Here is a 243,793-nt window from a genome sequence, read left to right on the forward strand (position 1 = left end):
GATCTATTATGAATGTCAGTTTCAACTTCACTTCTGATTCAAGCTGAGTTTGAGGATTACACTGTGCATGCTTGCTGTTACTTATGCACAATTTTATGACAATGTAAAATAACACAGCCTAGATAAGCCTAGGCCTAGATAGATTTCAACCTAGATAATACTGAATACAATAATATTGGTTTGTTAATGCTGTCACTACACCTGCAGACCAAAACATACAAAACATCTAAATAGAAGTCTGCATCTACAGCACGTTTTAACAATCAATCATAACAGGTCAGCGAGTCAACAGAGACTGAACACAAGAACACACATTTGCTGAAAGGCTACAATTAAGAAAGTCATTAATGTGTCTCGTGTAATCTAAATATGTGAATCACATATTCACATGACAAGAAATTTTTATTATAACTTTTGCCTCCTTACACAGAGAGCTCAGCACACACTTTTCTCTGTTTTGCCGATATCAGTTACAACTCCACAGCGGAGACTTCCAACAGAGGAGTCTCATATCCCTTGGCTAATCCATTAATTATGAGCCAGTCCGATGACTCCTTTATTTTCCACATGCTTCAGAATTCAGATCCATTCATTATTTAGAAATGTCACTTAAAAAAAAAAATGTTGAGCTGGGGTAGAAAAAGTATTCATTATTTAAAGCTTAAGCTGGTTGTAATGAAATAATTTCTTACAGTAGCTACATTGTCACTTTCTGCAGTAGGGACAATCCCTTCCTCTCTTCTGTAGCCCCAACTCATGCGTGACTTTTATTCAGTCTAGGTGCAACAAAAACAGAAAAAACTTTCAGTATAGACCAACACTCATAGACACACAGAGAGCGAATTATACTTCCTTTACTCTCTGTTACTGCTTCAGCACTGGGGAAATGAATCAAATTTGATTCAAAATGTAAAGGTACACACATTAGGTTCATTGGCTACTCTACACTGCCCCTAGGTGTGAGTGTGAGAAAGTGTGGTTGTCTGTCTTTGTGTGTTGGCCCTGCGATTGACTGGCGACCAGTTCAGGGTGTACCCCGACTCTCGCCCATATCCATAGCCTAGGCCTAGCCTAGCCTAGTGATAGGCTCCAGCTCCCCCGCGACCCCCACGGATAAGCGGTATAGAAAATGGATGGATGGATGGATGGATGTAAAGGTACACAAATTTCAAAGTAGCTTCATTCATCATGAGGAGCACTAACACAAAAGTCTTCTCAAGGAGTCTGATGTTGTGTCTAAAATCACTTCTTGTTTTGCCAAATCATTACTCCCTATTTCAGAAATACTCTACAGTTTACTCATCATACTGAGCAGCAAATTGAAATATCAGACACCCAAGAGTCATCATTAATATGCGTCGTCACATCTCGTGTGAGTCCAACCTTATGAAAGTGCAGCACTAAATTACATTTCCAAACAAGGCATGGATAAGCAATTTCAACAAAGCAACAACTGATAAAACACTTTGAGCTCAGTTAAGCTTCAAGCCTCAGCTGGCCTGTTTTATGAATAATAACATTTGAGAGGCCGTTTGCTTCCTTGCACATATCTGCTCCAGTCTAGTTTCATGCTCATCTTCTACATGCATATTTTTGTTCTGTTGTGCAGATTACAGGTAGTAAAGACTGAACAGAGTTTTACATGATTAATTTGCCAATAAGTTCTCCAGCTTTGAATGTTGTGTAACTGATTGGATGCTTATTTGAAAACAAATCAGTTACAAACATCTGAATTATAATCCCTCTCTTACCAAATCTAGCAGGTGTTATACATGAATGAAAAATGTATATAAGGTAAACGGCGTGTCATGTAATTTTTTCTTATATGATCTATTTAAAATTTGGTCTGATGCCACCACTGTTCAGTAGTTTTGTAATGTCCATGTTGATGATTTTGACTGTGGTGTGAGCGAATGTATGCACAGATTCACGAAATGTCTATTTAAATACCCCTCTGAAAACACTGTGTGTGATGGAGTATTCAGTGTAGCGTCTTGAAGGGTACTGCAATGTTAAGTGATATTAGATGCCAGCTGACTGTTGATGCATTAGATTCAGGTTGATTTGACTGCCATAATGGTGCTGATCATCCAGCTGCAGGGAGCTGCCCTTGACAGGAAAACAATATGGATGTTTGGAGGGATGACACACTTGCCTTTGACTGAGCAATATACTGATCCACATACAGAAAGGAAACCATGTCTTGTATCACCAATGCAAACACATTTGCGACTGACAGGCTGTTCTTTGCTGTTGTAACAAATGTTAATCTTCTGCAATGCTAAATGAGAGCTGTATTTTGTGCATAATTTACCTCAACAGCATGCATAATCTCACAGCACGTGCTTTCTTATAAGATTTGAATGTGAGAGTTGCTCAGGAGCAACAATCACCACGTGTAATTACTGCAGCGGGGGTGTTTTACTGTTTGTTAATGCTCAGTATGCCTTGAAACTACAATATCAACATCACCTAATAGGAGCGCTAAGTATCATCACATTTTAACAATTCAGCGTCAGTGGCAGATAAAGTAGACCGGGTTCAGGAGGGGTTTGGGACATTTGTTTGGAAACAGAGACCAAAGTGAAGACCGTTAATTCCAAAAGCTGTCAAAATGAGATCATATACTTGAGGCTAATAACTTATCTCACCTAACGGATCAGATATTAGGAGCCATATGTTTTCAAGTGTGAGGTGAATGGAGCATCTTTCAGGTTGTTCAAGACTGTCTCAGCAGGGGGAAGTTATTGTAAGTGGCTGCTGCAGAAGTGCTGGGTATTATTGGATGGGTTGTTACCAAAAGCACTCACAAGTTTTATATGAGCTGAAGAGAAAATTCATATCATTCGAAAGATTTCTGTCAGCTGAAGAGGTCATTTTACAGAGCATATTCATCTGCATTAACTTTGTTCCGTTCAGTACACCAAATTGACATCAAAGAACAAGCAGCGGCAAAGGCCGAATATTAACACAGAGGACAGGAGACAACTCTCCAGTGTGTGTATTCATCAGTCAAAAACGGAAACCAGAAGATTGAGGACTTTGAATATACAAACTGTTATGATAAAACAGCATTTGTCTGCCATTTTCACGTGCTCACCATAGAGACGGCTTCAGTTTGTCTTTAGCTGCGTCATTCCAGATGGCCATGTCGTTGTGAAAATATTTTGAAGATTTGGAAGATATTGGAAGAATTGATGAAAAATGAGAAGAACCTTCTGTTTGTGCCCTTTTGATTTAAGTTGTTTGCTTGCTGCTCTCACTTCTGTTTCTCTTCGCTAACTTCTCTGACTGATTTGCATAGCTGAACAGCCAATCAGATTTATTTCTGAAGTCGCTGACAAGTGCCGACGAGTGTCATAGTGTCAACAGTGCAGGACACACTACAAAAACTAGGACCACAGCTGGCTGATAGAAACTTCAGCAAAAGCCGTCTTTATGAATAACAAGGTCACAGGGATTAAAAATCTGTAAGAAAACACTCAGTGATTAAATTCTCAGTCCTTGAAAATATCTGAATTACTGCATTTATTTCAAACAGTATTTCTCCCATTTTTGAAGGGTAGGAACAGTCATTAAATGTAAGCTACTGACAATTTTATACCAGCTTGTAACTAATGGTATTTGGTATAATGATTCATTATTATTCAAAGAATTATTTATTTAATTATATTGTTTCCATGCGGGCGGCACGGTGGTGCATTGGTTAGCATTGTCGTCTCATAGCAAGAGGGTTCCAGGTTCGAATCCCGGTCTGGGCCCTTCTGTGTGGGGTTTGTATGTTCTCCCTGTGCCTGTGTGGGTTTTCTCCGGGTTCCTCCCACAATACCAAAAACATGTACATTAGGTTAATTGGCTACTCTACATTGCCCCTAGGTGTGAGTGTGAGAGTGTGTGGTTGTCTGTCTTTGTGTGTTGGCCCTGCGATTGACTGGCGACCAGTCCAGGGTGAACCCCGCCTCTCGCCCGTAGTCAGCTGGGATAGGCTCCAGCTCCCCCGCGACCCTGATGCATAAGCGGTATAGAAAATGGATGGATGGATGTTTCCATGCTTGACAACTGACAATTTAAAATCAAATCACATCATCATGTAACTGAATGTTTTTCCTGATGTAACACCAAAATATATAGCCCGACATTCCTTTTTTAGGTCTTTAATTTTTCCTTGATCCTGCCTAATTTCTTCAGAGTATGTTCAAGCACATTCATTGCACTTTGTTGAGGTTGTTGAAAAATGCAAAAGTTATCATGTTAACCAACAAGTCTACAGCCATGCTAGTGGCTCTGCTGTACTTGGCATGATGCTAATATCAGCATGTTAAAAGGTTCCCAATGACAATGCTGATAATTAACAGGTATAATGTTGACTATGTTCACCACCATAGTGTTAGCATGCTAACGTTCGCTAATTTGCACTTAAAGTACAGCTGAGATTGTTCTCTTGCTCTTGACCGAATCCACATTAAATCCTTCTGATATGAAAAGCAACAGGCAGTCTTAAGCATACATACATTTATTGGAAATTCCCTATACAAGAGTGCACACATACACTCAACCGTCTAAGTAGCACTGTGCAGTCTGACAGCAGGTCAGTTGAAGCACAAATTCACTGAACTGAACTTGGAATATAGCTCATTCAAACGTCTTCTCTGCATAATGTAGATGATCTTATGCATATAAAGAATGTAGCTATGTTCTATAAACATATGATGAGCTGAATCCCACTGAAGCGGCACATTCCCATCACAGCAACAAACAATCACACTTACAGGCTCCGTTGTTTTCTTCACAAACAAATTTCACACAGCTGCAGTCCTTTATTGTACATAAAGTATATAAACAACAAAACACAGCTCAGATAGTTCTCAAGGCCAGACATGCTTATTCATAGAAAAGTCTTTTCTCACAAATGGAACTGGCATGCCATGAACATAGATTCTTAAGTCTTACACTCTTTTTATCTTCAGACATCTATTCAGTATAATTGATAATTTATTTATTATGTAACATTTTTCTATACTTTTATCCCATCAGTCCTTGGGAGGATGAAATGATCAAAAAAAAATTCACACAGTATCCAGCACCGGTTGCCCTTGTGCATCTGATTAAGACGAATGTAATCTTTTTTTTTTTTTTGTCTGTAGAAAATTATTCAATTTTCATTTCAAAAGAATACATCCACCACTTGAAAAAGTGACATCTACTGCTACAAAAATATCTATAGCACCAAATTAAAAGAAATCATGGAATAATTTGAAGAAAAGTGGGGAGCTTAAGGGCTTTGTTCAGAAAGCGAAAACACTCTGACAGACATGACTTCTGACAACATTTTTTCCAATACACACTGTAACAAAGTAAATGACGAAGAATAGTAACATCAGGCTGCCAAGTCAGACAAATGTAGGTCTATAGAATGAAAAGAATGAATTTGTATCACAATCATTTCATCTCCAAATGTGCCTCAAGGTGTAAAAATCCCAGTCAACGAGAAGGCAACACGTTCCTCATCCTCCTCGTGCCAGCAAGTCCCATCACAGAGTTTGATGTGCAGAGTCGAGCACCTTTGTCCCCTCTGGTGAAAGGTTCGTTCCTTGTAAAAGTTTCATTTTGTATTGCATCAGTGTGGGATATTCCTTGTCAAAACTTGCATGGACACACAGCCAGTTTCAAGAAGCTGCCCATGGGTTGCATTAGTAATGGAGGCTTCATTGTGGCCGAACTGAGGAAAAAGTGTTTATAAGAGTTTTGGACATATAGAAGCTTTTCTTGACTATTTCTGTGTAAGATGCCAGACTGTGTCCATAATCAAGCAAACAGCAGCTGAAGATGTGGCTGTTTCAATCATTGCTCTTACACAAACACATATTCTTTTGTCAGTGAAAATTGACAAATGCACAAATAGGCTTGACCAACCTAACAACATAATAAAACAAAACAACCTTCTACATCTGGCTTGTGGCTCGTTTCGTAACATGCTGTTTTCATGTGTTTTTCACCCTTCATTTTTCAGTGTAAATATATCTTTGCCTTCATGTATCTGGGTCGGTAAACTGAGATTGCATCTTCCCATTAATGTCACAGCAATGACAAAAAAATCACACCAAAGCAACAAAATCATCCATAATTTCTAACAAATCTTGTAAGAGGCTACAAATCACTTGGTTGATGATGGGAACCCAGTAGTCTAGCTATGTTTCAACCTCCTTAATAAAGTCTAACAAGGTGCATACAATCCAAGAAGAAAAAAGCTACAAATCTTTGGTGTATTCGTTGTTCGAACGTGCTGTCCCTAAATCAAGGCTTGAAATATTAATAAATAACGGAACTTCAGTGGATGAATAATACATCAAAATTTCTGTGCAGACCTGTCGTTTCCTGAATGCTAGATTGTCTATTTGTGGGGCTGAAAGCCATTTGCAATGCTTGGGCAGTCCGTGGGGCACCTCATATAGTCCTAATGTGCTCATAAGCAGCAGTGGCTGACCTCCCTTAATGAGGATTAATGCAGAATCAGATTAGAGTTTATGCCTGTCCAGACAGACTTCCGCCATGTCATTCCCATCTGCCTGTTATTGATTGCACCCAGGGAGCTACAATTTGGGTTCAGGTCTCTGTGTAACCTCTGGGAACATGTGTTAAATGCAGGGCTTGTGAAGAGTAGTTGGATGGCGACAAGGAAATGAAGACAAATAGGGAAAGGGTGATGTATGCAGGATTGCCCACAAGAATGAGGAGAAATGAAAAAAACACTTTGGGGAAGGTTGGGGAATCTTGAGTATTGTCCTTGGCATGGATCAGTGCTTTTCTCCATGAGGGCATTGGCTCTATATGTTTCACTGTGTTGCTATCGGCAACCAAAAATTAGTCCTTGAATTTTAAACCAACACACTGGTGCCCACTTAAACTGCAGGATACATCTAAAAGTCTGAAACACACAGAATGTCACTGGATTTTTGGCACTACTTGCTATCAAATCCAATATCCAAGTGTGAAATATAACATACAGTTTTCTAATAGTTCAACTGGTTTGATTTCATGGTTTAATTGCTGTGACATTTCATGGGATTTTTCGAGGTCTCCCCAACTTGCTGTCCCAATCCTTTAACAGCCAAACATCTCCAGCATTAAACATCCTGCCAACCGCATTTCTAATTAAGCAATAAATCCCAGCAAAAACTGGCAATAGTTTCATCTTCCTTCGCACCCATTAGTAAGACTTGTTTTCTCAGTTTTTATGAACATGTTTTTGTCTCTTCTCTCTCAGCGGTGATGTCCCATATTCATAGGTTCCTCTCATACATAACACCTAAAAATAGTCACAGCTGCTGCGCAAGAACCAGATATAAAAAATAAACACAAAAGAATGTAGGTGTCACCGAGACTGGGATCTAACAGTATGGAGATGTGTGAGGTGTATTACTGTCCACTGGAATGTATATAAGTACTAGTCAGTTACTGGGAATGGGGAGGTGGACTCGGTGGTTTGGTAAGGGTGCTGGGGGGAGTCTCGGTGGTGGCCACTAGTCATACTGGCCCTTCAGTCAGTCCCTCCAGGGGAAGGGTGGTGGCATTGTCAGTGGGCTGAGGGTCGTCCTGGGGATGAGAGGGTGTATGGGCTGCAGCAGCCAGACTGGCATAAGGCAGGTGGCAGTCCGTGTGCAGGAAAGGAGGGTAGTGCTGGCGATAGCAGATGTACGCAAACAGCAACCCGATCACTCCTCCAACAAAGGCGTCTGCAAAATAGCAAAAGACGTATATTTTATTTTTATTTATGCATCTTCATTAATTTTAGCCTATGAGAAGGAAGAAAAATAACCTCCATTTTTAGAATAAGTACAATCAATTAGACATTCCTAATGAGCAAGTGTTCCAGTAAGAATTCATCACGTGGGGCTGGTTGAGAGGGTGATGAAAGTAAACTGAAAGGCAAAACGATGAATCTGTTCTACTGAGCACTCGACTTGCTAGCCTCTGGACAGGCTGTCTCTGTCACTTTGTTATCTATGCTGAACAGTTTCATATTATAGCCAGTCCCCTTAAAGCTATAATACATCATATAATATCACACTGCCATTGTAAATATTAAGCCTATATTGCTGGGTATAGATCAAAATGACAGGGCCAGCTGGTGGTTGGAGCAGCTGAATTAGAGGTTTCCATAATATCAGAATTATATTTCTTCATAGGTCTCACCAAGCTGCTTTTATTTTCTACTTCTGGGCGAAATGAAATATATTACAACATTGATTTCCACCAATCACAAACTATACGATGCATGGGCTTGCTCTGTGAATGTTTCATCGACTCCTGTCAACTGAATTTAATAGACTGTGACTTGATGCAATATATTAGTTTGGTGGCCTCATTGAGACAGTGATTGGAAGCCCAACCATTACCCCTCGAGGACAGAGTACACCTCCAAAGTGCAGAGGGATGGTGAGAATATCAGTATCCATCAAGCATGGCTCAACAGCCAGGCTATTGGAGGCTCCCAGCTTGTGTTTACACTGAGGGCAGATTGGGGCCCCTCAAGTTTAATGGGCTGCACCATTGCTGCTTACTCACAGCCTGGTGGGGAAAGGCAGGAGAAAAAGTATGTGTAGAGCTAAAAAATACTAAGGGGAGACAGAAAGTGGCCAGGCTGCCTGTTATTTTATAACCACTCTGACTAACTACTGTTGAATTTTTGAGGTAAATAAACCTTGGTTGTTAAAAGACTTGCCTGTTCTGTAGTCACCCTGCTCTCCAGGAACATATGGCTCTCTAAAACTAATTAACACCATATGACAGAGCTGTCATCATATTACCACGTATTCTCTCCCACACCCCACCCACATATGCATTTTACTTCGCTCCATCCTCCCCGAGTCTCTCTCCCGTTCTTTCAGAGAAGATGAAAAATTTAAGACTGTAATTGTAATTTTCTCTGCAGGCTTTAAGTTACATACTACCTCACTGACATATGAGGCATTGTGCTATAGCTGACAGGAAAAATAGCCTTATAATGCACAGTTTGCAATCTGTTGGGCAAACAGAAAACTGCCCAGCCTGATTTTTTTTGTACAGCTGTTTGAAATGAACCCCCAGTTTACCTTGTAAATTATCTGTATAATAATTAGAAAAGTGCCTTGAGCCAGGTGTGACTGAAATAGACCTCTCCATAGCAATCTTTCACAGACACAAGATTTAACACTATGTAATTTCAGAAGACACAGCATTTAGCTAATGATAATTTTGACTGATGCAGCAAATCCATATTCATGTGTCCTGTGTCTGCAGCTGTCAGGCAAACCTTGCCAGTGGTGTTTGTAGTCGCAGGTGCGGGACAATGCAATCATCATAGCACTGTAGAGAGGCAGGACCATGGCACAGAGACGCCAGCTACGTCCTCGACCCTGATCCGTAAAACACTGCAGCTTTCCTGCCAGGTAGAAGGAGGTGAAGCCAAGACCGGAGAATGCAACTAGCAGGCAGAGAAGTGGGCAGACACAGAGAGGGAGAGAAAAGAAGGCAGACATGACTGAACATTATATGGAGCATTCAGATTATAAACTCTCATCGTTTCTGTGGCTGTGGAATCAAGCTGTGACCCAAGGGACTGTCTTGTAAAAGCCAATTACACTACTGGATGGACAAGTGTGCAAAAAGTGATAAACTGCAGTGCTAAGTAATAAAATCAAGAAGGAATTGGATGACTCAAGTGTGATAACAAAGCATTTTAAAAAGAAAAACACAGTGAAGAAAGCAGATGGGAGAGCTGGAGCTTGTCCACTGCCACCCACTTGTAGGTAAGCTCACTGAGGGATATAACAGTCTGTTAGGCAAATACCTCCGTACTAAATCACTGTGTGTGACAGGTGCCTGGGAGCAGGCAAAGGCAAACAGACCACCATATCTACACAGCTGCACTAAGCACAACCCACACACTGATGGAGACTCCTTTAGGGACGTGCATACTCTTGCATGTGGCATCACTGTGGATCCCTAAGCCAATACATAGAGCAAAATTAGATTCTTAATGACTGGCTTCTATGCAGACACTGCCTAATTTAGATGAGAGAGACTATGCCAGTCTCAAATTACACTACTTATCAAGATTAGTATGGAGCCTATACATCTACACATAGCTGATGTAAAAATATTAACATTGTTGAGCACCTCCCCTCTGCACAGGCCCACCAATGGCCTAAGAGCCCGAGGTGGCAGCGAAAGCTAAAGCCCTGTGCTCGAAACAAATGTGGCTTAGCTGCTGGCCATGCTGTGCTGAAGGGGGTCTGTGTCTTAGCTGATGGTGGGTAGAGAAAGAGAAACAGTGGCAGTCTAATTGTATGAATTAAAGGTTTGTGATGGAGCCGTAAAAGGTGGCACTGAGACAGGGTCATTAGTTTACTGCTGTAGCAGGCCAAACAGCACCCATCAGCTGCCCATTTGTCACTCAACCCACAAACTGGCCAAGAATACTAAAGACAGCAGGACACGTGTGTAGCCTGTAGAGAGAGAAAGAGGAAGGATGATGGGAAGAAAGAGCAGAGGCAGAAAGTCCAGCGCTCTCAGTAGCTGTCCTGCTGTCAGGGAGAAGGAGTTGGCTCCATTAAGAACTCAGTGTTTTCCATTAGGCAATTTATACCAATACATTGGCTGGCTGGTGCATGCTGATATTGAGTTCTTATTAAAAATGGCTAAGGAAATAACTTAAAATGATGGATAAAAAGTAGTTCATTTCTGCTTCAAAATTGACCCAGATAGTGAATGCTTTAGCAGGACTGAATCTAATATGGGATTTTGGATGGATTCCACAGTGGAAAGGCCAGGTTCAGAAACGAGACGGCTCACTGAAGAGTCACCTCCTGTATCTGTGTCATCCATGTTCTGCCACTGACCCCCCCCCCACCCGATCAACAATCAAAAAAATCAACATGTGCACAGAAGATGATCAATTCTTCCACCGCATAGTTAGCAAAGTAAATATTGGACTAATTTTTCACAAACTAAATTGCAGGAATTATGCTCCTGTGAGAATACATATAAACATTTCCACTTATCTACACAAATAATGATATTTTAGGTAACCACAGGTTGTAGACACAGAAGGGAACAAGGCACACAAACACTGGAGCTTCTGCACTTTGACTGGTGGTCTCCAAACGAGACACTAGAACTGAACTAGGAACACTGTCTTTAGATGGTCAAAAATCCCAAAAAGAAAACAAGCGTCAAAGCGAACAGACACAGGACAGATTAAGCCATAATGCGCTGACTGTACGAGCCTCGTGGGTGTCCTGTACAACCTCACCTACGAGAGACCATATGTTGGTTTAGCCTGCAAGATTAAATTTGACCACTGGGTCCCTTTTAATAGTGTTTGCTTTAAAGTGGATAAGTAGTTGAGAGCCTTGGGGAAACTAAATTCAGCCAAAGCTACATTAATCAAGTCATTAAATTCAGCCAATTAAATCCATCCATATGGAGGGCAGGGAAAATATGAAATATTCTAAATAATTAATTGATACCCTGTGCTATATATCTGTAGTATCCTGCCCATAGTCATCATCACCCACCCACAAAGTGTACCAGATGGATTTAACAGAAAATATTAATCTCTGTTCATCAGTCCAGACTTTCTGTTTGGAGATCATGAACAAACCATCTGAGATCCACAGCAGCCCACATCCCGATCCACCGCACATCCATCTCACTTCTGGACGACCTCTCCACATCACACAGCAGCTCACACCATTCATTTTAATAGTCTTAACCAAAGCTAAGATGATTACATTACTCATTTGGACAGACAGAACTAAATTATCCATGAACCAGTGACTCAGGCTGCTGACTGAACATTTTAACTTGGCAGAACTCAAAGCAGCTCTACATCACAAAATCACATGTTTCAAAAACTCCTGATCTCATGCCTTACAGTCTCTTCTGAGCTGATTAACTGCAATTTTGTAATACATAATACATATTAATACTTTGCTTATTCTAGTTTTCTTTATTTCTGCTCTTGTTCTCTGTTGTTAATGAAATTCATCTCCCAAATTACATTTCTTTGTGAGGAGCTTGAGATCCACCAGGGACCAAGCTAATCATTATTACTTGTTATCATTATTCATTCAGAGTGATGAGAGCTGGAACTTATCCAAGAGTGCTTTGAAATGAAGGCAGGGAAACACCGTGGACAGGTCACCAAACTTTCAGAAGGTTTATTCACCCACAGTCACAGTTTCAAGATAGGCAATGTAAAATGTACAGTACAGTCTGCCTGTCAAATATGAAGTCTTTCAAATATGAGTAAATGTACCTGCTGCTCTTCTAATGTTCCATTTAAACCTACAACTCAGATACTGGTAGTAATCTAGACAAAAATATGAAGTAACAGTATGTGAAAGCTGTATACAGACTTAAGTCAGTAAAACTGTGTTTGAATTAGTCAAGTATTATACAAATAAAGCAAGTGCCACTCACACAAGCACATTTCAACATGGAAAACTGGCATAATTAACCAAGCCAATATATTTGCAGCAGTAGAGTACTGCTAAGACCACTAGGTGTACCTAATAACCGCTGGAGGATGCTCCCTAAGAGGCAGCAAGAGTTCCCGAAAGGCCAGAGGACAAAGAGGAGGCCAACAAAGGGAAAAGTAATCTTAGTAATGAATCCACTTCATGTATTCAAAAGCCTTGAAGAGCAATTCCCTTCAGACAAAACAAAGATGCCTAATGAGAATGATTGTGGTGAGATTGTTTTTCATCTTTAAACAAGCCCAAGGTTTGATCAGGGGTAACAAGTAAAGAGAAACTAAGTCTCAAGGCACTTTTCAGAAGCATATGGGAGTGATTTCTCTAATAGCAGTGACAAAGATTTGGAAATTTATTTGGAAATAAAGAAAGAAAGATTATCAATTTTCAGTACAGTACCATGATAGCATAATAGATTTAAATGGGCATAACATAAAACAACAAAATTCTTAAAATTATTAGGATATCATTAAGTATGATGAGGGTTGCAGAGGTCAGCAATGAGGGAGGATGGCTGTGCAACAACTGTGCAGATGAAGTATGAAAGAACAGGTGATAAGAGGAGAAGTACCGCAGACTGTATGTTAAAAAGAAGCCACAGTAAATATGGATATGGTTTTTGACAAGTGAATCCATGGAGGATAGACTTTCGCATTTGAAGTCAATAACTGTTCTTTCAAACTACACGGTTTGGCTGTGGATTAAAAAGCGGAGTCATGCTCTGGTCAAAGCCTATACAAATTCTAATGATTTTGGTAAGCTCAGCCTCTCTGCCGCTCTCTCGCTCATTGACCTCCCTGACCCCATACAGACACAAACTGTCTAACCAATCACTCACAGTAGTGGCTTGGCTTGACATTTTCCTTCTCTCTCATTTCTCTTTTGACCTTTGACCCATGCGGGGACCAACATGACACCCCTTTGCCTCACATCAGAGGCAGTGCATATTAACTAACCACTCAGATACTGAATCAGTTCACCATTAACACACACAAGCCCAACAGCAACTCATTATTACTTCTGTGTAACTGCTGCTGCACACCCACTCAAGCTATTCCTCAGCCTCTTCGGACACCCCAGACAGACTGACATGTGACTGGGTGAGTTATGGTAAAAACATGGCAGCACACTTTGCACAGCTGAAATTCTCTCCAACTGAAGTAATATGGGGTGGCACAGTGGTGCAGTGGTTTGCATGTTCTCCTTGTGCTTGCGTGGGTTTTCTCTGGGTACTGCGGTTTCCTCCCACATTTCCAAAAACATGGACATTAGGTTAACTGGCTACTCTGCCTCTAGGTGTGAGAGTGTGTGGTTGTCTGTCTTTGTGCGTCAGCCCTGCGATTCACTGGCAACCAGTTCAGGGTGTACCCCGCCTCTCGCTAGTAGTCAGCTGGGATAGGCTCCAGCCCCCCCCCAACCCTGATGGATAAATGGATGGATGGATGACATAGCATGATGGACATTCCGAGCTTAATTTAATATAGATAGGTGTGTGTGTAAGTGAAGTAATGACTTAATAGGTACCAGGGGAAATGATTAGATGAATATGAATAATAAGGATAATAAGGGAATAATTTAATGCTTTTGGGCCTTATCGCTTTATTGCTGTAGATATTGGTGCAGTGGATTCAGGGTAGTCATCATATGTCTGTTTACTTTTCTTTTCTGGGACCTGCCTCCTCCAATTTCTGTTACCCTGTTACTTTAAGGTGAAGAAAACAAACCACAGAGAAGCCAAGAAGCTTCAAAAACTTTGAAATGCAATAATAGTTTGTGTCCTTTAAAAAATAGCTATCATCAAACACTGAAGCCTTGAGTATATTTATATTCTTGTCCTGGCTGATTTGGATGGATTAATTTGGGTTTTATTTTTTAGCATGCAGATTACATGGAATTATTTTGTTTGAGGTAAGACTCTCTAAATGCAATGGTTTTTGTTATCTACAGTCTGTGCCTCAGTCTTCATACCAGCCAGAGCTGAAGGTTGCATTACGTCCAGATGCCACTTTGAATATGGCTATGTTCACTCTTAACCATCTGCCTGGCTCTATTCCCTGCCCATTGCAACATTCGTCTGTCTAAAATCTCTGTAACTTATGCGTGGTCCAACAAACGGTGTCCTGGTGCAAAGGGACAGAGACAGGAAATTGGATTTCTTCTGCTCTATAGATGTGCTGGCATATGGGTGCTCTCTGTGTCCCTGTAGCATGGTTCTCTCAATCACTTTCTCACTCCCAGCGTAACAACATAAGGCTATTAGAGCTGTTGAGCAGATGAATGTAATCCATACACAGTGCTGTGGTGAATTTTAGAGCAATGTCCCTCTCTGCTTTTCCTAATGGGACACAGCCAGCACTTCAAAGCCTTTTTTTCTTAAAGCAGGTGTCTGAGAGGGTGTAACTATGCAAATTTAATATTATGCTACGACATCAATTTGAAATCAAACTGGGCCGTGAAATTGCATCTGTGTTTAACATCAAAAAATCTTATCCAATATGGCATTTTGTCATGTTAATAACACAAAGAACAATTACATCCCATGTTTGATGTAAAATAATTTATGGCAGTCACACTCACAGCAGTATGGCAGTTGAACACAGTGACAAACGAATTCACAAGCATCTTGTTTCCTGTGCACAAATAAGCCACCTCTAAAAACTATTTCTTCCTGAACTCACATATAACATTTTCAGCTTAAATAGAATATGAAGTGAAAAAAATTATAAGAGTTCAAAATATTCAAAGCACCAAGGACTTTTCTTTCTATTGGCTTCTTTGGACATTCCTGCTGTATTTTTTGCATTTAACTCTTGTGAATGTGCATCTACAGTGGAAATGTAACAACATTTTGAACAAAAGTTAACAATATAAATAGTAAAGCACATCACAGTCCGGTTCACAAATAAAAAGATTTTGCACTTTGCAAAACTTCAAAGTTACATTCAGTTACAAGTATATTTTATGCTCTGTTGCAGCAAGGTAATTAAGTATTTTCAAAGATGCATCCTCTTCCATGCAGTCTTTACTTGCCTGATGCACCATATAATAAATGAGGGTTTAGCCAACATCTGTAGGCGACGCTCCTTGCATGCATACTACTGAACATTCATTTCCTGGACAACACAAAAATGTGTGAATTATTTAACACACTGCTCAAATGAAAACAGCTTGGAAAGCAATATGGTTGTAAAGATGCCCAGTATACCACCCTGGTCTGCGCAGTGGAAAACAGCAGGAAGTCAGCTGAAACTGTAGGCGTGCATTCAACATTCATTCATACACCAGGTGAAGAAGATTCAATACCCTTGACTAAATCAACCCAACTCATATGCATCTCAGCATGCAGCTGGGATGTGTAAATTGAATGATAATTCATCACTACATGTTCAAATTACCTTTAAAAAGAGGCAGCAACAAAATCATCACTATGAAATGTAGAGTTGCAGTACCTAGTATAACTATATAGCATACATGGTCATTTTCTACCCGGTGAAAGATCCCGCTGACTAAAGAGCCACAGCCGTGTCCAGTTTGATATGAGTCTGTGTGTGAGTTGTGATATCTTTTGGCATTGTGTTGCTGGCAGTGATCTGCTCGGACTGATAACTGGCACTCACAAGATGAATGACTGCTGGGGAAGCTCTTGCGTCCCTCGGAGACTAGATCAGGCTCCCCGGTGCACAGCATCTTCGCATTCACTTGTCCATCTGGGAAACAACGCTGGAAATAATCGGGCCTGGGTCTGAAAATCAAACACAACCCAGAAGACGGTTTCTGTGTTGTCAGTAGAGAGAATGTCTTTTACTTGTCAGATGATTCATTGGCTATAAATCTATTAAGTCGAAGCTGAAAAATGAGATGCTCTGTGCTGACAGATAAACATTTAGCATCACTGACAGAGCCTGTAAGATGCTTTGGTTTGTTTACCTGCCAACAATCAGCTTGATAGTATTTGTGAAGACTCCATTCAGGGCGAGAGCTAGGGACACAGCTAGAATGGGAAGATTGACACACATAGTCAAATAAGCATCTTAAAAGAGTTTTTTGTTGTTGATACAGATAAGGTTAATGCAGCAATTTCAGTAGAAGTAACATTCACAGAAACAGCAGTGTGGTACTAAAAGAATAAGAATGTTTAACTGTCAGTGCAGTGCAGGTTCTGGCAGGTGGCCCACTCTGCTGATATAACGTACAAATAAAACAGCCAATTAGGTTCATGGGAATTTCCCTTTCAGCTGGACAGATGGTTGTCAGAGTTTATGCATGAAGCCTCTAAGTAGCAACAGCAGCAAGCAGGTTTTAAACACAATGTAAGCTTCAGAGAGAGAGAGAGAGAGAGAGAGAGAGAGAGATACATATAGTAAGGCACTGGAAGTCCAGCCAAATGAAATAAAGCTCTGATTTTCCATTACTGGTACTGAGGTGCACACATTCTACTCCTTCCCAGAGATACATCCACTTAGCATCCAAGGCTAAGACTGTGAGGCTGTACATGGGCACAGTGATGCCTAAATGTTAACAGAATGCTAATATGCTTACAATAAAAATTCTGATGGTTAGTGGGTCTTTGTTTGTTTACAATCAGTTCTTATGTGTTAGCACATTATCATTTGCTCATTTACACTACACAGTGTATAGTGTATAGTATACACAAAGTAAAGCTGAGGCTGATGAGAATGGGAACTGAATTTTGCAGTTATTGGGCATTAACCACTACTGAAGAATTTGAATTTTTACCTGCATGGCTCAGAGGAAAAGGCAGTGGATCACTAAAGACATCAGCATTTACCCTCAGGGCACCATGAATGTTGGTACAAAATTTGATGGCAATTCAAGTGATAGTTGTTAAGGTATTTTATTCTGGATGGTGGTGGATAGACAAACTGACAGATATACTGATAAGGCCATTTTAGCAACAAAAAAAAAAAAAAAAAAATCATAAAAGCTGTGTTGGAAAGTATCTACGAGGAAAAAAAAGTATCCCCACCACACATGATTGCACCTACTTTTAGCCTATCTGACTGTGAAGCAATTAGCACTTTAGCTCAGCTTTGGTAATGGGAAACAGGAGAAGTGCTGTTAGTTGACAGGTAGGAATTGCACTGTAACTATACATTCATTTGATTAGCTAGGCAGTAAACCCCTGGGTCTCATCATTAGCCGGAGTCCCAGTAGCCTGCAGGTCAATTGAATTCACCCCGTGTCGCCAGAGCTCAAATGTATTATCCTCTGGAGCTGCGGAGAGGAACACAGTGTAAGTGTTATTTAACAGCTTGTTAATTTGGCCAAACTCTGTGCAGATCAGATGAAAGCCCAAAAATGAGAGATGTTCTGTGTGACCACATGACAAATGGAACATTAAACTGTGGCGTGTACAATTTGTCAGATCCCTGTATCTGGAACAATTACTGTATAAAACTATTACTCCATCTGAATTAACGCATGTACAGTTTGGCCTTAGGAAGTTTGCTGATAAAAGTATACCGGGGAAATGATTAGTCATTAAAGTATAAATTAATTTTTGTGTTTGCCCATGGCTGACAGCAGGACTGACATAGTTCTGACAGTGCATTTATTTGCATTTCATCTGTTTGTGAGACTCCTCGCATCAAATGAGCCAGTTTCTGCCATTTAGTTGGAGTAGCACAGCTGTTCACACTAACTCATAAAAGAGACGTCCTCTGGCCTTGTTGGGCTGCTATATATTAATGTGGTATACTGTATTCTCGTGTCTCATATCTTCAGCTGAAGTTTAGCTGTTCTTAAAGAGTATGAGATGAACTTATATGATTTGCCTTTCTTGAAACTTGCCACAAGAATGTCTGATGATACTGCATTCCTCCTCCTAACGGTGTGTCCATCCTGCATGAGTCTCTTTGGTTGTGCCCGGTCTGTGCTGCATTAGCATCATCCCTCTGGTCACCAAAGCTGAAACTTTTTCCAGAGTTTGCACTACTGATTGCACAATAGCACATAATGAGATAACTATCGTGTTGCAGCCATTATCATCAAGTCCCCCTTATTCAGCAGCAGGATGGCACAGCAGTATAGTGCTGAACATACTGGGAGGGTTAATATCATTAAGCTACACACACACACACATACACACACACACACATTGTCTCACTAACTGAAAGATTACTCCATCTACACAAAGCAAACAATTCCTCTGATCTCAAATTAAGTTGATGAATAACATTCTTCATGCTTTTTCACCAAAATTTAAAATAATCACTGCAGAATCATCTCTGTCTCATTCTCACAGTGCTGTCTCTTGGAAAATAAAATCAAATTTTCAAAATAGTTTCAATTGACTGATGGATAATGACACCATTAAGCTGCATGGGTTTGGGAATGACAGAGTTCTTAGGCAACTGCACAAAAGAAACATCTCTTTGTATGCCAAAATAAAGAGGCAAGGTGACAGCAGCATGGACTGTGTCAAACATTAAATGCACACTATTAGCAAAACTAAGTCCCATTCATATTCCAGTGGTGAAAATCTAACTTAACACCCTTAATTTATGCCAGCTCAATTATATCTGGTTGAAATTTTGATTCATGTATTCAGAACTAGAGGACCCTCAGGTGCAACTTTGATCTCAATAAATTAGGAATATAGTCACAGCTCCTTTTTCTGTAATTTTAGCTAGGGATGAAAAATAAATAGGGCTGTAGTTGGCTTAAAAGAAGCTACTTGTAGACTGCACATCAAGCTGAAAAGCACTTTTATGATCTTTCTTTGTCATTAGGTCTAGAAGTAGCATTGGTTCAAAGCCATGTTAAAAATCCTGATCATGTAGAACTTGTCAGAATAATGGGCCCCTTTTTATTCCTTGTTCTTCTGAATGATGTTGTTTTGCTATACGGTTGTAACCCTTGCAGAACTGCTGCACTGCAGGCAGTAATGGGCCTGTTAAGTTCTACACAGCAATGTAATCTCTACACTGATGCACTGAGTCATCCTCTCTCCACTCGATTCATCTCCGTGTGTCTTTAATTGGATTTGTGTTAAACATTCTTAATGCTCTCTGATGTGCCACAAGCCTCTGCAGGCCCTGCAACCCTGGGGGAACCAGCAAATGGGGAAAAAAAAGATCAGTATGTGAGAAATGACCAGATGTTTTAGAATTAAATAAATAGCATGAAATTTTAAGTGGGTATAACTACTTCAGGCATCTGTGATTAAGATCAACTCGTGTGGCACCACGCTAACTATAACACTACGTCACAAAGCCGAAAATCCGCAACACTGGGCATAATAAAGTGCTTCTAGGTTAGCCCATGCTTCTGGCTGGAACAAGGGTTATTAAAGAAAGACTCCAACAATCCAACAAATGCATTATATGCAGCCACTGTAGTGTGTATGCTGCCATTTTAAGACATAGGCTAGATTTGGACTAACAGCAACAAATTTCAACTAACTGGCTCCACTTACCTAAACATGCCTCTTTGATTTCTGTCTTATCCGTCCTCTGAATGATCTTCACCACAAATATCACCGCCAGAGGGGTAAGGAAAGAAATTGCCTGTGAGGAAAGAAAGACAAAAAAATGTTATAGTTACAGAGGAATTCCAAGGGGTCCATTTTGCAGGTTAAACGTAAACTGACTTTTGCCTCAGGGAACGACGTGAACGTATCCATTATTCAGAGTTAATTTTAACAAGGCAAACTGGGGGCCCAAACAAGCTTCTTTATTGTTCAGTGAGGTTTTTTGCCGGCACAGAGAAGAATTTTGCACCCTACTTGATAAGAGATTTGGGCCTCCTCAGCACCTAGGTAATTATTCATGGCTCAGACTGTATTCATTACTTTCTGGCCAAATTCAATATATATTTCTGTGCAACAAATGTAGTAAAAACAAAGGCAGATTTTCAGTTCTATTATCATAATGCCCATACTGAATTCCCCTTGAGTGCTGTTCATCAATTCAGCTGTGAGTTCATCTGTGTAACTCTGCCAATTACAACTACTACTTTTGTACCTCAGTATCCCCCTTTGAAGTAGCTTTATTCAAACTTGTAGTCACACTTGGATTCACACTTATAAGTGCAGTTACTGCCTGACTTAGAAATGAAATTGACCACATTTCACTCATGTGATGCTGACATGAACACAGATGCAGCTATAGTGTAAAGGTCACTTTACAACTTACAGGCAGACTACTGCTCATTCTGTAGCTATGAGCAACAGCAGTACGGAAACTGGCTTATACATTTGCTGTATAACAGCAATGTGTCATGAAGAGAATCACATTATATGTTTTGATTGTGTGTGTCACACAACGTGGTTACACCTGTGGATGGAAACATACCTGACCGTGTCTTGCTTCAGCAAGGCATTTATTGTATATTGCACAATGTGTAGAATGAATAGCTTGTACAACACTGACTAAATACTGTAGGTGGACAGTGTTCACAGGAAGCAAACAAAAAGGAAAGAGGCAGATTTAAATACTGTTTTCCAGGCAAAAAGCGGATTAAAGCAACAAAATTGCGGCAACTCAATAGCTAGTGGCAGTCAACGCGTTTGCCAAAAATGCAACCTGTGTATCCTGTCACAGTATCACCCATCACTTTAATACTAAGTGTTGTGAGCGCACACAGTTAAATTGAGACTTGAGACTTTCACATCTGCACAGAAGTTTGCAGGGTGAGACAATCCTCAATAGTACCAGTGCCAAACGTGGTTTGACTCTGACAGTTGAGTTGACAGCTTGACATTTTCTATTACAATTCCTGACGGTACGCAAGTTAGAGTAACTTTTCATGACCTAAAATTATACACTGGCAATCCTGCAATGTAATATACTTGTCAAGTTGTGGAGAGACATATGTAGATGGGGAAGGCTGTGCTTATGAGGATTTTAGTTGCCGGGGAAAAATATTAAAGTGACAATTTAAATGATCTTGTCTTGTTATATTTTGTGGCATATTAAAGACATTTATAAAGGAGTGTCCACGTGTTTTCCATTAATAAAGAGCAAATTACAATCTTTTTCACATTTCTAGAAGGTCTTGCATGTTCACTTGACACAACCCAATGAAGTCGACACACTGCATGTCAGTGGTGGAAAATAACTAAGTATATTTATTCTTATTTTACTTATTGAATAAATACTTTTACTTTCCATTTCCCAATAATGCAATACACAATATTCTGAAAAATGCTGTTCTGCAAAATGAGTCCTTTTTGAACATTGAGAATATTTAGATGTAATTTTGGACTTTTACTTGGGAAAAAGGAAAAATTTACATGCATGACTTTTACTTACACCAGAGTATTTCTACACTGTTGTACTGGTACTTTTACTGAAGTACAACATCTGAGCACTTCTTCCAACTCTGCAGTATGTGCATCTGTTTCACAGTAAAATCTTTCTTGCAGTTATGTGTTACAGTAAACACTTTCATTCAAAGGTCACGTGTCTCTTGGAATGTGAATCAATATGACGTCTCTTTCACATGGGTGAAAAAGCTAAGCAGACACCTTTACTGTTGTAAATCTCATTAAACCATTGATCTGCAGGTTTCACCGGGTGTCTGCCCAGAGGGTGGACTATGCTCACATCTGTAGCTCTCAGGTAAACTTCTCCAGTCAGTAATGGATAGTTCAGTACAAATAATTCTCAATCAACTTTAAGTTACCTAAATATTTGTTTCATTCTGTACATTCATTCTGGAAATGCTTGTTATTTGTTTTACTGGTTAATTGCATGACCATAGTAAAAGCAAAGAAACTCTGAAAGATGAGCTTTGATTTTCAAGCACTGATTTATGGGCCCGTAAACACGTTCTAGACAGACAGAAATGTGACCTTTAGCTGTATAGATCAGGAGGTTTGTACTCTAAGATCAACAATAAACAACAAGCGCCAAGAACATTCCTGTCCCTCCCATAGTGAGAAAATCCAACTGAGCGACTCTTGAGGCTGCATGCAGCCTAATACGGGAAATATCTTAATGAAGGTCGCATTGATTCATAATGTAGCTTTATGTAAATCCCCTCCATGTACTATTTTTAATAGCCAGATAAATTCTCCACACCTTCAGGGCTGCTGTCAGCTCAGTGACATTGAAGAAGCCTGACTGCTGGGCGGCAGTACTGGAAGCATTTTTTCCTAAGAGGCATGTGGGTGGGGGGGCTTTCTCTTCCACTCATTATTTAGTGGCCTGCCATAAGCAAAGACCCATTGACTTTGAAGTTAATATAAACTGTCAATATTACTTATAAAGTATGCTGAAAAAGGAAATAGTGCAGAGATGCTGTAGATAAGCTTAAGAGGTTATCTTTTGTTTATTGCTGAACACTGAGTATCACAGACTAATGGTGGAGTAAGTTTAATTGTGTGTGTGTGTGTGTGTGTTCTGCCTGATTAGTGGAGGGTTTCTATGACTTATGCACTTTAAGTGCTTATAATGAAAACCCAAATGATTTGTTGATGAGTAATTTAAAGCTCTTTTATTTATTTATAAGCAAAACCACTTCTGTTAATGTGTTAACCCCTTTATGTTAACTTGCACAAAGTCTTCTAAACATCATTAAGTGGAGCCAAGCTAGTCCTCAATATACAGTATCTGCTGTCCATATCCCTATCTATTTAGCCATGGTGAGGGTATATTACATACTCCAGTTTACAGGACAACAAAGTTTACAGTTGCCATTATTGCTAGCTTGAAATGATTGAAAAATAGCACTCTCCACCTGCTCTGCAGCTGTTTCTGCACATTATGAGATTACTGATGTGTATGGAGGTGCACAGGACAGGGTGGAGCACCAGTCAGTCAAATGCTGTCGGTTCACACGGTGAGCCAAGCAAGCAATAAGCAGGCCAGTCTCTGCCTATTAGGTTGGTGTGATAATATGATTAAATAGTGATTGCCTAGCCTGCAGATCCAGCTGTACAGAATTAAACATATCAGCTTGTCAGAGAAATAATTCACTGAAACTGGACTAGCCGATTAACTGTTAACTGTTAAGTTAAGCTAAACACCTCCTGGCTCTTGCATCACACCACAGACTGTTCAGAAACAAAAAAGCTCACTGAAAAATCATGTCCTTTATCTACATCATGTGGGAGAAGATCAGTTTTGTTCAAGACCTGTCTCTGCCTAAATCATGCATTCTGGAGATCTGGAGTGAGAATATTAAGGAAATAGATAAAATTATGGCCTAAAAATATGTTTTTGACTGCATCTAGTGTTGCTTGGACATGGACAAGTAACAGCACTCAGTAAGCCCTCAGTGTTCCCAGGTGGAAAGGTGGGGATTAGAGCATAGGCGAGCACTAATTTACAAGATAGGAGGTGCATCCAATTTCGCACCATTGGCACACTTTGCAGTGAGTCATCTTTAGTTACTGAGAATCTTTGGTCATGTTTTTACACAGACATGAGAGTCATATGAATTTGTCCATCCATCCATTTTCTATACCACTTATCCATCAGGGTCGCGGGGAAGCTGGAGCCTATCCCAGCTGACTACGGGCGAGAGGCGGGGTACACCCTGGACTGGTAGTCAGTAGCCAGTCAATCGCAGGGTCCATATGAATTTGTTTTATATCAAACTCATGATAGGAAAGCAACTATTTCTCAGAATATTGCTTTACAAATAAAAATACATTAAATTATTATTAATTAAATTATTAATTATTCTAAATTATCATATTTTATATATTATATTAGTAATGTCTTCCAAACATTTGTCGCTATAGTATGATGTATGTTGGTGGCAGCTGGAAATGTTGGAAGTGTAGCTTTCTAAGGTACAACAGCTTGTTTCTTTGGCATGACTGCTTATCATCATCACTCTTCTTAAATGGGACCATCTAGTCACCATCTGCATCTAGAAACAACGTATGACTCACAACTACATTACATTGTTCTCTGTAATGACCACTATGACGTATTCTAAGCGTATTGGAGCCAACAACTGTAACAGAGAACCACACTGAGAACAAAATCAGCACAGAGGCTCCAACGTGTGCTGTATAAATGTGTTTGGCAAGAGATTCTTTGGGATATTTTATCAGTGTTTATAGCATGAGCCAGAGGAAAAAAATATTTTCAGTCCTTCCTTTATTAGTTAGAAATTCATTTTGACCCTGAACCACCCACCTCTACCCAAGAGGAGATGATTTACAATGGAAGCGCTAATCACCACAGTTGAGTTAAAGCCCTTCTTATATCTATCAACAGGATTCAGGCTGCACCTCAACAGTGGAAAAAAGAGGCTTTGCAGTATTGATCGTCTTAAATGAAGGATTTCTGCACCACAAAGATAAGCAGGAATTCAGCTGGAGATGTGGTTCATACAGACTGCAATGACCAAGTATTTAGTGTCAATCCAGTCTGTAATAACAGGAACGAATAATTACACAACAGGTACTTACGAACATGACCCTCTTGGGAATGTGGTCTGACTCAACTAGAGGGTTCTTGTAGAGCCAGAGCTCTTCTGGTTGAATCACTCTCTCAAAGGGCTCCAGAAATTCTGTAAATCTGTGGCAAAGAACAAATGTACACTCATCAGTTACTCATTTCAAGGCATTTAGCAGATGCTTTTACACAGAGCAGCATGAACCATAAGATTATGATTTGATGTGACTTTTTAGTGTGTAAACAGTCTTAAAGAGGACCAGTTGGTTCTTTCACAAGGATTCACATAACAGAGGCCGTATGAGCAGAGCGACTTCACCAAACATCACCTACGCTGAAGAGCTAAGCTGTTTCCTGCTGCTTCACAGTCTTACTGAGTGGGATCAAATTAGCATGCGACTGCTTCCTCCAGCCCTCCCTGGCCACCCAGTGATCCGTCAGACACGACCTTGTTCTCTGTCGTCTGAGCAAAGTCTTTTTGTCCCTGCGCTCTAAAACAATTCAATATGTTGCTCTTTTTCACAGTTGGGATACTGATACCAGATACTGTACTACCTAGGGCCACGGACAGCTCCAAATATTTAAATCACTAAACACAGCAGAAATAGATTTCTGAATAGTGTTGCTGAGACACTGTATGAAAAAAACAAACAAACAACAACAACAACAACAAAAACAGAAGCTCAAGAGACTGTTGCATGAAGTTTGTGGAAGGATTATCGGGTCCAGCAGTTCATCTTCCAGAAGAACTGCTTCAGTCCAGTAGTGATTCAGTAACACTCTCCCAAACAACTACATGCCCTTCAGCAAGGCATTTATCACACATCTGCTTCACTAGAGCTGCTCACTGTGTGAGGATGTCCTGGATCCTGTGCAGCTCCTCGGTGGGAATTGAACTGTGAACATGTTTGCTAAAAGGCACATGCACCTCTACAAACATTTCCTTGATAAAAATTGGTCCAAGTAGAACAAACTTTCTTATTTTCCCTCTGTCCAACCTACAGGGAAATCAATTATAGGTTTTTAATCTTTCCAAAAGGCACACAGTGTATTACACTTTGTGGAAAAGTCTATTTGTTGGTCCACTGACAACTATGTGTCATGTTGCTTTCACAAGAGAGCAGCCTAATCAGAATTTGCTCATTTTACACCATGCTGAGCACGAGTTCATGATTAACTTCAGCCGCATTACATTTACGGTATGTGTTGCAAAATAAATTACACTCTGCTAATGACACACAATATGCTTCATGAATTACTCCATTTTCTCACCTTGTCCCCACTTTAGATCTGTTGTTAACTAAGAGAATTTTGTCCCCAGGGACTGAAAGAAGAGAGATAAAGATACATAGACAGATAGAGTCAGTTATGGCCGACCCCCACCTCTGTTATGAACACACACACGCGTCCCAGGTCATAAAATACTGCTGTGGTCTACATGTAAGTCAGTAAGTCTTATCTTGCATCCAACCCCTATTGTCTTAATGAGTTTGAGCCACTTTCTCCTCCAAAGTAACTATAGATTTCATCTTCATAATATTCATGCGGTCACATTAGAATTCACATAGTATGCAAAGAGTTGCTGTAGTGAGAAAAGAAACATAATAATCATTTTCAGGTAATGGGGCATTGTATCATGTTTTAGTGTTAAGAATTATCAAGAGATTAACCCCAATTTCTGTCACTACTTATGGATAGTTTTTTTCCCTGTAACAGTCATTCAGTGTATGCACACTGTCTGATTAATTACCTGTCCATACAGTATTCTCAATTGGCAGGGGCAGAGTCCACAATTCCTGTGCTAGGTTCAGATATGACTTTTCAGCTTCCATTCATACAAACAAATCAATGTCCCAAAATTATTTTTGTAAGTGTTCGTCACAGTATGTGTAATTTATCTATAAGCAGCATAGGAAATAAACTTGAGAGAGCAGATGCGGATGGTAGTGAATACCTCAAATTTCATATGTCACTGTATTTTCAACACTGCCTTGTTTGAAGGGAATGTTCAGTTTCATAAGCTCCAAAATAAAATGACTTTTGGTCATGTAATGATATTACTCCTTCTTATGGCAAATTTGTATCTAATCTTCTTCAACAAATCAATACCACCCTCAGAGGATTTCCCTTGTCGCAAGATTCAGATTGAGTTTTTGCCTCATCTTCTCTTTTCCAATGATAAACTTTATTAAAAGAAAGACTGCAATATGGTTTGGGCACACTTTAAGGGCTCCAGGCTCCTAAATCTCAAACAGTTATTAATCAAGACTTTGTCCTTGATTCCATGAATAGAAGAGCCTTTGTGGAAATTAATTTCTTCTTTTATTGTAATTTATAGGCTGAGATGAAAGCAGCAGGAAGTCCATCGTTTCCAGGCTAGTGACAGAGGATGCATCTGTCTACAGGCACATAAGTACAGCTAATGTCAGAGCTTGGAGAGGTAATGACATACGCAGCATGTAGCCCAATTTATCCTGCTGGGAAATAATTGTAATCACACTAATTCAAAGAGAGAGACAAAGAGAGTGGGAGGTGATGGTAGGCTACATTATAGAAACTCAGAACTAGTACATTCATCCAGGCAAAATGTCTTGTTAACAGTCAAAAGAGTTATATTTTACATGTCATTTATGATTTATGTGTCCGTTTTTTTTTCCTGGTACATTTCCAAGTTCAAAGACCTGTGGAAATACTGTTGTCATGTAAATGAACATGAGAGCAGGAGCTACAGGTACAAGATGAGAAAAAAAGAAATTGTTTTATAGACCAAACATGTAGAAGGTCTATCTAAAAAGCACACAAAGTAGTCTTAAAGAAATCTAAACTGTTTTCTACAGGCAGACTTTCATAAGTCCTCCAATGAGACCCGAGGCCCTCTGACACGATCTCTGGCCTGAATAAATGAGCTGTCTAAGCCCCCGTAAACACCAGACACAGAGAAGGCCCTGAACTCAGCACCTCCTGCTGGCTGCCTGGGGATTACCTCAGTCTGTTTTATCTGCCTCTGTTTGCTCTGTGTAGAGACAATATTCAGCAAAGGCATAATGGCTCATATAGAGGCCAAACTGCAGTATCACAGGTTAACTGAGAACCTGGGGAGACTTAAATTGATAACCATTGTTGTAATCAAATTTTTGAAATCTAGAGATTTATAGTGGAGGGAAAGTTCATTTTTCAGTGCAAAAAGATTAACTGTAAATTCATGCTCAGTAAGCCACATACATCCATATCATTTCCAGAAGGAAGGGCAGAGCATCGTACCCTATGGTCTTGGCTTTAAATCTTACATCTCACCTTTACCCCTCCTTGAACCGCCACCTTAACATGGTGGATGTGTTTGAGCACCTGAATGATCCTAAGGGCTATGTTGTTGGGGGCTTAATGCCCCTGGTAGGGTTTCCCAAGGCAAACAGGTTCTAGGTGAGAGGTCTGACTAAGAGCAGTTCAAGAGCCTCTAATGAAGGACACGAAAACAAGGACGTGTATGTCGCCCAGACTGGCGTTACCGGGGCCTCAACCTGGAGCCAGGCCTGGGGTTGGGGCTCGCAGACGAGCGTCTGGTGGCTAAGTCTCTGCCCACGGGACCCAACCGGGTACAGCCCGAATAAGTGACGTGGGCCCGCTCTCCCGTAGGCCCACCACCCGTGAGAGGGTTCAGAAGAGGCCAGTGCAATGTGGTTTGGGCAACAGCTGTGGATGGGGATCCCGGCGACCTAAACCCTGAACAAAAACTGGCCATGGGGACATGAAATGTCACCTCACCAGAGGGGAAAGAGCCTGAACTACTGCAGGAAGTTGAGCGGTACCAGCTGGAGATAGTTGGGTTCACTTCTACGCACAGCCTTGGGTCTGGAACCCAACTCCTGGAGAGAAGCTGGACTCTCTTCTACTCCAGAGTCACCCATGGTGTGAGGCGGCGAGCTGGTGTGGGCTTGCTTATAGCCCCCCAGCTCAGCTGCCATGTGTTGGAGTTGAGAGAGTCATTTCCCTGCGCTTTTGGGTCATTGATAGGTCTCTCTCTGTTGCTTCAGCCTATGGGCCGAACAGCAGTGCAGAGTACCAGGCTTTCTTGGAGTCCGTTGGAAGGGTGCTGGAAGGTGCTCCGACCGGGGACTTCATAGTTCTACTGGGGGACTTCAATACCCACGTGGGCGACGGCAGTGACACTTGGAGGAGCGTGACTGGGAGGAACGGCTTCCCTGATCTGAACCCAAGTGGTGTACTGTTGTTGAACTTCTGTGCTAGTCATAGCTTGTCCATAACGAACACCATGTTCATGCATAAGGGTGTCCATCAGTGCACGTGGCACCAGGACACCCTATGATGGAGGTCAATGATTGACTTCGTGGTCATGTCATCTGACCTTCACCCATATGTTTTGGGCACTTGGGTGAAGAGAGGGGCTGAGCTGTCAACTGATCATTGATCACTGATTATTTTTATGGACAGGATTTCTAGGCACAACCAGGGGCTGGAGGGTGTCTGGTTTGGAAACCACAGGATTTCAACTCTGCTTTTTGCGGATGAGGTTGTTCTGTTGGCTTCTTCGAGCCAGGACCTTCAGTATGCATTGGGGAGGTTTGCAGCTGAGTGCAAAGCGGCTGGGATGAGAATAGCACCTCCAAATGGGTGGCCATGGTTCTCGACAGGAAAAAGGTGGTCTGCCCCCCCAGGTTTGAGGAGAGTTTCTGCCTCAAGTAGAGGAGTTTAAGTATCTCAGGGTCCCCTGGACGTCCCCTGGATGCCTTCCTGGAGAGGTGCTCCGGGCATGCCCCACCTGGGCCCCGAGGAAGACCCAGGATACGCTGGAGGGACTATGTCACTCAGCTGACCTGGGAACGCCTTGGGGTCCACCCGGAAGAGCTGGAGGAAGTGTCTGGGGAGATGGAAGTCTGGGCATCCCTGCTCAAGCTGCCGCCCCCGTGACCCGATTCTGGATAAAGAAGAAGATGGATGGATGGATGGATCTCACCTTTTACTAACTCAGGATTTTTTTTTTTTTTTTGTTGCTGTTGTTTGCTTCTTCTCTGTTCCTCTTCATTAAAGCTCTGCAATTGGACCAATTTGTCAGAATTCCTATCCATCTCTGTAAGATGCATACTGTAAATCTGACAAGCCACAGCCACTGAAAAGCAAGTAAAACTGAATTATTTCTCAAGATTTCCTTTCTCTTCCTTTTCTTGCTGAGATGCCTTTGAGATCTGTACAGCACAAAACAACATCAAAAACAATAGGAACTGTTAATCTGAAAGCTCTTGATTAACAATGCACTATCTGCAGCAAGACCTTGGGAATACATATCTTCTGTTGGGCTACCTTCACATAATGTATAAAAAAGCAACAAATTCCTTAATTACTTCTCATATGCTGAGAAGCAATGAGGCACACAGAGGAGTGGAATTGCTTATTTGTATTAAATTCAGGAAAGCTACCAGTTTGACAAACCTTACAGCTCAAAAAGGTTTGAAAGTAATCTGTTGGCTGAATGTCTTTGTGTCTGCATGTTGCTGTCTGTCCATGTGTTTTTGTCCATCAAAAACAGAGGCTTAATATTGATTAAATTAAATCAGCTAGCAGGGATCGCCTGAGAGGTGGCCAGGCGACAAAAGCCATTATTAAACTACAGTCACACGGCATTTATCTACAGGTGCAGGGGGCTACAGAGCAGCTCTGAAACTGCAAAGCTCACACAATAGACATAGTGTGTGACCTTCACCTCTCAAGAGAAATGGAAAATATCAAGCAGCCTTTCCATGTCAACAGCACAGAGGCACAAAGCCCTACACAGAGGTCTGTTCACATGTCTTTGAGTTCACTCCGAGCAGCCCTTCCACTAAGTAATGAGGATTCAACCCTTTTTTCCTAACTTTGTTGCACTTTGCACCAGTACAGTTCAGTCATGTATGACTGTATATCTAATGCAACCCAGAGACACATTAATAAGACACACTGCATTGTGTCCAATCACACTGAGCTAGAAACAAGCTTTGTGTGTATGTTTGTGTGAGTGTGTGTGTGCATGTAGTGAAAGGACTTGGGGGTGGGGGGAGACACTGGAGCTGACCATCTGCCAGATCTGGGCCTAAATCTGAAATGACTTTTCCCACCAAATCAGAGGTGGCCGATCATCACTGCTAGTCTTATGGCACCCGCATGTTCCCCCTTACTTATTACTGCAATCATTTAATCATATAGCAGGGACCTAATGAAAAGCGACTTATGCAATTTATAAGCTATTAGGTTGTGTAGAGCCCTGAGGGAAATTCTCATCCTTCTCTGTTGAGTGCATCTTCTGGTTCATTTACTACTGATAAATTCCAATACCTCTTCTTAGACACCGTCAAATCCAACTGGAGAACTGGCCTGTTCAATAAAGCTAAATGGTAAGTAGTGAATTTTCAGAGCTTTGGCATCGGTATAGTTTATATGTATGGGAGAAATGACAGCAAAGCAGAGAGATACAAGGAGAAATAATGACAGGTAGGAGAGAGAGAGAGAGAGAGAGAGAGAGAGAGAGAGAGAGAGAGACTGAGAATTGGATAAGACTATTTGCTGGCTCTGATTACTGGCTGAGTTTTGTCCCAGTGGTGACTGGCACACAGACAGGCATTTCTCGAGTGGACAAATCACCAACATGCTGCTTGGATGACCACTTAGCACCTCTAAGCTCCGTGAATCGGTCTGAACAGAGGTCTCGGGTTGTAGAATAGAGCATTGTAAGAATATCAGCAAAATTCACATTTTTTATCTAAGCCTTTCAGCAGTTGATGTGCTTCATAAAGGTCTTTGGTTTGATTTCTGTAATCTATTTTTGAATCGGTGAGAAGCGGATGACCTCACTTCATACACTGTTCCTGTATTAATGTTTCAATATGTAGAACCAGTATGCCCATTAGAAGAGGATATTGTAAGTTGGCATTTATGTCATGTTAAAATGATAAGCTAAGCTAACTAGCTGCTGGCTGAAGCTTCATATTTAGCATGCAGACATGAGACTGGTATTGATTTTCTTAACTATACTGTAGTTTGAATAAACATGTCCCTGAAATTCAATCAACCAAGCTGACCATTACAAGCATCAAAAAGGCAGTACTAATTGCCGGATTACTGCACTGGGTTCTATTACAAAGTGTTAACCTAGTATAGTTGGTTAGAAATGCATATTTAAAGTCTATTAGGCCTATACTAAATGGACATTTTCAGCTGACATCAGTCTTTCTAGACCTGTGTATCTATGAAATGTGTTGTTACAATGTTTTAACCAACAGAGAGAATTTTGTAATGAGAGCTGGATGAGCAGTCACAGCAGGTGAACCTCACTTTATCACAAATCCACAATTTACACAGCGAACACAGCTGGAAGAAAAAAGTGGAGCACAGCACAGGTTTTGCTTGAGTTTCCATTTCTCACTTCACACATACACAGACACACACACAAAACTCCCAGCTATTCCAGCAAAATCAGATCTTACTCCTCTGGCACGGCTGGATTAAAATAAAGACAACTGGGTATCTGTGATTTAATAAAGCACCGCTGCTACAATTCGATTAGGGTTGGGTCACTGTGGAGAATGAGGGGAGCTGACTGACAGACTGTGGATACATTCTTGATTTAATTATGTCGCCTTATTTCTTTCATTATTGGACTGGTAGACCAGAGCACAGCTGCTGCCTTGAGAACTAATGCGTGCTTATATGTGGTGCTGATTGTAGAGGGCTGGGAGACAACTGCACTTTTTAACAACGGAGGTTTCAAACAGGCTAGTAACGATCTGGCTAGTAGATTCCCATTGGATTCCAGTAATCTAAAATCATGACCTTTGAGGCTACTTTTTTTTCTGGAAATGGACTGGACTGCAAATGAATGTGTGGGAGCACAGAAGGTATTATGCCCGGAGGTGAGGCTGTGTCGCTGGTTATGGCAATGGGTTTTAAGGCTGAAGATTGGAGACAGAACTGAGGCCTGGACATGGGCTTTGAGAGAGTATTGTGCTTCTGAGGAGAAGCATATACTTTTACAGTTTTCACACATCATAGTCACAGCATTTACAAAGTTTTCAAAGACAGAAACAGATGGATAAATTATATTATTAGCCATCAAATGAAATCATACACCTGCTCTAGGGAAAACTACATGCTCATAATATGAATTTCCCATGCAGCAAGCTGCAATATAATATTTGATTAACATAATTACTGGGTTGTGTTTATAAAAGACATTATGTATTTTCCTAGTGCCTTCTTATACCATAGTCTGATATGCAAGTCAGAATTCTGAGAATGCAATAAATGTCATATCCCATCGCTCTTTTTCCGTTTGTGTTAGTGGCCACAGTCGAGGCCTTGCCCAAACGTGTTAGAAACGCACATCGCTGGTCCTGTCACAGGAAAGGGAGAGAGAAAGGAAGCAGGATAGATGCTGAGTGACACTCAGCTAGCTCTGGCTTGCCTAGAAAGAAATGCCTTCTCAAGCTGGCTAAAGGGAAGAGAAAAAAGAGAACACCATCCTTTGCCTGTGGGGGATACAGCTGAAAACACAGGGTCAATCCTTTCATTTTAATTACCCATTCACACTGGCTAATTCAAGAAGATTTATTAGAGAAGCCACAGTATAACGTGAAACGAGGGCCAGCTTGGTCAGACTATAGGTGTCTGTTAACGATGAAAGCCCCGGAGACACTTTGAGAAAGGTCACAGGCCTGTATCTGAGACAGGCATTAGGAGATGCGGCGGTCTGAAGCTGGCAGGACATGGCCAAAGGGACACAGAGGGATTGGGAAATCAACTGGGGGCATGGAGAGATAAGTTTTCAACCCACAGTGGGAAAGAAAGGAGCCAGGCTGTTACACACAAATGATTTGCCAGCAGCCTTTGCAAATGCTCCACAGGTCCAAGGCTTATATTCAATGAGCTTGCTGAGTGAATACATTGAATTGACTGGCCCACTGGAGTCAGCTCATCTGATTTGTTGAGCTCTTCTCTGTCTCTTGCACTGCAGAGATGCTCCTCCCTACCCTCAGATGCTCCCCTACACTACTCTATATAATACTGCAGTGCACAAGGCAATTATTCTGTAAAATGTTGCCCACCTAGTTCACCTGTGCTACAATATGTTGGACAAAACCAGAACCCTGAAACTGAATTCTTTAATTCAGTTATTCAATTTACACCTGTGCTTCTGTGACACGATTGTAAGATGGCTGCTTTTTAAGCCTAAGGGTTTTCTCTTCTGTTACTACACATCATAATATGTGATCTGTGTATAGAAGCTTTAGAGTCATTTAAAGGCACCTTTGGCAGAACCGGACTTAATGAAGAAAGTAATGTAATGAGTGAGTTTTTCAAGTAACTTGTCTCATCACCTTTCAGTTCCGGCTCCATATTTCACACAGACATGATAGTGGCATCAGTTTTGTCATCTCTTATCAATTCTCTGAAAAGAGGCAAATAAAATGTCTTTCTAAAATGTCTAGCTGTTTAGTTTCTGTGATTTTCAAGGCAGGTAAGAAAAGTGATTTCCTTATTTACTCTGCTGTCAGACTCACCGTTGCCCACATGTAATAATTAAGTTACTCTCACCCCAGTGCTTCCTAATTTTACTTTAGTTAAGCCACGGTTGCTGCAGGATGAGCACGCATGAGAATTAAGTTTTTATCAGTTAACTCATAAATATTTTAATCTACAGTATAAAGCTTCAATTTCACTATATTCCTCTGCTTTGAAACAAATGATTGTTCAAAAAGAATAAATAAATAAAAACAGGCCTGCTCAGACACAGATACTTAATTCTGCATGCAGAATAACTGACATCTAAGGTCACCTCAGAAGTTAAAGAATCTGTTTTAAGCAAGGACGTAGTGTTTCCTGTCTCAGCAGACGGTATGTAAAGACACTTGGGTGGGTGTGTATGTGTAATTCAAGTTAAAAACGAGGGTAACCATGCTTGGAGAGAAAAAGACGGAGGCCGAGGATGGAGGTGGAAAGAATTAGACGGATACACTCTGATCATTCACACTGGGCGTGCATTTGGACACAGATAAGGGACTGGGACACAAGGCTGACATTTATCAGTGTTGTCATGCTCGCTGTTCATCCTGGCAAATGTCAAAGTAGACAGCAACAGGAGAGAGATTCCAGCCTTGTCCTCTTTGTTCATTTAAAGGAAGGGTGAACATGCACACCCCTCAACAACACCCACGCAGTGTTACAGCTGGTCATTAGCGGCATCAGATGCCTCGATGCAGTATGCCCACAGACATATACACACTTTATCATTATGCTGGGAGACACACACACTTACACGTTGAACATCCAAAAACACACATTTCAAAGATTACACAGATTCAAAGCACAAATACTCCTGCTTTCTCTTATGAACACGAACAAATACACAAACACACTCAGCGATGCCGTACTTTCATGGATCTATAATCACTTACAAAACATCTGCTGATCTGTATGCTGTATATACTGCATGTTCTCTCATTTTGCAGGCTCCACACTATTTAAGTTTCATAGCTTTTGAAATCATTTGGATTTCTTTTTTTCCAGAAAATTGCCCTGTGTAGACAAAGCTACTCAGCAAACTCAAAAGAGCTGGCATAAGGGCGTTCTAACAACAAATGGAAGGTAGTTATTGCAGTTTAGGCCACTGATTATCCTGTTTATCAAGCAGTGTCAGACTCTGAAAAAAACCCAGTGCTTTACATTAGTATACAGTCGCTTATACAGCATAGCTTAAAGGCCATGTAGACACCTATAGGTTTTCAGAAACTGTGTGACTGTACATCCAGTCAGGTTCAAGGTTGTTGAAGCCCCTAGAAATAGGCTGCATGAGGTCAATAAACTCTGCACTAATAAGAAAAAACAGCAAAGCTGACAGGAGCGACTGTGATGTCATTTAAGGCCACACAGCCAGGAGCTCGAAAATGAACTTTGAATTGTTCCACAAGCCTGGTCATCATCATTATCTCATCAGTGATAATAAACTGGTTGCACAGTAGACATTTTGACATATCACAGCAGTAAACTCACAGGTGCCGTATTTTACCCAGAGGAGGTCCTGCCATTGTGCGTGCTGGTTCACTAGGACACTAAATGGAACTGAGCCGCCATTACTATTATTACGTCCACTTGTGTTTTCAGCGCTGTTACAAGTCAAAATGTCTGCTGTGCACACTTAACTGAAAATGTTCAGAACAACTGGCCAACTTGACTATACGAGTGACTATACGACTACAATTCCATCAAACAATCTTCAAATCTCAATTTTTTTTCTTTGGTCATTTAGTGCAGTGTCTAAGGTTCTATATGTGCTTCTTCCTTCTACCAAACTTGTTAAGCTGATATACGCCTACATTTAATGTTAGTCACACAGAGGAATTTATTCACTGATTTACAACATTAATTTTGGTTTCGGTAACACAGTGGTAGTTTAACTTAAAGTTATAAGTGTTGTCAGAGAAATGTCTCTACTTCTCCCTTTGAACACAGTTGCTGCATGTGATTCACCTTGCTGTGGAAAAAGGTGAGCTATCACTCTGCAGTGCATTGTCTAAAAGAAACCATGGAGGAGTCATCAAGGAAGGAGTCGGTCTGACAGCAAAACCCATGGGCCTGAGAGGGACACACACACACACACACACACACACACACACAATGAAAGCTTCTACAGAAGGAGAGGGGCTTGCTTGTTATATATTTTGAGATTTGGGCATTTGCGCCAGGAGACTGGTGAATGTGTGTGTGTGTTGGAGGAAGGCTTTCATCTCTTCAGCTCCTCATCTGTCTTTGTACAGATAAGAGTATGAAGCTGCAAATGACAGTAATGGAGCAGATCTAAGAAAATACCTGAGAAAGGGGCAATGAAGAGAAGAGGCCACAGAGACAGAAGGTGAGAGAGAAAGAGAATGTATAAGAATAGATATATCACGATGGGAGGAAGTGTGAAGCAGTGCCGGGATCCTTCTCCCTGCTCCAACACAAATTGTCACTTCCACACTCCATCCACACCTCTGAGGTCTGCTGTACTACTCCTACTCTGCACCAGCCATGGTTAAAGTATCTCCTCATCTAATCAGCTACCATAATATCCATCCATTTTTTATACTGCTTTATCTGTCAAGGTCGTGGGGGTGCTGGAGCCTATCCCAGCTGACTACGACAGGTAGAGTACACCCTGGACTGGTCGCCAGTCAATCGCAGGACGGACACACAAATACAGACAACCACACACGAACAAACTCACACCTAGGGGCAATGTAGAGTAGCCAGTTAACCTAATCATTTTTGGGATTGTGGGAGGAAGCCGGAGTACCCAGAGAAAACCCACCCACCCACTCCACACAGAAGGATTCGAACCCAGAGCCCTCTTGCTGTGAGGCGACAGTGCTAACTACTACTACACTAATGAGAATCATTACACAGTACATTTCTAGCCAAATGGAATGACTACAACACATACCATACATGCAGTATAATATTGTACAGTATCTTACTGTCAATTAAGTAAATAAAGCTGAAAATACTATTTAGGAAATGTCCACAAGCAAAAGCACAATCCTTAGTGTAACTGTAGCCTTGCTAGCTGAATTTTTGATGAAACACTTCCTGTAAACACGGTGGCGTTTGATTAATTTTCTTAATTTCACTATTTAATGAGAGGTATAGGGGTGGGCTGGGATTGAAGTCAGATGCGGGATGATCCAACTGCAGCTCTCCAAAATATGAATAAATTATTAATACAACATTTTTAAATACATGTCACTAATGATTACAGCATTAAGTAAAGAGAAATGGTTATGATTTCTCCCGTAACTCTTGCTGATATAAGTACAGACTGGATGTATCAGAAGAGAAAACAGTTAAATCGTCTTCAGACATGAGGTAATGAATTCATGGCAATATTATGCAAAAATGCCTCCTTTGATTAATTTTATGCTGACCTGAATCTGTCTACTGAGTAAAAGTGTTGTTTTCTGTGCTTCTGTATACTCAGTTGCCAGATTATTAGGTAGGACAAGCTAAAATTAACAATAGAACTATTATGAAATTATAACCATGACTGTATCCATTGAAAGCTCCTGAAAATCTAGTAGTAAGTCTTGAGTCAATAGTATTTTGTTAGGTCCCAGTTCTGACAACTCCCATTTCTTTTCACTTATTTTACCTAATGTTTAAAATTCAATGCTCTGATACAGAGTTCTGGCAGCCAGAAAGAAAGAGCGAGCGACCACTGACTAAATTAACAAGTTAGACAAGCTGACGAAGGGCAGCAAGCTCACAGTGGAACTTCTTCAGGAGAACTTTCCTGTGAGGCTCTCCGGACAGGCTGAAATTTCCACCCATTGCATGGAGCCAAGGCAAGAGATCAAGCCCATACTATCATAGACAACAATAAGATTTCAAGGCCTGTGCCATAAGGAGAAGGGATAAACAGACCATGGACCATGCCCACGTGATAACTCAGCAAGGTGACATGGCACACAGTCTCTCAGATGCTCTGGACTGAACAACTGAACAAACTGAACTGGTTCTGATTAGCATGTTGAATGACAAAGTATCACTGCAGATCTGGTTGACTAATGGCAGTGTTGCTAGCCAGGGAAGCAAAACGACTGCTACTTCCTCATCACCAATCATAAACATGTTGTGTACTGGACAGTAATGTAAAAGGCATACCTCAGCTGTGAGGGAAGTGCAGCACCTGGACAGTCTATATCGCACACATACTACTTATCTTGCAATGCATCTTCAAAAAAAGGCAGTACTCGTCAGCATGTTTTGATTTAATGTCTAATTGATTACATTTCTGAGATGAAGTACCAAAACAAAACTTTGGAAGACTCTAAAACTTATATTGTTGGCAAGTAATTTCCTATACTAAATCTGCCCACCGCTTTCATCTTAAATGCTGAGATTTCAGATGAAATATTAAAAATTGATCTGCAGCATTCAATAACACCATCCCCAGACCTCCACAATAAGAGAGCTTCTCTCCAGATAATGATCTCTTTCCACTGATGAATTGGCTAAGCTACTGCCGCAGATATTAATTGTATGAGCAGGGTGAGAAGGCCTTTTGCTTCATCAGATTTGTCTTGCAGCTGCAAGACTTTTAATAGAACTTAACACAGCCTCAGGCAAAATTTTTACTGAGCAGGAAATTCTAAATTTCAATCTTTTGACACAAGCCTCTATACCTCCAAAGGTGACCCTTCTTTAGGTTGTGATTTTCTGAATAAACTATAAATTCCACTAACAGAAACAGCTGCAGGGCCAGTGTTGATGAGGCTCTCTCACATCAAGACTTTTTGCATGCAATACAAAAGCTCTTAGACCCTTGGTCCTGATGGGTTTACCAGAATTTTTTAAAGCTTTCTCTAAATGTATCTTCCCTGTATTACTCGATGCCTTGCACAAAACCTTTGTTACCAAAATTATTCCGCCTACCTTTTATCAGGCAGCCATATCAGTTTTTTTTTTTAAAAAAAGGTAAAGACCCTAAAGAGACAGGTTCCTACCAATCCATTAGTTCTTTAAATGCGGATATCAAATTCAAGATGCTTGTCAGTCAGCTAGAAAAAATTGTCCCATAAATCACATGGTTGGATCAGACTGGGTTTGTTAAAAAACATGTTTTTATTTTCCAACCTTTGTAGCTGTTCTTGAAGGGTTTGGCCTTGGTGAAAATTTCATAGCTTGGATCAATATCCATACTGCCTTTTTGCACTGTCTGTTGTCCTTGTATTGTATTGTATGCACTGTATTTATTGTCTATACTGTGAATGCACTGTTGTCCTTTGCATCTGTACTGTCTTGTCTGTCCTCTGTGTTTACACCTCATGTTTAAATGGGTGTATTTTGCTTTATATTTTTTCTGTGTTTATACTCACTATGTATATTCCTTTTATGTAGCATGTAGCATTCTGGAGGAACATTTTTTTGTTGCTTTGTGTACTACACATACATGGTTGTAATGATAAAAACTCCTTGATCCTTGTATTGCTCTCCTCTTGCTTATGGCTTGTGACTGTGACCAGCACAAGGCAGACATGTGCCACAATCAGCATCTTGATATGGCCCACCTGTCAGGTGGATTATCTTGAAAAAAGTGTCAGAGTTTTCCATCAGCGCTAGCAGTTGACCAAATGGCAAGACATTAAGACACTTACAGCTGACTACTTTCCGCTTCAGTCACATCAGAGCCATTTTTAGCTCTTGATTGCTTTAACTAAGGCTATATGTTTTCACCAGATGAAGGTTTTTAGTCATTGGACGTCTGCATCTTCAGTTATCAGAGAACTATGCTGAGTTAACATTAGGGGCAACTAGGCTCACAGCCCCCGGATGTCCTGTAACTAACAGAAAGGCAAATGATCTTTAACATGAAACTGCGGGGCAAGTAAACTCTGTGTTCATGCAAGTGGAATGCATCACGCAGCTATCCAAGTGAGAAAATGATGTATCGCTAAAATGGAGCTTTTCAAGCTAAGCAGCATGTGTGTAATGGAAACTATAAAAGTTACCTGGGCGGAGATCAACGCTGTCACATATGACATAACCTTACTAACGTTATTAAATACATGTGGAACACTACATAATTTGAATCGCAGTGTCTTTTTGGAGAATTTGTAAAAGAAATCCAAAATGATAAATCCAGCTCATAATGATAAATCCACTACTGTCCAATGGCAAGTTACTAGACGAATCAGAGACTGTGCTCCTGACTCAGACCAGGTGCATAAAAAGATTGCCTCATTCATAGTGTTGTATAACCTTCATTTCTCTGAAGTCACACTAAGTAAAATTAAGTAAAATTTTCCCTCATGTAGACTTTACCAAACTCTTAATCAGACACTCATTCTGGTAATGCCCTAATCTGTTCCTAATGTTCATTCCGCAAAACACTGTCAGATATTGTCAAAATCATAATTCAGTCATATCCTATGACGGTTATTTTAGTTTTAGCAGCAGAGAGCAATCATAGTATTTCTGGAACTAAACTCAAAATAACAAAATTTGTCACTTTGTTAGCAGGGAGACTAATCCTTCCATTTCAGCATTTCAAACTTGAGAAGCTAAAATTCACAATACCGGGATTCTTTAATGACTTTAAGAAAACTTGCAAACAATTTGCGGATTACATTAGTGCTAAGCTTTAACCTGCCAACTTCATGTTAATTCAACTTTGTCAACAGAATTCCAAAATGGACAAAATTTCATGGTCATCCACCCTGGGGTTGTTGAAATATTTATCCTTTTTTTCCTTCTCTTATGATTTTCGTGCCTACAGTAAATTTTCATCATGCAAATGCATAAGTTGGCCCACAGGACAATCTCCACTCTGTGTATTCCTTTAAGAAAAAACACAGAGGGTAACTGAGAGATCTGATGCCCGTGGAGAGATAAGGAGATGAGGTTGGATAGATGACAGCAGGGATAGCAAGCATAATGAGCTCATCAAACGACTGTGGAGAATGAAATGCCAGAGTAGCTTAGAGCGGTGACAGACTGAGATGTCAGGGAATTCCTGGTTTTGGTGTGATAGTCAGCTGCCTCTGCTGTCACTGGAGTCACAGTTATTTCTGCCTCAGCACCTGCAGAGTTTGTTGATCCACACTTTTCTCCCCTTTCTGTCTCCTCTCCTCTATTCTTCTCAACATAAAAAAACTCTGTTCTGTCCATCCTTTTCTTATATAGATCTTCTTCCGTCAGCCTAGGTCTTTTTGTATTGTAATATTTTCATCTATCTATCCTCCTTTATTCTGCTGTTGCTTCAAAGCCTTTTCAGATTCTGAATTTACCATGGTCACTATTCAAATTTTCCATAAAACACACAAATCATTTTAATCCTTCCATTGTTTCCCACCTATGCTTTCACTTGTACTTGTCAAATAATCTTTCTTTTCTTTGGTTTAATTAGACGTCCCTGAACAGACTCTCACTTTTCAAAAGTTGCACCTTAAAGAACTAAGTATTTAATCAGGACAGTTTTACATAATCAGGTACAACAATGGGTGTCTGTCTCTGCTATTTCAGACAAAGATCAATAAATGAACACAGCTCGAGGTCACATTCTTTTCGGTCATTGTTCTCGCTCTGGTAAATTTGTGTGAACAGTGTCGAGTGTGAAGTGAAAGTGTTTCCACATCCTTCCCATCAAAGTCGGTTGTCAAGCGTGCAATCTCAGTTTTTCCCTCTTCTCCAAGATAATGAGGGTTGCAGAGTGGATGACCTGTGATTCAGTTTCTCATATGCTGGCTGCCAAAATTAAGAAATGCAGCACGATAATACACTGTAATAATCACTTCTGCAGTGAAAAGTAGTTGTAACAGTGGATTACTCTAGCTAGAGATGTTTCACAATAGGCCATAATAGACCAGAAAGGCCCTAAAAGCCAAAAAGGTTTATATATTGGAAAACAGTGGTTTCAAGATACGTCAGAGACAGAGCAACACATCACCCGATGAATTCCAGTGCTCACATGCCTTTTAAAGTCAACCAGCTTCTGAGACAAATGCTGGTTTCTAAATGCTAGATGCTGGACTTTCTTCGTCTGCAACTCTTTTCACTCCAGCATTTTGCCATTAACCACGGTGCAGATGTTGTAAAATCAGCTTGAAAGAGCTCTCGCCGATGGGAAGAGTGGATTGACTGAAGCATATAGGCCAGTAAAACAAAAAGCTGCAGAGTGGAGTGCCTAAACCCTTTCAGTTTACAGGGCTAATATTAAACACTAATTAACAGGGCTGTAAACCAGTTGCCTTTGCCTAGACATTTTCTATCAGGAATTCTACATCCTATATTAAAATGTATATATTTGTTATATTTTATAACTGATATTTTAGTGTCAGGGCATTACCACAATTTTGTGTTAATGCAATTCAAATTGTCCTTTTAAAGTTAGAAGACTTTCATTAAATCAAAGCCCATTTCTATTTATGATCTGCATTTTTCTGAAGTCGTAAATTATCCATCCATCCATTTTCTATACCGCTTATCCGTCAGGGTCGCGGGGGAGCTGGAGCCTATGCGAGCTGACTGCGGGCGAGAGGCGGGGTACACTCTGGACTGGTCGCCAGTCAATCGCAGGGCCAACACACAAAGTCAGACAATCACACGCTCTCACACTCACACCTAGGGGCAATGTAGAGTAGCCAATTGACCTAATGCACATGTTTTTGGTATTGTGTGCTGTGTCCAACAAGAAATCATTTCATAGTTATTTTTAACAGTTATAATACTATGATACTAGTTGCTCTTCTACTGTATTTCTCACAATGTACACTGTTTGTTTGTACTCTTAAACTACCATGGGTACCATGGGTGTCGCCAAATTACCCGGGACTGAAATCTTAAGAACTGTAAAGTTTAAAAGTTTTTCAGTATCATTGTACAAAAGCTGTAACATTCTCAAAGATTTACATTTTTTATTGTTGTTTATATCAGCTACACAGAGCTAATATGCAAATCCTCTAAGAGATTTTCTCCACAAAACCACAGAGCGAGAGCCTCCATCCTAAACATGCAAGCTAAACAATCTGCTTATTCTTAAACAGTCTGAGGCCTGACATTCCCAATCTCACATGGCCTTCTAAGACTTGCCAAGGCTCTGGATTGTATCCCAGGGCTGCTCCTAAGCCCTCCTCTGAGAGGAGAGGATGATATGCAGTGCGGAACACTGTTTTGAAGGATGACTGCTGTTGTTTTAGAGCAACCTCATTTGACAACAATTATATTATAATCCTTAAAATTCCAAGATCATATCAATGCCAGACAATATTCAGCTCATCTCATACTGGACATTCTGACATACTTCAATGCAAATACATGTAACAAACAAAATTCCTCCTCAAGCACCACCATTGTCTGCAATAAAACATTCACTTCAGTCATTTCAGCTGCAATCCAAATTGTTCCCTGTGGCACAGACAAACCCATTCAATTTTGTTGTGTACATTAGTACATAAAACTGCCCTCTTCTCTGGATAATCACTCGGTCACCAAGCTTTTAGACTGCGCTGATAAGGATTCTCAGAGTGGTTTTAGTGCCTCTCTATTTAATATGCCTCAGGCCTTAATCTGTAAAATCTCAAAACAATCTAGATCTTCCTCACTCCATGTCCTTCATCTTATCTCCCACTCCTTTCTGTTTTTTGTCTGTGTGCCCTTCTTGCTTTGCCTCATGTTTAGCTCTGAGCCAGTATTCTGATATTTACTGGGATTTGCCTGCTTATTCAACTGTCCAACTGTGAGCTGAGGAACAAACACACAGAATTTTTTAAATCTGAGCTTGAGTTGATTGATTGAACTCTACCACACAACCACTCAAGGAAGAAATGACTTCTTGGCATTTGTCTAAGCTCTTGCTTGTTTTGCTCCAGATTACAAGGAAAGTGAAATAGCACTGATCTCATTATCCTCTCTTTCTATGTTGAGTGGCTAACCGCAGGAAAAAAGAACATTATCTTTTTCTGATTCATTTTTCAGCTTTTGTTATTTTTTTCCCCCAAGTTGTTAAATGTCAAAGATTTATTTCCATTTAGATTGAACTTTTTGCTTTAAACTCAGGTGATGTGTGACTCCTGGGGTGCCCACCACGCTATGATAACTGCACGACATTAGCAGTTTGATAGCACATAGTCGACCTAATGTCACACACTTGGCCCGTCGCTAAGGTCAGTACACCTCCTGAGGCCTGAAGCAGACAGGCAGCTTGGCAAGCAAGGTCAAAATAAAAAGTAATATTCCCTAAGAGGCAGGTCACCTTTGACAAAAGAAACAATCCTCAGAGATTAATGAGATGTTGTTTACTGTATGGTGGAGAAAAACATAAGGAGTTTGTATAGGTGGCCATGCACAGAGAATAAGCTATATGTATTTTGGTGTTACACTCAGCATTATCTAATCTCTGTCGAAGACAAAAGAAGGACAGAACTTGCATGTGTGATCTCCAATTAAAGGCATCTCTATGATGCACTCATATCTGCTCATGAGCCCAAACTAAAGGATTAGTTCATTCATTTTTCAGCATCCCCTGGTACATATTCACAGTTATGAAGGAATATGAAAAGCAAATGAAAAAAAACAGTTCTTTTGTTTCTCTCAGTGAGTAAAATTTAATACTGAACTGCAGAGGCAGGAAGCAGTAAAATGAAATTCTAAGGGGAGAAGATTTTAACTAAGCAATGAAGCAAGGAAACACTGAGTCTCGATGGTAAACATCCACACATATGGCTGCCATTTTCTTCCTAAGATAAAACTACAGTATACTGCAGCAGACACAAAAGGTGGCAGCTAAAAACTGTCCGTTACACCTACAGCGAAAAAAAAACAACAAAAAAACAACTGATTTCAGTTGACCCCAATTATCCTGCCTTCATCTGGGGTTTCGAGGTGAAACAAGAACAGGGAACTGCTGCTCTGAAGGGCCAGAGAGCAGCTCTCTCTGATCTGTCAGGCAAAAGGCTAGCTCAATACATCAATTACTGCAGGTCCCAAAGAAATGTTACATCAAATGCTCGCACTCTCAGAATGTAGGCTTGAAAATTGTTCTTTTATTGTCCAAAATAAAGCCTCTTAATCATAAGCACAGAACAAAATAGAAAACTTTTCATGTCTGCTATCTTTCAAATTTTAACTGAATAAAAATACAAATAATGAAAGGCTTGCATGACTCCACCAATGTTACACCAATATTATCCATAACCAATCACAACTGTCATTGAGGTCACCTCTCAAAGCTGCACAATATAGAGTGTAGTTATGGGAATTTGTTGTTGCATGTCTGCTTTGTGCATTGTCACACAAAATGAGAAAACTTGTCTGTGTGACCAAATTAATTTAATGTTTTCTACTCACTTCATTGGCACTGCTGTAAGTACAAGGCGGGTCGAGCTTACTGACGGTTACACACAAAGTTTATTTCCCCTCGCTTGGGTGTTGAAGAGGCAGTTTGGGGAGTGAAACTCAGTTCATTACAGTGATCAGGGGCTTTGTTGACAAGGGCTTTCGTTGTAGAACACAGCAGTTAGTTGTTGATGATGATGATGATATTGTGTGAAACTGTTTTTGTATGTGGCCTCGAGGGCTGACACACAAAAACAGACTCACACACTGAGAGCGGCTACGTCAGGAGGCTTCAGTGTAATGCTCCACTGCCTTCTGTCTGACATGTTTCATTCTTTGGGCTGATCCCTCCAGCTGAGATTTCCCATGTCAAACACTGTGGATGGTGCAGCATCAGGCTCTCCTTGGCTGTATAATCCTTTTAAGACAATGGCACAGCCACACCACTTAGCCCAAGGACAGATGTTAATGATAATGCACACTGTTAGACAGGCACTCCAAATCAGAGGAGCTGAATTTTGACTTTTTGTCTCCAGAGCCTGAGTGAAAGCCACAACAAAGTCTTTGCAGATAACAAGACCTGAGGCTTTTTTTCAGATTATATCAGCCAGAAAGTCAATACATGACACAATCATGGTGCAAACAAGGCATAGTACCTACCGGCTAGACAAACAATTAATAATTCATATATATGTTAGTTTTGAAGGCTGTGCCTCTGAGATGCAACCTGCTTGTAAAGTGTGATAGATCAGCACACCACTGTGCTGGGCTTCCCTTGTATCGCTGTCTGTTTGAAGTGCTCAAAGACTCTGCCTCTGCTTCTCTCTGTATCGCCTCCAATCAGAAAGAAAATCCACCTAATTATTTCCCTTTTTTTCCGTCAAAGAATGCTGACACATTGACTCAAGACATTAAGTAAAATGAATATTTCTACTTGTTTTTGTGCAACCTGTTAACGCACCGTCTGTCTATACTGTCGTTTATTCGTGAACTGCGGCTCAAGCACAGGGACCTGTCCAGCACCACACCGAGCAAATGAACCTGTTTACAGCAGTCCAGTGTGTAAAGCATGTAAAGGCACATGGATAACGTCAGTCGTGAAACCGAATACCATTAAGCCAGACTAGATTTTTCAGAGTGCAGGAAACTCGGCTGGTTTTTGCGCATTACTTACACAAAAACTCCGAAAAGCAGAACTCGTATGCCAATCTCCAAAGCCAGTTCTCGCATGTTTTTCCTGCGGTCTGGGGGCGACACGTTCATGATTCTGAGATAATCCGTCAGATGAAACGAACAAAGGCGACCCCGGTCAGTTCTGAGGGTTTCTCACTTTGTAATCCACCGTAACAAAGCGAGCGCTTCCAGACGCGGTGCTTCCTAATCGCACATGCCGTGCGCCTCCAGCTCGAGTCGGTCACCTGAAGCAGCCTTCCGCCTTTTTTCCTCGCCTTCGTCTGTCTCCGCTGTTTCTGTCCCCTCGGGCGATTTTCTTTATTGCAACTCTACTGCTCTATCGGGTGAAAGTCTCCTTCCTCCACTCCATCAGTTACTTAAGACGGGTGTAGAGTTTTGAGCGTAGAAGACATCGGCAAATATGGAGAAACACTAGAGGTGTTGGTTAGTAAGTGATGGGGGACGGCAAAGTAAGGAGACAGAGTCTGAGCGTCGCCGAGTGTGTAGTCTTCTTCTCACTCACTCACTCACTCACTCTCTCCCTCTCTCTCTTTCTCACTCACTCACGCGCACACACACGCACACACTCCTTGGCTTCACTTTGGTGAATCAGATGACCAGAAGTTTCTGGAAGACTTCACAAGAGACCAGATGAGTTAATTCAGTGCTCCCGTCCAGTAATGTTATACAGCAGTGAACTGAATCTTTGTCGAGTCTGAAGCCAAGTGAAACATCTCATAAATAATGAAGCACTAGCAGTAAATGTGACAAAACGGAGGATGGCTGTGGTGGGTTTGTGCTCATGAGTGGAACATTGTCACACCGGCTGAATGGCTGGTGGGCAGCATTAGGCTCAACACTCAGCCTGACATATACTATTACGTCCCTCTGCCACAAGGAGGTGGGTTCAGGGGAGCCCTGCTCTCTGCTGGCTCTTCCCAATACTTTCCAATCATACCACTGTGAAGAATCTAGCACCTCAGGGTCTGTGCAGTCAGACAGTGATAAAGGAGCACAGGCAGCAGCATACCTGCGGGCCAGGAAACCTGGCCAGCACTTCATAGACACACATGAATATTTGATGGCTTCTAAAACTGGCCCTCCTACATTACCTGCCACTCCGAGATGTGTGTGTAATGTATGGATGTGTGTGTGTGTGTGAGAGAGAGAGAGAGAAAGAGAGAGGGGAAACTATCGTGGAAAAAGCCCCTGACCCAAAAACTTTTCTGCTGTCTTTCTAGGTCACAAGCTTCATAAGCTGGAAACTGACTCCACAGTGAGAAATTGTGTATTCTTGCCAGTTAACAAGGCATCCCGTTAGCTACATATGACTAAGAAAAATGAATGTATACATGCACGCTCACACACACACACTCGGGTGCACAGTGGAAGAGGGATATGATCTATTCTTTTCATTCCTGTTCTTTTTAAACAGCAGAGTTGTAGGTGATGTGCCTGCAGTCTTTGCCAGCTCGCTAATAAGAACAAAACAAAACAAGAGGAGACGTAAAATGGTGGTGTGTTCGGAGGTGAGATGTAACTTCAAAGCTGTCTGACAGCCATCGCACTTTTCAGCTTCTAGAGAAGGTGTCGTGTTTATTACGAGCTATCAGCGTGGTTTTACCTCACAGCATCATAGCGCTCAGGATTCAGATGATTCAGCGCACAGTCGAGAGGGCTTTCCAGACCTTTTCTGATCATCGGCACAGGACAACAAGAATACTATAGGATAGAAAAAAAATAAGCCTACTTTGTTCTTTCTGGTTAATAACTCATGTAAGAGCTGCATGAAAAGTCACACCGTAGCCTTTTATCTTCTTTAATATTGTTTAATTTCAGTCAATATCTTAATGGGCTATTCCTGTTTCCTGAACCTTGAGTTATTTTTTTTTCCTCTGCAGTGTAGACTGAGTCACATACCCCAAGGCTGTGGTTACACCGCAAGGTTAGACGTATGGCAAAAATAAATCGTGCTCTTCAATAAATCAAAGATGAATGCATCGTTTCAGCATGCTCCTAATCACCTCCATGGGTTACTTTGAGAAAGTCTCAGTGACAGAATGACTCATCATGCTGCACAGGGATTGGTCCTTTGCTCCCTGAGTTGTAGGCTTTATTGGACATCGCTGCTCATTACACGTTGAGCAAGGTTTTATTAGAAAGCATCCCTCATTCGTGGTTTATATACAGATTTATATCAGTGTGTGGGAAGCTGATCCATCTAAGGGGGTGTTTGAAAGTGTTGTTTTATGCTACACGTGATAACATAGTCTTTGACTGAGCACAGTATCTGTGATGAAATAAAATGTGCATCTGGAAAAAGAAGTGATGTGATCCTGAGAGAGCAGCACAGATTTATCCCTGTGGTTCTATAATTATTCCCTACGATTTTGAATCAGCTCTTGAGCCAGAACTGCCAACTGTGTCAGTAAGTTCTGTTAGTTCCCAAAGTGGAGAGACAACTCCTAATGGTTGGCATCCTCTATCAAGGGCAACGTGGCATTCCCCAATCGTAAATTAAAGTTTTTCTTGCTATTTCACCTTCATGAACTTGGTGCTTTCTGTTCTTGGCAACTCCAGCTAATGAGGCAAAATCTGACACTGAAATTACTTCAAAAAGCAGCACAATATTGTTTTCAAGCCAAGCACAGAGTTCAAGAGTCACATTTGTAATAGTACTTAGCCTTTCCTTTCCAAAATGCTTCATGTGTATACGGTATACACACACGCGCGCGCGCGCACACACACACACACACACACACACACACACACTGATGCAGAAAAGTGGGAAAGAGTCATAAAGTCTGTGAACTGACAGTTATGTCTATCATACAGCAGTAATTAGTCTTACCTAACAATGACCTTACTATGCCTTACATTAACCAGGGTTTGCAAACATTAGCCATCATATGTAAGCTACTGAGCATGTCAGCCAAAAGTAAGACTGTAACAGCAACATAACTGAGTGTACTTAATACATTCAACTTTTCATTTGTTAACAGGAAAATTGTGTTGCGTCTTCTGACAGAAGTTGAATTGACTTTAACAGTCACAGACAGAAAACATTTTAAGTTGTAAATTAAATCATTAATTCAGCTAAATAAAAATCCTGATATTTTCTAACTTTTCTACATTTTGATAAATTCTGTATGATTTGACCAAGTCAGGCCTCTAAAAATGATTCAGATTCAAAATGTCAGTTAAGGGAAGTCGTATGTCAGATGAACTGAAACGCAGAGTAGCAGACAACCGTTGCTCAGATGGAATAATGCTGAGCCACTGAAGCTGTTTTGAGGCATGCTGACAAGGACCCGTGCCAGCTAGTTTCAGCTAGCGTATATGTTAAACACAATTTATTTTGGCACAAAGCTGTTGTTTAATCATAGCCTGAGAGTGGAAATATTTTAACCACCCAGAGCAAAGAGTAGAAAGAGATCAATAGTCCATTGCACTGAGATTGCACTGATCACAACAACTTGAGTCCAAGTTTACCTCTGTGAACTGCTGATATTAAGAGATTGATTGAGTCAAAATTATATAATCCAGGTTGCCACAGTGTTAAAGAGTTCAGTAGCATAATGTGCTGCCTGTGGTAGAAACACCGGCTCTATTATACGTCATAATAAACATTTATATTTAACACATAGTGTGCCTTGAAACAGCCTTTGATCTTACTTACAAATTCTCATAATTTTCTTGACATGTGTGACTCTTGACTTGCATGCAACATTGTAGGAATGAAAGCAGTGACCTGTTCTGCTAAAGTATAATTTTCCTCCCTTTTGTCTGACCTATACTTTGATTGCCTGTAATAAGACCAAGTGGTTTAATTGAAGAGGAAAAACAGCGTCAGTGGACCGGACCGTGTTGATATCAAAATGTCAGCTGTCAAAACTCAAGCACAGTGCTCATAAATTGTAAAGCAAGCGGCCAGATTTTTCTGCAGTTCCAACGCTCTAGTTAATTGAATGGCAGCAGAGAGACAAAAAACCTGTAGCCTTGATATCTTTGACATATAAATCATCCTGGCTCTGATTGGTTCCTGCTCAGTGCATGTTGGACCATATTTTTAGTTAGATGTTGGTAACAAAGCGTAATACTATTGCCAATGATGATGATGATGTTGTGTTTGACTTATTGTATCATTACCAAATTTTCTGTATAACCTTGATAGATAAGACAGAATGTTAACTGAATACAGTATGTGTAGTTAAAGTCTAGATAAAACTGCATTTTGAGAGTATCTAGCTTCTATATTGGGACATATTTCTGAGTGAAACAGGAAAGGCAGGACAGACGTAACACTGGTAGGAATTTGATTTGAACATTGAAAGGTGTGTGTGTCAAACATTCAAATAGCTATCTAACATATTAATTTAGCTGAGTGGATTTTGATAAGAATACAAAGTAACTGATTTTGGGGTGTGGAGGAGGAGGTTGTATTGTTAAATAGTTGTTGTCAAGTTTTTAAATTATACAAAGCTCTCCTGGTGAACGAAACCATAGCTGATGCATGAATATCTACGGCACAAGCCTGTCAATACCATGCTTTGCTTTAAAAAACGTTTGAATTGCTTGATTAAAACAAAACAACGGGCCTCCGCAACAACTCTGCCATCTTTGTTTGTTGTACAGCATATCAGTTACTTCTGGTGGCTGGAGTGGCTGTCAACATGCAGAGTTGTGGATTCAGCATAAACGACCAGTTCATCCAAATAACAAAAAGAACCCTGTTTTATTCACTGCTTGTGATATCTCACAATGCACGTAGTTTCAGTCAGCTGAGAGTGAGGCAAAACTAAGGTGAGTCACTAGACAAAGTCATTTTACAGATTTTTATTGTCATTATTATTAGTTATTCCACTATTTTTCAAAGTGTGTGAAATCAGTGCTACACAGTAAAATGTGTAATAATTTGTTATTACGGTCTTCATTCAGGTTAAACGCATTAGGTTTGTGTGTCATTCTGTGTCTCAGGATGGATACAAAAGCAACTATAGTTAAATATAAGTGAATTGTTCTGAAGCTGTAAATGTTAGGTTTGAATGGGGGACAACTTAAAGGACATTCTACCATTCGGAGAGGGATGCTGTGAGAGGGGAGGAGAGGGGTTTTATTGTAAAGTCTGGTTCCTATTACTGTCCCCCATTTTTGTATATTCACGATCTTGCTCTGGGTCTTTAAGCGTAATACAGCCTTACTAATCCGATCATCATCACACTCATCAGTGCTAATGCTATCAGTGAAATTAGTAATTAATGTCAGCGATTAGTTCTGCCTTTGACAATGACACACAGTGATGAGTTTTAAACTGCGTCAAGAACACGAATATTCATGCAGCTCTTTTTGTCTGCCCTTTTGATTTGTAACTCTGTCACGCTGCCACCCATTTGCCTCTTTGTGGTGCAAGTACTTGGATAGCTATTGCAGAAAAGTGGTTTTCATTTCTGGGTGGATAAATTGGCAGTCAGAGCTTTCAGAGTGACACGCTATGAGGTTTATGAAAAATGTCAATCATGTATGTATATATTTATATATTTCTATTATATTTCTGCTGTGTTTTATGTAGTTATTTACAGACCGCATTTAGCATGCACGTTATATCTACACATACAGAGCGGAACAGTGAACTCTGCATTTGTACTTATAATTCTGTCAGGTACTGCGGCTTCACAGACAAGCCAACAATTGCTTGGAATGAGAATTTTGTCACTGATCTATCTTTTAAACACCGAAAGCAAATAGTCACTGGGATTTTAAAGTGGATCCAAATTTCTTTCTTTAAACAAGGGCAAGAAAAATATTTGTTGATTCCCCTCTGTTCTTGTTGAATAAAAATATCTTGATTTATGCAGAGCTGTAGTTTGTTGTCAAGTATACAGGTACTCCTGGTGAATACTGGTGATTCCAGACCTGATCTCCATGGCCCTTTCACCCAGCTACGACTGTCTGTGGGACTACAACCGTTTCCTGTATGTCCTACATACAGGAAACAGTTACATTCAGTGAACATCAGAACCCCACTTGTGATAAATGAGGAGAACAGGGAAAATATTGTCACCTAAATGTGTCAGGATTTGGGTTTGTTTCTGGTAATTTTCCATTCCCCCCTCCCTTTTTCCCTCTGTGTGTGATGATTGTGGGTGTGTGTGTTCTGTGAGAGCCAATCTGGAGCACAGCGGGGTATTCCTACCTGCGCACCTGTTGAGAATTTGCTACAATTTGCTCCTGCAAACTTTCCAGTATCATGAGACAAAATCTTCTTCGAATTATCAGATAATTTTTGTTTTTTGCCCTAACCTTTTTGTCTGTCCAGATTTACTATCCTTTGTTCACCTGTCAACCACCAGTTCAGATCTTCTGTATGAGAAACCTTTTGTTAGTTGCTAAATCAAGACTTACCTTGTTTTGTAAAAGTACTTGCAAGCATTTCAGCAAAGGCTCTTTTCTAACGTTTTATCCTGGTCTGGAGTGTGTTGGGGTTCCTATTTTTGAACCATAACAAAACACTGTGATGTTTGGTTTTGCTTGTATTTTTATTTTTCCTCCAATCAACTCACCTCCTCCTGCTGCCTTTATAGAGAGCAGTTTCTCCACTCCATCTTTCCTGATTGTTCCAGCCGCTTGCCTCCTCTGTCATGCCTGCTTGAGCTCAGCTCCAGTCCCCCTGAAGAGCTTACCTGTGTTCTGCCTCTGTGGATTCCTATTTGGGACTCAAGACTGCTGACACTCACCAGCCACCTCACTGTGCTAGTTGTTTAGTAACCTTAGTTAGCTCTTTTTGTTAGTCTACTCTATAATATCACTTTGTACTGCCTTTTTAACTATCTTCAGTAAACTTCAGTTTTAACTTATCTTGCTAGTCTGGAGTGTTCTGCTTCTGGGAAACCATTTTTTGAACTTGTAATACTAAAGCCCCTAATTTTCACCAGATTAACGCAAGAGCAATGAAGCAGGACTTGCATTAGATAACTGGTTTCAGCTGTTTGCCTTACCAGCACCAGTTGCTTGGCTTCCAGCTGACTAGTTATATCCAATCATTTTCATGCAGGTGAAAAGGGAGGCCGTTATAACCTGACACTTAACAATGATTATGTTAATGATTTAAGTCTTATGTTCGCACATGTTTATTAATGCAGTGTTCATTCTTGCAGGAGGATCCTCGTTGTTGCTCAAAGAGCAGAGCCAATACCATCGATAACCATTTGCTGCACACGATCAGTTCCCACATGAGTGTCTCTGAACTAGTGTTATTTTATCCCTTTTATACATTCATAGTTCCCAGGGGTTTGCGCAGATTGTGTAGTCACATACTCCTCAGATGGTCCCATTTCCTGAAGGGGGAAGTTGCCTTTCCAATATTTGTGTGTTCATGAGCCTTTAAGTTATAGCAGCGAGGCAACACAGATTCTACAGAGTGTATTTGTTGTATTTATTGCTAGGTCACTCTATGTGGACAACAACTAATGCATACAACCTAATTCCATATTACATTACATACATACATTACATATTAATTATGTGTGAGCAAAAAATGGATATGCAGTACATGAATTTAAAAAAAAATTATCAGCCAATCATTTATTTTTGCATACCACGTTTCTGCACGGGTGACATTAAAGTCGGTGAGTCACGTTTCACAGTCTCTGAGTTGTTCCAACTTGAGGTGGAGTTCACTTGAATTTTCCATGTCAAGAATTAATTTTTCCAACATCACATGAATGTACTATCAACCTGAATAACTCTTCTCAGGAGTGTCTGGCTGTGACTGACTTCTCTCTGACCAAACCCCTTTCCTTGAAATTCACCACACAGAACTCAGAAAGCAAATTCCAGTCTCTGCTCCTGTGTCCTGTGCTGTGTGTAAGCACCATTTACCCTGACTTCCTCCTACATTCTATTATTTCCTACACTAGCACAAAAAGAGTACGTATGTACATCAGTTTTTAGGAACATTTTCTATACTTTTATGCAATTTGTAGGAGAACACTATTATCATTCTAATTGGTACATGGACCCAACTACAAAGTAAGCAGAGTTCTGATGAAAGACAAAAACACCTGTATGATGTTCCCTCTCTCAATAACTTTAATCTCCGCTAATGAACATCAAACTGATATTTCAGATAGCGCTCATAGACTGGGAGAGCTTTGGGTGGTGGGGAAGAGAGGGGCACAAATTAAGAACACCAAAGGGCTTTGAGAAATGTGTGACTGCAATTGGTATAAATGGGCCATCATCTCATGTTCTCACGTTTGGTTATTCACTGTGAAATGCACATGGGAGAGCTGTTGGAGAGAAGAGATATGATTCTCTAATTAAGTGAACAACAAGAGTACTAAATCCTATCTCTGTTGCTTTGGTAAAGGTCGCTAAAGCCAGCCAGATTTCTCTGGCTGTATTCTGTGAATTTATCTGTATAATGTCTAACACTTTCTGCACTGGGACTTACAATGCTGCAGTTATCTGCATGGGTCTGCGTCTTATGCATACAGCAGATGCAACGGGCTAACTAATGAAACAAGTGTGAACTTTATCAAGAAGATAAAGTAAGCTCACACATTTCCACACAGTGTGAGTGGAATAAATATTGCTGTGCTCAGTGGTCTTAGGTGCATGGCCTTAGTTTCAGGAGTATTTTCTGTTACACCCCTCCAACCCCCTTTCCTTGTGTTTTCTCTTACTTTGCTGCTTTTAACTGTAAAAGAAACACAAAAAATTTAAAACTGATAAACAAGGAAATTAATACATATAACAACAAAGAGCAAAACAGGAAAATAAAAATAGTATGATGTTTGTAGAGATGATTACAGAAGTGTGTGACTGGTTTAAACTCCCTGGTCAGAGTGAATCTGCATTAAGAATGGCTTGTCTGAGTGTGTGTAAATATGCATGAGCAGGATGGCTATCAAAAACAGACAGCTATGATGCCTGTGCGTCTTCTTCCTCTGAGTAAACTACACTCCCTCCTTTCATGCCAAACTCCTCCCAGTAATTTCATTTTAATATGATTTTAAGAGGAACAAGCCAGGGTCCACTGTGCTCCTTGTTATTCATGAGAAGCCAACCTGCCATCTGTTATCACAACAAAGTCTGTCAAATACCAGTCTAGATGTAACACACTCCCCACTGCATAGTGGCAAATGGTGTTTCAAAGACAGTCAAAGCAAACAGCATCAAGCCACCGACCTTTATATTTTTAAAAGTGATTTATGTCCTATACGTGCACACAGGCCTCATCAGTTACACATATTATGGCTATTCAAAAACCTGATGTGCTTTACAGAACACACATCAGGCAATACCTGTGCAGTTAGCAAAAAATGAAAATCTTCTGATTATTTCATTTCAATTATAAGCCCTTTGATGTCAGAAATGGGTTGTCCATATCCTTCTATAGATTACTGCCTTTCGTGCTGTTCTAGTTTACACGGCTCCTCTGCAAAAAGTGGCTAACTGGAATCCGAGGTAAGAGTGGTTGAGGTGCGTTGCATCATTAAGGCAAGGTTGTTATATTAAAGAAGGCTTTTGAATTTTGCACATTAAAGCGTGCTACGGTTTTATTCATGTTGGTTAAATCCTTACTGAATATTAAAATACTTTACACATATTTTAGTATAACCACAGATGCAGATTGTAGAGTACCAAAGTGAAAGTAATGCAGCTCAGTACTGTATGAGTTATTTAACATTCATCACTGTTTTAAAAAACAATGATATGGTGACATGATCAAAAGAGGATAAAGGTTAGTATCATTTTGGAAAATCCCAGTCTCCTCAGCTTCAGTCATGCTACATGACACACTTCCACCCTGTCATCGTATCAACTCAGTGTTTTGCAAAGGTCATTGTTATGGTTCACTGCTGAAGCTGCCTTTGAGACAATAAGTTTTCCAGCTCCTCCAGATTGTGCAGCCCAGTCCGCCTGGCCACTGGCTGTGTAACCTTGAGGCTGCTTTTACTCTTTCTTCATCTGGCCTTCTCTCCACCACCTAGTTATTTCCACCTTCCCTTCTCTCTGTTTCTTACACAGACACAATGCAGATATTTAACAATAACAATTTTAACATCTGGGTGATAAATATATCGGTCAAAAATGCATTAATGGTGGGTTGTTTTGGGTGGGAAAAAAATAACTTAAATATTAAGAAAAAAAAACCCCAAAATTTTCCCCCACATATTAGCCTTTTTTTCCCTTCTTACAAAATAAATGACCATGATGCACATAGTGCTTTCATCGTGCCTATGTTCAATCTAAGGATAGAACTTTTCAACAGCAAGCAATTTTGATGTATTTAAGTGTCCCAGTAAAACAAAACAGAGACACAACATGCACATTAACTTTGACTACAAAATAAAGATGGCATGAGACATGAGAGTTCCCCAAAAGTGTAGACAAAACATCTTGATTGCCCCCTGGTGACAGATCATAAACCTTCTCCATCCTTGTTAGCAGAGGAGGAGGAGATATAAACTAAACTAAAAACTTAAAGTACACATCAAAAACATTTTTCCCAAAGATGGTTTCAGCAACCGATCACTAGTACGCAGACTCCTGCTCTTTTATGCAGCCTCTTACCGGCACAGGATGGAGGGCTCATATCTGGGATATTTTGGCTTCATTTTGGGACTGTGGGAGGAAGAGGCAGCCGTGGCCTAGAGGTTGAAGAAGCGGCTTGTGATTGGAGGATCACTGGTTCAATTCCCCCACCAAACGGGCAGGAAAAATTTGAGTGTGGTGGAGTGATTGATGCAAGAAATTCTCCCCCCTTCCATTAGCTGGCTGACGTGCCCTTGAGCAAGGCACTTAACCCCCCAGTTAGTGCTTGATGCTACTCACTGCACCTGTGTGCGTTTCACTGCATGCAGTTTGCTGGGTGTTGCGTGTGTGTTCAACTAAGGATGGGTTAAATGCAGAAGACAAATTCAGTGTGTGTATGTAAAAATATATATATACTGTCAATAAAGTGATTCCTAATTCTTAAGAGAAAATGTGTCATCCATCATTTTATATGTGGAGTTACAATTCCTGTTTCCTGAATTGAAACAGCTAAATGGAATTCAGCCATCTGTACTATTCCTACTGTGACATGTCAAAATGCCATTAATGGAAAAAAAAAAAGATTGACTGGCCTCACAGCAGGCATTTTGACTTGTCACAGCAGGAAAAACACAGGTGGACAGCTCAGTTCCATTAAGTGTCTCAGTAACAGCCAGTCCAGAGAGTCAGCATGCACATTGGCAAGTCTCACCAAGTGGAATGCAGCAATGAGTTTCCTGCTATGACATGCCAAAATGTCTGCTCTGCAACCAGTCCATTGTGTTAAAATCAATATTCTACCCATGTCCATACTCACTGAGTGCATTCTATCTTTCTTCGACACAGGACACTTGTCTCTAACAACAAATCATTCCTCCATTCTTTCTTCCTGCTGTTTTTTTCATGCTCTATATCATCTCCTGCTATCAGAAGAACTTTGATTGTTTCTCACCAGTAAGCCATCGTCCTGTCACTGGCAGCAGGTGGAAGAGTGCACAGTAGTGCCTTTAAAGTGAGCAGCTCCACAGAGCAGGCAGAAGACACACCCTGGGCAGTGGAGAGTAATGGGACACCAGGAGCAATACCCCGGTGCTGCTTGGCACGGCCATGAGGTGACTCTTTCCAAAGGTGTTAGGTAACTGTCACTAATAGGGGTGGACATTAACCTAAGCCAGCAATTGTCTAGGTATTCATGACTGCCAAGGGATGCTGCTGCGCCAGTGCCAGTGTAATAGGCTGAGCTTTCTTCATCCCCCTGCCCATTTTGGCACCAGCTTCTACCAGATGACAGCTGGGAAGTCATTAGCAAACTACCACATTGCTCAAAACACAGAAGGACCTGTCTCACTAGGTGTGTAAAGGGAAACTGTTCGATGTCTGAAAGGGTTTCAGGGGGCAAATACTTGCCTCTAAACAATATGAAAAATGATGAGGTATTTCTGCAAGTCAGTTTATTGAGAAGGACTGCTCATCAATTGCTGGTGCAAAAAAGTTCTAGTTATGTTCAAGGTTTGTTCCCAGTCCAAATATTGTTTGGATTATAAGACACCTACATCTACCTTACAGTCAACACTTGAACTCAATCCTCCAGAACCACAATGGATGTTTGAAAATAAACAAGCATTACATATGACATAAACAAAAAACTAAATATTGTGAATTATATTTTCACGGACACAATTTCACACAGAGATGTTTCACAGATTGCACATTTGTGAAATTTCAAGTGAGTCAGACTCAAGAAGGGCCATCGTGGCTTTTTAAATGTGTTGTGGTGCTGCTGGAATGTCTTTAAATAAAATGTCACAGATTTCACTGGCCAACAAACTGTTTTTTGGTTTTTTTTTTTTTGGTTTTTTTTGGCCAGCAGTCATGTTGTCATGGCATTGCAGGAAAACCACAGGTGTCGCTAATTGATAGAATTAATCGTGGCTGCGTCCCATTTGTGCCAGTTCGTTCCAGGTCTTCGGTACTATGAATGAGGGCTTATTGACACAATTCAGATTAAAACGCCTAAATTGAACACAGGCGTCATTAATGCTAAAAATGACACGCGCATTTCCTGCTATGACAAGTCAAAGTCGCCGCAGTGAGGAGCGCGTAATGCACCGACTCAAAGGATAACAGACTTATGGCGCAGTTAGATGCTCACAAGAATTTGGCTGCCAGCTGCAGTGAAAAGGTAGGCCTATGTTATAATGGTGAAGAAAAAGCAGTTAAAGGGAAAGCAGTGAGATAAGGAGTGAGATAACAGCAGCGCGTTTTACACAAAGTGTCAGCTAGCAAGGGAGTCCACACATTGCCCTAAAAATTCATTAAAACAAAATGGAATAAAATTGGTGACCTTTACACAATAGTGAACTAAAAATTAGTAGTAAGTAACTTGCCACTAGGTATGCATTATATGTTGTCTTTGGGTTTAAGACTGCGGGTTGGACGGCAAAAGCAATTTGGAGATGTGATGTGCTGAGAATTTTTTTTAATATATACAATATTATGACACTTCATAGACTAGATTAAGATTAAAATATTGTTTGCAAGTTAATGAAAATAATTGCAGCCCTAATGTCTAAGAGGTTACGCGGCTCCGGACTTTCTGCGTTTCAAAACTCCACACAGAGCTTTGTATATATCAGAAAATACAATAATACTGTGTTTTTCATTGGCAGCCAAGTATGAAAAGGTCATCTAAACCAAAGAGTGATTAATACACATCATATCGGCTCAAAAGTACCAATACAACTCTCCTGTTAATATTGTGTAAAACACACAACGTCCTACGCATTAGTTATTCCTTACGTTCACATTTTCTTACACTTGACATTATGTTTGTGACCTGTGGCTCTTTTCTTCAGTCGCTTCAAGTTTGAATGCTGTTTGTTTTGCGCCTTGCAGTTCAAAAACACTTTTAACGTGCAGTTGAGTGAGACGTCCACCAGAGAGCAGCAACATATCACTCTGAATCATGATTGTCCTCCCTGCATTATAAATGTCTGTGGTAATCAAAGTGTACGCTCTTTAAGACAAACAAAGTGGTACAGATTTTTTTTTTTTTTTTTTTTTTGTGAAAGCCTCTTCTGTAGCCATGATTTAATTTTGATTGATTGATTGACTGATTGCTTTTTGGTTTTTAGTTTTACCTTTTGCATCCTGGGAGAAAGAGTCCTGAACCGCAGCATCGTGAGTACATTTTTTGTTTATTTGTTTTTTTTTGTTTACCTGTAAACTAAAACAAATCCAAGACGGTTGCAGTTCAAACTGGTTGTATCTGATGACGCATCTGCTCCCTTAGTCCACCGCAGTAGCACGCTGACTTCCTTTGGCATCTCCCGTCAGTGAGATGTAATTTGTAACGCACAGTAAGTGAGGCGTCTTGTCCTCAGTATAGGATTATTGGAAGTGGATTGCATAACTGAAGCTGAATGGCCTGCACAACCAATAGGAGGACTGTGTTAAAATAATCTTTCCCTTATTAAAACAATAAAACATTTGACAGGAATTTGACATTTCAGTGAATTATAGGATAAAACATCATGACGAAAGCAAGCGTTTTACAGCATTGGAATGGTAAAAATAGCAAGAAAAAGAAGGATTTGCCTTTTTGCTATGTAAACTGGTCATCTGTCTTCCAGGCATGACTGAATTTGGTGAAATTAAACTATATGTGCCACAAGCCCAGTTTATTGTCATGGCCAAGAGAGAAGTTTCAGGAATTTTCCTCATACACAGGATGTTTTCTCAAAGCTCACAAATGATGGATCTTCATTTCAGACCACTGATAAAGGAAGGACTGAAAAAAACGAAAAAAACAGAAGACAAGGTATATGAGAAGTGTTATCAAGGCTGGAAAGGGAATGTGGTTGCAAGGCCAAGAAGCTGTGAGTTATGTGGAGTGAACTTTACAGCAGAACATCAGTTTTGTTGCACTGCAAAAAAAGGCCTTAACGGCATTTAGAAATAAAGTTTGCAGAAAAAAAGGAGAAAGAATGTTTCCTTCCCATGACATCAAACACTGATGTTTTGGTTTGGTGGCTTGAATTTATCCACAACAGCAATAACAGCCCAAATTGTATTTTGTATGTGACAACCTGAAGGAGACTTGGCGTCTTTCTCCAGAAATTGTTCATCCCACCTTTTCTTTGTTTTGTTTTGTTTTTTTCCCTGTATGCTTTAGCTCAACTAAAGCAGCTTGTTGTGGTTCCCTGCACTCTTTGCTCCCTCCAAACATCTTGGTTTCTTTAAAAAGTAAAGTGTCAGCCATTTTTCCTGCAAGTCTGTTAGGCCCTAACATACATGAATGAGATGGGTAAATCAACACGCTGTCCACATTTAGATTTACATTCTCAAAATGAAACCAAAAGAGCTGATCTCGCTCAACCAGCCGATGAACAGTGAGACTATATCAAATAGTTCGTGCTGCTGGAACATTTTTTGGAAATCCAGCCTTATGAGTTTTCAAAGTCAAAAGTGAAATCCAAGATAAGTTATGTCTGCTCCTATTAAATACTGCCCAAACACTGCCTATAGTCCTTTTCATATTCATTCATCATCATTAATTCATTTCCCTCTGTGTGCCTTTGAAAAAGCAGCTTCACTTGAAAAAAACCGGTCGGTTCTTTTATCTATAATTCGTTTTTTGACCACTAGGTGGGGCTGTCATCCTGGCTATTGAGCTTCAGATGCATGACCTCTGTAGTTAAATAATGGATTTCAAATTTAATCTGTGTAATATATTAGCTCATAAGCTTATTTAGGAGGCTCATAAATAGATCTCTTTAATCTCAGTGAATTCAGCCCTCTTCTGTGAAGCTTGCAAATGATTTGTGAACACATCTTAGCGTAATTATTTTACATTTTTCACTGACATAAAACAGCAGCAGGGCCATGCCTAAGGCAGGGATAAATTCAGCCCACATTAAATCCTACATCTAGAAATGATTTTGCATACACCTTCATTGTGTGTGTGTGAGAGATTTTTTATTATTATTATTGTTATTGAGAAAAATAAAAAATATATGTGGCTGTACCTGTTAGTGGTGGAACTGCTGTAACCCTGCTTTAGGAGTGGGTGTAAGACGGGACTGTGTAGGAGCTCCAAACAAGGGAGGGTTTGTTTTTGACTTAGTGGGTTTTTGCAGAGGTAGTTCTGGACGCGGGGAAGTAAAATTTGCAATGGCCAGGGCGTCGGTTATGATAGAGTAAAGCTAACGGGGGAGAGAGAGAGAGAGAGAGAGAGAGAGAGAGGGAGGGAGAGGGAGGGAGAGAGAGATTGCGAGGGGAGAGGCGAGAGAGACAGAGAGACAGGGGTAGCAGATACTTGGTAACGCATCACAGCAGGACAGGCAATCGAATCTAAAGGCGCTCAGCCAGCGACGGACACGGACGAGGAAGGTAGGACAATATGATAATGACATGATAATCCTGCTATGAGTTGATAGTGACGAAACACTGTTAGAGGGATGACTGCGGCAGAGAAAAGGTTTTCACATAACAGATGGTTTTTATTTCATTTTGTTTCACATTTCCTTCCCACTGTATGCGTAATTCACGACTTTTACGCTCACCAGTACTTCTCTCTGACATGATCACGGAGAGTCTTTTGAAGTTGTGCACCAAAGACTTTTAAAAGTAGTTTCGTGATAATGTCACTAATGTGTTTCTGAGCTATCAGTTCAGTGGGAGGACCGGTTAGATTTTGGACAATACTAATGGATCCGCTATCACTTCATTCAGATTGCGTTGTCTTTTGTAATGGTCCACACCAACTGTTGCTGTTTTATCGGCCATCCATCATTATTTTATCAGAGTGATTAAGCCGTCAGTAAATGTGAGGCATGCCTGCAGAGGTGTCAGGTGCTCGGTGTTATCTCAGGTAGCCCTGGCGACTCGAAAGTGGCGGCTGGGAAGCGCCTCGGCACCCACTTATTTATTCATGTGTCACCTGAACGCGGCAGCGACGCAACGCCAGGTTAAAGGGGAACACCACTCAATTTGAGAATCTCACCATTAATCCTGTGCCCTGGGTCCCCCCCGCCCCCCATTTTATATCTCCTTTTTGTAAGTGTAGATACATACAGCAGTAGTGGTTGTTATTTTATGGCTCTTATGTCTACATTTGCAACTGCTTTATAGAGAGCTGATGCTAAACTATGACTTTGCAGAGTAATGCAATGCAGATTTCTCATTTATTTTATCTCCTGGCCTGACTGTTGTTTTTCTGCCAGCGAAAGTTATTGGCTTGTGCTCAAGTCACCATTTAACACAAAATAGTTTTATTATTTAAAATAGTATATCAATAATTCTGTGTGATATTATGTGGATCGTAAAGTTTTTGATATTGTTTTCCCCAGAGTTGTTGCCTTTGGACCACTGCGGTTTTACTTAGCAAAAAGCATTAAAGTTTCTGAAAATTTTACAGTGAAAATAGACAATAAATCAACACTGTAATCTGAAAATATTCACATACTTGGTAACTTTTTTTTATATGTTCACCAGTACTGTAACACATGACACGCTATGAGAGAGCAAATGAGTATTATCCCAATTTGAACTTTGAGAATACATAAAACATACTTGAGCAGAAATTTACTAATAATGAATATAATTATACATATTATGTTGCCTCCAACCTGTCAGATTATCCAGATTATTATATTATACCAAATATTATACCGAATTACAAATCAGAATTATGACATTAAAGGGTGACCAAGCTTGTTCTGTGTCGGAGGAAATGTTCCTGCTGCTGCTGAGATATAATGGAAATTTTGGCCTCAGTAACATTGGTCCTCATGTGATTCACCTGCGTATACTGTTGACACTACTGGTGGGGGTGGGAATGTGTGTGTGTGTGTGTGAGAGAGAGAGAGAGAGAGAGAGAGAGAGAGAATGAGAATGGGGAAAGCGTGTCATGACCGTTTCCCGTTCAGAGTGTCTGTCACTGTGCCTGAATTCTTTCAGAACACGAGAAGGAGGAAAAAAACAGTTAACGGGAGAGTCCATATCTGACAGACACCTTGACTGACAGGCTCAAATGAAACCCAGTATGAAGGATGGAGGAATGAATTGCAGATACAGTGACTCTACAGGACTATCCTATGAGATCTCAGACAGGGAGCAGTGCAAGGTATGGGGACAAGGATGGTATGGTGGTAAAACTGAAGAATGGTGAACTTGAAGGAAAGGACAGGGAGAGAAGGCAAAGTAGAGTGTAGAAAAGTGGTGGATAAAATGAGGCATGTCATGTTTTTCCCGTGGTGTTCATTCTTGTAGCTTAGCCAAACTGTGATTGAAACCACTGGGAAATGTTTGGTATTGATTACAGGCATGAAAACATCTGAATAGTATAACTGCTCATGAGTAACTATTAGATGATGGCTCATGAATGTAATTTTTTATTTATTCTTGTCTGTTTGAATATTTATGTGCTTACTCACATATATTCAGGATCTCAGCATTATTTGCTTTGACACAATGAGCTCATAGGATTGCAGTTGACAGGAACTGATTTTTTTTTTTTACTGCAACCGTATTCGTGTGGTTGTATATTTTTGCTGACAGAACAATGCACTGTTAGAGCATAATGGTCTCCATGTGACAGGTTTTGATACAGCTTACAGACCATAAATGTCCACCTTTTCCCATCTAGTTTTGGTGTCTACGACCTGGTTCTTGCAATTATGACCATTATAAGTTCTCCTGTGTGTGTGTGTGTGTGTGTGTGTGTGTGTGTGTGTGTGTGTGTGTGTGTGTGTGTGTGTGTGGTGTCATTAAATCAGCCAAAGCATTCAGGCAGAACTGAAGAAAACAGGTTGGAGAGGTGAGAGCTGAGAAAATGATTTTGCACACAACCGTCAGTTCCTGCATGCTGCTGTCCTTATGGATGTGAAGCCATGCTTTCCTAAATTCCTAAATTTGCAATTGCATTTGGTGAACAAATGGCTCGCTATTGCCACAAATCCACAGATCCCTGTATTGATTCATTGTTGTGTTGTGAAATCACTATGAAAAATCCCTTCATAGTGGTGAAGGCCTTTCATTTTTTTACAGTTAAAACATTGGGGATTCATATCTAAGCTGGAAACACTTACCGTATTGAGTCATATTCTTCCCTGAAAATAAACTGTGCCGTGTGAAACAAACTTAACAGCAATTTAATGGCAGCTTTGTTGTGTGACAAAGCCCTGTTGTTGGTATTTACACATGGTATGCTGCCCTGAAGTGAGGCAGAGACAGCGCAGAGAGAGACGGGACGGGACGAGCGACAATGAGGCTGAAGTATAATGGGAAGCCGAGCAGAATGAGGAGAGAGGTGAAGTGTTAAGAAGCAAAGGTCATCTGTGCTGGAGAGGAGCTACTAAATGGTGTGTTTTGATCTTTCAACCGGGAGAGATGCCGTCAGCCGTCGGCGAGATGGAATGACTGCGCTCTAACAAACAGAGAGACAAAAGGAGATGAATGAGTCTCTACAGGCTATCGGCTGCCCTCTGACACAGCTGTCTGTGTTTATGTTGTCTGATATACACACAGGCCTCTGCTGGGACAGCTATGCCAAACTCATTGCAGCCAATAACGGCCAAGTGGCAGGAAAGCCTGGCTAAGAAAGGGGCATTTTAAGACTGACATCAAAACTTGGGTAAGAGGCAATCAGTTCACATTATGGAGGCTCTCAAGTTGTGTACTGGCATGACATTTGAGTAAGGAAGAGGGAAAAATCACAGGCTGGTGAAGAGTTGAGGCAAATAAACATTGAGATGAATAGCTTGCAAATGCAGTGATTACAGTATTAAACAAGGAAAACTCCTCAACATTACATCCCATTGTTGTGTAAAAAACAGTTCTACGCTCACTGCATGGTGAAATAGGTGACGCTGAAAACCGTGTGATTCAGTAGAATAAAAGTAGAGCAGAAGACAAGCATGACAGCATATTGATCTGTGCTGTTTTTATCAGTGCATGGATGAGAAGAAAAAGTCATGTAGGGCGTCATTATGTTCTCACAACAATTTGTCCACAAAACACTAAAAGCCTGAAATTTAGAGGTAAGATTGTTATGTCAGTCTGCACTCGGACAAGAAGGAGAGAGACTGCAGCAGCACCTATGGCTGCTTCTTTGTAGCATGTTTCTTTGGCTGTTGAGTCTTGTTTCTTATTAGAAAACTGGCTATACTGTTCTCTCAGTTTTCTTAAAAAATTAATATAAAACATTTTGTCATATGTTCATCAGGTTTATCATAACAGCAAATTCTGATGGATCCATAAAAGACATTTTGCCGTCTCTGCCATAATCTTGAGTTGAGCAGAATAAAAAAGCAGAGTAGAAACACACACAGTGATCAATGTTACCTGTACATGTGACAACATACCACATGGATGCGACATGTATAGTTACAAATGACAGAGGCCAGCAGGTGAGCTGCTTTAACAGCCAGGGCTGTCACAATGTCAGATTTTGAGTACACGGAAATGGTTAGAATCTTTGAATAAAAAAATACTATTAGTCAAACTCATCCTGAACTTTGTTTATTTTTGTGTGTTTTTTGGAAAATAAATTATAATAAAAATACAAATATGTGGAGGTGGAGAAAGAGTCTTTAGCGATTAATGAATAGTGAACACAACCAGGTGAACATCTGCAGTGGATTATTTACACATTGTTATCATATTTATTATGAACATGATGTCAGTATTTTATATTTTAATATCATAGTTATCGCCAGTACTGAAAAACGAAACCCCTTGTAACAACAATAGAAATGGAATGAGGCAGGTTGAGTAATAATGAGTTATCATCACTTACTGTCCTACTCTGAAATTGAGATTTCACAGCTCACAATACTGTTCTCTAAATTAATACTGAACATTTTTTATCTTTAGAGTTTTATCATTCATTTTATCAGTTATTTTGATATTTGTGTAATATATGTGTATTTCAGTGAATATCACAAACAGCTATTTTTAAAAAACACTTTTGTAATGAGTATCACATTAATCTTGTTCATATTGGTCTTTATATGTGTAAAAGTATTGAGTTTCTGAGTAGGAATTTAGAGGTTTGATTTTTGCTGTCTCCATTTTCCATGTGTCACCTGGGCAGCATGCACAGGCATTGCAGCAGAGTACAGCAGCATCAGCAACATGTAACTTCCATCATCACACCACTGGTCTTTAATCAGTTTTTAATGCTGCAGACACAGGTCCCCTGCATTCACTCAACACACACAATACATTTTCTCACCCAGCTGTGTCTCATTGTGCACCACAGGAGGAGGTTCTCTCTCACTATTTGCTTTGAGTGAACACTAATCAACCCCACCCTTCCCTCAGGCCCCAGCCCCATGTCTCTCTTTCTCTCTCACTCACACACACACACACACACACACACACACACACACACACACACACTCACATTCACATATCGTGATGTTGGTCAACACAGGACTGGCAACTAGGAGTTGTGCCTGCTCAAGCATTTTGTGACAGGGTGCTGTAACGTGGCACCTTGCAGCGCTCCCATCCTGTTCCTGATAATTAGCATCTCCCTAGCTCCAGAGTAAGCTTTTCCTGTCTCTCCCACAGCATTTAGCTTTACCATCAGTTCACACAGAATGGGCAAAGCTTCAGGTAATGTCTCCAGTGAAAGAATACAGTTTAGGTTGACATGTGTCCTATACTCATGTACCCTCTGTATGCCTGGCAGGGGGTTGGTGAGAGGAGGGTCCAGTTAAGTAAATTTGATTTAGTCCAATATCACAAATTTGCCCCAAGGGTCTTTACAATCTGTGCAGCACACAACAACCTCTATTCCAAGGCCTCTTGATTTGCATAAGGCAAACCTCCTCCCCAAAGAAGACTTTTCACAGATGGAGAAAAATGGAGGAAACCACAGGAGAGAAGGGATCTGTCTCCCAGGATGGACAAACATGCTACTCATGCATGTACATACTAGTCCAGCTGCTTTCTGAATAAGTGCAGACCTGCAGAAACTGTTCATGTCATGTTTTATGATTCATTAGCATTTGACTCATGTAGTGATTTTTGGATGGGTTTGCAAACGTGTGTCAGGATGAATGGCATCCTGTGTGGTTCAGTGTCTATTGAAAACTGAGGTGTGGTCAGTCATGTTGAAATACATCTCCACCTGTGCTTATACTTGGCACACAGCACAGCATATTATGTGTGCCATGTAGCTTCAAATAAAATGTGCTAACCGTTACAGAATGTGTTGTTATCCAGGAGGAATCATTGTGTTATCGTCTTGAACTTCCTGTCTGAAGACCTTGGCTACTAACGTGTTGAGAAAGTTGAACATCAGCACCAGCAGTTTCACATATGACCTGACCAAAGTGAACAGTTTAGTCAGCCTCAGTGTGCCATGCCAGTTTGATCATCATTTCTGTTCAGGAAGCACTACATGCTCGGTAGTCCGGATGCCATTCTGTTTACATTGCACTCTTGTCATGTGAGTGAGGTTTGCTGAGTAAGGTTTTCAGAAAATCATGTCATGTTGGAGATGAAGAGATCAGGAGGGCGGGAAGGAAGACATTACTCAACTCATCAGAGCACCGCTGTCCCTCCCTCCTTCCTGACGAGGCCAAATGTCTGCAAATCTGTCTGTGATCACTGTGCTAATGAGTGATGGCTTTTTCATGAGGACTGAGGGCGGGCAGAAATCTGCCATTGATTTGCTGTGATAATCCAGATTGGGCTGCCAGCTGAAGCCCAAGTAGGGTGCCTTTGAGGTAAGGCAAGTCAGACACAATTGCCATGTAATCAATAATATCGAGTGCTGTAAGCCAGGAGATACAGCCACGTGGGCAGGCAGACTCTGGAGAGAGCACAGTGGGTGCACATATTACTTTTCACTTTACACTGCCTTAATCACACATTACTGTCAGATACGCTATAGAACCACAACTCATTAAATAGGCCTGGATCTCAGCCACCCTAAGCTTTGCCCAGTGGGAGCTGTATGTGTTCCTAATAGTCATTCTAGGTCTTAAAATAGTCTCGCTTTTTTGGGATTCAGGGCAAGATCTCGGGTGCATTGGCAGTTCTTACAGGTGTAAACGCTGGACATGATTTTATAGACTCAAAAGGGTTTCTGCTTTCACATGCCCACTGCGGAACTGTGAGAAACTATTGATTCATTAATCACAGGCGAATAATAACTTGTTACCAAAACAAAACAAAACAAAAAAAGCCTTGAGCACTGAAAGTGACGTGTTAGGTACTTTTCATTACTCCTTGGGTGGAGGGAAATGGTTGTCATGGACCCACAGTAGACAAGACAACACAACAAATGTATGGCCCACAGAAGACATATATTTGTTCTGTTGACATTTTACATCAGGACACAGGGGACACAATTATCTGCCAAAGCTTAGCACGAAGAAGAACAATTTGAAATGACTACAGATTACATGTATAATTGGACAAGCCGAATTGCATAGTAAATCAAAAGAGGAAGAGACAAGAGTCAATGTAGATTAGACCATGAAGAGGAAATGGAGAAATCTGACTCAAAATGGTGAAAAACAAAGGAAAACAGATTTAAACAGAAAAAGGCAAGCTTGAGAAAGAGAGAGACCAATATGAGATGTTACGAGTGAGTGGGGTGAGCACAAGATGAGCAGTGACTCTGACACAGTGAAGGAGAGGGTGAAGAAAGTGAAGGATTGATGGATGGTGACAGTATAGCCAGTGGAGTGGGACAGAGCCGCTGCGAAACCCAGCTTGCATCGAGGACCGCATCCCTGCTTAGTTCTGTCATCTGCAGTGTATTAGCCACACATATAACTGACTGATTGCAACATGTCTACTGGTACCCCACAAAATCTGAAGCGAGATCATACTTTTGCACTAATTACTAACTTGCCTTCACCTCAAGGGGCCCTGCTTTCATCTAATATCATTTGTGTGCTCTGTGCGTGATGGTATTCTTCCACCACTTCTTAAAGGCGCAGTCTGTTATTTAAAACGGCAGATGTAGAACCTGCTATTACTCCAAAATAGATTGACATTTCTTTTCATTTAAGCGAAAACCGAAAGGTTTCTTTCTAAACTGGATAAATGAGACCTACATTTTCAGTTACGATTGTTTCAGCAACACATGAAATGGTCATATTTAATCTGCATGTCCTCTATTATGTTTGAACCTACCTTTTTGATTTGTGTGGTCAAAACTGGCTTGAATACTTTGAGAAATTTGTTGCAGTTTAAGTGTTTCATACAAAAACCATTATCAACTACTTGGGTTTTGGTAGTTGAGTATGTAGGCCAGGACCACTTCCATTGTTCTTGGGCTGCTAAGTAGGGTTTGATTACCATCACTCACCTTCCCAGTGTCCCTCCACCACATTTTTACTGAAGTGATTGTAGCAGTACATGGGGTATGGACATATAATAGCTTGAGTTGGCCAACTAAGAAAACTACTGATGTCTCAGTAGTGTTATTTCAAATGGCACTGAAACATAACCATAGTGGAATCAGGAATATTGTCTACGGAAGATTAACAAACATACAAGGCATTCGGAGGGTCACTTCACCTGAGTCACAAAGAACGCACTTTCCCCACCGAGCCCTCAACGTATCTTGCCGTTCAGACAGTTTCAGTTTGATTTGCTGAGATTCTGACACATAACATATGCAGCTGTGATTTCTTCCAGCGTTCACAAGACAACTCAATTAAATGTATTTTTTTGTGGTGGTGAAATTATTATGAAATGACATTTAAAAAAGCTCTGCAGCAAAGTCTCTTTTCAGCAACAAAATCCTGTTTTAGATCTATGTCCACAAACATGTTGTGGATATATATATATATATATATAAAATATTGTTTATTTTTTTTCAAATGTCGGTTTTCAGTGCATTGATCATTAGAGATTAAATTCATTTTACCTAACTTGCATTGGTGTGGGGCCATAAAACCTTACAGGTGATATCTAAAAACCAGGGAAATCCAAACTTTTCTGCATAGTAAAATACCCAGGGGTAAGCTGAAAAATCATTGTTTGTGATTTGGGTTAAATGAACACTTTTGTGTTTATCCCTCAAGAAGCAACTGGTCAGAAGCTTTAAAATTAATTTAATTTTTAAAATTAATTCAGTTTCATTTCCTTTTAAAATTACTTTGTCTTTCAAGTGTGGAGAGTGACAAAAAAGATAGCAAAAGGAACAAGAAACACAATAAATTAACCTGGTACAATTGATGTTAATTGACAATAAAATGGTACAGAAGCAAGAAGTAGAAGTAACTGTATTATTTATAAGTTAATATCAATAACCTTCATGTTTGTAATTTGCTCAGACAGGCTGAAGTCTAGAATAATCAACACAACTCAGGTTACTCATATACTGACAATCTAACACCCTAGTTATAATAAAGTGCATATTAAATTTGTGGGGTTACTTTATTTGTGAGAATGTTTAATATTGAATCCTCCTGCATCATGGGGAGATCTGAGAGCCGGATGCCGCCGCAGGAGGACTGCTTGTATTTTCCACGGCTGCCTCAGCTCTCTCAAACCCAACATGTCTACTTCAACAAGTATCCATCACTCATATTCACTCATTCGTCATTGCAGAAATGTCCTTTAGCATTTGGAGGAAGGATTAGTGAAGAGGCTGACTGAGGCCTGGTGTGTTTGTGTGTGTGTGTGTGTGGGTGGGGTGGGGGGTGGAGGGTGGAGGTATTGGAGAGAAAAAGGGTCAGTTGTGTGGCAGACAACAGTGACATCTGATATTAATCAGTTTGTGGGTATTTGTGTTTCTACTGAGAAAATCAATAGTGCATGATCTTTTTTTTATTTAGAAAAGCATGTGGAAATGAAAACTTGAATTAAATGTGTTTTCATTCAGCAGCAAGGACTTAAAAAAAAAAAAAAAAAAAGAGACGGTCTGCTTGTTCGATGCTCTGTGTGCAATTATTTTATTTTTTTCAGTGTGGAGAGTTGGGAATGGACTTTATTGATTGTCCTCATCCAGACTGATCAACCCTAACTGAGTATCACAGGGGAACACATGAAACACTGAAATTTTGCCCTTAGGTCTTGTACCTTGCTGTGTTGTAGTAACTGGGTTTGATAGACTGTGTATGTCTTTACATGAGGCTACTTAAAGAGTTCCAGGGTGTCCAAGTCATGCTGCCTCCGGGGTGTTTATAAGGAAATCCAGAGTTTTTGTCCAGTAAAGGCCAAGTTGTGTAAACGTGTAGGCTGTTTGTCATCAGCTTTCTATTTGAGCTTCCCACTGAGTTGAGACAATATCCTCTACTAGAGGACCATAACTGTGTTGGTGAGGAAAGGGTATATAAGGAGGGGATGAGCGGGGGTGCGGGCAAGGTCTTCAGGGCCCAGCAAGGGAGACGGATAAATGTGTATGAGCACAGAAGGAAGGGAAAATGAAATGAGGGAGGGATGGAGAAAAAAATAGCAGCAGACATAGCCATGCAGCTTGCATTGTTACAGAAAGTGAATTGCAATAATGCTGAGGAAACAAGAATGCAAATGAAAACAAATATGGCTATTCAAACTGACACACGTGGTTATTATAAGTGCGCACACACACACATATACACACAATAAGCAGTGACAGCCTATTCTTTACCTGTTGTCTTTTTCTCGCTCACCTGTAAATTTTAACTGCTTTGCCTGAATCGAATCTACAACATAAAAAAACACCACAGCAACAGGACAGCATGCAGCAACACAACGCAGCATCTGTACTGTATTTTACTGCTTCTCACTCTGTGTGAGCTGAAACATAGTGGACTTTAGGGAATGCAGAAAGATAACCCTTCAAAATTGAATTGTCACTGAATGAGTTTGGCAACCAGTGAGGCCTTCCTGAGACAAGTGATGACGGTGTGAGTGGGGGAGCAAACTGTGGGGGGAGGGAGACGGACAGAGAGGTCATCTCCAGTGCCTCCCCAGCTGCTGCAAACAATCAAAACTTTACCAGAATCTGTAAGTTTAATGCACAGACAGTTGTGCAGCACTTTACAGGTAAATAGAGGCTCTTCCTCTAATTACAGTGACAGTAAAAACCTCTTGGCAAACACTCTCACTGTGAATGTACTCCACTTTCTACACGTTAAGTTTCATTATTTTATCAATTATGACCTGACACTTGGTTCAGGGGTGCTGCACCCCTTTTGAACATGTAACTGGAGTTGTGTTTTTCCTCTTCACACTAGGAAATATTTTCTTTTGTTGTTGTTTTTTCATCAGATTAAATTAATAGTGCAATGTCTCAATTATGGCAATTTAACAGTGTGCACTGTAAATGAGCTGTGGCTGTGAATTATCCTTCATAGACACCCGACTTCTAGCAGACACACACTCTCTCTGTTACTTGAAGCATGCTGTGCAGCAAATTTCTTCTTCTGTCCTCTGATTGTACTGATCACCACTTTGCCTACTCACTTAACAGAGTAATCACCTAACATAAAGGAGATGAAATGCAGTATCTTTGGTGGCTAGACTGAATCTGCACTGTGGATAATCAGCTCACCAAATCATAGTGACGGTGCAGTGTTCTGTGTCTGGGTTTGCCCCATCAGGTGCAGGTGATGTCGTGGAGTGTGGGTTTAGGCGGCAGGATGACCTTTGCCAAGCTCCTCCTTCCCTTCCTCATTCTTCAGTCTTTCTGTGAAGGTGAGTCCTCTCCATTACAAAGATTGAATATATGTAAATCTGAACAGACTGAGTGGTGATGGTGAAGTCAAGACATTTATGCTGCATTACTTATACAATGACCCTGATCCCTTGTTGCGTGCATACATTCTTTTTAATGTATTGTAGCTTCTGAGTGGCAAAATAGAAGAGGACACTTGGAGGCTTTTTCTATAAATACCTGCAACAGTGTGAATTTGAAGCTGAATAATTGAAAAAGAGTTAAGTCAGACTTTACCGAATAAATGAACATAGGTGTAAAAATATCACTGCGGCATCAACATAGAACTATAAATCTACCTTCGTTAGTCAAATATAGCATTATGAATAAATATGGTGTGGTTTTAATCAGTGACTCAGTAAATTATGAATATCTTCCAGGCTACAGCATAAGAAGCTAAAAACTAATTAATTTTCGAAGTTTTACAGCACCTCTCCCACTTCCTTCTCAGCTCTGCATTAACTGTCTGAAAGGATTTTCTGTCCCTCACCTTCTGTCTTGCATAATGTCTCACATTATTGTTCATCTTAAGATCTGCTTTAAAATATTTGCCTCCGTGCTGAGTGTGTTTCCGCGAGGGCATGAGGGAGACAAATAAAGGGAGAGAGAGAGAGAGAGATTTGATGTTGTGGAAAGTCACAGCAAGTGTCTCTCAGTGACAGGCAGGAGACACCTCCAATCACACACAGCGCTGAAGCAGTGGGGGAAGTTATTAAGTGAATGCCAAAAGCTCTTTCCATCAACTGCAATGAGTTTATCAAGGCCTTTTTATATCTCTAGAGTCGTGCAGCCTCTCTCCTCTCACACTTGTGAGGTGAGTGTGAGAGGCGGGAGGACCCTGCGATTGCTTTCTGTGTTACCTCTGTCTTCTTTTCTCCCTCCCCTCTGCTTTCTCATGCCAACCCATTAGCCCGCTGACCCTGTGCCCCTCTTTGGTGCTACCTCCCCGATCCAGCAAATTGGATTGATGATCGGTGCAGTGATTATTTTGTGGCTGTAATCTATCTGCATTCCACTACCCAAGCCCGGCACAGTGCCTCGTAGTAATTAAGCCACAGGTGTGGACGGGAGCTTGTTAACCCTCCTCCCGCAAAGCACTCTCCATGTTCTTGGCACCCACTAAGAGCCACGCTGACAAGTCAGAGATAAGCATCTTCTTCCGCACAGGCGGGCACACAGTAAAGCTCTTTTCACTTTCAAAGCACCGGTTCACTCTGTGAAACGCTCTCACTTCAAGCAAGCCAGTTTCCCCTTCTCTCGCTTCAGTGTCTCTGTGGTCTGCCGCCCAGCTCAGTTGATCAAAGACCATCAGCTTTGTTCCCTGATCTTCCCAACAAAACAGCTTGTATCACACCACAGAACCCTGCCCAAACACCACAGACTATTAACCCTAGAAAGTGTGTGGCTCTAACATAATGATACTCCATTTTATAGAGAGAAATCAGTATGAGCTGAATCTAATTTTTGCCCGAATATACCAATTGCGCATTTGCTGTGGTTGAAAATAAACATGTGCAGGTAATGAATATTCAACATTTCAAGTTTTTTTTATCCCTTCACATCACAGTGTTCAAGATTTAAAGCTTTAGTTTGTGAGAAGTGAGCTTTTGTAACATTAGTTTTCAGACTGATGCAGTGTTACAAATAGACCACAGTGTTGAATGGTTTTCATGGACCCTGGAGGCATGAATGACTTCACCCACAGACGGACCATGTAACGTTTCATTAGAGTTAAAGCATAAAAATAATGATCAAAGCTGCAATTGATGTTCTCTGCTTACACTGTTTTGCACTGACTGCTTTTGAAAGTGGTTATCTGTAAAACCTTTTCTTTTCTTTTCTTTCTTTCTTTTTCTTTTTTTTTTAAGTATAAATAAGAAGTGTTACTCTTATTTATACTTTTTATACCTTATCTGAATTTGACTGGATTATATCTGCAGAGGAGTTGTTATTGTTATTGTTCAAGGTCAAGTTTACATGATTGTTCCTCTGCTGAGTGATTGATGTGCCATAGAAGTATGTCTGACATAGGCACGGTCAATACACATGCACAAGTTAACAGATTTGCACAAGTTACAAACAGTAAAATATATAAAAGACAGAGGACACGTTAGAGTAGGAACAAGAGAAACAATTACAGCCCTACAAACTGGTGGTCAGGTAAAAGGCTGCTGTACAAAAAATAATGCAGGGTAAATCAATGAATGTTTTCAGTGAATGTCAGAACTTGAAAACTGCAGGGCAGTAATTTAACCTTGAGGGGAAGGAGGTGATCCTCTTTTTCCTCATCATCATCATGATCACCACCACATGGTGGAACTAACTGGTTTATCTGATCTGCTGGATCCTGTAATCTTACTGTTCTTGTTTGTTGTTCTTCCCATTTGGCCCCTTTTTACATTTGACACTGAGGTTTTTAACAGACTAAAGAGGAAGTTGGGACGGATTATACATAGGATTTATTGTTGAGAACTATGAGCTGCTTCTTAACCTAGGATTTTACCAGTTTCCTGAGACAATGGCAGTGACCCATTTTTTCCACATTACAATGCTTGTATTACCATTCAGAGGTACACAGGCTGCACTGGGTACATACCAGCTTGAACATCTGACAGTAGTGAATTTAAAGGATTGTCTGTGTTGCCAAAAGGCCAAGATCAATGGTACCAAGTGGAAAAATGTTCTAAGCCCGGCAGTCTTATAAATTAAAGTTACCCAGCTTTCAGGCTCTCCTGGCCTAATGTTACCTCCAGATGAGATCACATCAGTTTAAAGGCTGGGTGATTAAAATATTTGGGAAGCTATGCACTGCTTTCTGGGATGGAGACAGAACGCTGAAAGTAAACAGTTTTAAGTCAGTTCCTCTTTCTGAACCTCTGTCATTACTTAAGTGTTGATATTTTTGCCTTTGAGGTGCAGTTTTTTGGTTTAAGTGCTCATTGAACTGGTGTTTTTGCACCTATACATCTTAATGATCACTTGACAAATGCAGATATTACATTAATTTTTCATGGGCACAACAAGGTGTAAAAAAACAACAACAAAAAAAAAAACCCCAAGCAAACAAACAAAAAAGAAAAACTGCCAGACAAATTTTACACCTAAAAAGTTCTACCCTGGAGGTTTAAGTAAGCTACCAGTCTTTACTTTAAATGCATTTCCTTAAATTGGTATAGTAATGATCATTTATATGGAACAGCCTAATCAAAACACTAATCTCAGTGGATAGTTTTTGGCCTAATTTTAATTACCATTCTTCCCCCTCTCTTTATCACAGGCTCCAACCAGCCACCGCGCTTCCTGAACTACTTCTTCTCGACCTACCTTCTCATATATGAAGATATGCCCGTCGGTGAGTCTCTGTGGAGTCCCAACGTGTTGTATTTTGATGGATCTACACTGTCTAGAGAAAGTACAGTAAAGCTGTTTTGGGGATTGCTTTACCAACATGTTTACCACTCATACATGGTCTGTGCTCTGCACCCCTTGAACATAAAGTGAGAAAGAGAAAGCGAGTGAAGAGGACTGCCATAAAAGACATGGACAATAATGCCAACAGATGCCCCTATCAGAATGCTTGTCTGTGTGTGGTGTGCTTGTCTGTGTGATGAGAGGGAAACACCAGGGCACAGTCATTTCAGTGATTTTCATTTTAATATATAGCTGACAAAAAAGAAACCTGGGATGTTTTGGATATTTCTTGTTGTGGTGTTCATGTTTGAATGAAAGGGTTTGGGGTTATTATAAACTTGCTTATGTGTCCAACTGCTGTTGGGGGCGGTTGGGGGTTATGCTATAAACACCAGACATGGTTGAGTCGGATTCCTCCTGTATTATTCTCCCTCTTATTTATTTTTTTTTTCTGTCATTTTTGTTGGTTGCGGTGATTGACAGGGCAATTTGGAGATGTCTGGCTTTTCATCATCTCTGAGGGTGTCAGTGGCTTGGAATTAAAATCCTTTATATTGGATTGATTTTCTAGGAGTTTGTTTTTTTTTTTTTTTATCACATGACCTTTACACTCTGTCAGTCTGTCAACACACCCAGTCCCAGTTCCCTTATCCACGTCTACACCTTCAGAGTTGCTGTGTGTGAGCATGTATGTGTCACAGGCACGGGACAACATATAGATTTTTTTTTTTTTTTTTTTTTTTTTTGCTTTTTCAATGTTTTTTTTGTTTTCTCTTGGTCATAGAAGTTCAAATACATCACCAAGTGTCTATCATCACTATCCCAGTCACTCCGACTTCAGCACCATCTCCATCAGCATCATCATAGTTGCATGTTTTGTACTGCAGCCAGGAAAGGTTATAGTATCCCACTGAGCCTACAGTAAATCATCATCATCATGACCCCAAACATCATTACCCTCATTGTTCCCTTGTACTCCAACTTTGTCCAACAGTGCTAAGCAGTTTCTGGCAGGAGGCCATCATTTCTCCAGTGGGCTTGTGTTCTAACCAGTGAAGGACATGGATGTGTTGGTGGGTTGCGTTGCTAATTTCCCTAACTACTCTGTCCAGGTTGCCCTCTAGCCATGAATCATTGTGTCCTCTCCTCAGGCAGCTGGGCTTTGCTCCAGCAGAGTCTTCCACTGGCCCAGAGAGCTGTCAGTCATGTCTCTGGCTCAGCCTGTGATGGCTTATTCAGTGGTGTGATTATGAGGGCAGGCTGAGTGATTGGACAGTGACAATTTGTCAAGATTATTGTTTATTAGCTCAGCAGATGCCCTCGTCTAGGAGGCCCTCCAATTCATAAACACACATGAACACACAGACAAAAAAAACACACAAGCCAGCGAGTTGTGTGTGTGTGTGTGTGTGTGTGTGTGTGTGTGTGTGTGTGGGGACATGTATTCCTGTGGTTGTGTTGACAAATATCTGTTTACACAGTCATGTTGCGAGGGCTTACTTATGGGGACAAAACGCAAGTCCCCATAGTGTAAACCATTAAATATTAGGGTGAAGACTTGCTTTAAGGTTAAGTTAAGGCTAGAGTTAGGATTAGGCAAGTAATGTTTATTGTTATGGTTAGGGGGTGGTTAAGCCTCCAGGAAGTGACTGTAAGTCTATGTAATGTCCTCAAAAGTGATGGAAAGTGTGTGTGTGTGTGTGTGTGCGTGCATGCGTAAAGTTTGTGACACTGTAGAGAATAGCATAAGATCTTTTTCACCACAAACACCCACATGTTTCCTCACACACAAATTCAAGATTACTTATCATCCAGCACACTGGCTTAATAGAGTAGCCCAGCAGCAATTTCAGTGCTGACATCGCTCTTACCCCTGATTTGAATAAAGGGTAGATTGAAAATACATATTTTCTCATCTCAAGGTTCACTGGAAAGATTGTGCAAAGAATAAAGAATTATTAAATTGGACTTTCAAAGCACAATGGAGGCGTTTAATAATATTCAAACCTCCATACGTTCGTTTATACTTCGTTAGGCCATTATTTTATCACAAATTTGATGAACATAAATGAGCACCTGTCTGACTGAAGCCAAATGGCGTGACGTGAACCCAGTGATCAGGTTTCCACAGCCACTCTGATTGGTTGCATTCAGGTACGATGGAGGTTTGCAGGCTTAGTCTTAGTGAAGATGTAACAGCATGTGAGCAGCTTGTGTATTGACTGCCACATGCACAAGAGCACCATGGATACTGTATGACAGAGATTAGTAAAGCAGACATGCCTCAGTTAAAATTGGTCTGTATGCATGTGCGCACACTCACAACTTTATGTAGCCTTGTCTAGGGAGCAGATCAGTGACTTCAACTCATGGCCAGTAGCCCCAGCTCCGTATGGCAGGCAGGGGCACATGATTATTTATCAGAGAGATGAGGGAACACATCCGAACACCATGGATATTTGATCTGAGACTACACCCTTCGCACTCCTCTCCCCCTCTCGCAAGAGGTTTGATTGAGGAACTAACACAGGGTTTTTGAAAAATGATGCACAGATGTGTGCTGTAGGGGTATGTGTAACACAATGGGAGAAGACCCTTACCCAGTGTGAACTCACACCTCTGGCTTATGTAGTGTTCTCTACCTCTGAGTCAAGTACAGTTTTCATTATTTTTCATGCAGGAAAACACAGAGCCCTCAGTTTGATACATGTCTGAGACTGAAGAAAAGACAAATCTGTAGTCCCCTCTGGTATGAGTGATGTCTGTGATGCGTGATTAGGCTGCATTAATGGTTTGCTGTACACTGCAGTGACATGATGCATCAGGTGATTTATTTAAATATTAAAAGAAGAAATATCGTATGGTGTTTCAGCCAAAACCCTCATTCTATTCATGTTTGTTCTCTGCTGTCTGCGTGTTCTCTACTGTGCATGTGTGCACATCCATCCACATGCGTGTGTTTACGTTTCACACATTTTTTCGTTACATATAGGCATTGGGTTCATTCACTTTTAAGTGGGGGGTGGGGGGCCAGAGGAGCTGATGTGTAAATGCAGTGGCAGATAACAGTGTGTGTTGTGTCAAGAAATGGGATGTGTAATTAGACTGAGAGAACACTTTGATTAAACGCTCTCATCTCCTAATCCACTTTGCCCTGATTCGGCAGATTAAGCTCTCTACTGAGTAATTAACTTGTGAAAAGAACACAACATTTGTTCAAAATAAGAAACTTCCACACTCGACTGGGATGGTTTGTGTATGTCTTGTAGTTTTTGCCAATTGAGCATAAGTCTTCAAATTTGGCTTAGGCTAACATTATTAAAACATGTTCGTTTATACGGCATGAGTTATTGCCTATGTGCATTCAAATTCAATTATTTTTACTGAGGAAGTAAGAAGTCTCAAAGGGCAGGCCGTAAAACAGAGCAGCTTCTGGCACTATTCATTAGGTGAGTGAATGAACAACCATTTCAGTCATTGTGATTCATTCTTATCCATCAGCACACTTTTGTGATTTTGTCATCACACAATATAGCATGATATTTCCAGTGAAAAGAACTATAAAAACAAAATAATACTTGTTTTCTGTTTCCCACACAATGGACAAATTAAACGCATGAGGAGGGACCAGCTCTGATTTCAGCCCACATAGACTTTTCAGGGTTGAACATTGCTTCTTTTCACCTGCTTGGTCGAGTAAGTTGGTCAGAAACCCACTTGACTAAAGTAAATTTTTACTTGTCCCAATACAAATTGATGTTTTGTCGGCCACATTCTGTAATGCGAGCCAACTAAAGTCTGTTTCTAGGATAACTGAAATGTTTTCTTTTGCATCTTTTGCTTCCCTGCAAAACATTTACAATGTACAACTTTCAACATAGATGAGAAGGCAGGTACTGTCACCATCAGCTCCTTAAAAAATGGTGTGTTAAATTTTCTCTCTCTCTCTCTTTTTTTTTAACAGCGTATTTTATGGTATATATTTGTTTTTCTCCAACAACGCCAGCAGGAAAGCACTACTCAAGAGCTAAGACTCTTCATTGGACATTTTTTATGCTCTAGTCCTTTGTATCAAATGCATATTGAATCTTAGCCCATACGAGGATGCCTTTTCCTTCTCACTCGCTCCCCTCTGCTCCCTCAAATTCTTCTACTGCCACAGTAACTACCTTGCACTTTTAATTAGCTCCATGGCATTCCTAATTCAATAATAATTAAGGAGCAGGAAGTAGCCTCCAGGAACAACTTATTAAAGCCTTCCCCTAAACGTGTTGATAATGTCTGCCAGTTCCCCACTGTCAGCTGCCTAGTGCACTCTACATTAACTGTGGCTTGTCAACACTCCCTCCTGCGGACACTGTCTCTCTGTCTCTCTTTTGCAACTGTCTGATTTAGTGTATTGACTGTGTTAGCTGCAGTCATTAACAAAGCAGTATTCATAACTATTGCTAGCTATTGCAGATTGATAATACTGTGATGTGAATGCTCCTTTATCTTGACAGGACTACTGCTCCCTGATATTGAAGCTTTAGCTAACATCTGAAAGCAGACCTATCTTTCTTTGCTCTATTTGTTGATTAATATCTCGAATCATGAAATCATCCTTTGACTGAGTGTGTGACTACCCTGAAGTACAAATAAATAAAAACCAAGAAAATAGTTTGTAACAGTTGCTTTTTAACTTTTTCTGGCAAGTGCTGCCATTGCTCTCTGGTTTTAGGTATTTAAAAATTTTGATTGAACTGTGAAATTTGATGGCTTGGAGTTGCTCTTATACCAGTTAAAATATATATACACATTTTAAAAGCAGACATTACAGTTTTTTAATGTTTGGAGCGAATGACCTCTTTACCAGGCAGACCCTTCCGATGCACATAACTGACCGATCAGCTGATGTTCAATCACATCTGTGAAGGAAACCCAAGTATGGACACACTGACGCTCCATCTGTGGCTCTGGACTGCTATTTCAGTGAACCTTTTAACACATTTTGGATTAAAACCTCTCTTTCTCTTTGTCTCTCTCAACTAACATTAAGGGATTTTGTCCCATTGCTCTACCTCCTGTCACTGACATATTTTCACCCATCCTCACAAGATGTCCTTTTTGGAAAGTGTCTTGAGGGTGTGTTTACACACAGCTTCAGAGAAGTGGTATATTTATACGTTTATTATTTTATTTATTATTGACAAAGGTTAATTGTTGATGCATGCCTGCATATTGTGGTGAAAATTAAATTTAGAAAAATGGTCACAAAAAATAAGTGGTTGATTAACTAAAGAAAACAGTACATCAAAAACGCAATAAATTATGCTTGAGCATCCAACATGTAAACGCAAGAAAAACTACATTAATAGCAGGAGGAAAAATGTTATGCTTCCAAGGGATTAAAACTTAAACATGTCTGCTCTTCCCCTAAATGTGTTATGTTTTCTCCACAAAGAAAAGTAGTCTAAAACCATTCAAATAAGCCTGAACTCTCTGTTTCTTTCTAGACATTTTAAATATCTGAAATTACCTCATCATGTTAGCAGATTGTGTCGCAGAAAACTATGCAACATCCAAGAATATTTTGCCTGTTCTTTACCTGTGAGAGCATATAATTTAGAGCAGAAAGGGAGGCACAGAAACGAAATATGAGTATTGGTAAAATGAAAGGGTAATCGGAGTATTGTCAGGGGGAGGAGGTGGGGAACAGTTGAATTGAGTCCCTGTTCTGGGGATGGTGGCTGGCATTCAGTATAAGTGCTCTAGATATTTCTTATTTTCTACTGAGCCGGGCAGTACAACGGTCTGTTTCTGCTCCTGCTTTCAGCCTTCATTTAGCCAAATTGGAATGTGATGCCTGTGTCCTCTCTGCATCTCTGGCAGCTGCCGTTGTCTGTCGCTGTTTGTGAATTTGAGACGGTGACTGTGCTGTGTGCATGAGACTGAGAGCGACTATGTGTGTGTTCATGCGTGTGTGTCTTAGTATTTTTAAAATCCTATCTACTTGCAGCAAGAGTGAAGTATTCCTCCCTGTTGAGGTTTGAACCACCTGATCTCAGTGGGAGAGGAGTCCCAACATGTCCGGGAGATATTCTTAATGACTGGAAGTTTTTCTCTCCACGTGAAGATTCTTCGCCTGCCTCACTTTAGGAAGGGGATACGTTTGATCTTCTTACTTCCTGTGACAGCTCTCTGCCGTCATTGAGCTGTTGCATTGACACCCACAATGGCTCCCATAATGCCACCACACTGCCATCCATGAGGGACCTCTGTTTTGGTTTAGTCAATCATCCCTTATCTCTCCCCCGTGGTGCCTTGCTCCCCTCTTCCTCCCCCAGGAAATAATGGGGTCCACGGTTCAGCGATGTCTGCAAACACACCATCCATCATGACGCTGTGCTGCGCTGTATTGTCTGCACTTACCAGGCACGTGATGTGCTAGTGTTATTATGGCTCATGCAAACACTCACAACATTCTAGCTTCTCATTGCAATGCTGCCTCTGAGTTTTCCACAAATGCTAAGCATCCCGCTCATACATAATTTTAATTTTCTCACTTTTCCCTGAACTTGTTTTTTTTCCCCTGACTTTTGGTCTTTTCTGCCTGCACTGTTTATTTTACAAATTATTTTGTCCCATATGCAGGCTTAAATTATGTACAAATCTGGCAGTGGTATAAGAAGCTGATTCATATTTCCAGTGCAGCTTCACGTTTCCAAAATGTTTTAAATAAAATAGGCAGAGCATGTCAGGTCACACATCTGCTGGAACAGGGAAATGGCATTTAAACTTTGGTAATTGACATTCAAATATTTTAATTTGCATTTCATTTATTCCAGTGTCAAATTTCTGTGGTTTGGCTGCTTTAGTCAAAATAAAACTTGAAATTGTATTAACGAAACTTCATGACTTAAATTGATTAATTTTACGGGGTACAGGGAAAGGGTGATTTTAAGAGGCCTCAAACATTATTATTCATTGTGGGTTCACCTGTAAAATAACAGGAGGAGGAGGAGGTCATATATCAGTGTTCAGCTGGTCTTCAGTTACAGCTGCATCAGCCAACATCTTATGTAAGACTTGTTTAGTATTTCTTCCGAGACACTATCTTAGACACTTTGTACTGTAGTGATCTTTCTGCGCTTCCTTTTAAAAAGACTTACTGCTTCTGTGGTGTTGTCTATTCTGTTCAAGTTTTCCTGTGTTACACCCAGACAGGGAGTGAGGATACAGAGAGACAGAGACAAAGATAGGAAAAGTGTGTTAAACAGCTGCAGGCCCTGTGTGTGTGTGTGATAACTCTCTGGCATGTAGAAGTTAATTGAAATTGTCTCTGTGAATGTTGTAAGACGGCAGTTTGAGGAACGCTGCCAAGGCACCCAGAACTGAGCTGACAGGCATTGCTGTGATGGTGGCAGTGGTTAGATTACCTGATCAACCGGGGTTGGTCTCTCATGCAGTCTTTAGTGTGTGGCATTTAGACACACTATCCTGTGCCAGAGGGGAAGACAGTTAACCACAACAGCTCTCATTCTGTGTGTGTGTGTGTGAGGGTGTGAGATAAGACAAGCAGAATCATCAAAAAGAACATCACAATATTTGTGGTAGTGATTCTGGCTGTCCCTTTTCTTTATTCCCTTTATTATCAGCATCGTCACACTGTGTGTGTGTGTGTGTGTGTGTGTGTGTGTGTGTGTGTGTATGTAGAACACTGGAATGCTGCAGATTTAAGCCCAGTTTAATTCCAGCAGTACCAGCAAGTCAAATGATCAAAGTGTGAAGAGGGAATATGAGCACTACTCATACACTGTGTATTTGTATGTTCATGCAGGGATGCATATTTTCCCACTAATGTGAAGAAACTGGTAATTTTAAAACACTGCAGCATTTACTGGAAATGTAACATGGCCATTTTTCTAGTTGTCCTAATTTAATTCATTGTTTCAAGTTTTAGTATTTGTTTACTTATGTTTGTTTGTGTGTGTGTGTGTGTGTGTGTGTGTGCACGTGTGCACACACACACACACGCACATTAGTCCATTCTCCAGCACTGAGAGGTGCATTGCTGGGTGGCAGATCAGCTTCTTGCAGCTGCTTATCTGGCCCAGGTGGGTCATGGCTGATACCTGCCTGAGCCACGCAGAGCAGCTAACCTGGAAATTGATGTTTCACATCAGCGACTACCTCTCCCTGCTCCATTGCAGGGAAGCTGTAGGAGTGAGGAGGGGAAATTCGTGTGTGTGTGTGTGTGTGCATCCTTCTGTTTGTGTATGTGTATTTCTGTGAATGTATCTCAGGGTTTATTTCTGTTACTCTGTGCCGCTTTAGAGATGTACATGGATGCAACAGTCAGTATTGCGACTCAAGTGCAAATACAGTATATTGTTGCTGTTTGTATGTTACATGGGTCTAGATTCCTCAGAAAGTGTTTTTATGCATACAAAAAAAGCCCACTTTTCCAATTAAAGAGAAGATGTAAGAAATTAGAAAAAAGTGAAGAGAAAACCAAATGTCACAGGAAACTCTTAATGGTCTTTGAAAATCAGAAGGTTACAGGTCTCAAATACCACTGATTTCAAAGCGAAAAAAATCTCTTACTGGGGCGTGCATAATGTTCTGAATATTGCTTGCAAAGTGAGTTCCTGCTGAGAGAGGCAACCTGTGTTTAGAGCACTTTAATCACCATATTATGCAGCCCTGTTGATTCCAGGCTTTTCCACCTCACATGTAACCCACACTCTGATTTCTGTAATACCACTGGTCAGACTAGGTTAATATGTCCTTCATTTCCTTTGCATTAGCAAGTGCTGGGACGTCACCTGTGGCAATTTTATTGTTTTAGTTCCAAAATAGCAAATTTGCTAAGAAGTTTGAATTGTTCACATGACAGGCTGGATGAACTTGCATTAGACGCCTGCAGTGTAATATCAACGCTGGTCATCTGAGGCTGGTGTGTATTCTATGAAGAAAGGTTATGTCGTCCTTGTCTTGAAAGCTGACATTTGTTCTCATAAAGGCCAGTGAGCTGGTGCCAGATAGGATTAATTGACAAGTGGGGTGCCTGCACTCTATGCCCCCCCATTTACAGACCAGCGTCTGGCTCACAACTGCTTGGTTTTGTTTACTGGTGATCTCTTTGTCTGCTCCACTGAGGAAGAATGATTTCACTCACTTATTTATGCTCTCTCACCCTGGTTATATGCTCATTATGTTTTCTGCATCTCGCCATTCACAGTAAGCTGGTGCCTCTACGTGCATATACATACGTGCGTTACTTTTGATACTTAAGTGTCAGTAAAGTGTCTGTGCATGTTAACCGTAGGTGTGGTGTTAGGTCGAGAATGCGTGCATTTCTGTGTGTTACTGGTGCATTTACATGTGTTTAAGTACATGTGATGGAGAGTGTGGCAGGCTATAATTGAACTCTCGTCTTATCTCACTGCCGAGAAGGTGTTGACATTTAACAGGCCTCCTTAGAAGCATGGATCTTTTTTTTTTTTTATAAGACAGTCTTGTCTGTTGTCTCTGTATCCCACCCCCCTCTCTCTCTTACACATACAATCTCTTTCCTTTGTGTCTTTCTCTCTACTATTTGTTTCTCTGTGCAGCAGTTTGTCTCCAGTGAGAAGTTCCACTTGCTGACAAATCCTTGGCTTTTCTGCTGTCGGCTATTGTGCATGTGAGATCCTGTGGTTTTTGTAGCTATTCATTTTCCACTGATGCCTGCGTTCACGGCCACACAAACTCACACACTGAAGATAGAAAATACCTAGGTGCTTGTATTGCACCTAGACGGTTCATTTCTAACCCAAAGCTGTCATGGTTCTTTGGCGATGAGAACACAGCACATCTGCTTATGGAGCTGATTTTTTTTTTTTTTTTTGCTGGGAGGAGTGGGAGTTTGTACAGGACGGTGTGAGAGAGGGTGGGAGAGATGAATCGAAAACTGATCAACCAGAGCAGCTGTCATTGCCCAGCTCTCCGACTCACCTCTTCTGTTTTTTTACGCTTCCCCTCATCACTCTGTCCCCCAGATTGACCAAGGAGGTCAATTGCCAATTTGCCAGTGCCAATGTCTTTGTCAGGAAACAATATTAATTTTGGCTAATTAGGACCTGAAGCTAATGAGCACTACAGATAATGAGTTCATTTATAATCCATAAAACAAGTGTGGCGTGTTACGGGATGAAAAAAGCTGTAATGGCATCCTGACATCAGATTTAGGCAGCAGCATGGTAAACAATCTGGACACTCTCTTTTAGATATTCACTCATACACACACACACACACACACACACACACACACACTGTAGACTCTGGATTGTCTGCATTGCAGTCCTCTGCTGGTCAGCTTGAACACATTTTCAGTCAAACTTTTTGGACAGTGACCATCCCACCCCTTCCCTCTTAATATGCCTCTGTCCTGTCTTTTTTTCCCTCTCCCACTGTCTGTCTTTACCCCTGCGTCTCATTGCCTCATTATCTTTCCCCCTGCCATCTTCTGTCTGTCTCATGGGTAAAAGGTGGATCACTTGTGAAAATGGCAGAAGAAAGAGACATAGTGAGAATGTAAAAGACGGGAGGAAGAAAGGATGCAGGGAAAATAGAGGGGAAAAGGGTGAAGGAGCGAGGGACAGATGCAAGGAAAGGTGCAGGAAAAATGTATGGGGAGCTGACAGAAACTGGATGAGAAAGTGGAGGAGACACACACGGAGATATAGATATTGGCACAGGGGGAGATGTGGATGAGAGGGGCTTCACAGCAGATGGACATAAGACAGTGAGAGAGAGAGAGATGAGGAAGACAGCGATGCACTAGTGACTCTGCCCATACAGATGAAGTCCAGCTGGCCTTGGCCTGGCCAGTCAGTCAGCTATACTGAGCTGAGCTGAGCTGAACCAGACGTGTGGAGCACAGTGCAATTCTACAACTGTTACACCATATGGACTGGTGTGAAAACACTATAACAGATACGTTCCAGTGGAGATCACCAAGCTTACATGCCACTGCTAAGTTTTACTACAGAAATCAGATTAGACCACCATGTGGTGTTGTACGAGCCATTCATGTGCTGGTTTAAAGCTGCAACATCTGTTCCTTGAGAACTGGCTGCTGGAACAACAGGGTTTTCCCTGTTAATGTAAATAGATCAATCAGTTTTGTTTTTTTGTTGTTGTTTTTTTTATGTTTTTACTTGTCTAAAAAACAGGGCACTGCTAAAGGACAATGAAAGTAAGAATCCTCTTAGATTCTTAGTGAAACAGATTCCCTAGATTTTAGGATATTTTATATATATATATGGCGCAGATTTGGGATTTTTGGATCCAATTGTATCTGGCTATGCAGATATCTGACAATATAATATTTCAAAGATCCAGCATGTAATCCTCTGGATATTTCATTTTTGACCCTGATGGCCCTGATGGCTGCATCCAATGTTCATGCACCAGTAACAGGGCCCTGATGTTGCATGTTCTGCTTAACATGCCTAAAAAGACCAGAACACATTGTAAATGCTGATGTTCCAAAAGCTACATCAGAATGACTTGATAAGACCAAAGAGTTCACTTGGTAGACTACGATAAACTTACTATTTTTTTCCTCTTGCATTCATATTTTATGATTCTTCAAATGCAGGATACTCATTTTTTCCTCTTATAACTGTCTCACTGTACAGATTAGTCATCACTTTGTTTTTGCTTTATGGTTATAGTAAAATGTAAAAGCAATGGAATGGTTCCCTAACTATAATCCTTGGCTAATAAACTGAATCCGCATGTTTCTCTCTGCTTCAGTGAGAGTGACAACTTTTCTCTGATTTGGAGCTGTAGTATTATATTAAATTAATGTGTACTGTACATACAACCAGTGTTTGAGTAGTGTGGGTAACATTTTATTAATTTTCACAGCGCATGTTTTTTAAGAGCTATGTGGGCTCTTCAATTTATTTAGATGTAGCTCCACTGGTAGCTGGCAGGAGGTTGGTCTGACATGAGAAGATGTGTGGAAAAAATATGAATGCTATCCAATAAACTGACAAACAAGATAAATCTGAAGATGTAGTCACATTATCATTCCTCTGTGCCTGGCAGATGCATCCCAGGCTTTTTCTTATTTCTCGTCCACAGCAGGGAAACAGGTACTGATTCTCAGAGTTTTCACATATTTGTTCTAGCTATATTTGTCAAGAAAAGGAGCCCTTGTTTTCTGAGGCAATACTCCACACTCCACTGACAGCCAGGGCTGGAGGTCAACTCTGAGTTGCCACAGCCTCATTCTTGACCCCGACTCCTGCCATTCCCCAACATCCCCATCTACATCCACAGGGCTGACAGAAACAACATCAGCCTGATATTTCAGTAACACACAGGCCAAATGATAAACATGTAAACGGGATAGAAGAGGGGAAAGGCCAAAAGTGAGTTTCAGTGTGTATGAGTGTGTGTGTGTGTGTGTGTGTGTGTGTGTGTGTGTGTGTGTGTGTGTGTGTATGCGCAGCTGTGCCGCTTCACAATTCGGGTGGCATGTTCCATTACCCAACCATGATTTAGCTCACTCTCAGGTAATAGTCAGCCCTGGTGAGGTCAGCAGAGGGCCAGTGCAGGAGAGTAGGGAGGATGAGAGAGAGAGAGAGAGAGAGAGAGAGAGAAAGAGAGAAAGAGAGAGAGAGAGGCAAATAACAGAATAAGAATGGGATTAAAAACAGAGGTGAGCGGCAAAACTGGATGAAAAGAGCAAGATAGAAAGACAGAGGGGAAAAAAGAGAATTGGGCAGGCGTTGCAAAGTGCCAGTGTTGATGGACATTTTTGGCATGTTGGCAGGAGTGGTGCGGTTTGGGGTGGATGCGTATGTGTTTGGGGCGGGCATTTTGCTTTTGTGACAACGACAGGCCAGACTGGCTCAGCCGTCACTCCAGAAGCCTCAGTAGCACACAGCCACCTGTCCAGTCCTATCAGCGCTGCCTGTGTCCCTCTGTCTGGCCTCCACAAGCAGGATGGAGCGTGACGAGATGATGACAAAAACGAAAGAGAGAGACTGGAGGAATAGCAAGACTGTGATGGGATGGAATAGAAAATAGCAGGAGCACAGAGCTTTTCTGTGTGATCGGAGCTGCGTGTGAATTTGCAGTGACAGGTCTGCCTCTCCTCACCAATGCGTGGGATGACTGTCCACTAATGTCCTTCACTGTCCTCGGACTTTCACAAAGTGATTTGTTAGTCACAGCCTTGTCACTCAGTGTTTTCATCATCTCACCATTTGGGTGTATTCGAAAGCCAATCCTGGGCACATAATCACACGCCTCATCCTCCTCAGTTCACTTTCGACTGAGATGAATCGCTCTCACTGTATGCGGGGCAAATGAATGATTCATAGCTGGACAGCTGAGTCAACTACAAATACACTGTGATAACCAAATGTACTGATGATTTGCATGCTAACACAGTTATTCAGCAACATTTCCATAAGTGCCTAATAGTCTTACTTTATGTGAATTGTTTCATCTTTGCAGTATACCTTTAAGGTATTCATAGTATATCTATTGACGGCATACATCATTGTAGAGATCCCTTGAAGCTAAGGAGAGCAAAACAATACTGACTGCAATCCTCACTTTGTTTATTTTTCAAGTACAATCACAGTGAAGATTTTGATTTTAAGCTACAAAACCATTCGTTTTTAACATTTTACCATAAGCCACAGCCTAGTCTCTACTAAAGACAATCGTGCCCTAATAGAATACATACTATTCTATACCCACAGTATCAGTCATGGTAACCAAAGCTCAGTAAACAAAACATTTGCTGTTCCCTTTGGTTTCCTCCAAGATTCTTTAATTTAACATGTGTACAAGATGCCCTTTAGGAAGTATTTTGTGTGTGCTCATGTTATTACAACTGTGTCTCTCTACATATACAGTATGGGTGTTTTTCACACCTTTATAAATCCATGTATTTACAGTGTGTTCACTTAAAAGCTGCACGCACGCACACACACACACACACACACACACACACACACACACACACATACATTTAGGATGTGTGATCTAGCAGGTGTGTATTTCTCTCAGGGATGGTTAAAGGAAAGGCAGAGGGTGTTCACCTCCCATCCGTGACAGATTTAGTCATAAATCTGTTGGATTAATACACAGCCTCCCAAGGACTCTCGTGGTGTGTGTTGTTGAAACACAGGAGTCACTTAAAGCCGGACTCCCGGCACTATTTGTCTTCGGCTCTCTTCCCCATCACGGTTATTGATGTCACAAACACACATGTGCTCCTGTACGACACACACACTCACACAAAGGAGAGAAGGCCAAAGGAAAATGGAGGAAGGGTAAATGAGAGGAAAATGAGAGAGAATTTGGTAAATGTCTTGTTTCAAAGGAGCTATTAAAGTGTAAGGATTTCTTTGTGATAAATTAGCTATTTCCAAAGCAAAAATCCAGTTGTAAATCATACCCAGTTTTTAATATGTAAATTGTATTCATCTGCATGAGTTGTGTCAATTTGACATGTGTTGCATTTGTTTATTTGTGGCACAAAAGCTTGCAAATATAATCAGTGAGCTATTTCTTTTCTTTGCTTCTTTTTTATTACTAGCTGTCTAATTGACCTCCCTGGGGAAAAGGCTTTACTGTCACTCTCTATGACTGCCTTCATCCTACAGGGAAATAAACTATCTGCATGCATCTTATTTTCAGCTATTAAAGATGCCCCCTGAACACATACACCTCTCTTTGTATGGAAATAGAGGTCCAAGTAACCAGTTTCTGGCTGCCACATTATTGTCTTTCCAGGTAGATCTGCTCAGTTTATTTCCACATCCAACTGGCCTCCCGGAAGGAGCCTGAATCTCTAGACATTAATGCAGCACACAGCACCATAAGAGGAGAAAGCGGCATTTCAGCTGATTTCCATCTTATTTCTGAAAAAGAAGGAAGTTTAATTTGTTGTGTGTTTGACTGGAGGTGAGAGTGCGAGTTAATGCATGTGTCCCCAAGAGGTCTTTTAAAAGGATGAGGCTGAAACAAAGACTTGCCCTGACAGAATCAGTTTTGTTAATAACCCCTAAGGTGCTTCATATGAGCCAGATTGACTCAAACAGTTGGGGTCATACGCTGATCTGACTGCAGAGGATTTTGGCTTCGAGGTGCACTCTGCCTCATCAATGCTAGTTCCCCTCTTCAGTCATTAACAGTCGAAATTAAGTGCAGTGCATATATGTGCTGTTTGTACTGTAATGGGCACAGTTAACAACTTTGCTTTTGTTTGTCATTTTAACTGAAGTGGTATTTCTGCATTTCTGCATCAGCATATGACTGTATATTGTAGATCTCTCAGCGCAGAGATTCAAAACAGATGCTGGCACTCATTCACTTGCTGTAATAATGTCGTGCATGAAACATTTTGTTATAATGGCACACAGTCAATTAGTGGGACATGGTTTTGTGGGCTCCCTCCTTAGCGCCCTCCCTGTTATGCCAGTCCTGGTGCTGAACAGTATCAACACTATGGCATAGGCTCACGATCGCATAATCACAATTATATGTGACAGATGTGTCTTTCTGTTACTGCTTCTACCCACAGAGTGTACTGCTCGGTATCTCTTCACGTGGTGATATGCATTATAAAGCAGGGAATAAAATACAGACACTGCACCGAATGAGCTCATGCTGTCAGTTAGCTGAAGACCGTATTTGGCCGAGTGAATTTTTGATGTGTTTGATTGATGTGAGGCAGCGTGACTTCAGCTTGGTGTTGCTAATGCGTTTGAAGGCTCTCTTTGTCAGTGGATAGACAGTGTGGTAACATGAGTGGCATCACACTGACTCATCAGCCTACTGATTGTATGACTTCAACCCTGAGGCTCAGTCGCCCTGCCTCAAGACAATTCATCAAGTATTTATACAAAGCAGGTAAAGATCAAGATTTCTTTGTCCTGCCCTTCAGTTAGTCATCCCTCTACTTTGTCTTGAAGTTGCTTCATCTTTTCTTTTATTTGCCTCTGCTTTGGCAGAAAACATACAGCGTATTTCCCATATACCCATTAAGCCCCTGTGCACCACAAAATTCAAAGCTATAATTCACAATATGCCTGAAATTGCAGTCCTGACAGTGCCTGTCCAACTGAATCAGCGCTCAGATGAACTAGAGGTCTAGAGATGTCACCAACATAATAAACAGGGCTTTGGCCTATAGCCCCTTTTCTTTCAGAGGCCTCAGGCCCCAGGGCAGGGCAGAGCCTAGTCCTCGTCTAACACTCACGACTCTTATTGATCCAGCAGGGATTGATGTTCTCCAGCGACAGATTAACAATCCCCATCGGCCCCTTGCCTTTCCTAAAAGGTTGGGCTGAGTAAAACATGTGGCTGCTGCTGTGTGTATGTTAGTAAGTCTTCTCCTTCCCCTCACTTTCAGTGAGTTTTTTTTTAGGCCTGCAACAGTGAAGCAACAAGGTGTTATCTCCATGCAGAAGTCTTTAGACTTATGGTGATGGAGTCTTTTTCTTTTTGTTCTTTCAACTAGTTTCACCACCTCTGTGTTTTCCTCTTTTCTCTTTCCATTTTTTAAAGTTTTTATTATTAATTTAGTCATTTACTGATTGTGGTATGCTTCCATCATTTAGCATGTTTCACTTTTTGGCTCACTCTGCTCTCCAGCTCCAAGCATTTAAACTTAAGTGTTTTATATTTCTCCTGACAAAGTTAAGCCATACTGAGTACATCAGTTTATATTTACTCGTGCATTTCTTCACATGCCCTCACCTGAGCCTTGGTTTTAAAGAACGTGAATAAAACTGTGCCTGAATTCTGGTATCCTGCTTATCACTGAACAAGGCTTTCTCTCACATTTGTATTGGACATTTGGACATGCATGTCTCGAAATCTACCAAGTCAGTATGATAATCAAGTGCTCTGGTTCAGCTCCAGGTGGTTTGTTGCTTTTATCTCTGCTTTGGTTGTTCTGCTTTGACCATACTGCCTGGATACATAGGGAAAGCTGGGGATGCAGTATTTGAGTTTGCAGAGAGAGTGAGAGGTTCAGAGGACAATGAGAGAGAGCAAGGTGAGGCAGAGGAATGATTCCTCCGGCCCATCGCTCTTGTCGTGAGAGCAGTGTTGCGGAGTAGAGGAGAAGGGGAGGGGCAATGTTAATGTGCACTGTATCATTCATAACAGTAATACTGGCATCACTTGCTGCTAAATAGCATCATTTGTCAGGGAAAGGGCTTGGTGCCACAATGTTACAGATAAGCACTAGAAGGATACCTACAACCCCCCCCCCCCAATCATAATTTATACTAAACTTGTGAGGAATATTTGTGATTACAGAAATGCTCTAACAAAACACAAAACATTGTCCCTCAGTAATTTTCTTTTCTTCTTTCGTCTTTTTCACTATTTATTGCTTCATTGGAATCCCACATCATTCCTGAGGCAACAAAATGTTAACTTTTCTGCAACTTCATATCATTCTTTTGAGGATATTGATTAATTATTGTCATGTATACAACCCCAATCAAAACATCCAATCAGTACACACTGAAGTGAAAAGTTCTGGTCTGGCCTTTCAGAAGCGATTGCGGATTCTACTTCAACTTGATCCAAGTCTGAGCTATCAAAAACATGTTAATGCTGTTGAGGAGTCAAACTCCTCATTCTTTTCTGTCATTGCATATTTTTACACTGTTGCTGCTAACAGCAAAGTCAGTTTTTCCATATCTCCAGCTTTGAGGACAGTAAGTTCTCCTAATTTCTCTCCCAATTTCATCCATTTTGCTTTGCCATGCTATGTTTCACTTATGGCAAGCTTAAAAACTGAAAAATACATAAATGATCGCAGTCTGAAGAGAAAAAGAAGCAAAATCAAATATATAGTGTATCAAACATGTGGCAGATCTCCAGCTCTGCTCACTCTTAATCTGAGCAGCAAATCAAACCTGTATGCTTAATGTGCTGGTCTTAGTTTGCCTTTGTTTTTCAGAAGAAGAAAAAGAGTTAATCTTCCACAAAACTGTGGCTCTCATAGATAGTTTCAAATGATGTTATCATTCATTTGTTATACTTCACTTGAGTGTATGTCTATGCGCATGGTGTGGACAATTTCTCTACAGTTGAGAGGACTGGAAGGAGGGGGGAAAAATCCGTTATTATTGATGACTATGAGGTAAAATGCTTAATTTGCACCGTCTTCAACCAAATTATAACTCATATTGAAAGCAGCTGAATTTGCATAAATCTCATTAGACGCAATGAGAGGGGTTCATAAATCGTTATATTAATTAGTCATTTTTGCCACCCTTTCATAGGAAAATGGGGTGTATTAATAAAACGAGAGGGGTGTGTGATTGTGAAGCCTAATTGGTCGTTGTGTTAAGCATTTTGGTGCACAAGTGACAGACTTGATTTAGTTTGGCTTCACCTCTATTGTCTGACCGGATATTTACAGGGAGGGAGAGGGTGTGGGTGTGTGTGCGCGCGCTCATTGCATATCTGTACAATCTCTCATCCATCCGCTCATATTCAGTACTGTCTTATTTCTGACTTGTTACTGAGTTTTGGGGTTCATTCAGTCAGTTAATGGAATAAGAAAGGATAAGGGTATAAAAGAGATGTGTTGGAACAAATGAAGGTATTTTAGTTGTAAGAGTGTTTTTGTACGTGTAAGTTTTTGAGCCTGCATCCACAGAAGTAAAGTTCAGCACCATGGACAGCATCAAATCCCTCCTGGGACATCTAGCCCTGCCTGATTCTGCAACAGATGGTCAGGGTTTAGAGGTGGATTCGGGTGAATGAAATGAGCTGCATTTCATCTCTACTCAGATGTACCTGTAAATTTGTGTCCATCCCATATTTGAGTTGTGTCTGCCCTGTGTGCATATTAAAAAGCACTTTCTATGACTGAGCATACCCTCCCCTTCAGCCCATTACGATACACCATCAGTGTAGTTTTACCCTGGACACTAATGAGCCCTGTCCCTTCAGGTCATAGGGTCCCTGATGCTGTCCTCCATGCCCCAACATCGGCCTTTCCCTTGTTCTTCATCTTCCCTTCATCTGTCCAAAAATAAAGGAATCGAAAAATTTGCTTTGCTCATTTAGTTGCATTCGTAGGTCATCAAATATCAACACTTTGAATTATGATGCGTGGCAATATGCCACCCATATTTGACAACATGGGAATGAGACTTAACAATGAACTATCTCCTCTCTATTAATACAGTTCAAGTGGTGCTTGTATTGAAACAAAAGCAAAGCATTTTTTTGGCTAGCTTACGCTCACAAATTTGACAGTAGGCTCACATGTGTTTATTCACCTCAAACAGTCAGAATACCTTACTGAACATTGGCTGCAAGCTAGAGAGCAAAAGCGGGCATCAAGTGTGTGTGTGTGTGTGTGTGAGAGAGAGAGAGAGAGAGAGAGAGAGATGTGGTTATTTTCCTCCAGTGTCTTCTTTTTTCCTTGTCCTCCCTATGTTCATGAAGTAAAGTACATTTCCCCTCCAGTCAGCAGTCAACAAGGACAGAGACAGAGTAATGACGGTTGCCGATTACACTGCAGCACAGGTTGAGATTTTGCCGACAGGTTGAGAAACAAGAGTAAAGATAAATTCTTTTATTAATCTCAAAAGTTTTGAAAAGCAAGTCTGAGCTTTGAAGTCCTTATCAGAGTAGAATCTGGTTGTTTATTTCTCCAGGAGCTCCAGCTCTGCTCCCAGTTGTCTCCTCCTCAGCTTCTCTGCTCTCAGCAGCTGAGCAGTGGCTCTGTCCCTCCTCCCCATCTGGTTCTCCCCACTCAACAGTCTGCAAAGCTCCACACACATGCACTCCACTCCATGACACATGCAGTGCTTTTGCTCAAGTTGAATATCTTCAAATTACACAAATACACTTTACACTGACTTCGTGTATAATTGCAACACAAAGATTCACTATTTGGCGTGAACACAATTATTTTCAATGGACATTGCAACCAGTGCAATATCCTTAACATGGAAATGCAGTCTGTTGCACCTAGATTTTTTTTTTGGAGTTGTATGATGTTGTATGTATAATAATATCAGTCTTTCCCAATGAGTCTTTCCTGATCCAACACATCAAACTGTTTTCTATCCATGTTCTGTGTTTAAGTGGGTAATTTTCATGCATTTAAATGACAAAGCTCAATGCTAAATATAAAAGTGATATTCAGGCAATTGTTATCGTTAACATCATAACAACCTTTGGCTCTCTGTCTGGCAGGTTCATCAGTGGCTCAGCTGAAGGCAACTGATCCTGAGGGAGAACCCCTCATCTATGGGGTTTCTGGAGAAGAGGCCATGAGATATTTTTCTGTGAATAAAGATACTGGTGTGGTCTGGCTTCGACAGCAGCTCGATCGTGAGGTATAAACGCACGCTTGCACATTACCAAAGCAAATACATTGTATACAAGAAAAGATACTCGGGACAACTTTGGAAATAGGAAATGGAATGTAAATTATCAAATGATGAAAGAGCAGTGAAAAGTGCAATGCTCTTCAGCAGGGAGGGATGGAAAAGAAAGGCTGGTGAGGTCCAAGTGACATTTCTGTCTTGTTATGCTTCTCTGCATTGCTTTTTTACACTTACATGATAATTCAGCGTTTATGCTGATGTATATCTCTGTCTCCACCAGACCAAGTCAGAGATGCAGGTTGAATTCTACGTGAGTGACATTCAAGAGGTAAGAGACAGATTTGTGCTGTGATCACAGTTATGACACCACCCTTCACATGCTGACACCTGGATAGAGCCTGACCACATGCCACATAGAGACCCTTTCTCTCAATCTGTCTCCCTTTCAGTCTCTCACCTTCATTCTCACCCTTATTTCTCCCTTTCTCACATGTAATCATTTTGACACCTGTCTCACTCAACGCACTTTAGTTGCTGAAACATACTGACGTTCAACCTACTCTTCCCCGCGGGTAATCTATCACACACTCGTCCTGTTTTCTTTCACTCTGAGTCTTGGCTTGGTGTGGCTAATACACATTTTCAGTGAGAACAGTTTTCTGACAAGTAACGTGTGGAGGAGGCTTTGGAACAGTTTTACCAAGGTATTTCCTCCCTCAGGTGGTCAAAGACACAGTAAACATCCAGATTGGAGACGTGAACGATAATGCACCAATCTTCCATGGGCAGCCTTACACCGTCCATATCCCAGAGGTAAGTCTGACACAAAGTCATTTAACTTATTCCATTCAAGGTAGTGGTAAAATAAAATATGCATCTTTTGATGCATATTTTTAAACAAGATTTTATTAAACAAGATTTAAATAAAATGCAGATTTAGTTTAAAAAAGTAGTTTTAAAAAAAGTACATGTAGGACTATCTGATATATTGTTTTATGAACATCAAAACAATGATGCCAGCAGAAAAGCATCCAAAGAACAATTTCCTCACAAATATCTACTCCAGAGTGCTTTTGCCAGCAAAGTTTTCCTTCTGTAATTTAAGAAAAGGCAAGAAACAAATGAAAGTCACCTCAATTCTGTGACTATTGTAACGGTAGTAACTCCATCCAGCTTATAGTGATCATCAACTATTCATAGTGCTTTTCAGTCTCTGCTGTCCTGGAAATAGCCATGTTTTTGCTGCAGCTGTGATCTTCCCAAGATTTGAGGAGTTGTCCTCTCGCTCATGTTTAGAGAGTGTGCGCGGCCTCCTTTATAGGGAAGAAAAACACTCACTGCAGCGGAGACCTCAATCTCTTTTCTCCTCTCTCCGTTTCTCTCACTTCTCTGTCCTCTCTGAATCTGCTACCTCCCTTCTCATTCTCACTTCTTTCCATCTTTCTCTCTCCTCTTTGCCCTCTCCCTCATCTAATCCTTGATAGAAGTAATTGCCAGACTGGAGTGGAGGACTTCAAACAGGGACTGAAATCCACACACGCAAACACACACGCATTCACATATCTTGTTGTGTTGATATTGAGCACATACCCCTTTCTGAGTCTTCACCAAATCTTCAAAGCCACTGGCTTTTTCTCTCCCCAATCCATAAAGTCAGGCAAATAAATGGAAGAAAGAAGGACTGTTTAGACGAGGCTGTTCAGGCCACCCACCAGGGAAGGTTCTCTCAGGCCAATGCAACCACTGCTCAGTTGTGTGGGACTCACTTATAGTCCACATAGACTTTCCAAGCTCTGCAAACAATAGACTTCAGTTCAGCCTCAGGAAAGCCATTAAACAGAGCTATGTTTGACCCTCAGTCACTCACATATTGTTTGTTCCTTTGCATCACTCAGTGAATTACTGCTTATGTCAGTTTTGCCCTCCTAGTTCTTACAAAATTTAAGCTCATTTATTTGAGGCCGTGGGATGTAGTAATAAATCAAGTTCCTTAAAACACTGGACACAGCAATGAGTCTAATTCCCTGATATTCCTTTACATCATGTAACAATGAGACGTAACTTAGTCCAGATAAAATATGCTAACTTTGTGTGTGTGAGCTCAGTGCGAGACAAATGCAGGGAACGTGTTTTATCACAAACCTTGATAAACGAATAATAATAAATAGAAAATAATAAATGGTGTGCTTTGCTTGATAAATGAAACACAGCAAATTCATTTATATTTTTATGACTGTGTTGCAGTAAAAATGCGGTCTACAGTCCAATCTCGATACAGAGAGCTCTTTATTAAAGCATTCCACCTCTTCCACTTGGAAGTGGGAGGTTTGGAAACTGTGTTCATTTAGCTTGCTCCTCACTGCACCCTCTGCCCCTTTTCTCCACCTTATTTTGTGGAGTGTGATCAGAACAACTAAATGCTGAACTTTCGAACACTGAGAAAATGATGAGAAATTGTGACCAATTTGAAGCTTTACAGAGCAGCAGAAGTAAAAGAAAAGTCATGACAGAAAGAGAAAAGATTTATATGATGATATTGAACATAAGCAAAGCGACACAGAATACCGAACAGACTGACAGTTGCCAAATGAAACAGAAGAACAGTTAGGGTGGAGGTATATTGAGGTTCGTCTGACGCAGCTCAGTGGTGAGCAGATGAAGCAATGTGAGTGGCAAGGTGAGCAATGCAGTAGGGAGAGCAGGGGAGAGTGTGTGTAAATGTCGTTTTAATTTGTAGAGCCATAAAGAGGGTGAAAGGGAGCAGGTGGGCTGCTAGCATTCCCTCTGTCAGTGCTAATGAGCTGGCCAGATTTACTGCATCCACACACTCAGGCAGCCAGCAGCAGAGAGTGGATACAAGGAGCGACGACTATCACCTGAAATAATGTTTTGATAGAAAAGCAGATGGGCCACAACCCAAATCCATTATTGAATGAGATGATGGAGTGAGCCCACAACATACTGAGAAGTGTTTTTCACATTCCCGAGGCACGACAGGTAGTCCTCTATATAGCAAGCCCTCAATTGACAAGCTCGAAGTGTTTTGCCCAGTGTGGATCTGTGGACTACAGGGTTGCTGGCTGGGCAACTCTGGGACCATTCATGTCAAGCTTCCTCAGAAACACTCACTCATACACCTCCATCCAGCTGCCTGACCCTCACACTCCCCCACTGGGAATCGGTCTCTTTGTCAGTGCCACTGTGATAATATCAAATACCAACACTAACAACTTCTCTCGCAGTGCCCAGTGTGTGCCATCTCCTACGGTTCAGTTTTCTCTTGTCCTTTTAGTCACTTGTGCTATCCTGCTTCTCTTTTCTGCCTTTACATGCTTGTTTTGCAAATGCTGGTCTGTCTTTCACACATGAACTTACACAAATTATTCAGTCATACACATTCAGCTCACATGTAATTATTTGTAGTTCTTAGTTTGACCTTAGCAAGAGCTAACTTTGTAAAGCTTTTTTGGTTGACTCCATCCACTTACAAGATTTCAGAATTAAAATAAAATTTCTTTTTCATCCTCTTGCCAGTACTCACATTCATCCCTATCTGCAGCAGATGCACACTGCCGTGGAATCCTGCCTTCGATAACGCGGTCATGATGCACACAAGATTGTATAGCCGACTTCAGACGAGTGCAGTAATGCGGCACATAGATGGATTAAATGTATTGGCAAACAGACAGACAAGCAAGAGGCTCCAAGTGATAGATATCCAAACTTTATCTGTTTACTGTCTCTCAGGTATGTCAGGCAGGTGAGCAAATCCCTCCTCAGCCTCTATTTTCTATCAGCCATATCTCAATGTCCCTCTCTAACCTACAGTAAGCTCTGATGAACTACAGCTGATGTTATAGAACCCAGCTGCCCAAGGTGGAAACCCTGCAAGTGAAAGTCAGACATCTGAAGAAGGAAAAGCACTTTGTGTTTCTGTGTTTGGTTTGTTTTTAAGACAATTCCTCAATTAGAAGTATAATTCACATCAGAAATGTGAGTCTATTTAAGCCTAAAACTTATTATGTGTACTTATATACACATTTTCACTTATTATTAAATATTATTTATTATTAAATAACAAATGTTCAATGCTGTCTTTTTTTGCTGCCACATACTGCCCTATACAAAAGTCTAGCCTCCGCTTTTCTATATTTTTGATCAACTGGATAATTGTGTGTTGGTGAAGGAGCTGCGCAAAGACAGTGTCACAGCAATGGTGTAGAAGAGAGGAATTCAAACCAGCATTATTTTAGCCCGGGACTTTTGGCTTCTACTTCCTCCAAACAATTTTGAGTTGAATAACATGACAGCATTTCACGCATGAAAAACACACAAATGCACACACAAATATGCACTCATATTTTAGATAATATTGGCAGAGGGTGTTTGAGAGCTCCTATTATGCCTGTGAATGAGCTGTTTAGTGCTTGATGTGGGCTCTGGCAGCAAAACAGAGGCACCTGTTATTTGATGTGCCCTCTGTCGCTGTCAGGCAGAACATAGATGAATCTGTTATGCTCCTTTCTTTTTGCCTTTGTTCACTTCTGAAAGCTGAAATTCAATCCCTAATCTTTTATCACCCTCTGTCCCTGTGCCTCAGCAGGTTACAGCCTCCAAAGGTAATTTGTTTACCAGACATAATTCAGCTCTAAAGCAGCAACTACAGTATATGGATGACTGACGTCTTTGCAGTTGCAAGGATTTCTGGGCACTTAAAAGAAACAAGCCTTATTTGTCATGGAATACATTCATTTTGAAAATACAGTCATTAAACATTTGTGAGTTAACTTCTACAGAGTCATCTTGTACATAAGATGGACAATAGCCAACAAACACAAGGTTTATTTATGAAGCACAACACACACAAAAACACACAAGCTGCCTCACAGAAGTTGGATTTAGCCTATAATGATTTCGGTATCATCGCTCCTGGTCTCTCCTGTAGTGTAATTGAATCTATTGGTTACTGAGCTGAGTGGTGGCTGGCTGACAGGCACAGGCCTCAAAGAGAATTCTGCCTGACACTAAGACCCTGAGCCCTGTAGGGAGGGATGGAGGGATTTAGGGAGAAAGAGAGAAAAAATGGATAAAGTGAGAAGGTTAAATGGGAAGTAGTCAATATTTTACTCACCTCAGGCTCCATTTATAACTTTCTCCTACATAGAATTGGTGCAGAGGCAAAAGTTATAGCTTCTCAAAAAAGTGTCCTTACTATGCTGCTTCTCTGCATCATATCTGTTATGTTGAATAATGAAAACGTGGGTACAGTTAAAAAGAAAGCGTTTTGAGAAGTGATGAAACAGTAAACTGCTGGTAGTTCTGCTGAATATAGTTATGTTTTGGTTGTTTTTTTTTTTTTTTCTTTTAAGATCTTTCTCCATCTGCTCACATGTTTATGTGTTACAGCACTGATTAGACCATAGCACATAATCATCCTCTACAAACTAATGTAACTCCTACAGTAACTCCTTAGTTTCTTGTACAACGCCAATGCAGTACATATGGCTGGGTTATCTACAGGCCCAGGATGTTTTACCAGCTGTTTCCTACAGTAAGACTGCCCTAATTTCAGGCATGGGGTTGGGATTTTTGTGGGGTTTCTTTTGTGTGTGTGAGTGTGTGTGTGTGTGTGTGGAGGGGTGGGTAATTTTCCATCTGTAGATATTCACTCCTGTGTTCATGTATGGATAGCGCTTTCTTAAAGGAGTGAGTGCAATCATTCAGTTCCATGAATGATGATTCATTTGTAGACATCAGTAAGCCTTTCAGGGCAAATGGCCCCTTAAGTGAGTTGTCAGAGCGGATATCGTGCCTGTACAACAATTTTTCCGCACATCCTTTCCAGTCCAGGGGTTAACGCAACAAATACTGCCTGGGCATCACATACGCTGCCACTCGTGAAGGTAAATCACCTCCTCTTACTCTCTTTATCTTTCTGTCATTTACTTTATCCCGCTGAGCATGAAGAGCACCTTGATTTGCGTGCTATGCAGCGATGGGCAGAGATTAGCCTGTCAAAAAAAAAAAAAAAAAAAAGGGGGAAAGCTCGTGTTTGTGAGTGGCCATCGAAAAGTGCATTTCTGAGAGACGGAGAGAAAGAGAGAGACAGAAGTAAGGGAAGTAAGGTGGGAACACGCGAAGGAAAGACTGAGTGAGCGGGGCAAGATTGAAGGGGGAGAAAGAACGGCTTGCACTCCCAAAAGCCATTAAAGTTTGATTCACCTACTCCTCACTCTTTGAATAAATCAACCTGTCGTTCCCTTTCTCCCTTTCTTTCAAGTGTGTGGGTCCCACCACTCGATCCCCAACCTCACCCTGCCTTTGGCGCTCTCCTTCCCTCGAACTCGCACAATTGTGAATTCACACAAGGCTTTGCTAACATGGAGGACAGTTATGCATCTTGTCATTCCATATTTTGTAGGTGTTTGTATGTTTGTTTAAATTTGTGTGGAAGTGAGAACGAAACAGTGCTAGCTCTCATGGCTTGCTACTGTGTGTGTGATACCATGGTATACAAGTCGTGCTTTCAGCCTCACCAGGGTTTCATTTGGTATTATGCAAATTCTTCCACAATTCTTTCCCTCCATCTTCTGTGTCTCAATATGCACCTCCCTCCACCCCCCCCCCCCCCCCCCCCCCCCACCCAACCCCCACCCACTGTTTCTCCAACCGTGGCTAGATTTTCCTTAATAGAGCTTTATAGCCTTTCCAATTTGCTCAAATCTGTTTTGGCTGTCAGTTCCACAATTGAGGTGGTTGGGAGAGAAGCATTAAAGAAAAATGATGCGTTATAAAGTGTACAGAAGAAAGGTGAAGAGGAAAATAGTTACTGCCTACAGTTTCCTCTTTTTCTTGCCCGCATTTCTCTGTCTAGTATAAAAGTAAATACACTATTAGGACTGATTTTGTTTTAAGCATATATGAGCCATACTTATACAGAAACTTGCTGTGGAGAAAATTGAATTAACTTGACTCACTCCTTGTGCTCATGTCTATAGATATCATGACTGACTTGGACTCATTGAGTAGTTGAAAGCAATGGTAAAAACTGAAGTTTTTGCCACTACTTTTACTGTTCAGTTTACACCTCAGATTCCAGGTTTTACAGAGCTGTGTGTTACAGCAGGCACACATGACAAGCACAACAAACACCTCTCAAACTAATTAATGTGACAAACAGATGTTTAAGCTCCAGCCGCAGCCCATCTTTGTCAAATCACGGCTGCATTTTCAGGTTGTCATTTTAGTCAGACTGATGTTGTCTAGCAGAGTCTTGTTTGGCACTTGCACTTATAGAACAAACCAGCCTTCTTGCCCCTCTCGATGAGAGGTCTGAGGATGGCTGGACTGATTGGTCTAACTCAATGTTTCACAGGTAGACATCACATAACTACTGGCTGCTTTTCTGGCACTTTTCTCTCATACCACCTCAAGCCTATGCACACACACACACACACACACACACACACACACACACAGGGGTTCCTTTGGACACTTTGTGGACTTTTCCTCTAGTCTTTTCCTCAGTGTACAGAAGAATCTCCTTTTATTGTCTTTGTTTTCCTGGAAGAAGATGTACAAATTACAAATTCTCGATATATTTCTTGTTTTTTGTCAGTATAATGACATTTGATGATTTGTGAATTGTTTTTAGATAATAATAACACTGCAATACGATGCGTTTTTACAAAGTTGTTTCACAGCAGTTTTTACATTTTACATTTCAATTTTCAGAATGAATTTGAGTTTTATGCTTACAGTAAAAAACCCATGAGGCTAAGCCTGTTTCAGACTGAATGTGTGTAATGAATGTTCTCAACCATGAATGAGCATGAACATATGAGTCTGAAAGTAAATAAACGGATAAGAGAAAAAGAGTTGTTCAAGTGAATGCTGTGAAGAAAATAAGTAGAAATAACTATAAAATATTGTACACAACAGTCAAGTATCACTGAGTAGCCCTTTGTTTTGAAGGTCCCACATTAGCAATGAAAGCAATTTCATTGCATTCTTGATGGAAAAGAGAAAGTTGAAAGTTATTTTATCCATTAGCTTAGGTTTAATGAGGAAAATGGAATGATGTACAAAGGTGTTGTAGCCTCTCCTTTCATCGGAACGGAACATAAAAAAAGCAGGTATTGTACAGCTCTGGAGATTTTCTGATAGGAACAGGACGGGGTAAATTTGGTTGACATTTGTGTGTTTAAAAGTTACAAGTGACAGTGCCACATAGACTTATGTGTTCAGACAATAAATATATACGCTTGTGACTGGACAATTCACTGTGCACTTATGTCACTCACAGTTCTTCTGGTGCTTGGTAGTAGGAGCTATGAAAGGGTTCCTCTGGTCCAAAAAGCATAAAGTTTGTAATCGTGTGCTGAACTGCAGAGGTTTGCGAGGTTTCTAAATGTGTTCTATTAGCAAGTCTTTGGGCTTAAAGCTAGTAAGAGATGGAGAGTAAGAGATTCTTTGGTTGTCTATTTTCTTAGACATGTATCAGAAACAATCAAAAATGTCAATATTTCTTCCACATTTTTTCTCGTAAGTCTGCGTTTCGTTTTTGTTGAAGACTGATACCAGCAGATGTCCACAAGGTCAGTTATTATTCAAGTGAAACTCTTTTCGTTCTCAACCATCTTCCACTTCACCTGCTCCTTGACTCCCCCTTCGTTGTGTCCCCACCATAAGTGCTTTGATATATAATTGAGTTGTGCGCTCAACTGCTCCTCTCCCCTTTCTTTCACACTTTCCTTTATGCCCCTACCTCCCTCTAAGGACAAGGGCTTATAGAAAAGGTGAAAGGGAAGAGGAGAGAAAAAGAAGGAAGCAAGAGAGGAAAGACATTGCTTATAAGATTTTGTCATGGGGGGAAGCTATTGGCTTGTAACACACTTACTTTTTGAGAAAGGTGTGACGCAGCTTAGAGCCAGTACTAATACAAACCTTAGGCAAAATTTCATGGTTTGCTACAAATAAATCAATAAAATGCTCTTACAAAATGTTGCATGGAAAAGGGGATTAAGACAGTTGAAGACAGTCAATCCTCAACACTCCTTTTGTTGAGAGATTCATAACTGGTGTCATGTCTCATCAACAAGATGTAAGTTAATTTGACAACGCCATATTCCACTAATTAAGATAAAGGGGGAGATGAAAGAGGAGTGAAATGATGGAAATAACAGGCTGGGATATTGGCGTTGTTGTAGAAAGTACCAACTGCCATGTAATGATCACTTCACACAGGGGATGATTATACACTTTGCCATTCTGTGTTCAAGTCATTAGTGCTGCCACTGTTTCTCAGAGATCTATCATCATGCAATATGCAGCCAGCCAAAGTTGCGCATACATTTTGAAAGTGATAGTACAAGAGTTTCTCTGTTGTTCATGTCTGTCTTCTTCTTACATACAGTGCTTTTTTTTTTTTTTTTTTTGCTTGCTTGTCTCTCTGTCCACACTCTTCTGTTCTGCAGAGCTACATGAAGTGATTGCAAACGGACTTGGGTGGTGCTGCATTTTCTCTGTTACAGTCTTTTCAGCTCGGTTTGTGTTTCTATATGTGACTTTGACATTTAGCTCATTTCACTGTCTCTCAGATTCCTCAAATTCCAAACTAATGTCAATACTTTGGACCTAATTGTAAAGCTGAAACTAACGAGAAGCTGCTCCTGCATTAGTGCCTGATTTGCTTTTGACACAAATGAAAAATTTTATTCCCTTCTATTTAATCAAATTCAGAACAGTACAGGGTGGGCAAATGTGTTAAACAAATCTGTTTCACTGACATTGCAAATTGTTTTCTGTATTGCTAAAGTACCATAGTATTTCAGTTGAAGTAATACTAAGTAATGCTGTAAGGTAATACTTCCTCAGGAGTGCATTCAAACATTTTAGGCAATTTATTGTGTGGGGATTACCTTTTTTTTTTAAATTACTCATATTATCTACCAAGCACATCTGTCTGCATATCACTTTAAAAAACCTTCTGATACATAGCTCACTGTTCTGTGTTATTTTCCCCCATCAAATCCTTTTGTCATGTTAGAGTTACAGAAACAAAGGCATTTTGATACTTTGGCTGTGTGGTCCCTGCTGAAAGTCTGATATAGTAGTATTTATTTTTCAATTTAATCTTAGCCGTATTTCGGATACAATCATTCTGTTTGTCTTTAGTCAAGTTGTAGTCGATTAAAGGTCTTAGTCAAAGAAACTGTAACTATTTTTGTCTTAGGGCATTTTCGTCTTAGGAATAAGATTATATTGAACATTTCAGTGAGACTTGTCTTGCCAAAAGCAATAATTCATTCTTTCTGCGTGGTCAAACTTGTTTGTATGTTGCAAGTGAAATGTGGACTTAATGCAGAATATACAGGCGTATGACAGCAGGCACCTTCTTTGGTATGTTTTTGTAAGCGATTAGGTTTTACAACATATTCACATTCACTTTAATATTAGTTCATTTCATCATCATTTGATTGTAATAAACACAGCATTTGTATGTCACAAAAACATGCAAAAATCAGTTCTTAGATGCCTGCCGTACTAGACTAGCAGTCTTGCAGAAACATCAGTGTTTCCCATACAGTACATACTTGCTCCCAGCACTTGGATTTACTGACATACACTCCCTCTCACACTCTCTCCTTCTCTCTCTCTCTCTCTCTCTCGAATACACACACACGACCTCTCTAGGCATTGTGCATTTTCTTATTGATTTATGAAACTTTATTCTGAACAGTATTGCATGTTGTTATAGTCATGGTTTGTATTTAATGATGTTGGGGTGATCTCGTCAGAGGGTTGTCTTTGTTATGGAAAAACATATTTACTCAGAATTTACATTAATGAAATTAACACTAGTAAGAATGAGTTTAACCACATGCACACACATACACACATGTACACACTGTTTGGGAGCTACTGCTGGAATTCATGTAACACTTAAGTAGAGCAATATAACAGAAATTATAAGCTCCTGGGGTCATTGTGCAGGACAAAGGCAGACTGGATATATGTACCAAGATGTGCCTGCAATTTCTTGAATTTCGTAAATTATACATTGAATTGCACGTGTGTGTGTGTGTGTGTGTGTGTGTGTGTGTGTGTGTGTGTCTATGTGTGTGTAGAGACACCTGAGATATTAAGACTCATGAAAGTAGAGCCCAGTCTGCCCTCATGGTACCCCATGCCCGAGGCTACAGTTGAAAAGAGATGTTGATATAGAGTACAGTGTACCTATAGGACCAGACTACAGAGCGGGGTACAGAGTGCACAATGAAATGAAAACACACAAAAGACTTTAAAACAAGCAAAAGCACAAATACAAGAAGAGAAAGGCAGCAGGAGAAAGAGAACAGGGTATCTACTGAAAAACAACAGAGTGCATTGAATGTGATGTTGCAGAGTTGAAATGGGCTCAACAGCAACCTGGGCAGCATAGATTGTTCCAGGAAGTGCTGTGTAACTGCAGTTCCTCTTAGTCATCTCACATCACACACGTTTGGCACTTTTACAGAAAGATGTGCCATTGTTAACACAGTAAAGTCAAGTCATGTTTGTTTAGATATTGTGTTAGTAAAAGACCATGGAGCACCAACCAGGAAAACTCAGATGTAATGGAAATAGCACACTGCTTAAACAAGAGCTTGCCAGTCACAGAGCTAGTGCACACTCAACAACAATCAGTTCTATGATTCCCCAGTATATTTAACGTGCATATCTCCTAACTCTGCAGTGAAAAGTAGCCTAAGTAACTCCAGATCACAAAACCACTGCCCACACTTCAGCAATTCAAACTAATCTGATGTTGAGCCAGGGCTATTGGTTGGATTGAAAATATGGACATCCTCTTTCTGTGCCAAAGGTAAAGAAAAAAAGGGACTGATAAATGGCTACCAAAAATAGCAACAATAATGGATGAGATCAATCAGCCAATATAGGCTGTTGGAAGTTGACTTAAATTGTAAAAAAATGGGAGAGAGTAGAGTAAAAAGAGGAAACCCATAGAGACATGGCAAAAGGCAAAGTTAGTGTCAAACCTTCTTGCTGTGATCCAAAACAATATAATTCATGAGCACCAAAACTGTAATTAGATGTGTTAAAAGAGGTTTCAGGGTTTTCATCAATTGTGCACAAACTGAAAGGTACTTTAGAAGATGACAAAAAGGAGCAATATGGTCTCTTCTGGGCTCTGAGAAGTCTGGGTCCTGCATTCTGGTCAAGCTGTTCTGAACACTACAGTAGTCGAGGGTGTAAGAAAAGCCTGCACCAGTGAGTGTCCATGTCAAAAGACAAAAAAGCCTTGATATCAGAAATAATCATAATCAAATCTGATGAAATCTGTTTGTCAAACCTCAAAGTACAACCAGAAGTCACATTTTGAACATGTTTTAGCAAAGATTAGCTGCTTCAGCTACACTGACTTGTTTCAAGCGAAATGTCATCCTCTCACAGGTTAATAAACATATAATTAATGCTCCATTCAAGTTCTGGCATCAAACACACACTGCCCTTTAGGAAGTACCTTTTTAGTTGTGCTGATTTTCTTGTGTGATGCTCAGACTCTACATTCTGTGTTTTATCTAAATCTCTTTGTCCTACTTCACTTCATCGCTCCCCTCTATGTTAGGTCTGGGTAATTGCCCGAACAATGTTTCCCTCACTCCCAGTGAATTTAAATCAGACCACTTGTTCTGGGGAGTGGCTGTCTAACATAATCCAGCTCCTATTAAAAGCCTCTCCACCACTAGGTGAAGTTACCCCTCAGGATTGAATTATGGACATTATGTAATGTGTTCCAGCTGTGTACCTTTACAGGTGACAGCCCTCAGTGTGAATAGTAACAGATTCTGAACATGGAGCAACGAGAGCATGCAGCTCCTGGTTAATTGAGAAATGTACAGCATAAGTTTAGATTACATAGTGCCTATTAAGCTACACTGGTCTATGGATGTTGCAGCTTTAAGTCACTAATAACCCCCGTATGCACACACAGAAACAAAAATACAAGCTGACAAAAATTACAAATGCACGCATCAATTCAACTGGTCCCAGATTCCCTTATGTCTTTAAAGGAAAGTGTGGACAGATTAAAGTCATAGTTTTATGAGGAACTGCGGAAGAAAATGACAAAATAAATAAATAAAGCAATAGTGTCTTGCCCCTCTAGGCACAGCCGTTTATATGATAATCAGCTCTGCTCTAATTTGCATTTAATTCTATTTTAAAAAATGACTTCTTAAAAAAGAGAAGAAAAGAGAAGAACAGGAAAATTATGTATGAGAACAAGATATTCTGTATGGAGAAAAGCAAACAGGCTTTGTTATCATTTACCTTTCACTGTCTTTCATTAGGTACTTAATTTTCTTTGGTTTGTGGCAATGTGATGTTTTCAAGAGGATTGCCTAGTGTCATGAACAGTGTCTGTGTGTCTGTGTGTGTATATATATATATATATCAAAATGATTAAATAGGTAGATTGCCAATTCTCACCAAAACAACATCTGTGTTACTTTCCTTTTCTTTTTTTTTTTTTTTTTTACTATATTCAGTTGAGTACGTGCCAAAAAGCATTAGCAAATGGTCACATTTTGTTTTATTTTTTGCAGAGCATCTTAACTTTTTGGGTTTTATGAATGCCTTACCCTGACCAATCTTCATGACACCAAACCATAACCTCAACTAACCCAAATGGGATAAACTTCAAGCTAAGTTGCAGTTTGACACTCACCTGAAGCTGCGTATCATCACAACCAATGAGCTTGTGGTGGACTACAAAGCTTCAAGTTTGTTGCATAGAAGCTACAAATTGTCTTTAACCAGCAGCACAGAAGATCTGTACAGTCAGTACACCCAAGATTTGCGTCAGCAGTACAGGATCCAACCAAATGTGACATATGGTCGCAATCTCCCTTTCTGTTCCTAAGTTATGGTGTTGAGTAATGGACAGAAAATATTTTGATCTAACAGGGTAATTGTCCTTTGAACTTTTGAGTGTAAAATGTCATCATTTTATTATTTTATTTTATGAGACATTAGTGTGAAATTTTGTCATAGTAAATTCCCTCCAGGCGTTCCTAACATACTGCATACGGACGGACGATCAAAAACATAACGTCTCTGGAAATTTCTGTCGTCTGAGCATAGGCATAGTAATTGTTCACACTTGCATGTTTATTTTTCACTTGCATATGTGTCACTTGCTCAGAAATCATTGCATTGTAGAGCCCTGACTAGGTTGCATTCCTAAACTATCCGAGTAACTGCAGATGCCACCCATAAATAAAGGCTGAAAATAAATTGTTTGCTTTCCCTCTTAGTATTTGTTGTTGCGATGGATAACTTTCCACAACAGGTAAAAAGAAGGTGCAGCACTTATCCATGTGGCCTGCCCTTGTACCCATCCCCTGGGATCAACCCATCTGCCTCTCTGTCTCTCTCTTGCCCCGTGGATCCCTGCAGCATGCCGGACCTGATTACCTTTACATTTAAACAAACATTCGCTGCTCTTTGGAAGCAGTCAGCCATGAAATCTGACAGAGAGGTTGGGGTTAGGCAGTTGGGGGAGAAGAGTGATCTGGAGATAAAGGTGTTATTCGTTTTTTTTTCTCTACTGATAAAACGTCCTGTCCATTCACACAAACACACACATCCTTGCACTTGTCCTTGTGAGGGCTGGCCATTGGCTACATTGATTCCCTATCTTCTAACCCTTTACTTTAACCGTCGCTGCCTCAAATTTTTCCCTATTTTACCTAAGTATTAACTCAAGCTCCAAGTGTTTAGGCAATGAAAAAAAGTGTGTCTGCTCTTAACAAAAAGACCTAAGGGAGCTTAAAGTGAAAATACAAGAACACATCACATAATAAATACATGCATTCACACACACACACACACACGCACGCACACAAATTTATAGGCTGTCCTTGCCTTTCAAAAGTGGCTCCTCTCACTGTCTGTTGGTGTGGAATCATTTTGTTCGGCTGAGTGCTTCTCCTGAAAATCGGCCATCACTCAGCCAGGCCACAGAGTGGACAGAGAGGAAAGCAGTGCAAGAGCAAGATGGAATACAAGGAGGTTATAATGTGAGACATTTTTCACCATTGGTTTTTCTTTACAGTACACAAAGACTTGCTCCATATTGTGTGTTGTATTATGTGTTCCTGACCAGTTTAACAGAAATTCATTGGGTACAAGAGTTCAAGTGAATTGTCAGGGAAAGGTTAACTGCTGTTAGAAAAGGGAGGAAGAAAATGAATGGTCACCATGTAAGGGAAGTGCATACAAACGATATTGCCAATCCAGTCAGTGAAGTAATTGATTTTCTGACAAGACCAATCATAACTCAATAAAAGGAGCTACAGTTTGTAGAATAAAACACACAGACATACGCACATTAGATTGGAAATACGGGCATTTCTAACCTACTCTCTTATTGTCATTTGTAGGGGCTTTTCTATTGGTCTACTCTAACAGCAAGCGTAACTCTTTTGCTTCATTTAAGATTAGCTCCTCTCATTTCACTGCCATCACCACAGGAATCCTCACTTGGGAAGAAAGAGGAAAGTAAAATCGGGTTCTGGAGAACAATTTGGCTTTTATTGACTGATGATCCTCATGCAACACCACTGAATTTGAATTTGGGACAGAGACACAGAAATGCAATAGCAACCGAGGAATTCTGGGGTAGAATCACAGTAAAAGAGAATTCTTTCTCAGCTAGTGGTGTCAAGAAATATCATGTGACTATTGTATTTCCCAGGTATTTAGACTAAGTTAGACCAAGTTTGAATTATGTAATTATAATTATATGCATATAATTCCACTGTTGTTCTTGTATGTACCAAAGCTGTTAATCACAGGACAGTATGGATAAACAGAAGATGCTTGTGTAGATCAGCATATTGCCATCATGTGTTAAATGTAAACATCAACTGTGCTGCAAACTTGTCATGAAGCTTGACATTAATACTTTGCTATTCATTTTAGGCAACTTTGCTAGAAATTTTTGATGGTGATTGCTCTGACACAACTGTTCTTACAAATGGCAATGGTTTCATTACCACAGCTGGATTTTGCATAGTGTCCCTCCTTTTCCCTTAATATAGTCTATCCTCTGTTCATCTCAGATTGTCCTGTATTTTGAGGGTATGCTTCATAAGGTTAGTTGAGAATGTGTGTAGAGGGAGCAAATAAATATGGGGATTTTCCACTTACAGTTCCCCTGCAACTTGCAAGTTCTATCATCTGTTATTACTTGGCTTTAAGTTTCAATTAATTGACCTCAATTTGTAATATACAGATACAATCTTGCACAACCATTTTTACTACCTGCTCATTAGAATTTTTATTTTGTGCAAGTTTTACTTCCACCTTAACTGAATGACTCATACTTAGTCATATATGGACAACTGGCTTATCATTGCAGATTCAATGAGGCATGGTTACACAGCTGTCATCCCTCAGTTTCAGAGCAAAGCTCCCCAACAGAAATCTCTCCTCCAAGAATGCATCATTCTGGGAATTGGAGTAAAACCACTGATAGGCACACCTATCAGCAGACTGCATGTTGTCACTCTGGCAGTCTGTCTCTTCGCTCAAACTGAGCTCAAGATAGCACTCAACACTGCAATGATGGCATCAGCCACTTGGGCTTTGCCACTGGGGCTACTAAGATTAAAGGTCTTTATGAGGTGGGTCTCATACCTCCACCTGAGCTCCCAGCACAGTGTCCATTGCGATAGCTCAGATACAACAGGACTGCTGCTTGGTGCCACTGGGAAAGCATAGGCTTTAAAGGAACCCCTGTCACAACTGTTGGCATGAGAGGAATTGCAATGATGGATATTATTTTATGGGTAGGGTTGTCTCATTGGTTTGTGGATGTTATTGCAGTGACATAAGATTGAAAGTTCTCCTTGGGCCTGAGGGCTCATTTTACCAGAGATATGGCTGCATTAAGGAACCGATTCCCTGAGGTGTCTTTGCAAGAAATATTGTATGTTAAGGCATAAGCTGAGCTTCTGCCCATATTATACAGCACACTGGTTCAACTGTCTAGATGTTAGTGAGATTGTGAGGCTACACAGTTCTGAGGGTGAGGTCTTTGTGATTCTTATCCTTTTGCCCCCTGGTAATATGCACATGCTTCACACACAGTATGCATACACAAATTCGCCATATACTCTATGGATGTTTTTTCAAGAATTCAAACTGCATAAAAGCCTGTGTATGGTTTAACTTTCTTTAAAATGGAGTGTAAATCATTTTGTTGAATTTTTCCCATTTACTGTTGGAGGCTTTCAAATGAAGGACACTTAGTCTTGTTTCAATACCAGTGAATTATTAATAAGCTAATTTCAAATGTGAAATATGGCTTTGTGTGTCACCTCTATGATTAATTTAAGAGTTCTTGTGATTCACCTGCTTCAGCATCTCTGCCAAAGCTGCACACTGTGAAATTATTACCAACAGTTGATACATTTTATGTATAAATACTATAGAATGATAGATTCAGATGACCCTTGGGTATGTTTGTGGTTCAAGTCATTTGGACTTCTAGCATTATATTTATGATGAATGTTTTTTTCTTTTGAAAGAAACAAGCAAGTGATGGCTTAAACCTTTGGCTTGTAGCAGCACCAGCACTTCAAGAAGGGATAAAACTCGTGACGCCTTTGACTTTCACAGCATTATGGTTATTTTTAATTATGTTTATCATGGAGTTTATTTTGACCAAAGGGCATGTTATCTTCATCATACAGAGGAGGTGCTTTGACTGACCAGAGGGACACTTGAACTGATCAGAGCACCCTTTGAAGGGTTCTTACTTTGTGGAAAAAAATTAAGTACTGAAAGTAACTCATTTGGGCACATGACTGTTTTTTGTTTTTGTTTTTTTGTTGTTGTTGTTTTTTTTTTATAAAGAGAGCATAGCTGCACTTAAGATTTAAATCTTTGGATTCTCCATCAGAAAGGGGGAAGATGTTGTCAGCTTATCCCCACCTCCAAGTCCCAAACTCAAAATTCGGCAAGTGAGCGTGTTATGCAGTCGCAAGTGCGTGTGGAGAGTCTGCGCTCCTCGCAGCCTCTTGCTCGTGGAGCAGAATTGCTCACTTGTGAGGTTGCTCTTCCACTGACAGTTACTGGTGTGTGAGATCAAGAGATCAACAGAGAATCCACAGATAATCATCTTCTTGTGTTTGTTTTGCAATATACCACTAAACTTATTATAATGAATTCTGCCCCCACCCAGCCAAGTGTAATTAATCACAGGAAACATGAGCTTGAACTTGTATTAATGTATGACAGTTTTTTGAGGGGTCAAATGTCGTTTGTACATTTCGTACACGAGTCTGGGGGTGGGGGCATGTCCCCCGGTCCCTCGAGGCAATTACGTGGTCAGGATTATACCAACAGCGGTGTGACAAGGTGCCAGATGTGGGAGGCGCTGATGAAGTGACAGAGGTTGCAAGAGGAAGGCAGTGAAAGGGTGAGCGGAGCTGGTACAATCACATGCCTGCTGGGTTGGAAGCAGAGAGCAGACAGCCGGGGAGGAACTGAGAACCTCAGGAGCAGTGTAGGTGTAATCATGGCTCTATTGTAGTGAACAGCTGGGCCTCTGGAGCTGTGAGCAGCAGGAGGGCAAAACCCAGGCACTTGCAAATCACCATGTCTTTAACATTTACTGACAATATAAAAGCAGAACATTGTTCTCAAAAGTATGTGGGTTTGCCATGGCTTTTACTAGGTAGAACAAAAAGTTCATTTGACTTAAAGTAACAGAAATAGTGTGTCAGAGACTGACTTTTGGCTGACCATTTCTTACTGAATCAACAGAGGGCAGGGCAGAACATAATGGGAGAAAGGACAGTAGCACCTGATCGATTTGTCATCATTGGAACCACTGCGCAGTCTGTTGTTGTCTGTAAGAATTAATCACTTCTCACTTTTAGTACCAAATCCTGGTGATGAAAATGTGTAAATTAGAAAACTATCTAAGGTCCCCTTTTGACAAAAAATTCTTCAGTAGTATAGAGTAGATTATGCTGGTACAAATGTATTATTAGGTGGGGCACATGGATAACCACAACACAAACATACACACTCAAGCCCAAACGTTGCTGTTCCATGTCCACATACTTGTAGGTAAAATTTGATCCAACATCCCTTTCCAAAAAAAGTCCATTGCTCTAACCAAAAGCATTTAATTTACATTTATTTGTAAATGAGATCACTTTGTTTCAGGGACTATCAACAAAACATGACAGTATTTAGCAGAGCAGCTTTTTTTGGGCACATTGTCAATGATCTGGAGACAATAAAAATTTCAGGTTAAATTCATGACCTTTTCTGAGCTCAAAATCAATGCATTGTATTTGTTGTTATAAGTATCATAGGTATACGAATTCTGATCAGATTAAGTAGTTAAGCATGAGAGAGGGGAATGCTGGCATGGATCCGACATAACACTTAGTGCTGTTTCAGGTCATTTTTTGATTAATGAATTAAATTAGTCAGAGTTTGATTGTCAAGAATGGTAATGAATGCAAACACGCTGTGAATAAAGCTAGAATTATGTCAATTCCATAGCTGATGGACACCGAACCAGTTTTATTTAAAGAGAGCTGTTTTACTGCAGAGTAAAGGTGTTACCTTCACGGCCCTTTTTTAAACGATTAACAGTGACATGCTACCGATGCAAGACGTTCACATTCAGGCTGATAATGAGTATTCATTTAAAAAAAAAAAAAAAATGTAGAAAGCTAAGAATTTTTATTTTTCATATCGTACTCTCCCCTCATCATGCTTTCAATAGCACTGTACTTACCTCTCCATTACAAGAGCTGTGTTTGGGTGATTTACATAATTTTTGGAACAAATCGTACACTAAATTGGGGCTTTTAGCTTCTGCACCTGAAGAGTGCAATCTGCCTTTACACTGCAGTCTGAGTGAATTTGGCTGCAGTTCTTCCATCACTGATGAATAAATGAATTAAACAAAGTTTCTGTTGGACAGAACATCAACACACACTCTGGTGACTACTCCCTCAAGGATTCTGTAGAGGAGATAGAGCTGACTTTTAACCACTGGAATCCACTGTATTTAAAGCTTCAGCCCTCGGTGGATTTCAGGCACTGTCATTCCTCAAGGTCCCACAGAGAAACTGGGCTATGTAGTCCTGAGGTCTTGCCAGCCTTGAGTCTCCAGGGCCTCAGAAGTCTGCTGTCATGTTGAACCTCAAATTTGACCCATAGGAGACAAGCACTCCGCTGCTCCCTTCAGCCCAGGCAGTACAGACAGCCGTGCACCACCACATTATACAGCAGACCCACGGTTAAAAGTGAATAGGGTCTCCCTCCTTTATTAGTTATCTCATGGCTGTTAGTGATGGGTTTAGACTTTCATATGCTCATATGTGCTCATGCTTTCTTTCCTGTCCCTCACTGTCTGTCTTCCCCTGTCTTTCATTTTTCTCAATCACCTTGCAACTTGTTGTCATGTCATTTTCTCTCTTTTTATTTCTGACATTGTTGTTTCTCCTTTGGTACCTTAAGGGGATTTGGCAAGAAATTTGTCTCCTTTACTTTGTGAAGCAGTGTAGTTTTTCTTTAAATATTACTTCCTCACAATCAAACTACGTACAATACTCCTTCAAGTTTCAATGGACAGCTGAAATGTTACGTTTACAGGAGGTACAAAAAGTGTTCAGACCCGTTATGTATTACTTATAGAACTGCCATTGGCTGCAGTTCCAGCTTCTGCATTAGTCTTCTGAATTATCACTTCTCCATCCATCTTTCCTTTCCAAATCCATCAAGCTCTCTCAATTAGAACTGAGTGCACTAGTAGTCTTTAAGTGTCTCTGGCTGTTGTTGGTTTGCTGAGTGGATCTTCTCTGAACATTCAGACCGTTTCTGGAGCCAATCAAGGATTGTCTTTACTGTGTGGTTTCACATACTGAAACATATAATTTTGGCTGAGTGCATTCTTCAAGGATCTTTGCCTGAGAAGAATCCATTCCTGTGTCATACAGCAAGTGCCATACTTCATACTTGCCATACATTGATTTAGTAATGTCTTTTCCATGGATCTGTGCCTCAACACAGCTCTATCTTGGACCATTACCAAAAGTTCTTTGAACTTGAGGGCTTTCAGAGTTTCCTTGCTCTCTTACTGGATGTAATGTGAACTACAGGACTTTATTTACAATGAGGTTTGCTTGTAATACCTGTCCAATCTACTGAATTTGTCATTGGTGGCTAATCAAGTTCTGGACATATTTCAATGATAATCAAATAAAAGAGCATCATACAACATAAATCAGTATGCATAAGCAGTGTGAAATCCAAGGATATCAATATTTGGTTGTAATTGTGAAGTACCTACAGTATTAAGTAATGGCAAAGTGTGAATGAATTCTCTTTAAGGCTTATAAGGCAACAAGAAGTCTGAATAATCAGATCATAATAATCATATGCTTCCCCTTTTGAATCTGCGTCTCTCTTTCTTTGTATACTCTATAATGTGTCTCTCCTCCTCCTCTCCTTACATAACGAGTAGCTCTCAAATGAGAATAGGGTGATTCCTGCAGTGCACTTCAGATAAGGCACAGCAGGGAACTCTCTTCATCCCCTTGGGACTGTCTTACCACTTAACATTTTTGCTTCCCACAGGAAATGGCCCCTATTTATTTAACAGAAACAAAGACCTGTCAAGACATATACAGTCTGCGGGAATATGAGCCATGCCTAACCAACTGGCTTTTGCACTTGAAGGAATAGGTAGTGAAGCACACAGTACTTCTCGCACCTTGCAGTGGTGCCCAGTTTAGGAACCACTGGTCTTGTCAGTCCTTGCTGGGCAAGGAGGAGAGGATAGAGAGAAACAAAAGAAGGTCGTTATGAGTAAGGTGAATGGTTACCAGTTCTACCGTGACTCTTTTAGCAAGGATCTAAGCCTCTACAATCTAATAGCAGCTCAAAGATGACGTTCATCTGCACATAGCTAAGTCTGCTAACCTCTCAGGTACCTCACTGGCACTCTGACACATACTGTTGAGAGCAGGTCATCTGTGCTTCTCAGCAAAGCTTTTAAACTATTGTTGCATGAACTGCTTTGAACACCATGGTACTGTCAAATTGCGGAGATCAAAACTTGTGTGTGTGTGTCTGTTTACTGCTCCGAGTGTGTGGCATTATTTACTGAACCTTGTGGCATTTGACACTGGGTGGTGTTAATGAGTCATTGTTTCACCGGCTGCTGTATAGGGAGAGATAGAAACTGGCATGCTTTAGGGAAGGAAAAGGATATGTCATATCACACACTCTGTCCACACACATCCAAATCTCATCCACACACACTTCCTGTTTAAAAAGAGATGTATACACACACACAGACTCACAGACTTTCTCTCTTTCTCTCTCTCTCTCTCTCTCACTCACACACACACACACACACACACACACACACACACACACACACACACTCATTCACACCGATTCACCTAATGCTCAACTCCCTCCTTGACATCAAAGCAAAGTTGATAAAGCAGACACTCATGCTAGATACACATATATACAAGTGCACATACACATACATACACACAAACAAGCACAAGCAGGAATTCTCAGACACCTCGAGTTTGATGTTGTGTATTTCTGTCCATTTAATTTGTGCCTGTGCTCCGGTGTCATGCTGCAGGCTGTGGGGTACCTTTTACAGGTGTTTCCAGTCCTCTCGTAAGCAGACTTGACAAGCATAATAAATGTATCAGAGAAATGCAGCTTAGACGTTTATTCAAATGCAGTTATTGTTGTGGGGGAGTGGGTTAGTAACTGTGTTCCATTACTCAGTGAGAAATCTACAAGATTTACTTCAGTTTAGCTTTTAAGTTCAGTGGCGCTTCTGCGAGCAGAGCAGACATAGTTATATGAACATGCAAAAATTGGCCATCTGTTGCATTCATACTCCAAGCAGTTTGGGGACAGTGTGTCACAAGAATGTTGAGGTGTCCATCCCTGTCATGAGAAACAAGAAAATGCAGTCAGTATTAAGGTCAGCTTGCAGACTCATTAATGTTGTTTGACATTGACATAGTACAGTTAGTTACTTTTATATGCCAACATAAATAGCCATTATCATTGATTTACAAATAAATGTAAATCACCAACATTATCATTAACAACTGTTTACCTACCAGTCAAAAAGTGTTTACTTGCCTTGCCACTAGCGATCTCCAGCAATGGAAAGGAACCCCAAGGAATTCACAGATAGACAAACCAACACAATATACATAGCTGTCAAGGATGTCATGAATTATGCATATATGTGTGTGTGTCTGTGTATCAAAACTGTTATTTCTTCACATTTTAGTTAATTTTTGAATGTTTCGTACTCATCTTAGTTTAGTTCTTGTTCTGATTCTTCCTTTTTTTTCCCTGAGACATATATTTTTACTTTACGAAGTAAGAGGGACTTCCTACTTACTGGTGTTCTTCTCTCACACTGGTAGCCACAGTGCTTTTCTTTACAGTTGAGCAAAACATAAAAGAAACCATCACTTAAGCAAATAATTTGTGTTGAAAGTTTACCCACCTAAGATCTAAGTCTAAATCCTCATTTAGTGTCAATTCTGACTTTCAAATGCACATATTTGATTTCATCTAAAATACATTAAATTTCAATACATTGCTCTCACAAATCCCTGTCTACATACATCAGAGGGGTTCCACCTCCAAAGTTAAGAAACTTGACCTCATGACATCTGTTGCTCTCACTGGCAGTTGTTATTCCCTTCGTCTTCCCCTGCAGCTATACTACTCGGGTCCCTCTCCTCTTTGTGTCCCTCCAGTCCGATGTGACAATCTGGCTTAATCTCGTTAGACAGACCACTTTCCAGCACTATTCATGCATGTGTACAGACCCGTGGGATAAAGATAAAGAAGGGAAATCAAGTGAGAAGAATGTCAGGAGTAGAGAGACTGAGAATGTCTATGTGCAGCAGCTGTAATGTAAAATCATGCAGACAGAAGCAGTTAGTCTGGCCATGCTGAGATGTTGTGTTACCTGGGTGATGCCCCGCTGTCCTTGACGATAAGACATTGGGTCAAGAGATCTAAGTCTCTCTCTTTCTCTCTCTCTCTCTCTCTCTCACACACACACACACACACACACACACACACACAGAGAGAGAGAGAGACTTTATTACACAAATTACAATACATGCATGCGTATGTCCTTAAACACAGTCTTACCCCATAAACAAACACACACATGTTCTAAACCAAGGCACACACACCAAAACAATAGCACAAGATAGTATCTATGTGTACACACACACACACACACATGCAAATACACCTCCACAATCCCCTGACACCACTGTAGACAGACTGTGGGGTCAACTGTTCTCTCACTGTGTCACTTTAGCTTTGGCTCAGGGCCCAGCTTGGTTCAACACCATGACCTCCCCATGTGGTCACACTCTCCCCCTGCAGTAAACAAGGCCACACACTCTGGGCTATGTGTGTGTGTGCGTGTGTGAATGTAAGGGCATTTGCAAGCATTCCTTTGCAATAATACACCTGGAAACACTCCTGTCCTCCCACACAACCTTTTTTCTTATATCTTAGGTATTCTCATTTCTTATTGCTCTGTGTGTGTGTGTGTGTGTGTGTGTGTGTGTGTGTTTTGAGATAAAATTCCAATTAATGAAGTAATTTCCTGAAACTTACAGACAAGCTGCTCTGCAATGCCCAGGGCTTCTTTATATGGCCTTTACATGCCGGTTTTTGACAATGACCATTACTAAGACAAACAGTACTCTGGTATTGTGCAGGGTTTCTGCCCAGTTGATTTTTTCTGAACTCTTAGCTTTTAGATACTCAAAGCAATTTTGAGCAGCCATCACACATAGACAGTGCTTATATTTATAGACAGAAAAGGTGTCACAAATATTCTCTGACAATAAGATATCACTATGTCACTGAAGTTGCATCATAAGAGTAAAATCTGTTTTAGACAACTACAGGAGTGTTTTATTCTGCCGAACTGGGATGCCATAAATGTGTCTTGTGAGCCCAAATTAAACTCTGGGTATGGACAGAGCTGGGTATGGACAGTCTCCAGAAAGTAATGAAAAAAGTTCAGCACAAAATGAAAATTTAGGTCATTATCTCTTCTCAACCCTTTATCGGTTGAGGTTCCAGGGAAATGTGCAGGCCCCTGCCACGCAGCAAGATAGCACCATGGTTTCATCGCAGCATTTTTTTCTTTCAAAAAACTTTTTAACGGAAAAGACAACCAACAAAACAACCTTCTGAGCTGCAAAACAAGCCTAAAAATATTTTCGATGAATCATGCAGCACAGGCTAAGGGTTTAATTTTAAACAGCTGCTATATAGTTTGCATCTTAACACACACTGCTCATGGACCTCATGGAAATTAGGCAGTGCTGATCAAATATAATAACGCATAGTTTATTTCTTGGTTCAGATGTTTTCAGAACCATATTTTAGTGCAATGTTCAGAGGTAATATGAGAATGTTTCTTACCAAGAAGCCATGCTGAAAACAGACAGAGGAGGACAGAACGATGGACGTGCTACCATGAATGGGCAGCCAGCCAACAAACAGAGTTTGATGTCACTCTCTGTTCAGGACCACATGGCTTCATTAAATCTTTACTTAACTAAAGCTTTTGTTTTTGCCATATTAATGTTCAAAATCTCATATATTTATCCTTTAATGTTTTCCCACTTTCGTATCCAGTGAGGTAAATAATTCGACTGCTCTTGCTATTCATCAATCATTTCCCTTAGCTGTTCCAGTTTGACCAAGAATAACTTGATTTGTAGTGATGATTAGGGGGAGTAGCTGCAGTGGATAGATATCCATGTTCATAGTCACAACTAAGACATTGTCTTCCAAATATTATCACAAAATTAAATTGTCCTGTGACTGTGTAGCTAGATAAGGCTTCTGTGTAAACAAGTAGTATATTAATATTCATCCTTAACATTTGTGTATGACCGTAATTACGGAAAACATGTTCAGTGTAAATCAGCACATGTACTAGAATCACATTCATGTTTCTGGCTTGCCTTTTGCCTGAGCTCAGGGCTAACTGAGTGTGTGTGTTTGTGTCTGTCTGTCTACTCTTTCAGAACACACCAGTGGGCAGATCAGTGTTCATGGTGAACGCCACAGATCCGGACCAGGGCACTGGAGGCAGCGTTCTCTTCTCCTTCCAGCCACCTTCTCCATTCTTTGCCATCGATGGGGCCCGAGGCACCGTCACTGTCATCAGACCCCTGGACTACGAGACAACCTCAGCGTACCAGCTCACTGTCAACGCCACGGTCAGCAAACACATAACAGGCATTTAGTCACAACACACTCAGTAAGATGAATGCACATATGCTGAGCGTTTTGGGTTTTTTTTTTACTTCTCTTAGGATCAAGACAAACTGAGACCTCTGTCCCGGCTTGCCAACTTAGCTATCAGCATCACTGATGTCCAGGACATGGACCCCATTTTCACTAATCTGCCATACAGTACCAACATAGAGGAGGATGTTCCACTGGTCAGTAATACAATTTCACACATCATGTGTCCTATTCTTGCAGCTTTTATGTGAAGCCCTGTAATTGATCCATTTCCTTCTCGCATCCTTCTCTGTTGCCAAGACGTTCCACTTATCCTTCACGGCATTGCTCTTCCCCCGCTCCCCCAGTCCCATGTTTGTTCTCCTCTTTGATTATTCAGGAAGTGTTTGAAGCAGGTGCAAGAGAAATATGGTTAAAAACAGAACCCTGAGTTATTATCAGGGCAGGATGTCTCACCTCTCATCCTTACTCCTGAGCCTCACCCCTCTCCCCCAAGGAGACCACACACACCCAGCCTCAGCCCTGGACCCCTACATGCAGTACTGCAGGTGCTGGAGACTGTAATTACTGTGGGAGATTTACAGTCCTGCTTCAGGGATGGGAGGCCTCTAGCAAAGGTCACAGGAGCTTTAGGATTTATCTCACTATGCTACCTCATGTGCTGCATGTATGTGAAGTATGAAGCCTGTGTACTGTAGGAAGAACTAAGTAGTGGAGTCTTACAGTGACCTTACTTTTGTCTTTATTGCAAGTGGGTTTGTAGTACACTGAGCGTCTGTTTCCCTGTACACCATTATGTTCACTTCCCTGCGTCAGTCCTCTAAACTCAGTTCCCAGGTGGCTAATGGTTCAGCTATTGATGTTTTCCACTCGTAGAGAGGGAATTACACACTGGGGCATAATACTGTCCATCCTTATTTCTTCTCTCTCTCTCTATCAGTTTTCATTCTCTCTCTCCCAAAGTCTCTCCCCTCTGACTCACCCAACCCAGCCTTCCCCCACTCAAACACCTATCCGCACATCCCTCGTCCCCGGCCTGCATGCGCCGTAGTAGAAATGTCAAGTGCTACATTTGCATGCATATTAACGGGGCGTGACGGAGTCGACGCCTGGTGTCTCTCCAACTCTCTGATTCATCAACTGTCAGCGGGAAGGTCACAACAGGAGGAAAAGGGTTGGAGGGGGGGGGGGGGGCAGAAAGAGAATGTTGGGGTGAAATGACAAGAGGTGAAAGGAGAAAGGGAAAAGTTAGTTGATGAATAAAGAGCAGAGAGTTAAAATGAGCGGCAACATGTTGGATCACAAAATTGACATTGGTGAGTGGATTCCAGATTTCTCACAGCAGCTGAGCAGCGTTAAGCCTCAGTAATACTGCCTTGGAGTATTGTAGCTGCTGCCTCTAACATTAGGGGGCAGTGTATAATCCTATTACTGCAACACTATAGGAGGAGGTCATGGCAGGAAGACAAACCAAAAATCTGTTACTGAGCCCCTTTGACCCCACATCAGATACAGAGAGGATAACAACAGTGCTTAAAGTAAGAAACAGAAATACAGGCCATCAGTATCTCCCTGCCTCCACATACACACACACACACACACACACCTCATGCTATTCTAACAGGCATGTGTCATTTCCATTAGGCACTGTTGGGCAGTGATAAGCCGAGGGCGTACAGTGACGGAACGAGTGTCAACTGTTCTCAAGGCCCATGACATTTACACGTAAAGGGAAATCAAACTTGGATCCCTGTCATAGGTCATTTCTCAAAGGTGTGAGGGCATACACACTCACACACGTACAAAAAAACCCTCATTTTCTGCCTCTGTCTCTCTCAGTTCCTGTTTGTTTCTCTGTGTCTGTCTTTCCCCTTTTCTCCAGCCAATCAACCCGTCATCCATAAAAAAACTTTGACAAAGAGTCAAAGAATTTTTTTTTTGTTTGTTTGTTTTTTTGTTTTTTGTTTTTTTTTGTTTTTTTTTTTTTCAGATGAAATCACAGTGCAGGGTTTTCAGCTGTTATAGCTGCGAATCCATGCTGGTTGGACTGACATTTAAACCCCTTCTAGGACAAACACAATTTGGCTGTCAAATCAATGAGGAGAAAAAGAAAAAAGGAGAATGGATTGGTGGTGGTGGGGGTGGGGGGTGGTAATGCACTGTATAGCTACAAATGAAAGGATGATGGGGGGGTTTCTTTGGTTTGGTGTGTGTGTGTGTGTGTGTGTGTGTGTGTGTGTGTGTGTGTTTGTGGGAGGGGGATTGTATCTTTGACGGTTGATTGAACATATTCCACTTGTTTGGACAGCTCGAGAATATTGCTCATATTACTTCAGCATCACTTCTTCTCCGCACTTGCTTTCTTTCTAGTCCTTATTTCTCTCTTAGGCTGTCCCTAAATCTTTCGTGTGTGTGCGTGTGTGTGTGTTTCCCTCTCAGCTAGTGATTGGTGTGAATCAGTCTCTCTAAAAGGCTTGTAATTGATTCTGCTGTAATTGGTCAATGACAGGAGATGCTTTGGCAGAAATGGAGCATAAACACGCCTTAGACACAATTTGCAGGATCAATGGGAGGCAGCTTGCTTGGGTGTGAGCGAGGGAGCTAAGGGGGGAGCGAGGGAGGGTGAGAGAAGGAGAGGAGGGAGGAAATTGGAAGGTAGGGAGGGTCTCACCATCTCTCACTGCAGCGCGGGGGTTTTTAAGTATCACCACCGTGTCTGATTGAGGCACGAAGGCTGAGAAAGCTCAGTGGATCAAAGGCTTTCCAAATGGCTTTTTTTTCTCTCTTTTTTCTGTTGTTGTTGTTTTTTTTTTTCTCCAACTGTCATACTATGGTTTGGTTGACTTGTGGACTAATTGGTGCAACTGGAGGGTTATGAAACAGTGAAAGGAGAAATAAACCCCACGCTCCATTATGACAAATATTTAATTGTCCCATGATGCTCTTTGTCACTTTGTCACAGTTTTAATATTTCTTTCCTTTTCAAAGTGGCAATACAGTGCTCCTATGTTTGGTATGTTTATGGGAGAAAAGTACACATTCATGGTCTTGTGATGTGATGGGTATCTGAGTGGGAAATGTATCTCCAAGTGAATGGATCCAGCTACACATTTTATTGATTCATTCCCATCTTTAAGGCCAAAAATGTTTTTTATATTATAAATGTCACAAACTTCATTTTGTGCACACAGCAGAGGACAAATGCCACACAATAGGAATGTGATTATTTAATTTGCTGAGAGATATTTACTGTGACACCGGGTGTCTTGTCATAACATGTCAGATTAAAGTGGAAAATGCCGTAGAAAATTCTCAAAAATGTAACCGTGGAGGATTACGTGCAGCTTATACAGTATGTTGTCTGTGTGTGTGTGTGTGTGTGTGTGTGTGTGTGTATGTGTCTGTGCGTGCCTGTGCGCATGCATGTCTTCTTCTCTGCAGGGATACGAAGTGCGGAAGATAACAGCCATTGACCAGGATCTTGGCCGGCCGAGGGGCATCGGCTACACCATCATCTCAGGTCTGGGTCACATAATCAATCTGACATCCACGGCACAGAGAGGGGAATCGATCACTTCTTATCATAATCCCACAGCAATAATAGACAAGTCTCATCCAGCACAGTCAACAGTCAATAACAGCACAGAGCAGCACCTCAGAATTGGAGAATAGGCTTGCCCATGAGCGCTTATTAATCACTTTTTGGTGCACTTCTGCAGAAGTCAGCCATCATTTAGTTTTATCATTCACAGGTTGGCTCATGCCATCAAAACAGGATTACAGTTTTTACTTTTGGCAGACAAGGATGTTCTCAAGATTTACTTGTGCTGTTACGTTTGTTTTATTAGATATGTCTCATTAGCACTTTGGGTAAAAGATGCTGAAAGTGTCAGGTTTAATGACCGCTATGTTAGGCCTCCTCCTAAAATTCAGAACTTGTGTTGGTGTTACTGTACTTGAGAGTTTAAGAAAGATGAGAGGGAGCTACAGTTTGCATGGTGCAGATAAGGCTGTAGCAGTGATCCTGTTTTAATACTCCTGAACTGAGTTTCTTACCTCTGCCAAGGATGTGATGTTCATGTCTGCCAGTTACTTTGTCTGTCTGCCAGGAGGGTATCTCAGAAACTCACGAAGAGATTTCCATGAAACTTGGTGGACAGATTTACCTTAGGGGAAGGAGTTCTAAGTAAGACTTTGGTGTCCACATCTGGGCTTGCCACTTTGAGAGAGCTATTTTGTTATTAAGACTTATCAGAGCAATTACATGTAAATACAGAAATTATTCCAAATCCCTTTGGTAAGTTTGCAGGATGAAGAAATCGATTTAACATTTATTTTTAATGACAGAAATAATGTTTTGGGAAGTAATAGCCTGTCCATACTGTCCCTTCTTGTTTACACACAACCACACTGTTTTGTTCTCAACATTTGAGTATTGTTACTTGCTGAATGCTGAGGTTTTTTGCTTAATGACACATGAGTGTTACCAGAAGAGCATTCCTCATTAACTTCTGTATCAGACCATCCCAGGTCTGGGAATCCAAACTGAAAACCTACCAGTACACTCAAGTCGACTGACTATGGTCACTTTTTATGGCCTAATTTGGAAACCTGTAAAACCTTAGTGGAGTTTGTGTTGAACATGAATATATAAATGTGGTAGTATTGAGTTCAGCAATACATTGGGGAGAATCTCTAATAAGCAGTAGATCAGTTTACATACATTTTGATGATGTGATTAAAACTATATTAAATCAATACTCAGATTAATACAGCTGTTGTGTTAACACTTTAAGTGGGTTATCTTACTCACAGTAAGTTTGTAATTGAGTAAACATTCACTTGTAACTCATTTAACACCACTCAGTAATATGCCAGTAACAGCCCTGTACATTACTTCTGCCTTAGCATCTATGTAATTTCCACAACTGGTATATTATTTAACTCCTCTCCAGTTTTGGATACTTGCACTGAGTTATTTGTGATCATTAAAGATACTGAATGTGTGTTTATCATAGATATGACTGTTGTAGGAAAAGGACGGGTCCTTCACCTGATATCATTTGATCCAAATATATATATATATATATTCTGTTTGTTCTTGTCAAAAATGATCAGAACAAGGCAGTTTTTCTGTCAGAGTTACTGTAAAAGACAACCCTCTTTTTTCTTACCTCTCCGAGTAGACCTTATACTCCTATTAAGATAAAACAGGGGAATACTTGTGACTCTACAGTCCATGCACTAGTGTAATATTGCTTTAATACCCCTGTAGGGTGTTTATTTTCACCGCAATCAACGTTGTGATCATGAAGGACAAACAGTCCCTCTAAGATCCTTCAGGTCTGAAACATTGATCTGAGTGGTAAAAATAAACACCAGTATGGAGGATTACAGCCGTGCGTGCCCCCTGTCGAGCCCATAATGGTCAGTATGGAAGGGCATTGGTGCCTCCAGTATTGCCAGCTGGCAGATAAGGGCTGGCCCAGCTTGATAAGCTGGTGCACCATGGGAATTTTGGATGATGAAGATATTCATTGTTCTGCCATCTGCTGAGTCACTGCCTGACCTCATGGCTGAACAAAGGAATTTAACCCTGTGTGTGTGTGTGTGTGTGTGTGTGTGTGTGCACAGTCATGTATTATTTGTGTGTGTATATGCTTGAATACATGTGAACACAGTCCAGAGCCCAGCCCACTTCTCCATGGAGCTCCCCATAAACACTCCGCTCCCCTTCAGTGCACACACCTACTTAGTCTCACTTACCGTCTGCTGCCACATGTTGTATTGTTGTGTGTGTTGTGTTTGTTGCAAAGTTGAAGGGCTGAGTTAAGCTCTAGAGGAGAAGAGCATTAAAAAGACATTAATTAGGTGGTGCAATGTATTCCCAGTCGCTGCAAAATCAAGAGTTATAGCACTGCACTAAGCGGAGCCTGTAGGCTTGATAAAATCATTATAAGTTTGACAGATAATGGAAGTTGAAGGGTGATGCATTGCCAGGAGATAAAGGTGGGAGGGTAATGCTGTGGCATAATGCATTTTCAAAGCATGTGTGTGCGTTTGTACATGTGTACTAGTGCATATGTCTCTGTCTATCCAGAGTGGTGTGCCCCGCTGCAGTCAGATTAGTGAGAGAGCGTACTTGTTTGCAGACTTAAGTGCGACACTGCAAAACGCCTCCTTTGCCTTCCCGCTTCTCGCCCCAAGTGTCCTCAGAGAGTGCAGCTCACTCCTGCGGGACTCGTCTCATTAGTTCAGTAATTAAGATAAACGAGGTTTTAATTGCAGCTGTGATTTATGCTAATGATTGTGGGACTCGAGATGAGGATTTCCTCTTGCTCCTCCAATCAGAGGGCGAATCTGGGATTTGATGTGTGTAAGAGATAGCATCAGAACAGCACTCTGCAGCCAACACTGCAGTTGTTATTATTTGTTATGATGGGCAAGATTCGGGAGGCGGTCCCTTCTGGTAAACCCCTGGCCCACAGGGTATGATGTATCGCTCATTGGACCTCTGACCTACTGGTCTCATTATCAAAAGCTGTAACTAAAGCCCACTCTGACTGAACAGGCATTTCTGTTGGCTTCTGTTGACTCAAAAATGATTCTGGACTTCTTGTTCGAACAATCCCACCACTGATAATAAAAATAAGATGGTTACTTCCATAAACAGACTTAAACAAACACAAACTGGAGAAGTGGTATTGATTTAACACTCATCACTGTAGATGCTGCTATAATTGCTGCTTATATTTCCTTTTTTAAATGTGAAACAGTGACATCTAAATGTGCATTTAATACTTAATGATGAAGACTCCTGCTCGTCGCAGTTGATTTACAGTCTAATTACCAAAGACCAGCTTAAAAGCAGCATTAACCATCAGATTTGTGTTTGCAAAACCATTTAAATAAACAGAACAAAACATAATGGTTTCTTCATTTCTAATCCAGCTTTAATCATGTTAGTATGCTTGAAACTGCTGAGAGGCACACCGGACTGAAATTATATCATGAGTCTGAAAGATTTTTGTGATGAATGAAGCTGGAATTTCTGCAAGCCCTTTTATTTGAGAAGGCTGGGCTAAGTCACTGACAAATCATTATTGATCAGCCTAAAGTTATGGAGGTCCTCCGGCAATAATAACCATTACCTATCGCTCTCCTTGTGCTGCTAATGTTCAGCCAAATATTTGATAGATAAAAATTCAAATACTCTTCCCCTGATGTGAAACTCTCACACTGAAGGATTCTACATTTCTGTTTGACATAAATGGGATCTGAGTGAGCCTAATTTGGCCCACTGGCTATATTATTTCAAATGATGCTGTTTTCACTTGTTCTGTATGATCTAAATGAGTATTTTAGTCCCTTTAGGAAAAAAAAATAAATTTGTTCTTGGCACAAGCTGGTAATTGTCCCATTAGGAAATGCATGGAGGATAGCAGAAGAATTCACCAGGTGTTCAGGTATCTCTTTTGAGAAGCATCCATGTGCTCAGGGAATCAAATATCAGTTTGTTCAGTCTTGCTTCACTGGTTGCAATGACTCACTGTCGGGAATATTAAATGACCTTTTCGCGTAACAGTTCTCTTCTTACTCCTGCATGATCTCCCCTGTTGTTACATGTTTTGGATCAGTAAACAGAGTTCAAAAAAACCTACTAGCTCACCTGAAAATTAAAAATACTGTAGATAAGTTATTAAGTTATCATTTTTTGTACAGATGTGTCAAACTGATGAATGTTTAATACAAGAGTGAAAAGACTGAAAGTTAAAATCTGTATTTTGTCTTTGTCATCAATGGGATGATACTTCCTTCCTACAGTTAGAGCAGGTGTGAGTTGTTAAAGGTTTAATATGCAGCAATTTCCTAAACAAACAATACAACTCATAGAAAGGCTTTCACTATTTTCTCCCAGTCATCACTTATGACCCTCTAGATATATGCAGTGGTGTCTGTATCCGCAGAGACTTTGCCCTCTGCTTGTATTTCCTCACTACTTTGCTCTTTCAGGATTTTTCTGTGCATCAGCCTTTGTGCAGTGGTGTGTAGCACCCAGCCAGGGTGAGGTTGGGACTCTATAAAAATGCAGCAACCAGGTTACAGCTGTCTCTGCTACTCCATGGTCTCTCTCCTCTGCTAACAAAGAGCTGCAGGTCTGTCTGTGTGAGCTGCACCAAGACAGGCAGGAGTTGTATTTAAATAAAAGCCAGAGGGTTGTGCAGAAAGTACAACAAAAATAACATTTTATTTCTCTGATCCAGTGCTCTGTTCATACTAAACACCGCTCTCTCTGTCGCTCTCCCTCTCCCTCTCTCCATTCACTGTGTAGCTCACTTGACCATCACTGCTCGCTCACTCACTCTTTCGCTCTCTCTCTCTCTCTCTCTCTCTCTCCCTCTTTCTCCCTCTCCCTCTCCCTCTCTCTCCCCCCATTCACTGTGTAACTCACTTGACCATCACTGTTCGCTCACTCACTCTCTCTCTCCACTGTTAAGTGGAGGAACAGCAGACTTTCAATTGTGAGTTTACAGACAGCTACTAAAATATTTTGCCTTCATATTATGCCCTTAAGGGATACATTTCTTACCAAAGGTAAAGACCATATAGTGTATAGACAATGAGTTTTTTTTCTGTTAAAACTACATTCAGCAATGAACTTTTATTCATATGTTCAGTCCATTATCCACCCAAAGCCACGAGTGAGGACGATCAAGGTAGGAGCACAGATAGTCTCCAACAGTCTCACTGACACCACCAACCTGAGACACTTAGTCCAAAGTCCATGGATGTATAGTGGCACACAAAACACACATATGTCTGCATGCATACATACATACATGGATGGACCACTTCCCTCCACACACACATGCACACACACAGAGGAACAGGGAAAAAAGAGATTAAAACAGTATAACTCTTCAGAAATATGAAAATAATCCATATTTGTTCCAATGGACATAACCTTTAAAAATAGCTCAGCTATCTGTGATTCCTGTTACAGACAGTTAGAGGTCAACAACAAGTCCTGTACAAAATGTTGCTTCCTGTTAGGATAAGTGTTAAGCCCTCATGTAAAGTTTGTGTTGCCTTTTCACTGTGCTGTAATGATAGTGTAAAAACAAGCAGAATAAAAATCAGCCTAGCGTTTCACAGAATGAAAGGACATCCCCCAAGCCTTTCATATCAACCCGTTGTTTATCTGTGTGCGCTTGTTTCTATCTCTTTTGTCGCACACAAGCACAACTAATCCCGTCTTAAGCCCTTTTCCATCTCTACCCTTTTCTTTCCTTTTGGACAATCCTTCCTCTCTCATTGCATCGTCTCCATGTTGAGAAACTGCAGCAAAGAAATTGTCACAATGCCAGCCAGCTCCTAGTTCTTACATATCTTGCCTGACCGCATTGGATTTTAATTTGCAGCAACCCAAGCGGAATAATTGTCTAAATTGATAAAAGATAATAACATTTTTTTTCTATTTGCTAAAAAATCTTTTTTGAACTATTTTGAGGTTTGTCAGAGGCTGTGGAGTGAGACCACATATTGCACTGACACAGATTGAGGCACGCATTGACACCTATGGCCTTTGAGTGGGGCAGCAAGTGAACACCCTGTCTGCCCCTGCCACAGGAGTGACAGACAATCCTGTCTGGTGCAGTGGGTCTGTGGGCAAGGACTTGCAGCGTCCTTCTAGCATATGGGTCAGACAGGTGTGGACACACCATTTCCCGCCTGAACAGACTGATAAGTAGTAAAGGCGATTATTTCCCCTCGTCTGCCTTCCCACACATATCTTTATCCTTCAGTACTGCTACACCCCGATGCTCTGATTCCATACTACCTAACTCGTATCAGCAGGGATGCTGTAATATGGACAAGGCTAATACCTGTTATTCTATGGGGAGCTTTTATTGTGACTGCTGTGTCACTGGGATTTCTCCAGGTTTTCAATTAGACGCTCTGAGGCTCACCGCAGCCTGTTGCTTTGTAATCTCTGAGAGAAAGCGGATGGTCTGTGAGACACTGATCACAGCACAATCAAAGTGTAGTAGACTCTAGCAGAACGGTTTTGTGTTCATAATCAAATTCAGATGTCGCTGGGTTTTGACATATATATCTATACATACAGTAGGTTTCCTCTTTTTATCTCATCTATTTTCTCTTTATTGAGCAAATTTAATTCAAGCTAATCAAGTTTGTGTAGTCAGCCCATGTCCGAACAAAATTCAGAGTAAATATTTTCAAATTACACAAGACCAGACATTAAGATATATGTGCTAAAAAGAAAAGAACAAAGAAAATAAGCAAAGATTAGATTACCCCAACAAGGTTCACCCAGAAACCTCTGTTCTGCCTTGATCTCATACAATGCTTGTCCTTTCAAAGCAAATATTTTTTTAGCAATATTTCTTTCTTAACAAAAATATTTCAGCTTTATATCTCACAGGATAAAGGGGAAGTTACTGGCTTTGAGAAATGTTATCCTGACCTATCTGCTTTTAAAACAAGTACATTTCCAGATGTCAACCCCAATTTCCTTTGCTGCTGTCATCCAGCCAGCTGTTGTTTTGTACAGAGTGTGCAGAAACAGATTTGTATCATCTTACAAACTGCAAAAAAATCTCAGAGGAGGGTTAATACTGTAGTCTACTCACACATGTGCTCGCACGCAAAGTGAAGATATAATACTTCACTGCCAGCACAATGCTCTGTTGAAAAAAGAACAGGTGACTCTTTGAGCTGACAGATCAAAACCAGCAATCAATAGCTTTGAGCTTGATGATTTTCCATGAGACCCAAACACTGTGTATCAATAGTTTTGTCTGTGACCAGGTTGTGAATCAGTTTGGCTTTAACTGTGACATTTAGAGCTAAAGTCATTGCACAAAGCTCTCAGGAATCTGTACTATAGTTTGTTTGAAGTATGTACAATTATTATTACTTAAACAGAAAAGATATTAATTAAGAGATTAATTAGATATTAATCTGCATCTTTGTGGCCAAAAACCTGAACCTTAAATCACTTCCCTGTCCATCAGTGGAGGGAACCACCTGCAGGTCCTTCTGGCTTGTTAGCTGGTGTGAAACCCAGCGTGGGATCATATGCGGGACACAAAACAGGCAGTTCCTGCTGGTTTATGGTTAGAGCGCCTTGAGGAATGGTTGGGAGATACTGATAACTTCCCATACCTTTTTAACACCAAACATGTCTACTTTGCATGAGGTGGAGCCACAGACAAAGAGAGTTGAGCAAAGCATTGCCCATCCTATACGAATGTTAATGGAATCTAAACAGTTCCAGCACATTTTCAGTTTCTCCTCCACTCTTATAGTAAAATCATTGCCATCGTCCTACCAGCTTTAAATCAATACTGGAATCGATTAATGGATTAATCAATGGTGTTTTTCAGGTCAATATATGTAAAATGAAGCTTGATTCCTGTTTGGAAAGTCAGGACAGTGGTCACCATTAAGGCTCCTGTCTCTATTTGATCAGTGTTGGACTGTTCTTTGAAGCAGACTCCATTTTGTCATAAGGTGGAGGTACCCTTGAAAGCTCAAGATAAAGGCAGGCATGCCTGATCAGCAGGACCTCCTCTAAATGCAATAGGACAAGCCGTTGGTCAAAGCTGAGGCATCGGGACCTCCTCGGTATCAGTGGAAGTGAATCTTACCAACTATGTCAACAACATAGAGCTTGCAGCCTACCTGGGCAAAAAAAAGAAAGTTGTTTTCATCAGCCATGTATTGTCTTAGAGTATTTGTCCTTGAACCTATTTTGAAGAAAAACTTTTGATGAAACTAGTTCATTGAGCATTCATGAAATGCAGCTTGTCTGCCAATGGCAAGACACCCACAGGGCCATTATCACTCCGCATCACACGCACAAAAACACATACATATGCACTGGGAGCTGTCACCAAGGGGTGTGTATCACAGATGCGCACATAAGCACGTGCACAAGCAAGTCCGTCTATGTGAGAAGTCGTTCATTTTGATTTAGAAGTGAGAGCAGTTTGAAGACAATAAGTAAACCCTCATGATCAACATGATTTGCCTGTAGGCGTAATCCTTAAAAGTGACACTAATTTGTGTACATTTAGTAAAGTACACAAAATCTTAGCCCCAAGACTCTGAGCACTGGCTGCATGCCATATCACATTACTAGAATGTTCCAGCGCCCCCATGGTGTTGTCACAAACTAGAGAAAACAGTTGTCACTGGCTTAGTCATGCCGATTACACTTGGAGAACTCCTGCTTTGGCTGTCCTCAAAAGCTCATTGCTCGAAGAAAGTCATTGTCATCCACTTGTCGTATGTCCGATTGAACTCATCAGATCAAATGCCTTCATCCTCTTTTTTCTTGGGCAATCCCCGCATAATAACTACATTTGTATGTTTTCCACTTCTGGGATTCAGTAAACTCTGTTTCTCCCATTTCTAGCCTCCCTATTTCCCCCCCTCTTTCTCTGCAGTCACCTTTTTGCTCTCTGTAAGTGGAGGAGAGAATTTCAATGAGGAAACTGTTCTCAGTAAATGAGCCTTCACTTCATCGTTCATGACATGAAAATTCAAATGTGTTTGTCAGTAGATAATATGAATTCCACACCCATGTTTTTCTTTTTGCTTTGGTAATTCGGAGATGATTCAAAGTGGCTAATTATTTGGATTACTTTTATCTTGTAATTGTTGAACTAGCAATTGAAGCTATTGCGCACGTACTAAATTTGCACCACAAGGAAATTGATGTTTTTATGTACATGCTTGTGGGCATTTATTTAGGTCTGTGTGTGAGTGCATTTACTCCAAACTATGCAAAAACATGGCATGGTTTCTCATTTTCCAGTCCAATACTGTCAGTAATGTGAGAGCATGGCTAATCCCCCAGAGTCTCACATCATAAAATCAAACTCTGCCAGTTAGCACCACATGCTCACACACGTACACATGCACTCTATCGCCATACATACATGATAATTCAGAACTGAAATACCTACACATTAACACACACATGAAACACATAAATACCACTGCTAAATATGAAATGCAAATAGGAAGTGTGCATTTATTTGTGCTGAATCTGAGTGTTTGCGTATCTGTGTGCAGTCATTTTCACCCCCTGGGGGTCTAATCACAGAGTCCTGGCAGATCACTGGAGAACACTTTCTATCAGCAATTAGAATATGATTATATTTTCCTCTCAGTGGGACCTGCGAGTCACTCTGTATAATTTCAGTGTGTCTCCCTGGTCAAGTTCGACACAGCGGCACTAAGGTGGACTTCTGTGGACTCTGAGGCAGTGAGTCAAACCCCTTTTACAGGATGCAGACAGAGAGTAGAGTCAATTGTCTGCAGTTACTGTGCACATGCTCAAGACAGCACATCACTTATGTGCTTTTGCATGTGTGTGCATGTGTGTGTATGGGTCTGTTTGCTTGGCCAGGTGAGTGCCCAGTCTTCCGGGTAAGGAGTGGCTGTCAGAGTGGATTGGCAAACTGGTCAGACCACTGAAGATGACAAACCAATTTAGAGGCATGGTGCCCACTGAGCAGGTCTGAGTCTCTGATGCATGCCACCATCGTTCCTGCCCGTCCCAGCCAGGCAAAAAAATACATGCTGCCATTAATATTGTGTCAGCTTATTTTGGTGGTGTAGAATGCTACATTTTTCCAAGCTGAGTCTTACAATGACGGGCTGACACTCCTAAAAAGTGACTTGTTACTAGAGGACTATTACATTGATTACATATGTTCAAATGACTAATCAGAGCAGAACTGTTTTTAATGTGTTTGTGATTAATGATGTTTTATACATTTTTAGTGTAGTTTTCTGTTTTTGTTGTAACCTTTGTCAAGAGTCTTTGAGGACCATGAAAAGCATTACATAAATAAAATGTATTATTATTATTATCATCATTATTATTATTATTAATTATAGGGTTGTATTGGTTGTTGTTGTATTTCTGTTGCCCAAATTGTGAGACTGTGATATGTAGAAAAACTTTTGTACCTAAACCCAAACAAACATTGGAAAAACAACCAACACAGGAGTAGTAATCAGAAAATAAAAAGGTAATGGTACAGCTTTACTTTGTCACCCTGATCAGTCAATTAAGTAAGTAAGTAAGTAATGTAAATGTGGGTGTGTATTCACTAAGGTCACAGTCACTGAGGGCTTAAGTAGTGCAGAAGGTACTCCGTATTCCTCTTTGCTTTTCTCCAGCCCCACAATTAAACAGATAATTTAAGATGGATATAATTAGCAGTAGTTTTTGTCCCTTCTACTTCCATCTCCACCTTTTGGCCTCAATCCAGGCTAATTACCCAATGGCTCTGCTCTCTGCTGGCCTGCCTCCTCTCTTCTACGCCCTCTCTGTGTGCTTTATTCTGCAGCTTCCCTCCTCTCTATTCCAGGATAGGTACAGACCAATAATAGAGCAGTGAGTGGGGAGTGTGGAACACAGTCGTGGGTTAATCTGTTGACCCTCACTGTTGTGCACTGTAGACTTACCATCTGACCATGTTTCTCTGGGGTCTAGATCTCAGCTATTACTATAAACTATCTGAAAGCGAGTGATTCTTAATCCCTCAAAGTGCAGCTCAAGGTTCACAGTTTGCCCCCACATATAGAAAAGTTACGTGCAAATACATGTGAATTCAGAAAACATGCTTTTTGGAGGCATGCTGGACGTGTTTTAATGTACTTCACATATTGTAACATGTAAGAGGGGACTACATGCAGGAAAGAAAGCTATTCACATACAGTATATTAAAATTTGCATGAAACTAATGAATTAAAAAATCCAAAACATTATTTCTGACATACCTAAGTCAGAAACTGCTGCTAATTTATGTGGGGTTTTTTTCTTTCTTTTTTTTTTGTTTTTGTTTTTTGTTTTAATAAAGTTGTTGTACATTTTCCCATGCAGCAGGCTTTCTGTTAAAGAGAGAAATACATTTTTGGTCAGCCACAAAACTTGATTGAATCTGTGAAGGCCAAGACAATGAATGAGCTAAAAGGAGCTCTCAGAGAAATGTTAGCTTTGCAGAGGAGGAAGCTCATCACTCTGCATTTAGATCATTTCAGGCCAGTTGTACTTTATTTTTATCAAATGCTCAGCTGTGGAGTATGTTGCTAAATAATCAAACCAATCAGTCTATAACTACCTCCTTATATCAGATAATCTGTAATGACAGATTTCCTTTTAAACCTGTATTATAGGAATATTATTACAATTATATTATGATGTTTGTGTTTCAAGTTATTAAACAGTACTTGGCAAATCCCATGGTCAAAATGAAAGTAATAAATAAATCACAAAAGCCATAAAAGCTTTGTGTCCCATATATACTACAACATCAGTGACAGTTTTCCTAATGAATTTTCTAATTAATGAAGTCTTTCATTCCATTTTTGTTAAGACAGTTTGTTTAGAATATTTTATATTCTCTACATATTTCATGTATTTTAAGGTTTTCTTTTAAACGCACATACACACACAAACACACACAAAACAACAACAACAACCACTCCTGTATCTTGTTAGAGATTCAGGCCCTGCTTTCAACCTGATAACCTCATATATATTCGCATATTTTTGTACTTTTACACAGACAGGGAGTGATTTCACTGAGCATATTTGCTCTTTTTCAGCCAGAGATTATCCTGTTAAACATACAGTATGTAGCAGAAGAGTCGCTGCGCTGTCAATTGGTAAAAGCGGTCTGTATTAACAAGCCATAAGTGAATTAGTTCCAGGGAGACTTGGCTGCACCTCTGATAACATTCACATGTATGAACTGCCACTATCTAAAGATTGCACAGGTTCTTCCTTAGCTCTTATACAAGACATGCGGGCAGGCACAAAGAATCACAATGAAATTGCAAAGAAAATTTTTGTTGGGTGGATTGGGCTTATTTTCGTTTGTTGTCTCAATCTGTTGGGTGTAATTAGTGGGCTACAGACACAGCTACAAGATGCCTGAGAGAGAGAGTGAGACAGAGTGTCAAAGCAGAGTGTTAGAGACGTGAGAAAGTTAATGAGACGGATGGTAATTGGAATAGGAAGAGAGGGAATCAAAAAATATAAGAGGAGGACTCAAGTGGGTCCCAGTCTAATATTTTAACCTGTGTAATTGAAGTGAATAGAGAAGACAAGGCTCACTTGAACTTGTTAATAAGAACAGTGCAGCATTCATAATTTGAAATGCTGCTCTTTGCGTCGACTATAACAAAGTTAATGCAAATCATCAGTCTGTATGAAGTGATGTGATTCAGGAAAAATGTGCAGTACTCAGTCATTCATGTATGCCATTGCTTTGTCTTGGACAAAAAAGCTCATCTTATTAAATAAGAATACCTTCTTGATATAAAGTAAAAATGAATTCGAAGTCATCCCACAGTGTTGATCACATTTCAGATGAAAATGTTGCACAAATGTTGGGCAGTACATGTTCGCGATAGGTTACTGCTGTGCAAATGTGTAACTTTTCATTAATTATTGTCAAACTTTGTATGTATCCATTCATTATTAAAATTTGAATAATAATAAGAAAAATCTTTTAAGTTTAATTTTGATTAATATTTGATGATATGATTAAATATCTTTTGAAATATCTTACTCTGTGGAGTTTTCTCTCCTTGAAAGAACTTTTTAACCCTAATTTTTAAAATACTTACATACATCTTACATGTTTGCTTGCTTCAGTACACTTCAGTACACTTCTTTGACCCATATCACTACAAGCAAAATCAGACAGAATAGCACAAAACCACTGACAGAAATGTATATGACATCGTCCATGTGTTCACACAAGAGCACACACATGCCCAATACAAACAAAATGAGGATCCATTCTTTTAAAAAAGTTTTGTTCCATAGCTCTGCTGGTGGTCAAAAAGTACCTTTAACTTATGAGCTGATGTGTGCGTAGTTCTCGAGATTTACTCTAACCAGAAATATTGACATGTTACAAAGACATGAATCGCTGTTAGACTTTAATCGATATCTGGTGCAACTTGAATTCAGTGAAGGTAAATTGGCAGTAACCCTTCTGATAAAGAAGTGAAGAGGCAGGAGAGGCTGAAAAAGAATTAGAAACAGCAGAAGGAGGGCAGGGAGAGACAAAAGAGAGACAAAAACTGCATCTGTATTGCATTAAATAGAGAAATACACATAGGTCATCAACCACGTTCCCTTCCAGATTCTTCCAAGAGTTATGTTGAATTATCCGCAATGCTAGTTGTGTTTGTTTCTCTGACTTTTTTATCTTTGTCTCTGCCTCTGTCTATCTCTTACCATCCATCCATCCATCCATCCAGGAAACACCAACAGCGTTTTTGCCCTGGACTACATCAGCGGGTCCCTGACAGTGAATGGCCAGTTGGACAGAGAAAACCCGCTCTACTCAGCAGGATTCACTCTCACTGTCAAGGTGAGCTGTTGAATTGCGGTTGGGGGAGGGTGGAGGGGCTGTCGCAGCATACAGAAGGAATCAAAAGTCTGTTTCACCCATGGATCAAGAGAGAGCTTTGATATGATAGTGTATTAAACCATTGCTGTGTCTGGATTTGATATAGTCTCAAAAGACCTGCTCAATGCAGTGCTTCACGGCTGGCACTGTACATGAAGTTAAAACACGCTGTAATTAGAAAGATTTCAAGGTCAGTACTTCACTTAACACTGACTAAACACAAGATCCTGAAGTACCATATGTGTTTACAGATGCTTTGTCAATATGCCTCTGCGCAGATGTGACCCTGACAAATTCAAGTACCTTTATTGAGCTTGTCAGTGAAGGCATTTGTGTTCGTGATTCTATGATAATGTCCCCTTCAGAGGCTTGTTCACTGAACTGCCAGTAGCCACGGAGGACAGCAGAGCGGAGGAGGACAAGATAAAAGAACAGATTTAGAGTCCTCGATGCCGAGGGCTCTTTCGTCCCTGCTTCGCTTTCTTTTTCTTCTGTTTGAAGCAGGTGCAGTCGGTGAATCCCTGTGCCTCTCCACTGAGCCTGAAGTCTATCTCACTTGGCTTTTTAGCATGTTTGTCCTGCTGTCTCACCCCACCCACAGCCTTTCCACCTTGTCCACTCCAATAGTTTTCTTTTTTGTCGTCATTTCTTCTCTTCCAGTACTGTACACCAAGTGGCTCCCACAGGGTGTGAGAGGGTGCGTGAAATGGATTTCCAAGTGGTTCCGAAAGTGGAAGGATTTGCGATCAAAGACCTAGTTTTTTCCCGTGTAACTCCACTGTTGTGGATTTTGCTGTCATGTCAAGTCAAATTGGCTGCACCTGCATGCCACAATAAAAGGCCTGTAAGAGCACTCACGTACTTTACTCATGTAGCTGCAGTTATTGCTCATAAAAAACAGGTTGTATGACATTTTTATATGAAAGACAACTGAGATAGAACTGTCTCTAAGGTTTAATACAAAAAAAGATTCTAGCTTACATATTCCAGCCTCAGTCTATCTGTTTAATTGAAATCAATAATTACACAGTAGAAAAGTAGAATAAGCGAAAGTGCTGAAAATGAAAAAATGTCGCCCAAAAATGTATTTATAAGATATGGATTTTTTCCCTCTACATTTTCTCCCCCTCTCTGTGCTTGAGCTTTCTAAGGTGGTGCTACTATTGATTGCGGTGTGCCATAGTAATACAACTAATTTCTCAACATCAGGCAGCTTAGATAGTGCTGAGCGTGTGGAGGTGGAGGTCAAATGATTCAGTGGCGTTGGGACGAGAGAGGCTCAACTACCTTGATTACCCAGAGACCAGCATGTTGTTCCTGCCTCTTCTCCTATTGCTTTTGACATTCCTCCATCAATAAAAGACTATGGCTGCCCATTCCCATCTCTCTCACCTTTTTTTTTTTCATTTCAGATGACTCACATCTTTGATACTCAGGCAGCCAGAAACAGAGACAGTGTGTAATTGTGTCTTCACAATGGGACCCTTCTGCTAAATCTCATTGTGTACGAGTGCATGTATGTGTGTGGATGCACATGTGCCGGCCCCTGTCTTGGCCTCTCTTTGAGCCTATTTCTATGATTGCCTTGAATGTGTCCATCCACCTTTTGATCCAATAAATGAACACCTGTAAATACCTGGCTGAGATTGCGCGCTGACCACCTCCAAAATGACATTTTCAGTGCAATCAAATAATCTCATCTCTCTCTCCCTCTCCCTCTTTGTCTCTCCCTTTCTCTCGCTCTCCCTTTCTCTCTGTGATTACCACTTCCCTCTGTTGTTCTCTATAAGGCCACAGAGTTGAAAGATGACCGCAGTCCATCTGACGCAACAGTGATGACCACCTTTACCATCCTGCTAATTGACAAAAATGACAACGCCCCAAAGTTCAACAGCTCTGAGTATCGGGTCCGCATCACTGAACTGGCCCAGGTGGGCTTTGCCCTTCCCCTCTTTATCCAGGCCGAAGACAAGGACGAGGTGGGTGGATGACAACCTGATGCCTGGTGCAGTCACAACATGAGGCTGATATTTTTATCCAGATAAGATTGCAATCTAATGATTGTTACCAGGAATGTCTCAAGCTGATCTTCAGGATTGGTTTCGGGCCAACAAAATCTGATCCTCTCTTTACTGTTCTTTGTGGCTCTGTCCACCTCAGCCTGCTATTGTTGCAGTACTGTTCACGATTACAACAGCCAGTCTCTACAGCGCAGCATTTCACTATCTGCAAAATTAGTGTGTGAATGCAAACAATTTTTCTGGTGCAACAGTGCAAGTAACTCTGACTTTACATGCAGAGGTTGGCAGAACATACAGATTAGCTGTGGTCTACTCTCTCTTTTTTATTAGCAAACAGCAGTCTACAAAACATTCAGGTTCTCATTTTTAGCCCACACTGACTGTTATTTTGACCGATTCAAATAATAAAGGTGGCTCAGCAGCAGGTCATGTCTTAATGAGTAACTTCATGACTGACCAAAACTAAATTTGTCTTTTGTCTGCTTTAGGTGCTCTCTGTTTGTCCTTGATCATTTCTGATCTGATCGGCTTAAAAACAAAAAATATTATCATGACATCCCTAACTGTTTGTACAAAAGTTATTAGTGAACAACTTGGAATTTGTAGGGACTGAGGACGTACTTCAGAGACTGACAACTGGCCGTGAGACAAAGCATCAATAAAAGATTCATTAGTAAAAGCAGTCTTATTTACAATTTTCACTCTCGTTTTGAATGGAAAATATCTTACTGCACAGGCAGCTAGAACTTGTGAGCAGTCTGTATTTTGTGTTTTGATTTCTAAGTTTAGATTTATCTCGTTTATAAAAGCAGCAGCCAAAAAGCCACTCTGCCACTCTCTGAAACTACTGGCATGGCAGCAGTGCATATGTGTGTGTGCGTGTGTGGACTGTCAGTAGCTGTGTACAACAGCACACTTTAGTGCATCCACCACTTTCCATTAGCTGTCAACCTGCTGTCACACAGTCACGCACACTGAGATGCACAACACACAAACACTGAACACTTTTTCACTTTACACTTGCTCTGCCACTTTCTCTTTCTCTCTCACTTTCTCTCTCCCTCTCTCATATGTGCAAATGCTCACACCAACACGCTGGTCTCGACTACAATTTAATTTGCTCTGGAAGAGATGGGATAGAGCATCAAATTATACCTAACGAGGAAAATCAATCACCTAGGGTGCAGATAAGCCGAAAGCTAGTCAACTCTGATTGATTCAGGCACAGCACCCGCCAGGGTGGAATTTGACAGATAACTGCGAGTCAAGTGGATAGAGAAAAAGGTATATGCATACGAGGAGAGGAGAAAAATGGTTGAACAGAAAGTAGCCTCCAATGGAGTAAAACCAGAAGTTTGAATAACTGGTGGAGCAGGAGCAAATAGTGAGAACAGCAGTCATGTGACAAAGAGAGCACTTAAAGTAGAGGTAGCAGGAGCATTTAGCAGCAAGTTTATTTATTCATTCCAAGGATGGTTGTTGCAATGGCTAGGCAGAGAGTTTAGTATCATGAGTGTGTTGCTGCAAGCAGGTGAGGTGATGACCCAGACACCTGGCATGTGATAAGAAGTGCCTCTATAGGCCGTCACCCAACATTTTACCACTGCCAAAAGAAAACACTTAACATTCAAGCATCTCTTAAGTGAGATTGCTGCCCACAAATGGGAGAATCACTATGGTAATTCGGCACTGGTGGTTTTAACCATATTCACCAGAGATGTTGCATTAGAAAGCACTCCCTCAGAACCAGTCCATTAGCAACACAGCAGACTGCTTATTCACTGTCATACAATAAAATAAAATGCATCAAGAAGAGCTCAAAGAAGAAGGATTTCATGCAAAAATGTAAGGCGCATTTGTATTCTCGGGTTGTGTGCTGGAGACATAGAAATTGTCGGCACTCTACAAGTCTTGCATTGTGACCCTGCTGCCATCGTGCCACATAAATATACATCCATTCCAAGGAGGAAAATCTATGAGACAGTTTTTGTCTTGCAGTTTTGTATTGCTGTTTTGATCCTTTAAACCTGCATGTCAGTGCCGATACACACACTCATTCACACTCCACTACACCTGTGCCGTAATCTCACTTTTTCCAAGTGTGAGGGATTATAGGCAGACATTTCATTTCTTAGACTATGACACAAGTGGTAGTTACCTCTCCTCTCTTTCTGTCGCTGCCTTCATATCCTCTTCTGCTCGGGTAACATCTATAAAACTTTTGCTGCTGGAACTTGTCACTAAACTTTGTGGCAGTCGCATCTGACAGGGTGATTTTATTGGGGCCTTCTAAAGGCAGAAGCAAATGGACGGGCAATTACGTTTATGGGCAGTTTGAGGTGACATCCCTGCATATTGGATGGTCTTTTAAATAGGAGTCATCAGCCACAATGGTTCTCCCAGAGATGAAAACAAAAACAAGGGGGCTATTTCAACCGCCAGCATAATGCCAATCGACTACCGCACCCGTCTTTGTCAGTCTGCCACAACGGCCACATGATTGGCTGCCCTGCAGCTTTATATATCAAGATAGGAGGATATGGAGATGTTTTCTCAGCTCAAGACAGCCACAGGCTTCTCAGGGCTGTGATGTAATTTTGACCCTGACTTGGTCTATACTTACCCACGATATCTTTGAACCTTTATCTGAGAAGTAGGGAGTTATAAGAGAAGTAGGAGATGAGTTTATAACCTTACCGTACGCACCTACCCAAAAGCACATAATATTTCTAAATTAGACTCATATAATCTAACATTGTCTTGTCCTGTATACAGTAACGTGTGCTAGAAACCAAACCAAAATGTGTGTATCTGTAGTGAGATAGATAGTCATGGTTGTCGTGAGGGATCATCATCTAACATCGAAACACACACTGATGATTAAAACACATTCCAACCTTCTTCACTGGCTGCATAATATCCTAGTCAGACTCATTGTATACAGCTCTATGGAGAGTATGTGGGGATTTACTACATGCTGCACTCAAATGTCCATTTACATAATGTGAAACAGTACAGTACTGGCTTTATGTAGTCCAGATGAAGAATTCGGGTGAAGAGATGAGATAAACGTACCTATGGACTAATTTTGTGGTATCTGTTTATTATTTCAAATAATTTCATGTAGCAGACTCTTAGTCTTGTACCAAGTACACTTATGAAGCACCTAGATCAGGGTGTTTGTTATGGCAAATCCTTGACTAGCATTGAGGCCCAATTACAACACACTGCTCATCTTCAGATTAAGGAGGATCACTTCTCTTGGGGTTTCTCCATTGTTGCCCATGTGAGCATTGAAATTCCCCTAGAGGACTATAAAGTCCTTAGGTGGAACCCTTTCCAGGACACCACCCAGAGACTCCAGGAAGGCCAGGTACTCTGCTCTTACTGCTGTTTTGTGCATAAGCACCAACTTCAGAGCCTTTCCCTCAGTGTCACCCTGTTGTATAGAGGTTGTAAGTCAGCACACATAGGTCCACGCCTTCACCTGACACCCAGTAAACGGCGCACCTGACCCCACTGCCTGCCCTGGCTTTGCCTTTCTGTGTATTTATATGCAGTGTCAGTGTCTTGGTTTGTATTGGTTTTTTTGTCCAATAATTATTCATAAAAACTCTACTGACATACCATAGCAGAGAATTTCATGTCTGCATTCATCACTTGGGACTGGACAGAGTGTATATATCACCACCTGCCCTCACTCCTTCTTAACAACCCATATTTCTGTTTTTCTATACGCACATCTCTCCTATCCTTCCTGTGGTAGGGGGTGAACAGCATGTTCCAGGTGTTTCTGACAGGAAACAATTCTGAGTACTTCACCATCTCCCCCACGGCGGTACAGGGGCGTGCCGACATCAGGATGAGAGTGGCCATGCCACTGGACTACGAACACATTCGCAGCTACAGCTTCTCAGTGAGTTTTAACCGTATTCTTACAGTGTGCATTTGAACATTTACATGCAAGTTAATTCTGGGATGGCACAAGCTTTCCAAAGAACTCAACATGTTGAGGAAATTTCCAATCATTGTAAATGTCCAACAGATTGGTTTTGTAAAGAGTCAGTGAAATAAATATAAGTGGAATAAGAGAAGGCAATCTTCTTTTGATAACCAAACATCTAGTAGGTGGAGACCTAGCAGCTACACTGTCCTTCTGTGAGAATGCCCTTGAATGAACTCGGGACCAAGACTGATTTCTAAGCAACAAGACTGAATGTAGCTTCATTATGTTTCTAGCAACTTGTTTTTATTTGTTCGGACACAAGGCTCAGTTGGACTGGGGCTATATCACTTTCTCAACACTGCAGACTTGTTTGAACAGTGAAATTGGTATTTTGTCACCTCAATTTACCCCCAAGTCGATTACAGGACCAGAGGGTGCCCTGCTCTGTGTATAATCTAGGATCTCCAAACAAATCAGTTCTTTTGCACAGTAACTTTTGCACAATAGCGAATTATGATAATAATTTTTAGGATCCTACCTAAAAATGTGAGATATTTTCTATTGATGAACCAGTGGTAAACTTGTACACTAAATTGTAATATCCAAGGCAGTTTAAACATTTTATTTAAGTCTTCAAACTGGATTAGCATTATTGTTGTCTCTCCTCAGCTTTATGCCAATGAGTCCATGTCCGACCATGTGGGATTTGCTCGTGTCTTTATTGAGCTAATCAATGAGAATGATAACCGGCCCATCTTCAGCAGACCGCTGTACAACATCAGCCTTCCTGAAAACACACCCCCTGGCACGTCACTGCTACGCATCCTGGTGAGTATCTTAGGAAACCGTTGTGCAAAGTCTACTGTACACAGCTGAGAATGTGACACTTTACTCACGGAAAGGATTTTTATTCCAGGGGAGAAATTTAACTGGAATCCAAATAGATCACAATAAAATCTGACTTATACTACAAACTTTTATTGGGAATTAAATCTTGACTTGTTTGTGTACCCCAGGTGACCTAGTACTCCCTCTGCTCTACTGAGGCTTCACCATATGAGTTGTTATTTATGGTGACTCAAGCTAGGCTGCCTCCCACAATAGTGCAAAAAAACACAACTGAAAAACATGCTCACCTGCATAGGCTAAGACATGTTTGAAATGTTCAAGACAGTTCGTGCCTCAGGTGTGACTTTGTCTTAAGTCCTGTTTATCACATAATTACACAAATTCTCTGAAAAGCAGAAGTAAATATGTGCTGCCAACACAATAATGAGTTCCACATAGGTGATAAAGGCTGAACAAACAGCACTTAAACAACACCTATGCAGTCACTTTAAGCAAGTCCAGCAGTGTAATTTTTTTGCAGTCTATGTAAGGCTAGACTTTTGGCAGGATTCAAGTGATTACCCTCATGTAATCACAAAATCACAAAAAATTAAATTCGTTATAACATCACTGAAATACCAGTTCAAATTGAATTACTATTATCAGCGCATCTTGAAGTTTCTCATTTTTCAAACTGGATTAATATTGCAGTCCATAATAATGTTAGGACAACAGCCAATAAAACTAATCCAATTAGAACATGCTTAAGAATTATGTCCAGAAATGGTGTGGTATTATTCACTCCCTCCAGGTCTGTTAGATTTTATTTAGTTTCTCACAGTTGAAGTGTCCTTGAGGACACTCCACCTCATCTTCACGGCGTAGCACCATGCAGCAGAGTTCACTCTCAGCTGTTGACCTGACCAGCAGCCACTACTTTAACCACATCCCAAAAGAAATCTCTGTCCCTCTCCCCAAAACTGTGCATTACTATTCATTACCAGTCATTCCTGTGACAGAACGCCCACAATCCACTAGATACAAGTACAAAAAGCACAGTGTGAAAATCAATAGTGTTTATAGACTGTGTGCTCATGAAATGGAGATTGCAGGGGCAGTCTAATACCCGATAAGTCTGGCTGATGTTGGCCTCGTGCAGAAGCGTGCTGAGCCCGTAGAGAGAATGGGCTGTAAATAGAATGAGATGTGACGGCTCTCGGTGAGGACTGCACTGGCATGGATGGCAGCACCCGTATATATACACTGTTAGATGAGGTTTTCGACACTCTGACCTGCACACACACACACACACACACACACAGACACACACATCAGTGGCACTCAAGCCCTCTGAGATGCCATTGGAGATAAAACACATACAGATTAAACAGATGTTTCCAACATTCAGCTAGCTTTGCTCTGAGACAGAGAAACAGGCGCACATGCACACACACACACACACACATATCTTCATCCCCATATATATGGATGTATATACCTTATATGTACACAGCTTTTCCCTGAAGGTCTCCCTCTCACAAGGTCAACACACCAGCTGAAACCAGATAAAGTCGTTGGTCACTGTAGGCCTTTTTCCATTTGTTATCCCTTAAGATTACCATTTACTATGTATGTGCTTGTGTGTGTTTTGTTAGTAATGTGTTTGCACAGACTTGTTTACATATGTGGGTCAGTCATAAATAGCTCATTAGTAATTTAGACAATATGTTACAATGGCTGCAAACCAATGAAAATAGCTGAGTCTGTTTATTTATATGCTGTCTGATCAAACAAGCGGCATCCTGCCTCTCATGTTTGTGTGGATAATGCGCTATTTACTTTGGAATGCACATTGCATTCAAACAAGTTATAAAGTGAAGCACACAATCAAGTTAAATCCATCAAACTGCTGGTTCACTGCTTTGTATTGTTCTGACAGCAGTGGGAGTGGAAATTATGAAGGGGACAATGTCCCTCTTGAGAATATAATCGTTCATATTTCCTCAAGTGAGTAACCTGTTCTCGGTATACATTTTTAAGCGTAGGCTACAAACGTGAAGTGAGTCCTGATTATGCTGAAACACTTATTTAACCGACTCCATGAGTCAGTACCAGGTAAAATAATCTGTCCATCACCCCACTGTTAAGGACAAATTATGTTGCTCACCAGCCACAGAGAAACATGTTGAATAGAAGTGTTAATTGTGACAAAAAGAATGACCCTAACTGTTCCTGTTATTATAAAACATTATATTTGTACTTCACTCCAACACATTTTGTTCTGAATTTTGTATTATGGCTCTTGTGCCTGTGTTTTATTTGATTTGCTGGCGTGGTGGGAACCTTTTCATTTTCCCCGATTCCATCTGTACCTGTCTCACTCAATCTCTTCCAGCAGTTTAAACTGTCTGTTTGCCTAAATGCAGTGAACAACTCAAGGCATTACAATATAACCAGATTGTTAGGCTTAGACTATCCTCTCAGTGTGCTCTGTCAGATGGCTGTGAGGTGCAACAGATGGTGACCAAGTTATGTTTTAGCACCAAAAGGGACGACAACTCTTTCATTCTTAATCTCTTAGGTGGCCTCCTTGATATACAGTAACACACACATGCACAGGACTGAATTCACTGAAGGAATAAGTTATTAGGAATAGTTGATATTTCAGGAAATATGCTTATTTGCTTTCTTGCCAATAGTGATTAAAAGATTGATACTACTCTCATAATTTACATGTCTGTGTATTACAAGCCAGGAGCTGATTATCTTATCTGAGCATAAAGACTCAAAGCAGAGACGAACAGCAAGCTCCAGATCTCAAAAATGTACCAATCAGATCAGTCCTCTCGTTTCCAAAAAGCCAGCAATTAAGCTTGTTTCTCAAAATGTGGAACTATTCCTAATCATGTTGAAGATGTGATTGGCCACTCACTTGTCATTAAAGATTTCATTTCTGATGACAGTGATGAGACAACATCATCATGGCCACTGAGTCAGCAATACTGAGGAGGGTTGTACATTACAGAAGAGTATCAGACAAAAGGTAATTTGTGGACACAGTGGTAACGTCTGTGGATTAGTTAGTCAAGAAATGCTTGCTTGTAAATTGCTGTATTCAAGACGTTCTTCACATCACAGCTTGATTTGTGAACGTTTAGGTGATGAAAACTCAACCATGTGCCCATAGATCAACTAAGTGAAGTGCAAACAAAGGAGTAAATTACCCTTGTAAGGCAATCTGCACCTCCATGTTTTTAGTGCCAACAACAGCAGAGAGGCTTATCAAATTAAGTTTTATCCCCTGCTATTAGAGTAACAATGAGACTGATAATAGCTTCTCTCACAGTCAAGTAGTCATTTCCAGAACATTGCTGCTGCCGTAGCATGAATGTCCTTCTGCACTTGTACAGTATATCAATAATGTGGATGTGGTTTGTACGTAAAGAGGATGGGGTCTGGAGGATGCTTATATAATACTTTTTACCTATGCTAATTGAAATTATGCACGTTGGTTCCCAGTTGTTTTTAAAAAGTGCCAAACAAGCAATCTGATAATATAATTGAAATGCTTTGTTTTGGTTAATATTCACTGCTCATCTTAGCAAAGCTTATGTACAGTGTTAGCCCATGCATTACTCAGTGCCTGCTCCTGCATCCCCGTGGACACTGCTTAACATAGGACCACACACATATACACACACAAACAGGCAGCGGCTGTTTAATATTTATGGTCTGCAGCATTACTTATCATTATAAATATTTATTGTGATTTACTCTTTTGTCTGGGTCTTTTTCTCTCTCACGGTCTCTTTCTGTCTCTCCCTTACCCCGGAGACTTTAGACACCAGCAGCTGCTCGTATCAGTAGAATCACTCTGATTTTCTCTCCTCGGATTTCAGAGAATTTGCCTTCTTTCATTTCCTATTTATTGTATGCCCTCAGTTATAGTTGTTTTCCCCCTTTCTCTGTTTTACCATTAGATTGCTAATGGTTTTCAGGTGTTGCACTGATTCACTCTGTATAGCTGCGTGCTTGGATTACAGTTTCTATAAGATCTTCCTGCCCTTCAGACTCCACCTTAGAGGATATGTATATATTTTGATCAGGATACATGCAGGCTTAATATGCATAAGTACGATTTACCTGCACCACTCTTTTTTTATATAATTGGACGTTCTCTGATAAAAAATATCAGATCCAACATTCTTCTTGGGTTAGAGTCTTCAGTGTCTCTTACTAATGCCATGCTGTTTGTGTTTCTGGGCTCTCTGCTGATGCTATATGTTTGAGGGCTGAAGCACGCTGATGAATGCTTCTAAGAGAAAGTTCTAAATTACAGAGTGGAGGATGTTTCGCTGCAGACTCTGTTTAGACAGGCCTTTGCAGGGTAATAGCCACAGCAGTAATTATAATTCATTATTATAATAAAGGGGGTGAGGCCCAGCTCTCTCCTGCATGTGGTAGCTCACATGGTGTCACTGTTGATAATGGGGCGCTTATCGTGTGTGTTCTGACACTGAGACAGGGTGTGAATGGGTGTGTGGGGCAGAGGACAAACATGCTGAGAGTAATGAACAGTCTGAACTTTCCCAGAGTTGGCTCACCATCAGATGACCAAATTTAGATGAAAAGGCAGTTGGAGAGTGTAGTGGAGCTAATGGACTGGTCTCCATCAGCTCGTCTGTTAATACGTTCATCCATTTCATTCAGGCGACATTAATTAAAAAAACAAAACAAAACATGAAAACATGCACTCACTGTGTTGCTCCATAGAAAATGTGGCAAAAACATCAAATAGCCACAAGGTGTGCTATAATTACAGATAAAACAACATGGGATGCAGCTACTGATCATTTTCCCTATCAAATAATTTATAAAGAGGGGAGGCATTAAGCTGTAGCTTTCTACACCTTTCTCAGACAGGCTGTATTGGTGTGTTTTTTAACTGACATTACAATAATCAATAATTACAATAATAATAAGCCTTTTTTGTATGGTTTATTTTCTTGTTGTTGCTTGCAGACCAAAATAAATTTCAAATTTAGAAAACAAGAGCAGATTATTTTCTCAGTTAATTGATGAATCATTGACTGAAATTATGCAATTTCCTAAATCCCTGAATTTCCCTGATGAGGTCTTCAAATTACTTGTTTTGTGGGACAAGCAGGTCAAAACCCAAAGCTATTCAGTTTCTTTGCTTATTTAACATTTTTAATATATCTACATTACATTGATATTAAATAGAGAAAAGCAAGAAAGGACATTACAGCATTCAAATTAAGAAACTAGAATCGAGATAGTTTGGGTATTTTTGCTAGTGTCCACTGTCTGAGATTGGGTTATTTCCTGACCTTAGCCCTGCTCCCTCAACACATAACTACAGATGCCATGTACATCCACACATGCTTTCTTTTTCCTCCCCCTTATATGCAGTCCATGTCAGTGGTATTCACTTCACTCTTTATCATTCTCTACATCCTCCCTTTGCTTGTGCTAATCTCATTCCTTCATCATCGAGAACAGTGACAGAGAGAAAGAGAGGGGGAGGACTGAGGCCGTCGGCGAAGTGGAGCTGCCAGCCACAGAGCTGTGCATTAAGCCTTTTCACTGGCAGCTCAAACTGTCTCCAGCTTATGCCCACAATGCAGTCTTCTCTCTCCAGCTCTCTCCCACTTTCCCCTTCTTATTCCAGAAGTAACATCTGTTTTTTTTTGTTTTTTTTTCCCAGTGGTTCACATGTGGTTGTAATGATAGTACAGTGCCTGTTACTGCATGCAAATGGTATAATTTATCTTACAAGCTGCCACAATATAAGTATACATTGTTAAGAAAAAGTGTTAAAGTTGTACCTCTCTCTCTGTCTCGCTGTTATCTGAGTGGTCAGGAGATAATAGAAAATGCCTGCTCAATCCTATCGGCAGGCAGCAGTTGCTGTGAGCACCCCCACCTGCTCCTTAATGTTTTAGAGAAATAAAGCAGTCGTAAATGTGTGCTCGCCATCGCCATTACACTAAAGTGTCCGCAGTAAAAACACACACAGCTCCCGTCAACCCCCGCAGGTGCACTAGGTCACAGCTGGGGGACTGGTGAGGAGCGCAGTCAGTCCTCGTTTGATCCAAGTAGGTGAGGCATTTTGCATCTTGTCTCCACTGAAGAGGTTTGACTTTTGCATTATTTCACACAGCTTGGGCTTTACCTGCATGTATCCACTAGGAAAATTAGGGGGAATATATAAATTTCCTCATTAGTTTAGTCACAGGATTGTTGAGCAAGAAGCTGTTCTAGATATGTGATCATTAATTGGACACAGCTTGGCCCAGCTACACGGAGTTTCTGTGCTTTTTCCAACTTACTTCTGTGCTCTGTAGCACTGTAGTATTGATAAGACATACAGACAGGCTCTGCACAGTCCCATGGAACATTCTGTTTATAGAAACAGAGAGCAAAAAGAGAGGAAGGCCAACACTATAGTGAAGTTACCGGTAGCTTAGCTGTGTTGTGTACTGACAAATCTATTGTGCTATCCATGGTGCTGAAGTAGCAGACACATTTGTATTTTTCTTTCAGTCCCACCCTCCTGTCAGTTTCATTTGGACCTATAATATTTTCTAAGCTGAACTATAGATACTCAATTTCATGGTATATTGTTGCCTACACACTCTACAGATCACCTTCATGATCAAATTGACAAGTAGCAACGTGTAGTCAGAGAAGATGATCATACAAACACACAGCTGCCTGGACTGTGTTTAGAATATTCCTCTAATATTTCTATGATCTTCCAGTGGATCTGTGTGCTGAAAACATACCCCCAGATGAGGCCACCTCTGTCTCCAAATGTTTTAGGGGAGACATGACTACAGATAATAGTTTATTTGAGCGGATTAGGGTTAGGGCCATGCACCCTGTTAAAAATTAACAAATCGCCTACCGTGTGTACTCATCACCCTGCTGCAGCTCAGCAGTAAATCACTGACTGGGGAAACACAATGAGAGATTTTTGTACTAAAAGGAATTGGAAAATAGCCATTTGAGTGCTGAAGTTAGCTAATGTTTAGAATGCATTTTGCACAGAAAAATTGTGGATTTAGTTCCCCATGTTTTACACTGAAATAATGTTAGGAAGTCATCTCAGCCAGTGTGGGCAAGAGGAACAGTTACAGATGCACATGTGTTGCGCATACATGCGTGTGATTGTTTTAAGGCAGACTTCCTTTAACCTACGACCAAGATTTAAGCTCTCTTCATTGTTATTGCGTCAGTTTTATTGAAGATAATCAAGCAGACATAATTAACAGAAAGTGACTCTTGACACTCCAGTGCTTTAAACTGTGATGTGCCATCTGACAGGACACATGTATCTCACCCTGTGTTTGATTCCTATGATGTCTGTGAGTGCCGTGGGAGTCTCACACTTTCACACTGCTGATCCACAGGAGCTCGTTTTTGCTTATGTCATGTATCGCTTAAGAATACAGAAGTTTACAGCATGGAATGTGTCGCGTGACCAAGATTCTGTGTGTCTCACACGTACACATACAGTACAATACACGAAGTGTTTATATGAAGGGGAGATCATTTAAAAATGTCCCACTTGTATAGCATTTGTCTTGTCATAGATAAGGAACATGTAAGAAATTGAGACACAGAGCCTTTAAAGGAGCCCACATGAGTGGAACCAACCAGAGCTGAGGAAGATAACCTGACAACCATGTCTTCATCATTATCTCCCCGACAATGATTGTCAGAAACTGGACATCTTCACTGTGGTGGTGCGTGTTCATGTGTGAGTGTATGTTGGCTATCTATTCTTTGCAGTTGTGTTTAGGTGTGCAACACTGAGACAGAAGAGGTTGCCTGTGTTTGAACTGTGGGTCATCTCTATTTTGACAGCAGGCTTTGACAGCCAGTAATTGGTTTCCTTTTCCATGACTCTCAAAGCTCCTGCAGCAAAAAGCAATTTTAGGAGCCAATCAATTCAAATTCCAGCTCACTCAAGGTAGAAAAGCCTGTGCAGCTTTAACCTCCCTTGCTGTCCATGAGATAGCTGGGCTGATAATCTGCTCCTGTAGCCCCTCCAACCTAGATCCAGTTTACAAACACACACACACACACACAGATACACACATACCATCCGTGTCTTTCTGTCACCCATGAGGGGCGGCTCTCATTTCCGCTTTCTCTTGAGAGCAATTGAGTGTGATAATAGGAGTTTATACTGTAAATGGTTGGAGTGCATATTTAGCCCAAGACTGAATGAACCGGGAAACACAGTGCGTCTCTGCCCATGTGTATCCTTTTCACATGCACACAAACATATGCACCCACATACACTGCATTCAGAAACTCTCATACACACATCCAATCATCACACACGTACTGTCACACTTAACAGGCACGCAGATGCACAAATAAGCACACAGGTACACAGGTAGACCCACACACATACCAACACACACGGAGTTGTGTTTGCCCGCTGGCTTCGCCTCTCTGATGGGAAGAAACACATCATTTAACCAAACTGGTCAACTGAGAACTAATTTCTCTTTTGTAGTTACTGCCTGAGGACCCAAGGGTTTGCAGAGTTTATATTGGCAATCAGCAGCGCACTGACTCTTTGTGCTGAAACTCCTTAACAACTAAGTTTGGATTTTGATCAGAATGCTGACTCTGATGCCTCAGTGCCCAGTCCCCAGTGCTCCTTAGCACAGGAGAGACTTTTATTGCTACAGTCTGGGCCGAGCATTCATCTTCAGCACAACCTGCCGTTCTGTCATCTTTGGGATAATCAGCCCACAGGGTTTTACCCATCTTAGCCAGTGACAATTTAAGGCAACATACATCCTCTATACTTCATTTGGTTTTTGTAATTCATTTCAGTTATTTTGGAGGGTTCCTAAAATGAGATCCATCACCATGCAAACTATTTATCCCCGTGAACCATTGCAGTACTTTAAATGCTGGTTGTAATTGTCAGTGAGGCTATTAGGCCCATTAGTTAGCCCAGCTTTATTTCCATGTCATTTCTTTCCTCATTAAATCTTGCTCTCTCTCTCTCCCTGTGCACCTCGCCAACTTTTCCATCACCTCCAATTCCCCAATCAAAAAAAATGTTTAAGCTACCGTGGCAATGAGGGGCAAATGCATAATACCCTGGTGTCAAGGATTCGGACTCATAGTGTTCAGTTACAGCAAATCCCTGCACAAGCCAATCTATGCCATCCATCTGCTGCAAGCATTCTGTGTGTAAAGTTAAAAGATTTTTGCAAGCAGTTTGCAAAGTGACTGCAGCGTATAGTCACAGTGGTTGTTCAGTGGGGGAAAAGCAGCAGGTTGGTGAATGATGGGCGTGGGGGCGTGATGGCTATCGTCTTTTTCTCTGTGTGTGTCTGTCTCACTCTCTACCTCTCTGTCTCTCGCTCTCGTGGCGAGAGGGGGTCGCTCGCAGAAGCAGAGGCAGTATTAGCTCCCAGACTGAGCCCGGCTCCTGTCACTGCCGCGATAGCTGTCACGCTAACACCCCCACCACTATCATTGGAGCACTTATGGGCCTGTCACTCACCTGGGAGAGCGGGAGCAAAAGGGGGGGGGGCATCTAGAGGGGAAGAGTGTGCTAAGGGAGATATGTAGAGGAGAGGGGACACAGTGCAGATGGAGGAGGAGCGTGGGGAAGAAAGCTCAGCAAAGAAGAAAAGAAAAAGGGAAAGATAAAGGAGGAGGGGCACAGAGGGATGGGTAGGAGAGAGAGGAGGAGAAGGAGTTTGAGTGGCATTAAATGATGAGGTCATCAAGATGAAAACTCAAAGGTTAATATAAGAACCTGACTGGAGTCCCAAACACCTCACATGTATTTAGTGTCCCACTCTCTACTTGTTCAGTCGGATATGCCTCAGTGCACTTGACACCAAAGCAAGGACGATTTGGACATTAAAAAGAAATGTTGATTCGCCATCCAGGGCAATGTGTGGAAGCTCTCTGTGAAATTACAAGCTTGAGGTAAACAGCACGGTGTGATTTTCAAAAGAAGCAGAGGAAAAAGCACATTGATAGCTGCAGCCGTTGTTCCATCTGTGAGAGGCATCATAGACAGGGTACTCTCTCACACATAAGCATAAATGCATTCAGTTTAAAATGCCCCAACGTTTCCCAACACTTTTAAATGTGCACACATACATCCACGTTCATGGGCCAAAAAAAAGAGTTCAGCATTACCTACCACACATTTTGGCCCCTTTGCTTGTGTCTGTACTTTCACATCAGACTAACATTCAGCACTCATGAACACACTCACTCTGTCAGAAATTTGTAAGTCACAATTAAAGTCACAGCACATGCAAAAAAGCATGCCCCTCACCCATACACACACACGGACAGAGAGAGAGAGAGAGAGAGAGAGTCCTACATAATAGGGTTGCTATCAGGGCATCAGTGAATCACAGTGACCAGCAGCATCGTGGCTGACAGAGCAGGCTGCAGACACATTTGAGTTTGGCCCTTCAACTGACTGCAGAGCCACTGAAGTGAAACTCTATTACAACAGCCTCTCCAGCTGTGATCCATCAGCGCCAGCACAACACCTTGTGTGTATGTGTCGGTGCATGTGCGCACATACGCATGCCTGTGCTTATAAAGACAGACTGTGTTAATGTGGCGTTTCACAGAGTACAAGATTCCTGAAAGTGTTGCTCTCCATGTTGCACTTCTGTGACACCCACTTTATCTGCAAAACACATGACAGCAGTTGTTGCTGCTTTTATGACAGTGGTGGGTCATGTGGATGAGGAAAATGTATCAGTTGTCTCAGATTTAATCTAATCAACACCTCTGAGTTAAGTTTGTTTTAACGTACAAAGTTTTAGGCAGCTGTCGGAGCTGGAAATTCAGGAATCTGAGCAGAGCATACTGACAGATGATTTTGTGTGTCATGTCATTAATAACAGCGTTGTTTGCCTCACACAGGCACAAATATATTCTGAGACATAATACAGTTACTTGAACATAAATTGAAAAACAATATTATATATTATTCTGCTTTAATGCACATGTCGCTGTCAGAGATTTCTTGTTAGAAAATCAGTTTAATTCCACTAATCACGAACTACATTGTAGGACTTCGTACCTGGCACGCCATGGTAACTCTCTCTTCTCAGCTTTCACAATAGTATTTGAAAAACACAGCTACACACAATCACATACACTCAAAGAGTTAAAGCCAGGAATATGACCTGGATGACTGAGAATCTCCACAAATACACAATCACATACTTAAAACCTGAGGAAGAGTTGAGGAAGGTATTTTTGTACATGACAGCAAATTTACAAATTAATCCCAGAGAAAAGTGGAAGATTTAGTAGTTAGACATGATGCAAAACACCAAGTAGATGAGAAACAAAAAACAAAATCCAGATGAGAAGCCAAAGTGATGGACAATGAGAGCTGAATGTCCTATTAAACTTTACATGAAGTAAACATGTGTTAAAAACAAACTCTTTTTACTGTCTTTTCTGTCCAGGCTACAGACGGAGATGCAGGCACATTTGGGATTGTGCGTTACTACTTCAGTGATGAGCCAGACCAGTAAGATACAGCTACACACATACACACAGAAACACACGCACTGAAACAATCCACACAACACAATAACACAATTTTTCATTTATTTCGCCACTTGTTAAATGGTTGTACTGTTTGTTTCACACAGCTGTGCCAGAAACAGCTGAGTTACAATGATATCTGGCACTTTTCATTAGACCTGCTCTCTTCAGGCCATTCATTATGTTCGGTATCAAAAGAACACAATTAGCATGGCTTCCTACTATTTTGGTTTCTCTTTTGCTCTTACTGAGCACCATTTTCGCCTGTTATTTTTGTTCATTTGTTCTGGCATTAGGTTCATTTGTTAATAAAAAGTCATTGCCTCTAGTTTCACTTGCTTTTCTCTTTCAGGTTTTCATTGGATGATGAGACAGGCTGGGTCGTTCTGCGGGCCAGTCTGGACTATGAGTTAATGCGACGATTCACGCTGACCGTGCTGGCAAGGGATGGTGGCGGGGAGGAGACGACAGGGAGGATCCGTGTCAATGTGTTGGATGTCAACGACAATGCGCCGCTGTTCCAGAAGGAGGCGTACGTGGGCTCGCTGAGAGAGAACGAACAGGCTGTCCAGCCGGTGGCCCGAGTCAGGGTGTGTTTAAAGCATACAGTTTTAAAAGAGACACAAGGCCAAGAGTACCAGACAGTAAAACTGCCCTCTTTGTAACTGCTGTACAATACCCCCTAAACATACACGTGTGGTCACCACTGATTTTAATTATTAATATGCTAAACCAAAGCCAATAGTTGCAGTGCTATTGTAGAGTTGCTTAGTAATTTTTTTGGCTGCAATGAATGTACTACATCAGACAAATGTCATCCTCTTTCTTCTTTGTTCTCTCTGTGTTACTGTAATCATGCAGTTATGTGTTTGTGTTCACTGTATCCAAGAGGAACAGCTTGGCCCGGTGTGTTGGCCATCAGTCACTGCCACACAAAAGGCAGAGGTACACAGGCACAATGGTAACTAATAGCTCAGCGTTTCCTTTGATTGCACCCTTGAGAGAAAGACTACATTACATCCCTTGTGGCAGTGGGTACAGCAGTGGTTTACCCCACCACGGTGTACTATGTGACAGCTTGCCTTTAGATTGTGGGAGTTGAGCTGATGACTGGACTCAACGCTTGGCTCACTGTGTTTGATTAGTCTGAGCTAACCTTAAACGCTGTTGATATTAATGCTTCCCCCAGTTGCACAGTTCAGTGTGTCAGCAATTTGCCCTGGAACCTACTATACACGCACATGCACACACACACGTGTGCATGTACACATACACACTATGGAAAACAAGGAGAGAAGGATGAAAGGGAAAAAATACCGACATAGAGAGGAGAGGATGTGTTGAGAGACTAAGCAAAGAGAGGCTTTTCTGTTGTTTGCTTCTTTCTTCTTCCAAAAAATGCCTGGGAGGTTTATGCCTCCTACTACAGTGCTTATTCTTTCTAACAGCTAAAATCACTACACTTCTTAGGCCTTTACTTCCTTTGCCACTCATTTGATTTGCTGCCCTCCTCTTACCTTTGACTCGTGAATGATCTAATATGAAACTGCTTGTCGAAATTTGATATAGCAACACAGTCTGGAAGAGAAGAGCCACAGCTCTGGAAGTTGTGGGGGGAGAAAGGTATTGCTTATTCAACACTTTGGCGTTAAATCAAAGAGCAGAGATGTGCATGTTATGAAGAGATACAAGTGAATGTTTTTGACAACCTGTCCAGCCTCTAATGATGCCAGTGAGGCCTAGTAGACTCTCCGCACAGCCGGAGGACTCATGTTTAAGTTCCTGCCAACTTGAGAATAACGAGGGGGTGTCATCATTGTTGTTTGTGTTGTTGTGGATTAGCCCCACAAAGTATAGTTTCATCTGTCTTGGCTCAGTTGGAGTTCATCCAGTATTGACGCCTGCACCACTAATAGCCAGAATTGGCCTTAATCTGTCCAATAAAATGCCATCGCTGACTGACAGCTTCCTGGCTGCACACATGTGCGCAGACTCACACGCACCCATGCTGTGTAAACATAAATATTAGCATCGTCTACTGCAGCATCTGTCCTGTTGCACTGTCTGTCGTCTTGTCTCACTCACTCAAAACTACTTCTCTCTGTGGACTTCTGACTGTCGTTGAAGCATATGTTAAAGACTCTCCCGTTTTCCACTCTCCCACCACCGTCTGCCCACCCACAGGCTACAGATGAGGATTCTCCTCCCAACAACTTTCTGACATACACCATCACTTCAGCCTCGGCCTTCCCCAGTTACTTCAGCATCATCATGGTGGAGGGCTATGCAGGTACGCTCACCTTTAGGAGCATGAAGTCACAATATAATAAGCTTGTGCATAGTGGTTATAATATGGGTAGAAATGTCGATAAACTCACAATTAATTTGTAGAACAGTTTTTACACTTGCTTTTAGTTTGTTCTTTTGCTTCTTGACCCACAACTTAACTAAGCTATTAAGGTCACAAATAAAGATGCATTTAGCACAAAACCCCTCCTCTCTCCCCTCTCCTTCCATCAGTGATCAGTGTAACCAGACCTCTGGACTATGAGAAAGTTCCCAATGGGATGATCTACTTGACAGTGATGGTCAAAGATGGGGGAAACCCAGCCCTCAACAGCACCGTCCCTGTCACAGTGGAGGTCATTGTAAGTACAACCCTGCAAAAACCATCTGCAGTACAACCAATGGACATCACCTTGTATTGATTTAAATCTACTAGCAGCTGTTATGTGATGTTTAATGTTAGTGTCACAGCCTTACTCTAGTTCTGTCATAGAGATCACAAGTCAGCAGAGCATGCATCTGTTTTTTACTTATCATCATTATTCAACATGTTCAGACGATGGGACAGTCAGCATTACAGACACACACACAATCATATGGTTAATACCTGTGTAGTTTCTTACATACTTTGATTTTATCAGTATGCTAGTGGTTCTCAACCAAATGTAGCGGTAATCAAGTTTTCATATACAAGGAAGTTGCTTGCTCTGTTGGTGCATAACAATTAATATGGTAGAAGAAAATGTAAAGAAAGATGAAAGCGAGTCTGACAAATTATCATAAATTGCCACAAGATCGACCACTTTCCAAAGCAGTAGAATTAGCTGCTTCAGAAAATGAAAAAAATTTAATGAATAAATGTTAATGAATCTTTGATCAATAAAATGTAAATAATGAGCACAAAATTAATAAGAAATCAACAGAGTTGCTAACTTGTAACTACTACAGAAAGCGTTTTCTACCTAATGGGCTCCTCTTCATGCACACTGGTATCATTACACTTTTCTGCTGTCCATATGTTTCTATCTAAATTTCTTGCAAACGCTGTAAGCAAAGCTACTGTGTTTGTGTTCAGACATTACCACTGCAAATAATGTTTGTGTCTTCTTCTGTTCTTGTTTTTTGACTCAAGAAAGGTGCTTAAATAGTTTAGAACTTTTTTGTTGATGCCTTTTTTTCTCTTAACTGAGAATCTTCATATTTCACACTTTTTTAATATAACTTCAAGCATGCTTTTTTCATGAAGTATTTAATGACTCTCTTCGTACTGTGGCATACACACCATGTGACAAAGTCTTCACAGTCTGCCCATGTTCAAAGGCACGATCTTCAAACTTTTACAGAAATGTTTTCATTTGAGTTCCCCTCAGATGTGGCTATGAAAAATTTGTGGGTCTAAGATTTGGGAGATGAACTTATGGAGCTCATATACAGTACTATGAGCCCTGAATGAAGGCGAAACTGTTCTGTATTTATCTAAATGTTGATTCAGTGTGTGACAGGTGTCCACCGGCTCATGGTGGATCGTGTCATATGTCTTAAGCTTCACTTACATATATGCAATATGTAAGTCAGTATTCAGTATACATTTCCTCGCTGTATGTATTCGGAGTACCTTTTAATCCATGTCTGACTGCAGCTTTATTTGCAGTTTTATCACAGGCTGCGCAGCTATTTGAGCTTCCAGTTCTGTTGCCAGTCTTATCATTAAATGTCTTATTTTAAGACACTGGAGAAAAGTCATGGCCGTCTACTCACCCACACAATGAATCTGATATGTTAGAAAAAGGTGTTCTGCACAAGGTTGTGGGTCCTAATTCTACAAGATAATCCTGCCATCCTTTTATGTTTTCCTACAACCTGACTGTATTCAGTTTGACTTTTTTTTTATAAATGTTATGTGCCATTTCTTTTTCTTGTGTGTAAAACACCGTGTCATGATATCATGCACTGGCAGTCTCCTGTTACATGGTTTCATGGCCTTTATCTAAGGCGTTATTTACATAAGATAATATGTAAATATGAATGTAAATATATTTACATAGATAAAGGCTGAGAGGAGACCATGTCTGGATGTTCAACATGGCTGACTTGAGGTGTTTTGTTTGTAGTCACAACTTATGTCTGAATTCTCACTGAATCTGATGTATACATGACACATTCATAAGACGTTATAAGTGTCATACATGTTTTTGTATTTTCCCACAATGATGCATGGAGTCATCTGTCTTATAATACACTGTATTGCTAATGCTAATACAGTATTAGTGATAACATGCACTATATAGACAAAAGTACTGGGACCATTACATCAACAGGGACTTTAATTATTTCACATTCTTAATACATAGACAGCATTGCAACTAAAAAAGCTTCCACTCTAGGAAGGCTTTCCACAAGATTTTGGAGTTTTTCTGCAGGAATGTTTGCCCATTCATGCAGTGGAGCATTTATTAGGTCAGACACTGATGTTGGACCGAAAGGCCTGGCTCACAGTCTTCATGCCAAAGGTGTTGGATGGGGTTGAGGTCAGGGCCCTGTTGTCGAGAAAGTGCTAATGGAATTCATCTAAACCATTTGTTATGTAAATGTAATGTACATAGTATACTGCTGACCATTCTGTACAGACCATGCCACTATTGTCTTTAAAATCTGTTTCTATATTTTTCTTTTAAATTTTAAACAATCAGCACGCATGTTGATTGTCACTAAGATACCATATATATATATCAGTAAAAAAATAAAATGAGTAACATGAACTCATATCCTCATGTCCCTACTGGCCCTTAAGCTCATTTCCCCTGATAGGAATCCATTATACATGTAACTTTTCGTCATAAAAGAAGAACTGACAGAGAAAGGATGAATCCAGCTGGAATATTCTTGGATATGGAAGGACAGAAAGCATATCTATACACATCCTACACGAGGGAGAAATATTGTGTAAAAGAATGAAGAAAACTATGCTGGAATGCAAAAACCAACAGGGAGAGACATGAACAATGGCACATTCCCTCTATGTCTCTCCCTCTCTGTCCTCCTCAGTGCTGTGACTCACACCACAGGGGTTTATCAGTAGCTGGCAGCATCACACACACACAATGCTTTGCACCAGTGTAGCACAGAGCCCATATAGATAATGGTGCCAGTGACTGTTGTTGAAGTGTTAACATTTCTCAGCAGCTCACACAGTAGGGAGCCTCTCTGCGAATAGCCACACAACTGGATGAGTTGGTGTGAAATGGTCTAATTCAATGAGTGGGAGGTTGTGAAAAATATAAATGCTCTGGAAAAGTCCTTGTGACAGTGGATACTGATCCATGTTGTAGTCATTCATTTCTGTCAATTTGCAGGACTTTATTACTCTTTATTTTAGGTAATGCCAATCGTAATAATGTTTAGAATGATTTTCTCACCTAACATTGCAAATGAGTCTTCTTTTTAATATCAACCTCAGCTTTTGCATTGTACCACATCTTGTCCAGGTCTACTTTCTCTTTGTTCCTGCAGTTCTAAAGTAATAAATGCAATTAACTGCACTGCCTCACAGCTTACTTCCTATATATATGTTTCTATATACAGTATATATATATATATATTCAGAGCTAATCCTGACCTCCCAGGACCCCTAAGCAATATTCTGTGAAGGGGCCCTCCTACCTGACCAGTCCACCATGTAAACTATTTTCCATTGCCATACAGTCACACCTGTTATCTGCTCCTGCTACAGTCCTGCCTCCTTTAAAACACACAGAAAAGAATGAGATTTAAACAAATGTGCTTATTTTTTGAATAGAATATTCTTTGATAGTGAATATTAACATGAAGATAAATAAGAAATTGTAGAAAAAAATAATAGAATATAAGACCGAACTTTGGCTCTGCAGCCTATTAAGATAAGCATAAGCCTATAGGCTATGGATGCAGCTTTATGGCTCAGAATTGTTAAATAAAATCCACACAGCTGTGCTTTGCCCAGTTTGCAAAGCTAATCAACATTTTAATTTCAATACTTAATTATTGTAAGTGTCAGTCCATTGCTTTCCATCTTGCATTAGTCCAGAGTTGTAACTAAACTTGGATAATCATTATCTTGTGGTAAATTTATGTGCATCTATGATCAAGACCATATAATGTCTGGACCGTCCCCAGACATTGCGGTTGGAAAGCACAAGTTTTATTTTGCGGACGCACATTTGAACGCATGTTCATGTGCAGTGTGATTACCCTTACTGAGCTGCAGTTTGTAAGTACTGTTCCCATCAACTTAACATTACTGTTATTTATTTAAAGTTGGAGAGGAGAGAACACAAATTTACCTGAATACTGTTCGGTCACTTTACTCTCATGGTGTTTTGTCCTTTCTCTTTTTGTGATCAAAGGAACAGTTCCACTTCATCCTCTCCTCAAAGTTAACACTGACACTTAAACATGAGCTCGTTGCCTAATCTGCTCTGCTAATCTGCTTTAAACAAAGTGATGTGGTGGTTGCAGTTCATTGAAAAAATACTATTTACTGTTAAAACAATTTGTTCTCTTAATTCCTAAATATGTTATTCTCAGTGCTAATTTGAGAAGACAGCTTCAGAACCATTTTAGTTCCTCTGTTTAGGCACAATTTGCATTTTCACATTGTTTAGCACATTGATTTGAGCAGTTGTGAATGTTTATTTCTCCTCCAGGATGAAAATGACAACCCACCTGAGTTCAGCAAGTCATCCTACATTGTCAAAATCCCAGAGAACATTATTGCCGGTGAGTCACTTAGAGGGTTACAGTTTAGTTGCTAGAATGCTTTTCCTGATCTTCACAGCCAACACAGCACTTAAACACTACACAACACTGTATGCAACACATTCAGTCACCTCTTACTTGAATTGCCTTACTATTAGCATACTCAACAAATATGCTTTCTTGGGGGTATGTTTTTATGTTTTATTTTATATGCTTCCTCTGGCTTTTAGTGTCTTATTTGTTTTGATTTTGCATAATGTTTTTAAATGGTTAGCCAGAATGCAGGATGTTGACTGTTAAAGGGAAAATGCCTGGCTGCTATTTTCATTGTAATGCTTGCATCCAGAAGACTCTTTTATCCCAGACAATAGATTGGTTTCCAGTCACTAGCGGGAAATGAGATGTTTGACCGCCCGTTTCTCTCGGAGCTCAAGCAGACGCTGGCCACTTTTTGTGTCTCGGACTCGATTTGAAGGAGCGCACAGATGAGCGGCTTGGGCCAGGGTTGAGATTTAGGGGTCTATGGCTAAAGTGCTTGGCCCTGAGCGAGGGGCCTAAGGCTTGGGCTTTGAGGCTGAGCTCAGGGCTAGCCCTACAGCTCTGGCTAGCCTCTCATCCCGCTGCCTGCCAGAGTATTGATCAGGCCTTTGCCAAGAATGGGCTGTGCCAAACAAGCTCATAATCCACTAATCCATAAACCCACTCACTGCCATGCCATCAGTTGAGCTGTGGATGGGGGCGGTGAAGAAATTAGCTCTCTGGATACCATTTCAGTCTGTCTCTGCAGCCTGTCTCTTTCCTCTTTACTAGACTTCACATATTTCCCTATAACTCTGTCTCTCCATTCATTTTTTTCCTCCTTTCTTTCACCCCATGAGTTGTAACTTTTTTTCTGTCCTACTCTCTTCATCCCTCTCTCTCCTCCACAGGGGCGACTGTGCTGCTTGTGAATGCTACTGATTTGGACGCCTCGCGGGAGTTTGGCCAGGCCTCACTCATCTACTCCCTGGAGGGCTCCTCTCAGTTCCGTCTCAACTCACGCTCAGGTGTGTGTGTGTGTGCCCGTGCGCGCGCAACTGTGTGCATTTTCTGAAAGTATACTTGTAACTGAGACAGAATTTTTTTGAACTATGATTCAATTTTTTATTTCAAACTTGATTTTTTGGGAGCATTCTGCTGTCACTTCATTCTTGGCCTGAAAATGACTGCTTTGCATCTCTGCTTATTTACATCTGTGTCTGCACTTCTGTTTCCTTCTTTAGCTGCTTGTATGCACAGTGTAACTGGGTTGTGTACGTTTTATAAGTCTCTATGACTCAGTCCATCCTGGCATTAGAAGCTGCTTTGTCATGACACATCTGCTCATCACTACTACATCATCATGTTTTTGATCTGATTCCATGTGTGTTTCAGGAGAGATCACCACCACAGCCCTGCTGGACCGAGAGCTGAAGTCAGAGTACATCCTGATAGTCAGAGCTGTGGATGGAGGGGTGGGCCCTCAGCAGAAGACTGGCATTGCCACGGTAACCTCTTTGCATAAGCTTTCGGACCCTACCTCCAGCTGTTTAGTCAAAGTTTAATCAATACTCATTTCGAGTAAAACTGTATTCATATATAATCATTTATATCATGTACTCTGACTTTTACCCTTTTAAAATCATGATAATCAAAGTTCTCTTATATAACTGACCTCATAAATAGTTGAATTCCCCTTTGCTTCAATTCCCCCTCGCTCTCACGTTATCCAGGTGAACATCACTATCTTGGACATCAATGATAACGCCCCTGTGTGGAGAGACGAGCCATACCATGCCAACGTGGTGGAGATGAGCCCAATAAACACTGATGTTATCTCTGTGAGTGCACTTAGACTTCTTAATTTAGCAGGTTGAGTAGCTAGCAAACAGACTGGAATAACAATTCCAGTCTGTCTGTGTCAAAATAAAAGAGTTGTTTTATTACAGCTAGGATGGGTGATGTTTGAAACAATGGCAATTATTCAGTGAAAAGTTTTTTTATGTGCAGATGTGATGTGTGGAGAGCACCAGATTGTTTAAGTGGAGTTTTTTTCTCTTTTAATTCATTATTTTAGGTAGTGGTTTAATTTGCCTATTTTGAATTAGCAAATTTGAATTAGGCAGAAAAAGTGTGTTTTAATAATAATAAAAAAATACTTTCAGAGCATAGTGATCAAAATGGGAAGATTAAAGATTGTAGTAATGTGACAGTTTTCACTTATTAAAGGCATACTGTACATGAAAAAAGTGCTTGGTGAAGGATACGTTTGCATACATAATCCTCTGTTGTTGATGGACAAATTGTCATCATTCCGTAGGTCATCACAAAGTAAACACTGTAATATTAGCCCAAACTCTCTCATTGTCCTGCTGGTGTTTTTGGCAGTGTGTTGTTGTTAATTAAGCCCTGATTGTCCATTAATTAAAGAGGCGTCAGTGAGTGTAATTAAGGGAGTCCGACTGCTAATTAAAATGTAGCCTGCAGTCATACGCATAGCAAATTATTCAGCTGCTAGGCAGAAAAGCAAGAGAGAACCCATACTGCAGAGCAAGAGAGAGGAGTGGTGAAATATAAAGAAAAGAGAAATTCGTGATCTAAGTGTCACACTGTCAAAATGTTGCTACATTTTCCACTTACTCCTCTTGTAGCTGTTCTTCAGTTGAGCTCATTCATGGTGCATCCATCAATGCAATGCATACTGTATGCGACTCTGTGCTCAGTGGACAGACACTGTTACCCCTCTTAACATTTTTCAATAAACCAGACCACCCAGGCTTACAGTCCTGTAATTGGCCCCAATGTAGCCCTGGCCCGGCCAGTGTTTCCATGGTGACAAGAGTCCACCTGCTGAGTCCTCCTGGAGGTGTCCAGCGAGCCGAAGAATTTCGTTGGTGCACCCAGTGCAAAGATCAGTCCACTCAAATCTCAGAGTACCCCGCCATCACTACTGCAGCCTTTTACATTCGACACCTGTGCATGCACATTTCAAAACAATGGTCTCTATTCTGCTGCTCTGCAGTCAGACCAGAAGTGCAGTTTAGCAGACAAGGCTAATATATTTGCTCACCATCTTTCAATGTTTTCTGCTCAGGCCAGAATTGAGTAGTTCACCTGGCTCCGCCTAGACACATTTGCCCACATCTTATATCACCTACCTTTGTCTGTGCAGTTGCTAATCAATGTGCCTCTGAGATGCTTGCCTACCATGTCTCTTTAATAATTGAACACCTCCAAAACCTTTGTTCCTCTAATGACCAATTAACCAGTTTCTAGCGTTTTTAGTCAGTGTGCTGAATAATTGATCAGCTCTTTAAAAATCCGCCAGAGTGTTAGCCAGGCTTGCGGCTTCACAAATTCATCACCCATTGCCACTTTGTGTCAGAAAAGAGACGTTGCCATTTTTCTTTTAGCTGACTGATGTGTTAGAGCAGTTGGAAGGAGCTGTGTGTGAAGGTGCTCTGATGGTGAGATGGGGATGTTTATATTACTATTACCATTGCTATTTCTGTTGTTCTTTTTCCTTTTTTCCCTGATTCATTTCCTCATTCCTTTGCCCTGATATTTTAAGTACTCACATCTTTAAGTTCTCCTCAGGTACTACACTTCTATGATTAGATTAAACCATACAGTTTAACATACCTCTTATTGGAGGGCTTGATAAAAAATGCACACCAAAGGACATTCAGAAAGGTTTTTCCTGTCTCTGCTCTGCCCAGGTTTTGGCAGTAGACCCTGACAATGGGGAAAATGGGACAGTGACATACAGTATCAGTCCAGAAAATCCTTTCTACACCATCAACAGCAGTACAGGGAAGATCCGCACCAGTGGGGTAACCCTGGACAGAGAAAGCTCCAACCTCCGGGATGCAGCACTCATGAGGACCATTATCATCTCAGCTGTCGACCGTGAGTAATGTGTATGTGTGTGGTGCGATGTGCGGATGGTGGTCAGCTTGCACTGGTATTTGCCTTTCACTGTGTAAATTTGTCTGACTCATGAAACACCTAAACCATCTGTAAGCAAGCTTAAATAGCTTTATATCACTCTCAGCAGAGAGCTTTCAATTCTGAGCGATTAGCCAGAATTCTTCAAGCCTCATTCCTCAAGTTTTATGTTGGCCATGAAACTTTTTACTGTGGCTAATAAACTCCTTTTACTGTGAGATGTTGAGCGCGTGTGTGTGTGTGTGTGTGTGTGTGTGTGTGTGTGTGTGTGTGTGTGTGTGTGTGTGTGTGTGTGTGTGTGTGTGTGTATGTTTTTATATATCCCTCTGGTGCCCTCTTTAGGTGGCACACCTCCACTGCGTGCATCAGCAAGCACCACAGTGTTTGTCAACCTGCTGGATCTCAATGACAATGACCCAACCTTCCTCAACCTGCCCTTTGTAGCTGAAGTACCTGAGGGGCTGCCCATTGGATCCTCAGTTTTTAGGGTAAGATAAATTAGAACAAAAAGTGATGTTGACATTTTTTTTAAAGAGTAAACATTCTTTTTCCAAAAAAAGATATTAAGGGTAGAAATTCTGTGAAACAATATGTTCGAGGGGAACCCTGGCCATGATTGATTTTCTGCTCTAATGTCTTTGAAATATGGTTTTCACATAGATTCCTGACCATATTTCATGAGATATTAAAGTAAAACTGTGTGTTAACACATCTCTCTTTTTACTGTCCACCATTCTTCTTTTCATTCACCATTCTGCCCCCCCCCTCCCCCCGTAGGTCCAAGTTGAGGACCCAGATGAAGATAAGAATGGTTTGATTACAATGGCTTTACAGATGGGAATGCCTCGCCTTGACTTCTACCTGAACACGTCCACTGGTGTTCTTACCTCCACTGCAGTCCTGGATCGTGAGCAGATTGGACAGTACCATTTGAGAATTATAGCTTACGATGCTGGGAGGTTTCCTCGCACCTCCACGTCAACCCTCACTGTCACAGGTGAGCAAATGTGGCTGCTGATGATGAGAAAACCTGGCCTGATTTCTCTATGCTCTCTTTGAAATGACCCTCCATATCAAACTACTAAGCCACGGTACAGTTGGATCCTGCATGGCATTAAGAGTTACTTTATTATAGCAGATTGTTAATCACTGTCTTCTCAGGAATCTGCTGAGAAGGATGCTACCACCTGCTGGTAGGACATGAAAAATCCTACAAGGAGACAAACTGACTGACTCCTGTGAACTGTGATAAAAAAAAAAAAAAATGAAAAAATGAAAAAAAATTAATTAAAGTTTTGTGGTATTTCTCGAATGGATCAGATGAGTCAGATATTTTGACCATAACGATCTGTTTCACGTCCCTTAGCTTTACAGGGAAGCCACACAGCACACACAGGCTAGAAGTACAGAGTTTCATCACACTCCAAATCTGATTCAGCAGTACAAAAACACTTTCTGCTCACTGCACCACCCTGCTGCCTTATTTGTCCTCATGTACATCTATCTGTGTGTCTTCATGTCTTTCTGTCTGTGTGTTTGTGTGCGTGGGTCAGTTCTGGATGTAAATGATGAGACGCCCACCTTCAACCCTCGCGTGTACAATGTTTCCCTGAAGGAGAGTGTCCCTAGAGACCACATTGTAGCACGCCTCAGCTGCTCTGACAACGACGCTGGCCTCAACGCTGAACTTAGCTACTTCATCACAGGTCAGAGGTCACCATGGGGGCTGCTTTAGTGTGTCAGTGGGCTACAGAGTTGTAGTTATGGGGACTATGTGCACACACACAGTACCTTTGTCCATCCATCCATCTCTGTGTGATTTTGTGTATGAGGTGAACTTCCTCTTGCATGCTTTTGTTAGTATTATAGCTGCACTCTGTATATGTGAATGGATATGTTTAGCTAATGTGCTGTGAATCAATCTGGAAATGTTTCTGTGTTGTGTATTTTTAGGTGGCAATCAGGACGGTAAATTCAGTGTGGGCTTCAGAGACGGGGTTGTTCGGACAGTGGTCGGCCTAGACAGAGAGACCCAGGCAGCATACACTCTGGTCATAGAAGCTATAGGTGTGTCATGAATGAAAGAAAACCTTTATCATCTTTTATGATCCTCTTAACACAGTCTGTGTGTATATTTGTGATAATAGGACTTGTTTTGTTTGTGATCTTCAAAGCTGCTCCTTTGTAGTTTTGTACGACAGTGATTGCCCAACTGCCTTTGTTCCTGTTTGAAAAGAAGAACAAAAACTGTGAGGTTTTCCTATTTTGGAAACATTGAGTGAGGCTGGCTTATATGCAAAGGGGGGTAGAGATGCAAGAGAGGCAGAGATGATGTAAAACTCTGCACAAGAACAGAATTGCGCATATTGTGCTAATCCACAAGCATCTGAATATGACCCAAGTTTTGATGACCCAGTCTTATGTCTGTTTCAGTTGTCCTGGTGTTAAGCCTAGTGTTAACATTAGCCTGAACGATTGCAGCTGATGTGTTTGTGAATGTGTCTGTTTGTGCATGTAGACAATGGTCCTGCAGGCAGTCGGAGGACAGGCACAGCCACTGTGTTTGTTGAGGTGCAGGATGTTAACGACAACAGACCCATCTTCCTACAAAACAGCTATGAGACCAGCATACTGGAGAGCGTGTCCCAAGGAACCAGCATCCTTCAGGTGGAAAAAAAACACAGTGCTAAACACTTCTGTTGACAAACTGCACATTCAGCACTCAAACTTAAAACTTCATTTTATTTCTCAACATAACAATCACGAAACACAAAGAATCAGCTACAGAGTGGTCCCTTTTTGGCTCAGGTTGCATTTTTCATCTTGTTTTGAGACCTGGATGAAATCATACCATAAAACGCCTTAATAAAATAATGAATTAGCAGATAGATGGGGTGTCATGGACCAAAACGATTAGCAGCCTGAAGCAGAGAGATGATTCTTTTACTCAGACTTTAAATGTGATTGGAGAATATTTTTAAGACTTAAGCTAAGCCTTAAAACGTCATTATTTGAAGTAGTGCTTTGCTGAAAGGTTTTTGTGTTGAATTATTGTTCACCATATCTGTTCAGTTGCTTTTATATTCCTTGGAAAAATCTGTAAGTAATCAAATCAGATCTGATTTATTTCTGTGCAGAATGCAAGATTTGATGCTACATCAAATCTTTACTCAGAATTGTAATCAAATTGAGTTGTTGTTGTTGTTGTTGGACTAAATCATTTTTCTCTCCTGTGAATGTAGCTGTGCTGAGAAGTAGTGTCCGTACACAGCAAGGTTACCTGCTACAGCGGGTGAAGTGATCATTCACAAGAAATGTGAAACCCTGCTACACTGGCTTTTTGATTGCCTAATTTTTTAATTAATTTTTAAGCACTTGTTTTGCAAATCTTATCCACTTAGCGTTCAAAGTACAGTTTCATGTACTCTGCACCAGGTATTAGTGATGTATCACTTGTTTTTTGGAGCAGTCAGTCAGCCTTCGGCCTGTCCTCGAGTCAGATTTCGGTGACATAGTCAAATAGACAAGGCATAGTGAGGTGGGTTTCCACACTGGCCTCTGGCTGCGGTGTCTGTTGGATCGGAGATTGGGAGGCATGTGTGCTCTCATGCTCGTGCGGTCTGCGATAGGGTGGACGTCTGAAGGAGAGGTTGTATGAACGTCGATATGAGCCCAGCCTCTTCCACACTTTGAGCTGGGGCTCGCTGGATTGGCTTCTCCCGCGGGTCAAGCTCTCTCCTGGGCCACAGCTCGCCTCTGAATCTCCATCCTGATCTGAGGGTCGGCACACTGCCAGGAAGACCGCTAACCCTGCCAGCAACAGCGATAAGCCAAGGACTACCATGATGGTGAATTCTGGGTCGTAGTGGTCTGAAGAATAGGATGGAGGCTGTGAGGTGGTAGGAGAGATGGTGATGGTTGTCAGGTTGGACAGAGTCACATTTTCTGTGTTGGAGGTAAAGGTGAAGTCGGAGCCTGGGTCAGTGGTGTTCATCTTGTCGTGGTCCTGGATGGAGAAAACAGCAGTCAAGTATGTGTGTGTTTGTGTGTGTGTGTGTGTTTGCTACAGCAGCTCCCTGCCGAGGTAACCAAGCCTAACCAAGCTGAGTAGGTTCATTTTCACTTAAATTGGGATCATACACTCAGGGGTTTATGATAAACATACACACACACACGCACAGCAACGCCTGCATGCACATGCAGATGCAGTGAATGTTTGGCATTTGCGGCAATTATGTAGCTATTAAATCAAGGACTACGAAACGGTCAATGCTTGACAGGCTTTCTTCAATGTAAAACAAATTGGGTTTATTAAAATGCCCCTTGTAAAATGCAAGGCATCCACCTCTTCTAACCGGGTCCCCAATTATCCCCCCTCTCACTCTGCACGCCCCCATCTTCAGCAGAGTAACATTTGTAAATGTCATCGTCCTTAATTCAGCAGAGACAAAGCATGGCTTATCGGTTTAAGGGAAACACATTGGGACGTGAAATTATTTTTAAGACCAAATGCCAGGAAAGCTGTGAAAAGGCCAGTGGAGTAGGATGGCTCGTTAGAGAGTCAGTTCATTAGTCAGCGCCTCCAAGCTCATATGCTACACATACTACACACACACACACACACACACACACACACACACACACACACACACACAGCTATTCAAACACAAACTTTCTTTCTCAGCCACTCACACTGTAGACCGTACTGCAGATATTTTTGATTAGGCACGCTGCTCTTAAGCTTGGCAGCTTAGCTGTAAGGTACTATCCCTCTCTATCACACCACACTGTTGCTCCTCCAGATCTGACTGCTCAGCCAGTTTTGAAACTCATTCCTTAGCTTCTTTATGAGCACACGTTGTCTAACCTATTCATATTTGTAAAGTTTGAGCAATTATACAAGTTCTCCAGTTTCTGAGCAGCATACTTGCTTATTAAACTTCTATTCCTCTAATTGCCTCTTGATTTTTCTCTCATATGTATTATTTTTACTGTTTATTTTCTATATAATCTGCATAGCAATAGAAGAAATGAGTAGAGGATACAGTAACAACTCATAACTGTCAGATGAGCAACATCTGTTTGCTACCACTCCTACCTTCTAGATAAAATAAATGCATGCAGAAGTCTCCATATAACTCCTTAGACAATGTGCAGTTACTCAAGCACATGTAATGCAGTTCACATGCCTTTTGGAAGTTTAATCCCAAAATGAGGCTCCACAATACTCATAATTCATGTATTCAAAGACACATTAATGAAATTAGCAATCATAGGACCTCATAGGAAGTTTTGAACGTTAAATATGTTTACTTCTAAAATTCTATGCAACTGACAGGCCTTCTTCAGATTGAATCTTTAGTGATTTGGAATAAAATCCTTAAAAATTGTATACTCACACCCACACTTTAGAAACTCTTTAAAACTGCACCTTGCTTAATTCCAGTAACTGAGGTCAGAACTGTTTCTTGGCTCCACACACTTGTTTTTCCCCCCTTAAACTGCTGCTTTCCCAGGGACAGAGGAGAAAATGCTGGGGAGGAAGAGGGGAACAAGGAGGAAAAGAGGGGTGAAATGTGGGGAACAGCACTATATTTAAAATACCTCATTGTTGTTATAATCCCAGGTGACCAAAGACAGTAGCGTGTTTTCTGAGCCGTGCAGGGGTTTAGTGAATAATCTCTCAAGGCTTACACCCCACATGCGTACACTTACAACATCTGGCTCTGCAATGTCGTCTTACACTTTATTCACCCCTTTTATGGCCTAAGTGGTGCAGTCCGCTGTGTAATACCCTATTCATCACTCACCAATCTGACCCCCCCCCCCCCAGCCTCTTTTTTTCTCCCATCTCCCCCTCCCCTATCCTCCTCTTTCTCCTCTTCTCTCCACATCTCTTTATAAAGCTAATGAGACTGAAGTTGGGCCCCTCTTCACAGGGGGAGTGAGAGAGAGAGCAAAGGAGGACACACAGGGCAAGAGCGAGAGACACTGTGAGGGCGTGTGTACATCTGCATTTGTGTGTACCCGAGTGCACGTACATGTGCTCGAGTGTCTTGAGTGTATGCCTCTGTATGCTATTGAATATGCACTTTGTAGGCTCCTCCGCAGGTTCTGACACATCCACAGAGGTGCGGGGTGTAACATGAAGTCAGCCTCATCCAGTGCCAGCGGCTCTGTGTCTCTCTGGATTCACAAGTCAGTCTTATGACATGGCCCATTCACCAGCAGCCCAGCGTGCTCCACTATTTATCTTTGTACGCCGTGGAGCCATGCTGTCTGCTCTGGGTTTGGGCTTTTGGCTGCTTTTGGCCATCGGCGAGTGACAGAGAGAAAAAGGTTCTGCCATTACAGACTTGTTGCCAAGCCACATTGTGGTTGTTGTGGCAACAAGACATTGGGCACCGGAGGATGTGTGGTGAAGGAGGAAGGATAATGTTTCATCCATTTGTTTGTGGAAAAAAAATAGTATATATAGTAAAAAATAGTATGAAATGTACTGTCTTATCATGTCACTCATGATATCAGTTAATATACATAGATTTAGGAATTTAGGTAAACTGAGACTTACTGGTAACTAAATCCAACTGATCAGTTCTCACATCATAATAGTGACATTGTCTCTTGCATGTTTTTGCAGTGTTTGCTGTTAAAATGAATTAAAGGTTTTAACTTTGTAACGGTACCAATGGGAGATTTGTGGCTTTGCTGTACCATGTTAGTAGCCTGATGTCTTTTGTTAGCATATTGTAGAGTGGTTGTGTTTGGTGTCCCTCTCGAATTATCTTCTGTATGTACAGACTTGCTACTTGTGTTTGTCTGTACAGGTTCAAGCTACGGATGCAGACGAAGGGGAGAATGGCCGAGTTCTGTACAGGATCCTCACTGGTGAGCGCTGCTCTACTTTGATTTGCCTCCCTGACGGCCTTCGCACATGATGTCCTTGTGCACACACAAATTCATTGATATATCAGGCTCTCAAGATGCACTAGATTAAATCATTAAATTTATCTGGTTAATACAGTCATCTAAAATGGATGACAAATACCAAAAGAGTTTCCATAATTTAGTTAAAATTCTTCCACTGAGGAAAGTATGATAACTTCAGTGATGTTTCCTGTGCAGTTTCTCTCATCTAAAAGCAGTCAGTGTGTATAAAGCAGCTCTTACCACTGTGAAAATACCAGTAATGACAGGTTCTTTAAATGTTAATTTGCATTGGAAGCAACTGAAATTATCTAGACTCAGAAAATAGACTGAATGTTTTGCTGAAATGTGCTTTTTTGTAGAGGTCTCTAGCTTTGTCTCCCTCCCACTCCTTCTCTCTCTGTCTCTCTCTTTCTCCCTCTCTTCCCCTCTCTCTCTGTGTGTGTATGTGTGCGTGCGTGCGTGATCGTGTTTGTGATTACATGCAGGGAACAGCAACAATCTGTTCAGCATTGACAGACAGACTGGGCTGGTGACAAGAGGCCTCAGGGCTCTTGACAGAGAAACCAGCAGCTCCCATGTGTTGGAAGTGGAGGCCTACAACAGTGACGAGGGCAGCATGAGAAGCTCCGTGAGGGTGAGGAAGACAAGGATAGGGAGGGGGATGAAGAAAACGTGCAAGTTTCATCCCAATACTTCATGCTAAATGTGTAACTTACCATATGTAGGAGCATTTTATTATAGCAAATGAAGATTTTGAAATTGTTAGGAAAAGTTTAGGATTGTGAACTTCAGGGGATTCAGCCCCTAAAGTGGGAATCTAGTGGTTTTTCATTCCTTAAAAGATAAAAAATGACCAAGACCCTTTCCCAAAGACTTTTTCCCTCATAGATAATATGCATATGTCTTCCCCTGCAGGTGATCATATATGTAGACGATGCTAATGATGAGGTGCCAGCGTTTACCCAGCAGCAATACAATCGGCTGGGCCTTAGGGAGACTGCTGGCATTGGCACCTCTGTGATTGTGGTGCGTGCCACAGACCCTGACACTGGTGAGTCCAGTAGTCTGATATCAGTTCTTGTTGTCGACCCTTCAGTAAAAGGTTTTATTCTCCTTATCCAAAAAGGAAAGAGACTTCCAAAGGGGACTGTCATATCACCGCATTGTTTTACTGTGTTTTGTCACACAACACAGACAGTGGCCTTCACTGTAACTGGAGCATATATCTTTACTTCTGCTCCACAGTACAGACTTCCTCTATTCACTTCCCTTGATGTAAAGTGCTTCTTAGACACGTTGTGACGCATCTGGTGCTGTGACATACATTTTCCAAAACATGAGAGCAGGCCTGTAACTGGAATAAATACAACATAGCCAAGAGAACAGTGTTTAAATAAAACTCAGAATGGAGGAGGCCATGTTGTTGCATGTTGTAACCATAGCTTCAATATAACAGTATTTCAAGTTTCATTATCCTAGTAATTATTTTAAACCCTCGCAGTGGTTGTAAACTGAAAGTTTTAAAATTACTGTAAGCTTTCCTGCTTCCTCCTGCTCAGGTGATGGTGGAGCCGTTGCTTATGCCCTTGTCTCCGGCTCAGACCGCAAGTTTGAGGTGGATGTGAGCACTGGCCTGGTGACCACTGTGGACTATCTGGACTACGAAACCAAAACCACCTATCTGATGAACGTCTCAGCCACTGACCAGGCTCCACCTTTCCACCGAGGGTTCTGCACCGTCTATGTCACGTTGCTTAATGAGCTGGATGAGGCTGTGGCCTTCTTCTCCGCCGGTTATGAGGCTTCGCTACGTGAGAACATCGCCACAGGGACAGAGGTGGTCCAGGTGCAGGCCCAGTCGGCCGACAACTTGAACCAGCTGACTTATCGCTTTGACCCTGACACGTCGCCTGCAGCTCTGGCCCTCTTCAAGATAGACAGCGTCACGGTGAGCAGGGGAACAGTGGAGGAAAGGTCACAGATGATATGAGCACCATGTACACACCTATTTTTTGTTCACTTCAAAGAATACACCCACCTTCTGTCAAATATGGTTCGTCCATTAACCGCAGTGTGATTCTTCCTCTGTGATTTAAGACAGCACTCTTGTTTCTGCGTGACTGTAAGCTGATCAAAGAGCTCATTTGCTTTGAAGTCATTCCTCTGAGAGATAAGAAATGGGGACTTTTTTGTTAGTTTTTTCTGTTGTTATTTTTATGATATGTCAGTCTTTCTCTGCCCTTGCCCTTTTCCCTGCCTGTCACATTAGGGAGATTTTTGTGTTGTATGGAATGTTAACGTAGGTGGAGATATATGCTGAAATGTGTGGTGTTTCAGGGCCGTATCACAGTGACTGGCTTGCTGGACAGAGAGAAGGGGGATATGTACACCTTGACTGTGGTAGCTGATGATGGAGGGCCTAAAAAGGACTCCACTGTGGTACGCTTCATTCTGATTTCTTTTAATTGATCTTTCTTTTCCTATACAACATTCTATTTATCACAGTGTTGTGTCTGTTATGTTGTAGAAACTTAATGGCATTCCTCTTTTATTCATTGCATCTCTTGATGGAAGTACAGAAGGTAAGATATGCTGTTCTTTTTAAAGACAACATAAAATGTATTTATCTGCATCTGTATTCAGGTTTGGGTTGTTTGATTAACCTCAAAGGTAAGTGTTGCATCAATCTGGCAAGTTATGGATTGCTAGATCACATCTGATCACATCTCTCAACAGGTTTCAATCACCATTCTGGATGAGAATGACAACAGTCCAGAGTTTGACATCACATCTGATACTTCAGTGGACATCCCAGAAAACACAGCCATGGGGAAAAAAGTGGCTGTGGTGCTGGGAAGGGATAAAGATGCTGGATTAAACGGACTGGTGAGAATAAAAAATGGACTCACTCCGACAGATTAAAAAAAAAAGAAATCTGTCTTTAAACTTTAAAGATCTTATCTGTCACACTATGTCCTATGCCTGTGAATATGAAGCAAGTTATGTGTGAGTCATTTTACTTGGTGTGCCTTTTCATATGAGTACTACAAATGTTGACAATGAGTCAAATGAAGCTTGCCTTGGTTTCACATCAGCTGATTTTGACGGCTCAGCATAGTGGTCTACTCAAGTTGCCAGCAAAGCCTTTTTCTCCTTACTACTACCTGCTAGTCAGGCTGCAGATTGCTACACATTGTTGTTTACAGGGTGCACTTTTTTCACTTCTTTCTCTTTACCAGCCCAGAGTCCCTCCAGTCTCAGTTATGACCTCTTGTGTTTCTTTTTTAATTGTAAATTTAGTGACATTATTTTGCCCCTTTGTTCGCTCTTGTTCTGCTATTCCTTGGGAGTCATAATTATGGTCCCCACTGATTCTTTAGCATGAAGATTTAGAAGCCAAACACAACTATACGTTTATTCATACATTTTGGATAACTTAATGATTAGAGTTTTTGACTGAACCTAAGCTGTTGTTATAGAGTGATATTTTCAGTCTTTTCACTGTCTGTCTGTGCCTCCCTGTTGATCCTTGTCTCATTATTCTCTCTCAGGTCAATTTCACTCTGGTGGCAGGCAACATGGAGGATGTGTTCAAGATCAAGACAGTGAACCATACCTATGGGGAGGTTTATGTCAACGCTCCTCTGGACAGAGAGTCAGTCGACCGATACTTACTGAAGGTCAGACAGCAGTCTGACAGCAAGCATTTTTCACCACATGTCTGTAAGGCCATATGACTCTTTCACACTATTTAACAACCACCCTGATGCCGTTCCTAAGCTCAGCACAAAATAAACTTATTGCTTGTGTAATCACGTGAGTATTAGCATTGGATAGTACAAATAATGTTGAGTTTCAAACTGCTTGATCATATCATAAAGTATCATTTATGTCAGTATTTTCATGTATATCACTTGCACAAAGAGGTTTCTTTCTTGCTGTGTGTCCAAATGTGCAGTAAGAGTAATATACTAGTACACACCTGTGCATGTGTATGTTGTTACAGGTGCGTGCCATCGACAATGGCTCACCTCCCAGACACACAGACCACTCCCTTACCATCAACATCCTGGACATCAATGACAATGCACCTGTTATTGAAAGCCAAAGGGGCTACAATGTCAGCATAAGTGAGGTAGGGATGCACTTGCACATTACCTGGAGTATAATGCTTATTTTATCCATGCATAACTTGCCTTTGGATTTGAATTTTTCTGAAGTATTGTGAGCGTCTTGTACCTGAAGAACAGTTTTTTAAGCACTGGTAGAAATGATGATTTTCAGCATGCAAAATAATCCCTTTTAAATATTCTGTCACAGATCATATGATCTGTTTATGATCATAATGCCACTGGCAACCAATAATGAGGCATATTTTATAATGTAAATTTTAGAATGTAGGAGGTGGCACATCAGTCCTCCGCGTGATGGCGACCGACCGAGACATCGGCCCCAACGCCATGTTGTTTTACTACATCACTGCCGGAAATCAGGACCTGACCTTCCGCATGGACCGTGTGACCGGAGAGATGGTGACACGACCCGCCCCTCCTGACCGAGAGCGCCAGCAAGAGTATCGACTTACTGTCACTGTGGAAGACGACGGCACACCACCGCTGTCGGTAAGACTGAAGAAACAGTAGTTACAATAAGTAGAGCACAAAAACATGAACAACATATCAGATAAAATATTTCTACTAAGATTTGTTGTTAAATTAAGTGACGTCAGTTATTAATATTATGTAAATAAAACAGTGTATCTTAAAACATCTCAACCCTCTTCGTGCATTATGATGCAGTAACCTCTACAAGTAACTACAGTAATCTGATCTGTTCATGGTGGTTTGAACTTGACAGAGCAGGAGCATTTGAGGGACTCACCATCATCTTATCACAGAGCCCTCTTTTGGTCTTTCATTGTACTACAAACAATCTGTGTGCTTATTCTGGGGACTGTGGTTGCCCGTTCACCACGTCCTTTACCCCACCTTAAGCCAAGATATGATACAAATCAGATAAGAAACATAGTGAGGCCTTCTGTCTTAACAACACCCGCAAAGTAGATTAATTGCAATGGTTGGCTGATGTTCTGCCTGAGCTGATCAGCTGTGAAGGCACAGGAAACATCTTTGTAAACAGGAAAGCCACAAGTCAAATTTCCAAAAGAGGAAGAGGAGTCTTGTTGCTTTTCCTGTTTAGAAATGTCTCTAATATTTAAAAAGCTTTTAAAAGTATTTTCTTCGACATAGACATTTCATAGACAGAATCAGTTATGTATTGTACATGCATGCATTGCATGACCATCATTAGTGCACTCTGTGTGTTTTTTGTTTGATTTTGCAAATCGTGCAGTAAGATGTATCTGGTGCAAACCAATAATAATGCAGCTCGTGCTAATAGAAGTTATAAATAGCTAATGTAAGGCTTCATAAAAAGCACTGGAGAGAGGAAATAGCCAGCAACAGGCATCCCCTCCTCCCAGGCAGCTCTCTGCCTCTTCTCATAAAACAAGTTACTAAGATTGTTTTATCATTTTCTCTCCTCAATGCCAGCCTCCCTCTGGTGCGCACCATCTTAGAGGCACACAAGTGGAACAACCTTGTTCCGTCTGCAATGGCTCCCTAGGCAGCAACTGCAGCACATCCTTATGTAGTGATAGTTTTGGAGACCTGCCAATTCAAAGAGTGAAGACTAGACACACTGGCTTTAAGGTTTAAGAGCTCCACTTTATTACACAAGCTACAACCAAGACAATTTAAATGCAATATACAGAACAAACGTGCTGTCACAATATGGCTCTGTGTTTATAGCTAAAACAAGCTTTGTACAGTATAAAACACATGCATACACACATTTAAACCAGACCACAACATTTTTCCTGAAACTATAACCCAATATTTGTCAGCACACACACACACACACACACACAGGAAAAAAATACTTAAACATAAGATCTTGATATAAAAGTATTTAAATCTTAGGAAAAAAAAACTTACATACACCTGCTACACATCTGACTGATGGTCTCAGCCGAGCACCTGCTGTACACATTTTACCTCAATGTGAAAAATACCACCAGTGGTTTCTCACAGTCACACACAGACATAGACTAAGTAACAATATCGCTGTATCACAATCCACTCTGATATGATTTGGTATCAGCGCCACCCAGCTCCACACCTGTGCTAAATTTTAATTTTTTCATTACTTATTAACCCATTGCACATTCCAAAATATAAATGAATACTAACAACAATTAAATCAAGAAAAAAAGATTCCCTTAACAGCATTGATATGGCAGTGATTAAACTGTTGGCATTTTTTTTTCATTAAGAATCTGTACTACATTCAGGACAAACTCTACAGACATTTTATTCTTAATTATCAAACTGTACATGAAAATGAACACTATTCTTAACCAGCTATATTCAAAAACAACCAACATAATTTTCTAAATACTAAATAAACTTTTCAGCACTTTCTGAGTACATTTAAGGCCACTGTGAAGTGCTGTGATTCTGAGAGCACAGGAAGCAAGAGAGTATTTAGCACAACACAGCTGACAGTAACTGAGGTAGGAAAGGGAAAAGAGAAATGAAGCTGAGGCCAAGTGGAAACGATAGAGGAACAGTGTAATGCCATAAAAACAAATTACTGTGAAGTTACACGAGAATACTGGGACTTCTCTGACAACTGAGCCTCCTTTGGTATGAAGCTGTTAGAGCACTTCATTACAGTGACAGGGGTGAGAGGGAGCCTTAAGTCGCTTTCACACTTTGATGTCATGATGTCACATGAGCTGACGCATAAATAATAAATTCCAATTAATCATCAACAGAATTAATTATTACTGTTGTCATGAATAATGATCAACAAGCAGGACACTTACAGAAACAAGGCGTATTGTATTATAATATAATCTGAGGGCTTGTCATTGTGGCCACTATGCTATGAACTGCCAAATTATATAGAATGCAAGATGCAAGCAGCACACACTTATGTTGAAACCCTTTCTCACTTTCTGATTCACTTTCTAGTTTGTCTGAACTGCACCAAACAAGTTAGGTATGAAAGCTGCCTTGCAGGCCACACAACCTGTTTCTCGTTCTTACCATGCTACACCTGCACATGGTGGGACCCCCGCCCTCAAAAGATTTTTTGTTCTCAACCATCGGGCACCTGTTGGCCATCGTCAGTGTGAGTGAGATGTCACACACAAACGCAGCCCCTACCACAACAAAAGTGCTCACAAGCAAATGTTGGCTTTTGGCTTCCAGCTGTTGTTGTAGGTGGAAATAGTTTATGAAAAAAAAAAATGGAGTCCATTCCCTCCTGCGGTCCAGACAATGTACAGACGACAATCCCATCAGAGGTTACTGTGAGGTAACATTGCTCTGGAGGCAGAGGGAAGTGGAAGACAGTTGCAGCACTGTCTCCAGATCAGCAGTTATAGCACTTCAAATTTGCAGCAACTCTGGAGACTCAAGGATGGTGTCTGGAATGGAAAGAGTGCAGGTCAGCGAGAGCATAGAACTGATAGCAAGAAATTACATGTATGATATATCAAATGCACATTTCATGTCTGTGTGCTGACATGAGGAAATGCAGGTATGAGGGAGTTTGCACATTTAAAATTGCACTTCCTGCCTATAATGAACCACACAGCATATCTGCTTCCAATCCTCCTACTCCACAGAGTAAAAGCACTCTCTCTGAATAAGATGTGTTTAGTTGGAAACACATATGAAAAGAGGAAGAAAGAGGTCTCAAGTCTGAGTTGCGACATGTTGAAGCTAAGAGGGAACTGCTGCTAGTTAAATTCCGCTGAGCTGAAGGTCAGCAGGCCAAAAAAATGAAGAAAAAAACTGAAGTGGGCTGTCATCCATGTAACATGAAACCATAACCAAGTTGAGTATTCTGCCCAAGTTTTGTAGACTACTGAAGGAAATGAGTTCTGGCAGGGAAAATCCACCTTGAAAAATGTGTAAGATATGATTTTTTTTTTCTAGGATTTTAGCGTTTTATCAGTATTTGTCTTTATCTCTTTCTCTAGAGGAGAATCATAGCTGTAATCTGAGATGCAATCAAGCAGTGGAAGTTTCCATCCGTCACTTATTGTAAGCAGAGGTTTTTCCACTGTCAGCATTTTTACCCATTACAAAAATTCTATTTAGGAACATGGGGCAAAGCAATTAGGAGTTTGTTAAAGGGGGTGGCCCACTTTTACCAATTGCTTAGGCTTGTCACTTCTCACACACAGTATTATTGTCAATGGATGAACTTCAGTACAGTTTGTGAGACTTGTGAGACTTGATCCTATGTGCTCACACTCAGCTGTGCAAGGTCATAGAAATAATGTGATGATTTAGGGTGGATTTTCAATAAGTCTGGTTCTGTCCTTTGACATGCACCATCATGGACTGTGCTGCCAGGAAACAGGGGCAATCCACCTCAGTATGCCTGGAATGTCTTTGCAGGTGCCCTGGGAATCAGTAGAAAAACACTCAGGATTGAACCCCTTCACCGTAACTAATGTTTCGGTATTATTTCAAGTTGAGTCTGAGAAACGGGCTGAAGGGGCCATTAGCGTTAAATGAGAGTGTTGATGGGTGGAGAATGACTTGCAAACGAGGCAAGAGAAGAATTCAGATGATGACAGCATAAGGACCTGGTTTCGGGTTGTGTGGGAGAGAGAGAAATTAAAATCCCTACGCTGAATATGTTTTATATCTGATCCAACCCAGATATTTTGAGTGAGTGTGCAGTTTTGCACAAGAGCGTGAGCATCCTTCCACCAACACTTCCACCACGCACAGGATGTTTTAGCAGAAGTACAGAAACCAATGTTTTTTCTTTGATTGCAAAACCTTTTTTGAAATAGCTATTACCAGAACTATGTCCTGGTGCAATACTGTTACGTGCCACTATTTAGGTACTTTTGAACATAATATGAGAATCAAGCTTGAATAAGAAGATAAATACATTTAGACTGTAGCACTACAAATCTGAAAGGTACAGATTTGTTTGAGGTAACTCATAGGCTTTCTTTTTGGTACGGTGTTGCTCAGAGAGAGGTTTGACACTGGCAAGAGCTGAATGAAGTGCAGAATAGGTTAAATGACAACATGTCCTAAGCTGTGCTATGTCATTTAGTGTTTTTCATCTTGTTTGATAAGCATCTTGAATGGCTATTGTAAACTGGATGCTCCTACAGGATGCTCCTTGTATCTGTTTCTGTCTTGGCCTGAATATTATGACCCCTGTAGTATGAGTTGTTGTTGTGTTGTCAGTAGAGTTTTGCGTGTGTACCCTACCTTCTATTGGGAAGAATACGTCCCCATGTGCAGGAGGAGTAAGGGGGGTTCCTGGCTCAGACAACAGGTGGCGTCCTGTCTCTGAAGATTGCCTGGCCATGATCTGAGACACGGTACGGGTCTTAATCTGCGGTGATCCCCCAAGGAACACTGGGTTCTCGTGGCCATGAGCCTCACTGAACACGCACAAATACACACATATACGAGAAAGAGAAGAACCGAGATGAGTAAGATATTGCCGATATGACCCAATAAAGTGTTTCAACACTCATCTGTTGCTCATTTAGAAGCATTATGTCTGACACTTTTGTATCATACCAGTTATCAGGGCTTTATTACTTTAATGTAGCATACAGACAGATCACCAAGGTTCTGGGCAGAAGTCCTTTCTGTTCCACTCTAATTAAGGTTATGTCTCCATATGAATGTTTTCTTATTGTTTTGAAACTATATTTAGACATTAACCTACATAATTCATGGGAATCATCCACAGAATTATAAGATGTTTTCATCTAACTGGGTTGTTTTGCTGAAAGTACCTATTGTGTAGAAATGTTGTAACCACTACACAGTGGAATATCCATGTACACAGTAGTATCATTATTATTATTCTAGAAAGCAGCTGTGTTTTGAAGCTGGTCTATGTAACCAGCCGTCTTAAAGACTGTGGGAACGCTTACCTGTCCATCCTCACCAGCTCTTGTGCACCTGGGAGAGAGGAAACGGGAAATGGGCCATTGTGAATGAATTGAAACAAAGTGGAACACAAAAAATAGAGTGTGAATGGGCTTCCTACTGTATGAAATACAGTCAATCCACCTCATTGACAGGAAATATGTGTCGGACAAAACACTATGGGGGTCCACTGTGTGGAATTGACATTTGACATGCAAATGAGTGTGTGTGTGTGCACTTGTTTGTGCATATCAGTAATACATACGTCTGCTTGAATGGGCATTCTGCCTCTGTTTGTACACAAGCACCAGAATGACAGGCAGAGAAAGCAGAGCCAAGACACAGGCTGCTACAGCCAAGGCCACCGGCACAGAGCCTGGGGAAGCATCAGAGAGACTTGTGAATTACATAAATGGTATAACTGGCCAGTCATCCGTTGGCTACGAAGACTTGAATAAGGTTGCATTACCTCCAGGTGGTGTGGGATCCCAGACAGTGCAAGTTTGAGATCCATTTCTCTCTGGAAAGAAAAAAAGGAATACATTGTTTCTCACATAAAGTGTATTTTACTGTGTAAAACTAATTTGGCTTTCTGCCCATGAAATGCAACAGTTGGCATTCACCTCAGTATATGACGTTTATGCACAACATTGTAGACCACAACAAACGCTCATAGACCACATTACATGGAATCTGGGAAACAAACACAACTTTGTTCTACTGAGCAACTTTGCTGTGATCTACGTTATCTTCTCCTGCCAGTTTACCATATACTAACTTACTACACATTCACACCCGTACATGTGATGTCCTTACTTGGTGTGACTTGGAGAATGACGTGGCTGTGCAGTCTCTGCATAGGGGTAACATGTTTATGATCCACCTTGAGTTCCATGACCATACAGCAGTAGCGACCCTGGTCAGCATGGGTCACATTCTGAAGAGCCACCCAGAAGTCATGCTCTGCATATCCAGTTTGCAACCCTGCTGGAACGGTGTGGTTACCATGGGAATGACCACCGATAGTAATATTGCGTGGGCCCAACCGTCCCGTGCAGTGCTGGTCACTGTGAGGCGTGAAAAGCCAGATGTGCTTCACTGCATCTTTGGGGTGCAAGGGGGCACCTCTCTGGGTACACACCATTTTGACATTTGCACCCTCAGGACAGGTATAGTACAGGTGGGGGGGTGAAACACTCATTGTGGCATGGCCATGGGACATCTCACCTTTAGCTAGAGAGAGAGAAGACAAGTATGTAAGAATGTAGATAACACACAGTGTGTCAATGCAGGTTTTGTATGCAGCAGAAATTACAGGAGGTTCCCGAGATGCTCAACACAGGGAACATAAATCCTGTAAACATATTACGGATAACAAAGGAAAAAAAACAGAGGAAAGTGAGGAGTATAGTTTTTCCAAGGTACATTAACCAGGAGATTCATATATATAAACTGCATGGAACATGAAACAATACAAAGTTAAACAAGTACAACACAAAAGCAAACATCACCATTATAACATATCATTTAGGCTGACATGGGTACTTCATGGTGCTCCTTACAAAATTCCAGCTTGTTTTAATTTGTTTGGATAGAAGAGAGTACAGTTTCTTCGAGATGTGGCCCTGATATCTTGAGATAATATTCAAATAGGACATTGTAAAGCACAGCTCTGTTACAAAATCACAGCTAAAGCTGAGTGGGATGAAGTCCTGATATCATAAGTTATAATAACATTAACCACATTGCAAAAACTAATAGCAGCTGCCATTCTCAATGTGGATTATAAGTCCCACAGTTTTCAATGCCCTATTTCTGGACATTACATACTTCCTGGTTTTTGCACATTTTGGGATTAGCAGTTTGTTTCCAGTTCTATAAATTTGTGCTGTGGTTAGAGATAGTACATAGACTGCTGGCTAAGATAAATATACTAACCTCCTGTGGGAGTTAAATTGCTTGTTCTAGACAGATTTGGAGAGACATACTAGCCAATATATACAAGACCTCATGTGACCTTTCTTCTGCCATCAAACTAAGGAAAGTGTAGAGATGAGACTGTTCTGTTCTCATCAATTTCTGCATTATACACTGACTATGGCTGTGTGATTCCACTGCCCAGAGACTGCAATGAATAGCATTTTTTCTCAAAAGAACCGTGCACACCTTTTAAGCACATTCGGGAAACCAAACAGACAGCTGTGACATGTTTCTTAATATACTGCATGAACTGTTCTTTCGCTCACACACATACTGTGTTCAACCACATCCTGTTCTAAGTTCTATGTAGTGCAGCAGTTGAATGCACGAATAGACAAACTCTTTAATGTGTGCTCTGAATGATTAATCTGTTTCTGAAACCACTCTGTAAACCTTGGTATAAAATACGACTATCCTTATGTAGTCCCCACACCACACAGCCACAGTGCAGAATCAACACATTTAATGAATGACTCATTTCCAGCATGTAAAACAACAGAATAACTCTGTCAATCTTTGGATGTTTCTGCTAAAATAGATCATTCCCTTCCATTGTCTGTAGCAGACTGTAGGGTTGTCCCAGAATCCCAGATGGCCCAGTGTTGCAAATAAAGACAAGATGGCTGGGTATGAGTGTGTGTGCATGTGAATTACAGTTATGTGTGGGGGTGGGCTGCAGAGACCCATGCATGCACATACATACACACACATAGACACATGCATGCATTAATGGTGACTGGTCAATGTCCAGACGTGAGGAGTGGACTTCTTTCCCGAGTTGTCCAGGCCCACAAACACTGCGCCCAGTCCTTGTCCTGTCTGGCTTTTTAATTCTTAATGTTGAATTTGAAGGGTTACAGCTGCTGTAGCATGGCTGGGAGTATGGCATGAAAATTTCAAGCAGGTTGCACCTCTACCCACACCCTGGTAATGATCAGTAATGATGTGACTGCAGGTGTTCTCCATCTGCCGTCAAAGACAAAACACATGCTGTTACATCACAAATTGATCTGCAACATCCTTGAAAGTTTAAACCCATAGGGAGCAGTGGAACAGCAGCAATGTGTGATTCGCTATAGATTTAACTGTGAACAAACTATTGGTTGTTTTTATCCCCTGAGAGGGCAGCAGATACCACAGATGAGTGTCTCCTTTGTCAGTCAGAACATAAATGTGCAGGAACATGAATTGTTATAGTCTAAATGTCAATACTAGTTTGCAGTGGTTGCATTACACTTGGCTGGGGTGGAAATTCAGTAGCCAACCAGCTCACAACCTTTGACATCCAACATGCAGTGTGTGTTTGTATATTCAGTATGTGCATATCCTGTGTAAGTGTCACAGATTGTGAGGTACGTGCCATGTTCCTGTGTGTGTGACCCAACTGTGCACTAGCCATTGTGTGCTAGGAAAAGCAATAGGAAGACCAGGAAGGGTGATTAAAGTGAAATTGTTACCCCCACGGCTGTTCCTGCCTGTGCAAAGGGACAATGGGAGAGGAAGCCCTTCTCCTCTCCTGTTTCACACTGCCCTGCCTTCCTCCCTTCCCTTTTTCTGACAACCCATTTACCCCAGGGAATCTAAATTTCTGGCAAAGGAATGAAAGTTTCTGTTGTAAATTGTGTTTAATATACATTTAAGTCCAACTTTTGCCTCATTGACAGCCAGAACATTAATTCAAGGATGCTAACTCAAAAGGTCTATTATGCACGCCATTTCGGGTATGGCTTACTGACAAGAGCAAACCTTTCTCAAATAGTTTTGGAGACAGTGAATATGATACTTTACCGCATATTGGGTGCCAGCTGGGTGGTGTTATCAAAGTGTAAGCATTATCTGAGCTGTTTTGATGTGGTTACAACAAGGTAAAAACAGGCAGCAAGCCTTGCCCCATGTCTGGTACAGACAGGATTTCTGTCACTTGTCACCTGTGTTTTGGTTCCATTATAGATTTAGGTTTCCTTGTCTGATCTCTGTTCTCAGGATCCCGATAGCCCCTCAGGGCCCAGAAACAGTCTCTCCTTTGTTTTAAGGCTGAATGCCACCTGTTCAGGACATGTTGCCTCTGACATTTCTAAGTTTATTTATTTAATAAAGAGATACTAATACTACACAGGGTACTGAACATACCCCACTGGTAAATCTGGTATCTTTTCATTGGCTTCAGTTCTGTACCTGTGCTTGTGCAATGCCTGCCTGCCCCCCCCCCCCCCCCCAAAACCACCACACACACACACTCTCTCTCTCTCTCTCTACTCTCCGCACACCCTCAAACTCCACCCCTTTTCACACCCTCTGTAATGGTAATGATTATCCAACCAAATAGGGTGTTAATGAAACCAGCAGGAGTATCCCAGATTAGTCCCTCCACACACACACAAACACTCAGTAAGTTTCAGTTGACAGTTCAAGTATCACAAACATATGCATTAAACATCTTTTCAGCAACAGGAAGTGTTAAAATGTAGCACTTCTGTCTACCCAGTCATAAAAGGAAGTGGTTATGGGTCAGTGATGCAGGTCACCATGTTCAGGGAGCCATGACACTTAATCATAGTAATTTGCTGTGCCTTTTGGATTTGAAAGTAACACAAACGAATGCTTTTTAATGTACTTCCTCCAAATTTACGTTACACATATACTGTACTTCACGTTTACTCAAGGATTGTGTAATGACAGTTTCGTAAACGTATTTACATCATTACAACATCCTTTCTTCATTTGATGACAGCAACTATGCAGCTAAAATGTCATGTTGAAAGTGTAAATGGGCCTTTTTGTACTTTTGAAAGCACACAGTTATTACATAACTTCACCAAGTGACTTTGCCTGCATCCTGTCCCTTTTTTTCTGTCCCTTTCTGCTTTAGAGCTTAACCAACTAAAGCACATTAACTTGCTGTTTTTGTTGCTGTGACTGGAAGCAGAGTCAAGGCTCTGTCACTGACAGTCAATGCTGTGTCCTTTGGCTATTTAGAGAATCACCAGTGAGGGAGACACATCATTACTGGAAGTATGAAGGCCACTGGTGTTTGGGGATTTTTTTTCTACTTGTCATACTGCACAGTAAGCATCAGACACCAAGATTTCATGTTTAACCGACCTTTGTGACACCCACGAAAATCACAGCAAGACAAAGGAGCCCCCCTGCTCTGTGTTTCTATTACTCAGGCTCATGCTATATGTGCACACACAGCTGCTGCACGTCAACACGCTCGCTGCCTGTTTCCCCCTGGTCAGGCCTGTTCTTGTCGATGACATCGACCCAGGAAACCATTTTTTATCACTGCACCCTGATAACGACTTATTCATTTAGAACAAGGATCAATGTGCAACACAGGCTCTATCGCAACAGATTTTTGATTTTTTTGACTGTGGCATTGACCTGCATAGGGAGCTAGATGCTTATCTAGACTGTGAGGAAAAGAGCCTGATTATTGCTCTGTTTATCTCAAGTCATGTTTTGTGGAGGACAAACCCATTATTGGCAGTGGCACAAACAGCTGTTTTCATCATAGGCTGAGAGGAAGGAAACTTCCAAACAAAGTAGACATAATAAAGCTGGGAGGGCACCATGAAGTCCTAAAGTTAGACTTAAGCCTTGTGGGTCTTTAATTGGAGCCTCTAGAGTTTATAGCCTGCATGAATATTTCCAAGCACCATATACATAAAACATGGGTTACAGAATGCATTTTAACTTAGGTTTAACAGATATCATATTATGTACACATTTGAAATCTAAGCATGTTCTGTGCAAGATCTGTCTGGGGTGGATGCGCCTAAAAGTTAAGTAAACGTCGCCTCCTTTGACGGACTGATCGTGTGGGCTTATATAAACAGACCAAATTCTAAACCCGAAAACTGATAACCTCTGCAAGCTTTCAGTGGCGTTTGAAGTGAAGCAGCCAGCGCCCTGGAGGGAACAGCTGCTTCCCCCATGTCCGCCAGCATCAGTTGCCTCAACTTCAAGCAGTGCTAAATTTAAAAAAAAAAAAAAAAAGAGGAGGAAAAAAACTTGCCTTTTGATTACACATCCCACAAACATGTACGACATTTGTATGAAAATGTAGCAATAACTGATTTCAGACAGGAGATTAACTGCCGGATGCACAGGCCACCAAACTCATCACGCACAGGCGCAGACGGACCACGAATGTTTCCCTTAAGTTAGTTTAAGGACGTCTTCTGAGTTGCGTAAACTACATTTCTGGACATTTCAAAGATCATCAGCCTAAACGGTCACAGTTCAAGCTGCGACTATGTTATATAAAGAGTTAATTTAAGGTGGATTTACGCACCGCTGCAGCATCACATAGGAGGGCCATTAAAGCAGCTTCACACCAGATGTTAAGTCTCAAAACAACAGCAGCAACAAACCAAGCCTGACAAGATGTTTACTCCAAGCATGTTTACAGAGACAACACGTAAAATAAAAAAAACGGACATGTCGGCAGCTGTTTCTGAGACGGAGGACCAAATTAAGTCTCTGCAGTTTACGTCAAGTTCAGGGTCCAAATCCACGCACGTACTGTGGACTCTTATTTAAAAAGAAAAGCATAAGGCTGCCTGGGTTGGGGGCAGGCTGTGAATTAGAGACAAGTTACAATATAAGTTAGGACCGTCATATAAACTAGCTGTCTTCTAACACTTCCTCAGACACACTGACTTCCTCTCAAAGTCATCTGATGACATGGATGCGTTAAATGTCCACACTTCCAAACGTTAAAGGCTTTTAATCACTTTTCGTCTGTGTAAAATTGACTTTCGGTTGCTGTGCTGAAAATAAAAACTACTGTTCCCCATCAGTGAATTCAGTCAATTGGTTTGTCACTAAAAGAAAGTCGTCGACAAGTTCACACACGCCCGGACAGTTTGACGAGCCAGTCAGACAAGCTGTGAGAAGGATGGATGGCGGAGTATTTTTAATGCTTACCTCTAGCTATGTAAAACAGAACAGACAAAACCCAAAGCATGAGCTTCTTTCCCCAAAGTGATGTCCAACAGGGTAATCCCAACTCCATGGCTGCTGAATGCTGCAAAGTGTTTGACTTAACTAATTCTACAAGTAGCCTTTGCTAAAGGTTCTCCCTTCACGCTGAAACTATGAGGAATCTCTCAACCAAAACAGAGTCGTGGTTGACAGTTCCTCGTTGTCACTTTTCGAGTTGATTTGATCCTTCTGAACTTTGAAGCGCTTTAAAGCAACGCTATACAGCAGCAAGACGCTCCTCCCCCTACACTCCCCGGTCTCTCTCTCTGTGTGCGCCTCTCTCCCTCTGCCCCCCAGTCTGTTTCTGAGCCCCACCCCCTGATGAAGTATCAGTCCCCAAGGACAGCTAGAGATATTCTGAATTTCAGTCCTCAGTTTGAAACATGTCCTGAGATGCAGCTCTATATTGTCTTTCAAATATCTGGTAAGTATCTTGCCAACACCAAGCAACTCAGTTAGTAACTAAGGCTTCCTGTTGATTTAAATTTTTCAAATACAAGCTGAGCTAACCTTAAGCCACAGAAGATATAAGTGGCAGGCTGAGTCGCTCTGCTCAAGACTGGTGGTAATCTCCCATGCAAAATCTGTGCACTTTTCTTTCGTGGCTTAGTTTACAGCAGAAATCACAATATTTTGAAATTTCAACAGCCTCTTTAACCACCACAGCCTGAGGGTGCCAATCAGTTGGTCCATCTTTTCAGCAGCACTGGGAGTAGAACTGGGAGGTCAGACTGGTGGAGCAGGAACAGTTTCAATACTCAACCAGTATTCCTCACAGTGACGTGTTTGTTCCCATGAAAGTTTGCTTTGTTTTTCTCCTGAGTGAGAAGATGACATGAAAAGGAATCAGAACCTTTGACTACCCTGCAGTGCCTTCCCTCTTGACAATTTCACTTTTGGTTCTCTCAAGATATTTTTTTTCTTTCTCTGTCTGTAACTCAAAACGCTTCTACTGTCCTGACCCATTCTCCCATGTTAAATGAATCCTGAATATCATATCACGAATACCCCTCATAAAGTGAAGACATTAAAATCTGTGTGTTTCCTCTTGCGCAGAAAGTCTTTTTGGTCACATTGTAGTGACCAATGTATAGTAGGCGTGGTGGTTGTGAGTGAGGTGTATGGTATTTAGAGGAATTAGTGAAGATTGGTAAAATGTTGCATAGTTGTTGATAACAAACAGTGATTAACAGACTATCTTGCCATTTTGTAAGTTTGGCCTTCAAGCAGAGTCCTGATTTGTGATCTTTACTCTCGAATATGATGTGACATCACCAAACAATCTTTGGACTATAAGATCAAATTTAGACTGATTGCTGGCCGAGCTGACACCGTATGCTCGAAGTGTATGACCTATAGTCAGTAGAGTTTAACACGTCAAGTCAAAATGAACAGATACAGCTGAAAAAGTTTTTCCACATCTCTGTTTCTCACACAGACCTCAACCACCATCTATGTTCATATTGTGGATGAGAACGACAATGCCCCGGAGTTTCCTGAGGAGGAGTATGTCACAGTGTTGAGCGAGGGACCAGACACAGTCGGTGCCACCATTGCCACGGTAACAGCCATCGACCCAGATGAGGGTGTGAACGGCACCTTGCGATATGCTATCGCTCAGGGCAACCTGATCCAGACGTTTAATATAAACAGCATCACGGTGAGATGCGACAACTTTCACAGTGTAATGTTATAAGCAGCTGAAAAAAAAAACGCAAAAACATAACTACACACTAATACACTAACTCTCTGTGTATGATGTGCATGCATGTGCATTTAGGGGAGGATTACAGCTGTGAAGGAGCTGGACTTCGAGATCAGCAACGGACACTACGCACTGGTTGTCACAGCTACGGACCAGTGCCCAAATCCTTCTCTGCGCCTGACATCTAGCACAACAGTAATCAACTAAAATAATATTTAACCTTTCAGACCTGAAACAATGATTTGATTAGCTGGGTAGTCAATCAACAGAAAATCAGTAGTCAGTTGTTATGTAGTTAGTTTATGTAGTAGATGTAAAATACCAAACATTTGTTTATCCAAAATGAGTAGTTGCTGTTTTATCTATTTTTTAAAATAATAATAAACTAAATAATTTGTACCTTTGGACTTAGCAAGACAGGCATTTGTTTAAAAATGAATGGATGGCCTTGCTAGCTCTCTGTTTTAGAGAAAATGTAGAAACCTGATCAGAAAATACCCAAAACATCCAAATCCACCAGTTATGCTATCGTATGTACACCCTACTACTTCACACGCAAAATAAAAACATGATAAGCATTTGTGTTTATGGAAATTTGCATCATGATTACAAGAGATAAGGCTCTTGAAAGTCAGTTTGAATTTAATGTGCAGATCCTTTCATTACTTTCAAAAATGTATTTCCATTATGACGTAGTGGTAGTCGGTTCTGCATACGGTACATGTCACAATCAGTCACCTCTCTCATGACAGATGTGTTAAAAACTCCCTCTTCCTCCTCCTTCAGGTGCTGGTAAATGTCCTGGATGTGAACGATGTGACACCTACTTTCCCCAGAGCATATGAGGGACCCTTTGAGGTGACCGAGGGCCAGCCAGGGCCTCGGGTGTGGACTCTCAGAGCCAGCGATGAAGACTCTGGGCTTAACGGCAAAGTGGAGTACAGCATCACCGGTGGAGATCATCAGAGTTAGTATCAAATTTTTCTGTCCAGAAAGTGATGCATTCTTAATTAATTCCTGTTCCGTGTGTCGCTGACAACCTCTCCGTTGCCCTGTCAGACGAGTTCATGGTTTCTCCAGTGGAAGGCGAGCTTCGAGTGAGAAAGGATGTAGAGTTGGACAGAGAGACAATGGCCTTCTATAACATCACTGTCACAGCCAGAGATCTGGGAACCCCGTCTCGAAACAGCTCGGTGGGGTTTCATTACACAAACACACACGTGCAAGTGGCCACATGCTCTCACCATCCTCTTGAACAATCAGGATCTTTTAAGTTTTACTTCTGAGCTGTATGTTAGCCCACGTGGACAGTAACCACATTTTAAACACTGAACAATTAACAATTCTGAGGTTTGTACATGACCTACATGCTACACTATAGCCTAACCATCACAAATCATACCACTCTACTAATTCCACTATCATGCCAGCTAAACATAATAGACAATACATCTCAGAAGTTAGCGCTGGCCTATACATGCTGCATCCCAAGTATAGGTTTAGGACAGGTCATCATTTTATACAGAATAACATTTAAGCATGTTTATACAGCAGTTGCCAAATGAATAGTTTTGATGGATTTATAAGGAGTTTTGTGACACAAATTCAATGTCTTTTGGACATATAATATCTAAATAAGAATTATTGTGAAAAGGCATGAGCGTTCTGGTAATTTTTCTCCAGGTGGTGGTGGGGGTCCAGGTCCGAGACATCAATGACAATGACCCAGTCCTCCTTAACCTGCCTTACAACACCAGTGTGAGTGAAGGTGCATCCATACACACTTCTGTGGCCAGAGTCCGAGCAACAGATGCAGACAGTGGGCTCAATGCGCTGCTCACTTATAACATCACTGCTGGCAACCAGGATGGAGCCTTCTACATCAATGATACAGTGAGATAAAGAGATGGTGTGGAATAGATGTGTGAAGTTGTATGGGATAATTAAGAATGATTTTCCAAACACATACGTGGCTTACTTCTTCCTCTCTGTATTTGTCAGACAGGTGTGGTGCAGGTGAACAGACCATTGGACAGAGAGCGAGTAGCTGAGTACAGACTCACCATCACTGTCAAAGACAACCCTGAGAATTCTCGAATCGCTCGAAGGGTAGTCTCACTCTCCTGTGCACAGTCACTGCTAACGTTCACACATCTTCACTCTGGCAGATTCACACAGACCACTGAAACAATCATAAATCACTACCACTGACGCAAAACCTTGCATGTTCTCACTAATTCATAAAAACGGACTATCATGAATTTTACATGCATTTAGCAGTTTGGCACAATGGCAGCCCTTTATGGCAGACTTTACAGTCAAGCAATACCCTGTACTTGTAACATTTGTGGGAATTCCTACTGATTTTTTTTGCACCAGAAGTTAATTTCGAGAAAGTTGTAGGACATTTTCTTAATCCAGGCCTTTTGTGATTTGGGCTGATAACCTGTCCTTCATTTAAGTGATTTTGTTGTTCTTTAGTTGGCTTCATTGGTTTCAAGAACCTCATGCACACTGTTCACTTAAAATAAGTATCAGAGCATGAGAAACACTCAAAGTGCAGCTGCAAGAGTCTTCTATAAAAACAATAACGTGACATGCTATGTGTTGCCTCTGAGTGAAAGGTGAGAAACTGCTCTAACCCACAACTGCAAAAAAGTCAACCACCAGCACTGTGAAAACACTCTGGCTGTGTACTGGCAAGAATCTGGTGATACAATACATAGCAGGGATTATGAGCATGACCATATATAGCTTCATAGGTCTGTGTACTTTGTGTTTAAACTATCGATATGTACTTACTACTTCCTGTCTCAGCTGATGTTGTTATGTTGGAGTGGAAGAACCAAGTGACTGAAGATGGATTACCACATTGCTGGCGATTTAAACACAACACAAAATATACAACAGCCATGAATCAAAACAACAGAGCCAACAGTTAATTTTTGAGAATCAGTACAGGATCACAGAACATATGATGGTACTCTTGAGTCTATAGTCAATATTTTCTTACACCCTTAGAAAACAACCTGTTGGTTTGGCCACAACAGCTGCAGATTCTGTCTATTCTGATATCTCCATAACAGTCCTTTTTAGCCATCTCTCTCGAGCTGATTAACTTATTTTTTCTGTTCATCACCCTTTTCTTTGCTTCTTCTTTACTCTATTCCATATATTCGTCTGCGTACTCCCCCACCCCTTTTCCTGTTCCATACCACCAGGATTCGGACCTCTTGGTGATCACCATTCTGGATGAGAATGACAACAGGCCCATCTTCACCAGGACCAGCTACAGGGCTGAGATCACAGAGAACTCTGCTGCAGGTAGCATTCTGGCTGGTGTGTCTATCTTTCTTTTTTCCTTTGAGTGGGGGCAGTATGTGATTGCAGCACGGAACATAGTGACAGCACTGTCTCACCCACTTCCTGGCTTTGTTTACACACTGCTTATATTCATTGTTTTCTATTAAGTTTTTTTTTCCACTTTCAAAGTTAGAGCTGTGGCAGCAACATTCTAGGAGCTTTTCTTGGCCATCAACACAGACAGAAAGCCAAATGGTGTATTTGCCAGGATTACTCTCAAATCAAACTCACAGGATTTTTTACAACTACATCAACAGAGGGCTTGCTGGCTGTATGTAAAACAAATCCATCTTGGCTCTGATCATGTCTCCACCTGTCCCTCACTTTATCTCTACCCGTTCTTTAGGCAATACAGTAACAGTGTTAAATGGGCCTGTTTTGGCTGAGGATAGAGACATTGGACCCAATGCAGTGGTGAGGTACCGCCTGCTGGGTGCCAGGATGGACCTCTTTACTGTGGATGCTGATACTGGTAAAATAGTCACTCCTCTACAAGTAGACAGAGAGAGAATTTTTTTCAGAACTGTAATGCAACTGTAAATGTCTCTGGATCTCTCTCCAGGTGTGATATATGTTCGCCAGGGGGCAAGGTTGGACCGCGAGGCATTTCAGGAGCCTCGGGTAGAGTTATTTCTGGTTGGGGAGGACATAGGAGGATTAAATAGCAGTGTACCTCTCACAGTTACCATCCTGGACCAGAATGACAACCCTCCTGTCTTCAGCCCGTCCAGTTTCAGTGTTCGACTCCCCGAAAACAGCCCCACTGGTGCGTTGATTGGCTTGTGCCTAATGATCTGTGTATATGAGTGGACTGGGAGGAATATGAGTTGCATATAATCCACATCTGTGTCTTGTCATTACTTTGTCTCCTCCAGGTGTGGTGGTGACTCAGCTGTCTGCCACCGATGCTGATTCTGGCTCTAATGGTTGGCTGACATATCGACTGGAAAGTGGTGCTCAAGACCGTTTTGTGGTTGACCCACTCTCTGGGGCTGTCCTGGTGGGAAACAGCACCCTTGATAGAGAAGAGCGTGGGTCCTACCGCCTGGTTGTTATGGCAACTGATCGTGGCACTCCTCCCATGTCGGGCACAGCCACCCTGACAGTCATCCTGGATGATGTTAATGACTCTCGGCCTCGTTTTATAGAGCCTATAACCATTATAAACGTCAATGAGTCGACACCACCTGGTGTAGTCGTAGCCACACTGACCGCTGAGGACCCTGATCTACATCCCCGGCTGGAGTATTACATCATCTCAGTGGAGGCAAAGGATGATGGGAACAACCCAGTGGATGGCCTACAGGAGTCCTTTGGCATTGATTTACACACTGGTTAGACATGAAACTCAGCCAAATTCAGTATTTTGATCGACAAAGTTTCATTTTGACAGATGATGTTAAATATACAGAATAAATATTGCCTTGATTTTAGGAAAATAATTGTATATAGTAATAATGATTGTTCTGATGAATTTTCAGGTGCAGTGTTTGTACGCAACCCACTCAACAGAGAACTGGTAGCTACATTTGAGATCATTGTGTCTGTCCATGACAATGCCAGCGATGTTATTGATAAGTCAGGCAGTGTTCCCAATGGTAAGTCAATTTTCTAACGTGAAATGTATGTTCAATATCATCTGCAGTCATTTTTCTATGTTTCTAATTTTCACTCTGTTATCGCTCTTATCATTATGACTTTCTCCATAGCGAGACTAACCATAAATGTGTTGGATGTAAATGACAATGCCCCTCGTTTCCGGCCTTTTGGAGTGTCCAACTTCACAGAGAAGATTTTAGAAGGAGCTGAGCCTGGTACAACACTGCTATCAGTATCAGCTGTAGACCCAGATAAAGGTCCCAATGGCCAGGTCATCTACCAGCTGTTACACCTGCCCCGCGGGGGATACGTTAGATTGGAGGACCCCTCCACTGGTATGGCCACAGTACACCTCAACTAGCTGCTGTAGACTGCAGGTTAAAACTTTATCAGTGGCAAGGAAATGTCAGTGTCAGTAAAGTCAATTTCTGTTTCATTTTAGACATTTCCAAAGTTTCAAAAGTCACTCCTTACTTGCTGTCATATGGATTTAGAATAATAGAAATGGTCAGATGAACTAACTCTATGTGTATTTCTAATTTTCAGGCAAGATTGTAGCTAACAAGACGGTGGATTTCGAGCAGATACAGTGGCTGAATTTCACAATTCGAGCCCAGGACCATGGCACTCCTCCAAGGATAGCTGAACTGCCAGTTTATTTGCGCATAGTGGATGTTAATGACAACAATCCTGTCTTCCTACAACCCTCATATCAGGTACTGAACAGATAATTAATTGATACTACCAAAACAGAAATGAAGAGTACAATTATAAAAGGTACATATTCATTTACTGTTTCCCAAATGGCTACTTCTGTACCTTGAGATATACTATCTTCAAAGAGTTGTACAACACCTCACTCGCAGCTGACCGTTTCACTGACCTCTTTCAGTGCAGGAAAACCCAGGAGTAACTAATAACAAGGATGATGACCACATAAATGATGAAGTCATTAGCGAAGCACATTGTTTGTGTGGTTTCACTCACTGTTCTGTTGCTAGTTGATTTCTGGCCAGATATTCTGTCTCACATAGTTTCTTTTCATGTAAGACATGACATTTCAGTGCTATATGTGAAAATGAGTGTTATTTGGTTTATCAGTCCACTTCACCATTAAAACAACATAAAGACACAGTGATGTTATCCTTGAAGTGTCACAAAGCCTATGCGGTCTTTATCTGTGTTTGCAGGAGCCCGTATTTGAGAATGTGGATCTGGGAACCACCATAGTTCGTGTCAGTGCCACAGATGCCGACTCTGGACTTTTTGCTGTCATTGAGTACAGCTTGGTAGACGGGGAAGGCAAATTTGGCATCAGACCATCCACTGTGAGTTGACCTATACACTAGTACATGAACTCAGTCAGACATCACAACGTCACACTACGCTCTATCTGTGCTTTATGTCAACAATGCACGTCAAGACAAGACAAGGCAACTTTATTTGTATAGCCCATTTTTGCAAGTAGGTTGTCTCAAAGGGCTTTACATAACATCATAGCAACATCCTCTGCCCTTGGACCCTCACACCAACTAAGGAAAACTCCCAGAAAAAAACAACAGGGAAAACCAAGACGGGCAGACGTGCAATGGATGTTGTACAGGCAGGAAAGCAGTTAACAATCATGAAATATGGGATAGATGGAGAATGAAGGCAGCTCCTGGTGGGCAGGCTGGGTCGTGAACAGGGGAAGCAGGAGCAGCAGGTTGGTTGATGAGCAGGCACGGCAGGCAGGGTAGAAGCACAGGGAAGGAGGTGATGCAGGTGGAGGTTGGTGCCGGTAGATGGAGCGCTGGAGAAATCTGTGAAGACACAGAGAGAGTGCAAGACACCAAGGCCAGACTACAGATAAAGACGGAATGGCAATTGTGTAGAAGGAGAGGAGAGGAAAGAAGAGGAGAAGAGAGGAGAGGAGAGGATCCTGATGTTTCCCCCAGCAGTCTAAGCCTCTTTCAGCATAGCTATAAAATGGTTCACAGTTATCTGAGCCAGCCCTAAATAAAAGCTCTATCATAAAGGAATGTTTTTAGCCTGGACTTAAATGTGGAGAGAGTGTCTGCCTCCCTGACCCATGAAGAGAGTTGGTTCCACAGTAGTGGAGCATGGTAGCTGAAGGCTCTACCTCCCAGTCTGTTTTTAGAGATACTGGGAACCACTAGCAGACCTGCATTCTGGGAGCGAAGTGTTCTACTGGGGCAATAAGGAACAATGAAGTCCTTGAGACAGGATGGAGCTTTGTTATTGAGAGCATTATAAGTCAATAGAAGTCTATCAGAAGTCAGCCAGAATGAAGTCTATCCTATATCCTTCAGGAAGCCAATGAAGTGAGGCTAAAACAGGTGAGATATGCGCTCTCTTATTAACTGCTGTCAAAACCCTCCCTGCAGCCTTCTGGACCAACTGAAGACTCTTCAGAGAGTTTTTAGAACATCCTGATGAGAGAGAATTACAGTCCAGCCTAGAAGTGATGAATGCATGGATTTATCTGCATCACTCTGAGAATGGATATTCCTGGAGGCCCAAGTTTGTTTATTTTAACTAAGGATATTCCTTTGTCAGAGTAATTTTGAGAAAGGATGGTTCTTATTTTAACTATGCTACAACGGTGGAAGAAGACAGTCTTAGTGTTATGTTTTATATGGGAATTGAAGGACAGGTCCTGGTCTAAAATGACTCCAAGGTTCCTCACCGCTGTAATAGAGTTAAAGGTGATGCCATCCAGGGTCGCGGCCCAGCTTGAAAAAGAGTCCCTGAGATGTTTAGGTCCAAGCACAATAACTTCTGTTTTTTTCTGAATTATTTAATAAGAAGTTAGAGGACATCCAGGACTTAATGTTAACCTGCCAGAAAATGAAAGTTTAAACAAAATGTTTGAGTGCACTCAAGACAACCTCCATGCTCCATTCCTGTTGCATACTCAAATAAATGTCTTGTTGTCTTTACACAACCACCACTCCCAGTCAGCACTTGTACTTCCTTCCTAATCATTCCTTCTCCTCTGTGTCAGGGAGAGATCTACATCCTCTCTCCCCTGGACAGGGAGACAAAAGATCACTACACATTAACTGCTGTGGCCCGTGACAACCCTGGCGGCAGCCCCAACAACAGAAGAGAGAACTCTGTTCAGGTAGAGATGTAATGACTCTTGTGAATGAAGATTTGAATATGTATCTAAATAATAATCTACACATACTGGGTTAGCCCATATAAACACCAAATGCCACCCATTTACGAAACCCTTATTGAAGAAAAAAAAAATTGACAATGACAAAAATACATGAATTGGGGCCCGATAATACTGAATTTTTGCAGCCCAAGTCTATTTATTTTAACTAAGCTCTGTCCTGAGCTTGTAAAATTGTCTTTTAGGCTGACATACAGTATATTGTATACTTATATACTGTGATACTGTTTTCTGGATAATAAAATCAGGTTAGGAATATTCTGTGTTTGAAAGCATCTTCATACTTCATCTGCCTGTTGGTGCATGTCAGGTCCTGGTGACAATTCTTGATGTCAATGACTATCGGCCACGCTTTACGGAGCGAGTGTTCAACACCAGCGTGTTTGAGAATGAGCCCAGTGGAACGTCTGTGATCACAGTGAGGGCTACTGACCTGGATGAAGGGGAAAATGGAGCAGTTCTCTACAGCATGTTGGGGCCCCATTCAGGTATGAATATACTGATAAAAGCCTAAACACGGTCAGCTGAACTATTCTCTTTATTACAATAACATTTTGAATATTTCTTAAAGTTTTCCAGTAAATATCCCTCTTGTACTAATTATTTGTTAGTTAGTGACATTTAGTTAGTCACATTTTCTGTCTGTCTCTACCTTCTTAGATGCGTTCTCCCTGGATCCAAACACAGGACTGGTGCGTTCTCGCCGTCTGCTTCAGTCTTCTGAACGTTTCAATCTGACTGTGGTGGCTACAGACCAGGGTCGTCCTCCCCTGTGGGGCACTGCTGACCTGATCATTACAGTCATAGATGTCAATGACAACAGACCAGTGTTTGTCAGGCCTGCCAATGGAACCATCATTCACATCTCAGAGGTAATTGCTTTCATGTGTCTGAATGCATGTCATCATTGGTACGACTGTGTACTCTTCCTTTATTTCTTCCACAGGTTTTTTTCTCATCCACCCTGCTACTAGCTATAGTTCATGTTGTATTATTTACAATACGTCACCAAAAGAAGAGCCATATTTCACAAATTCACAAGTTTACAAAATTTGGTTATTAGGCTGGGAATAGTAGGATTTACTCAGAATTTGTAGCTTCTTTCTCAGCTACATCCACATTTGAAGCACTGTAATACACCACAAGCTCGTTAGTTTTGGTGATACTGAGTTTCAGGTGATTGTTGTTACACCATGTGATGAAGCTCTCTATCAGTCATCTGTAAAAAAATAAATAAATAAATAAATAGTGCATGAAGAGTGAAGGCAGTCTGTTTCTCGCTGGAAATTTTTCACTGGTAATTCAAGTTCTGTCAACCAGCACAGGGTTAACCCGTTTACCTGTGGCAGGTGTTTTTTCCACCTTTTTCTAAGTCTTCTGTTGCTCTTGTGCTAAATCTTCTGTTGCTCTTAAAACATGCTGCTGTTTGTATCTGTTAATACTGAGATGAATTGGATGCTATTGCTGTCTTTTTCTCAAAATCACCATCTGTGTATCATCTATCTTACTATGTAGACTGCTATATATACTCACTGGGTCACATTTGACACCAATGTGGTGCTGTGGTGCAGAAAATTAACCAGTGGCTCACTATGAATAGCTGAACGAAACAGCAAATTTTATAAGGACACTGATGATGAAATTGTTTTCATGTGGATCAGGCACATCTGGCTGATCAGCTTCAGTCAGTTTCATACAGTCAGTATTGGGACCAATATCAATACAGAATATTTGATGTTTGCATTTATCAGTTCTAGTGTTTGGGTTACACAACTGTTCAGCACCAAACAGCAGACAGACAAAGAAAGTTGATGGAACATTGAGATACTAAAGAAGCAGATATTTCCCTCAAGTGAATAATGGACTTACCCTCATGAGGTGGACACAAACACAACTACAGTATGAAGATAATACAACTCTTTGTTTACTTTGTGTAAAACGGCTATTTTTTGCCTACATGTTCACTATATAAGGGTGATAGTAAGACAGTGTTTAAAAGAAAAGTGTCTGTAGATCTGTAAATCTCTGACTTGGTGTTGACCTTAGAGATAAAATTTTCCAAGTTTACACAAGCACATACTGACCCTCTTTTCCCTGTAGGAGCAGCCCCCCGGCCTGCCGGTTTATGAGGTGCACGCAACAGACTCTGATGAGGGGGTGAACGGAGAGGTACGCTATGCCTTCCTGCAGACTGGAGGAGGTAACAGAGACTGGGAAAACTTCCGCATTGACGCCATGTCTGGAGTCATCACAACTAATGTGAAACTGGACCGAGAAAAACAGGCCCTCCACAGCGTAAGTGAACTGTGTGTGCAGTAGAAGCAGTTAATGTACTTAAGTGTACTGTGTAAGTGTATGTGTCTCTAACTGAGTGCAAACGACTCTCAGCTTATCATTGTGGCCCGTGACATGGGTCAACCAGTGCCTTATGAGACCACACAGCCTCTGCAGGTGGCGCTGTTGGACATTGACGACAATGAACCTGTCTTCCTCAAACCACCGGTGAGAATTAAGCTCTCTCAATATATCCATATGTGGTTATCTGTACCCAAGAAGTGATATTAAACTGTTTGTTTGTGTGTGTATGTGTGTGTGTGTGTGTGTGTGTGTGTGTGTGTGTGTGTGTGTGTGTGTGTGTGTGTTCACGTCAGCGTGGTGGCTTGCCTTACCAGACGCTGACAGTGCCTGAGCACTCCCGTCCAGGTACCGTGGTGGGGAACGTAACCAGGGCTGTGGACGCTGATGAGGGCTCCAATGCTGTCGTCTACTATTTTATTGCAGGTGATACAATCTCCTAGGGACACAACAACGTGTTGCTGATACTAATGTTCATGTTCAAAATGTAGTGCAAAGCTTTTTGACCCACCAAAAGTAAAGTCTTGGAGATCAAGAGTAGAAAGGATAAGGGATTTATCTGTTTATCTGGAAGCTCTTGTATCCTTTGTGTGATCAGATGAAAGTCCCCTTACTTCAAAAGGCTTTGAATAATGAAGACATTTGTATAGATCCATCTGTCTTTCTTTTCTGTTTAAAGCTCATTCCTTGAGTGCTTTAGATGACTAAATGCACATCCTTTCCATCCCTTCCTGCAGGGGGAAACAATGATGGAAACTTTGGCTTGAGTCTAGATGGAGAACTGAAGTTGTACAAAGATCTGGACCGGGAGGAGATCCCGTTCTACTCCATCATCATCAAGGCTTCCAGCAACAGGAGCTGGACTCCTCCCAGGGGTCAGAGGGCAGCACGGACCAAAGCCTTGGACCCTGCCCGTGACCCCAGCCTGCTAGAAGTCCGCATTGAACTGGAAGACATCAATGACCAGAAACCACGCTTCACAAAGGCAGAGTACACTGCAGGTAATCTTCATTGTTTCGTGTTTGTGTATGTGATCTATGCAGAACCACCCTAACCTTCCCTCTTTTCTTCTTTGTTTCAGGAGTTGCAGCAAATGCCAAAGTGGGCTCAGAGCTGATCAAGGTCCTGGCTATAGATAACGACATTGGCAACAACAGTTTGGTCCAGTACCATATTGTTACGATCCGCTACTTTCAGTCACAGAGCAATGGCAGTGAGGATGTTGGCAGCATCTTCACCATCGGTGAGCCTCCTTATGTACAGCATTCAGGTTGTTTTGAAACATTGATAAACAGTTTAGAGACACTGGCTGTTTAGTTCATCACACCGTCTAGATCTGCCTGTTTTCTGCATTTAATTAACGTTGGATAGATTTTCACCTCTTAACTAAAATAAGCTTGCACAAGTGTTATTGTCATAGTTATAAAATCGCATGAACAATAATGCTAAGTCACATTAGCTTCTGACTTGTTTTTGGACAACAACGAAGCTCTATGACTCTATGAGAGAAGAGTGAGATAGAGCAATGCTTGTGAGAGGAATACATTCAGTGTTGGTTTTCTTTTTTCTTTGGATTTGTTGACACTAAGAAAAACACAAGTTGTACCCTTCCATTTCATAATCATGTTCTGAGTCAGACGTTAATGCATCTGTTTAAAGGCAAAAAATGAATTTAAATTGCTTCAGCAAAATCATGTTTCAACATGACTTGAGTCCCACGCTTCCTGTAGATGTGTATTTCCTTCCTGGAGACATTTCATCTCATCTTGTTGCACAAACTGTTCCAGCTGTCACAGAGTGGTTCCTTATATCAGTGCCTACTTTCAGATATCTTCATAAGGCTTCAATAGGACTTAAATCTTATCCTATTCCACGATTTCCACAGGTCTGACAGATGGTATCATCCGAACATATGACCTCTTCACAGCCTACAATCCAGGCTACTTTCAGCTGGAGATCTTGGCGTGCGATTTTGCTGGACACAGTACAACCACCAACGTGAATATTTATATTCTCCGGGATGACCAGAGAGTCAAGATAGTCTTCAATGAGATCCCTGATTTGGTCCGTGAAAACCAGGAAGACTTCATCAACCTGCTGTCCAACATTACTGGAGCCATTGTCAACTTAGATGACATACAGGTAAGGCTTTTTCATGCCAAGGTTTTTATATTTTGTAATTTTTGTGTATTTTTGTTGAGTGTGTTAAATAAATATCTGACAACTTTGTCTCCTTTTATCCAGTTCCATGTGGACAAGAAGGGCAGGGTGAACTATGCTCAGACAGACATGCTTATCCACGTTGTCAACAATCAGACCAACACTATCTTAGATGTTGAAAGGTATACCTTCCTTAATGAAATAAGTAGTATTAATATTAAGGCCTATCTGTCCTTTCACTTGGGTTTACAGAACCCTTCTGCTGTGGCATGTGTTTACCTGTTACCTGGTGTTTCATGTTTTACAGGGTGATTCAGATGATTGACGAGAACAAGGAGCAGCTGAGAAACCTGTTCAGGAAATACAGTGTTGTGGACGTTCAGCCTGCTGTCAGCGACAAACTTCCCGATGATATCACCACGCTCCAGGTCTGTGAAGCCAGGACCTCCAGGAACTCACAAATTCTTGAAGTTGTTTTGTGTTTTTTAAACATTTTTTTTCTCTTTGACAGCTCGTCATCATTATCCTGGCTGTGCTTCTGTGCCTGGCAGGAATTTTGTTTGTCACAATGAACTGGCACTATCGCAGAGTGTAAGAATCCTTCAGCATTTCATAAAATAGGCAGCTTTGAATTTGACATATTTATTTAGAATTTAGAGTGTACTGAGTCATTTAAGAAGTGCTCGGTCACAGATCATGTTTTTGTGCTGTCGGTGTCAACGGCAACATCAACATGTTTACCTTCTGGTGACTTGTGTCTCTCGCTGTGTTGCAGACACCAGAGGAAACTGAAAGCTATCGTTGCAGGATCAACAGGTAAGAAGCAGCTTTGGTGAGGGGACTGTCCCACAAGCTGTTAATGTCAGGATGTGGTTTTTACCATCTGTTAGTGCACAGTACGACACGTCAGTGTACTACAGCGAGGCTGTTTATCTTACAATTATCTGTCCTCTACCATCTAGGGAACCAGGGTCTAATGGATATCCTGGACATGCCTAACACTAACAAGTATTCATTTGAGGGGTGAGATAATAGTTTAATTTCCACATCTCTTTGTTACACATTGCTTACTTTTTGCTTTGTCACATCAACTGAATATCCCTTTGTGTTGTTATAACACAAATAGTTTTCCAAAAATATCCCTCTGTATTTCTTCTGAGTTATTAGTTCCAAAGACTGATGTTTTCTTTGACTTTCAGATATTTTAATATGCACTATATTAGCAAAAGTATTGGCACAAACCTCTTTATTATTGAATTCAGGTGTGTTATGGGGCTGCTTTTCAGGAGTTGGGTTTGGCCCCTTACTTTCAAGTGAAGGGAATTCTTAATGATCCAGATACCAAGACATTTTGGACAGTGCTATGCTTTGACCCTTTGCTGTTCCAGCATGACTGTGCCCCAGTGCACAAAGAAGATCCATAAAGACATGGCAGGATGAGTTTGGTGTGGAAGAACTTGACTGACCCACACAGACATTTAATGACATTAAGAATGCGATGTCATTAAAGTCCCTGTTGGTATGTGGTCAAGTGTCCCCATACTTCTGTCTATGTAATGTATATTAAAGGAATAGTTTAACATTTTGGGTCTCCACTATGAGGTTGCCAGCACAGACTCAAGGCAATTGCTGCACTCACAGAAGAAATATCTCCAGAGTGCAGCTCCCCTTAGAACCACAATTTGTTGTTTTTACATTTTGTTTTTTGTAAGAATTATTAAAAGGAGATGAACAGAGCTGGGCTAGCTGTTTGCAAACCTAAGCCAAGTTTGCCTTAGCTTCACTGCTTAGCATACAGACACAAGACTGGTTGTTAAGTAAGTAAATAATTTTGTGCTTCAACTCAAGCAGTTATCTTGATGACAACTTTTGCTTCAGCCTGAGTATTTGTTTTTGCAAAGTAACAGTACTTTTACTTAAGGACTGTATTTACTCGATCTGCTGCTGTTGGTATGCTCATAACATAAATCTTATAACACAACTGGAAAAGCAGATCAATGTCAAAAATCAAATATAAGTTAAGTTTTTGGCTCTTCGTACTTTCTTTGCAATTTGTCAATGATGCGTGTGATGCCATTTGCAGGGCTAATCCAGTGTGGCTGGACCCATTCTGTCGCAACCTGGAGCTGGCCACTCAGGCTGACCACGAGGACGACCTGCCTGAGAACCTGAGTGAGATAACTGACCTGTGGAACAGCCCTGCACGCACTCATGTCAGTACCAACATGAATTATTTCACTCATCTGTGGTTCACAACAGTATTTTGAGGAGTTTAGTAGATTATATATTGATTCAGGCCTCAATGCAGAGAGTAAATCATTCCCAGGTTTACGCAGATTTTTATCATTCACAGAGGCATTGCCCTATAAGTCAACACCATTCTGTCTTTAAGTAATGACGTGTGCGTCTTCCCCACAGGGCACATTTGGTCGAGAGCCTCAAGCGAAGCCTGAGGATGATCGATACTTGAGAGCAGCCATTCAGGAGTACGACAACATTGCTAAACTGGGCCAGATCATGAGGGAGGGGCCTATCAAGGTGAGACACCTGCATGACACACACAAACACATCCAATCTCAAAAGGCTCTTTTTCGTTGTTCATGTATTCTCTCCTTCCATCCTTCGCAAAACACACTGGGGGACAAGGTCAGAGGACGGGAGATCTCCTCCAGTATGTCCTGAGAAGAAAAACAAAAAGAGAGAGACCCCAAGCACTCGAGAACAGGCTGTCGAGACCCTGCAGTTTAGATAAGGGGCTAGACATTCCTGCTGATTGTCATTTGTGATTACAGTGAGGGTGTGTAAGGTGGATGGTATTACAGACTGTGTTTGATACTAACTGCCGTCCTGTCAGGGTTCTCTGCTCAAGGTGGTCCTGGACGACTACCTGAGGCTGAAAAAGCTCTTTGCTGCTCGACTCGTCACCGTATCCACCAACCAGGGTGATCACTCATCAGTCACGGAGGTGGGCTCTGGAAAAACTGATGCTCTATCCACCCCTGCTGCTGTGCTGTTCTTGTCTGACAGCAGAGAGGGAACTCACATTCCTCTGATTTCCCCTTCTGTCTGCTGCTCCAACGTGCCACCTTCTCACCGTCTACCTCTGACATCTCTACTACCTTGAACCAGACTTTGAGTCAAACAGAGTTCAGCTGATGATGGAGTTTACCACAATGAAATTGCCAGAAAGTTCAGACAATCACTGAAAAAAGCACTGAGTGCAACTTCTACTCTTCTCTGCACACCTGAATTGCTCTGATGTGGAAAGTCCTACTTGTGCTGTCCTCCCAAAAAACTTAAAGTTAACTATTGTTTTCAGTTATTGAACCAGGTCTGGTGAAAAATATTTTATTCATTTCCAAGTCATTGTTTTTTACTCCACGTAATCTATTTATTTCTTCTCTCCTGAAACTTTTTCTTTCCACTAGTTTACCTCTTCTCTTTTGAAGCTATTATATTGTTGACAACCTGATGTGTTGTATAAACATGTGATTACTAGTAACTTTATTCATTCTCATCTTCATTGTCATTCCTCCCTTTGTTTCCTTTCCTCCTGAAACAGCTGATCCAGAGTGATCTGGATGATGACGAGGACGACCGTCTGGGCATGGGCGGAGGTCGCGGCACTCTGCGCTTCAAGCACAAGCTTCCTGTGGAGTTGAAGGGTCCTGAAGGTGTGCATGTGGTCCACGGCAGCACAGGTACCCTGCTGACTTCAGACCTCAACAGCCTTCCAGAGGATGACCAGCGGGCCCTGGCACGTTCTCTGGAGGCACTGAACACTGACGGGGGACTTTATTCTGAGCGCAATGCTCGCACAGAGTCTGCCAAGTCCACCCCAATGCACCGTCACAAGGATGGGGACACCCTGTCAGAGAGTCCCCTGGAGATCACAGAGTTATGACTAGCCGAGGCCTCGCTGGTCTGAGCGCAACCATGACTCGTGTGTGTTCGTGTGCCTCCACGCCGCCACCCTGACAAGGTTAGGGAGGACTCAAGGAGTGTGTGTAGTCTAGGGAACTCCATCAGCCAACCTTAGCACATCAGTGAGACAGCCTGTGAGAGGACTTACTCACCTTTGGGTTGGTTTGAGTGGATTTTATGTTGAAGGTCTCATATAAGGTGCTTCAAGAAAAGGTTTATTCAAATGACCTTGAGGAAATGGAAAATCATCAGCAGGGCACTTGAGCAAAACATAACCAACTGGTGTCATCGACTTTCATCCAAAGAGCTTAGTGGAAGAGAGACTCAGCCTCCCTGTGGGAGAAGCTTGTTGAACCATGACCTTATAATCGTCAAAAGGTGCCTCATTCTCACTAACCCTTTTGAAGTCATACCTGGATTGCATACACTCACACAAACACAAATACACACACTCAAAAAAAATGAAGCAGCACACACTCAGACCAGCAGATGGCCATCAGTGGGACTTGAGAAATGACGCAATTCCTTATCATGTTCTGATATTTCTTTTTGCAAGACAATGCAATCAGTCTGACTCTCTTTCTGATATTAGGTACATTTTGTTGTGTGGAAATTATAGATGGACATTTAATGCTGACAAGAGCACTTCAAATATTTTCCCCAGTGATATTTATAGACAGGAGTTTTCTCCTGACACCAAGAAGAGCAAGAGGAGCCATCGCCATTGTGCAATTGTTAAAGTACTGTAGTAGTTTGATGAGAAGGGTTTTTTAATGGCAAAAAGACAGAACACTCCCAGTCTACAGGGACAATAAACATTCAGACTTTGGTCCAGCCTCACTGACAACTCAAAGACAGAAAATAATAACGATGGAAGAAGAATAAACATTGTCTGACACTTGGGGCCACATGAAGGAAAAAACTTTGCATCTTTTGAGAAATTTGATATTAAAGGCAGTCAAAGAAAGCCTTGGTGAGGACTTACGAAAGGACTTTTAAAAACGATGAATTATCCACTTTTTATAGACGATAAGATGGCTTTGTGCCCATAGACTTGACACTGCCACCTGAAGGACTAAAAGAGTTCTGCTCAAACTGAGCAATGTTTGCTTTATTTTTTTATTTTATAGAAAATGTGATGGACTTAAAAGATATTTTTGAAGAAAAATGCTGGCTTACCAAAACAGGTAGGGGATCATTTTGGATGTTTGGAGTACGTGTATATTGTGCTATGGTAACATATGTCGTTCTGTTTTCCTTTATATGACAAGTGACGCTGTTTCTGATGAGTGGTGTGTTTTAAAGATTTTTTTTTTTATATTCCCATTTTGTAAAAGTTTATTTCTTCGTCATTATTGTCACCAGTCCTGAGATCTGTGTTGGGAAATGTTGGATGATCTGTGATAATAAAAGAAATATGCAACGGCCTTTGACCTCAGTCAGTGTGATGCTGATGGCAAAGCAGCCAGGAACAACATGGCAACTGTTGCAGCAGGATATTAAAAAGAAACGGGCAGACAGGTCAGGCTAAGGAAAGTCTGGAAGTAACTGTTATGACAGTGACTACCTACTGTACTCACAGGTATAATTTGAAAAGGTAAAACTGGCAATTTAAAAGAAACAAGACTAACAATAATGTTTATATTATCCCTGTGCATGTCTTTGTGTGTCATTTCTCTTTACTACCAAATTCAGTTTAAAAGAACTCAGCATCTGAGGCTGAGTAACACTGTGGTAAATACTGACATCTAGTGGTTGTTCAGAGTAAACACTTGCCAAGCTTTTAGCACACCACTCCATCTTTATTATTTCCAGGTTACATAGAAAAGCTGTCATCATAATAGCTGTCAAAAAACTGGCTGAGCGGGCAGAGGACTCATCGGCTTGTAGCGCTCCCGGATGTCACAGTGGTGCCGGTGGATGGCATCTTCTTCAGTGTCCTATTCAGCTGTAGGGAGACAGAGGTAGTTTTTTTTAACCAGACGGACTATGTTTACAACAAGTGTGTTAACACAAGAAAGGTGATATGGAACCAGTCACTGAGGAGGTGAGTACATCTGGGAGATAGCATCAGTATCAAGTATTAAAAACTATTTTCCGTTGTCCTGTGTCATTAACAAAGCACTTTCTTCTGATGCCTTAAAATAAATAAGAACTCTAAAATGATATACTTTTCCATTCCTTGTTACAGTCCTGATGAATCACAACTCACCTCCTCAAACTTGTGGATCTGTCTGATGAAGAAGTCTCCGTACCGACGGGCAACTTTAGTGTCAGCGATGTGGATCATGTCCTGTGGAAGTGTTCCAAACAAAAAGCAAATCAAGCATACAGAGCTGTTTACAATAATGTGCTACACTGAGTCATATCATGCCCTGATAGCAAGTGCACAATCATTTTTGAGCTTTTCTGTAAAACGGGTGTAGGAGCCAAATGCAACGTTATGGGGAAGCACGGTGAATCTGTATTTGTTGTGAGTACTATAGGGGGCGGGTCATTCAGGCCATAAAGGGGTATAAATGTAATGGGAAATTTGGGGCCGTCAGGTGTTGTGTGACCCCGGAAGGGCAAATGGTTTTTGACCGCTAAGAGACAGGTGTTGAATGTTGGGAGAACGAATGAACACACATTTTTTGTTGCACCGACAATAAACCTTGCATGATGGAACAATCAATGGAGACGTGTGGATGCATTCCTAAACTAGTAAGGAAATCTGGACAACTTGGTGTGTTAGATCAGTTGCTCCGGGGTAAAACCCTTCAGTAGCTTGCAATAGACTAAGCTCCTATAACAACAGGTTCTGCCGGAGTCTACTGTCATTTTAACCAAACTAAAAGCGTGTTTGGCAAATGCCAAATCCAATCGAAGTCAAAGACATCACTTTCATTTAAAGAGACAACACACCTTGTCAATGTAAAAGTCCACCTCAGAAGCCGACTGGAACTCTCCATCCAGAGCTGAGATGCCGCTGGTCCACACCAGGTTCTTCATCTTGTGTTTGAAGACGAGCAGCTGAATACGGAACTCCTGCTCACTCATGTCCAAGAATCCTGCCAGCTTGGCAACTGGCATGGTGGTGTACAGCTTCAAGAAGCTGCAAGGACACATTGTGACTTAAATGATATGTACACACACTGCAGCCACACCTGAGTCAAGTCAAATGTTTCCTACACCAAAGCAAAAAAAACTGCATCCTTTTCTTTGTTTGATAAGAACTTCATACAGAGCTTTGTTTTGTTGAGTGGGTCCCTTTTTTGTTTTTCTAAGTCCTGCTCAAACCCATGGCATCACAGTATTTCACTGATCAAATGGTTTCAGTAATACCTAAACAACACTGGATTCAAAATGCTTAAGAAAAATCCCGACTTTGCAAAGTGTTGTTCAAAGACAAACATGCACTCAACACGCTTGTTAGACCTCACACAATGCATTTGGTAAACAACACTGAAAGTAAACATAACTTTTCTTTCTTTACCAGAATACTGGATAGGGCCCCTTTCACTGTGCCACACACAAGGTGAAATGCTCTACCTGCGAATGGTGGAAAGCTGGGCCTGCTGCTGCACCTCCTCAGCAAAGACCTTCAGCTGCTGCTGGAAAGGCTCTTTGTGGTAGTTGGGGTGGACATTGTCATAATTTGGCACCACAGGTGACAGGAACTTGGGACAGGCGAAGCTGAACAGCTCCTCAAACACCTGCAGGTCTCTGACATGGAGAAGAGAACATTTGTGTCATTTAAGACGATGGGCACTGCAGGCATTGATACCAGTTCTAAATTCCCAACATCTCAATGTAGTTCTAGTTAGCCCAGCATTCAGACCCACAAGCAAGACGACGCTTTTTTTTAACTGTTCGTGACAGTATCATAACAAGTTTTTTTAAGTGGCAACAGAATAAATGCAAATAAAATAAGGACAACATAAAATGACAATAAAGTGGGACAAACACTGAAGTTCAGTACAGTTGTTCTAGCACTCTATTTCTTTTTACCCTTTCTGCATCCGCAGCATCTTGTCTCCATATTTCTCCCTCAGCTGGGTGTGGATGCTCTCATCGATGCGCATCGGGTACATGGTGAGAGCGATGGCAAGCAGGCCGTGCATCTGCTCATTCTGTTTGTTAATCTGAAAACATACAAGTATAAGAATGCTATTTATCACTCATGCATCAGAGAAATGTTGAAAAAAAAAACAAAATGCTGTTCTACACGCATGCTGTATGGGGAAGAAGTGGGAGAATCCAAATCCAAAGTTAAAACTAAACTGAATAAAAAGCTTCCCAAGTTGTTTAAGAAGCACTGATTGGACTGACCATCTCATATTTATATGTTGACCTCTGGAACATGTTTCTCGTCCTCTGGATGTAGAGCAGGATGTTGGCAAAGACTCGAATGGCATCCTGGTAGCGCCTCATCATCAAGTAGGCAAAACCCACATAGTAATAAGTGGTGATCTGGCACTCAGGCACACGTGAGTACATACTCTGTAAGACAGGAAACAACACAGCTAAAGCAGTGCGGACTAGACCGAAGAAAAGGCAAGAAGGTGCAGCCAGTGAGCTCTGTAAAATCTGTACTATGATCATTAAGTAGTACTCAAGTGTGTCATTCTCTACAGTCGGTGCTCTAACTAAACTTACCTTCTTGTTGAGCTCAATGTTCTCAAGAACTTTGATGGCCTGGTAATAATCACCAAGCAATGAGTGAAGCCTCAGGAGTCCAACCAAGCTGAAATAACCCAACATTTTGTACAAAGAGTGGCGACCATATTCTCCAGCCACACTCTCTGGGTCTCCTGCAGCACACCAACAAATAACAGGTTAGCTGCCTTGTGTCATAACTAAACTGAATACACTGAAGTCTACACAGTGAGGTTACTTTCTCACCAAAAAAGCAACAAACTACTAAAACTTTAGCTTTTCAGGACTCTAAATAAAGTGAACACCCAAACTGCACCATATTTTGGCAACTTGAGGTCCAAGGTCTCTAATTTAAAAAATTCAACATTTTACATTATACTGCACTTTATTTTATCCCCCATACACAAATATCCAAAACATTTTGTACCTCCGCTGGTGTAGACCTCAAGCTGACGGTTAATGTTGCTCTTGTCCACCAGGGAGTGGAGAACGTTCAAGACGCTGTGGACATTCCAGATCTTTGGATTGTTCCTCAGGAATTCGATCTCCTCCTCTGACTTTTTGGCTGTCTTACAGCGATACTGACTGAAGGATTGAAACTGGAGAGGAAAGAGCGTTAATTCTCATATCTGCTTCAAAGGCATTTAAATGTAAGTCCTGTAGGGTTTTACATAGGAGTGAGCTAGCTGATGTTAGCCACATAATTAATTTCAATCAATAAAATTACTGGCAAATATTTATTGTTTATTATTATCTGGTCTTTATTTTATCTCTTATATTACTTATATTTCTTCCTCTAGTGTAACAGACACATTTAATAAAGATTATAATGCACTGTACCTGGTAGATGAACTCATCAATGATGTCCCAGAGCCACTGGTTTGGCAGCTCCAGGGGGGCAGGGCCATCAGCATCTGTTCACAATCACAAATGTTCTTATATAAGTCATCTTTCATTAGTATCAATTTTATACTCATAACTACAAATGAGAGAAAAAAGTCAAGAAAATTCAGGTAACCTACTAAGAATGTAGTTGAAGAGGTTGCAGTAATTGTAGTACGACTCAAACCTCTGTTCCAGAGTTGGTCCACCCTGATCATAAAGAAAACAATACTTAGAAGAAAATACTGGAAAGGTTTTCACACGTTTGGCTGTTTTTGTATTGAGCAGCTACTCACGCTGACTTTAGCGTAGATGTGTCTGTAGTACAGCTCCTTATAGAGGATGAGGAACACAGCATCTGCAGGAGAAAACAGGCACATAATGACATGAAATATTCCTATTGTTGAACTACACAGGAATATGCTCATTCATCAGAGGACTGTAAGACCTGCTTAAAACAACAACACAGGTCTGTCAGTAAATACAACTTTGTATTTCATTTACCACATTCTAAGAACCAATTCAAGAATGAAAGAATTTCTTCAATGTTAAACAAAGGATGGTGTCTGTGCAAAGAACAAATGATGGATGATACACTCACCGTTGCCAACAAGCGATGCAATGGCCTCAGCCTCTGGCCAGGGAGAGGTCTTGAAGAAACGGTCAGTCAACTTATTCCAGCTGAAAAGGAACACAGTCTGAAAGGTAACATACTCATCTCTTACACATGCACACACACACACACACACCCAACTCGAATGTCTCTGTTAAAGCAGGCAGCAACATCACCGGGGGAGACGTTTACCTGTTCTCATAGACATCCTGGATCTCATAGATCTTCTGCTCGATGCTCTCACTGGACACACGGTTGGACTGCAGCTCGTAAACCTTCTGGTCGATCAGATCGGAGATGGTTTTGTGGAAATACTGCAGGAAGTTCTTGATCACCTCTGGGATGACGTGGTAGGTCTGCTGCTCATACTGCCTCTCATAGGCCAGGTCTGCTTTGGGGTCACCTGAAAAGAGATGGGATATTGAGGGCACATTAACATATTGTATCACCATGTACACTAGTACACCATGTACTTCAAATTTATACAGCTATTGTTTTATTTACTGACTGTATACAAGTATACATTTATATAGACAAAGATAAACAGATGTGTGCATACTAACCAGTGTGCAGGTCGTAATCGCCAGGGTAGGCGTAAGGATCGTACTGTAAGACAACAGGGCAGTCAGACATATGTTACTGATGTAAAATTAACGTCTGCAAAACAGTCATCATCAACGATGGCTTACTTTCCCTAAATCGCTATTCTCTACCACACAAAGCTACATAACGTTACAGAGAGACGTTACACAGACTATGATGCTATGATTGCATTCTTTTCAGAAACAGGGCTATATAACAATCATGAATATTATGCTAGCTCATCGCAGGCTACTGTCATACCGGTGGAGTTGTACAGCTAGCTAATTAACCGGCTAAAGCTACCGAGCGAGTCTGTTATTATCATGAACGAGTTCAAATGAGTGAAATAAGAAAAACATATACTGACATCTTCGTCGTCGTGGTATGACATAATGTTGGTTATTAGTCCAAGTTCGTAAGATACTGGAGTGAAAAAGGAGAACGTGTGCTCGGCTAGCTAACGCCGTTAAACCACGCAGCTGGCGCTGGAGAGACGACAGGAAGCGGAAGAACCAGCGACGTTCGAGTGAAACGCATTGAAGCATCATGGGAAATTGAGTGTCTGTATTGTATAAGGGCAAAGACCGCTAAATGGAGACTTGCAAGTGGAAGACAGCTGGTTCCAAAACCTAAATGATTTTTGTCTAGGCTTACTTTTACAATGTCTACAGAGTAGACCTATATACTGCTTTGCATTCTAAATCAATTACGTTTTTTTACAGCAGACATCTAGACTAGTCATTGCCGTTAACTAATAACATCACTGGTAACAATGTCACTCCTTTTTGAGATAATTTTTCTCAGATTCACTAACATCATTTATGATGTGATATGTATTAAGTAACATCATTGTTTTATTATTTTATGTAAATTAAAAATCCGTACTTTTGCATCCTTTGAATATACCGTAAAAAAAAAATCAAAATAGTTTTTAAAAAAACGAATAAAATCTTACAATCTCAGAGTTGATATCATTTAAAAAAAAAATGGAGGTTAAAAAAATCAAACTAGTGGTAATTAAACAAATAGGCTTCAAAAGTGAAAATGGGTGACATTGGGCCAATGGTGGGCTCTGATAACTTGTAATTACTTGTAAATACCGGTAGGTGGCGTTATAGCTGCAAGGGTTCGTTGCCTCCATTACAAATAAAGGTTCAGATGTCCAGGGGCTTGACAAAAGTTATGTCAAGCAACACAGTAAGAATAAACTCTAACTTGGTCATGTCCCTCCAAATCTGACTTCATTGTCAAACTAATTAATCAAACAAATTTGATATCACTTCGATGAAGTTGTCTTTTCTGTGCTGTAGTCGATATGATTACATTAATTAAAAGTTTGTTAGTGTCAGTTTGAGAAATTATTTTGCTTTTTGAACCTATAACTACCAGTTTTGTTTGGTTTTTGTGTTAACTCGAAGGACTTTGTGAACCTTTCTTTGGAGAATGATGTAAACTAAGCGATAAAATCCAAAAAATCCAAATTATATATTGAAGTCAGGCGTGTGTGTGTGTGTAAGTGTGTGTGTGTGTCCAGCAGTATGCGAATTTGAGCGCAGACTGCGTGTCTTCTTCTAGCTGACCCTCCCAGCAGACCGTGGCCTGTCTGATCCCCTCCTCTCTTTGCCAATCGAACATCATCACAAGTTCCTCTGAAAAAAAGGATTTTTTGTTGTGGTTTTGAAGGAGAGGGGGTAGAAAAGGGGTGAAAGAAAAGAATACCTGACGTGTTTGCCTCAGCTACCAGCAGCAGACGGAGTCCCTCTACAACTACCTACTTACCTACCGGCTAGGGAGCTGCCTGCATCCGATAAGGGATCTCGTCGACAAAATCAAGTGTGGAGGGAGGGGGTGTGGAGAAAAGAAGTCGAATTGGAGTGAGGGAGAAAGGGAGAAGAGACACCGAGGGAGGGGAAAAGGTCAGGGACACGGAGGGGTTTATCGCACTGCCAGAAATAAGGAGAGCGTCAACACAAACGATTTCGCAGACGAAACCAAGGAGACGAAGAGAAATAAACCAGCAACCTTCTCTCCACCACTGGCATTTTGCGCAAGGACTACTGTGGATTTTTAGACATTGTCGAGTTCTTCCAGAGACAGGTTTTGTGCTCTGGTTAAGTCCAAAGCAGTTTTGGACCGTGCGTAATTTGGAGAGTTTGCTGCCACGCTGCGTCAGGATGCGCGTCTGTCCGCTGCTGGTCTTCCTCTGTCTGCTGTGCGCCGGGCGCGCTCAAAAGTTCTCCGCTCTCACGGTAGGAAGAGCCACAGTCTCATCCACATCCATGTCTCAAACATGGATTAAAAGTGAAGGATTTGATTGTGCATTCCGTGCGTAATATCTGGAAAGACCAAAAGGGACACAATCTGGCGAACTGAGTATTTCTTTGACAAAAGTATAGTTCTGAAAAAAACCTTTCTGTCTTTTTTATTATCTTTTCCTCTAATAATCAGACATACTTTAAAATATTTAATATGCGTGGAGATATATTTTAATCCATTTTAACAGCACGATGACCCATGCTGACACGGGGATAGGACACAATCTCTCTACTTTCATAATATATTTCATATTTGACAGTTTCAGGCTGAATTTAATATGGATTTTGAAACTCAGTAGATCATCAACTTAAGAAGTTTGCATTGGAAAAAGAGATCTCTGTGTTCTAAGTGAGTGTGAGCTCCATCTTGCTGTGTTTCAGGGTCTCTGTACAGCGTGTCTGAGATGGCAGGGCAACAGGCTTGCCTTTGGAAGTTGATTGATCAGTTAGCAGCACCGCTGTGGTTTGCTTTTAGTGTCTTTACCTGCCTACCTGCTTGTCTGCCTCTCTGTCCTGTTCACTCGTCTCGTGCCAGCAGCTGTGTAGAGGCTACTCTGCCAGTGTAAGCAGGTCTGCTGCACCAAAGCACATGGCATTGCTTGCTGTAGTAGCACAGCAGTGCATCCTGTCCATTCCTGCATCTCAGATGAGGAGAATTTCATGACCATGATCAAGTGCAGGTACAGAGCAAGAGAAGAAATAATAGAGGGTGGAATGTGCACTGTCAGAGATTTCACCTCTTGATTTAGAGTCTGATGCGACAGCCCCCCCATCACTGTTATTTATGGTGCAAGTGAAGATGCCTTACTATCCAGTTGGAAACAAATGGCCATGAGTCGTTAACCTGCAGGTGAAGGGTCGTAGATCCTTTCTCCCTGACGGCACTATGGAGTTGTGGAATGTGGGAGGAAGTGTGGCACTGAGCAGATGCTCCCCCTGAATTTTTACCATGATGCATACATTAACACATGCAGCATATGAGTACAGTGTTTCTTTGATGATGTGCCACAGGTTGTGATATTTACCCATCAGCTGATGTGAAGGTTACACTGATGTAACTGTGCAGTGTGTTTGGATGTTACACAGCATCCACAACAATCTGGACATGGCTGTAAGAATGAGAAAGTTCTCTATTTCATTGCATGTTTCAGTGGTAACTGTGTCTGTGTCACATGCCCCCTCTGCAGTTCATTAGACCTACTTTATTAGAATAGCACATGGAGTGCATGGATATGTATTTTTACAGGACTTTGTGAATGATTAATGGATTATTGTCTGAATGACACAGGAGAGGTTACTGTTGGTTTCACAAAAATGTCTCCATGTGATATTTTATTCATGCTTGAGGTCGAACAGGCAGTTAAATATATGGGATATTTGCCCAGGTTATTCATGAGGCAGGCTTTTTCCATGGTTTATGGAAGTATGAAATAGTGTGTGAAAAAGATGAGGGAGCATAGACCATCGGCAGCCTATTTCTCAAACCTGCAGAAAACAATTTTACTATAATATATGGCTTCTGCTGGCCTCTATGCTTTCCTAAAGTTGTGCACCTGCCTGTACATATTTTTTTCTTATCACTATCATTGGCCTTTCACACCGGCTCTCTTTCTGTTTAACATCTTTCACAGCAATTTAACGCCATTTCCTTTGATTGAGTTACTAGCCTGGTTAAAGACTGTCACTTTCTTCCCTTTCCACCATGCTGGAAACTAATGATCCCCTTTGCATCCTAGCATCCACGCAGGAAACTCCCGCCAAGGCCATTTAACACGTTTGCCACGGCTCTCAGCTGGGGCCCCCATTGACCCTGCAGGGCCGTGGTGTGAGGGGCCTCTTGGGGTGCTGGAAGCGGGGGCCCCTAGCCCAGAAGGCCCTTATCAGTCCACAATGTGCTCTCAGCTGGAGTCTCGCCTCCTCCATACTCCATTCAATCCCACAATGCTGCAGAGCCAGGGGGAGGTAATAGGATTTGATTTGTATGCTGGTTGGTCTTGTAAAAAAAAAGTCCCTTACACTCCTCCTGTCTCGCCCTCTCTCGCCCGTCTCTTGTTCTTTTGCCAACCTCTTGTATTATTTAAACACATGCATAAACAAGCATCTTCCAAGAGAGATCATGCAAAGAAAAAAAAAGAAAACATGAAAGGAAAAAGAAAAATAAAGAGAAAAAAGAAATACAGAGACAGACAAGCCAGCTGTCTGGAGGTAGACAAGAAAAGTGTCTGAACATAAATGGGGTGGAGTTTGAGTCACAGTATGTGTTCTGTCTCGTATCAGTCTCCTTTTATGATAAACCGGGATGGAAGCTTGTGCTTCATGTAGCTGAGGTGGAGGCCATCCATCACTCTCCACCATGTTGCTGTGCATGGCGGTGGTGCTGGATTGGAGTGGCTGGAATGAGACATCAGGGGAGTGTCAGGACTCTGCCTCAGCCTCGCCCATCCATCACCACAGGCCAAACACACATCTGCAGCAGACAGCTAACTACCATTAGGAGTACACAAGAAGAAGAGGTCCTCAACACACCAACAAACCATTAGTCTGTGACGCTTCTTCTTCACACTGGATTTCACATCTTATTTGTTCTCCTCCTCCAGTGTGGCCAACTGTAACTTCGAAATAAACACTTGGGTGGTTAATTTCATGGGTGGCTGATTTCATGGCGAAATGTGTTTTTCCATGCTGCGTTCTTGGAGCTTTATTGTAAACTTGCAGGCACTTGGCGCTCCACTGTGTGCTGTGCAGTGGACATCTAGCAGGATGCTGGGCTGCTGAATAACTCTGTTTGAGTTGTCAGTCTACTGGCTTGGAGGGACTGATGCTGATAATGCTGGTGTGGTGTGAGCACTGGGGTGGCCAGCATGAGTTGTGGCAAGGCTGGCGGTCCACCACCAAGCATGGCTGGATGCACTGAGACGCCATGAGAGCTGTTACTGGCCTTGGAAGGTTGCAGTCTTTATAAAAAAAAAAAATCCTGATCAGAGACCAGCCTGTCGGAGCAGCTGGACTTCACTTGACGGGTTGAGTTGTCAGAGGGTGATCACCATAGAGTGATGTCCTAACTGGTGTGGGAGGACAGGGGGAGAGGAAAAGGGAGGGAGGGCACCCACGGGAGACTGTCAGTTAGATGCAGTGATGCGCGCAATTTGCGAAACTCAGAGACATTAACAAGGAGTGGCAGTGAGATATTAGACCCCTGTTTATACAGAGAAATGAACAGCTGACAATAAAGAACTGCAGTATCCTACCCAAGTAATACAGTTGTACCACGTCATGCATCATATTATATGTTATACTTTAAGTATAACAGTAGTTCTTGTGATCTTCTATTACAGATTATGGCAATATGGTTGTGGATGTGAAAGGAGGTTTTTCCAAGATTGTTTCATTTTTTAGTGGCCAAAAAACCCTAAAAATATCTAGTATCTGGGTACTCTGTTGGCCTGACCAATGAACCACAACATCCGGACCTTTTCTGCATGTTGCTCCCTTCTCTATCTCCTGTCACCTCTTTACCGTTACTCTTGAATAAAGGTGAAACAATAATAAAAGAAATCCAGTATTTTAGTAAAAGCAAATACTAGAGAAAAGTCTGAAAAATATACAAAGAAAAAACTTTGCCACCTCTTCTAATTTCTCTTGTAACCTCTCAAATATAACTTGGGACCTTTTCAGGGGAGCCAAACTAACATGATAAATATTTAATTAACTTTTGTAGACTGCACTATAATTCTCGCCTTACCCATAGTACATGCAAGATTTCATTAGTTCCCCCTGACCAGTGGAAGTAGGCATCATTCACTCATACTTTGCAATTCCCAAAGGAGGAAGATGTATTACTCTGTATATTTCTGTATAGAAATGTGAAGGATGGGTGTTCTGACTGGGACTCACTCTGTTCTTGTGGAGTTAACAGCTTTTGTTTCCTTCTCTTGACAACAACACATCATTTTAAAAGCCTGGGAAGAAAGAGCTTGTTAAAAAAAAAAAATCATTACTGAAAAATTTCATTCAGCCCAAAAGATTCAGCTTCCCTCCCTCGCGGCTCCTCTTCCGATGTGTTTGGACGGGCCTCTCCTCTCTGATCACCCCCTGGAAGATTTATGAGCCGGGTTGACAGAGTGGGCTATGTAACCCCCCCGGGCCCAGGGCGACGCTGCCTTCCTTGCCAACCCTCTTCCAGGTGCAAGCAGCCCTGCAGCCCTGCAGCCCTGCTCATCTGAAAGCAGGGGGCTGCTACCGAACCTCATCTCTCACCTCATTTGTAAGGCGTCAGACACAACATATTTTTTTATAGGTGTTCTCCTGCCCTTTTCTTCTTTTCTCTGTATCTTGTCAGGCACTCGCTTTTCATAGCTCATAACAGATTTTCATGGCTTACCTTTAAGTAAGGGTTTTGATTCTCTGCTTTGTGTAAGTGTGTTTGTTTGTGCGAGTGAAAGAAAGTTTCTATCTCTCTGTGTGTGTGTCTGCTGTGAAAAGTTGACGGAGAGGGCATTAACACACATTTTGGATATTCGTGCATCTGCTGAAAACTGACCAAAAGACTAGAGCTGAATGAAACATTATAGTGTTTCATATGTGCAAATATTTTCATTATGAAGGAAGACAAAAACAGTTCAGAGAGGTGTTTACCTTAGGATATGATGGACTGAAAACTGCAGCTGCATAAGCATGGATACACAGTTTGTTTTTTTCCCACTCAACCCAGGTCATTGTTCCACAGAACTGAATGAATCACGCAAACTTTATGAAAACCCAACACTCACACTGTAGTGGCACAAAGCTCCCTGACATCCAGTTTATTCAGCCACTCTATCATTGACTGTCTTTTCATTCATTGTAGCAGTCACAGCTTGTTGCCAACCCCCTCACCACTGCCGCCGCCACCGCCCCATTGTGTGGCCGGGCGAGGGGGTTTCATACCTCGGTGGCAGATACAATGGTGGCATTGACACAGGTGATCCGATGCGTTCAGCCAGGAGTCTCTGTCGTTGTTTCTCTTTTCATGGCTGAGTAAAACATCCTCAGGAGTGATTCCAGGTGAATACCCGTGCAGGTGTTTGCGTAGACAAAGAAAAGAGGAAGCGTCAGTCAAGTCTTCTTCAGTCCTTTGGACAAAGACAAAGCCTTTGTAGTGACACAGCCTTATTATTGTGTCAGTGCTTTCTAGTTGTATTTATGAAAGGATGTTGCACCTGGTTATGATAAAATTTGTATGGCTTTGGCAACCTGTTCTGCAAGTGATTCTTGGTATAGTAGCCTGTTTTTGCCCCTGTACAAGCTCCAACGCTAGTCTTCACAATTGAGCCTGCTGTTGTGGTCATTAAAATGTTTTGATGCAGAGATCTCACACATTTCTAAAAAAAAATGGCTTATTTAGTAAATGTTTTTTCTTCTTATCTCCTGATTTCTCACTTCTGCAGTTCCTGCGGGTGGATCAGGATAAGGAGTGCAACATGGAATGCAGTGGGGCGCCTCGCAAGCCCCTCTGCGCCTCCGACGGCAGGACCTTCACATCTCGATGCGAGTTCCTCCGAGCCAAGTGCCGCGACCCCCAGCTGGAGGTCATCCGAGGGCCATGCAAAGGTCAGGTCATGAGTCACGCTTCAGCGCCGCCTGATGCTCTCAAATGCGCAGAGGGGGTCACAATAGAAACTTGTGGGTTAAATTCATTTCAGCATAATTGATTCTTTGAGTGCTGGGAGGATGAGTAGGATTGACACAGTGAGAGTGGGTCGGGGCGGGCGGTTAATGCTGCCTGGTTGGCTTCATAATTTCACACCATTTCTAGTGATTGAAGGAAATGTATGATAATTCATCAAAGTGCTAAATTATTTGGTTTTCAAAGGAAAATGTAGTAGGATTTCATACTTTGTTAAAACAGAATGTCATGGGATCAGTGACTTCCTCATTGATTAGAAATGACTTCAGCTCTCTGAAATCAAATTACCATGCAGAGGCAAGAGCATTTGAGTGAAATATCTTGACAAGAATTAATGGTCTCATTCTCATCATACTAAACATAAAGCTGTATGTATGTGACTGACAGAATGGAGTGGAATGGAGATGAAAAGCAAAAAGGGAAGGAGAGCTAGTGAGGTCAGGCAGCTCACAGACTCCCTCATTGTTAGTCGTTGTTGGAGGGAAGCACCCATGCACCCCAGTGCTGCAGGCCCGAACCCTCTCACCCCCGCCCCACTCACTAACTCTATACTGCTAGTTCATCGCTCTACAGACTGGGGACAATGCCCCATTCTTACGCATTACAATATTAGATCACTAATGTGGGGAGCGTGAGCGAAAGGGTTTGCTTAAAAAGAAGTCTCATATGATGGAAAAGCATTCCACGATTTTATGCCAGTGCTGAGTCTCTATGGCAACATCTCTAAGCGGACATCTGGATGTGGCGGACAGCGCCGGGACACAGAATAGAGGATTCCAGCTAGGAAGCTGAAAGGGACGAGAGTCCATGAAAGTTGTATTGTATGCGTCAATAACATCGGGTCTATAAGAGTTCGGACCCCCCTCCGCTTCTGGCCGGCCGGGGTGAAAGACACAGCAGAAGCAGCCTAGTCAACAGCTGACGGAATCCAGAGGGCCGATTTGGCCTAAAAGCACAGAGATGGGATTGTGTTTAAGGATGGTGAGACTGGCACCACATTTGTTTTCTATCACTGTGCTCAGATGATTCAAGTGTCCTGTCATTTTTTCCAGTCAGCTTTTTGGTCGGAGCCCCCTTGAGAAGGACGATGGTTTTGGGTTTTTCCACTGGAGCTAACTTTAGAGCTTCTCAACTTGCTGTTTTCCTCCATCTGGAACATCCAGCGTCTTGCCCCCTTAACCAGTGACAGTGACACACATACACACACATGCAAAGCCACTAGACTGAGAGAAGCCAGCACACATTCACTTGCATGTTTCTAATGGACAGTCTAAGCCATGCCAGCGACATACAGCCTCCTGACCAAACTGGTGAATGGTTTTAAACTTAGTATGAGTCATTGTTTTAATGTGATTTGAACCTGCCAGCCAGACAGGCATTGCATTCGCCAAACCAAGTTACCATCAAAACTATCACTACCCAACATTTACTGAGAGTTTGCACAGCTGGTGCTGTTGGCCAGGTGAGATGAAGCAGCTGTGGAATGACAGGGTGAGCCATAGCTCTTACAGAAAGATGTGAAAAGATTTGAGGTGTACATAGGTGGAAAGTTGCTGACCTGCATTTGAGAAATAGTTAGAGGACAGCACAGGCTGAGCTGAGAAGACAGTGGAGGTCTCGGAGGAGAGGGAGACAAAATCAGAGACATTAAGGAAGGGCCAGGTTTTCCTTGTGCATCAGCCCTTTTCTTGGGTGATTGGAATGTTCTACAGGAGCAGCACGAGCTCCCTCACTCAGTAATGGCTTTACCACCAGGCACTGTGCAGGCCTGCCTGACTTGTTTCTAATAAGATCGGGGGTGTTGGTTCTATTCCCAGCCACACAAGTATCTGCAGCTTCCGAAATGTCTTGAATTGTTTTCCCTGCATCTCTCCTCTGTCCCTGCATTTTTCTTTCTTCATCATCTGTGAGAGTCGACATCTTCTACTGACTTTTTAATTATGTTGCTTTCATAGTAGTGCAGCATAAGAAAATAGTTGAGCTGTGGGTTGAATCATGGGTCTCTGTGATGTGTAGTGATTCCGGTGATTTGTGGTGCTCCTCAGATACATCCAGATGTGTGGCAGAGAAGAAATACACAGAGCAACAGGCCAAGAAACTCTTCCCGCAGGTCTTCGTGCCTGTATGCAACCCTGATGGCACATATAGTGAGGTAACAAAAAACACAGCATAAGTAATACTTGTTTTGAATACAGATATTCTCTCATGTTGCTCTGAGGCCATGGTAGAAAAGTAGAAAAGAACAACTCTTTCACACGAAGAGTTGACTTTTTGCAGGAATGATTGCTTTTGCATGAGTTTAACCGTTGATGACTTTTTAATACTCTGCCGTCACATTTCATTCTCACTGTTGTCATTTCTGGTTTACTTTGCACTAACTTTGTGTTTACATGCCATTTTGATTACAGGTTCAGTGCCACAGCTACACTGGATACTGTTGGTGTGTCACTCCCAATGGCCGACCCATCAGTGGCTCAGCAGTGGCCAATAAAAAACCTCGATGTCAAGGTCAGTAAAACCCCAGCAACATGTTGTCTAATGGGCATTCTTACTGTATTTGCAGGGCACTAGTACTGGCATCTCATTTTGTTACAAGCCAGATGTATGGCATTTAGAACAGCTGATTTGTACTACAATGCGGTCTCTGTAATTCTGTGAAGCAATGATATAAATTGAATTCAACACAGCAAAGCATGACATTCCATGTTTGTGGGGGGTGTAATCCTCAGTCCTGTGGGAAAGTGGTCACTGACTGGACTGACGGCTGCAGGGTTTGTGAGCCACCAGAGGACTGAGCGTTGCTCAAAGCATGGGGCTGCGGTGTAAATCTGCCCAGAAGGAAATCTATGCTGCAGAGTTGAGCAACAAAGTTTAACTGTAAGGAATGTAAGACTTCTTGGAGGATGGCGTCTGCCAAACAATCAAATAACCAATGCCACATGTCCTCTCTGTGCATCTCTGTGGGCCTGCCTCGGAAGTTGCTGCCGTCTCGATAGTGAGAAAGCTCCAGAAGTAGCAGCAGTAGTTCTGTCGTAACTGCCAGCTGTACTTTAATCACAGCTCCATCAACATGCATTTTGTAAGTGATCTGAGCCACTTCAAATGAATTAATAACCTTTTGATTCATTTGAAGTGGCTCCACTGTGGTTCACTCCCTTATAAAATCTGGCTGTTTGATCCTGGGCCAAAAAATTAGTCCAAATCCTGGAAGCACGCGTAAGGTCTTTTAATAATTGAGAATATCTTGAAAAAGTGTGTCGTGGTGAATTCTTAATGAATTTGATTCCATTGCTTTTCAGGTTCAAAACAAGAGAGAGCTACTACAAGAGAGCCAGGTAAAGCAGGTGAGAGTTTAATTCAGGAAAGACTGACTCCTTTATATATGCATGAGTACTTTAATATTTGTCAATGAGCATGTGTGTACCAATCTAAGCATGCATGTACATGTGTGTGTGTATTCATTTGTATTTCCGTCTGTTTGCCTGCATCTGTGTCAGTGATGTGAAGGGTGGTTCGCCTGTTAAGGCTTGCCTTTCTACTATTTTGTCAATCTGAGACAGTGCGAGCAGCCCGAAGGCTAATATAAAAGCAGTCTGTTACTGAGAAACAAGTCTAAGGAGAGAGGCTGTGGTGAGCTTTAATCCAGCAGCTGCAGCACCTTTAACCGCCTGCTGTCTTCACCAGGCAGCCAAGGAGCAGCCAGAGAGGAGGACAACTGACTTATCATAAGCTCTTCTTCTCTAACTTCTCTCACTTGGTCTTTGTTCTTTTTCAGCAACAGTGTCATAAGATACAAGGAAATGTTCACACTTTATCCTCCTACCTAATTTCACTCTGTCTCTCATCAACATTTGCCCCCTTCCAGATATAGAACCACTAGATTTCCCTCCAGGCCCTCTCCAGATACTGTATATCAGGCTCTCATCTTGTGAGAGACAGTTTGTTAAACTGATGCGACTTGAATGCTTACTAAGAAAACGTCTAATTTGGGTTGACTTCGATCGATTCCTTATGTGTGTGTGTGTGTGTGTGTGTGTGTGTGTCTCTGTTTGCATGCATGGATGTGAGCATGTGTGCATGGGAGAGACAAAGTGCGTATGCATCCACTTACATTTGTCACACAAGTTATCCTTGTCAGTGTGACATTTACGTCTGCGCTTCTCTCTCTCTGTAAACAGTCTTGGGTATAGTATCTGTCTGAGACAGGCCAACTCATTACGCATAGATGAAGTGGGAAAGCAAAATCTGAGAGAGGAGGAGGGATGGTAGGAGAGGGAAAGAGGGAGGAAAGGAGGTGGAGGGATGAGGGGGATGTGGTTCAATTTGAACTGGTTGGATAAACAGGGTGGTGAAAAGCAGAATAAACTGTAGATTTGTGGTGTGCCAGCACTGAAAATAGCTGTGTTTGCATCAATATTTTGATTCAGCAGAAGTTCATCAGCGCCTAAGCATTCCACAGCGACCATTGCTGCACTTTCATGATCAGGATACTAGTAATGTTAAACACCAAAAAACTCATTTCAGATTCACATGTTGGAATAATATGCAGCTGATGACTGACAAACAGCAGTTAAACTAATGCCGTATGACCACAAATAGTGCGGGGGTTTCCTGGCAGATGCTAAAAGAGGTGTTACAGTCATGTAAAAGGCCGCAAAGTAAAGATGGGTCATTAGTGGTTCATCGTAAATCCAAATCATAAATACACTTTTTGAAATGGCATTTCCATCTGTTAAGTGAGCAAAGTAATAACGTGTCTGCTTCAGTCAGTCACACTGGCTGTATGTATTTTTATCCACCAGGCAGCTCAAGAAGATAAATGGCTGGCATAACAAACTTGGATTAAATGTGAAATCCTGATTTTGTAATGGAGAATTCATTGTTGAGAAAAGAACGTTAAACTGAAACCTTGTTTGTGGAGGCGCCCATTAGAGATGTCCTGACTCATGCATTAACGGAGCTTTACTTTGAGCAGAATGAGTGACCCACACTGAGGTTAACCACACCTACAGCCATGGTTTCCCCCTAAGCGGCTCAAAGCCTCCATCCTCGTCTTCCTCCTGCCACAAATCAAACAAACAAACAGAGACCAAACAAACACTGAGCTGGATTCTCCCACTGTTAATCGTTTTGTCTCAGACTTGGCTACTGCATTGTTCACATGCTGTGTCTTTCCCACCTTCACACAGCTCTCTTAAATTGAATGCAGGCAATGTAAGGATGGAGAAGAGCACCAGGGACAAATGTTCCTCATCCTTTCTTTCTTCATTTTCTTAACTGACCTCAATCTGTTTTCCATTGCATAATGATCTCCCTTGTTGCATGAAGTGAAACCATGGAAATATATGACCACTATACTTTTGATTTTCTTCTCTATACTCTCACTGTAAGTCACTTCTTTCAGTTTTCGGACACATACACACACACACACACACACACACACGCTCTCTCTCTCTCTCTCTTTGTTTCATTCTCCTTACTTATAATTCCTCCTTCTTGGCCGGGCAACGTGCAAATCTCACGTAGTTAATTGTTCTCTAATCTAGCTTACTCTTGTAATTGTAGTTTCCTTGCAAATATTCTCCATTCTAAATGCAGATGAGACTGGCCTAGTGGTGGATTCACAGCCTGCTGTCGATGAAGAAGGTGAGCTTTTTCATACTTTGAGTAAAACATGGCTGATGCGGGGAAACTTAAGAATATTTGTGCTTGAGTTCTTTCTTTATTCTCTTTTCCATATATTTGCCGTGGAATTTTGTTGAACAGCAATCTCTCTTGGCCAAAAGTGGCAACTGAATAAGGATTAGAATTGATGAGATGAGATTTTTGATTCCTGATCCTGATTTGTATGTTGCGACATTCACTTCCTTTAAACTTCAAATGGCAGAGAAAAAAATTTACTGTATTTATCGCTCAATAAAAATAATCCATCAATGAGAAGCCGACAATCACATTTTGCAAAGTTTCATTTGAGCACTTTTATCAGCCTTTTAAACTGTGAAAGGAGTAGTATTTTATGATTTCACGTTGATGTGATCATTTGACAAGACAGAAGGAATTTACCCGCCTCTCTTTTTTGCTGCTTTATTTCTGGTCCCAGCTGTCATATGCAATTTACTTTCCACCTCCACTCCAGCGATTTGAGATACGATAACCTTGATGTGCATTTTACAGTCTGTGATTTTTGGAAGGTTTGGCTCACATGATATACAAGTGTGTTTTCGATTGAAACTAATAAAGCTGTCTCGGTGATTTCTTTCAGACATCATTTCCCAGTACCCCACCCTGTGGACGGAGCAGGTTCGCAGCCGACAGAACAATAGAACCAGAGCAGCATGTGAGTTTCAAAGACCCCTTTTTATTTAATGACTGCGATCGGGTGTTTGAAAACCTCAACTGAAAGCACGCTCTGTGTTTTTCCTACTTGTGTGAGCAGTCGTGGTTTCAGGCTGTTCCTGTCTTTTAAGGACAGAATGTGGGTTGTGAAACCAATACATATTGGTGTTGGAGTGCATCATGCTTTGAAGATCTGCTTCACTGCGGTTCTTGCGTTGCAGTCTATTCGTAATTATCAGCACATGGCACAAACATAGGATCTCCTTTTCTTCTGGCTGGTCTGCTTTACTCTTACACACATGCACGTTTATCTTATTGTACAAATCAATTGTCTCTTTGCTCTTTGGGGAAATATGTTGCTTTCTGCATTATAAAAATCTCTTTTGAGGCATAGAGTTGAGAATCCTGTGTGCATGTGTGCATTTGTGTGTGAATCCCATTATCATAATTTACAACCAGTAAAAAAGCCTGAGAAATGCAGCATTGATGGTTTTGATTACCATGTGCTCTTTGGGGTATTGGGGTGAAAAAAAAATCACCCACCCCAACAAAGAGAGCCCATACGGAGGAACTGGAGCGAAGAGAGCCAGTTGAGAAAGCGGGGGGGGCATTTCATTTGGTCTCTTTTGTGTGGGTAAAGATCTCTAATGAAAATAAACAAAGAAAAGGGATATCCATAATCCCGCAGCAGCTTCCGAGCCTTGAGGAGAGTTGCGAAGAGAGGGAGAGATTGGTGATGAAAGCCCTCATGGCCAGAAGAGCTCTACTTTCATCCCTGAGTTTAATGTTCAAATCTCTGTTGGAGAGCTGCACGGCAGAGAGGGATGCTGCTGCACAAAAAAGTCTGATTAGATCCTGCTGAGGCTCTGCAAAACCCCATCTTTCTCCCATCAAGCCTGCTGCATTCTCTGTACCTACACATAAAAGAAAGGATCAAAAAGCATTGCATTTTTCCTTGGGATTTTTGGCCATATAAACATATAGATCCGTGGTAGTTTACAGTACCCTGCAGTAGTGTGGCATTATGTGTGGGTGTTTGAAGGCAACAGCTCAACTGACCACCATTTCTGCTTTTGTCTTCTCTGCTTCTCTCTCTGTCACACATATCCACAGAGGGCAGTCGAATATCCAAATATTTACTTAACTTGGGCCATAGGGAGCTGTACTGAGTCATTAGCCTGTTAATGTTCGTAAACAGTGCCACGGGGGACTGATATAGCAGTCTGCACACCGAGCACTCATCCTCCACCCCTGTGTCTTCTCTGGCGCTCCAACCTCCTCCTCCTCTTCAACAATCCTTAGTGTGTGATGAGACAGCAATGGCTTTTAACACAACCAAGACCCCCTATGGGAATGCTGTCTTCAGGGGCAGCGTGTGTTTGTGTGACCAATCCACTGACGCCTCTGCTGAGTTCTGTATAACCTCTGATCTCTCTTTCCAGCTTCATCGTGTGACCAGGAGCAACAGTCCGCCCAGGAAGAGGCGAGGCAGCACAAGAACGATGCTGTATTCATACCGGATTGTGCCCAAGGAGGACTGTACAAGCCGGTCCAATGCCACCCCTCCACTGGCTATTGCTGGTGTGTGCTGGTGGACACTGGACGACCCATACCTGGGACCTCCACCAGGTGGGAGAGACTTCACCTTTGCAAAACTCAAGTGTTACATGGCGTTTTGGGGTTTTTCCAATTTTACTTTCAATTTAGTTTACAAAGATTCATGCAATTTATTGCTCAGTACTGGCAAACAAATCAGACGTTTGTTTAACAAAGCAGGTAAGTGATCATAGAAAGGCTTCTCAACTGGATGACCCCGCTTCATGCCCTTTGTTGCACTAAAATGTCCTAGAACAATATTCAGCTTTAAGTTGTCTCGGGTCTGCAACCAGGAAAGCTTTGCAGAAGATCAGAGTAGAAGTTGTTACAAATAAAGCAACTTCCATATAACAAAAAGAACTTTCTGTATTTGACAGTGCACCTCATTTGATGTAAGCATGCAGACAGACATCTCCATTGCAGATGAGACAGTGACTCAGTGGTCTGATGAGCGGCAGGTCAGAGGTCAGTCAGGCTGGCAGAGTGGGGCACTAGTGCACTCTTATTGAGCAGCAAGGCTGGGTATCAGATTAACAAGGCTTCAGGCAGAGTGCCAGACAGCACATTAGCACACATATGGAAGCATGGATTTTCCCCCTTCTCTCTCCTCGCCCCAGGCCAGCTTTTGGCCCAGTCACACAGCAGCAATCGGGACTCCGCCGGCTCTCCAAGGGAGGCCGTGAAAGCTTCCTTGTGTCCCACGCTCCCTGTCCGCCTCTCTCCCACTATCTCTCTCTCTTGCTCACCCTACTCCCCCTTTTTGTCCTCATACCGGCTCCAAATCCCTCCCCTCTTTTTTTGGATGTGTTTCACAGCCTCTGGTTTGCCACAAAACAATTAATTGAATCCCTGAGATTTAACTGTACGAGGGTAATTGGGAAACATGAGATTCCTCTGTGATTTTACAATGAATGGGGATAGTTTTACTGTCATAAACAATTCCCTTCACCCATTTCACTTTGCTTCATATGGTGCATTTTCTGTCACAGGTACGAACAGCCAAAGTGTGATGGCAATGCCAGGGCCCATCCGACTAAACCTAAGGACCATTACAGAAGCAGACATCTCCAAGGTAGGGCTCCAAAGACTGCAGTCATTCCCAGTTTTTCTTCTTTGTTCAGATCACATGGTGTTGTTCTTAAACAGTCGGCCTCCAACTACTGCCGCACTTCCAAGGTTGTGATAACAGAGTATTTGTGTGTGTTTGCCGACATCATTAGCCCTGTTGGTCAAGGAAATGCTTGATAAAGAGTTGAGCATTGCCAGATACTGCCCCTCACTGGTCAATAGGCATGGAGACAGAGACGGATCGGGGGTAGAATTAATCTTCAACTGACATGGGAGATGGGGGATAGTGTGAAGATGGAGCACGGAGGAGAAACAGCAGGCAACCGAAGTAAAGATAACGGATAATAGGATGCCAGAGACAGGTAGTGATAGAAAGACTGACAGCAGTGTAGATAACTAAACTGAGAGTGGGAGAAGAGTTTGGGGGTGGTCGTCATGAGGAGGGCTTAGTTATAGGTGTGTTTTCTCTGTTGCCTCATTGGTAGATGTGTTGTTAGGCAGGATTTGATTTTTCATATATTTGAGTGGTATTTGCGATGGATGAAAATTAAGATAGATGAACTGATCATGTGTCACATTATTTTGGAGAAATAATATAGCAAAAAAATGTCTGATCAACCCTTCCTCCAACAGAAATGACAACTGTTTTGCAAATGCCCCTGAACAACATAAGTTTACATGTGGCAAAGGAGGGGGTCAGCGTGGTTGAATTGGTCAACAACACATCGGAACAGACTAACACTGTTCACTTCATATGTCCTACCAACATTCATTGTTGGTTTCTCTTAACCATGACCACAATTAGTCCCTAACCTACACCAAAGTATTTATTTTAGCCAAACCCTCAACTTTCCTTGACTCTAGATCAGAAAAGAAAATGCTTACATGAATCATTTTGGAGGGCAGTTACAATTTGTTTGATTTAGAGGACGTGTTTGAGATGCCTGCTGTGGCTCTCAGCGTTAAGAAGGCATTTTTCTTAAAATGTAGGAGATGCTCAATCAAGTTGGAGATACTGTATTGTATATTGAAGTGTTATTGATTCTGTAATATGAAACTGTGTAAAAATTGTTTAAAAGTTTTAGTGGTCTGAAAGGTAATATTCATTTTTTAAGGCTTTCATTCTGCCTGCTGATCTGATTGCTAAATGACAGGGTCAGAAGCTCTCTGCTTAGCTTTACAATGGAACCCAATGCACTTAATGCAGTCACCACTATACAGTTATATAGTTAAATTCTTATTTAATGTGAAAATTAGAGTAATGTTGAGACTGTTTCTCAGACTGTCTGTAATAAATGTCCTTTTGATTCTGATTGAGCTACCTTCAGTTTAAACTTTCACCAATTCTCCAATTGCCAATCCTATGCAGTGGGTGGAGTGTATTCACCTTTATTTTTCATCACATTTATGAATACTAAATGTTACATCATGTTTAGTTTTATCAGTAATTCCATCCTCATCCTTATCATAAGATCAGTGACAGGCAAACTAGAGTTATAGCTTTCAGGTGCTGCATAAATCACTGAATGGTGCTTGGCAAATTAGCTGTTTTTTGGTGGTTTGGTAAACATGTTAATAATCCAGCAGCATATGAACAGAGCTGCCACTGTTCCCGTCCTATCCACAACTGTTTATGTAACAGCATGGCGGGCCAGAGCTGTGCGCTCTGCTTGCAGGTGCTGCATTCAGCAGCAGAGCAGCACTCTGTCTCTTATACCATCTGTATAAAACAGTGTGGACAGACAGTCACGGATGAATGTTCCTTAGACAAACAAATGTTACTCATTTGGTGTATATTTTTGCTATTGTATATATAAAAATATGTTTTATATTATTACTATAAGATATTGAGCAGCATTAATTACAATGTGTAACTGTCAGCAGAAATTGTGAGCTTGTGATGGAGTGGAAAGCAGCCACAGCTATCCATGAGAAAGACCTCAAGCCTGACCAAAAACCTCCTAAATACATAGTGGCAAGACAGAAAACAATATGCTTATTCAGCCATTCAATCACCCAACATAGACATTCACACAAGTACTTCATTCTAAACCTGTTAAAAAAAACCTGCACCGTATCAGCCAGGTCTCCAATTATAAAATACATGGCGACACAGTCAAAAAACACAGCATCTTGTTTTCTTTATGAGCAATTGCGTCAACGGCTGTAAACCATGTTACTGTATGAACCAGGGATAATTATAAATGTTTCCTTCACATTGCTGCAGCCCATTTGCTGTTGAAGCACTGGTGTTGAGAGGTTTATGGGGCGAGATGCGAGAAAGGAGAGGAAAGCAGAGTATTTGGCTAGCTTTCTCCCCAGAGCCAGATCATGGGATAGCATTGGGGCAACCACTGGGAGCTGCGGCTGTGAGTGCTGACAGGGCTGTGCCCCATGTGGCTCCATAGACAAACACAACTTCGTATTGACAGTAACACACAGGCACACACATGCAAATCTGCACTGACTGGCCAACTTTTTACAAACAGCAGATATATGGAGAAATATGAATCGCGCTGTAGCTTTCAGCTTTTTCAAACATTCAATCATTTGAGGCTCTCAGAACTTGATTCCGTCCCACATCTGTCAAACTTGGGTGTTACATAATTATAATCGTTATGGAATAAGACAGCAGTCGTTTACTGTTGCAGCCTTGAAGTGAACGGAAAATGGCCAGACTCAATTTCCTTTGAATGGCAACAGGAACATTTGTGTTCTGCCCCTCGGTAAAACAGTGTCCAGACAGACAGAAGCTGATCTGTCCCGCCCCCACAAGGAAAACTGCTGCTGAGACTGGAACCTTACCTGATGACTTCTTTTTGAGTGAACCGCAGACACGCTCAGATTCCTGCAGCATTACAGAGAGGACGTGCGCTCTCCATGAAAAAAAGTCCAAGTGCATCCCACAAATCTCTCTTCAGTCAGAGGCCAGATAGAAACACTTTGCCTTCTGTGGTTGAAATTGTGTGACTGTCTAGACTAATTTACCACAAGAGGCTCCACAGGCACCAGTTTGGCCATTAACAGGTGGGTCAGATATTTTACTGGACTAGAGCCAGGGAAGGCCTACTAAAACTTAAGTGCAAGTCTGTTCAGCATGTAAAGGAGACTGTGGAACAGTTTGGACATGTGAACTGCTAAAGCCCAGTGCTACTTGGGGAAAGGTGGAATGGAGGCTGGGTGTTTATGCCAATGCCGGTCGCCACCTGTTAGAGACAAGCAAAGCATGCTATTATCTCCAGCACAGGAGAATCTGGCCCCGCAGGCCTGGGCCATAAAAACAGTAGCAAACTGTGGAGAATTTCTTCTTCTCCTCCACCAACAGAATGGCAGAGGGAAACTGGACTGTGAGAAAACAGAGAAGAGCTGGGAGAGGAATCCAGGAATCTCTCAGGCCTCCATAGCCTTCAGCTCTTCCAGAACAACCTTGGCCTCTTCACTCTTAAAACTATATGGCCTAAGAGACAATTACTATCATTAGGGTCATTCCAGCCCAGTTGTCCTTCATTTTTATTTTTTCCCATCATTCTGCATGTAATAATGCTTACCTTATAAGTTTATGGGCTAATTATATGAGTCTTGTTTTTGGCTGACATTTCAAACAGTAATCCCACCACACACCAAAGATCAGGTGTTGAGTTGTGCTGAATTCTGGGTGCATACTTTTAAATCAGACATCACTCAGACAAAATCCTAAGCAACAACGTGTCAGGACTTAATTTGGTCCCCTTGATGTGTCAGGTGAGTCTCAGGTGTTGTATGGAGCCTCTTGTCCATACATACATTATTGAGTAACATCTTCTGTGCTCCAGCTGTCAAAACCACTCAGGGGCCTCCAGGAAGATTGGCAGGTACCCTCTTCCTTCTGCAGATGAGGGGAGGTCTGACACTTTATGAGAGGGAGGAAAAGACAACTATGAGAGTCTTGTTTGGGTTTATTTTCTTCTCCGCCGTCTTTACAGTATGTTAAAACAACCCTGTCTGTTATGTGACGTCCCTCCCCAGACATTTATCAGGCCACCTATGATGGCAGCATTCCACATTATTGTAATGCTATTGACTGGGGGGTAATTTTTCTGTGCTTGCTGACACACTTGCTTCTATATGAACTGCATTTGAAAGCTCACACACACTCATTCAGGTGTATGTGGCTTATTTTCCAGGCTGTCCTGGGGCAAAGAAAACAGAGTTCCTGACAAGTGTTCTTGATGCGCTGTCGACAGATATGGTGCACGCCGTCACAGATCCAGCGTCCGCCGGAAGGTATGACATTTGGAGGTGGATTTGTTCATCTTATGAATATTGATGAACATCAGTGTGCAAAAAAAATAAATTATTTTAATTAATCTACTGAATGATTATTAACCGATGAACTGATATATTTTATTTAGGATGGCTGAACCAGACCCCAGCCACACCCTTGAAGAGAGGGTGGTCCACTGGTATTTCAGTCAACTGGACAAAAACTCCAGTGGGGACATTGGAAAGAAGGAAATCAAGCCTTTCAAACGCTTCCTGCGCAAGAAATCCAAGCCGAAGAAGTGTGTGAAGAAGTTTGTGGAGTACTGCGATATCAGCAATGACAAGGCACTGTCTCTACAGGAGCTGATGGGTTGCCTCGGGGTGACCAAAGAAGAGGGTGAGCTGAGCAACACAACCTGATGACTAAATGTATTCTCCTGAAGCAAATGAACCTTCAAAGTTGCATATTGACTGATAAATATAATAATCATGGCAATCAGATGGTTAATTAAAATTTGTGCAACATGATTTTTGCTGAAGCTGTTACATATGTCTGTCATTTTTCATCACTGCAGCACTGGATTAGGCTGATAGCATGTACCTAATCATGAAATCCTTATTTAGGACGAATATGTTGGTTTTTCATTTTCATATGAGCCAGCTGGAAACACTGGGGTCCAGAGTCAACCAACTGATGAAGCCAACAGTATTTGGCTAGGTAGCAAGTCTGCTAACAACTGTTGCCAGTTAAGATGGCAAAGACAGATAGTGAGCTAGAAACAATAAACGTGCTCTTGTTGACATATGTTTTGACATCAAGGACCAAGGAAGATCTCTGAGGTCTTTCATTGTGACTTGTACACAGCACTGTGGATGGCTTGAAAAGTGTAGCAACACTAAGGAGGTCGTGCTTATTGAATAGTTGAATTGATTCATAGTATTCCTATGATTATGGTTGTTGAGATTTGTATCACCTTTTGTCTGACAGGGGCCAAACCAGGAGAAGGCTTATCTTCCAGTAAACTAGTAAGTACACTACCATGGTGTTGGATAAAAGAAATGGAACGCACGTCTATAGTTTGCCTGTATATTATAATTAATATTATATATCTATTAATATAGACTCAGGCAGGAATTCATAGTCATTAAAGTCATGAAAAAAGGTGAATGTGTCAAACTGACATTTTCATTTTCTCTCTTCAGAATCCCTCGAAGAAGCAAGGCTAAGCCAGCAGCTGAGATTTCCCCTCCAGCATGGAGAATCTGCCCTCACCAGTCGGCAATAATGGAAACCATAGTATTTGCACTTTGTACTTTAAAAAAAATGTAAATTCACTTTGTAGAAATAAGGTATTTAAACAGACTGCTGAATCTGTGAATGATGTAGTTAGCTTTTTATGTCCTGACAAACAAAAATTATTTAACACATACAATGTATGTGTGTCTTTGTGTGTCTAAAAAGTATACTTTTAAGAGTTGTACAAGTTTTCATGTTTGATACTGCATTTTGTCCCTATTCCCCAGTGTACTTTTCCTCCCATGCTGATGATGTTAAAGTGGATATATGGACAGTTTTGCTACACAGCTACAATAAGTACCATCTTTCACGTACTGACCTATAGCATCTCTTTTTGGGCTTTGTACAGCAGTTTGCAAGAATGTTTTAGACTTAGATCATCAAAGCATCCTACATGTTCACATGTATTCATGTTTATTAGAAATAAAGAACTCTTTTATACATCTTTTCCTCTTTGGTTTTGCCAGTTGTCATGCGTCAAAGAAGGTTAATTGGGATAGCAAATTCCTTTGTTTCTCTATAATCCCATTAGTCCAGTTATATAAATCTTGTAATGTCTTTGTCGTTTTGTGTTTTCTTGCTGCGTCTTTAATAAAACACCTTGTTGAAACAGTCTTTAGGAGCCAAGCATTAGTCATACATAGCAAAGGTCGTGTATCATCCCATTTTCAGACGGCTTGCCAATTCCCCTGGAGGCAACATTTTAGAATTGGAAACACGGATGGTACTAATTTCTGTTCTCGTCACACATTTCCCACGTAGACTGAAGACAGATAAATGGACCAATCTCAGCTTCGTGTAGTATGAGTGCCCATTAAAAGGGCGTTATATGAACCACTGTCTGTGTGTGTGTGTGTACATGTGTACTTGCATAAGGTATACTTACATTTATACAGTAAAAATACGCTTGAACTGTCAGTGAGGTTTAAGTGGATTCTTTCTGAAAGAACAACATTCAGCTCAAGTCACCCATGACACATTACACTACTGTACATTGTTTCCAAAATTATGTTGGGGCTACTACGTGTTAAACCGTGGCTTTTCACACAAAAACTCTCCTATAGGGCTGGGCAACTGACCTCAGACTGACCTGCTCACTCGGGCTTAGCCTCTAATTTATGATTAACACACTGGTCTCCTTTCTGTGATATAATCCAGTCCAATAGTCTGGTTTTAACACCCCAGGGCAACACAGTGCAGAAATTATGACTGTCTACTCTAAGATGGT

The 243,793-nt window shown here is 41.3% G+C and overlaps 6 protein-coding genes across 13 annotated transcripts; 2 read left to right on the forward strand and 4 right to left on the reverse strand.

The window, feature by feature from the left end:
- Positions 1-4,524: 4,524 nt before the first annotated feature.
- Positions 4,525-47,536, reverse strand: plpp4 (phospholipid phosphatase 4). The gene is made up of 7 exons (XM_046402582.1): positions 46,920-47,536; positions 24,910-25,018; positions 19,957-20,047; positions 16,446-16,509; positions 16,136-16,260; positions 9,293-9,463; positions 4,525-7,733 (listed from the first exon to the last, which is right to left on the reverse strand). Exons 1-7 carry the CDS (start codon positions 47,006-47,008, stop codon positions 7,525-7,527), a joined length of 858 nt encoding a protein of 285 aa, XP_046258538.1. The 5' UTR covers positions 47,009-47,536; the 3' UTR covers positions 4,525-7,524.
- An 11,802-nt stretch (positions 47,537-59,338) lies between these two features.
- Positions 59,339-214,758, forward strand: cdh23 (cadherin-related 23). 6 transcript variants are annotated; one of them, XM_046401031.1, is made up of 70 exons: positions 59,339-59,639; positions 60,592-60,637; positions 74,020-74,113; positions 77,410-77,484; positions 97,779-97,921; positions 98,193-98,240; positions 98,633-98,725; positions 124,081-124,275; positions 124,372-124,500; positions 127,745-127,823; positions 141,626-141,738; positions 143,568-143,756; positions 147,565-147,714; positions 148,414-148,572; positions 160,086-160,150; positions 160,520-160,757; positions 162,352-162,457; positions 162,688-162,815; positions 167,136-167,208; positions 168,117-168,233; positions 168,601-168,713; positions 168,939-169,046; positions 170,925-171,114; positions 171,496-171,641; positions 171,931-172,150; positions 172,707-172,859; positions 173,107-173,220; positions 173,672-173,820; positions 177,981-178,041; positions 178,569-178,717; positions 178,999-179,134; positions 179,643-180,031; positions 180,421-180,522; positions 180,663-180,665; positions 180,820-180,969; positions 181,635-181,763; positions 182,090-182,218; positions 182,478-182,705; positions 196,480-196,701; positions 196,822-196,941; positions 197,533-197,713; positions 197,806-197,939; positions 198,430-198,639; positions 198,748-198,855; positions 199,968-200,085; positions 200,456-200,581; positions 200,672-200,875; positions 200,985-201,443; positions 201,591-201,707; positions 201,819-202,043; positions 202,255-202,424; positions 202,899-203,036; positions 204,716-204,835; positions 205,203-205,380; positions 205,553-205,764; positions 206,993-207,187; positions 207,281-207,394; positions 207,544-207,673; positions 207,985-208,248; positions 208,329-208,490; positions 209,133-209,389; positions 209,492-209,589; positions 209,715-209,835; positions 209,919-209,998; positions 210,183-210,223; positions 210,370-210,430; positions 211,491-211,620; positions 211,826-211,945; positions 212,262-212,372; positions 212,970-214,758. In XM_046401031.1, the coding sequence occupies exons 1-70, from the start codon at positions 59,602-59,604 to the stop codon at positions 213,309-213,311; spliced, it is 10,215 nt and encodes a 3,404-aa protein (XP_046256987.1). In that variant the 5' UTR covers positions 59,339-59,601; the 3' UTR covers positions 213,312-214,758. The 6 variants fall into 6 exon arrangements, with proteins under 6 accessions (XP_046256987.1, XP_046256988.1, XP_046256990.1 ...); XM_046401032.1 differs by having other exon boundaries at positions 199,968-200,070; XM_046401034.1 differs by lacking the exon at positions 212,262-212,372.
- On the reverse strand, positions 174,650-176,649 carry LOC124065569 (uncharacterized protein C10orf105-like). Its single transcript, XM_046401040.1, has 2 exons — positions 176,553-176,649; positions 174,650-175,159 (listed from the first exon to the last, which is right to left on the reverse strand). Exon 2 carries the CDS (start codon positions 175,145-175,147, stop codon positions 174,650-174,652), a length of 498 nt encoding a protein of 165 aa, XP_046256996.1. The 5' UTR covers positions 175,148-175,159; positions 176,553-176,649.
- vsir (V-set immunoregulatory receptor) lies at positions 183,789-195,262 on the reverse strand. The gene is made up of 7 exons (XM_046401038.1): positions 194,985-195,262; positions 188,889-189,305; positions 188,542-188,592; positions 188,338-188,448; positions 188,078-188,105; positions 187,398-187,573; positions 183,789-185,578 (listed from the first exon to the last, which is right to left on the reverse strand). The coding sequence occupies exons 1-7, from the start codon at positions 195,070-195,072 to the stop codon at positions 185,541-185,543; spliced, it is 909 nt and encodes a 302-aa protein (XP_046256994.1). The 5' UTR covers positions 195,073-195,262; the 3' UTR covers positions 183,789-185,540.
- Positions 214,759-215,112: 354 nt separating the features above from the next.
- LOC124065567 (eukaryotic translation initiation factor 3, subunit 6 interacting protein) lies at positions 215,113-220,576 on the reverse strand. Its single transcript, XM_046401037.1, has 15 exons — positions 220,414-220,576; positions 220,028-220,070; positions 219,657-219,867; positions 219,453-219,532; positions 219,148-219,209; positions 218,992-219,061; positions 218,810-218,883; positions 218,397-218,568; positions 217,970-218,124; positions 217,643-217,813; positions 217,322-217,455; positions 216,863-217,036; positions 216,236-216,425; positions 215,544-215,624; positions 215,113-215,279 (listed from the first exon to the last, which is right to left on the reverse strand). Exons 1-15 carry the CDS (start codon positions 220,435-220,437, stop codon positions 215,208-215,210), a joined length of 1,713 nt encoding a protein of 570 aa, XP_046256993.1. The 5' UTR covers positions 220,438-220,576; the 3' UTR covers positions 215,113-215,207.
- A 1,008-nt stretch (positions 220,577-221,584) lies between these two features.
- Positions 221,585-243,348, forward strand: smoc2 (SPARC related modular calcium binding 2). Of its 3 annotated transcripts, none has more exons than XM_046402511.1 (13): positions 221,585-222,295; positions 227,788-227,950; positions 230,072-230,178; positions 230,435-230,534; positions 231,326-231,370; positions 233,592-233,672; positions 234,289-234,363; positions 235,805-235,991; positions 236,948-237,030; positions 241,190-241,289; positions 241,418-241,665; positions 242,257-242,294; positions 242,472-243,348. In XM_046402511.1, exons 1-13 carry the CDS (start codon positions 222,221-222,223, stop codon positions 242,493-242,495), a joined length of 1,326 nt encoding a protein of 441 aa, XP_046258467.1. In that variant the 5' UTR covers positions 221,585-222,220; the 3' UTR covers positions 242,496-243,348. The 3 variants fall into 3 exon arrangements, with proteins under 3 accessions (XP_046258467.1, XP_046258469.1, XP_046258468.1); XM_046402513.1 differs by having other exon boundaries at positions 221,586-222,295; positions 231,326-231,361; positions 233,625-233,672; XM_046402512.1 differs by having other exon boundaries at positions 221,588-222,295; positions 233,625-233,672; positions 242,472-243,347.
- Positions 243,349-243,793: the final 445 nt, after the last annotated feature.

The sequence above is a fragment of the Scatophagus argus genome, chromosome 10, assembly GCF_020382885.2.
Source record: "Scatophagus argus isolate fScaArg1 chromosome 10, fScaArg1.pri, whole genome shotgun sequence".
In the NCBI taxonomy this organism is placed as follows: Eukaryota; Metazoa; Chordata; class Actinopteri; family Scatophagidae; genus Scatophagus; species Scatophagus argus.

Excerpts from the sequence above, each read along its gene's own strand:
- vsir (XM_046401038.1), bottom strand. The coding sequence starts at position 195,072 with ATGGAGTTGGGATTACCCTGTTGGACATCACTTTGGGGAAAGAAGCTC. Across the intron at positions 188,106-188,337 it reads GAATGCCCATTCAAGCAGAC|GTGCACAAGAGCTGGTGAGG; the intron begins GTATGTATTACT and ends CCTCTCTCCCAG. Across the intron at positions 185,579-187,397 it reads CGTATTCTTCCCAATAGAAG|ACACCATCCTTGAGTCTCCA; the intron begins GTAGGGTACACA and ends TTTCCATTCCAG.
- cdh23 (XM_046401031.1), top strand. The coding sequence starts at position 59,602 with ATGCTCACAAGAATTTGGCTGCCAGCTGCAGTGAAAAG. Across the intron at positions 127,824-141,625 it reads CGGCTACACCATCATCTCAG|GAAACACCAACAGCGTTTTT; the intron begins GTCTGGGTCACA and ends CCATCCATCCAG. Across the intron at positions 209,590-209,714 it reads ACTATCTTAGATGTTGAAAG|GGTGATTCAGATGATTGACG; the intron begins GTATACCTTCCT and ends CATGTTTTACAG.
- LOC124065569 (XM_046401040.1), bottom strand. The coding sequence starts at position 175,147 with ATGAACACCACTGACCCAGGCTCCGACTTCACCTTTACCTCCAACACA.
- plpp4 (XM_046402582.1), bottom strand. The coding sequence starts at position 47,008 with ATGAACGTGTCGCCCCCAGACCGCAGGAAAAACATGCGAGAACTGGCT. Across the intron at positions 20,048-24,909 it reads TTCCCAAGAGGGTCATGTTC|GCAATTTCTTTCCTTACCCC; the intron begins GTAAGTACCTGT and ends CTTTCCTCACAG. Across the intron at positions 16,261-16,445 it reads ATCAAGCTGATTGTTGGCAG|ACCCAGGCCCGATTATTTCC; the intron begins GTAAACAAACCA and ends TTTGATTTTCAG.
- LOC124065567 (XM_046401037.1), bottom strand. The coding sequence starts at position 220,437 with ATGTCATACCACGACGACGAAGAT. Across the intron at positions 219,062-219,147 it reads ACATCTACGCTAAAGTCAGC|GGTGGACCAACTCTGGAACA; the intron begins GTGAGTAGCTGC and ends CTTTATGATCAG. Across the intron at positions 217,037-217,321 it reads ATGCTGCGGATGCAGAAAGG|AGACCTGCAGGTGTTTGAGG; the intron begins GTAAAAAGAAAT and ends TCTCCATGTCAG.
- smoc2 (XM_046402511.1), top strand. The coding sequence starts at position 222,221 with ATGCGCGTCTGTCCGCTGCTGGTCTTCCTCTGTCTGCTGTGCGCCGGG. Across the intron at positions 234,364-235,804 it reads CAATAGAACCAGAGCAGCAT|CTTCATCGTGTGACCAGGAG; the intron begins GTGAGTTTCAAA and ends CTCTCTTTCCAG. Across the intron at positions 237,031-241,189 it reads CAGAAGCAGACATCTCCAAG|GCTGTCCTGGGGCAAAGAAA; the intron begins GTAGGGCTCCAA and ends CTTATTTTCCAG.